General features: G+C 44.2%; 1 protein-coding gene, 1 long non-coding RNA gene and 1 pseudogene across 6 annotated transcripts; 2 read left to right on the top strand and 1 right to left on the bottom strand.

Annotated features, from left to right (window-relative positions):
* Positions 1-101,189: 101,189 nt before the first annotated feature.
* On the top strand, positions 101,190-252,108 carry rnf24 (ring finger protein 24). 4 transcript variants are annotated; one of them, XM_059650291.1, is made up of 7 exons: positions 101,190-101,842; positions 143,688-143,850; positions 187,304-187,453; positions 203,078-203,120; positions 209,627-209,668; positions 240,268-240,347; positions 241,333-252,108. In XM_059650291.1, the coding sequence occupies exons 3-7, from the start codon at positions 187,311-187,313 to the stop codon at positions 241,442-241,444; spliced, it is 420 nt and encodes a 139-aa protein (XP_059506274.1). In that variant the 5' UTR covers positions 101,190-101,842; positions 143,688-143,850; positions 187,304-187,310; the 3' UTR covers positions 241,445-252,108. The 4 variants fall into 4 exon arrangements, with proteins under 4 accessions (XP_059506274.1, XP_059506272.1, XP_059506279.1 ...); XM_059650289.1 differs by lacking the exon at positions 143,688-143,850 and having other exon boundaries at positions 101,194-101,842; XM_059650296.1 differs by lacking the exons at positions 101,190-101,842; positions 143,688-143,850 and adding an exon at positions 172,881-172,948.
* LOC125455720 (uncharacterized) lies at positions 120,478-152,782 on the bottom strand. 2 transcript variants are annotated; one of them, XR_009446555.1, is made up of 2 exons: positions 152,591-152,782; positions 120,478-120,922 (listed from the first exon to the last, which is right to left on the bottom strand). It is a non-coding gene; the product is annotated as an uncharacterized LOC125455720 (long non-coding RNA). The 2 variants fall into 2 exon arrangements; XR_007248293.1 differs by lacking the exon at positions 152,591-152,782 and adding an exon at positions 125,679-125,776.
* LOC125454469 (large ribosomal subunit protein eL31-like) lies at positions 131,272-131,672 on the top strand (annotated as a pseudogene).
* Positions 252,109-288,358: the final 36,250 nt, after the last annotated feature.

Genomic DNA, 288,358 nt, shown 5'->3' with positions numbered 1-288,358 from the left:
ATATGTCTCACCTAAACAATTCTTGTAGATTATATATACAGAGACAGAAAGATCATGATTGATCTTTCAAATGTTTTCTGCTGTATCATATTTCCTGTGTACAGATTTTCTGAGCTTCTCACTAAAGCAGCTTCACATATAGTTCATTTTTATGTATTAGTTGAAGACTGCAAGCAAATAGCAAGGCTTCTTCTTTGCACTAGGTCTAATGAAACTGCTAAATGGGCCTTTAGAAGCAGGTTTAAGCACGTACCCAAAAATATGTTCAAATGACTCTGTTCCCTTCATAACACACAACTAGGAAAAGTAATTTTCATGGCTGCACATTGTGTGCCTGAGAGTGGATAAGTAGGAGTGAAGAGTAAAAGGCTTAACCCTCTGATGCTCAAGATCCATCTGATGCAATCTTTAGGTTAGGCTGCAAAGAGACAGGCACCTGAATCCGGACTGTAGTACCACTGTTGAAATTTGTTCAAAGTTGTTGTGGGGCCTCAGCTTCACATTTCAGGTCCAAATACATGGAGCGTGCAGCCAGCTACTTGCTGCTGTTCAGGTAAACCATTTACAGAGTATTGAAATCAACTGTCCTTAAAGGGAACTGGGAAAGAAATGGCCTTGAAAATGCTGACTTTGTATTTTTGCCCTACATGCAGAGATATGTCAACCACAGTTGGCTTACTCAAGGCTCCACTCCGCAGTTATCGGACCATTCTGCCTATATACTCCACCACTCTATATATATAAACCAACCACACTCTGTATCTAGAAGAACACAGCAGGCCAAAAAGCATCAGAGGAGCAGGAAAGCTGACGTTTCGGGTCAAGACCCTTCTTTTTCTGAAGAAAGATCTCGTCCAGAAATGTCAGCTTTCCTGCTCCTCTGATGCTGCTTGGCCTGCAGTGTTCATCCAGCTTCACACCATGTTATCTCAGATTCTCCAGCATCGGCAGTTCCTACTATCTCTATAACACGCTGTATCTACCCGACCACATTCTGTACCTACCTCACTACGCTGTGCATCTCCCTACTACACCCTGTATCTACCCCATTACATTCTGTATCTACCTCACTACACTGTGCATCTTCCCATTACACTCTGTATCTACCCCACCACACTGTGTGTCTATCTCACTACACTGTGCATCTCCCCACTACACTTTGTATCTATGCCACCACATTCTGTATCTACCTCACTACACTGTGTATCTCCCCACTACACTCTGTATCTACCCCAACATATTCTGTATCTACCTCACTACACTTTGCATCTCCCCACCATATTCCGTATCTACCTCACTACACTGTGCATCTCCCCACGACACTCTGTATCTACCCCACCACATTCTGTATCTACCTCACTACACTGTGCATCTCCCTACCACACATTGTATCTACCTGACCTTCTCTGTACATCCTCACTACCCCCTGTATTTACCTGGTCTTCTCTGTGCATCCTCATCACATCCTGTATCTCCCCAAAGCACTCTCACTGCCCACCATCTCAATACATACCACACCACACTCTATACTTTGTAACTCCATTTCTCATTTCTACTCCCTGCCTTGCCTTAGGCTGACCACCTTGTGATTCAGTGTTGACATTCAGTGCTGGTCTGCCTCAATTTCTTGCTGTCCAAGATATGAGCTCCAGCAGCATAGTCACTTGGATATTGTAAGGAAGATGAGATCCATTTCAATTTCTGATAACAGGGTAGAAATGACCTGTACAGGAGGCACGGGTTCCACATGAACTGGAAGGGGACGAATATCTTTGTGGGAGATTTGCTAGAGCTGTTCAAGAAACTTTAAACTAGTAATGAAGGGGAACCAAAACAATTGTGAGCAAAGAGAAAAGGTTGAAGATGGTACAGTTGAGAAGAGGAGCAAGTCAACTAGTCAAGGCAGACAAGAGTTTCTCTGACAATTAGGTAAAACTGAGGAATTAAGTTGCATTTACTTCATTGCGAGAGACCTGATAGGTAAAGCAGATGAATTCATGGCATGGTTAGGAACACGGAACTTTACAGAAATGTGGCTCAGGGATGGGCAGCACTGGAAGCTCAATGGTCCAGACTGCTGATGTTACAGAAAGGATAGAAATAGAGGGCAAGAGAGGAGGAGGAGTAGCGTTTTTGGTTAGGGGGAAAATTACGGCTCTACTTAGGAAGGATATCCCTGGGAGATTTTCCAGTGAAGTTACACAGGCAGAACTGAGAAATAAGAAAGGTATGGCCACCCTGTTTGGAATCTATTCTAAGCCCTCAGTAGTCAGTGGGAAACTGAGAAGCAAATATATAAGAAGACCTCAGATATCTGTAAAAATAATAGGGGTGTAACAATAGGGGATTTTAACTTTCCAAACATAGACTGGGATTGTTGTAGTGTTTAGGGCTTGGATGGGAAAGAATTTCTTAAGTGTGTACAAGAAAAATTTCATATTCAATATGTGGATGTACCTATCAAAGAAGGAGCAACACTTTAACTTCTGTTGGGATATAAGGCATGGCAAGTGACTGAGGTGTCAGTCAGCATTTTGGGACAAGTGATCATCATTCTATTCATTTTAAAATGGTTCTGGAAAAGGATAGAACAAATCAAAAGTTGAAATTCTAAATTGGAGTAAGGCCAATTTTGATGATATTAGACAGGAACTTTCAAAAGTTGATTGGGGGAGGTTATCCGCTGGTAAAGGGACAGTTTGGAAGTGGGGTGCCCTTAGAATGAGGTAACAAGAGTTCAGAGACAGTGTACTCCTGTTAGCATGAAAGGCAAGGCTGACAGATGTGGAGAATGGTGGATGACTAGAGAAATTGATGCCCCAATCAAGAAAGAGAAGTTGTCATTTACCAGGCATAGACAGTAGGGATTTAATGAATTCCTAGAGGAATATAAGGGCAGCAGGAGAGTATACTTAAGAAGGAAATCAAGAGAGCAAAAAGGGGACATGAGATGGCTTTAGCAAATGGAGTTAAAGAGAATCCTCAAAGAGATTCCATAAATATAGTTAAGTGCAAAGGAGTAACATGGGAGAAAATAGGGCCCCTTAAAGATCAACATGGAACCACAGGAGGTGGGTGAGATTCTAAATGAATATTTTGTGTCAATACTTACTGTAGACAAGAACATGGAAGCTAAGGAACTTGGGGGAATAAATAGTGATGTCTTGAAAAGAGTTTATATTACAGAAGAGGACATACTGAAGGTCTTAAAATGCATAAAGATAGATAAATCTCTAGGCGCTGATCAGGTGCTTCTCTGGACTTGGCGGGAAGCTAGGGGAGAAATTGTTGGGCTCCTTGCTGAGATATTTGTATCATCGATAGCCATGGGTGAGGTGTCAGAAGACTGGAGGTTGGCTAATGGGGTGCCATTGTTTAAAAAAGACTGTAAAGAAAAGCCATGGAACTACAGATTAGTAAGTTTTATATCAGTTGTGGGTAAACTTTTGGAGGGGATGCTGAGGGACTGAACTTACATGCATTTGGAAAGTTAGGGGCCAATTAGGGATAGTCAACATAGCTCTGTGCATGAGAAATTGTGTCTCATTAACTTAGTTGAATTTTTTTTGAAGAAGTGACAAAGAATATTGATAAAGGCAGAATGGTAGAAGTGGTTTACATGGGCTTCAACAAAGTGTTCAACAAGGTTCCATATGGTAGACTGGTTGGATCACATGGGATCCAGGGGAGCTAGCCAATTTGATTTTTTTTTAAATTGGCTTGAAGGTGGAAGACAGATGGAGGTGTTGGAGGTTTGCTTTTCAGACTGGAGGCCTGTGATCAGCAGTATGCTATAAGGATCGGTCCTGGGTCCACTGCTTTTTGTCATTTACATAAATGACCTGGATGTGAATAGACTGTGGAGGCACGGTTAGTACGTTTGCAGGTGACACAAAAATATAAGGCCCAGTAGACAGTAAAGAAGATTATCTCAGAGTACAACAGGACCTTGATCAGATGGGCCAACAGCTGAGGAGTGACAGATAGCGTTTAATTTAGATAAATGTGAGGTGTTGCATTCTGGAAGGGCAAATCAGGGCAGGACTTATACACTTAATGGTAGGACCCTGGAGAATGTTACTGAACAAAAAGACCGAGGGGTACAGATGCATAGTTCCTTGAAAGGGGAGTTGCAGTTAGACAATGTGGTGAAGAAGGCATTTGGCTCGCTTGCCTTCATTGGTCAGAATCTTAGAATCCCTACAGCGTGGAAATAAGCCCTTCAGCCCAAGCAGCCCAAACCAATCTCCAGAGTATCCTACCCAGACCCACCTAATCTACATATCCTTGAACACTCCAGGCAATTAAGTGTAGGATAGGGATATCATATTGCAGCTGTAACAACATTGGTGAGGCCACCTTTAGAATAATGCATACAACTCTGGTCACCCTTCTACATAAAGGATGTTGTTAAACTTGAGAGGGTGCAGGAGAGATTAACAAGGATATTGCTGGGACTGGAGTTCTTGAGTTATGGGAGAGACTGGGGCAATTTTCCCTGGAGCATGAGAAGATAAGGGGTGACCTCATAGATGTTTATAAAATCATGAGAGACATGGATAAGGTGAATAGCCAAGGTCTTATTCCTAATCTGAGGGAGTCCAAATCTAAAGAGCATGGTTTAAGTTGAGAGAGGAAAGATTTAAAAGGGACCTGAGTGGTAGCTTTTTCATACAGAGAGTGGTGCATGGATGGAACAAGCTGCCAGAAGAAGTGGTGGAGGCAGGTACAATTACAACATTTAAAAGGCATTTGGATGGCCACGTGGAAAGCAAGGCTATAAAAGCCAAATGCCAGCAAATGGGACTAGGTCAGATTGGGATATAGGTTTGGTGCAGGCAGGTTGGTCCAAAAGGATTTGTTTCCATGGTGTTTGACTCTGTGACTCTATAAGTGCTTGTATTATTTTTATTCATTCACAGAATGACAGCATCACTGGCTAGGCCAGCATTTATAGACTCAGAGAGTTATGGAGCTGTACAGCATGGAAACAAACTCTTCATCCAACTCGTCCATGCCGACAACATATCCTAAATTACTTTCGCCCCACTTGCCAGCATTTGGTCCATATCCCTCTAAACCCATCCAGATCCCTTTTAAATATTGTAATTGTGCCAGCCTCCATCACTCCCTCTGATAGCTCATTTCATACACACTCTACCTCTGCATGATAAAGCTTCCCCCTAGGCCCCCTTGAAATCTTTCCCCACTCACCTTAAAACCTATGGCATCCAATTTTGGACTCAGCCACCCTGGGGAAAAGATTTTGGCTATTCACCCTGCCTATGCCTCTCATGATATTATGAACTTCTATGAGGTCGCCCCCTCAGTCCAATGCTCCAAGGAAAATAGCCCCAGACTATTCAGCCTCTCCCTATAGCTCATCCGTCCAATCCTGGCAACATCCTTGTCAATCTTTTATTGCCTGTCATTAATTACCCAGAGGGTAGTTAAGCGACAACCACTTTGCTGTCACGTGTAAGCCAGACCAGGTAAGGATGGTAGTTTCCTTCCCTAAAGGACATTCGTGAACCAGATGGATTTTTCCAACAATTGATGGCAATGGTTTCATGGTCATCATTAGACATTCTATTCCACAAAATTATTGAATTCAAATTCCACCATCTGCCATAGTGGGATTTGAACCCATGTCCCCAGAACATTAGAGATAACAAAATGTGGAGCTGGGTGAATATCTTAGTAGAATAAAAGCTGATGTTTCGGGCCTAGACGCTTCATCAGACCCTTTTTCTGCTGAAGGGTATAAGCCCGAAACGTCAGCTTTTGTGCTCCTAAGATGCTGCTTGGCCTGCTGTGTTCATCCAGCTCCACACTTTGTTATCTCAGATTCTCCAGCATCTGTGGTTCCCATTATCTCTCCCCAGAATATTACCTGGCTTTCTGGATTAACAGTCCAGTGATAGTATGATCCAGATGATGCCCCCAGACTTCTTGACACAGCAGCATCGAGTTTTATTTTGCATGAAGTTTCTTGCCTTTATGAAAATGATGGGGTGAGAATCCATGTTTGGGCACCAAGGGGGTGAATTCTTCATGGGTTAATTCTTGAGATGGTTCTTGCTGACCATGCCTTGCCTGCTCCAGAAGAGTCACGGATAACCCGGGAAAGGGTTGTTACCATTTTCCTGTGGACTTCCACAGAGCTTCCTTTGAAGTTCAGCTGGATGAGAGGAAGAATTGCTATGGCAAATTTAAATTTCCTCCACCCAGCCTCAGTCCAGAAGATGCCCCAGGAGTGTACAAAATGAGTCTCCCTTGACTTTGTTCCATTAACGCTCCAGATTATTGCAGTGTCTCCATCAGGTGCAACGCTGGGTGATTAAGTTTCAGAATGAGGTTAACTTTCTGTGATATTGCTGATGCTTGGACGGTGTGAAACAGTGCAGGACACTGTACTCACACACACCAACAACAGACAGCAATAATGGGAGATATTCCTTCATGTGGTGTTAAGAAACTTGGAGTCTCTCACATCCTATGAGCGTGTACAGTCAGAACGGGAGCTTGCCATCCAGCCCCTCTTAGTTTGCTCCGTTATTCAATAATGGCCAATCTAATTTGTTGTTTTAATTCCACATACCCAATTACCCCTCAATTATTAATTCCTTTATCCAACAGAAAATTATCGACCTCCTCCTGATAAATATCCAATGGTCCTGCTTCGACTGCATTCTGAGCAGAGAGTTTGGCAGAGAGTCCCAAAGTCACGCAAACCTCTGCAGAAAAGGATGTTCTAAAATGCGGACCATAATTTTTAGACAGTGCCCTGGAGTTCAGGATTCACCCACAAGAGGAAACATCATTTCCACATGCATTTTGTCAAAACTGTTCAGGGTCTTATCCGTTTCAATCATTTCCCTCACTCACACATTCACATACTCCTTAAATAAGAGGAACAAAACTCCTTACAGTACTTGGGATGTAGTCTCACCAATGTCCTCCAGCCTGACCAGAATTGTAGTAAATCTCCTCTGCAATCTCTCTAGCTCAGTGTGACCAGAATTACATGCAGTACTCCAGTTGTGGCCTAACTAGTGTTTTATTCAATTCCAGCATAGCCTCCTTGTTTGTGTATGCCTCATCTAATAATAGCAAGTATCACATGTGCCTTTTTAATCACCTTATTTACCTGCCCTGCTAACTTCAGGGATCTGTGGATCCATAGACCGAGATCCCTCTAACCTTCCACAGTCCTACCATCAACAGTATCATCCCTTGCCTCGTTAGCCCTCTTCAAGTACATCATCTTCACTTTTCTAGGATGAAATACGTTTTTCAATGTTCTGCCCACTTGACCAGTCCATTGATATGGTTATGATCCCAGATGATGTTATTACTGGACAAGTGAGATCCCAGACTGAAATCCCACACCGTGGAGTTTAGATTTGTTTGTCTGCTTTTAAGCAAATGGCCTCACTAAAACACAAGCATGCAAAATTAAATAGTTTGTATTAACAATAAATCACAAATTTATTTCACAGAAGAAATATAGAATGGAATAAACTATACATAATTTATAAGATGCATTTAAAGATTCCAAAATACAAGGTAGAAACATAATTTATTAATCTCGAAACCAGATTTTTCGGTTACAGATGCCAGAAATAGTCCTTTACAGTACTCATACCAGAGAAAATCTCTTTGTCCATCACTTCTGTGGGTTTTATTGATTTAACTGTGTCTTCAAATCCCAGTCTGGAAGTTCTCACAGTCACTTCCTGAAGTCTTCAGACTCCCGAGTTAAACTTCCTCAATTCAAATAATCACTTCAGGGTTGTATCCAAACACTTTTGGTCGGAACTATGAGTAAACTCATTACTCTAAGGTAATCTATTTCTTAACAACTCAGAACTATTTTCTCCCTTTCTCAAGAGTGACTGCTTCCCATCCATTTTCAGCCAAGACTTCTCCGGAACTGCCTCAAAATGAAATTAAAACTGAAACGTTTCTCACCAAGATATGGGTACTGTCTCCAAGCTTAAAAGCAAAGTCCAGAGTTTTCCATTTGAAAGCCCAATGTTTGTGTACTTTCTTCATTCATAAACTCTCCAAATATGAATAAAAACCCATTGGATTTTGGAGGCTATCTCTGTCAAATTGTTTTAAAAGAAATCACCACAACGAGAGAAATGCTAACAAGTTAAACATTTAATCCCTTCAGATAGACAGAAAATCCATATGCCACTTTTTTTAAATTCAAAAATCCAACTCAAACAATCATATTAAAGTATGTATCAGTCATACACCTTACATCACACTGTACCATTTTAAACCTTAGAAACAGAATTGGCAATAATCACTTTCCAGATGCTCACCAAAACTTCCCCTGCAGTAGAGTAAGGACTCTGCATCTGGGCTCTCTTCACTCACTCTTCTAGCTGATTGCATTTGGGTCCTTCCATTGCTTGCTGTTTTGCTGTTGCTGATTGACTTGAGGTTCTCCTTTCACCTCTGATCTCCTCATGAATGGATCCACAGACCCAGGAGCATGGGGTGGGGTGGGCAATGGTCTAGTGGTATTATGACTGGATTATTAATCTAGAAATCCAGGCAACATTCTGGAAATTTGGGCTTGAATCCCACCATGCCAGGTGGTGGAATCTGAATCCAATCAAAGTCTGGAATTAAGAGTCTAATGATGACCACAAAACCATTGTCAATTATCAGAAAAAAAAATCCATCTGGCTCACTAGCACCTTTAAGAGGAGGCAACTATCATTCTTAACTAGTCTGGCCAACAGAGCAATGTGATTGACTCTGTACTGCCTTCTGGGCAATTTGGGATAGATTAGCCTGACCATTGACGCCCACATCCTGCAAATAAGAAGGAAAAAGGCCAAATGTGATACCTTCCTAAAGGTGGACAAAATTCACACACTTGAGAGGCAAACAGCAATTCTCCAGATGTTGATTACTCAATAGTTTATTTCATGAGATTCTTAAACCATAACAGATTTCCACCGAAGTATAAAAGCCTATAAAGATTAACCTCCCCTTCCTCCTCATCCTGTGCCTATGTTATTTATTTTGCTCTCGATGTTCTTTGCTTGTGTCATCTTCCTCAATGAGACAGCCATTCCAGATAGCTTTAATTCAATTTGTGTGGGCCTGGTGCAGCCCAGTCCAGGTAACTCACTCAGGCATCTAATTTAAATTTAATATAACGCTGACCCACAGCTAAAAGCTCAAGGTTCCCGATGAACCAAACTTAGAATCAATCTTGAAAAAATATCACTCTCAATTAATGAATTAATTTGCTCCAAAGTACAGTTCAAGCGGGAGTGGCCAACAGAATGATTCAGATATGACTTTTCACCTTTCAGTACAAATCAGATTCTGGCCCAGATGGCTTTAAAACTTGATTCACCAGTTGTCTTTGATGATCAAAATAAGCTTGAGCAGGCCCAACTCAGTTTCAGTCCGTGGCATCGGTTTGACAGCTAAACAGCAATCCCATTCTGCCAGGGCAACTGTGATTCAACTACGTCAAAATGTCACCCAGTGCAATTCATTGACAGAGGTAGAGCAAGTGGAATGAATGATGCTGGCATCTAAGAGGTAGGAACGGAAAGTCTTTCACATACCCTCTTTCGGTAAAGTCACCACCGTCCCAAAGGAAAATAGGGCTGTCAGCTCATTGGAGAGGTGGTGATCTAACCTGAGGGTCTGGGAAGGTGGGATCTTCACGGTAACCACAAGTGGTGCAAAGTTGAACCCATGCTGTCAGCATCCTCTGTATTTGCAAATCAATCAACCAGGCAATTGAACTAACCAACCCCACCCCTCATTTGATAAAAATACACACCAACGGATAGGTTTACAGAAAAAAAATGAAAAACAATTGTCTATGGGTAAGCTGATGGTCCAGCTTTGTGACCCACACTACACGGTCAATAGTTGCACTTTAGCACTGGCACACTTGGATCCGCTAATGTGGATCTGTATGGATGGCTGATGCCTGAACAAACCTTGAAGATTTCAAGACTACGACAGATAGAGTTAGGCAGGCCATCAAGAGAAATGGAGACAATGGCAGAGAAGGAACTGAATACTCTACTCCTATTACAACAGCACACTTGTGCATAAAAGAGCTCCACAGCAGAGTATGCTGAAATGAATTAGCACAGAAGACCGTGCAACAGAAGCCATTGATTTCAATGCGATGTCGGTAAGATCAGATGTATGGTGTTACAGGAATCTTCCTCCCTGCTCAGTTGTCCTCCCCACCCAGCATTCATTGCTATCCTTTGGCAAATCTTCTCCAAGGCACTGCCCCATTCTTCCAGACCAATCAAGGCAGATTTCTGAGCAAAAATAAATTGGCTAAGACTTTGGATCTGATTTTAAGACAGTTAGAAATATTGTCACGGGGTCGAATTGCCAGTCTCGCCAAGAGAGCATTCGGGCTGGCCAAGCAAGAAATCTGTCACTAAAGATGTTTTTTAAAAATTAAAACATACTTCAGTTTCCTTAATATTCTCTTGCAAATTCAGAAAGCCTTCATTGGCTGTAAAGTGCTTTGGGACATCCTGTGGAAGTGAACAGTGTTATATGAAATGCAAATCCTTTCTCAGAAATGGAAAAGCAGACATAAATGTGGACTGATCAAAGCAGCAGGTATTATTTCTTTGTTATGTTTCTCACTGTATGCTGTAGGTTACATTTTTTAAAATGGTACAGGTGTTATTACATGACACAGTAAGGAGTTTTAATGTAATTGTTCCATTTTATATAGATGTTTATGGATCAGGAGAGTTAGGCAAAGAAGCTGTCTGGTTTCCATGATGATAATTGTCAACTCCCTTCAGAGAGAAGATGTAATAAAAGACGTCTCAATAATTTTGAAAAGGAATATGTTATGGTGAAAAAGATGTCTTGGAGCCAGTCTTGCATACTTTGCTTCACCGCACAAATGGTGAAATATCAGCTAGTACCTTCAGTTACCTGAACAGTGACAGTTTTATAGATTTTACAGTAACCACGTCCTGAGAAATTTGAAACTAATTCAAAAACCTCCCAATTCAAGGATCGTAGCATAGAAACCCAGTGGTTAATTTGCTAAGTTTTTAAACAGTGATAATGAAACATGAACATTCCAAAATCCTTCTTCTTTGAATGTACAACAAATCATGCTTGCAATACAGTGCCTTAAAGTTGTACCCATTCTATTGTCTCTTTATGTCGATCAGTGTTAATATTCATTTGATAATGCTCAGGTGGAATGTGCCTGCCGTGTAATGCATTTGCAGAATGAGTTTGGAGGAAGGGTCACCAGACCCAAAACATTAACTTTGATTTTGTCTTCACAGATGTTGCCAGACCTGCTGAGCTTTTCCGACAACTTCTGTTTTTGTTCCTGATTTACGGCATCAGCAGTTCTTTCGGTTTTTATTTTTGCAATCATGTGGTGCCTTTTCACATTGTAAAATGCCCCAAAATGCTTTACAGGAGCTTAACTGATATTGGACACCAAGTTTCACAAGGAGATATTAAGACAGATGTTTGGTGAAAGCTTTAGATTTTAAGGAGGTGTGTAAGCCACACACACAGACCAGGTGCTGAACTTCAACAGTAACCATCCCAGCACATACAAACGAAGCTGCACGCGAGCACTATTTAAAAAGCAACAACACACTGCAGCAAAATGGAACTACATCAAGTGGAAGAAGAATACCTCTTCCAAGTGTTCAAAGATAATGGATATCCAAAGAACTTGGTCAGAAGATGCCAACACGAACAGCATCAGAAAGATTCTACACACCCCAACACACTCATCAAACTACCCTACATCAGGAACACGTCAAAACTCACCACAAGACTCCTACAAATGCTGGGCATATGATTGGCACACAAGCTCACATCAACCCGACAACAACTGCTCACTCGAACTAAAGACCCACTCCCCGCCATGGACAGGGCCAATGCCATCTACAAGATCCCCTGCAGAGACTACGAGAAACACTACATCGCACAAACAGGAAGGAAACTAACAACAAGATTATATGAAAACCAACTGGCGACAAAAAGGTACGGCCAATACTCACTCATCTCAATCCACATGGACAAGGAGAACCACGACTTCGACTGGGACAACACCAAGATCCTGGGACAGGCTAGGCAGAGACAGGCATGGGAATTCCTGGAAGCATGGCACTCCACAAACCATGCTATTAATAAACACGTTGAACTCGACGCCATACACATTCCACTATGGAGGAAACCCGGAAGTGAGGCAATTCATCACAACGGACCCCAGAGTTTATACAATTTGCTGAACGTGAGTTGATCACAGATCCTGAGGTTATTTGTGGTATTAGGCTTTGTTCCATTTGAACTGGGTTATTTCTGTTAGCTTATCAAATAAATCCCAGTTCAATTGCTGGACTTTGGTTTCATTGCTTCTGGCAACAAAACTAGAAACAGAATCAAAAAGAGATCAATTGTGACTGCGGGGCTCCAGTTAATTAAGTTCAAGAGCACAGGAACAAATAAAATAATGAATGCTGTATACTCAAATCAGCAAGGGTCAAAAACCCATTGGGTTCTGAAGTGAGTCTGTCATTATGATACAGAAATATGCCATTCAAGCATAGAATCACAGAACCCCTACAGTGTGGAAACAAGCCATTTGGCCCAACAAGTCCACACTGACCCTCAGAACATCTTCCTATAACCCACCTAATCTACACATCCCTGAACACTATGGGCAATTTAGCATGGCCAATCTACATAACCTGCACAGAGATAATGGGAACTGCAGATGCTGGAGAATCCGAGATGTCCGCATTCATCAAGGACCGCGACCTCCCTCCCGCAGTGGCCGAGAAAGCCCTCGACCAAGTCTCCCGTATTTCCCGCAGATCACCCCTCACACCCCACCCCCGCAATAACCGCTAAAAGAGAATCCCCCTCGTCCTCACATACCACCCCACCAACCTGCGGATACAACACATCATCTTCTGACACTTCCGCCATCTACAATCCGACCCCACCACCCAAGACATTTTTCCAACCCCACCCTTGTCTGCTTTCCGGAGAGACCACTCTCTCCTTGACTCCCTTGCCCACTCCACACTCCCATCCAACCCCACCACACCCGGCACCTTCCCCTGCAACCACAGGAAGTGCTACACTTGCCCCCACAACTCCTCCCTCACCCCCATCCCAGGCCCCAAGATGACCTTCCATATCAAGCAGATGTTCGCGTGCACATCTGCCAATGTGGTATATTGTATCCACTGTACCCGGTGTGGCTTCCTCTACATTGGGGAAACCAAGCGGAGACTTGGGGACTGCTTTGCAGAACACCTCCGCTCAGTTCACAATAAACAACTGCACCTCCCAGTCGCGAACCATTTTAACTCCCCCTCCCATTCCTTAAACAACATGTCCATCAGGGCCTCCTGCAGTGCCATAATGATGCCACCCGAAGGTTGCAGGAACAGCAGCTCATATTCCGCTTGGGAACCCAGCAGCCCAATGGTATCAATGTGGACTTCACAAGCTTCAAATTCTCCCCTTCCCCCACTGCATCCCAAAACCAGCCCAGCTCGTTCCCTCCCCCCACTGCATCCCAAAACCAGCCCAGCTCATCCCCGCCTCCCTAACCTGTTCTTCCTCTCACCTTTCCCCTCCTCCCACCTCAAGCTGCACTTCCATTTCCTACCTACTAATCTCTCCCGCCCCCTTGACCTGACCATCCTCCCCGGACTGACCTATCCCCTCCCTACCTCCCCCACCTCTACTCTCCTCTCCACCTATCTTCCCCTTATTCCATCTTCGGTCCACCTCCCCCTCTCTCCCCATTTATTTCAGAACCCTCTCTCCATCCCCCTTTTCTGATGAAGGGTCAAGGCCCAAAACATCAGCTTTTGTGCTCCTAAGATGCTGATTGGCCTGCTGTGTTCATCCAGCTCCACACTTTGTTACATAACCTGCACATGTTTGGACTGTGGGAGGAAACCAGAGCACCTGGAGGAAACTCATGCAGACATGAGGAAAATGTACAAACTCCACAGAGAAAATCATCTGAGGATGGAATTGAACTTCGTTCCCTGGCCCTGTGAGGCGGCAGTGCTAACCACTGAGCCACCACGCTGCCCCAACCATTACAGAACGGAAAAAGTATTGTATTTGCTTCATACCAACCTCAATTTCATCCAATGCACCCAGTTACCACCACCCTTCCCCCACAAAGGAAAAACAACTTCAATTTCCAGAGCACGTTCTCCTTGGTCCAGTTTGCAAACCCAGGATTTTTCACAACCTTCACTCCTGCCCCTGCCACTGACCTGAGAGTGAAAGGTCAGGCCTGAACCTTTTGCATTTGTGGATGTGGTCAAATTTCTGGGCCTTTGGGCAGAGGTGTTTCAGACTATCCCTCAAATTGCATCACTGTTGGAATGTGCAGTGCACAAATGGGCATTTGTCCCCATCAGTTTATGACACTAAGACTAACACTTAGTCTGACTCTCTGAAGGTTATCGCTCAAATATCACCTGAGTGCCATCTTTTCTCTCCAGAAGGCTTGCTACTCCTAATGGTGCTGTTGCCCCTTTCAGCAAATTCTACATCTCTTCAACTCTTACCATTCTACAATCTGGAGAAACAGATGATAATGAGACCCTGTCTTTTTTATTTCTCTCCCAATTTCTATTTCCAGATCAAACTACTTTCAGGTTGTGTCTTTGTCCTTTGGGGAACAGGAAATCGTTTAAAAAATTGACATGAAATTTCAAAAATTGAAGGTGGTTGGCAAAGAACATAAGACAATTGTTTTCCACAATAGCAAAGGATTCAAATCCCAGGAGATATAAAATCTTCCATTCTCACTTTAAGAGGGACCACAATTCTTCAAATGTCACTCTCCCACGATTCCAATATTGACTTCATTTAATTCTCACATTTACCCGTCTCCTATCTGTTCTGACAATTCTAACTTCCTTACCAGTATATCCAAGGCTCCTTCATAAAATCACAGAGACATACAACACAGAGACATCATATAACACACAGACAGTCTGTTCAGCCCAACCAGTCCATGCTGATCATAATCTGGTAAACCTTTGCTGGACTCCTTCAGTAGCAAGAATGTCCTTCCTTAGACTAGGAGACCAAAATTACACGTAAGATGTGACCTCGCCAAAGTCCTGTATAACAGTTGCAACATTTAAAAAAACATTTGGATCAGTACATGAATAAGAAATATTTGGAGGGATATGGGCCACGCGCAGACAAGTAGGACTAGTTTAATTTGAATGGTGTTACAAACTCAAAGGGCTGAATGGCCTACAGCTACGCCTATTTTCTATCGTTCTATGTACCCAAACCCACCATTTCCTCTGGAAGTTCATTCCACACACGAACCAGCCTCTATGTATTAAAGTTGCCCCTCATGTTTCACGTTATAATTATGCCCCTGGGTATTGAAATCCCCCACCCTAGAGAAAAGACACCTGCCACTCACCATAACCCCCATGGTGGCTTTAAGGGTCTTTCAGCTTTTATGTTCCATTCCCTTCTCTCTTACACCGACCCCTATCACATCTTGTCTTCCTTTTCTTGTCATATTACCCTCACAATTTTGCCTTGCACCACCTTCCCTTCTAGTCATGGAATCTCTCCAGTCTCCTATTCAGTCAAAGACCATACCTTTAGGGTTTTTTTTGCCTTCTCTCTTTCCTTTTGCTGTGCTGTACTTTCTAAAACTGGCTACATCTCCAACATCTTCTTGTTCAGGGCATCAACTTCAATCTCAGTATTTCTCTCAACAGTTAGCCTCCAGTGCACTGAGCATTCCTGTCATTATTATAACATACGATTGTCCCAAGTCACAGAAGTTCCATGATGAAGACCCAGACAGCATCGTAATACCACTGCACCTGGGATGAAGACTGCAGTTTCCATGGAGGATAAACTCAGATTATTGAACGACAGAGAAGGCTTCAGGCAAGTTCAATTCAGGCTTTCAAAAGGGGAGCTGGACTGTTAGCTGAAAAGGGAAATTGTGCAGGTTTACAGGGTGAACTGGCACTCAAAGAGCCCCAGCATACACCATAGGCGGAATCTTTCCCTGAACGACATGGGGAATGCCGAGTTAGTTGGGAACATATGGTGAGGTCAGCAGTAATGTGATGCTTGAGGTCAAGAAATGGAAGTCCAAATCTGCTACCAGGTTTAGAACAGCAAGACAAGAAGCTGATTAGTGAGCATCAAGAAACCTATTTATATGCCTTTAGCATTAAATTTTGTCTCATTGCCTACAGTGTTCAGGGATGCGTAGATGAGGTGGGTTATAGGAAGATGGGTCTGGGTGGGATGTTCTGAGGGTCAGTGTGGACTTGTTGGGAAAAATGGCCTGTTTCCACACTGTAGGCATTCTATGATTGAATGGCCTATTTCTGTACCGTAATGACAGATTGACTTCAGAACTCTAATAATAATTCTCCCACGGGACAGAGAGGAACTACACAGTGACAATTCCCAGCAGGGATATCAGAAAGGATACCTGGAGACTCCAGATACGCATTAGTTCTAGCAGGCCCCCATCTTGGACAACAGTCACCAAAGTCTCAGGGCATGCTCCATTGGCAGTGATCACCCACACACCTCTACTTCTTGGCGATTGGCATCAGAAAAGTACCAACCTCACTGCACCCTCATGGCGCTTCTCTGACCCACTTACAGCACTCTTCTACACTTCATATGTTGCTCTTTGGAGTGCAGCAGCACCTTGCATTACAACGTTGCTGCCAAGACACTCTGTACCCAAGGAGAGGCAGCAGCCTCATAGGTTAGACCATGGTGCACCTCAGGGCTCTTTGGTTGCTCTCCTATCACTCACTCACTTTTATTTGATTGAGTGGATGCTCCCAGCATTTCTGCCTTGTGCAGGCCCAAAGCATGTCAGCAGCATGTCAAGGGAGTTAGCCATGATCAGTCAAAGAGGGGGATGTGTTGTACAGCACCATGTTACATCATTCTCATCCTTGCACCATGTGCCAGCCATATCTGAAGTAAACACACAGTATGTGTTTCAGATAAACAGCCACATCTCCCAAATCTAATGGTCCGCAGTCAGGCTGAGGGAGACAGTATTCAGTCAGGGCCTATAGTCTTTCCCATTTTCTCTTTGAGATCCACGTGCAGCATTGGCTTCTAGAACCAGCGATCAATATACACAGGCCCTCTAAGAAACAGCAGTGGCGAGGGGATCAGCACAGTATGTCTACCATAACATCCGATATCAGTCCATGGCCTTGGACATGGTCAGTCAACGACTTGGAGTGGTCATTTTCAGTCTGGGGAGTGGCCATGGTCAGCTTTGTGGGTCTGGTTCAGCCACTCCTGGACTCATGGCAAGTCAGGTAGGAATGACACAGAGTTCAGTCAGGGCTCTGTTCATTCATCAGTCAGGGCTGAACTTCACTGTCAGTCAGGGAGCTGGGCCACTGTTGGTCCCGGCACTCTGTCCGCTGAATGTTAAGGGTGGGGGTGGGGGTGATATGGGGGTTATAATCAGGGGCCACTTCTCTGGTGAGGAAGTTGGGGAACTCAGTTGTGGAGATTGGAAGCAGCATACAGAGACACTGAAGGATAATAATTGTGAAGGAAGGGCAACTCAACACATGGGGGAGACAATAGTGTATGGGATAGAAAGGCATAATGTGGCAGGTAACTGGCAGTCAGTAACTCTTCGTCTTCGATAGGGAGAGAGTGCATCATTGTGTCTGGCATGACAATGCAATATGCCTGGGAATCAAGGGTGATGTGTGGCAATGAACAGTGAAATAAATGGGCTGAGTGGGAACATGGGAAGATCACAGTGGATGGGTTTGACAAGGGGATAAGGGCAAAGAGAGTTTGAGCGTTTAGGGCTGTCACCTTGGCTGAGAGGCTGAGTCTGTGACTCACTCCATGCAGTGCTACTTCCATCATCTCCCAATCACAAGTTCTTTTTTATTACAAAAATATACTTTATTCTTAAAAATCTTCATCTACATTCACAGGTACTAAAGCAGTTCTACATTCTTTGCATTTTGTGAGAAACAAACATTGGAATTTGACAAAGGCCAAAGGCATTTCTTATTCATTCAAGGCACTATTTACGCAGATTGATAACTGAGCAGACCTTTGTTATACTTTGGCCTGAAAGACCTTGGACAATGAACTTTACCCACAGCATGTGGCACCAGCCCCAAGCTTTAGTGCCTCCCTCGACATGCATTCCTGGACCTTGGAATGTGCCAGTCTGCAACATTTGATTGTGGCCAACTCCTTGCTCTGGGAGCCACACAAGTTTCAGGAAGTCCCAGGATGCCTATCACTGAGTTGATGGTCCTCCAGGCACATTCGAGTTTTGTCTCAGAGTACGTTCCGGGGAACAGCCCGTAGAGCACACAGTCTCGCATCGTGGAGCTGCTCAGGATGAACCTCAACAGAAACCACTGCATCTTTCTCCAGACGTACTTTGAAAAGGCTCATTCCAGCAGGAAACATTTGAGAGTCTCCATGGCCCACAGCCGCTTCGAGGGCAGCATGCCGTGGCACTGAGAAAACATGTACATGAAGGACTTGACACGTAGCGCCCTTCTCACCACCAGCCCAGCTATGTCTCGGTGCATGTTAGAATCACAAGCACACGTTGAGGATAAAAATGGCAGCCACCATGGGTGGAGTCAGTGTCTCATTCTGTGAGGGAGCGGAGCTCCACTTTCAGGCAATGTGAGGTCCTTTAGCATAGAACAGATCCTCACATAATCCAGGTGAAGGATCCCAGAACACTGTACGTAAGCTTTGCACATTGACATGCTGCATGAAATACAAATCCTGGCCCCAAGCATCTCGCCCACATCATTCCACATTACAAATCAATCATACTAATGGCCCTGAAGCATTGTGACCTGGAAACATTCACTCTCATTGCCAAAGTGCCAATCACCTTCTCACAGCCTGCACACAGTGCAGGAGCGGCTCACTCCACACTCTGCACCATCAAACAGCCGCACCATGTCCCATCTGCAGTGCTGCCTCTCCAGGAACTGGGGCTGTGGGGTACTGGTTCTCATGTCTGACTGTCACATGTACAGTCAGATACTATCTGTCCACCGAAGGACTTGAGCAACAGACATCCAAATCAGCGCAATGACACACAACATCCACACAGAGACAAAAACAGAAGTTTCTGGAAACGCTCAGCAGGTCTGGCAGCATCTGTGAAGAGCAATCAGAGACACCATTTGGGTCCGGTGACCCTTCCTCAGAAGGCAGAGATAACTCACTGGCTTCCTTGTCAGGGTGTCCCTGCCCCAATATTTAGAAGGTGCTGTTCAAATATTATCGGTATGTGCCATGACTGTTGAGTGATCACTTTACTGAGGAGCTGCTATGTTTCTGATATTGTCCATAGAGGCTCATTGGAAACTTCCCCAATGGATTAGAAGCTGTGGTTATCCCTGTAGCCACTGCAATCAAAGAGCTGCCACATGAATGCATGGGGAGCACATGCATCTATAAACCCAGGGCCAGGCTCAACTTCTAACAGAGGTAAAGCTGCCCATTACTGCAGAAGTTTCAGGTGACTATGATACTGGGGATGATGCAGGGGAACCTGGTCATGCATATTCCATGGAATTCCATGCAGGCAGAGGGGCAGTGGCAACATACTCTGCCCAGAGGAGGAGGTCAGAGCACCATGTGATACTGTTCCTGCAATGCAGCACCCCCTTCCAACAGGGTCCTCGGATGGCCTACGACACAAGGTGCCCAGGAAGGTCACGTCTGGGGCTTCAGATCATAAGGTCTGGGCAGAGGACACTCATTGATGCTCAGAAACTGCCCCAAACAACTGGAGGAAGCACCGAAGATGTGGGATGGGCAATGGGGAGCAAGTCGATAGCTTTGTGATGATGAGGATGTTCGCCACCTGGAACAAGACTTCCAGTGCATGACAGTCAGCCAAAGCAATGCAGGAAGAACTCCCCTGTGAATAATGGAACTGAGTTATGTGACATCATCTTTCACTGGCTGTGAATATTTTGAAGCTGCTGAGGTCTGCGATCTCTGCATAAACCCATCTACAGGGGTACCTTTGATCTCTCTGTGTGGTTTGTGCTGTTTAATACAGATTGACGTTACAAACAGATGTTTCCCAACGTTGATGCTCTCTTATTCAATCCTAATGCAGTTTCATACTAGAAGTGGCCCTGTGGGAAGGACAGCTATTAGTCTAAAAGGCTTAGAACATTGTGTGGCTCTCACAATGGCTTGTCTCTGTACCCTCATTCTCATAACTGCAACTAAAATGACATTTGCTACTACAGCTGACAATGAAAAAGGAACTTACGTTTATAAATTCTTTGGAGCATGCTGCAACAAAATTTGACTCGGAGCCCTGAAAGGAGATATATCTTAAAGGTGGATAGCGCATTGAAGAGGTTTCAGAAGGAAATTTCTGAGATTGGGTTGTTTGTAAAACACATTTATTTTTGTAGCTACCTATATCAGGGAGTTTGCTGACCTTACACACAGTAATATTCGCAGGACAAGAATGGCACAGCATCAGCAGAGCAGGACTGACAGACCCAGTTCCTCTGAGTCAATCTTCATTGCAAAATTACCCAAATATGTGAAGATCTCCTCAGTACCTGTTCACAATGAGTCAAAGGAGTTGATTCATAATAGTTTTTTTGTAATGCACAGAGCAATTCTTTCACAATGGCCGAATCAGTCAAAGTCCATGTTTTCTTTTATTTGCAGTATTTGGGGACATCTATTGGTGTTTGCAGGTTGGCTTCCACCACTTTGTCCATTACTGTCTGAAAACTATAAATTAAGGGTTTTTTTTCTCACATACACAGTCCCCACTGCTCAGAACAGATATGTTCATTTCAATCTGAACTGTACACTATGTACAATAGCTGTTATAATATGGACATGCTATTGCAGTAACTGAAAGAAACATTACAGAGACAAAGTTTCATAAAAATCCTTCACAGAGTGGCTCCATTTCCTTAGAGTCTTTGCAGTGTGGATGCAGGCCATTCAGCCCAACTAGTCCACACCAACCCACTGAAGAGCATCCTACCCAGACCATTTCCATTACTCTCTGTCTGTAACCCTGAATTTCCCATGGCTAAGGCGCCTAACCTACACATCCCTGGACACTATGGGCAATTTAGCACAGCCAATCCACCTACCCTGCATATCTTTGGACTGTGAGAGGAAACCGGAGCACCCGGAGGAAACACACACAGACACAGGGAGAATATGCAAACTCCACCCAGTCACCCAAGGGTGGAATCAAACCCAGGTGCCTGGCGCTGTGAATTAGCAGTGCTAACCACTGAGCCACTGTGCTGTTCCATTTTGAGATTTGAAAGTTACTGTTATCCATCAATGAGAACACTGTGATGGGAGATATCTGTGATATTGGTAGACCGTGTCCTGAACCTGTGAACATAGGGCTGGATTCCATGGGAGTCATATGCAGCTTATCTCCCTTGATTGGTTGATGAGACCAGATATCATTGGCTGTCTTCTATGTATATATGACTGGAGAAGTAGCTTTGCTCACATTCTCAGTTGTGTTATGAAAGGATTGTTGTTCGTTCAACACTCCCTTTGACATTGGCATTGACATGTGTGCTGGATGAAGTTGATTGCCAAAGTGTTATTGCTTTCTGATAGTATCCAGCACAGATTCCTGAAGGAAATGGGTTATACCACTCATTCTTGTCTTCAGTGTTGACACCTCCTCACCACAATCATTAACGGAAGGATTGAACCATCCCTAGCCTCAGCTGTTATCCAAGATGTTTCTCAGAAGTGATCAATGCTTCACCTGGGGAGGCGATGGCCCAGGGGTATTATCGCTGGACTGTTAATCCAGAGACCCAGCTGATGTTCTGGGGACACGGGTTCAAATTCCACCACAGTAGATGGTGAAATTTGAATTCAACAAATATCTGGAATTAAGAATCTAATGATGACCATGAATCCATTGTCAATTGTCGGGTTTTTGGCTCACTAATGTCCTTTAGGGAAGGAAACTGCCATCCTTAACAGGTCTGGCCTGCATGTGACCCCAGCCCCACAGCAATATGGTTGACTCTTAACTGCTGGCTGAGCAATTAGGGATGGGCAGTAAATGCTGCCCTAGCCAGCGACGCCATCAACCCATGAACCAATATGGAAGGAAAAAAAACACTGTAACGTCTATCAACCTTGGGGTGGTTTAAGTTTGCCACTTCACCAGGTCCTACTGATAATTTGGCAGAATATATGTATACAATTACAGATGTGAAAATGTCTTTATGCTGTTTATGTGCCCTCAAAACATAGTCACTACTTGCCCTCCCACTACATCAGGGTCAGTCTCAGACTCCACAGCTGAGGGAGTCAGCTCCCTGTTAGAGGATTTGGGTGGATGATGTCAGGGATGATTGCAGGCTGAGAATGCCCTGCCCAGATGCAGTTTGACCCCAGTAAGGGTGGGGATCACAGAGAGGGAGGAGGTGGAATGGCTGGGCAGCTCTGGGGGAAACTGTGGGTGGGCCTGTAAATAGTTTCTACTCCATCTGGGCGTCTGCTGGCACTAACTGGTCTCCTTGAGTGCCAGGGTCACCAGGACTGAGACAAGAGTCCCTCACTCCCATCTGCTCTTGCTGCTGTCAGTGAGCATCAATGGCCAAAGTGATGGGGTGTAGGTGTGAATGAATTTCCTGTAATCACTAAGCATTGTGCTGGGCTATCCTGCTGTGGTAGCTTCCAATCTCCCCACAGAGACAGTCAGGTGCATGTATGCCAGAACCAGCACATGGTACTGAGTATGGAGCACAGAGGGCAGGATGAGTTAGTCACTTGGGAAGACAAAGTGAGCAAGAGCCCATGAGTGGGGGTGCTGCATGTAACACTGAGAGTTGTGGACCTTTAACCTTGGTGCGCAGAAGCTTTGCTAGAGTAAGTGTGAGATAGCAGAGGTTGGTGGCACTGGAGTCTACAGCGCACCAGAGGTCACTGACCTTCTTCCTGCACTGCTGGGCACATCCTCTGGTCACAGAAATAGCACTGTCCCTGAGTGCACCCGAGCTCCAAGCTAACTGGCTTTGGTGGCATGGCTTACTTTGTTGATCCACAGGAAACAAGGCAGCACTCAACCCTCACCACACCCCCATCACACCCCACCAGCACCTCCATCACACCCCCACCACATCCCCACCACACCTCCATCACATCCCCACCACACTCCCATCACACCCCAACCACACATCCATCACACCCTCACCACACCTCCATCACATCCCCACCACACCCCCACCACATCCCCACCACACCCCCATCACATTCCCACCATACTCCTACCACACTCACACCACACTCCCACCACACCCCCACCACATCCCCACCACACCCCCATCACATTCCCACCATACTCCTACCACACTCACACCGCACTCCCACCACACCTCCACCACACCCCCACCACACCCCCACCACATCCCCACCACACCCCCATCACATTCCCACCATACTCCTACCACACTCACACCACACTCCCACCACACCTCCACCACACCCCCACCACACCCCCATCACATTCCCACCACACTACCACCACCCTCCCACCACACCTCCACCACACCCCCATCACATCCCCATCACATTCCCACCATACTCCTACCACACTCACACCACACTCCCACCACACCTCCACCACACCCCCACCACACCCCCATCACATTCCCACCCCAACCCCATCACACCCCCACCGTAGTCCCACCACACTCCCAAAACACCCCCACCACAGCCCCACCACACCGCCATCACATCCCCACCACACCCCATCACACCACCACCACACTTCCATCACACCCCCATCACATCCCCACCCCAAGTTTATCACACCCCCACCATAGTCCCACTACACTCTCACCCCAGCCCCACTACACTTCCCCCAGATTCTCACCACACTCCCACCACAGCTCCACCACACCCCCACCACACTTCCACCACAACCCCACTACATCCCCACGACACCCCCACCACATTCCCAACACACTCCATCCACACCCCCACCACACTCCCAACACACATCCACCACACTGCCACCCCCACCACACACTCACCACACTCCCAACAGCACCTCCCAGCACACACCCACCATAATCCCACCGCACTCCCAACACACTCTCGCCACACTCCCACAACTCCCCCATCCCCATCACACACCCACCACACCCCCACCAGTACCTCCCACCACACCTCCACCACACACCCACCAGCACCTCCCACCACACCCCCACCACACACCCACCAGCACCTCCCACCACACTCCCACCACACACCCACCAGCACCTTCAGATCCCCATTGACAAAGCAGGGGACCTAACCTCTTTCGTGATGAACGGAACCTCCAATAGCACATGGGGTGATACTGCGGGACAGCACTGAGCAGGGCAGCTCAAGCAGACTAACTGTTCCTCTCTGGTATAAAGAGTGTCCTTGTTGAAAGGAGGCCTCATTGGTAGCAGGATCTGACAGCCATTGGATATCCTCACACAGGTGTACACGGCAGGTTCGATTCCAACTGTACACATTGACTTTAATCTCCATGCATGTTAGTCATGGCCTGAAGCCAGTGGAATGAAGAATCTTTGCTTCATGATATTTGTGCCCACCACGTGTTCCAATTTCATGTCACATTCCGACATGTCCTTTCTGTTAATTGTCAAGCAAAACAGTGTGATGGCTGGTTCCTTCCCTGCAGCATCTACAGACGAGGTTCAAATATGGTACCAGTAGCATGAATGGCACCACGTCCTGGCAGCAGCAGCCACTTACCCTGCACTGCGTGTTTACTTGGGACTGGCACTTTGGATCAACATCATTGTATGTATAGTTAATGAGGCAGACAGATTGTCAATCAGTAATGGAGTCCGAGGTTTTACGGAAAAGGCAGAAAAATGGAATTGAGGATTATCAGATCTTCCTTGAACTTATTGCATGGCGATGGGCTGAATGGCCTCCTTCACTTACATTTTATGGCCTATTGGAACAATGGATGATAATGTACAAAAGGTCACTGTGAGTCAGGATGGGATACTTGACTGAAGCTGCCCAAGAATAATATTTCATCTAAAAATGGGAAAATTCAGCCTCTGTCTCCATCCGCATCCTGTCTATGACATCAGCAGAAAGGGTGGAGCCCATGTAACATAAACATTAACTCCTTCAGAACCATTACCTTATACAACAAGCTGTGAGTGTAAGTGTTTAATCTCTGGGGATTTCTGCAAACTTATTATCACTGTTTTTTCTAGAGCAGAAATCAGGCCTCAAAACTCAATCAATTAGACTAGGCCCAATATTTCAAGCATGCCAGGGTTTAAGAGACCTCGTGGCTGATAACACTCAGTCAAGGCTCCATGGTAACCGTTGTTCTCCCAATTCTGACCCACAATTTGGGAAATCCTGTTGGTGAAAATCAGTAACTACATTAAACAGAACTGCATGAGATTGAACTAGCTTTAATTAGACAGCATAACAAAGTGTGGAGCTGGATGAACATAGCAGGCCAAGCAGCATCTTAGGAGCACAAAAGCTGACATTTCGGGCCTAGGCCCTTCAAGCTCCACACTTTGTTATCTCGGATTCTCCAGCATCTGCAGTTCTCATTATCTCTTATTTAGACAGCACTCTGTGTTCAGTGGGAGCTGGGCAACATTCACATTTGGACTGAATGGTGCAGGTAGCAATCAGACAAATGCCTATCTACAAATCCAACCATACCCTGTTTTGTTCAATGGCAATATCGTTGCTGAATACCCCCCACTATCAATATCCTGAGGTCACAATTGAACTGAATCAGCTTTATAAATAATGCTTTTACCAGAATAGGTTTGCAATTCTGCACGTAACTCACCTCCTGCCTGCCCAAAGCCTGTCCCCCATTGAAAAGGCAAACCTCATGAGTGTGATGGAACACTCTCCACTTGCCTGGATGGGTGCAGCTCCAACAACACTCAAGAAGCTTGAAATCATCCAGCCCGTTTGATTGGCACCCTGTACACTCCCTTTAAATATTCACTCCCTCCAACAATGACAGCAGTGTTACTTCTTCGTTTCTGAATTCCACAACCTGGAGATACTCAGTCGACTGGGACATTTTTCAGCAGATCCAGTGCTGCTACAGCCCCGGTCCCACTGTGGAGCAAAGCTACAAAAATCCTCAACCTGTCTGAAGATCTCATGAAACCTTGCAAATGCTCCTAGTGAGTCCCAGATGTTTGAACGTGTGCAGAGGCAGACAGGTGTAACCCAGTCACGGAAAGACAGCATTCTCTGGAGCATGAGGAATGCCAGGTAATTTTTTTTCTCTATTCATTTATGGGATGCAGGTGCCACTGGCTGGCCAGCATTTTTTGCCCATCCCTAGCTGCCCTTGAGAAGGTGGTGGTGAGTTGCCTTCTTGAACTGCTGCAGTCCTCCTGCTGTGGGTTGACCCACAATGCTATTAGGGAGGGAATTCAGGATTTTGACTTAACAGTGAAGGAACAGCAATATATTTCCAAGTCAGGATGGTGAGTGGCTTGGAGAGAAACTTGGAGGTGATGGTGCTCCCATATGTCTGCTGCCCTTGTCCTTCTAGATGGAAGTGGTTGTGGGCTTGGAAGGTGAGAAAATAGGAACTGCAGATGCTGGAGAATCCGACATAACAAGGTGCAGAGCTGGATGAACACAGCATCTAAGGAGCAGGAAAGCTGACATTTCAGGCCTAAACCTTTCATCAGAATTTTTTTTTACTGATGAAGAGTCTAGACCCGAAACTCACCTTTCCTGGTCCCAAGATGCTGTTTGGCTTGCTGTGTTCATCCAGCTCTGCACCTTGTTATCGTGGGTTTGGAAGGTGCTGTTTGTGGATCTACGGTGAATTTTTGCAGTGCATCTTGGAGATAATACACACTACTGCTAGTCAGTGTTGGGGGTGGAGGGAGTGGCTGTTGTGGATGCAGTGCCGATCAAGCAGGCTGCTTTCTCCTGGATGGTGTCAAGCTTCTTGAGTGTTATTGGGGCTGCACCCATCCAGGCAAATGGGGAGTATTCCATCACACTCCTGGCTTGTGCCTTGTAGATGGTGGACAGGTTTTGAGGAGTCAGGACGTGAGTTACTCACCGCAGTATTCCCAGCTTCTGGCCTGCTCTTGTAGCCACTGTGAGGATCCCCCTCGTTCTCACACACCACCCCACCAACCTCCGGATACAACGCATCATCCTCCGACACTTCCACCATCTACAATCTGACCCCACCACCCAGGACATTTTTCCATCCCCACCCTTGTCTGCTTTCCGGAGAGACCACTCTCTCCGTGACTCCCTTGTTCGCTCCACACTGCCCTCCAACCCCACCACACCCGGCACCTTCCCCTGCAACCGCAGGAAGTGCTACACTTGCCCCCACACCTCCTCCCTCACCCCCATCCCAGGCCCCCAGATGACTTTCCATATTAAGCAGAGGTTCACCTGCACATCTGCCAATGTGGTATACTGTATCCATTGTACCCGGTGTGGCTTCCACTACATTGGGGAAACCAAGCGGAGGCTTGGGGACCGCTTTGCAGAACACCTCTGCTCGGTTTGCAATAAACAACTGCACCTCCCAGTCGCGAACCATTTCAACTCCCTCCCCCATTCTTTAGACGACATGTCCATCATGGGCCTCCTGCAGTGCCACAATGATGCTACCCGAAGGTTGCAGGAACAGCAACTCATATTCCGCTTGGGAACCCTGCAGCCCAATGGTATCAATGTGGACTTCACCAGCTTCAAAATCTCCCCTTCCCCCACCGCATCCCAAAACCAGCCCAGTTCGTCCCCTCCCCCACCTGCATCCCAAAACCAGCCCAGCCTGTCTCTGCCTCCCTAACCTGTTCTTCCTCTCACCCATCCCTCCCTCTCACCCCAAGCCGCACCTCCATTTCCTACCTACTAACCTCATCCCACCTCCTTGACCTGTCCGTCTTCTCTGGACTGATCTATCCCCTCCCTACCTCCCCACCTATACTCTCCTCTCCACCTATCTTCTTTTCTCTCCATCTTCGGTCCGCCTCCCCCTCTCTCCCTATTTATTCCGGAACCCTCACCCCATCCCCCTCTCTGATGAAGGGTCTAGGACCGAAACGTCAGCTTTTGTGCTCCTGAGATGCTGCATGGCCTGCTGTGTTCATCCAGCTTCACACTTTATTGTCTGTGATTGTATGTGTGTTGAGAGAGAGAGATGCACACACTATATTTGGGGATCATGTGGATATGGGGAGATGTGCTGATTACTGTGTGTGTTAAAATGAGGCCTCATTGATGTAAAACGTACAGAATAGATAAAAGCTTAAGATAATTACTGGTGCCGCTCTGAATGTAGTGCAACTTGTAAGCGTTAAAGAATTTTTAGAAATTAATTTAGAGTGTAGATGTCACTGCCTGAGCTAGAACTTATCGCCCATCACTAGGTGCCCTTAAGAAGGTGATGGTGAGCTGCCATGTTGAATTGCTGCAGACTACCTGCTGTGGGTGACCCCACAATGCCTTTAGGGAAGGAATTCCAAGATTTGGACCCAGCGACAGTGAATGAACGGCGATGTATTTCCAAGTCAGGATGAGTGGCTTGAAGGGAACTTGAAGGTGGTGGTGTTCCCATGCATTTGCTGCTGATATCTTTTGAGATAGAAGTGGTCCTGGGTTTGGAAGATGCTGTTTGAGGCCCCCACGGGAATTTTGGTAATCAATTTATGCACAGAAAGCTCCCACAGGCAGCAACATGATGGTGACTGGATAATGTTTTGTTGTTTGCACAGGACAATGCTCTATGCCCAACTAGCAGTGAGAATCAACTGTGAAAAAGGTCACAATGGAAATCCAACGAAGAACACAGTTAATGCTGGTAGATAGTAAGAACTGCCAATGCTGGAGTCTGAGATAACACAGTGTGGATCTGGAGGAACACAGCAGGCCAGGCAGCATCAGGGGAGCAGGAAAGCTGAAATTTCAGGTGGGGACCCTCCTTCAGAAATGGGGGAGTGGAAGGGAGCTCTGAAGTAAATAGAGAGTGGAGGGAGGATGGGCTGGGGAAGGTAGGTGGGATGGTGATAGGTGAGTGCAGGTAGGCAGTGGTGGGGATTGGCCAGTGAGGTGGGAGGAGCAGATGGGTGGGAGAGAAGGTGGACAGGTCAAGGAGGAGGGGATGAGAGGGAGAGTTGGTCTTGGGATAAGGCCGGGTGTGGGGAGATTTTGAAGTCAATAAAGCCCACATTGAGACCATTTGGCTGTAGGGTTTCCAAGGAGGAATATGAGGTGCTGTTCCTCTAGTTTCCGGGTGATGTTGTTGAGACACTGGAGGAGGCCTAGGATGGATATGCTGTCCAGGGAGTGGGAGGGGGAGTTGAAATGGTTCACTACTGGAACTTGTCATTTGTCAAGAACCAAGCGTAGGTTCTCCACAAAATGATCTCCGAGCCTCTGCTTAGTCTCACCAATGTCGAGGAGGCCACATTGGGAACATCAGATACATTAGACCACATTGCTGCATTGTTTGAAAACAAACTAATGAACTCGCAAAACTCCTGTGAAGTAAATGCAGTGCTTGACATAAGTAGAACAATGGAGCGAGCTAGTTAATCTGCCAGATTGCAATTCATGATTGCCATAGGTAACCAGGAACCCATTCATTCAGCCACCTGCCACATTTCATCTTCTCCTTGCATTCATAAAAGCCTCTTTGTTATTGAAATCTCTGCCTTCTGCCTCTTTGATCACATGCATATTTAACAAACACACCTTGACATATGACTCCTTTCACAGAGCAGTTTAACTGTGTGATGACACAGCCTATGTTGATAGAACGATCACTAAGATGTGCTGATCTGAAAACAGAGCATGTTCAAAGTGTGTGGCCACAAAAGGTCTGCTTCTTCACCAATCTGTGTCACAATGTCACCCAGATTGAATTTTATACAAACCTTTAGCATTGTGGCACAGTCCAGCACTAGTAGGCCCTAGTCTTTGCTTTTTTAAAAATTTCTAAACAAGCCAGCATTTGTTGAATGGTCATGTTTGCTCCCTATACTGAATAAGCTGTGCTAATAAAGTCTATTGCTGCCAATGGGCAGCACGGTGGCCCAATGGTTAGCACTGCTGCCTAACTGCGCTAGGGACCTGGGTTCGATTCCAGCCTCAGGCAACTGTCCATGTGGAGTTTGCCCATTCTCCCCATGTTTGTGTGGGTTTCCTCCCAAATTCCAAAGATGTGCAGGCTAGGTGGATTGGCCAAGCTAAATTGCCTGGAGGACCCAGGGTTGTTTGAGTTAGACGTGGGAATTGCAGCATTAGGGGAATGGGTCTGGGTGGGATGATCTTCCGAGGGGCAGTGTGGAATTATTAGGCTGAATCTCTACGTTGTGGGATTCTGTGAATATCCTCAAAGTGTAGGAAACTGTAGAACCTACTTCGTCTAACGTGATTGAGGAAAATCATTTCCTAGTTTAAATTAAAGAGTGAGTTGTGGTTAACTTGATGTTTACATATTAGCAAGAGGCTACAGGTTACTTTGGTGATAAATATTGATACAGAAACTTTGAATAGGGCCAAATGTTGGATCTCACTCCTTCGAGATTCTACGCTGTTCTGACACAAATCCAAATGACTCATTATAGTCAGTGCTGCTTATGACCTTCTTAAGTATTAACCCTTTCGTACCCAGTTGCAACAATTGGGAGCTTAAGTCCCGACACAATAAGCAAGTAATAAATTTGATAATAAATAAACAATAAATTTAATGAACAGCCTTGCAGCTACCTGCTCTTTGCTCACACCATCAGACATTCAGAATGCTGTTTCATCATGGGTTAATTGGGTGGAACCTGTAATTTTACCTACATCTCAACAAATAATGTCTTTTGCGTGTACACCAAGGCATGATGCAAACACAAGACATAAGGTACAGGTCATTTCCACGGATTTCAGCTAACACTGATTCAACTCTTCAACTAGCAATGACTTGGCAGGGTTTCTACACTGTCTTCTTGGAGAAGAGTCTAAACCAAGTAAATGCTACACTTGTCCCCACACCTCCTCCCTCACCCCCATCCCAGGCCCCAAGATGACATTCCACATCAAGCAGAGGTTCACCTGCACATCTGCCAATGTGGTATACTGCATCCACTGTACCCGGTGCGGCTTCCTCTACATTGGGGAAACCAAGCGGAGGCTTGGGGACCGCTTTGCAGAACACCTCCGCTCAGTCCGCAACAAACAACTGCACCTCCCAGTCGCAAACTATTTCCACTCCCCCTCCCATTCTCTAGATGACATGTCCATCATGGGCCTCCTGCAGTGCCACAATGATGCCACCCGAAGGTTGCAGGAACAGCAACTCATATTCCGCCTGGGAACCCTGCAGCCATATGGTATCAATGTGGACTTCACCAGTTTCAAAATCTCCCCTTCTCCTACTGCATCCCTAAACCAGCCCAGTTCGTCCCCTCCCCCCACTGCACCACACAACCAGCCCAGCTCTTCCCCCCCACCCACTGCATCCCAAAACCAGTCCAACCTGTCTCCGCCTCCCTAACCGGTTCTTCCTCTCACCCATCCCTTCCTCCCACCCCAAGCCGCACCCCCAGCTACCTACTAACCTCATCCCACCTCCTTGACCTGTCCGTCTTCCCTGGACTGACCTATCCCCTCCCTACCTCCCCACCTACACTCTCTCCACCTATCTTCTTTACTCTCCATCTTCGGTCCGCCTCCCCCTCTCTCCCTATTTATTCCAGTTCCCTCTCCCCATCCCCCTCTCTGATGAAGGGTCTAGGCCCGAAACGTCAGCTTTTGTGCTCCTGAGATGCTGCTTGGCCTGCTGTGTTCATCCAGCCTCACATTTTATTATCTTGGAATTCTCCAGCATCTGCAGTTCCCATTATCAAGGATTTACTTCCACTCTGTTACAGAGGAAGACATTAAGCAGTGTGTTCTTAGTTGCACTTGCTTTGTGTTTTGTTGTTGCAATTGCTGTGATCCCAATTGATATTATTTCTGGACAAATTTCCAGTCTGAAACCTGGCTTGATAGGTCATGTTTGGTTTTGATTTGGTTGTAACAAGGTTGTCTCTCACTGAGAGGCAAACATACACAGGTGAAGATTTTGCTTTAACAATAAAGCAGAAGGTTATTAATGAAAGAAATAGCAATTAAGTAGAATAAGCCAATTGTAAAAGTATAGTGCCATTATTCCCAAAACATTGGTTTGTGAATGAAAAAGAAAACAACAGCTTTTGTATAGTACTCAAAACACACCTTACTTAGAAACCTAAAAATACATCACATAGTATACTCACACTCGAACACTTTTCTCTAATGCCCCAACAGGTTTTACTGTGACTTTAACTTATCAAATGGAACTGCAAATAACTTCTTCCTGGAACTATTATACACAAGTTTAAATGTACTCAGCTGTAAATTACCCCTTCAGGGCTTTATCCTAACACTTCTGGTCTGGGACAATAACAAACTCATTACTCAAGGTAATTCCGTTTTATTACTGCCTTCCTTTCTCATCAGCACTGGTCTTCATTGAAGAACATCACAGGGCCATCAGAAACTCAAAGGGAAATGCTTATTTTCCCAGAGCTATGGGTGCTTCCCTTAAGTGTATAAAAAGATCATCTCATGGCCTTCTAAACTGGAGCTTATACTATCTTGTGTAGTCAAAAACTCCTATCAGCATGTACAAAATCTATTAATGACATACAATTTAGCAAAAATAGTGGTAAATTGGTAGACTAAGAAAGTTTTAAAAACCAACAAAAGATGAACAAGGAACAATAAAAAACAGGGAGACGATAAACTTTGAGAGTATAATTGCAAGTAAAAGCAAAATGAATGGCAAGGGCTTCTTAAAATATTCAAAAAGAGAATGGCCCATAGGCCTCTCAGGGAACAATGCTTGGGAAATAATAATGGGGACCCAGGAAATGTGGTGGAGGCAGGTTCAACTGAGGTACTGGATGATTATTTGGATAGAAATGGCATGCAAGGACATGAGGGGATAAGCAGGAGATTGGCACAAGGTAATGATGCTTGCTTGAAGCGCCAGTACAGGTATGATGATCCAAGTGGCCTCCTCCTGTGCCACAACTATCCTGTGTTCTGAATTGTCGCAAGAGCTGGTTAAATTTGTTGCATCAGTTGTCACAGTAGAAGAAACTAATAGCATTCCAACAAAAACACAAAAAATGAAGGGGCAAAGGAAGGATAGGAAATAAATACAACTGTCATTAGAGAAAAAGTGTGAGGAAAACTAATGGAGCTAAAAAGTCCTTTGGAAATGATGGGTTTCATTCCCAGGCAATTAAAGGAAGTAGCTACAGAGATAATCGATGCACTGGCAGTAATCTTACAGGAATCCTTTGATTCTGGGAGAGTTCCAGAGGATTGGAAACCTGCCAACATAACAGGCACTATAAGCGAGCTATCTATTACTGGGTAAAACGTTGAAATCTATTACAAAGGATGTAACAAAGAACACGGCCTCGCTCTTGCCTCGATTTAGCTTGGCTCCCGAGGCCAGTTTGAACTGGTTGCAGATGTTGGTGAGTCTTCACACCGACAGCAGTTCCAAGCAGAAGACTACAACATTTTCAATGTACAGGGGGGCTTTGACCTGTAGGCCTCCACTGCCTGGAATAGTCACCCCTCTCAGGCTCCATTTCTTCCGATGGACTCATTAAAAGATTCTATGCAACACATAAACAAAATAGAAGCGAGCGGGCAGCCCTGGCTGACTTCGGATCTGATTGGAAAGTTCTCTGATTCCCAACCATTGATTGAGACTGCGCTGATGATGTTGATGTAGATCTGTTAGATCCAATTTCAGATTCCCTCCCCAAAGCACGTATTGGAGAACATGTCACATATGTAGGTGCACAATATCCTGTTAAAGGCCTTTTCCTGGCCCAGGCAGATGAGACAGGTATCCTGCACACGGGCAATCCTCACCAGGGCCTTCTGTTCTTTGAGGCTTGCTGGTCCAATTCAAACCACTTCAGATAACTTACCTGACTGACTCTGGAAGGAAAGCTGAAAGATGCCCCATGACAGGGGTCTACAGTATTGATTGTGGGATAAGGGCAGAAACAGCTGTGTTCTGTCTGGCCTAACAAGAGACAGAGCTGAGTTTTCATTCCAAATAATCTAGGTTTACGCTCATGTCGGTTGGCATCAAAAATCAACAAGTGCCTATTTGACTGAATCACGGTCTTGATCTTTTAATACAGAAAATTTAATCTATTTACTCAATTTGACTGCAGTGTGACAGGATTGTAAAACATTAGTAAATACACTGTTACTGTTCTGCGCACCCGCAGAAATAATGTAATTTTCAGGCATGCTTCACCATTGTTACCATACAGAAATGGCTCATTCCTATAACAACTTCCCTCTAAACCTTTTGCCCTGATCTTAAATCTATGTCTCTTGGTCATTGATCCCTCCACCAAGGGTATAAGAGTCTTCCTGTCTATTCTATCTATAGCCTTCATCATTTTATACATTCAAATCATGTCCCTCCTCAGTTTCCTCTGCTCCAAGGAAAACAATCCCAGTTTGTCCAATCTCTCTCCATAACCAAAACTTTCCAGACCAGGCAACATCTTGGTAAATTTCCTCTGCACCCTCTCCTGTACAATCCCATCCCTCTTGTAATGTGAATTCTAGAACAGCACACAATACACTGTGACCTAACCAATATTTTATACAGTTCCAGTATAACCTCCCTGTTCTAAAATCTATGCTTGAGCTAATAAAGGCAAGTGTCCTATATCTCTTTTTAATGACTTTATCCACCTGTCCTGAAATCTTAAGGGATTGGCGTACATGCACAACAATGTCCCTCTGATCCTCAGTGTTTCCCAGGCTCCTACCATTCATCATGTCTTACCTTGGCTGGTTTGACATGCCCAACTGCATCACCTCACACTTATGCATTTTGGTAAGCAGAATAGAGGTGTAGACTATTTTTGAAATATGGTAAGGCTGAGGAAAACTTCGGAAAGCACAAACAATCTTCGGAGTCCTAGTTCAGGATTCTCTTAAGGTAAACATGCAGATTGAGTTGGCAGCTAGGAAGGGAAATGCATTGCTAGCATTCATTTTGAGAGGGCTGGAATACAAACAGCTGGGATGTATCATTGAGGCTGTATAAAGCTCTGGTCAGACCACATTTAGAATACTATCAGCAGAATGGTCTCGATACAAAGGAAGGATGTGGTCTCAGAAGAGGTTCAGAGGAAATTTACAGGAATGATCTCAGGGATGAGGGGCTTGACATGTGAGGATAGGTTGAGGACTCTGGATTTGTACTCAACAGAGTTTAAAAGGATGAGGGGAGGATCTCATTGAAACTTACAGAACACTGAGAGGCCTGGATAAGTGGATATAGGGAAGATATTTCAACTATTAGGAGAGACTAGGACCTGGAGGCAAGACCTCAGATTAAAAGGACAACCCTTTGGAACTGAGATAAGGAGGGAATTCTTCAGCCAGAAGGTGGTTAATCTGTGGAACACGTTGCACAGAGGGCTATGGAAGCCAGGTCATTAAGTGTATTTAAGACAGAGATAGGCAGCTTCTTGATTGACGAGGGGATCAAAGGTCACAGGGAGGAGAGAGGAGAGTGGGCTGACAAGCACAACAGCTATGATTGAATATCAGAACAGATTCAATGAACCAAATGGCATCATTCTTCTCCTATAATTTATGGTCATGACCACTGCCATTACCCCATACTAGGGTCGCAGTGGGGTGGGGAGATGGGTGTCAGGTGGGGCCAATTCAGAGCCTGGAATACCTTGACCATCACATAATGATAAAGAGGGCTGATACGTTCATCTTAAAACTCATTATGCCTAATGAGCTAAACAAAGTTAAACACATTAATCTGCAGGGTCACATGGAAAGAGCCAGCAAGTGAGGCAAATCGAATTGTTCTTCCAGAAACCTGACACAGGTACATTGGGCTGAATGGCCTCCTATTGAGCTGTGATTCTAAATTTCTTAATTTTCTGGCAACTGAACCTCTATGGTTTCATCAGTAACCCTTTTACAGTGCGATCTGTTGTGCATTTTCCCCTCAAGTCAAACATCTTCCCTTTAAATGGTGCCATGTTTTGTCAGCTGGCAGCCCTGGTGTACTTTTCATCTGCAGAAAGAATGGCGAATATATGGATATTCCCTTTGGCAGACTAGAAGCCTGGCTACACAGCACCAGTGTGCAACAGACCATAACACTCTACTTCAGAACATACTCCCAGATGGAATTACTCTCCCAGATAACAAAATGTGATGCTGGATGAACACAGCAGGCCCAGCAGCATCTCAGGAGCACAAAAGCTGACGTTTCGGGCCTAGACACTTCATCAGAGAGGGGGATGGGGTGAGGGTTCTGGAATAAATAGGGAAAGAGGGGGAGGTGGACCGAAGATGGAGAGAAAAGAAAATAGGTGGAGAGGAGAGTATAGGTGGGGAGGTAGGGAGGAAGCAGAGGCTTGGGGACCGCTTTGCAGAACACCTCCACTCAGTTTGCAATAAACAACTGCACCTCCCAGTCGCGAACCATTTCCACTCCCCCTCCCATTCTTTAGATGACATGTCCATCATAGGCCTCCTGCAGTGCCACAATGATGCCGCCCGAAGGTTGCAGGAACAGCAACCCATATTCCACTTGGGAACCCTGCAGCCCAATGGTATCAATGTGGACTTCACCAGCTTCAAAATCTCCCCTTCCCCCACCGCATCCCAAAACCAGCCGAGTTCGTCCCCTCCCCCCACTGCACCACACAACCAGACCAGCTCTTCCCCTCCACCCACTGCATCCCAAAACCAGTCCAACCTGTCTCTGCCTCCCTAACCTGTTCTTCCTCTCACCCATCTCTTCATCCCACCCCAAGCCGCACCTCCATCTCCTACCTACTAACCTCATCCCACCTCCTTGACCTGTCCGTCTTCCCTGGACTGACCTATCCCCTCCCTACCTCCCCACCTATACTCTCCTCTCCACCTATCTTCTTTTCTCTCCATCTTCGGTCTGCCTCCCCCTCTCTCCCTATTTATTCCAGAACCCTCACCCCATCCCCCTCTCTGATGAAGGGTCTAGGCCCGAAATGTCAGCTTTTGTGCTCCTGAGATGCTGCTGGGCCTGCTGTGTTCGTCCAGCCTCACATTTTATTATCTTGGATTCTCCAGCATCTGCAGTTCCCATTATCACTGACGGAATTACTCTCCCTCTCTTTTCCTCAAATTACAGATGCCCACTAGGGGACAGCAAAACTCCTCTCAACATGATTCAGACCACACAGACCAAGCCTTTGGCTTTCATGGAAAGTCAGCAGTTTCCTGCTGGGACATCTTTTCACCCTCTGAGCCCCTATTCTGCAAGTGTCGGAATTGCAGGCTGTGCTGAGCGGGCCTGCAGATTGGCCTGTGTCAGCAGTCCTCAAGGACAGCTCTCACAAAACTTTACAAGGTAATCTCCCCTCCTGATTTCTACAGGCTCCTTGTATACATTTCGCGAATCACACAATCGGCACGGCTTCTAAAACAACAAAGTGTTTTGACACATAACAAAATGTTCCAAAACAGAACTTAGCGCTGCACATAAGGAGCTATTTCAACAGGCACTACCTTCCTTCTCATACGATGATACTTTATGCCATTGTAGCCAACTCCATATGATCCATCAGAGATAATGGGAACTGCAGATGCTGGAGATTCCAAGATAATACAATGTGAGGCTGGATGAACACAGCAGGCCCAGCAGCATCTCAGGAGCACAAAAGCTGACGTTTCGGGCCTAGACCCTTCATCAGAGATGATGATGGGTCTAGGCCCGAAACGTCAGCTTTTGTGCTCCTGAGATGCTGCTTGGCCTGCTGTGTTCATCCAGCCTCACATTGTATTATCCATATGATCCATCACTGGGTGTAGCTCAGGAGCCCCACTCTGACATGACAGTGTCCATCACACTTGCTGAAGGGGAATACAGTGCAGGCTGAGAAGGTGCACACTTTCTGGGCACCCTTCTCAATCAGCTGAGATTTTCATCTCTTCTCATCTCTTCCAAAGCCATTCCAAGCTATCAGGCTCCAGAGACGATGACTGCCAATGACTCTCCCTCTTGTAGATGGTACACACTGCTGCCACTGTGCACCAAAGATAGAGGGAGTAAATGTTGAAGCTAAACCTACAACCCATGGGTCGCAGATACATGGGAGCAGTATCACCTGCAAGCTCCTCTCCTGACTTGGAAATATATCGCCATTCCTTCACTGTCACTGAGTCAAAATCCAGGAATTCCCTCCCTAAGGGCATTATGGACTGCAGTGTTCAAAAAGGCAGCTTATCACCTTCTCCTCAAAGGCAACTAGGGATGGGCAATAAATGCTGACCCAGCCAGCAATGCCCACATCTCAAAAGTGAATATAAATCCAGAGAGCAGGGCTCAAATCCCGCCAGATGATGGAATTTGAATTCAATAAAAATCTGGAATTAAAAGTCTAATCATTGAGTCTTGGAGATATACAGCACAGACACAGACCATTCAATCCAACTTGTCCATGCCTGCTGAATCCATTGCCGATTGTCAGAAAAACACATCTGGTTCACTAATGTCCTTTAGGGAAAGAAACTGCCATCCTTACCTGGTCTGGGCTACATGTGACTCCAGGCCTGCACCAATGTGGTTGATTCCGGGCAGTTGGGGATGGTCAATAAATTATGACCTAGCCAGTGACGTCCTCAGCCTTTTACGGAATAAAGAAAGTATTCATTTTGGAAAATTTAGGAGCAGCATCATGTGTATGTGTTAGTCCCCATCCATGCAATGGAACTTGGTCTCTCAACATTACTCAGCTATCCTTGCCAGTGGGCAAAGACCTTTCTGTGCCAACACTGTGTGTTAGCCAATGTATAATGGCCACTGCACATTAAAAACATAGCACATCCAGACATAATAGGAACTGCAGATGCTGGAGAAGACATTTTTGACCCCTTCAATATGAAGTTCAGAGCTTGGAATATCAGGACTGTCACAGACATCTCTGGTGGGTGATCAGAATGTCATACTACTATTGTATTCCAGGAAACTTGGCCCCATGACATGACACTGAAAGCTGAGTAAAACAGCACATGAACAGGAAAAAGAGATTGAGCAGTGTGGAGCTGGAGGAACACAGCAGGCCAGGCAGCATCAGACAAGCAGGAATGTTGTTTTCTCAGGTCGGGACCCTTCTTCAGAAATCTGAGGAAGGGTCCCAAACTGAAATGTCAACTTTCCTGCTCCTCTGATGCTGCCTGGCCTGCTGTGTTCCTCCAGCTCCACACTGTGCTCTCTCTGACTCCAGCATCTTCAGTTCTTGCTACCCCCATGAACAGGAGTAAGCCAACTCAAAGATGAAGGTGGCAGGTACTGTCTGCTTCTGGAAAGGTAAGTCAGAAGGAGAACCCTAGCTCCATTGGGTTGGCTTGGCCATAACAAAAAACTTGGTGACTGTCTCAGTGAGATCTCCTGTCTCACAAGCTTCCAGCTCTCCCTAACCCCGATGCACTACACCACAGTCATCAGTGCTCAAGTTCCAAACCTAGAAACTATGGATGACGCTAAAGAGGAATTCTCCAGCTTTGATCATTCATTGTCCCACATCCCAAAAGGAGACAAGTTGATTCTCCTCGGCAATTGCGATGCTGAATTTGGGAGATGCAAGCCTCCTGAAAGATGCAATTGTTAACAGAAGACATGAGTAATGCAAAAATCAACAACATTCTTTTTCTGACACAATGTTGATGAAAGATGTCTGGTAAGAACAAACACCCGATTTCATCAGAAGGCCAAATACAAGGCTGCATAGAAAAACTTTCACCCCAGATATTGACACCAGTTTCACTACGTTTTCATCTGACTGAGGAACATATTGCTCAAATCACCATGACACCACTATGGGAGCTGACAACTGCCTAATGCGGTCTGCAATCTCCAACAGCCAGGCTTACATGCCATAGCAGAACCACTGACAGAGGGAATATCATGTCAATGGCCAGAAGGATTCCATGAATAAAGACCTCATCATCATCACTTCACGGCCATGCAGTGGAATTGTTGAGTGAACAGGATCTGCAGTGCCGGCTCTGCCCTTAAATCATTCACAAACACCATCCCCAAGGAGTTTCTGAGTTTCTGTACCAGAAAACATCAAGGCTGGTTTGGCAAGAATTACCAAGAGATCCAAGAGCTAATAAGTAGCAAAAGCAAAATATTTCTGAACCAGCAACATCACTGAAACCCAGAGAAAAATAACGAGCTGTAAAGCCAAATGAAGTCTGGAGTCCAACACAAAAACTCTTGTCCTAATATCAACTGATGGGTGGGAAGAGCGTAGCAGATCCAGATGCTCAGACAGCTACATCATGATTGTCTCTTTAGCACAGCAAAGACTGTCGATGCCCCAAAGACCCAAGGACCTAACTAATGACTACTTAGAACAGAATGGCATTCACCAAAGACAGAGAGAGACAAGCAATTTTAGAAGGAGAGCACTGAGGAACTCAATCCTAAACATGATGTCCCTCAACAACATCGCTCAACATACCAGCCACCACCATCTCAATTCAACATCAGGCCACATGGCTTTCAAATGGCTATCTGAAGGCTGAGAACCAGAAATGAAAGATGGAATGTCTGCCAAAACCTGAAGTAAAATAGACATCCACTGTTGCCACAAGTACATGTCCTCATAAACCTGTTTTGGAAAAAGGGCAGTATGCCAGCGCATGTCCGCTAGTAGTGAACATAATGACTTAGTAAAGGGGTCAAGTCCATTGCAGTAACTACAGAAGGGTCTCTGTGTTCGCCACAAGGAAGGTCCTCAATTGCCTCATCCCCTGGTTGAAGAGCTCCATTTTGCATCACAAAGCAGATGCTGTGCCACTAAGAAGCACACAGGCTGTGGACTTCACAACTAGTCCAAGAAATTTACGAGGACTAGCACCAATTTCTATAGATGACTTCTATAGGATCTTTACAAAAAAGGATCACATTGGATTCGTATCAATAATTGTCCGCTGGTCAGTACGTCACTGATGCTTGGTACCTCTGATTATAAAAACAGAGCTAACTGCCTGCAATCATTTATACAAAAGCAAGGTTTTTACAGCAACCTCAATAGGTGGCACTAAAGTGCAGCAAAGCACAAAAAATATAGAAATTAGATGTTTAATTGTCCTTCATTTTGTTTACTAACTTTGGAAAGTTTCAGCATGAGAGAGGAAAATGGTGTGAGGATTTGAGAGATTGAACTGAACTAATCTAGTGTGTTGTTTCAATGCTTCTGGCCCATCAGTGTTCAGGATAACAAAGTGTAGGGCTGGATGAACACAGCAGGCCAAGCAGCATCTCAGGAGCACAAAAGCTGACGTTTCGGGCCAAGGGTCCTTTTCTGATGAAGGATCTAGGCCCGAAGCATCAGCTTTTGTGCTCCTAAGATGCTGCTTGGCCTGCTGTGTTCATCCAGCCCCACACTTTGTTATCTTGGATTCTCCAGCATCTGCAGTTCCCATTATCTCCCATCTGTACTCAGGTCTGGTGAAGCCTTCCAAGAACAGCCTGCCTCATGTCGACAGGACAGAACGGAGTCACTTCCATGTTGCTTTTCTTGTTCCTGTCGCCTATTCCCACATTTTTAGTTGGACAAAAACACCCTCAGAATTGCTTCATAGCTCCAGACAGACAGAGATCTAATTAGAGACCTTCATATTAGGATTAGGAACAGTTAACCCTGATAGCTTCAGTCCATCGAAGTTTATCATTTGAGATTTTCTAATGCGTTTGGGTACTTCTGCCCTTCTGCTGAACCTTCACAGCACCTCAACTGTTTCAGCAAATAATTGTTGCTTTTTTAAAAAAATTGTCTTTCTGAAGAGGTAAGGCAATTGCTAGTTGATAGGTTGGAGAGCCAGAGGAGTCAAGTCCATCATTCATCCCACAACCTAATGCCCACATACTCCCCCTCAGCAGCTGGAGACTTGCTGTTTGCAGTACAGGGGCGCTATAGCCTCAAATGAATCAAAGATCACACTGGCGTCCATTATATGTATGTGCAGAAATAGGCCATTCAGCCCATTGAGTCTGTTCCACTATTTAATGAGATCATGGCTGATATGATAATCTTCAACTCTGCCTTACTGATTTTTCCTTCATATAAACATTTCTTCTCTCACTGATTAAAAACCCACCTCAGTCTTGAATATACTTAACAACCTCTACAGCCTTCTGTGGTAAAGAATTCCACAGATTCACTACCTCTCTGAGATAAGACAATTCTTGTTATATCTTACCCCTCACTCTAAGATTATAGCCTCTGGTCCTAGGCTCTCTTATAAGGGGAAACGACCGTTCCATATCCACATGGTCAGGGCCTTAAAATGTACTGTCATTAATTGTGGCCCCAGCACTGATCCCTGTGGCGCTCCACGGTTGTCTCATGAAAATGTCCTGGTTATCACAAACCTCTGTCTTCTATTAATTAGCCAGTTCGTGTGTTAATGTAGAGCTATGCTCCAGTGAAGCTCAGCACAAACTGGAAGAACAGCACCCCATTTTCCACTTGGGAACTCTACAGGCTTTTGGACTCAATATCAAGTTCAACAAATTTAAGCCTTGATACACCTTCTCCTATGTCTTTACCCCAAAGCCCAAACACCAGGATGTGCTCCTGAGATGCTGCTTGGCCTGCTGTGTTCATCCAGCTTCACGCTTTGTTATCTTGTTGTCATATGGTTTGCTATTACACACTGCCCATTGTCAGCCACTAATAGTCCCCATTAGCAGTCATTTGTTCTCCCAGGGTGGCTTTTACCCACCCTTTTCTCTGCCCAACTTCTCTCTCTGGGCTCCATCTCCACCTATTGTTTATTCTTTCCCCTCCCCCACTCCTTCTCCAGCATATATATCAACCTTTACCCAGCTCCAATCAGTTCTGTGGAAGGGTCACTGGATCCGAAACGTTAACTCTGCTTTCTCTCCCCAAACCTGCTGAGTTTTACCAGTAATCGTTTGTTTTCGTTTCTGATTTCCAGCATCCACGTCTCTTTGTGATTGTTTGTTTAGTGAGGTAACAAAAACTTCCTGGATGTTGATATGCTCACATTAGCTGACATTTTTTCAAATACAACAGTGACTGAGCTTCAAATGTAATTCATTTGCTGTTAAACACAGAATCATAAAGCACAGAAGGAGGCAATCTTGCTTATTATGCTTCATTGAAAGAGTTCCCCAATTAATCCGACTTTTCCGGACTTTCCCATTGCCCTGTAATTATTTCACTCCTGATAATAGAGCTCTTTGGTTGTTGGTATTGAGCCTGCTTCCTCCAACCTCACAAGCATTCCATTTCATAACAACGCAATGGCTGAAAAACAAACGTGCCTCTTTTCATGTTTTTGCTGTTTATCTTAAATCTGTGCCCTTTACTGATTGATTGCTGCCAGTGGGATGTTGCTCCTTATATTTACTCTATGGTAGGTTATTGAAATGCAAGTGCTTTCTTCCTGGACTGACACAGAGCTTAGTATTGAAACCTCTGAATGTTGTACGAAGGTGGTACACATTGACATGAAGTACTGAAAAGAGTGAAGCAGAGTAGGAGATAATGTAATTTCTCTGGATTTCAAAATCATGAGGAAGGAGGCGCACCATACAAGTTAGTATATCAGCAACTTCACATGGATGCCATCGTGGCCCAGGGACTGCGTTGGTAGACTGGCCATTCTAAATTGCCCAAAGTATCCAGGAATCCTGATGGGATGCTCTTCAGAAGGTTGGTGTTGAATCAACGGGCCAAATGGCCTGTTTCTACTCTAGGGATTCTATGGAACTTAAGAAGGCACAGACCAGTAATATAGAGGGCAACAGATATAAGCTTCACAAGAAAGATTAGGGCCCAGCTGGAGCACAAAACAAGCACCATACTGGTGCTCTCAGGTATCAGGATAGTATTTAATTTTCAGATGGGGTAAGCTGTTTTCATTCATTCACAGGTCACGGGTGCCATTCTCAAGGCCAGCATTTACTGCCCATCCCTAATTACATGGAAATACAGAAAAAAGCAGAAGTAGGTCATTCAACCTGATTTTCTGTCTCAAAGCCATACTCCTGTTCTTTCCCCATTCCCTTTTGGCTGTAGAAATTCATTTCATTTTTATTCCTTTCATAAATACATTCAGTGGTTTGGCCTCCATAGCCTTCTGAGGTAGACAATTCCACAGGCTCACCATTCTATGAATTAAAAACTTATTCCTTACCTCAGTGCAAGCTGAATCTTGACTCTGTGGCTCCTTGTTCTGGACTCCCAATCCCAACCCTTCTAGAGGGAACATTATTCCTGCATCCAGTTTATCCAATCCTGTCAGAATTTTACATACTTCAGCTTGATACCCACTCATTCTTCTAACCTCCAGTGAATACAGGCCAAGTCAGACTAACCTCCTCCTCATATGACAAATCTTCCATCCCAGCAATCAGACCAATGAACCATCAACATTTCTGAATTTCTCATCATTTAGATCATACTCTACTATTCTGTTTTTCCCAGTGAAGTGGACAACTTCACACTTATCCATGCTGTGCTGCATCCACTACATATTTGCCCACTAACAACATGTCTACATCATTTCAATCCTCTTTATTTCTTCCTTGCCGTTCAAATTTCCACAAAGTATAGTCACCAGGAATTTTAGGAATACTACAAATAGCTCTCTCATCAACATTACTGATATATATTGTGGATAACTGGGCAACCCAAACATTTGATATCTGCATATCCCAATAATCATGCCTCCAAAACATTTATTCTATCGCTCAGTTTCCTTGTGCTCACCAAATTTTAATTCATACCAGTATACTTACTGCAATCCCATATGCTTTAACCATACACACTAACCTTCTGTGGGACTGTATCAAAAGCTTTCTGAAAATCCAAATGCATCACACCCACTGGTTCTCCCTCACCTATAACTATCTCCTAGTTACATCCTCAAAAAACCACCATGAGGTTTGTCAAATACAAATCTGTTTTTTTATAAATCCATGCTGACTTTGCTATTTTCTAAATGTTTTGTTGCCACATCATAAAACATAGAACATAGAACATTACAGGGCAGTACAGGCCCTTCGGCTCTCAATATTGCGCCGACCTGTGAAACCGAACTGAAGCCCGGCTAACCTACACTATTCTGTTATTATCCATATATTTATCCAATGACCATTTAAATGCCCTTAAACTTGGCCAGTCTACTACCGTTGGAGGCAGGGCATTCCACATCCTTACTACTCTCTGAGTAAAGATCCTACGTCTGACATCTGTCCTAAATCTATCACCCCTCAATTTAAAGCTATGTCCCCTCCTGCTAGCCATCACCATCCGAGGAAAAAGGCTCTCACTGTCCACCCTATCTAATCCTCTGATCATCTTGTATGTCTCTATTAAGTCACCTTTTAACCTTCTTCTCTCTAACGAAAACAGCCTCAAGTCCCTCAGCCTTTGCTCATAAGACCTTCCCTCCATACCAGGCAACATCCTGGTAAATCTCCTCTGCAACCTTTCCAATGCTTCCACATCCTTCCTATAATGTGGCGACCAGAACTGTACGCAATACTCTAATTGTTGCCGCACCAGAGTTTTTTACAGCTGCAACATGACCTCATGGCTCCAGAACTCAATCCCTCTATCAATAAAATCAAACATACTGTATGCCTTCTTAACAACCCTATCAACCTGGGTGGCAACTTTCAGGGATCTATGTATATGGGCACGGAGATCTCTCTGCTCATCCACACTACCACTAGCCCAGTACTCTGTATTCCTGTTACTCCTTCCAAAGTGAATCACCTCACACTTTGCCGCATTAAACTCCATTTGCCACCTCTCAGCCCATCTCTGCCACTTATCCATGTCCCTCTGTAACCTGCAACATCCTTTATAATCAATTCTTGCACATGACCTAATTGCTCAGTAGTCCCTCTTCTCTCCCTTTATCTTTTTGTTTATATCTGCTATCCTCCAACAACAGGATTGTTTCAGAATCTACGAAGTTTTGGAAGGTGGAAACTAGCATCTATTATTTCCATGGCCACCTCCTTTCGTGCCCGGGGATGTAGATTATCAGTTCCATTAATTTCTTGATTATCTTCAAATCCTCCTACTGAATAAACATTTGCTTCCACAGCATTTTGGGAAGTTATTTGTGTCTTCAGTGAAGGGAGGAGTAAAATAATTGTTTAATTTCTCAGTGATAATGCACCACACAACCAGCCCAGCTCTTCCCCTCCACCCACTGCATCCCAAAACCAGTCCAACCTGTCTCTGCCTCCCTAACCTGTTCTTCCTCTCACCCATTCCTTCCTTCCACCCTAAGCCGCACCTCCATCTCCTACCTACTAACCTCATCCCACCTCCTTGACCCGTCCGTCTTCCCTGGACTGACCTAACCCCTCCCTACCTATACTCTCTTCTCCACCTATCTTCTTTTCTCTCCATCTTCGGTCCGCCTCCCCCTCTCTCCCTATTTATTCCAGTTCCCTCTCCCCATCCCCCTCTCTGATGAAGGATCTAGGCCCGAAACGTCAGCTTTTGTGCTCCTGAGATGCTGCTGGGCCTGCTGTGTTCATCCAGCCTCACATTTTATTATGTTTAATTTCTCAGCCTTTTCATTGTTCTCCATTATAATTTTACCTGTTTCAGGCTATAATGGAACTACTTTTTCCATCTTACCTACTGATGATACTTTCATTGCCCACTTTTATGTCCTTTGTGAGTTTACGCTCATACTCTATTTAACGAATACTCTACATACGAATGTCTTCTTTCTCCAATGCTGAATTCTAAAATGTTTCCAATCTTCAGGATTACTGCTTTTTCTTGCAACTTTGTGCGACTCCACTTTGGTTCTAACACCAACATTAATCTCTTTTATCAGCCAGTGTTGGGTGACTTCAGTTGCATTTTCGCACCAAAAATGTTTGTATAGCTATTGCAAAGCATGTACTCATTCCTTAATTATTTGCAGTTCTTTATGTACTGTCATAAGGCATCAAAGAGAATCCAGTGAAAACTCTCTGCTGTTCAAGTCATCTGACACAAAGCAAGATGGCTGTGGCTGTTCAAGGTCGGTCACCTCAGCTCCAGACATCTCTGCAGGAGTTCCTCAGGGTAGTGTCCTAAACCCATCTTCAGCTGCTTCATCAATGACAGCCCCTCTATCATAAGGTCAGATGTGGAATGTTAGCTGATATCTGCACAATGTTTAGCATCATTTGTGACTCCTCAGCTATTGAAGCAGTCCATACCCAAATGCACCAAGGTCTAGACAATATCTAGACTTGAATGAAAAGTGATAATGATCATTTGCATCACACAAATGCCAGGCTCTGACCATCAGTAATTAGGGACAATCCAACAACCACCCTTTGTTTTTTAATAGTTTCGCTATCACTGAAACCCCCACTATTAACATCCTGGGGGTTACCATTGAACAGAAATTGAAAGCACTCTCCGCATAAATCAAGAGCAGGTCAGAGGCTAGGAATATTGCAGCAAATGATTCAACTCCTGACTCCCCACAGCACATGGGCTGCAGCGATTCAAGAAGGCAGCTCACTACCACCTTCACACGGGCAACCAGGGATGGACAAGAAATGCTGACCCAGCCAACAATGGTCATGTCCCATGTGTGAATAAAAAGACTGCAATCACATGTGCAATTTGTGTTAGTTCCTGATTTTGTTGTGAATGCTCCATATATTCAGATACAGTACCTTTAAAATGCTTCTTAACATTTTTTGTATTTTTTGCTGCTAGCCTTTGTTTCCTCTGCCTTCCACTTTTGCTTTCTGTTTTTCTATTTCTCATTTCCAACTTGCTTTCCTTACTTGTGTCTGCTCACTCAGGTTCCTGTCCCCCTGCCATTCAGTTCTAGTGAATGTGTCCAAGAGGATATTGGCACTGGTCCTATTGGGATGCAAACCCTCCAGCTTGTAAGGTCCCAGCTTCCTCAGAATCAGTACCAACGCCTCAGGAAATGAAATCCCTCCCACCTTCATCACCCCTCCAGCAAGGCATTCATGTGATCAATCTCCTATTCCTCATCTCACTAACACTGTGAATAATTCATCTCTTTGAGGTCCAACTCTATCATTTATTTCTACTTTCATAACCTCACTCCTCTCTTGCCAATGTCATTTGTGCTGAAGTGTGCCACAACATCTGGCATCGCTCTTTTGGAATTTCTTGCAGTGGCTGAGTGATATTTTTGACCCTGGCAGCAGGCAGAGTACAACATCCTAGTTTCACATCCACTAAAACAGCATCATCCATCAGTTCCCCTGACGATAAAAGCCCTTCCTACTGTTGTTCTCCCACCATCTCACCCCAACTCGCTCTTGCCATTCAGCAGCTGAGACACTCACAGCACCAGATACCTGATTCTTGCTGCATCCCCCTAAGAAACTACCTCCCCCAGTGATATCCAAAATCTGTTAGAGAGAAGGGGGCTCCAGGATCCAGGGGCTCCTGCAATTACCCTTCAGAAAGCAATGGTGAGCTACCTTCTCGAACTGCTGATCTCCAAGATGGATAGCTGCACCCATAGCCTCTGGGTACAGGGCAAATCTACTCAGTCTCTCCTCAGAAGACAGTCCCTGTATACCTGATATCAGGCAAGTGAAGCTTCACTGGACTGCCTCCTATACCAGCATAAATGTTCTCAGATATGGGGCCCAAAACTGCCCATGGCATTCCAGCTGTGGTCTTTTGTAGTTTTAACAAAACTTCCCTGTTTTTATATTCCGTTCCACTTGGAATTGTTTGGGTGGAGGTCACCCAGTGAAGGATGACAAGTTGAAGTCAGAATGACATGTGATGTGGAGGAGTAATGTTTCCCAGGTAACTGCTGCTTTTGTCCTACTAGATAGTGAAGGTCACATGACCTACCCTTTATGACCTCATGCTGGGTGTTCCCAATGGGAGAATTTGTGTCCAGATGTCTCGCTATTTATAGAACATAGAACTTAGAGCATTACAGCACAGTACAGGCCCTTCGGCCCTCGATGTTGTGCCGACCTGTCATACCGATCTCAAGCCCATCTAACCTACACTATTCCATGTACGTCCATATGCTTGTCCAATGACAACTTAAATGTACTTAAAGTTGGAGAATTTACTACCGTTGCAGGCAAAGCATTCCATTCCCTTACTATTCTCTGAGTAAAGAAACTACCTCTGACATCTGTCCTATATCTTTCACCCATCAATTTAAAGCTATGCCCCCTCGTGCTCGCCGTCAACATCCTAGGAAAAAGGCTTTCCCTATCCACCCTATCTAACCCGCTGATTATTTTATATGTTTCAATTAAGTCACCTCTCAACCTTCTTCTCTCTAACGAAAACAGCCTCAAGTCCCTCATCTTCCTTAATGATAGGTCCAAGCATTTTTCCCACTACCGAGTTAAGCTAACTGGCCTATAGTTAGAGATAATGGGAACTGCAGATGCTGGAGAATCCAAGATAACAAAGTGTGGAGCTGGATGAACACAGCAGGCCGAGCAGCATCATAGGAGTTACCCGCTTTGTGTCTACTTCCTTTTTGAAACAATGGTGTCATATTGGCTGTTTTCAAACTGCCATAACCACCCCAGAGTCCAGGGAATTTTGGTAAGTGCATTTGATATTTTCCCCATCATCTTTTTTAGTTCCCTGGGATACATTTCATCAGGGCCAGGAGACTTGTCTACCTTTCACCCCATTAGCTTGGGGTGCCTCCTTAGTAATAATAATAGTATCTGGGTCCTCACCTGCTATAACCTCTTGCCATCAGTTTTTGGCATGTTATTTGTGTCTTCCACAGTGAAGACCAACACAAAATAGCTGTTTAATACCTGCGCTATTTCCTCACTCCCAGTTATTAAATTGACCTTCTCATCCTCTAAAGGACCAATGTTTACCTTCACCACACTTTTCCAATTTACATATTTATAGAAATTTTTGCTGCCTGTTTTTATATTTTGAGCTAATTTACTTTCATAATCTATCTTACTTTTCTTTATAACCTTTTTGTGGCTTTCTGTTGGCCTTTAAAGATTTCCCAGTCTACTAGTTTCCCACTAATCTTTGCTTTTTTGTGTGTGTTTTTTTTAATCTGATACTTTCCTCTGTATGCTTAGACATCCATGGTTGACTATTTCTTTTCCTACAGTTCTTCCTTGCCACTGGAATATACTTCTGCTGAGCACTGTGAAAAATTGTTTTGAAAGTCCTTCACTGTTCCTCAATTGACCCACCATAAAGCTTTTGCTCCCATTCTACTTTTACTCTCATCCCGTCATATTCTTCTTTGTTTAAGCGCAGGACATTGATTTAATCTTCGTACACTCCATCTGTACTTTAAATTCGACCGTACTGTGATCGCTCCTTCCGAGAGGAACCCTAACCGTGAGATCATTAATTATTCCTGTCTCATTCCACGGGACTAGGTCTAGGATAGCTTGCTCCCTCGTAGGTTCCATTACATATTCTGGAGCTGTTGGAGCAGCACCTATCCAGGTAAGCAGGAAGTATTCCATCACAGTCCTGACTTGTGCCCGGTATATGGTCGATTGATTTTAAGGAGTCAGGAGGTGAATTACTTGCTGCAGAATTCCAAGCTTTTGACCTGTTCTTGTGGCTGCTGTATTTATACAGTTGGTCCAGTTCAGGTATTAGTTGACGGTAAGGCCCTGGCTGTTGACAGTGATGGTAATGGATGGATTCAGTGATGGTAATGCCATCGAACATCAAAGGGGAAGGAGATGGTTAGATTCTGTTTTGTTGGAAATTGTAATTTCCAGCACTGTTTGGCACGAATGTCAGTCGTGTTTGTCAACCCAAGCCTGAACATTGTCCAGATCTTGCTGAATATGGGCACAGACTGTGTCAGGGACCGTAGAATATTCAGTTGACTGTGATGGTTAAATATAATTTAAATGAGAGTTAAACGTGGAGAGGAGTAAGTGAAAAGATTCCAGTTCCTGGAATCCAGACAGGGGGAGTAAATTGTTCCTCCATTGGAGATAGTGTTTAAAATCTGAGGTTATTAATAAACAATGGTCTGAATTCCTGTGAAAAGCTGACTCACATGAAGCCCATTTCACTGTAGCTCTAGAAATGATGTCAAAGATTTTGGCTTAAAACCATGACCTACATAACTCTAAGTTGCAAAACGGGACAGAACGATGTTTGAAATTAATGAGCATAAGACATTTTTTAATGACAGCTGACTTGTTGTTAAATATAAAGGCTGGAATGGAGAACATAGATGTTTATAGCACCCTTCCTACACAGAGAACATTTTACCATGTGGGGCTGGGGGTTGAAAGGCAGCTGGGTAGAAGGGGAGAAGTCTGTTGGGGATGAATGAAAACACCATCAAAGTGAAAAGGCTTTAGGAGTCCCTGATGTAAAATTTCTGGATAGAAGGATGTTGTCATCATTAATAAAAACGGAAAGAACTGTGAATGTTGTAAATCAGAAACAAAACTAAAAATTGCTGGAAAAGCCCAGCATCAGTGGAGAGAAATCAGAGTTAACATTCTGGGTTGAGTGACTCCTCCTCAGAAGAGGGAAATCAGGAGACCGAAAATGGGACATGAGAGAGCTTTGGCAGATAAGGTTAAGGAGAATCCAAAGAAATTTTACATGTACATTAACAGCAAAAGAATAACTGGGGAGAGGATAACATCTCTTAAAGATCAGTGAGGTCATCTTTGTGTGGAATCTCAGGAGATGGGTAAGATACTATACTAATATTTTGCATCAGTATTTACTGCGGAGAAAGACAAGGAAGCTAAGGAACTTGGCAAAATAAATAGTGAAATCTTCAAAAAGGTCTTAAAATGCATAAAGGTAGATAAATCCCTTGGACATGATCAAGTGCATTCCAAGACAGTGTAGGAAGCGAGGGAGAAATTGCATGTCCCCGAGCAGGGATTTCTTTTTATTCATTTGAGGGGTGTGGGCATCACTGGCTTGGCCGGTATTTCTTGCCCATCCCTAGCTGTCCTTGAGAAGGTGGTGGTGAGCTATGTTCTTGATTCGCTGCAGTCCACCTGCTGTCCCACAATGCCATTTGGGAGGGAATTCCAGGATTTTGACCCAGCAACTGTGAAGGAACGGCAATATATTTCCAAGTCAGGCTGGTGAGTGCCTTGGAGGGGAACTTATAGACCATGGTGTTGCCACATATCTGCGGCTCTTGTCCTTCCAGAATGAAGTGGTTGTGGCTTTGGAAGGTGATAATGGGAACTGCAGATGCTGGAGAACCCAAGATAACAAAGCATGAAGCTGGATGAACACAGCAGGCCAAGCAGCATCTCAGGAGCACAAAAGCTGATGTTTTGGGCCTAGACCCTTCATCAGAGAGGGGGATGGGGTGAGGGTTCTGAAATAAATAGGGAGAGAGGGGGAGGCGGACCGAAGATGGAGAGAAAACAAGATAGGTAGAGAGGAGAGTATAGGTGAGGAGGTAGGGAGGGGATAGTTCAGTCCAGGGAAGATAGACAGGTCAAGGAGGCGGGATGAGGTGGTAGGTAGGAATATATTCCGCTTGGGAACCCTGCAGCCCAATGGTATCAATGTGGACTTCACAAGCTTCAAAGTCTCCCCTTCCCCCACTGCATCCCAAAACCAGCCCAGTTCTTCTCCTCCCCCCACCTCATCACAAAACCAGCCCAGCTTGTCCCCTCCCCCCACTGCATCCCAAAACCAGCCCAGCCTGCCTCTGCTTCCCTAACCTGATCTTCCTCTCACCCATCCCTCCCTCCCACCTCAAGCTGCTCCTCCATTTCCTACCTACTACCTCATCCCGCCTCCTTGACCTGTCCGTCTTCCCTGGACTGACCTATCCCCTCCCTACCTCCCCACCTATCTTCTTTTCTCTCCATCTTTGGTCCGACTCCCCCTCTCTCCCTATTTATTCCAGTTCCCTCTCCCCATCCCCTTCTCTGATGAAGGGTCTAGGCCCGAAACGTCAGCTTTTGTGCTCCTGAGATGCTGCTTGGCCTGCTGTGTTCATCCAGCTCCACACTTTGTTATCATGGCTTTGGAAGATGTTGTCTGAGGATCTCTGGTGAATTTCTGCAGTGCATCTTGTAGATAGTACACACTGCTGTTGTATCATTTGTGTCATCAATATCTGTGGATGAGGTGCTGAAAGACTGAAGGATAAAACCAGAAGACTATAAGACATAGGAGTGGAAGTAAGGCCATTCGGCCCATCAAGTCCACTCCGCCATTTAAATCATGACTGATGGGCATTTCAACACCACTTCCCTGCACTCTCCCCATAGCCCTTGATTCCTTTTGAGATCAAGAATTTGTCGATCTCTGCCTTGAAGACATCCAACGTCCCGGCCTCCACTGCACTCCGTAGCAATGAATTCCACAACCCCACCACTCTCTGGCTGAAGGAATGTCGTCTCATTTCAGTTTTAAATTTAACCCCTCGAATTTTAAGGCTGTGCCCACGGGTCCTAGTCTCCCCGCCTAACGGAAACAACTTCCTAGCGTCCACCCCTTCTAAACCATACATTATCTTGTAAGTTTCTATTAGGTCTCCCCTCAACCTTCCAAACTCTAATGAGTAGAATCCCAGGACCCTTAGCCGTTCATCATACGTTAAACCTACCATTCCAGGGATCATCCGTGTGAATCTCACATGGTCACACTCCAGGGCTAGTATGTCCTTCCTGAGGTGTGGGGTCCAAAATTGGACACAGTATTCTAAATGGGGCCTAACTAGAGCTTTATAAAGCCTCAGAAGCACTTCGCTACTTTTATATTCCAACCCTCTTGAGATAAACGACAACATTACATTTGCTTTCTTAATTACAGACTCTGCCTGCAAGTTGACCTTCAGAGAATCCTGGACCAACACTCCCAGATCCCTTTGTACTTCTGCTTTGCAAATTTTCTCACCGTTTAGAAAATAGTCCATGGCTGTATTCTTTTTTCTAAAGTGCAAAACCTCACATTTACTCACATTGAATTTCATCAGCCATTTCCTGGACCACTCTCCTGAACTGTCTGAATCTTTCTGCAGCTCCCCCACCTCCTCAGTACTACCTGCCTGTCCACCTATCTTCGTATCATTGGCAAACTTCGCCAGAATGCCCCCAGTCCCTTTATCCAAATCATTAATATACAAGGTGAACAGCTGTGGCCCCAACACTGAACCCTGTGGGACACCACTTGTCACCGATTGCCATTCCGAGAAAGAGCCTTTTATCCCAACTCTCTGCCTTCTGTCAGACAGCCAATCCTCAATCCAAGCCAGTAGCTCACCTCGAACACCATGGGCCCTCACCTTGCTCAGCAGCCTCCCATGAGGCACTGTATCAAAGGCCTTTTGGAAGTCTAGATAGATAACATCTAATGAGTTTCCCTGGTCTAACCTACTTGTTACCTCTTCAAAGAATTCTAACAGGTTTGTCAGGCACGACCTCCCCTACTAAAACCATGCTGACTTGTTTTAATCTGACCCTGCAGTTCCAGGAATTTAGAAATCTCATCCTTGACAATGGATTCTAGAATTTTAACAACTACCGAGGTTAAGCTAATCAGCCTATAATTTTCCATCTTTTGCCTTGATCCTTTCTTAAACAAGGGAATTACAACAGCAATTTTCCAATCATCTGGGACTTTCCCTGACTCCAGTGACTTTTGAAAGATCACGACCAAAGCTTCCGTTATTTCCTCAGCCACCTCCCTCAGAACTCTAGGATGTAGGCCATTGGGGCCAGGAGAGTTATCAATTTTTAGACCCTTTAGCTTTTCTAGCACTTTCTCTTTTGTAATGCCTACCGTACTCAACTCTGCCCCTTGGCTCTCCCTAATTGTTGGCATACTACTCATGTCTTCCACTGTGAAGACTGACGCAAAGTACTTATTAAGTTCTTCAGCTATTTCCTTATCCCCCATCACTAGCCTTCCAGCATCAATTTGGAGCGGCCCAATATCTACTTTTGCCTCTCGTTTGTTTCTTATGTATTGAAAGAAGCTTTTACTATCATTTCTAATATTACTAGATAGCCTACCTTCTTATTTGATCTTCTCCTTCCTTATTGCTCTCTTTGTTATCCTCTGTCAGTTTTTGTAGCCTTCCCAATCTCCTGATTTCCCAGTGCTCTTGGCCACTTTATAGGCTGTCTCTTTTTCTTCGATATATTTCCTGACATCCTTTGTCAGCCATGGCTGTCTAATCCCACCCCAGATAATCTTTCTTTTCTTTGGGATGAACCTCTGTACTGTGTCCTCAATTACACCCAGAAACTCCTGCCATTGTTGGTCTACTGTCTTCCCTGCTAGGCTCTGCTTCCAGTCGAAGGATGGCTAATGTTGTGCCATTATTTGAGAAAGGCTGTAAGTAAAAGCCAGGGAACTACAGGCCAGTGAGCCTGACGTCAGTGGTGGATAAGTTGTTGGAGAGGATTCTGAGAGATAAGATTTACATGCATTCGGCAAGGCAAGGAGAGATTAGGGATAGTCAGCATGGCTTTGTTTATGGGAAATCTTATCTTACAAACCTATTTGAATTTTTTAAAGAGGTGAACAAAAGATAGATGAAGGCGGTGCGATAGACATTGTCTACACAGACATTAGTAAGGCCTTTGACAAGCTTCTACATGGCAGCATGGTTAGTAAGGCTAGATCACATGAGATCCAGGAAGAGGTAGCCAACTGGATGCAAAATGGCTTGATGGCAGGAGGCAGAGGGTGCTGTTACAGAGTTGTTCAGACTGGAAGCCTGTGACTAGTCGTGTATTGCAAAGATCACTGCTAGGTCCACTGTTGTTCACCATTTATATGAATGATTCTGATGAAAATATAGGAGGCATGGTTAAGTTTGCAGATTACACCAAGATTGGTGGCATAGTGAACAGTGAGTACAACAGGATCTTGGGGGTAGTTTTGGAGGGGAATTGTCTGACTGGAGTTCTGTGACAAGTGGTGTTTTGTAAGGTCAGTGCTGGGGCCTCTGTTTGTAATATATATACAAATGAAAGTGAACAATAGATTAATATAGATGAAAATGTCAGTGGTTTGATTAGTAAGTTTGCAGATGACATGAAAATTAGTGGGGGTGTGGATGGTGAGGAAGGATAACAAAGGATGCAGCAGGATATAGATCAGCTGGAAGGTTGGGTGAACAAAGAAAATTACAGTACAGGATCAGGCCCTTCGGCCCTCCAAGCCTGCACCGACATGCTGCCCATCGCAACTAAAACCCCCTACCCTTCTGGCTACCATATACCTCTGTTCCCATCTTATTCATATATTTGTCAAGACACCCTTTAAAATTCACTATGGTATCTGCTTCCACTACCTCCCCCAGCAGCAACTTCCAGGCAGCCACTACACTCTGTGTAAAAATGTGGAGGAATGGCAGATAAAGTTTAGTTGGGACAAGTCAGGTGATATATTTTGGGAGGTCAAATGCAAGAGGAAAGTATACAGTAAATTGCCAGACCCTGAGGAGCACTGATATACAGTGTGATCTTGGGGCCCAAGTCCATAACTCCCTGAACATGGCAACACAAGTGGATAAGGTGGTAAAAGAGAAGGTTCACGGCATGTTTCATGCTTGCCTTCATTGGCAGGGGCTTTGAGAATAGAAGTTGGCAAGTCATGTTGGAATTGTATATGGCTTTGGTCAGGTTACATTTGCAGTGTTTCGCACAGCTCTGTTTGCTGCACCATAGGAAGGTGAGGAAGCTTTGGACAGGGTGCACAAAAGGTTTACCAGGATGTTGCCTGGATTTGAGGGTCTTAGCTATAAGGAGAGGTTGGGCAAACTTGGATTGTTGAGGGGGGCACAGCCTGACTGAAGTATATGTAAAATTAGGAGGCTTGGGTAGGGTGATATCAGAGACTCTCACAGGGTGGAAATATCACATACCAGGGGGCATAGATTTAAGGTGAGATGGGTGGTAGTTTCAAGGGGATGCACTAAGAACATTTTTTACATGGAGGGTGGTAGGCCTGGAACACTCTGCCAGGGCAGGTGGTACAAACAGTTATGATAGTGAAGTTTGAGATATTTAGACAGACTCATGAACAAGCAGAGAATAGAGGAATAGGGATGATCATGATTGGCACAGACATGATGGGCCAAAAGGCCTGTTCTTGTGTTGTTCTATGTTCATTGTTCTGTGTAACTGGGCCGGTGGGCCGAGGAATGGCAAATGGGCTTTAATGCAGACAAATGTGAGGTGTTGCATTTTGATGAGACAAATCAGGGCAGGATTTACACAGTTAACAGCAGGGCCTTGATAGATAGAAAGACCAAAGGGTGCAGGTACATGGTTCTTTGAAAGTGGCATCACAGATAGACAGGGTGGTGAAGAAGGCATTTCACACACTTGCCTTCATTGATTAGAGCACAGAGCGTAGGAGTAGGGACACCATGTTTATAAGGAGAGGCTGAATAGGTTGGGATTTTTTCCCACGAGAGGTTGAACGGTAACTTGTAGAGGTTTACAAAATAATGAGATGAAAGCCAAGGTGAGTAGCCAAGGTCTTTTCCAAAGGTGCGGGAGTTCAAGACATGGACAACATGGAGGATGCTGCCAATATGTGTGAAGCCTTTCATTTTGGAATGTCAAATTTGAGTACAGGATACAGGGTTAATGGCAGGATTCTTGGCAGCGTGGAGGAACAGAGTGATCTTGGGGTCCACATCCATAGATCCTTCAAAGTTGTTACCCAAGTTGATTGGGTTGTAAAGAAAGCATATGGTGTGTTGGCTTTCATTGGCAGGGAAATTGAGTTTAAGAGCCGCAAGGTTATGCTGCAGCTCGATAAAACCCTGGTTAGATCACACTTGGAATATTGTTTTAGTTCTGGTCACCTCATTATAGGAAGGATGTGGAAGCTTTAGAGAGGCTGCAGAGGAGGTTTACCAGGATGCTGCCTGGACTGGAGAGAAGGTCTTATGAGGAAAGTTTGAGGGAGCTAGGGATTTTTCACTGGAGCGAAGAAGGATGAGAGGTGACTTAATAGAAGTGTACAAGATGATGGGAGGTGTAGATACAGCAGACAGTTAGAGACTTTTTCCCAGGGCAGAAATGACTATTACAAGGGAACATAATTTTAAGGTGACTGGAGGAAGGTTACAGGGGTGACGTCAGAAGCAGGTTCTTCACACAGAGGGTGGTGGCCGTGTGGAATGTGCTGACGGCAGTGGTAGTGGAGTCAGATACTTTAGAGACTTTTAAGCGACTCTTGGATAGGCACATGGAAGATAGTAAAATGTAGGGTATGCAGGATAGTTTGATCTTAGTAAGATAATAGATCGGCACAACATCGCGGGCTGAAGAGCCTGTACTATGCTGTACTGTTCTATGTTTTATGTTCTAATATATAGGGGACATAAGCTGAACTGGGGGTTATGAGGGACTGTGAGAGTGGGTCAATGGGCATAGGTTGCATGAGGGTGTGGCGGGGGATGCGTGCGCGCGCGCACACGTGTATGTGTGTGTGCGTGTGTATGTGTGTGTATGTGTGTGTGTGTGCATGTGTATGTGTGAGTGTGTGTGCGTGCGTGTGTATGTGTGTGTGCGTGTGTATGTATGTGTGCATGTGTGTGTGTGTATGTGTGTGTGTGTATGTGTTTGTGTGTATGTGCGTGTGTGTGTGCGTGGGTGTGTGTGAGTGTGTGTGCGTGTGTGCATGTGTGTGTGCGTGTGTGTGTGTGCGCGTGTGTATGTGTGTGTGTGTGTGTGTATATGTGTGTGTGTGTGCGTGTATGTGTGTGTGTGTATGTGTGTGTGTGTGCGCGTGTGTGTGCGTGCGCGCGTGTGCGTGCGCGCGCGCTGGAAGTCAAGTAGGGGTGGGCAAATAAGTCAGCAGGATTTGAAATCCCTCTACAGAGTTCAGTATCCATCACTAAGTCGTCCTTCACATACATGTAAACAGTCCTTAACTTTACTACTGTCCCATTCAGGGTCAGGGACCAATATGTCAGTATCTCTGACTCTCCTGTTTATATCTGTCAGCCAGGGCTCCATGACTGGTCCAGATTAACAGCCCCAGTCAGGGAACTCATACTACGTTCAACTGACTGACCTCGTTCTAATCACTACAGTGTTAGGATGGATGGGGCATGGGGAATGGATTAGGGATGAGGGGCTGTGAGGGCTGAAGCCTATTTTGCATCGTTCCTTTTGACACAGCAGTGGGTCCTCACCCCATCACTAGTTAAATTCCAGCAGAAGCAAAATGAGGTTCTTGGTTGGGCACCTGAGAAACTGAATTGGGCATTAGGCAAAAGGATTGCCAGCCACCTCCCGAGTGTGTGACCACTGCTGCCACCCGGTATGATCTGGTGCAATGTGCGGGCTGGGGTGTGGAAATTTGCCCACCTCTCTGGCCTCGCTTGCACAGAGTCAGGTGAAGTTAACAATAAAAATTTTATTGCAATCCTGAACCAAATGCAGTTTACACAACGCCTCTGTCTAGACTGTGCCTTTCACGCAGTGAAACAGTCCAAGTGACTGTCTGTGCACTATCACAGGACTCCTCCAAGCATTACCCTTTCCAGCCGTTATATAACATACAGCACTCTGCTGAGCTGGCAGGGCCCTGAGAAAACAACAGACTCTCCAGCCCACACCTTCCTTCCAACCCACCCTCAAATTGACACCAGCCCGTCCTCAAAGGAATGGTCAAATCCAGCTCAATATTTCTTAAAGTGTTAAATGAAATCTTATACCTCTGAGGAAAGATGTCTTCAATCCACCTGGCAGCTGATGTCACTGTTTTTTTAGCTGCACACATTGTGGAAGGCTTTTGTCATGGGGTGGAGGATGTCAGCTCCTGCGTTCAGAAGTAATAGGAACTGCAGATGCTGGAGAATCCGAGATAACAAAGCACGGAGCTGGATGAACACAGTTTCTGATGAAGCATCTCGGCCCGAAATGTCCGCTTTTGTGCTCCTAAGATGCTGCTTGGCCTGCTGTGTTCATCCAGCTCCACACTTTGTTATCTCAGCTCCTGCTTTGCTGATTCAACACTATTGCACTAACTGCTCCCACTGAAGTGACCAAGTGTTTCAGCAACAAAAAGGCTGAAGTAATGTGAAGTAAACATTCCTTTAAAATTGGAAGTTTTTGATAAGCAGTGTAAAAGAAAAGGCTAACAAAGACTTGCATTTCTATAGAACCTTTTCATAACCCAAGAATGACACAGCACTACAGAAAGCCAAAAGAGTACTTTGAAAGTGTTGACATTGTTGTAATACAGGAAACACAGCAGTCAATTTTCACATGCCATGTGATGCTGGCCAGATAAACTATCATAATGGTTTTGCCTAAAAAAGGTAAACATTGGCTGAGTCACCAGGAAGATCTGTCCTGCTGCTCTTTGCAATAATGTCCATCTGACTGATGTGGGCGTGGTCATGGTTTAATGTCTCAGTCACAAGGCGACAGGGCTGCACAGGAAGGTCAGGTGAAGTTTTTCTGCTCAGTCCTCTGCATCTGCAGTTTAACTCACAGCTTAAGTCAGACATTAAAGTAGCAAATAGTGTGTTTCAACCTGGGGAAATGGTTGAGTTGGTGATGAGTACGTGGATTGGGCCACAGGACTTCAGCTGATCGAACATTTCCTAAGCTCACACTACTCCAAAACCCTGTGTCGCTGTGGTGTTTGTAAAGAATTGATTCCCTCTCCACTGTCACAAACATCAGTGTCCAAAACTAAGAGGCTCCACAGTAAAATTGATCAATTTCAACAGTTACTTGAAAATCAATAAACTTAAACATACTTAGATTGCTATGCTATCCAATGGTATCCATAAGGTTATAAATTTGTGCCTATGTGGTATAGACATTGAATAAAGTATTCTGTACATCTTGCGATACATAACATATAAACATGATTATTATCTAGGGCATTTCTTTAAAGATCCAATGCAATGATGAAGCAGGGTGATGTTAGGACAATGGAAGGAGATTGTAATACAACACATTGTGGCAAGGAAACAGTAGAGACTGTTCCACAGCTATGGCCAAATACTGTGTTTGGAAGGCAGTCAGACTTTCCATTACATGTGCTGCAATAATACTCCGTTTTGCTGCTTTCTGCCAGATGTGATCATGGGCCTATTCATTGAAACAGTCAAATGGCAATTCAACCACAGTGTAAAAGTTTTGTTTCATGTGCAGTTTCAATGCTGAACAAACATTTAATAAAGGGTTGAGATCCCAATTAATTACAGTGGAAAGGATCCTTCTACCTGGTCAGATTAAATCATCTGCCAAAATTCACAGCACCTATTAGTCAGCAGAAAATATAACCCATAATTTAAAAGAATGAAAAGTTAATGCATTCCAGATTTCTACCACTATCAATTACTTGTATCTTTTAAAACTTCATCAGATTAAATATTCTTCAGTGGTTTTGATAGTCTTTTGTTATAACTCTAGGTACCAGAAAACATCTCAGGGGATAAGAAACTTTCGCTTTCAACGCTGTGGTGAACAGACCATTGTTCAAAAGATATACTCAAAAGATTATGATGTGCTTTGGTATGATGAGAGGTTATTAAATGTGCTATATAAATGCAAATATTTCTTGACACAGCAAATGAAAAGGAAATCAGAGGAGATGAACTGAATGCTGATGAACTAATTAATCAGATGTTAACTCTCTGATTGAGCTACTTGGCATGGTCAACATTTTCATTTTTTCATCACAATGTACTCAGTAGAACACAGAAGCTCTAAATCTGATGGCTGCACATTAGAAAGCTAACAGTTTTCCCTTTAGCAGTTTTAATGGTTTTCTAGTATGTCCAATCAGTGAACAAGATTCTGCACTGAAAGCATCAAGTTGAAATAGTAAGGCTTACGAACCAAGTAGATCATTGTTCCAATTCAAAAGAAATCAAAGCAGAATGTGACAATCCATTTTATCCAATCCTATATGCTCAAACCTCTACTGTTCAAACATGGACCACTAACCCTTGCTTGTTTCTCAACACAAACACAGTGTCCAATGAAGTATTTGATCAATTTAATACACAGCAGTAAATTCCCATCCACAATGAATACAAACGTTTCATTGAAATGAAGGACGCTGTTTGACCCAGCTATATCGTTCCTCCATAGAAACCTGAATTGCTTCTTTAGGGATATAATTGACATAATATAGGCAAGTGCCTTGTGACATAACATTGGCCTTGAGTGGGAATCTCAGCCATTTGCCCACTATTCAGAGAGATGGTGAGCTGCTTCCTCAATAATTGGATTAACAGTATGGGGCTCACATGGAATTTTATCCATTGGCTCCTTTGTTTTGTTGAAGGAAATTCACAAGTAGACTGAAATAAAAGGAAGACATTACACAGTAACACAGTTGCATTCCTATCCTAATTCCTGCTACATATAGGTTTGATCTGGGTTCCAGTGTTCTTTGCATTGCACAATGCTCTGCTTTGATTTCTCTGTTTCAACTGATAACCACAGATCCCTCTGCTCGGCCACATGCTTTAGCAATATGCATATTTTCAAGAAACTTTCAAATTGTTAAATGATATTGATTTGTGCCTGGCTTAAATTATAATTGACAACACAAAGACCATTCACACCACTAGGTCCCAAGCCTACTGAAGGCCGAATTGTGCTCCTAAAATGCTGCTTGGCCTGCCGTGTTCATCCAGCTCCACACTTTGTTGTCTAAGCTACAACTTGGCTGAATAGGAAATGGTGTAAAATGACACTTATGACTCACTGCAAAATTCTTTCCATGTAAAATGTAGCCAAAGCACAGAGATTTATGAAACGACTGCTTTGTAGCCAAAGTAGCTGATGATGAGGTGAGGTGGGAAAGTGAGCTGGGGTTAAATAAGTGGACAAAAATTTAGTAGGTGCGTTTTAATGTGGGAAAGAGTGAAATTCACTTTGGCAAGAGAAATTGAAATGCAGAATATTATTTAAGTAAGAAGTGGCACAGTGGCTCAGTGGTTAGCACGGCTGCCTTACAGCGCTAGGGACCCGGGTTCGAGTTCACCCTCAGGCAACTGTCTGTGTAGGTTTCCTCCGGGTGCTCCAGTTTCCTCCCACAGTCCAAAGATGTACAGGTTAGGTTTATTAGCCATGTTAAACTACCAATAGTGTTCAGGGATGTGTAGGTTAGGTGGTTTAGCCATGGGAAATATAGCGGGATGGGTCTGGGTGGCATGCTTTTCGGGGGTCAGTGTGGTCTTGTTGGACTGAATAGCCTGTTTCCATACTGTAGAGATTTTATGGAAGGAAATACTGCAGTACAAAGGTACCTGAGTAACATTGTACATGAATGTTGGGAAGCAAACAATTAGTTGGACAAATGGAGTGTTGGCGTTTATAGCAAGAGAATTGAAGCTTTTTTTTATTCACTCATGGGATGTGGATGTCACTGGCTGGACCAGCATTATATTCCCTGCCCCTAATTGCCTAGAGTGCAGTTAAGAATCAACCACATTGCTGTGGGGCTGGAGTCCCATGTAGGCCAGACCAGATGAGGATGGCAGATTTTCTTCTCGAAAGCACATTAGTGAACCAGATGGGGTTTTTTTCCCTTGACAATCAACAATGATTTCATGGTCACCATGAAACTCTTACTTCCTGATTATTATTGAATTCAAATTTTTCCACCTGCCATGGCAGGATTTAAACCCAGGTCAAAACTAGACTCTTCTAGTTTGGTTAGAAACGCAGATATCCCAATTCACAGTGGATCATTGTGGGCTTGAAGGAATCGGTACACAGCAGAAGTATTACCAGGCTGCATTAGAACAGTCAGTGAGTGCCTGAATGAGAAAGGCACAAAGCAAGATTGCCAAGCTTTCTCAGTCGTTCATGGGCCTGCATGAGACCTCTTCAATAAACTTGATTTGCTCCAGTTGCAGCTAAATCCACAGTCCTGCCTGAGTCACAAAGCAATTTTTTTTAACATCTCATGCAAATTGTGGAGTACAGCTGGCCAGAACAATTTTCATGTCAAATAATATTCCAAGCTGTTACTGGAAAGAATGCAGGCATTGCCGAATTATCACATTGCTGCTCCCTTCTGCGTTCAGTTTGCTTTGCACCAGAAGACTTGCAGATCTGAATAGAACATAGAACATAGAACATAGAACAGTACAGCACAGAACAGGCCCTTCAGCCCACAATGTTGTGCCGACCATTGATCCTCATGTATGCACCCTCAAATTTCTGTGACCATATACATGTCCAGCAGTCTCTTAAATGACCCCAATGACCTTGCTTCCACAACTGCTGCTGGCAACGCATTCCATGCTCTCACAACTCTCTGCGTAAAGAACCTGCCTCTGACATCCCCTCTATACTTTCCACCAACCAGCTTAAAACTATGACCCCTCGTGCTAGCCATTTCTGCCCTGGGAAGTAGTCTCTGGCTATCAACTCTATCTATGCCTCTCATTATCTTGTATACCTCAATTAGGTCCCCTCTCCTCCTCCTTTTCTCCAATGAAAAGAGACCGAGCTCAGTCAACCTCTCTTCATAACATAAGCCCTCCAGTCCAGGCAGCATCCTGGTAAACCTCCTCTGAACCCTCTCCAAAGCATCCACATCTTTCCTATAATAGGGCGCCCAGAACTGGACGCAGTATTCCAAGTGCGGTCTAACCAAAGTTTTATAGAGCTGCAACAAGATCTCACGACTCTTAAACTCAATCCCCCTGTTAATGAAAGCCAAAACACCATATGCTTTCTAAACAACCCTGTCCACTTGGGTGGCCATTTTAAGGGATCTATGTATCTGCACACCAAGATCCCTCTGTTCCTTCACGCTGCCAAGAATCCTATCCTTAATCCTGTACTCAGCTTTCAAATTCGACCTTCCAAAATGCATCACCTCGCATTTATCCAGGTTGAACTCCATCTGCCACCTCTCAGCCCATCTCTGCATCCTGTCAATGTCCCGCTGCAGCCTACAACAGCCCTCTACACTGTCAACGACACCTCCGACCTTTGTGTCGTCTGCAAACTTGCTGACCCATCCTTCAATCCCCTCATCCAAGTCATTAATAAAAATTACAAACAGTAGAGGCCCAAGGACAGAGCCCTGTGGAACTCCACTCACCACTGACTTCCAGGCAGAATATTTTCCTTCTACTACCACTCGCTGTCTTCTGTTGGCCAGCCAATTCTGTATCCAAGCAGCTAAGTTCCCCTGTATCCCATTCCTCCTGACCTTCTGAATGAGCCTACCATGGGGAACCTTATCAAATGCCTTACTGAAGTCCATATACACACCACATCCACAGCTCGACCCTCATCAACCTTTCTAGTCACATCCTCAAAAAACTCGATAAGGTTTGTAAGGCATGACCTACCCCTCACAAAGCCGTGTTGACTGTATTTGATCAAGCCATGCTCTTCCAGATGGTCATAAATCTTATCCCTCAGAATCCTTTCTAACACCTTGCAGACGACAGACGTGAGACTTACTGGTCTATAATTGCCGGGGATTTCCCTATTTCCTTTCTTGAAGAGAGGAATTACATTTGCCTCTCTCCAGTCCTCAGGTACGACTCCAGTGGAGAGCGAGGATGCAAAGATCTTCGCAAGTGGCGAAGCAGTTGCATTTCTCGCTTCCCAAAGCAGCCGAGGACAAATCTGGTCCGGGCCTGGCGACTTGTCAATCTTAATGTTTGACAAAATTTTCAGCACATCAGCTTCCTCTATCTCTATCCATTCCAGCATGCACACCTGCTCTTCAAAGGTTTCATTCACTACAAAGTTCGTTTCTTTCGTAAAGACAGAAGCAAAAAACTCATTTAGGGCTTCCACTACCTCCTCAGGCTCCACACACAAGTTCCCTATGCTATCCCTGATCGGCCCTACTCTTTCCTTGATCATTCTCTTATTCCTCACGTAAGTGTAAAATGCCTTTGTGTTTTCCCGGATTCCTTCTGCCAAGCCTTTCTCGTGCCCCCTCCTGGCTATCCTCAGACCATTTTTGAGCTCCTTCCTTGCCTGCATGTAATCCTCTCTAGCTGAACTTGACCCTAGCTTCCTCCACCTTATGTAAGCTACCTTCTTCCTTTTCACAAGAAGCTCCACCGCTCTCGTCATCCAAGGTTCCTTTATCTTACCCCTTCTTGCCTGTCTCAGAGGGACATATTTACTCATCACTCCCAACAACTGTTCCTTAAACAGTCTCCACATGTCTATAGTTCCCTTACCATGGAACAACTGCTCCCAGTCCATGCTTCCTAACTCATGTCTAATCGCATCATAGTTTCCTCTTCCCCAATTAAATATCCTCCCATTTTGCCTAATCCTCTCCTTCTCCATAGCTATGTAGAATGTGAGACAGTTATGGTCACTATCACCAAAATGCTCTCCCACCACAAGATCTGATACCTGCCCCGGCTCGTTTCCGAGCACCAAGTCTAGAATGGCCTCTCCCCTCGTCGGCCTGTCAACGTACTGAGTTAGGAAACCCTCCTGAACACACCTTACAAAAACAGCTCCATTCAAATCTTCTGCTCGAAGGAGGTTCCAATCAATATTAGGAAAGTTAAAGTCACCCATTTCAACAACCCTACTGCGTCCACACTTTTCCAAAATCTGTCGACCTATGCTTTCTTCAATCTCCCTGCTGCTATTGGGGGGCCTGTAGTAAACCCCTAACGAGGTGACTACTCCCTTGCTGTTCCTAATTTCCACCCATACTGACTCAGTAAGCAGATCTTCCTCGACAATGGAAGCTTCTGTAGCTGTGATACCCTCTCTGATTAGTAGTGCTACACCCCTCCTCTTTTTCCCCCCTCCCTATTCTTTTTAAATGTTCTAAACCCTGGAAGATCCAGCAACCATTCCTGCCCATGAGAAACCCATGTCTCTGTTATGGTCACAACATCATAGCACCAGGTACTGATCCATGCTCTAAGTTCATCACTTTTATTCCTGATACTCCTTGCGTTAAAGCAAACACACTTTAACCGATCCCTTGGTTCCTTCCCAGGAAAATCCTTCCCACTAGCTGGTCTACCTCTTGCTACTGCCTCACCTGCATCAACGCTCACCTCTGGTATACAGCTCAGGTTCCCACCCCCCTGCCATACTAGTTTAAACCCTCTCGAGCTACTCGAGCAAACCTTCCACCCAGGACATTGGTCCCCTTCCAGTTCAGATGCAACCCGTCCTTCTTGTACAGGTCCCACCTTCCCCAGAAGGCATCCCAATTATCTACATATCTGAAGCCCTCCCTCCTACACCAGCTGCGTAGCCACGTGTTCAGCTGCGCCCGCTCCCTGTTCCTCACCTCGCTATCTCGTGGCACCGGTAGTAAACCAGAGAACACTACTCTGTTCGTCCTGCTCTGCAGCTTCCATCCTAACTCCCTGAAATCACTTTTTATATCAAGTGCAAAGAAAACTTAACAATTAAGAGCAAAAACAAAGTTGCTGAAAAAGCTGAGCAGGTCTGGCAGAATCTGTGAAGGAAAACAGAATTAACAATTCAGGTCCCTCCTCAGAACTCCAGACCCGAAACGTTAACTCTTTTTTCCTTCACAGATGCTGCCAGACCCGCTCAGCTTTTCCAGCAACTTTGTTTTTGTCCCTGATTTACAGCATCCGCAGCTCTTTCAGTTTTTATTAACAATTAAGAGAATTTAATTAAATGAGATCTTCTGATAGGATCTGATAAGATCGACTCCAATGTGAATCCCAGAGGAAGCTGATTCCATGGCAATAACCTGGGAAATGGACACTTCCAATGGACAGTTAGCCAGTGTCTAGAACCCTGCGATTCTGAGTTAGAGTTGGAGACTTCAGATAGTTCCAACTGACTGGTTAGGTAGGATAAGATAGAGGAACTAAAACCTGCTCTAACTCCTGACTAACTATAAATCTGATCATCCATTATCCAGCTAGCACCCTATCCGTTCTCACACACCTACCTGAGGAAGTCACTTGACCCATAACATGATCTCTGATTTCTAGCCACAGATGCTGCCAGACCTGCTGAGCTTTTCCAGCAATTTCTGTTCTTGTTTCTGATTTACAGCATCAACAGTTCTTTCAGTTTTTATCTCCTCACTTACCTGCTGCAATCAAGTCACATCTAATTATTGTAAACTCACAACAGGATAATTTCCCCATTGAAGGAATTAGACCAGCTATCCTTTCATGAATCCCTTTTAAGGCAATCTGTCCTTCCTTAGGTAAGGAAACCATAACTGCATACAGTGCTGTGAGACAGCAGACGCAGTCGCTCAGTGGTTAGCATTGCTGCCTCACAGGGCCAAGCACCCCAGTTCAATTCCACTCTTGGGTGACAGTCTGTGGGGAGCTTGCATGTTCTCCCTGTATCTGTGTGGGTTTCCTTCAGATGCTCTAGTTTCTTCCCACAGTCCAAAGATGTGCAGGCTGGATGGATTGGCCATGCTAAATTGCCCAGTGTTCAGGAATGTGTAGATTAGGTGGGTGAGAAGGAAATGGGTTTGAGTGGGATGCGCTGAGGGTCAGTGTGAACTTATTGGGCCAAACAGCTGTTTCACACTATAGGGGCTCTATGACATGTGACCTTGCCAAGACCCTTTGTAATTAGGAAAAGATTCTTTCCTTTTAACTCATGCATGGCATGTAGGCCTTGCTGGCTGAGCTAACATTTATTACCCAGTCCTAGCTGCCCTTGAGAAGGCAGTAGTGAATTGCCTTCTTGATCCTTGACAGTCAATTTATAGTGTAGATAGACAGTCAATGCCATTGGGTTTGGAGTTCCACTGAAGGAATGCTAATATATTTCCAAGTCAGGATGGTGAGCAGCTTGGAGGGGAGCTGTAATGCTCCAACACCTTTTCATTGAAAGCTACCAGACAAAAAGGTAGTGCCAAATAGATTTATCATAACTAAATTCATTCATGAGAGGTACAAGTAAGGGAGAAAGAAATTATTAACCCAATAGTCCAAACTTGTCCAAACTCGTTGCAAACCTAGATCTCAGAAATGAAAGGCTATTAACCTAACCCATATTATCATCCAAGACACATGCGAAGGACCATTATATCCATAGTCCATTCCTTTATAAATAAGACTTTTAGGAGTACAAGCTTTCCATTCCTCATTTCCACCAGTGAATTTTATTCTTTATAAGAAAGGTAAGAGGACTCCAAGGTAGTCGGTCAGCAGCACCTAGAGCAGAGGGCAGGAGGGGAACCATGAGAGAAGGCCAGAGACATCCAAGAAAAGTTGTAAGATGTAAGGACCAGGTCTGTGGAAAGTGCACAGAGAGGGCAGCAGGAGAAATATGCCACATTTGAAAAGTCAATAAAACAATGACGCCACAGGAAAATCATATGACAATTGATTTGTAAGTAACTTCTGATCTGAACTCTGTTTAAACTGATGAAATTGAGGGGAAAAAAGTAATTATTTTAACAATCTACATTACCTAGCTTATAATTATTTAAGAGACTCCTGCAGAAGGGAAGTAAGAAGCTAATAATACGATAATTTATTTCCGAATCGTAAAGCCACAGAGTACAGAAGAGGCCCCTTGAACCATCTTATTCTCAGTGGGTAAATTTCATGGTTCCTAATGCTTAAGGTAGTTGAGTAAGCGGGAGTGAGAAGTGAGATTATTTAACAATTAAATAATTAATGACACACTTAGATATTTAACTAAAGCACAATAAATTTAGCAGGTCAAGTGATGTCAGAATAAGGGAGCCTAAGTGTGTCTGTATGATCCAGGAAAAACACATCTACAGTAAATGGTTACAGCTTGAACAACTTGAGATTTTGAGTTGCATGCTGAACTGCAGACACTGTGAAATATCAGGGATGTACTACTGAGGCATTATAAGGCTCTGGTCAGGCCATATTTAGAGTATTGCATGCAGTTTTGGGCCCCATATCTCAGGAAGGACCTATTGGCCCTGGAGCAGGTTCAGAGGAGGTTCATGAGAATGGTCCTACGAATGGAAAGCTTAACACGTGAGGAACATTTGAGGACTCTGAATCTATACTCATTGGAGTTCAGAAAGATGAGGGGGGATCTAATTGAAATTTTCAGAATTCTGAATGTCCTGGACAGAGTGGACGTTGGGAAGACGCTTCTATTGCTAGGAGAGTCTAGGACCTGAGGGCACAGCCTTAGAGTAAAGGGAAGTCCTTTTAGAATGGAGATAAGGAGAAACTATTTCAGCCAGAGAGTGGTGAATCTATGGAATTCACTGCCACAGAAGGCTGTGGAGGTCAGGTCATTGAGTACATTCAAGACTGAGATAGATAGGATCTTGATTATCAAGTGGATCAAGGGTTACGGGGAGAAAGCAGGAGAATGGAGTTGAGGAACTTATCAGCCATGATTGAGTGAGTGATGGTGCGGACTCAGTGGGCTGAATGGCCTAATTTCTGCTCTTATGTCTTCTGGTCTTATGGAGACCTGAAGGCTGCAAGGTCTCAGAGAATGTTTTCAAGACAGTTTCTTAGAACAGTTCATTTTGGAGCCAACGTTAGAGCAGCTAGACTTGACATTGTGCAATGGAATAAGATTAATTAATGACCCACAGTGAAGGAACACACAAGTAGAATGACCATAATACAATGGCATTTTTGTTTGGTTTGAGGGGGACAAAAATGGGCCCAAGTTTAGTGTTTTAAATTTAAATAACAGCAATTATGAGGGCATGAAAGCAGAGCTAGGTAAAGTGAACTGGTAAATTAAGTTGTGGGATACATAAAATAAGTTACAGTGGCCTACATTAGAGGAGATATTTCAGAATACTCAGAATAGATACGTTCTAACAAGGAAGAGAAATTTCAAGAGGACCCATCATCTGTGGTAGAGTAAAAATGTTAAAAATACAACTTTTTTAAAGAGTCTAATATTTATGTAAAAATGTTTGGCAGGTTAAAAAATTGGGAAGAACATGAAACACAGCAAATCTTTTTAAAGAAAAAAAGAAAGAATTTTAACTAGAAATATAAAATCAAATTGTAAAAGTTCAATAGAAAGTTTATAAAAGAAGAAAGTGAATGTTGGTCCTATTGAAAGTGAGTCTGTGGAATTAATAACAGTAATAATGGAAAAAAATGAGACGGCAGATGAACTGAATAGATATTCTACAAAGGATTTCACTGCAGATGATAGTACTAAAATTCCAGAAATTATTATACAGCAGGAAGTGCAAGGGAGGGAGCAACTCGAGAAAATTACAATCACTAGGAAAGTGGGACTAATTATTGGAGTGGCAGCTGACAAGTCCCCAGGTCCTTGAAAAACATGGAAACATGGAAAATAGGAGATGGAGCAGGCCACTTCATCCTTTAAGCCCACTCTGCCATTCACTATGTGCATAGCTAATCATCCAACTCTGTACCCAATACCCTTTGATCACTTTAGCCCTAAGAATTATATCTAAATCCTTTTTGAAAACATTCAATGTTTTAGCCTCTACCACTTTTTGTAATGGAGAATTCCCCAGCTCATTACTCCCTAGGTGAAGAAATGTCTGCTCATTTCGGTCCTAAATGGCCAATGCAGTATTTCTCAACTGTAACCCCTGGTTGTGGCACTCCAGTCATTGGGAACTTCCTTTCTGCATTTACCCTGCCTAGTCCTGTTAGAATTTTTGTAGGCTTCTATGAGATCTTTGCTCCCTCTTCTAAATCCCAGCAAACATTGTCCTAGCCAATCCAGTCTCTCCTCATATTGCAATCCTGCTATTCCAGGAATTAGAAAATACAGTAGCATAGATAGGCTGGAGAAGCTGGGTCTGTTCTCCTGGGAGAACAGAAAATTGGGAAGACTAGTCCTTACAAATTTCATCCTAGGGACTTAAAAATAATGGCTACTTAGATAGTTGATGCATAGGTCTCAATTTTCCATACAGCCCAGAATTCAGGAAGGCACCATTAGGTGGAAAATAAGAAGTCTGACTCACTTCTACAAGTAAGGAAGCAGACAGAAAACAAGGAAGGATTGTCTGGTTAGCTTAATTTCTATCATGGGGAAAGTTTGAAGCTCTTTTTAAGGACATTATAGCAGGGCATTTAGATAAGTTTTAGCTAATCAGGCAGGCAAATTTGGTTTTATAAAAGGGTAATCACATTTAAACAATGTGTTGGAGCTCTTTGAAGAACTAGCACTTGCTGTCGATAAAGGGGAACCAGTCAATGTACTGTACCTAGATTTCCAGCAGGCATTTGATAAGGTGATATAGCAAGACTTATCACAGAAAATAAAAGGTCATTGTGTAAAGAATAACATATTGGCTGGCTAACAGGAAACAGAGTGGGTACAAATGGAATACTTTCTGCTTGGCCAAGAATAACAAGAGATATGCAACAATGGATCAGTGGCTGGTATCTCAACATTTTACAATCTATACAAATGACTCAGATGAAGGGAAGGAATGTCTGGTTGCTACATTTGTAGATGACACAATAATACATAGGAAAGTAAGCTGTGAAGACAATATTGGGAACGGCATTGGAATTTGGATAGATTAAGGGAAAGAGAAAGATCTGACAAATGGAGTATAATGTGGGAAAATGTAAAATTGTCCCTTTGTCCAATTCACTCAAGGACATTGTTTCATAAATTATCCACATCCTCGATGGTGGGAATATTTGCAGATCAGTGTAAAAGACAAGGTCAAAGCATTTACAGCCATCTTCAGCCAGAAGTGCCGAGTGGATGATCTATCCCAGCCTCCTCTAATTGTCCCCAGCGTCATACATGGTAATCTTCCGCCAATTCAATTCACTCCATATGATATCAAAGAAACAGCTAAAGGCACTGGATACTGCAAAGTCTATGGGTCCTTACAATATTCTAGCAATAATACTGAAGGCTCGTGCTCCTGAATTTGGTGTTCTCCTAACTAAGCTCTTCTAGTACTGGCATCTACCCAGATATCACCTGGAGAGGAGAAGTGGTGCTGAAACAAAAACAAAAGTTGCTGGAAAAGCTCAACAGCTCTGACAGCATCTGTGAAGAAAAAAATCAGAATTAATGCTTTGGGTCCAGTGATCCTTCCTCAGAGCTGTCCTGAGGAAGGATCACCAGACCCAAAATGTTAACTTTGATTTTTTTCTTCACAGATGCTGTCAGGCCTGCTGAGTTTTTCCAGCAACTTTGTTTTTGTTCCTGATTTACGGCACCCGCAGGTCTTTGGGTTTTTATAGGTGATGCTGGGGTGTGCTATGTGAGCAAGACCAGGAAGCCTATAGATGCTGTTCACTCATTTCCATTTACATTTAAAGTGAAAGGCTGCTTACTTATGCATTTCTATTTGCTGTCAAATTTTAGAGATTGTACTGGCATTGAAGAGGACAAATGAGTTGACAAGATAGTGCTGGCCAGGAAGACAGAGTAGCTGCGGTGAATAAGTGAAGTCCCTGCCAGAGTCTGTGCGCTGGTGGAGTTACTGGCTGCTGAGTGGATATAAGTAGGTCAAGTCATTTGGTGCAGTAAGTGATTTGTTATTGTTCAACTCTGCTCGTAACTGGCAATTTCACTGCTTCAGGGAGCTCTTCAGCAAAACTGTAACAGCCAAGCAGTAAACAGCCAGAAACATGTCAACAATGATACATAGAGCCCTCTGTGATAGATCACAGAGACACAGAGGAGAGTGATTTAAGGTCACAGTCACGTCAACTGTGACCTTAACAAATGGTCAAACAGGCTTGAGAGCCCAAATGGCCAAATCCTTGAATAAAATTGGCTGCCTTTACCGCATGTTTGAACATTAATGCTGTCATCTCTAGTTGGACCTATTCCAGGAGATTTCAGTTTATGATCAATCTCTCCTGCCATTGAAACGCCATTTTCTTCAACCCTAATGCTTCTTTGATGAATAAAGCAAATTGCTCAAATAAGATTACGTTACCACTGATGTTCAAGGGCAGAACTGATTCCCACAGAGAATGACAAGTCATAAAAAGGTATTCATTTAACTAGGAGAATGTTGTGGCAAATTTGATAGGTTTTCGACTGGATTCGGTTAAGTACTGGAAAGAGTGGAACCCGAAGATTTAGTCAACGAAGAATAACTAATTTATGGCAAAATAATTTTTAATTCAAACTCAAACAAAAATTATTGGCAGGAAAAGATTTAGACTAGGCAAAGATACATATGGTTTTTATTCTGACACCACAAACTTAATATGAGGCAAATATGGGTAGCCAACAAGCTCCCCTTGACATTCAGCAAAACAATCAATGCTGAATCTCCTACTATATACACCCTGGGGGCTACCATTGACCAGAAGCTAAACTAGACCAGCCTCTCAGTGTGGAGTTTGCATGTTCTCCCCGTATCTGCATGGGTTTCCTCTGGTGATCCAGTTTCGTCCCACAGTACAAAGATGGTTAAGTGCATTAGGCATGTTAAATTGGTTATTAGGCAGATTAGCTATGGGAAAAGCAAGGTTGCAAGGATAGGATAGGGAATGGTTCTGCATGAGATGCTCTTTGAAGGGCCTGTATGAACTCAAAGGGCCAAGTGGCCTGTTTTCACACTATATGGATTCTATATAAATGCTGGAACTATAACAGCAGATCAGAGACTGAGAATACTGCAGCAAGCAACTCGCCTCCCGATTTCTCAATGTCTGTCCATCATTTACAAGGCACGAGTCAGGAGTGTGATGGCATATTCCCCATTTGCCTGGATGAATGCAGCTCCAAAAGCATTCAAGAAGCTCAATGTTATCAAGGGAAAAAGCAGCCCATTTGATTGGCACGTGACCCACCAGCTTTCACACCTATTTCTTCCACAATAGACACAGAGTCACATCTACAGGATGCGCTGCAGCAACTCCCCAAGGCTCTTTTGACAGCACCTCTGAGGGACTTGGGTCTGTTCTCATTGGAGAGAAGGAGGCTGTGAGGGAATTTAATGGAGACATACAAGATGATCAGAGGATTAGATAGGGTGGACAGTTAGAGTCTTTTTCTGAGGATGATGACTTCAACTTGTACAAGGGGGCATAGCTATAAATAGAGGGGTGATAGATTTAAGACAGATGTCAGAGACAGGTTCTTTACTCAGAGAGTGGTAAGGCCGTGGAATGCCCTGCCTGCCAATGTAGTTAACTCAGCCACATTAGGAGCATTTAAACAATCCTTGGATAAGCATATGGATGATGGTGGGATAGTGTAGGGGGAGGGGCTTAGATTAGTTGACACGTCGGCGCAACATTGAGGACCGAAGGGCCTGTTCTGCGCTGTATTGTTCTAATGTTCTAATGTTCAAGCACAACAGGCACACAGGAATACTACTATTTGCAAGTTCCTTCCCAAGGCACACACAATCCAGACTTGGAACTATATCGCTGTTCCTTTCATATCATATCAACATCCCAAAAGTGTGTGGCTACATTCAGCCAAACAGCGAGATAACCTGGGTGGCCATGCCCATGAACCTTGAGGGTAACACAGCAGTCGATAAGGTTGGTTAAAAGGTGTATCGGTTACTTGGATTTATAAAAAGAGAAACCCTCTATAAAAACAAAAACAAAACCACATTCAGTCCGTGACGTAAAATCAAAATACTTTGGATGCTGGAATTTAAAACAAAAAAAAGTGCTGGAGACAATCAGCAGGTCCAGCAGTAACTGAAGTGAGCAAAACAAAGTTAATGCTCTAGGTCACTTGTTGATCATCAGAATTTTAGGCTTTCAGTCTTGCCATTGTTCTAAAATGGTTGTAATCAAAGTGACATGTTGTCAATGATCAGTGATAATGGGAACTGCAGATGCTGGAGAATCCGAGATAACAAAGTGTGAAGCTGGATGAACACAGCAGGCCAAGCAGCATCTTAGGAGCACAAAAGCTGACATTTCGGGCCTAGACACTTCCTTATGTGTCTCAATCTGTCTCCTCCCTTTGTAACAACCGTACCAAAGAACTCAAAGTCCTGAACTGTAAGACATGCAGTGTTCACAATACCCCCACATGGGGCAGTGAGCAAATCCTCCTCCAAAAGCCCTGAAATCAGCGTGGAAAATTCAATCATGGGGGTAACCAATCAGAGAAACGTCACCGCCATCCTTGGAACAGTCAGAAACCCTGAAGAGCCATTCCTCCAATCACAAGCTGGTCCTTTCTAGTGCTTGCAGCTGAAAGGCTCAAGGTGAACCTATCAGCAGCAGAGGTGGGAGAGAAGCAGCCTGTGAATGGGAAACAATGGGCAGGTCAGGGAGGGAGTTAGTGATAATAGTGAGGAAATGGCAGCAGTGACTCAAGCTGGGGAGGCTGGGGCAAGCAGAGCTGGAGAAAGCAGGACCAGAGCAAATAGCTTTGATGTGGACCTCTGACTCCGGAAGTAATGGGACCAGAATATAAATGGAAAATGAAGGGCTCCAGAAAACTGATTCTGGAAAAGTTGTTAGAGGAGCAGCAAAAGTAATGGGGAAAGGATATATATGGAGAATGAAAGGCATTGTGTTACATCAGAATATGAATATACTTTTTAGAGATATGTTGATGATATATCACCATATGATGACATATGGCCTGATGGTAAGAAGCTCTTGGATTCCACCTTACATAGGAGATCACTTGAAGCTTGAAGATATCCTAGAAGAATGCTTGTATTTGTAACCTAACACTTGTAAGCTAATGTTAGTCCAGATACTGATGTGCCAGTCACCGTAGCATTTTCATATAATAGCTAGCAGCAATAAATGTCTGTAGGATTCTTCAATACCAGAAAATCCACATCCAGTTCTTATGTTATGGGAGATAATATAAGCATTGCCACATAAGATAAAATATCCCGTCAGAGTCAAAATCACAGCAAGGTTAGCAGCAGTTGTTTTACAGATAGGAGGAACTGCTGATGCTGGGAAATCTGAGATAACAAGTTGCGGAGCTGGATGAACACAACAGGCCAAGCAGCAACAGAGGAGCAGGAAATTTCTGAAGAAGAGTCTAGGCCTGAAACATCAGCTTTCCTGCTTCTCTGATGCAGCTTGGCCTGCTGAGTTCATCCAGCTCTAAACCTTGTTATTTCTATTATAGCAGCAGTTGTTATCCACTGAAAAAAAAGACTCCAAGATCCAAATGGTAGATGTTTGGGAAAATGATTAAAGATCAACTAAGCAAGTTTTGGACATCAGGGAATGAATTCAATCAGCAGCATCAGATTCTATGAATAGAGACAGAGGTACAGATCTACAGATAATAAAATGTGAGGCTGGATGAACACAGCAGGCCAAGCAGCATCTCAGGAGCACAAAAGCTGACGTTTCGGGCCTAGACCCTTCATCAGAGAGGGGGGTGGGGGGAGGGAACTGGAATAAATAGGGAGAGCAGGGGAGGCGGACCGAAGATGGAGAGTAAAGAAGATAGGTGGAGAGGGTGTAGGTGGGGAAGTAGGGAGGGGATAGGTCAGTCCAGGGAAGACGGACAGGTCAAGGAGGTGGGATGAGGTTAGTAGGTAGCTGGGGGTGCGGCTTGGGGTGGGAGGAAGGGATGGGTGAGAGGAAGAACCGGTTAGGGAGGCTGAGACAGGTTGGACTGGTTTTGGGATGCAGTGGGTGGGGGGGAAGAGCTAGGCTGGTTGTGTGGTGTAGTGGGGGGAGGGGATGAACTGGGCTGGTTTAGGGATGCAGTAGGGGAAGGGGAGATTTTGAAACTGGTGAAGTCCACATTGATACCATATGGCTGCAGGGTTCCCAGGCGGAATATGAGTTGCTGTTCCTGCAACCTTCGGGTGGCATCATTGTGGCAGTGCAGGAGGCCCATGATGGACATGTCATCAAGAGAATGGGAGGGGGAGTGGAAATGGTTTGCGACTGGGAGGTGCAGTTGTTTGTTAGGAACTGAGCGGAGGTGTTCTGCAAAGCGGTCCCCAAGCCTCCGCTTGGTTTCCCCAATGTAGAGGAAGCCGCACCGGGTACAGTGGATGCAGTATACCACATTGGCAGATGTGCAGGTGAACCTCTGCTTAATGTGGAATGTCATCTTGGGGCCTGGGATGGGGGTGAGGGAGGAGGTGTGAGGACAAGTGTAGCATTTCCTGCGGTTGCAGGGGAAGGTGCCGGGTGTGGTGGGGTTGGAGGGCAGTGTGGAGCGAACAAGGGAGTCACGGAGAGAGTGGTCTCTCCGGAAAGCAGACAGGGGAGGGGATGGAAAAATGTCTTGGGTGGTGGGGTCGGATTGTAAATGGCGGAAGTGTCGGAGGATAATGCGTTGTAGCCGGAGGTTGATAGGGTGGTGTGTGAGAACGAGGGGGATCCTCTTGGGGCGGTTGTGGCGGGGGGAGGGTGTGAGGGATGTGTCGCGGGAAATGCGGGAGACGCGGTCAAGGGCGTTCTCGATCACCGTGGGGGGAAAGTTGCGGTCCTTAAAGAACTTGGACATCTGGGATGTGCGGGAGTGGAATGTCTTATCGTGGGAGCAGATGCGGCGGAGGCGGAGGAATTGGGAATAGGGGATGGAATTTTTGCAGGAGGGTGGGTGGGAGGAGGTGTATTCTAGGTAGCTGTGGGAGTCGGTGGGCTTGAAATGGGCATCAGTTACAAGCTGGTTGCCTGAGATGGAGACTGAGAGGTCCAGGAAGGTGAGGGATGTGCTGGGGATGGCCCAGGTGAACTGAAGGTTGGGGTGGAAGGTGTTGGTGAAGTGGATGAACTGTTCGAGCTCCTCTGGGGAGCAAGAGGCAGCGCCGATACAGTCATCAATGTACCGGAGGAAGAGGTGGGGTTTGGGGCCTGTGTAGGTGCGGAAGAGGGACTGTTCCACGTAACCTACAAAGAGGCAGGCAAAGCTGGGGCCCATGCGGGTGCCCATGGCCACCCCCTTAGAACAGTTCATCCACTTCACCAAAACCTTCCACCCCAACCTTCAGTTCACCTGGGCCATCTCCAGCACATCCCTCACCTTCCTGGACCTCTCAGTCTCCATCTCAGGCAACCAGCTTGTAACTGATGTCCATTTCAAGCCCACCGACTCCCACAGCTACCTAGAATACACCTCCTCCCACCCACCCTCCTGCAAAAATTCCATCCCCTATTCCCAATTCCTCCGCCTCCGCCGCATCTGCTCCCACGATAAGACATTCCACTCCCGCACATCCCAGATGTCCAAGTTCTTTAAGGACCGCAACTTCCCCCCACGGTGATCGAGAACGCCCTTGACCGCGTCTCCCGCATTTCCCGCGACACATCCCTCACACCCCGCCCCCGCCACAACCGCCCCAAGAGGATCCCCCTCGTTCTCACACACCACCCTACCAACCTCTGGATACAACGCATTATCCTCCGACACTTCCGCCATTTACAATCCGACCCCACCACCCGAGACATTTTTCCATCCCCTCCCCTGTCTGCTTTCCGGAGAGACCACTCTCTCCGTGACTCCCTTGTTCGCTCCACACTGCCCTCCAACCCCACCACACCCGGCACCTTCCCCTGCAACCGCAGGAAATGCTACACTTGTCCTCACACCTCCTCCCTCACCCCCATCCCAGGCCCCAAGATGACATTCCACATTAAGCAGAGGTTCACCTGCACATCTGCCAATGTGGTATACTGCATCCACTGTACCCGGTGCGGCTTCCTCTACATTGGGGAAACCAAGCGGAGGCTTGGGGACCGCTTTGCAGAACACCTCCGCTCAGTTCGCAACAAACAACTGCACCTCCCAGTCGCAAACCATTTCCACTCCCCCTCCCATTCTCTTGATGACATGTCCATCATGGGCCTCCTGCACTGCCACAATGATGCCACCCGAAGGTTGCAGGAACAGCAACTCATATTCCGCCTGGGAACCCTGCAGCCATATGGTATCAATGTGGACTGCACCAGTTTCAAAATCTCCCCTTCCCCTACTGCATCCCTAAACCAGCCCAGTTCATCCCCTCCCCCCACTACACCACACAACCAGCCCAGCTCTTCCCCCCCACCCACTGCATCCCAAAACCAGTCCAACCTGTCTCAGCCTCCCTAACCGGTTCTTCCTCTCACCCATCCCTTCCTCCCACCCCAAGCCGCACCCCCAGCTACCTACTAACCTCATCCCACCTCCTTGACCTGTCCGTCTTCCCTGGACTGACCTATCCCCTCCCTACCTCCCCACCTACACCCTCTCCACCTATCTTCTTTACTCTCCATCTTCGGTCCGCCTCCCCTGCTCTCCCTATTTATTCCAGTTCCCTCCCCCCACCCCCCTCTCTGATGAAGGGTCTAGGCCCGAAACGTCAGCTTTTGTGCTCCTGAGATGCTGCTTGGCCTGCTGTGTTCATCCAGCCTCACATTTTATTATCTTGGAATCTGCATCTGCAGTTCCCATTATCTCTGATACAGATCTACAGGTTGGGTATTGAGCAGGTAGAAGACAACTGATTTTGTTTCAATTAGAATTGGAGCCCTTTCAAGACAAACAAATGTCTGAGACTCCTTTTACTTAAAGGTAAAAAGACTGTAGTTCAAATGTGACCAAAACTAAAGGCCACACAGTAAGTATTTTACTATACCTTCTCTTTTAAAAAATAAGAAAAATATCTGTGAGCCTGTCAATCTGATTCTTTTAAGAAGGCAGTTAAATGGATCTGAAAGCAAAGTTCCAAAGAGCTATTAAAAAGCACTTTAAAACACAACAAAGGAATTTTTCACACTGAGAAGGCTTAACTTTGTCCAGGCATCAGTTAATTCTGCCATTTTCTTTCTCCAAAACATCACACAAATGAAAAAGCAAGTTTGCTTGATGTCACCTCTCCTTTTTTGGTATGAGCACCACTGACAGATAAAAACTTGATGCTACAAGCCTGGATTCCTTAAAGCTAACAGTTTTAAAGGAACCAAGGTAAAGGAGTAGCAACATGGAAAAAAAAATGTATATACATTAATGAGGTTCAGGGTAAAGTCTGAAAGGTGATCCTTCAGTGGTAAATTTCAGAAGACGATCAAGCTTTCCTTATCATTAATCTCATGCTGTCGACTTTTCGAAGTTACCATGAAGACCGCACCTTTGCAACCGCTCCTCTCACCTGAGATGAGATGACCCTCAGATTAAACCACCAACTCTAATGACAGAGCAACCCTATGGTCCTCTAGGACAATGGCCACATTACCTTCACCTTATAACCATTAATATCATATTGTCCTAAAAAGGAAGATTTACATAAATTAGAAACTAAAATTGACACAGGAACTAGCGTCAACATATTACTACTATGTCTCTTAAAAGGTATGTACCTCAGCAAGTGGTGCTTCATTGCACAACCTGTGAGAGACTGTCTCCCAGCAAATAATGGATCACCAATTTCATGCATTGGTGGAATCATCCTGCAGTGCCAATCTGCAAACTCATATTGGCTTTTTGAAATCTGGGTGGGTACCAACTGACAGGACTACTAGTATACACAGAGCCTAATATTGGCACAATTCATCAGATTCAAACCACACTAAGGTGCAACTGACCACATGTGATACCATTGAATCAGTTGGCAATCTCTGAGTCTCAGACTTTAAAGTGAGATATCAACCAGGCATTAGGATGATTACATATCTTTCTGAAGAAGGTTCCTGACCCGGAACTTCAATTTCCTACTCCTCTGATGCTGCCTGACCATTTGAAAAGGATCAAATGTGATGTGAGGAGATAGTAGGAACTGCAAATGCTGGAGAATTTGAGATAACAACATGTAGAGCCGGATGAACACAGCAGGCCAAGCAGCATCAGAGGAGCAGGAACGCTGACGTTTTGGGCCTAGAACCTGCTTCAGAAATGGGGGAGGGGAAGTAGATGCTGAAATAAACAGGGAGACAGGGGGAGACAGATAGAAGATGGACAGAGGAGAAGATAGGTGGAGAGGAGACACACAGGTCAAAGAGGCGGGGATGGAGCCAATAAAGGTGAGTGTAGGTGGGGAGGTAGGGAGGAGATAGATCAGTCCAGGGAGGACGGACAGGTCAAGGGGGCGAGATGAGGCTAGTAAGTAGGAGGTGGGGTGGGGCTTGGGGTGGGAGGAGGGGATAGATGAGAAAAAGGACAGGTTAGGGAGGTGGGATCATGCTGGGCTGGTTTTGGGATGCGGTCGGGCAAGGGGAGATTTTGGAGATGTGAGAAACAATTTCTTCAGTGAATGGGGGACAACAAAATGTGAGGCTGGATGAACACAGCAGGCCAAGCAGCACCTCAGGAGCACAAAAGCTGACATTTCGGGCCTAGACCCTTCATCAGAGAGGGGGATGGGGTGAGGGTACTGGAATAAATAGGGAGAGAGGGGGAGGCGGACCGAAGATGGAGAGAAAAGAAGATAGGTGGAGAGGAGAGTATAGGTGGGGAGGTAGGGAGGGGATAGGTCAGTCCAGGGAAGACGGACAGGTCAAGGAGGTGGGATGAGGTTAGTAGGTAGGAGATGGAGGTGCGGCTTGGGGTGGGAGGAAGGGATGGGTGAGACGAAGAACAGGTTAGGGAGGCGGAGACAGGTTGGACTGGTTTTGGGATGCAGTGGGTGGAGGGGAAGAGCTGAGCTGGTTGTGTGGTACAGTGGGGGGAGGGGACGAACTGGGCTGGTTTAGGGATGCAGTAGGGGAAGGGGAGATTTTGAAACTGGTGAAGTCCACATTGATACCATTAGGCTGCAGGGCTCCCAGGCGAAATATGAGTTGCTGTTCCTGCAACCTTCGGGTGGCATCATTGTGGCACTGCAGGAGGTCCATGATGGACATGTCATCTAAAGAATGGGAGGGGGAGTGGAAATGGTTAGCGACTGGGAGGTGCAGTAGTTTGTTAGGAACTGAGCGGAGGTGTTCTGCAAAGCGGTCCCCAAGCCTCCGCTTGGTTTCCCCAATGTAGAGGAAGCCACACCGGGTACAGTGGATGCAGTATACCACATTGGCAGATGTGCAGGTGAACCTCTGCTTAATGTGGAATGTCATTTTTGGGCCTGGGATAGGGGTGAGGGGGGAGGTGTGGGGGCAAGTGTAGCATTTTCTGCGGTTGCAGGGGAAGGTGCCGGGTGTGGTGGGGTTGGAGGGCAGTGTGGAGCGAACAAGGGAGTCACGGAGAGAGTGGTCTCTCCAGAAAGCCGACAGGGGTGGGGATGGAAAAATGTCTTGGGTGGTGGGGACGGATTGTAGATGGCGGAAGTGTCGGAGGATGATGCGTTGTATCCGGAGGTTGGCGGGGTGGTGTGTGAGAACGAGGGGGATCCTCTATAGGCGGTTGTGGCGGGGGCGGGGTGTGAGGGACGTGTTGCAGGAAATGCGGGAGACGCGGTCGAGGGCGTTCTCGATCACTGTGGGGGGAAAGTTGCGGTTTCTAAATCTCCCCTTCCCCAACTGCATCCCTAAACCAGCCCAGTTCATCCCCTCCCCCCACTGCACCACACAACCAGACCAGCTCTTCCCCTCCACCCACTGCATCCCAAAACCAGTCTAACCTGTCTCTGCCTCCCTAACCGGTTCTTCCTCTCACCCATCCCTTCCTCCCACCCCAAGCCGCACCCCCATCTACCTACTAACCTCATCCCACCTCCTTGACCTGTCCGTCTTCCCTGGACTGACCTATCCCCTCCCTACCTCCCCACCTATACTCTCCTCTCCACCTACCTTCTTTTCTCTCCATCTTCAGTCCGCCTCCCCTGCTCTCCCTATTTATTCCAGTTCCCTCTCCCCATCCCCCTCTCTGATGAAGGGTCTAGGCCCGAAACATCAGCTTTTGTGCTCCTGAGATGCTGCTTGGCCTGCTGTGTTCATCCAGCCTCACATTTTGTTGTCTTGGATTCTCCAGCATCTGCAGTTCCCATTATCTCTTCAGTGAATGGGTGTGGGTCCAGAACACACAGTCTAGAGGCATGGTAGAGGCAGCTTCAAGGTATCCAAGAGAGCATGGATGATAATTTAAATAGAAACTATAGACAAGGTTTTGAGAAAAAGTTTCAGCTGATGCAGACAGCCTATCAAACCACTCCATCAACTTGTCTAGATTGTCCGACCCAGCTCCTTTAAGAGATCCTGCATATTACTTTCCAACCGAGCTCATTAATCTCTGGTTGAAGGATACACATCCCTCTTTCTTACATATTTCATTTGTCTCACATGGAGCATGACCTCTGGCTGTTCGTCCACCCCCAAAACAATGTCCTGCAGTCACTCTGTAACATTGCCGTCCCTAGAACCAGGGGGCAACATACCGTCCTGGAGTCATATTGACAGCAATGACAAGTGCCTGTCTGTGCCCCTCACAGAAGAATCCCGTACCAGTGCTGCCCTTCCACTCTTCTTCCTGCCTTAATGTACAGCTGGGCCACGCTCAGTGCCATAGACCCAGCTCTTGTTACATCCCTTCAAGGCTCCAGCACACTCACCAATACCAGATCAGAAGAGCAGTGAGTGATTGTCTGACTTGGACTGTCCGAGTGATCACCCATTCCTATCTGCCTACTTGCCCCGATCTTTTGGTGTGACCACCTCTCTGAATGTGCTCTTTGCCTCATGGATACACCTCAATGACTCGAGCTGCTGCTCTAGGTCAGAAACCCAGAGTCAGGCTTCATCATCTGCTTACACTTACAGACATAGGGTCCTATAGCACAGAAAAAGGCCCTTCAGCCCATTGTGTTCGTGCTAGTCCAAAGCAACCACATGACTAATCCCAGGCAGCAGAGTGGCTCAGTGGTTAGCACTGCTGATTCACAGCACCAGGGACCCAGGTTCAATTCCAGCTATGGGTGACTGGTTGTGTAGAGTTTGCACATTCACCCTATGTCTGTCACGGTTTCCTCCAGATGCTCTGGTTTCCTCCCACAGTCCAAAGATGCACAGGTTAGGTGGCCTGGCCATGTTAAATTTCCCATGGTGTCCAGGGATATGCAGGCTAGGTGGATTAGCCATGGGAAAAGGCAGGGTTATGGGGATAGGGTAGGGAGGTTGGGTCTGTGCGGGGTGCTGTTCAGAGCATCAGTGTGAACTCATTGGACCAAAAGGCACACTGTAAGGATCCTATGAGTCTAATCCCATGCTCTGTTCCTTAGAATAGAACCTATCCTGCACTTGCTGCACATTGGCTCATCTGGGTCACAAGAAGTTGCCACGACTCCACATCTCCCACACCATGGTTCTACTTGGCTGAAGAAAAGCTGCTCAGACCAATGGACGGCTGACCAACAGTGATGTGAAGAAGAACACATTGATGACAGATGACTGCACAGTGATGTTAAGTGACAACAACCAGCAGAAGCACAACTATGTTGTTAAACAAATGCACAGCAGTGAGCACATACCTCTCCAGGCAGACATGTAATCATCAGATTATAGTGAGTCATCAAACCCCCAAATGTGACTCTCGGGTTTGAAATGCTAGTTCTGTAAAGTCTGTTTTACTGGTTTGTATAAAGATCAAGTTGACAACACCTGCCAATGGACATCCATCAGTATTTGTTTGCGAGCAGCTTTAATTTCCAAAGAAGAGAAATGGTGCGTTATGTCTCACAGCCCACGCATTGCCTACTTTTAAGAGACATGCTCATGGTATCAACACTGTATCACAGCATGATCTGAGGCTTTAAAGGTCTCAGACAGCTTCTTACCCTGGAAAACACTTGAAGTATGGCACAACCACTCAAAGTATGCTGTTCTTTGTCGTCTAATAGCTTCAAGTGCACAGTTCCTTCAAAGTGACAGCGTAGGGAGACAGGACGATGAAGCAGGTGTTTGGCAAGTTCGCCTTCAGTGGTTAGAGCATTGAGCATAGGAGTTAGGACAACATGTTGCAGTTGTACAGGATGTTGCTGAGGCCATTTTTGGAGTACTGTGTACAGTTCTGGTTGCCCCACTACAGGAAGGATACTATTAAATTGTACAATATTAAATTAATATTATTAAAAGACGCTCCAGGGAAAATAGCCCCAGCCTATCCATCTTCTCCCTATAGCTCAAACGCTCCAAGCTGAGTGCAGAGAGAGTGAGTGTGAGGTAATAGAGAGAACATGGTGGCAACTACACTGGTGGAGAGCAGAAAGTTAATAGCCATCTTCCTGTAGCCCCCAGAATGTGTGAGATTGCACTGGCTTGGGTGTCCTGGTATCCTGGCCTCCATTGTTGGTCTTTGGGGATGAGGAAATCTCATGTCCGCTCCGTCTCTTCCAGCACAGTGAGCTCACAATCCCCATCACCACCCGCCACTGACCCGTCTGCCATGCCTGGTGCAAATGTCAGCAATCACGTGGGACAGGTCTGGACTGACAATGTTTGTCAGTGCACAACTGGAGAGGTGATGGCCTGGTGGTATTATTGCTGGACTGTTAATCTAGGGACCCAGGTAATGTTCTTGGGGCCCAGGTTCAAATCTTGCCCTGGCAGATGGTGGAATTCAAATTCAATAAAAATCTGGAATTAAGAGTCCAATAATGAACGTAAATCTGTTGTCGATTGTCAGGCAAAAACTGGTTCACCAATGTCCTTTTGGGAAAGAAATTGTCATTCCCACCTCGTCTGTCATTCCCATACCACAGCAATGTGGTTGTTTCTTAACAGGCTTTTGGACAATTAGGCATGGGCAATAAACGTGGCTGAGCCAGCGATACCCACATCCCATGTGCAAAGTTTTAAAAAACTGTCTTTCAAAGGAGGTGAGGTGCAGGAAACATCAGTCTTTTAGCAGATACTTGCTGAGTGTTTCTTAATTTTAGTTATTCTGGAAATATAAATTTACCATGTGACTGTTTTCACCAAATCCAAGACTGTGAGATGAACCATTTCATTTCAAATTGAATCTTGTCCCAGTTTAATGGACCACCTTAACAGATTAATTCCCGACAATGTGAATATTTTGTCCACAGGAGGCTGTAACCCCTTCAAATAGAGATGGGCAGGATGAGGCAACTTCAACCATTGATGTGAGATATCCAAACCAACTAAGGGTACAAATAGAGTCACAGAGCTGGACAGCAGGAAAACAGACTCTTTGGTCCAATTCATCAGCACCAACCAGATATCCTAAATTAATCTAGTCCCATTTGCCAACATTTGGCCCATATTTCTCTAAACTGTTCCTTTCATATACCCATCCAGATGTCTTTTAGATGTTATAATTGTGCCAGCCTCTACCATTTCCTCTGGCAGCTCATTCCATACATACACCCCTTCAGGTCCTTTTTAAATCTTTCCCTCTCACTGTAAACTTATGCCCCTCTAGTTTTGAACTCTGCAACTCTGGGGAAAAGACCTTAGCTAGTCCCCCTATCCATGCCCCAGATGATTTTATAAATCGCTATAAGGTCACCCTTCAGCCTCGGACGCACCAGGGAAAATAGCCCCAGCCTATTCAGTGCCTCCCTATAACTCAAACCCTCCAACAACTAGCGACATCCTTTTATCTTTTTACTTAACCCTGTCAAGGTTCACAACATCCTTCCAATACCAGGGAGACCAGAATTATACACAATATTCCAAAAGTGGACAAAACAATGTCCTGTACAGCCACAACATGACCTCCCAACTCCTACGTTCAATGCACTGACTAATAAAGCCAAGTATACTAAAAGCCTTCTTCATTATCCTATCTCCCTGCCGCTCCACATTAAAAAAACCAAGGTCTCTTTGTTCAGCAACACTCCCCAGGACCTTACCATTAAGTGTAAAAGTCCTGCCCTAATTTGCCTTTCCAAAATGTAGCACTTCACATTTATCTAAATTAAACTCCTTCTGCCACTTCTTGGCCCATTAGCCCATTTGATCAAGATCCTGTTGTGCTCTGGTGTAACCTTCTTCCCTGTCCACTACACTCCAACTTTGGTGTCATCTGCAAACATATTAGCCATGCTTCCTATGTTCACATCCAAATCATTTGTATAAATGACAAAAAGCAATGGGCCCAGCACCGATCGTTGTGGCATACCACCGGTCACAGGCCCCCAGTCAGAAAAGCAAACCGCCACTGTTACCCTCTGTCTTCTACTTTCAAACCAGTTCTATGTCCAAATGGCTAACTCTCCCTGTAATTCTATGTGATCTAACCTTGCTAACCAGTTTACCATGAGGAACTTGTCAAATGCCTTACTGAAGTTCATTTAGATCATGTCTACTGCTCTGTCTTCATCAAATTTCTTCATTAGCTCTTCAAAAACTCAATTAAGTTAGCAAGACATGATTTCCCAAACACAATGCCATGTTGACTATCCCTAAACAGTCCTTGTCTTTCCAAAGATATGTAAATCCTGTCCCTCTGGATTCCCTCCAACAACTTGCCCACCACCAATGCCAGGCTCACCAGTCTATAGTTCCTTGGCTTTTCCATACCACCTTTTTAAAATAGTGACACCACGTTAGCAAACCTCTAGTTTTTTGGCACCTCACATGTGACTACCGATGATACAAATATCTCAGCAAAGAACGCAGCAATCACTTCCCTTGCTTCCCAGAGAGTTCTAGAGTACACCTGATCAGGCCGCAGGGATTTATCCACCTTTATGCATCTTAAGCCGTCCAATACCTCCTCCATTGTAATACGGACATATTTCAAGATGTCACTATTTATTTCCTTGCGTTCTATATCATCCATGTCCTTCTCCACAGTAAACACTGAAGCAAAATACTTGTTTAGTATCTCTCCCACCTCCTGTGGTTCCACACATAAGAGGCCTAGCTGATCTTTAAGCGGCCCAATTCTCTCCCTGGTTGCCCTTTTGTCCTTAACGTACTTGTATAATCCCTATCTCATGTCCCTTTTTTGCCCTCCCTCTGATTTCCCTCTTAAGTTTACTCCTGCTGACTTTATACTTTTCTAGGGATTCACTTGATCACTGTTGTCTGTTGCTGACATATGCTTCCTTCTTGTTCTATCTGAAACCTCAATTTCTCTTGTCAACCAGCACCACCAGCCTTGCCCTTCACCCTAAAAGGAACATACTGTTCCTAGACTCTCGTTATCTCATTTTTTAAGGCTTCCCAATTTCTAACCTTCCCTTTACCTGTAAACATCGACCACCCCACAATCAACTTTTGAAAGTTTTTGCCTAATACTGTCAAAATTGGCCTTCGTCCAATTTAGAACTTTAACTTTTAGATCTGGTCTATCCTTTTCCATCACTATTTTAAAACTAATAGAATTATGGTTGTTGTCCCCACCTCAGTCGCCTGCCCTGCCTTATTTCTCAACAGTAGGTCAAGTTTTGCACTTTCTCTAGTCGATACATCCACATGCTAAATCAGGAGATTTGCTTATACATACTTAACAAATTCCTTTCCATACAAGTCCTTAACATTATGGCAGTCCCAGTCTGTTTGGAAAGTTAAAATCTCCTACAATAACCACCCTATTATTTTTACAGATAACTAAGATCTCCTTACAAATTAGTTTCTCATTTCCCACTGACTACATTATTGTGGGGGTCTATAGTACAATCCCAATAAAGTGATCACCCCTTCGTTATTTCTCAAATAACTTCTCTGGATGTACTCCCAGGAATATCCTACCCAAGTGCAGCCGTAACGCTATCCCTAAACAAAAATGCCACTTCCCCTCCTCTCTTGCTCCCCTTTCTATCCTTTCTATAGCATCTATACCCTGGCACATTAAGCTGCCAGTCCTTTCCATTGCTGAGCCATGTCTCTGTAATTGCTATACAACACCATTCAACACAAGAAGCTACCAACAGCAGGCCTGAGTCTTAAACAGCCATGCTTATCATCTAGCCAAGGAACAGCTTAGCTTTCTGAACTTAAGATAAATGTGCCAAATTAATGAACAGGAAAAGACCAAATGGCTCACCTATCTTGGAGCATAGTTTCTACACTCTCCTCACCACCACAGGCCCATCGCTGCATAACCTCCCAATGCTGAACCTAAGTAATCTCTCAGGGCTGCAAAATAAAACTGCAAAGGCCAATAGTTCAAAAAAAGCACACTGGAAAATGATGTTCTGATGGGGCCTCCGTCCTCCCAACCCCCCTCCTAATCCTACTGGCAACTGAAACCAATTCCAGAAGATCCCTTCAACCGGAGGCCATGTCCCAAATTAGGCTTTTACATTCAACAATAATCTAATATGTTGGAAGAAGGGACCACAAGAATGTAAACGAGCGCAGAATGAGAAAAGACTTTGCCTTATTTATTTCTTCCTAAAATCTTCTGCTCTATTATGGACTCCACCCATTGCATCTTCTGAGAGGAAAAAGCACTCTGTCAAAACAAAAGTCTCTACTACTCAGCCCTGGCCTGCAGCTCACCAGAGACTAAAGCCCTCTCCTCACCAGTGCACATTGTATTCTTTCCAAAGAAACATAATAGAAAGCAGATGTGACCTCCATGTACCCTGCACAGTAAATGCAATTAGCTATGTTAAGATATTTCAATGTTGGAAAATACTTCACTTTTGTAATACACATGAATATGTTGCAACAGATTAGACCATCTGGTTCTTATCCCTGAGGCACAACGACAGTATTCATGTCCTAACGAAGAGTCACAAAGTTGATCTCCATTGTTAGTAAGACTGAGTTATGAAGAACACCAAAAACTGTGAGTTTGAGAGGACACAACAGACCAAATTATAGAACATAGAACAATACAGCGCAGAACAGGCCCTTCGGCCCTTGATGTTGCGCCGACCTGTGAACTAATCTAAGCCCCTCCCCACACACTATCCCATCATTATCTATATGCTTATCCAAGGACTGTTTAAATGCCCCTATTATAAAGTACCAAGCACAACGTCATCTGAAAATCTCTTTCCAATCACCTGAACATATTTTCTATTCCTTCACTGCTGCTGGGTCTTGTGCAACAGGTAATAACCTAGTGGTATTATCACTGGACTATTGATCCAGGCCCCCCACTATCCTGGGGATCCAAGGTTGAATCTTGCCATGGCAGTTGGTGGAATTTGAATTCAATGGAAAAGAAAGCATCTGGAATTAAGAGTCTAATAATGATTGCCAGGGAAGCCCCACCTGGCTCTTTAATGTCCTTTAGGGAAGAAAACTGCCATCTTTACCTGGTCTGACCTAATTGTGACTCAAGACCCCTCTAGGCAATTAGGAAAGGGCAATAAGTGCTGGCCTAGCCAGTGACGCCCTCTTCCCCTAAATGAATGAAAAAAAAATCCTCAAATGATGGCAGAAAGTCACTGATTCGTGGAATTATAGAATCCCTACAATGAAGATAGATGTCATTTGGCCCATTGAGTCTGCATTGACCCTCCGACCAGCATCCCACCCAGACTCATTCCTCCACCCTCACACTGTAACCCAGCATTACCCATGGTTAATCCACCAAATCCTGCCTTTCCTACGTGTCCTTTTCATAGAACCCTGTCTGTCCTCCAATCAACTGTCCTTTGAAAGATTCCCACATGTCAGATACAGATTTATGCTCAAACAGCCACCCTCAATCCATATTTTCCAATTCTTGCCTAATTCAGTTATAGTTAGCCTTCCTTCATTCAAGGTTCACTCTTGTCCCTATCCATAAGTATCCAAAACTTACAGAATTATAGTCACTCTTCCCAAAATGCTCCCCCACTGAAACTTTGATCATTAAACATTTCCCAATACCAGGTCTAGTATGGTCCCATTCCTTGTTAGGCTATTGACATACTGTTTTAAAAAACCCTACTAGAATCCTAACAAATTGTTCTCCATCCGAACCCCTGGCACTAAGAGATTCCCAGTCAATATGGGGGAAGTTACCCACTTCAACAATTCTGTTATTTCCATATCTTTCCAGAATCTGACAGCATACCTCCTCCTCTATCTCCCGTTGGCAGCTGGGAAGTCTGTAATCCAATTCCGGCTTTGTGACTGCATCTTTCTTATTCCTAAACTCAACCCATAATGCCTCACGGCAAGATCCCTCTAGGTGTCCACCCTCAACAATCCTGCAACTCCCCTATCACTTTTGCCTCCTCCTTTGTCTTGTCTAAAGGATCAACGGAATGTTAAGCTGTCAAACCTGTCCCTCTTTCAACCATGTCTCTGTGATAGTAACATCATAATTGCATGCATTAATCCAGGTTCTAAGTTTTTCTGTTTAACCTGTTATACTTGTTGCATGGAAGCAAATACAATTCAAGCCTCCAGTTTCATTGAGCTCAGGAGCCTCCCTCTGACTGCTCTTCCTCTTGGCTAGATTTCCCTTAGTCTCAGGCTCTTCCCAGTGTCTATACTTACTGACCTGCTGCTCTGGCTCCAGCTACCAACACCACCACCACTGACAACACCCCAACACCCCAACGCCCCCCACCCCACACACCCCCCCCCCCCCCCCCCCGCCCCCAGCCATCCACAATGGTTGTACTATCAAACCATGCTGCCAGGATATCGGTGGTGCTGCAGTTTAGGTGCAACCCACCCTTTGTGTACAGGTCCCACCTGTCCTGGAACACGTCAGGTCCACATATCTGAAGGTCTCCCCCCTACACCAACTCTTTAGCCACGTGTTCAAATGTCTCTGTTCCTAACCTCAGTAGCTTCATCCTTCCTATAAGAGGGAAACCAGAATTGTACGCATTAATCCAAAAGTGGCCTAACCAATGGCCTGTACAGCTGTGACACGACTTCCCTACTAAAGGCAAGCATACCAAATGCCTTCCTCACCATCCTGTCTATTGGGACTCTACTTTTAAGGAACTATGAACCTGCACTCCAAGGTCTCTTTGTTCAGAAACACTCCCAAAGACCTTACCAGCACCTCACTTTTATCTAAATTAAGCTGCCACTCCTCGGCCCATCTGATTAAAATTATGTTGTACTCTGAGGTAAGCTTCTTCGCCGTCCACCAATTGTGGTGTCATCTGGGAGTAATCCTGAGATTATTCCCAAGAGACCCTGCTTTTTAGTCAATTATTAACTCCCTGAACTGTCATTGCAGAACCTTGTCATTCTTCCTAACTACGTTATTTGTGCGAATCTGAAGATTGTCAGTCTAAGAATGGGCTTCGCAAATATTTTGGAGGAGAACTGGTTAGGAGCAAGAACTAAACACTCTTGCAGCTGAAACAGATGCTCAGTTTGGTATATGCAAGTTTCTTGCCCCACAACCTCGTGAATTAAGGAAACTTTGATCATTGAACGTTTCCCAATACCAGATCTGGTATGGTCCCATCCCTTGTTTTAAAAAACCCTACTAGAATCCTAACAAATTGTTCTCCATCGAACCCCTGGCAGCAAGTGATGTCTGTCCTCCTGTCCAGGGACAGTGATGGATTTTTCTTTTATTAATTTTCATAAAATGTGGCCATTGCCTATGCGCAGTGACCTAGTGAGCTGCCTTGTTGAACTGCTGCAGTCTACGTGCTGTAGGGACACCCACAGTGCTGTCAGTAAGGCAGCTCAAGCATTTTATTCAGTCCTGTCATCAAATGAAGCAAATCACTTCGCCCAGGCACACGGTCATTGAGATGAAAATGACACCAGGCTCTTTCACCAACTTCACTGACTGTGACATCAACTTCTTTATGACAAAGATTTCCAGCAGTGAATTGTCAGCATCAATTCCCCACTGCATTCTCCACTGGGTGGAAATTTTTCTTGCATGTTGCCATGGAGTTACTGTGTTTTTAAAATCAAGAAGAAAGTCAAAGAAATGTGCTTGTCTCCTTAGAAATAAAATTTCTGGATAAAACAGTGTAATGATTACCACACAACATTGTCTGGTAATTCGTTTTACTGCATTTTAGTTTTCTGAGATCATTTCACACAGGAAGACAGGAGCGTTGTAGTGTGGCTACTCAGCTAACAATGTAGAAAATGTAAGATCACATTAAGCCAGAAAAACCTGAGGGTTTGAAGACACATTGATTCAAAGGTGCCACCCTCTTGTAATCTCTTCGACCCTGAAGCTGTTTCTCCTTTATCCATCTTTTATCCACCGCCCCCTCTCCCTATTTTTTTCAGAATCCCCTTCCCCTCCCCCATTTCTGAAGAAGGGTCTAGACTCAAAACGTCAGCCTTCCTGTTCCTCTGTTGCTGCTGGGCCTGCTGTGTTCATCCAGCTCCACACATTGTTATCTCAGATTCTCCAACATCGGCAGTTCCCACTATCTCTAATTCAAAGATGGTATCTTTTTGAAATGGTTGTAAAATTTCAATTGATGCATTAATATCCTTTAATGAAGGTAACCTGCCATTCTTATTCATTCGAGCCTCTACGTGACTCCAGTCACCCAAAAACAAGGTTGGCTCCCCTGATGTGACCCATATGCCCCTCAGCTGTATCAAAATCACGACAGTAAATGTTGCCTTGGCGGTGACTCGCACATCCGAAACAAACAATACTTTTAAAATGTAGAGATAATGGGAACTGCCGATGCTGGAGAATCTGAGATAACAAAGTGTGGAGCTAAATGAACACAGCAGGCCAACAGCATCAGTGGAGCAGGAAGGCTGACGTTTTGGGCCTAGACCCTTCTTCAGGAAGATATCTCTGAATGTCCTGCTTATATTGCTGATAAAGAACGATGTCATTGAAAAACAGGCCAGCGCTTTGTTTGTTGGCTTCCATGTTTCCTACATTATATCAGTGACTTCAAATTATACATGCTTTAAACCGCTTTGGAAGCTCCTGAGGTCATGTAAGATATCGTACACATTCAAATTCTTTCCTCCAGTGAGCTTTACTTTCATAAATTGAGCATATCTGCTGCTGATTGATATTGACCTATCCCCTCGCCTAGACTGTCAATTCACTTTAGCCAGTGCTGCTTCATGCCCTCACACTTGTTCATTATTCAAGTACCAAATACTTGTGTTGCTTCCAAGTTTCTATCCGTCAAATAGAATGTAAAATTTAATTCCTACTATCTCTGATTAAATCATAATTGCTCCTTCACCATGATTCGTTAATTAATCCTATCTCATTGCACAACACCAGGTGTAAGGTAACTTGCTTCCCAGTTCGCTCCAGAATGTGTAGAGCTGGATGAACACAGCAGGCCAAGCAGCATCACAGGAGTAGGAAAGCTGACGTTTCGGGTCTCGACACTTCTTCAGAAAATGAAGGATCTAGGCCTGAAACATCAGCTTTCCTGCTCCTGTGACGCTGCTTGGCCTGCTGTGTTCACCCAGCTCTACAGCTTGTTATCTCAGATTCTCCAGCATCTGCAGTTCCTACTATCTCCAACACCCGAATGTGCTGTTCTACAAAACTGGCAAGAAAACATTCTATGAACTCTTCTTTTAGTACACCTTTGGCCAACTAATATCCTCAGTCTACATATGCATTAACATCTCCCACAATTACTGCCATACTTTCCGACAAACTATCGTTATTTCTTCTATTGTGCTGTTTCCAATTAGGGGCCTAGATATCACTCCCAGTAGTGGCTTCTTGCCTTTACCATTTCTCATTCTTAAGCAAACTGTTTTCACATTCTGGTTTCCTGAAGGTAGTTCATCCTTCTCTATTTGTTAATACAGTAATAATTTTATTGTCTGACACTCATGAACCAAGGCGTGGGCCAATTGTTCAAATATTCCTGTTGATCAAGACACAGTCAATATCAAAATGCACACTAAGTAAGAGAAATGTAATGCAGGGAGTATGCACATACACTGTATTTACAGCATAAATCAGTTAATCAGTGCAACTTTGCCTTAAATAAAGCTTACCAGCAGACAGCCTTCTCACTTGCACCTTCAACTGACTACTCAGACATCATGAGATAACACGGTGTGAAGCTGGATGAACACAGCAGGCCAAGCAGCATCATAGGTCAAGACGCGAAACGTCAAGCTTTCCTGCTCCTAAGATGCTGCTTGGCTGCCGTGTTCATCCAGCTTCACACCGTGTTATCTCAGATTCTCCAGCATCGGCAGTTCCTACTATCTCTCTACTCAGACATGATGGTATTTTAAGTACATAATTTTTGCCAGTGCTGGTCCATAAGATGCTATTAAAACAAATCTCGCTGGACCACCTTTTCATTTTCATTTGCATTTGTTTTGTTTTGGATGCTATACTCACTCCAATAGACAGCCTTTAGTTGTATCCTTTGACTCTTTTTGTAAATTCTAATCTTATCTGTTAGTTTACTCTTTGATTTGTAGTCTGTATACTTTCCTGTCACAATCTGTTTGTTATTCCTCACATTCCCTTGACGCTCCTCTTTGATTTTCCACAAGTTCCTAAATTTGTCTAAAATCTTCTCCACATCTCTAGCCAAGCAGTTGGTAAGAACACTAGCCCAAGCATGGTTGAGGTGGAAACTATCCCATCAGTACGTTTTCCATTTTCCCCAGAGCCTCATAAACTGGAAACCACTTCTCCCACACCGGTATGAGTGAGCTACATACTCATCTCCCTCTAATCTGATATTTTCCTATTCCCAATTTGCACACGGCTCAGGTAATGTTCGAGACATTATGGCGTCCCTGCCCCTTGAATGGTTTCCTGTGTCGTGGTGCCACATTCAATACAGTCATCCACCCTGCAGTCCTCACTGTCACCCAAACCAAACTAACCTCAAACGTGCTTGACAATTGCAAAGTCTGTGGCTCCTGTGCTCTTGCCCTCTGGGTCCACGTACCTGCTTCACTCACAATCATACTCTCCCCCGACCTCTGATTAAGCCCGAAACCAAATCTAAGAGGCGAGACTGCCCACGAAAATTCCAGTTATCTTTCCCTCTCCTGTTCCATCACAGCTTTTGCACTTCAGCATCCAGCTCATGAATACTGAGCTAAAACTGTTTGCAATTCAAATGATTCAGAGATAACAGGGACTGCCGATGCTGGAGAATCTAAGATATATCTCTGATGAAGGGTCTAGGCCTGAAACGTCAGCTTTTGTGCTCCTGAGATGCTGCTGGGCCTGCTGTGTTCATCCAGCTCCACATTTCATTATCTTGGATTCTCCAGCATCTGCAGTTCCCATTATCACTCTGCATTTCAAATACTTGTTGCAGACCCTGTTTGCTCTGAACCACACTGCCACTCATGAACTCCTAGATGTTGTCACTGTGATGCACCAGGTATCCTGCCATTCTTAGTGTGCATAATAAATCACTTAAGTTTTCATGCATATCGTTAACATTACTACAAATGCTACAGATTGAACCTTAGAAGTGGGATACATCCTAGTCACTTACCAGATACTGTCCAAATAGCTAACTTCTGGTCATGTAGCAGAGTAGGATCCAATTCTTGGAGACTGAAAAAAATACAGAAAACAAAACGTACCTCATTCTTTGACAACAAGGGAGGGGCAGTATGAACACAGCTGGCCAAGCAGCATCAGAGGAGCAGGAAAGCTGACGTTTCGGGCCTACAGCCTTGTTCAGATGGTCTAGACCCGAAACGTCAGCTCTCCTGCTCCTCTGATGCTGCTTGGCCTGCTGTGTTCATCCAGATCTACACCTTGTTATTTGTGAGATTTAGACCCTGGTGATGGGAGTGCAGGGAATCTTGGCAGTGAGAATGATAAGTGATAATGGTAACAATGATATTGATAATAATATTAATGATTAATTACCATGTAAGTAAATCAAAGTAAACTACGGAATAATGTAGACCAAGAAGAGAGAAATTTTGGTGGAGATGTATTATAACAATATGTAAACTGATGACGTGACTCTGGCATCAGTAAAAGCAAGGATATCAGACTGACAGGAGAGAGGTCTTAGACACTGAGGGAATCAAGGTTATGGAGAAAGGGCAGGAACTGAAACTGAGGTATATCAGACCACGAATGATCTAAGTGAACGGCAGAGCTGGCTCAGTGGACTGAATGGTCTAATTCTGCTCCTGTATCTTACGGTCTTACCACACTTGAGAGGTGTATTCAGTAGCCTGTAATATACAGGGGCAAATGAGAGAGTGTTGCAATATATCAAGACTGATGTGGAACTCCTTTCTTGAAGATAAGGAGCAAAGAGCCTCAGGGATAATGATATGCAAACATCCACAGTCCCGGGATGATCCGTACTGGTCTCTTAAGTGCAGATAAAGATATTATCTTAAAACAAATGACGAAGGACAAACCCCCCAAAAATTGTGACAATTTGCAAGTCAAAGTCGAAGAATCACACAGCACAAGACAAGGCCATTTTTCCCATTGTGTCAGTTCCAGCTTTTTAAGAGCTCTCGGACCAGTGCCACTCTGCTGCTCCTTTTCCTGTGGTCTATAAGTGCTTTTCCTTCACGTGACAGCTTTAATTTCATTCAAGCAACAGCAGTCTCATCCACCAGCCACGATTTCCACAAACATTAACTCCCTCTTCCACTGATACTCAGCAGCAGAATGTGAATTTGATATCTCTATCCCCATACGGTAATTGCGGGGAATTGATGTCATCCTTTCAGAGACAGTATGCGTGTGTCTTCTACATTCATGGTTTAATAGGGGTGAGCCACGAGAATAGCCCTCACCATTTCTTCATTTGGTTATCCTGTGCATTGTGTGTCTGTCTCCTGTTTTTTAATTGAATCACTCTGAGTCATTTTTATGTGTATGCTCTGGCACCCTAACTGCTGGACTTGACTGACACTCTAAAATCAATCTAAATTTCATACCTTCACACTGCAGGAACTCACCAAAGATCCTCAACAGCTCCTTCTAAATCCATGATCACTTCCAACTAGAAGGACATTGCCAGCAGATACATGGGAACACCACTGGCTGCAAGCTCCCACCAGGCCCACTCACCATCCTGAATTGGAAATTATCGCTCTTCCTTCATTGTCACTTGATCAAAATCCTGAATTATCTCCCTAATGGCATTCTGGGTCTGGCTACAGCAGTTCAAGAAGGTAGAGGTTCAAGAAGACAGTTCACCATCACCATCTGAAGGGCAACTTGGGACAGGTAATAAATATTGGCTCAATCAATGACACCATTTTCCATGAGTGAAGAAAAACTGGAGATCTAACATGAGCCCTGCATATTGCCACAGAAGTAAATGCCAGTCAGGGATCGGGGTGGGGGATCTTCCTTGGAATGAGCGAACATGCTGATGGAAATCCCAGCTTCTAGGAGCAAACAGACAGCCAGTGCAGGCACCTATTCATTGCCAGTGAGAGTGTAGGCTGCTGCTAACAATGCAGAGATTCAGGATCAATGAGAGACCCCAAGCAATAGTGTGTGAGGAAGGGGAATGATTGTTGGGGAGGGTGGTGTGTGTGTGTGTGTGTGTGTGTGTGTGTAGGAAGTGTCTAGTAGCAAGGGTGTCTTGGTGGATCCCTTCTTTTCCTGATGCCAGGTACCATAATCAGGCATCAAAAACCTTAGAATAAGGGGCCCAGATCCTTGCAAGCACACTTTACATAGTTTTCTACCAGTGACAGACACAACTCCATTCATGCTGCCAGACCATATGGTCATAGAGATGTACAGCACAGAAACACACCCTTTGGTCCAACTCATCCATTCCGACCAGATATCCCAAACTAATCTGGTCCCATTTGCCAGCATTTGGCCCATATCCCTCTAAACTCTTCCCACTCATGTACCCATCCAGATGCCTTTCAAATATTACAACTGTAGCAGCCTCCACCACTTCCTCTGGCAGCTCATTCCATATACGCATCACTCTCTGCGTGAAAAAAGCTGCCCCTCCAGTTCCTTTTAGATCTTTCCACTCTCACCTTAAATCTATGCCCTCTAGCTTTGGGCTGTTTTATCCTGGAAAAAAACCTTGCCTATTTACCCTATCCATGTCACTCATGATTTTATAAATTCCTATAGGGTCACACCTCATCCACCGACAGTCCATGGAAAACAGCCCTGACATATTCAGCCTCACGCTGTAGTTTAAACCCTTCAACCCTGACTCCACTACACTGGGAAAAAGACATTGGCTATTCACCCTTTCCATGCCCCTCACAATTTCATAAACTTCTATATAACAGCTGATTTTCTCCAGGATTGTGTGTGCGTTTCACATTTCCAGCATCCACAGGAATTTTGGATTCATTAAGGGGCAGAAGGGGACAGGCAGGATTCCCACCTGATATCCTCATCCCACCTCATCAAATAAATGCCCTCCTCCAAATCACCTCGAGGTGGGGATATTTGATTCTATGTCCCTTTCGTCACCACAAATTGCATTTACACTGATAACAGCAGGCTCAATAAACTCGACCTGATTTTCCTAGCAAGCCATTTCAGTTCTTGGCAGCTGGTAACAGGATTGCCTAAGATTAGATAGCAGTCACAATCCTCCCTGAAATGCAGGAGTGGGAGGGGGTGTATGAGAAAGCTGCAGGATCTCTTCAGGTCTTGTGCATGTCTGTCTTGTGCTTTGTAGAGGGGCATCAGTACAGAATGGCCCCCTCCCACAACCCTTTTCTCAGTAAATCAACAACTGTTTCAGTGCTGCTTCATGCTCCCATCCGGGCCTTGAAAAATTTGTTCATTTTGCCTCCAGTTTCCACCAGTCTATAGCTTTCACATCATCCATTTCCAACACTTCCCTTCTTTTCCTTGACCTCCCTGTCTCCACTTCAGGGAATAAACGGTCCACTGCCATCCACTACAAAGCCACTGACTCCCATAGCTCCCTTCACTATAGCTGTGCACTGATTCCATTCCATTCTCCCAGTTCCTTAGTCGTATTTGTTCGGATGATGCCACCATCCAAAACAGCGATGCTGGCATGGCTTCCTTCTTCCATGACCGTGGTTTCCCACCGTGTGTGTGTGACAGGGCCCTCAACCACATCCGACCAGCTCACAACAGTGTGATCAGGACTTTCCATTGAGTTTAACACCTTCCAACTGTGAAGCCCTACTTGTTACATTCCATTATCATGTCTGCCATTCTCACATTCCTATCACTTTATCTGAACTATCCACATCTTTTCTCCACCAAGACCCCACACCCACTACCCCCACAACCTCTCCCTCCACCACCAAACTGCAACATAAACGCCGTCCCCCTCCACATCTCAGCTCTGATCTCCAGCATTTATTGTTATCAGTACAAATTCCAGCATCTGCAGCAATTTGCTCCTATGGAAATTTCCAGCACTGGACACTCACTGACGCATTCAGGACCTGAACGGGACCACGGTGTTGTGGGAGTTCCGAAATGCAAAGTCTGGCTTCTGAGTTTGCAGCTCACAACAAAATCAAGCAATCAACAGGCCACGTGGGAGGAATAGATAGGATACAACCCAGCAGCAAATCGATCAACAACAAGAAAAGAAATCCCTACTCCAAAAAAAGGCTTTGTGAACAAGAGAAGGCGTGTTCGTTTCCGGGTGTGAGGGAATGTGAACCTATAAATCCCCTGTACATTTTCTCTCTCTCCCCTCAGCCACACAGAACATTCCTGTTTGCTGACGCTGGCTCCTCTCAGCAGAGAGCAGAGCGCCCTGGCTGGATACGTGCGGGAAAAAATCTTCATCACCTCTTTCCTCCTCCCCTCCTTCACCACCATGTGCACAGATTAATCAGACAAAGTGCAACGAACAAGAAGGCCCCATCAGAACCACAGCTTTATTTTTTTTGAAACAGCGAGAAAAGGAAAGTGCACATTTCGGATCTAAAATCGAGGAGGAAGGTTTGAACAGCGGCAGTCTGCTCCGTCCTGGTGATCCTTGCTATTCCTGTCACTGAGTCTGTCTCGTTTACACTGTAATCCATCCCAGAGCTGGAGAGAGAGAGAGAGAGCTACGTTCATTACTCCTGCATAATTTACAAAAAAAACGCATTTTAATTTCTGCAGAACAAATACTGCGAACCGGAACGATTTATTTCGCTTTCGGGGTACTGACGAGTTGTCATTTTGGTGAGTTTTCAGTTATGTCTTTTAAAAAAAATCAGTTTGGCTGGAATATAATTAAATGCGAAATTTTGAAAGAATTGTTCGGTTATCATATTTTACTTTTTTTGATACTTTTATGATGTAGCTGTAAGATTTACCCAGCGGGTAGCCCCTTCCCACTAAGCCCACCTTGTGCAAGATTATTTCGGTGATGCGTTGATTTTATTTAAAAAAATGAATAATTGTCTTTTTAAGCCTCGAACGTTTAACTCACTCTTAGACATTGATCTTCAGTTGCGTGTTCTTTCATATTCAGATGCGTTTGTTTTGTTTTTGCGAAAACTTTTTGCAAAGAGGGGATAGTGGCAAGTCCCCGGAGGCCAGTGCTGAGAAGATGCATTAAAGCATGGGGCACCTCATGGAGGAATGCATCTGCCCCACTCGGTGAAGCTGGGGGCTGTGCAGTGCTCGAAAATCAGGAAGGGATGCCTTTCCTCGTGCTTCCAGATTTATACGTGCCCTCTGTATGGAGTAGTTATTTTACTCTGGTTTGTAGAGAGAGGGAGAGAGAGCAGACTGTGTGCAGACAGGAGAGAAACTCCGCTTCATTGCTGGTTGAGTCCCTGAGCCAATCAATGGCTGGACTTCTGCAAATTTGAACGCTCTTCCAACCTGCACAACCTCTCCTCTTCTGTCCACTCCGTCAACGCTTTGGCAAACTGGAGTCTTTCCAGACCACAATTGCAAAATCAGAGACTAGAGTGACGCCGGTGATAGACGTGTTTTACTTAGGCTGGTTTCTGTTTTTGTACCAGTCACTTACTGACGGGGTTTTTTCTTTATATGTGAATGTTTTGCATGTTGGTGAGGGATTTTCAACAAGCTGGCAGCCAGTCAAACAGAGTCCCTCACCAATCCCTGTGCTGACAGATTGAAGCACTAGCGAGTTTTGAGAAGATTTTGAGAAGATTGATGCACATCTCAAGAGGGTGCAGAATGTCACACTGTCCCCTCCCTCAGTGTGTAGAACTGCATCCACACGGCACATCCGCCCGAAACCCCACAGTAGCTGGGCTCCACTTTATATGGTATCCAGTCCAAGTTTATCCTGATAGCCCCCGACAATTACACACCAAAACTGTATTCCTCTGACACATCTTTGCAGCCAGCAGTGGGGTTGAGTTCTACTGTTCTAACACAATAAACACAGAGAATTCAGGAGAATAAAAACCAAAAGAACTGCGGATGCTGTAAATCAGGACCAAAAACAAAGTTGCTCGAAAAGCTCAGCAGGTCTGGCAGCATCTGTGGAGGAGAAAACAGAATTAACGTTTCAGGTCAACGCGAGATGTTAACTCTGTTTTCTCCTCCACAGATGCTGCCAGAATTCAGGAGAATGCTGTTCAATTTGAAGAAGTCATACTAAGGCCCAAAACATTAAATCGGTTTCAGATTTGCACCATCTGCAGTGTTTTGCTGGTAGCCCAAAGGAGATATCTGTCGGATGTGGGGTGTAGTGGATCTCAGTAGGTTATGGTGTTGATGGATCTCTCAGACAAGGGAAGAATATTGGGGTTCCGGTGTGTTATGGTGTTTAATGGATCTCTCAGACACAGGTAGAATATTGTGAATCTGGTCTGTTATGGATCAGTAGGGGAGATTTGTAGCTCTGGAGATTCTCGAAATTACACGCCCTTGTATTGAGCCTACGGTTGGTACCTTAGCTGTGCTTCGCTGTCAAGATGTATCATTTAGCAGCTTTTAAACAAAGGCCTTAGCTTCCCTTGTTCCTTAAGATGGTTAAGATCATGAGCCCAATTTCTTTTTTCCAGCTAATTTTCTTTTTCTCAAGGTCATGGGACTGGTGTAGATTTAGTACATTTTTGGTGGTACAGACGCGATGGGCCAAAGGGTCTCTTCTGCATGCTAGGATTTTTTCTATTGATTCCTGTGGTTTATATCCATGGATAGTGGGTCCCTCTAATATTTTTGATCCATCCTATTCCTGTAAGCTGAATTCTGTGGGAACATTAGAAAAGCTTTGACCCCAGATTTACCCCTCTCCTATCTTACAGCTGATGTCAGTGTATGTTACTAATGGTCATAACACTGCACTTATCAATGAACAAAGAGAGGGCCATTCAGCCACTCTGAGCCTGCTCTGCCAGGTGGTTGATTTGGATAACTGTGCCAGAAGTGTAAAACTGTGACGTCTCCTGTATATTTGTGGAGCACATGTTGAGTTGCTCAGTGTTCTATTGGCATGTTTGGGTTAAGATGCACACTGGAGAGACTTGACTTTTGCACTTGTGCAGCAGGTTTGAGCATCAGTCAGGTCTTGTGTAGGTACCATTAGCATAACTCACAGCTTCACAGAAGATCAAAGCCATGTGAGATCCTCTGCATCCTGTCTTTAAGAAGTTGTCTGTGGGTTCCTGTAATCTCCATTCAACCCTCCCAGTTTGATCAGAATCGCAGTTGCATTTCTGGCGGTAAATACCTTGGTCCAAACACTGCATTTTAGCAGTGGGTCCAAATGCTCTGCAACATGGGCTCCCTGTCTGCTGTCATTGGCAATGTAGTTCCAGTCTTGTAATAGGAAGCAAATAAGAGGTTATCCCCTTGGTACAGTTGAGTTGCTGTCTTTGTTTCATGTTAACCACAACGTGGTACATGACATTCAGAGTGGTCAGGGACAGTTTTAGAATTCGATTATGCAAGATATTTTAGGAACAGAAAGATAGTAAAAATGTAAATACATGGTGGTTGCTGTAATCTCCAATACCATCACCTGTCGCCTGTGGTTTTTGGCCTGTGTAGGTTTTTATTACCAATTCTACCTTCTCTGTACTGAGCCTAACTTCAGTGGTGGAGGATAGACCACTGCTGAATCTGAACAAAATAAACACGAACTCATCTCCACCTATCTGGACTCCATTTTCTCCCCTTTGGTCCAGGAACTCCCCACCTATGTCCGTGACACCACCCACGCCCTCCACCTCCTCCAGGACTTCCAATTCCCTGGCCCCCAACACCTCATATTCACCATGGACGTCCAGTCCCTGTACACCTGCATTCCGCATGGAGATGGCCTCAAGGCCCTCCGCTTCTTCCTGTCCCGCAGGCCCGACCAGGCCCCCTCCACCGACACTCTCATCCGCCTAGCGGAACTCGTCCTCACACTCAACAACTTCTCTTTTGACTCCTCCCACTTCCTACAGACTAAGGGGGTGGCCATGGGCACCCGCATGGGCCCCAGCTATGCCTGCCTCTTTGTAGGTTACGTGGAACAGTCCATCTTCCGCACCTACACAGGCCCCAAACCCCACCTCTTCCTCCGGTACATTGATGACTGTATCGGCGCCGCCTCTTGCTCCCCAGAGGAGCTCGAACAGTTCATCCACTTCACCAACACCTTCCACCCCAACCTTCAGTTCACCTGGGCCATCTCCAGCACATCCCTCACCTTCCTGGACCTCTCAGTCTCCATCTCAGGCAACCAGCTTGTAACTGATGTCCATTTCAAGCCCACCGACTCCCACAGCTACCTAGAATACACCTCCTCCCACCCACCCTCCTGCAAAAATTCCATCCCCTATTCCCAATTCCTCCGCCTCCGCCGCATCTGCTCCCACGATAAGACATTCCACTCCCGCACATCCCAGATGTCCAAGTTCTTTAAGGACCGCAACTTCCCCCCCACGGTGATTGAGAACGCCCTTGACCGCGTCTCCCGCATTTCCCGCGACACATCCCTCACACCCCGCCCCCGCCACAACCGCCCCAAGAGGATCCCCCTCGTTCTCACACACCACCCTACCAACCTCCGGATACAACGCATTATCCTCCGACACTTCCGCCACTTACAATCCGACCCCACCACCCAAGACATTTTTCCATCCCCACCCCTGTCTGCTTTCCGGAGAGACCACTCTCTCCGTGACTCCCTTGTTCGCTCCACACTGCCCTCCAACCCCACCACACCCGGCACCTTCCCCTGCAACCGCAGGAAATGCTACACTTGTCCCCACACCTCCTCCCTCACCCCCATCCCAGGCCCCAAGATGACATTCCACATTAAGCAGAGGTTCACCTGCACATCTGCCAATGTGATATACTGCATCCACTGTACCCGGTGCGGCTTTCTCTACATTGGGGAAACCAAGCGGAGGCTTGGGGACCGCTTTGCAGAACACCTCCGCTCAGTTCGCAACAAACAACTGCACCTCCCAGTCGCAAACCATTTCCACTCCCCCTCCCATTCTCTTGATGACATGTCCATCATGGGCCTCCTGCAGTGCCACAATGATGCCACCCGAAGGTTGCAGGAACAGCAACTCATATTCCGCCTGGGAACCCTGCAGCCATATGGTATCAATGTGGACTTCACCAGTTTCAAAATCTCCCCTTCCCCCACTGCATCCCTAAACCAGCCCAGTTCATCCCCTCCCCCCACTGCACCACACAACCAGCCCAGCTCTTCCCCCCCACCCACTGCATCCCAAAACCAGTCCAACCTGTCTCTGCCTCCCTAACCGGTTCTTCCTCTCACCCATCCCTTCCTCCCACCCCAAGCCGCACCCCCAGCTACCTACTAACCTCATCCCACCTCCTTGACCTGTCCGTCTTCCCTGGACTGACCTATCCCCTCCCTACCTCCCCACCTACACCCTCTCCACCTATCTTCTTTACTCTCCATCTTCGGTCCGCCTCCCCCTCTCTCCCTATTTATTCCAGTTCCCTCCCCCCATCCCCCTCTCTGATGAAGGGTCCAGGCCCGAAACGTCAGCTTTTGTGCTCCTGAGATGCTGCTTGGCCTGCTGTGTTCATCCAGCCTCACATTTTATTATCTTGGAATCTCCAGCATCTGCAGTTCCCATTATCTCAAAATAAACACTTGTGTTAGATAACAAGGTGGTTTATTAGAAACATAAAAACTAGGAGCAGGATTGGCCATTCAGCCCTTTGAACTTTCTCCACCATTCAGTAGGGTCTGGGGATATGCAATGCCATGTCCTCACTTTCTCTCCAAATCCCGTGATCTCTTTAAAATCTAAACGTTTACCTATCCCATTCTTGTGTTCAGTGATCTGGCCTCCATAGCCTTCTCTGGCAGGTAATTTCAGAGGTTCATTACACTTTGAGTGAAGAAAGTTTACCTGATTTCTGTCCTGAATGGTCCATCTGTGCCCTGAGAATGTGTCCCCTGGTTGGAGCACCCCCAAGCAAAGCAGATTGCCTCTCATCCTTCTAAGTTCTAGTGAATACGGGCCCAGTCAAACCAATTCCTGCACATTGGACAATCCTGCCATCTCCAGTATCAATCTGATGAAGCTTAGCTACACTGCCTCGATGGCAGTGTGTCCTTTCTTAGGTAAGGAGACCAAAACTGTACGCATTACTCCCAGGTGTGGCTTCACTAAGGTCCTGTACAATTGCTGTAAGCCGTCCCTGCTGCTGAACTCAAATTCATTAAATGAAGGCCAACATATCATTTGCTTGTTACACCTATCTGTATACCTCAGAGCCCTTCATATGTACACACTTCCCAATATATCACCATTTAAACAATACTCTTACTTTCTTCTGTTCATACCAAAGTGTATAACTTCACATTTCAACACATTGCATTGCGTCTGCCTTGTCTTTACTCACTCTCTCAACTCATCTGAACCTTTTGAAGCCTCCTTGTATCTTCCTCACAGCTCACAGTCCCACTCAGTTTTGTGTCATCAGTAAACTTGGAAATGTTGCATTTGGCTCCCTCAACCAAGTCATTTATATACCTGGGGCTAAGCACTGATGCCTGCTCATCAGAAAAAGAAACATTTATTCCAATTCTCGGCTATATGTCTGTGTCAACCAATTCCCGATCTGTGCCACCATTCCAGTTGCTTTAGCTCTGACCCACTAAACTCTCATGTGAGGTCTTATCAAAAGCCTTCTGAAAATCCAATGACTCTCACTTAAATGTTTTAATAGTTACATCCTCAGAAAAACTGCTGTAGATTGGTGAAGTATGATGTGCATCTCATAAATCCTTGCTGGCTTTTCCCAATCCCATTAATGTTTTCCTGATGTTATGACATCACATCTTTGACTGCATGGCTGCAGTGGATTCAGTTTCCATTATTAGTCAGGCATCATTACCAAGGATGGTCAGGAGGTTTACAAAATACACTTGCTCCCTTCAGGTGCTTGCACAGAACTAAACTGTATCCACCCAGAGACTGAATGATATCAGTTCATTGGGTGCAGCTCAATATAATATAAACATTAATTCTTGAAGAACCATTACCTTAAAGAACAGCGGTTGCATGAATAGACATAGCAGGAACAGCAGATGCTGGAGAATCTGAGATAACAAGGTGTAGAGCTGGATGAATGCAGCAAGCCAAGCAGCAAGGCTGATGTTTCAGGCCTAGACCATGTTCATCCAGCTCCACACCTTGTTATCTGAGGTTGCATGAAGAAAGATTTTGTGATTTGTTGCACTGCCTCTCCCAATTCATGAGGGTGCTATGTAAACACAGACATGAAGAATGTTCACTTGGGTGGACCTGTTCCTGAGCATGAGTACACGCCTTCAGAAGCGAGAATTAATAATCTATATATTTACATGCGACACATAAAGTCCAAAGATTGAAAGTAAGTGTGGCCGCTGTAGTTGCGTACACAAATTCTGAAGGTAATTTCTACCACATAATACTACATAATATTCCATCAAAAATAAATAAATGGCTGGAATTCTTTTGAATGCAATGAAGGAAGCTTGTTGGCCAAGTCACTGAGACAGCTCTGCAAAAAGCAGACAAAGTGTCAGATTGAAATAGATGTTTCAGGGTCCAATGTAGCCCATGGTATGCACACATGTCCCCTGCAGTTTTGGTTCAGCTACATTTTAGCTGTGTACAGTCTCTGCCTGAAACAACTTGTCTATGTAAATCAGGGGTTGAACACTCCTTTTAAGTCCTTTGGCAGACTGAGTGGTGTCTGCAATGCAGTATCCTCGAGATTATTTGGACTCTGAATTTTGATTCATAATCACTGTAACCAAATTCAGAGTCAGGTGATGAAGCATCCATCAAAGCAGATATTAGAATCATTGATTTGCTACTGTGCAGGAAGAGGCCATTCAGCCCATTGAACTGCATTAACCCTGCAAACTTCATCTCACTCAAATCCGGCCTCCCACACTATCCCTGTAACCAGCATTTCCCCAAATTTCGGGATCAAATTTGTGGATCATATTGGCACTAACATAGGATTTGATTCCCATTTCAGCTGGGATGGACTAGGGGCTTGATTCCTGACTTGACTCGAGGTTAAACAAAAATCTGATTGCCCCTTGACTTAGGAGAAAGTTAAGGTAAAAATGCCTGTACGGTTGCAGAGAGGAAACCCGACTAAGATGTGATCGTTGAGGACGCTGACAGAACCGCACTTCCCTCCCTGCTCAACCCGGTTAATTAATTTGATTTTGATAGCAGCTCCCCGCAGTGGGTGATTAGCTCAATCAGTTGGATCACCAGTATGTGGATCAAATTCATTCTAACGTAGGATTTGATTCCCATTCCAGCTGGGATGGACTGGTGGCCTGATTCCTCACTTCACCCGTAGTCAAACAAAAATCTGATTGCTCCTTCAGTGATTGGCAAATAGCGACTGGGGACACATAACTGTGGAAGAATGTTTTCTATGCCCTGCACTGTGGCCTGTATTCGCACAGAGTGATTCGGGTCCAGAGCCGGTAATCCTGACCTGGGCAGTTCCTTGTAGAGACAGGTATGTGTGAGTCCTCTGCTATTTTTGTGAAATCAGTTCAGTTCTTGTAAAAGAGCAGTGGTTCACCTGCCTTCAGAGCCCCGTCATGTATTGTTGGCTAATCTCCAGACATCCATTCTTTGGAAGCAGGTGGGCCCCTGGGAAAACATTACTTGTTTGACAGCTCTGGCTCTCTGATCCCTACTGCTCATTGAGCAACAATTATTGACACAAGATAAAGAGATATCAAGTGTTTGAAGTTTCTATTGTTGCCATTTTAACGACCCTGGATGATTGACTGGTTAGTTGCCCTGGAGCGAAAGGTGATTTTTCAAAGGAGAAAGTTATGAATTAATGATTGTTTTCTTTGAGGCTTTTTTAAACAGTAAAACATATTGTCACTTGAGCTTTATTGTGCTTCTATCCTGTGTATACTGGGTCAGTAGGTATCATTAGTCAGCAGTCCCTCGCAGACGAGGATGACTCTCTGCCACTGTCAGGGCGAGTCCATAGGGGCTGGACAGTGCGATATGGCTATTGTAGCATTTGTTACACTTGTGGCAGGTGGTGGTCATGGGAACGGGTGGGTGAGGGGTTGATGTGGCAGCGCATTCCTTTCGCTGTTCTTGCCTGGCTTCCATTTCTTCCCAGCTGTAAGTATTGAGGTGCTCAGTGCCTTCCTGGATGCTCCCCCTCCACTTCAGACAGTGTCGGGCAGAGATTCCCAGGAGTGGGTCATTGAGAGTAGCACTGAAGCACTTTCTCTGTACACCTGTGGCTCCACTGCCACTTCAGAGCTCAGAGTAGAGCACCTGCTTGGGATAGCTCATGCCAGTCATGTGAATGATGCACCCAGCCTGTCGTAGCTGATAGAGGGTGGGGTGGTGGTCAGTGCCTCAGTGCTGGAGGTGTTGGCTTGGCTGAGGATGCTCGTGTCATTTCGTCTTTCTTAGAACATTGTTAGTGGGTATAGAAAGACCATAACTCAGCATGGGGACATGAGGGACATGGAGGGGGATACATAGTGGGACATGAGGTGGCATTCATGAGGCATGGGGAGCTTGGAAGTGAGGGAATTTAAAAGATGAGGTTCTTTTCATTATATTTGGGACAAACCACAGCACTGAGGCAGGCCTTTTAAACAGCTAAACAGGAAATGCTGATCATAGAATCCCTACAGTGGGGAAACAGGCCGTTTGGCTCAATGAGTCCACACTTAGCCTCAGAGCATCCCACCGAGACCCATTCCCCCTATAAACCCACCTAATCTGCACATCACTAAACACTACAGGCAATTTAGCATGGTCAGTCCACCTAGCCTGCACATCTTTGGACTGGATGTGCAGGAGGAAACTGGAGAACCCACACAGACGTGGGGAGAATGTGCAAACTCCACACAGACAGTTGCTTGAGAGTGGAATTGAACCCGGGTCTCTGGGGTTGTGAGGCAGCGGTGCGAACCACTGTGCCACCCCACATCTTGTGACGTTGCACGGGACACAGCCAGGATTGCACTTAGCAGCCCCTGTGGACATCTTTTGTGGGCATCCTCTCCCACAGCAGGGGACCAAAACACAAATTGGCTCAATCCTGCGACCTGCTTGGAGAATGACCGTCCAGGCCCGTGTTTCCCATGACACTCTCTCCCCTGACACTTGGGTTTGATGTTTGCCTCTGGGTGGTGAGGGCTCGAGAGCTGCAGCTACTCTCGCTCTCTCTCTCTCTCTCTCTCTCTCTCTCTCTGTTTCGCTCTCTCTTGCTCTCTCTCTCTCTCTCTCACTCTCTCTCTCTCACTCTCTCTCTCTCTCTCAAGCTCAGAGGGCTGGAAACCTAGACCTGCACCAGATACAGTATCACAAGATTAACACTTTCTATTTGTTCGACAAAGAAGGCTATTAACATTTTATTAATTTTGCTTTCTGTTTGTCCAGAGATTTCATCGTAGAAATATGGCTTCTTTTTGAGCTCTGTAGGTACGTACATTTTGTTGAGTGTGCAGGATTGAGCTTGTAACTTGCTGCTTCTGCTTTAGAAGCCTTTGTTGTTACCTCCACTTTTCTCTACTGTTTGGGAGTATTGTGAATGAAAATAATATCAAAAATGTTGCAGTTAATATCACAGGGAAGCAGTTTCCACTTCCCTCCTTATGGCAGACTGACATAGTCTTTATTTTAATTGTAAGGCTCTCGTAACAGTAAGGATGTGTGTCTTGCTGGCTAAGCCACTCCAGAGGGCAGTTGATAAAGAACTGGATTGAGTCCCATGTATCCCATACCAGGAAAACATTGGCATTCCCCCCCACCCTCATAAAGGACAGTCATGGAGCAGCTGAGAAGTTCCCACAATCCAAAATGATTTATGCTAACATTTCCTGTCAGCCCTCTGGTTTTGCATGTCAAATTCTATCAACACACCGAGGAGTCGGATACAGAAAGAGGTGATGAAGCAATGAGCAAAAATGTCATGGTGGACTGCTCATTGTTGCATGAAGGAAGTGAGATGACATTGTTAGCCACCTTCCCAGTGCTCTCCCGTCCAAGTATTAACCAGACATGAATCTTCTCAGCTACGGAGTTGAGGCAGTTTCTTGCTCTCATCTTGACTGGCCGACCATCAGTTGTACTGCAGTTCCCTTATTAAACGGAACAAGCAAGTCTCCTCCATAACACTGAATCCAACAGTCTGAAATCCAGAAATGTTACTTTGTCCATTTGCAATGGCTGTATTCTCTGCAAAACCTAGGCACAGAGCCAGTTGATGACGGTGGTGTCCTGCAAAAGTGAGCAGGTCAGTGCAAGCTACCAATATTGAGTCACAAAGTGGTGCAGCGCAGAAACGGACCCTTCAACCCTACTTGCCCAAGCCAACCAAGTTTCCTAAACCGAACTAGTCCTATTGGCTTGTATTAGGCCAGTGGCCCTCCAAACCTTTCCTATTCATGTACCTGTCTAAATGTCTTTTAAATGTTGTAATGGTACCCACCTCTACCAACTCTGGCAACTCATTCCATATACACCCCACCCTCTGTGTGGAAAAGTTGCCTGTTTGGCCCTTTTAAACCTTTCCCCTCATCTTAAACCAATGCCCTCGGGTTTTGAATTCCCCCAGATTAGAGGAAAGACCTTTGCTATTCACTATTTTTGTGCCTCCCATGAAACATCTACAAGGTCAGCCCTCAGCCTCCAACACCCCAGGGAAAAAAGTCCCAGCCTATACAACCTCGATATCCAATGAAAAGATCACCCTTCACGACAGTAGCTATACTGTTCTTCATGGGTCATGACACATAGTCTTTAAGAACCATTGTGGAAACAGCCTTCACTTTGCCAGTGTAGAACAGTCAGAAACCAGCAGCCTCATGAACTGGGAGGAGCACAGCAGCCAAGCATCATCTTCTCTTCATTCAATCACAATTGTGTGAGGTAACAGCTCTGAAAGAGTTCATGTGGTCACAAGAAAGCACACTCAGGCAGCGAAAAGTGTGTAACTTGCAAAACATCAAAGGACTCGTGATAACTTAGGAACATTGCAAGTTAAAAAAAATGAGAAGAAGTGTTTAAGGTGAGAATAGTGGAGAAAGGGCTGGTGGAAATTGAAGCCAACAGTTCGTTAGCCCCGACTCCCAGCCCAGCTAGATTCAAAAGTAATGTTGTCGTAACCAAAGCTACAATCAACCCTTTGATAACGCCTAATGAACTGCATAGTGAGGAAAACAGCAGTTGTGCTGTATGAAGGAGTCAGTTGTTTTGTGTTCTGGATGTGCTACGTGTTTCTGCTGCACTCTGTGACATATGCCTTGCAATTTTTGAGATGTACCACTGTGGTCAATAAAAAGTTTAAATTATTGTTGAAAATGAGACGCTGGAGAATCTGAGATAACAAGGTGTAGAGCTGGATGAACACAGCAGACCAAGCAGCATCAGAGGAGCAGGAAACTGGTGTTTTGGGTGTGGACCCTTCTTCCGAAATGGGGGAGGGTAAGAGGGTTCTGAAATAAATAGGGAGAGAGGGTGAGGCGGATAGAAGATGGATAGAGGAGAAGATAGGTGGAGAGGAAACAGACAGGTCAAAGAGTTGGGGTTAGAGCTAGTAAAGATGAGTGTAGTTGGGGAGTTAGGGAGGGGATAGGTCAGTCGAGGGAGGATAGACTGGTCAAGGAGGTGGGATGAGGTTAGTAACTAGGAGATGGGGGTGGGTCTTGAGGTGGGAGAAGGGGATAGGTGGGAGGAAGGATAGGTCAGGGAGGCAGGGACAAGCTGGGCTGGTTTTGGGATGCAGTCGGGGGAGGGGTAACCCTGGCCCAATGGTATCGATGTGGACTTCACAAGCTTCGAAAAGTCCCCTCCTCGACCGCATTGCAAAACCAGCCCAGCTTGTCCCCGCCTCCCTAACCTGTCCTTACTCCCACCTATCCCCTTCTCCCACCTCAAGCCCAACACCCATCTCCTACCTACTAGCTGCATCCCACCCTCTTGACCTGTCCGTCCTCACTGGACTGACCTATCCCCCCCTACCTCCCCAACTACACTCACCTTTACCGGCTCCATCCCCACCTGTTTGACCCGTCTGTCTCCTCTCACCTATCTTCTCTAACCATCTTCTATCCACCTCCCCCTCTCTCCCTATTTATTTTAGAACCCCCTTCCCCTTCCCCATTTCTGAAAAAGAGTTTAAACCTGAAATGTCAGCTTTCCTGCCCCTCTGATGCATCTTTGCATTTCTATAGTGCTTTTTACCACCAGCAAATTTCCACAGAGAGCTTCATGAAAGTACATTTGAAGTGAACCAGCACAGCACCTCACCCACAGCAGACAGCCACAGACATAAATTCAATAGTAACCAGTGCTTCTGTTTTGTGATCTCTGATGAAGGGTCTAGGCCCGAAACGTCAGCTTTTGTGCTCCTGAGATGCTGCTGGGCCGGCTTTGTTCATCCAGCCTCACATTTTATTATCTTCTGTTTTGTGATCTTGATTGAAAGTTTTAATTCTCCCCCATTTTCCTCAGAAGAGGTATCGTGAGGTCTCATGCAAATCTTCAAGGCTGGCGGACAGGGCTTCCATTTGATGTCACCTCAGAAAAAGGGTACCTCAGAAAACACTCAGAGGGTCAAATTGAACAATAACGTTTACTGAACTGTGAATTTGAGTCCCACAGAGAGCTCCCAGATCTCAGCTCCCAGATGTTATAAGTGAAACATTTTGAAAAAATGATTGCGAGGGGCTTTACACTCTCAAACAAGCCCTGGGTTTGGGTGAAAAATGCCTGAGAAGATCGGTAACAGCTGCTGTGCATCTCTGACAAAGTCGCAGGATAAGTGCTGTGTGTTGTGTGTTGTGTGTGTGTGTGTGTGTGTGTGTGTGTGTTCAGCTTTTTTGTTATAGTTGCAGCAGTGTTACATTTTCAAACATCCAGAACCGCAATTAATAATTGCACGAACCAAGCTCCATTACGGAATACAACCAGCAAAGTGTTCCTTAACAAATGATTGAGATTGCTAATGGAATGCTGTTTCTCTCAGTAGGCTGCCTGTGTGCAATTGGATCCATTCATTATTAGGGGAGCGTACTGAGATACTGCTGGCCACCTAGTCAGTAATGATTTCATTGGAGTGTGGGGAAACTGTGTGTGCCCATATACAGAGGACTCAAGGTTCAGTGAGTGAGCCAGGATCTAGTAATGGAGCATACTGTGGGAAAATATCGATTTTGGCAAGAAGAATAGAATAGAAACATATTATGAGCTGGATTGCCTCCTTCTCCATATAACATTTCTGTGATCTAAATGATGAGAGATAGCAAAGCTCTGAGAGGCAGAGGGATCTCTGTGCTCCAGACCATGAACCACAAAAAGTGAGTATGTGGTCCAGCAAGTAACTTAGGAGAGCTGTTACAATGTTATTTGATAGATCAGTCCTGCATTTAGTTGATTAAAAGGAAACGGCTACTTAAAGCCGCAAGGAAATCTTTGCAGACATAAGATGTGTACTGGATAGTATAACTCCCTCAGGCTTCCACCCAAACTCGTACGGCTAATTTCCTTCAAACAATGTGAAACTTATGGACGTGTCCTAGTAAATTAGCAGAAGACTTCCCAGAGCATCAAATACATCAAATTCCTGCCACATCATCCCTGCCAAGTTCAAGCTGAGCAAAGCACAAGGAGAAATTTTGTAACAGCGGATGAGAAAAGTATTTCTCTTCACCTTTTCCCCAGGTAATAGATGGCCAGCCCAAAGCCAAACCAGACTGATGTGCCCGTCAGCTCAGGAGGTAGCTCATACTGGGCTTTCACTTGTCTCTGTCCCTTCCATTCCCATTTCCTCACCTTTCCCTGGATCTTTTACGAGAGTTCCTTTAAGTTGTTGCAATACTTGTAATATTTACTTGTGGTGGGCCATTTTATTTTCTAATGACCCTGTGTGAAAAGCATTCTCTTAATCATTCCCCTCGTGTACAAATTAACATCTTATGTAGAAACAGCCTGGACTTGGGATGAAGAAATGTGAACATAAAATTTGTGGATGGCACCTAACTTCACAGCATAGTAAACAATGTAGAGGATGGTAAGCGTGAGGAAGTAAACAAAGAGCAGGTTTCGGGTCTGATGACCCTTCCTCAGAACCGGATTGGAAACGTTAACTCTGTTTTTTCCTCCATAGATGCTGCCAGACCTGCTGAGCTTTTCCAGCAACTTTGTTTTTGTTCCTGATTTACAGCATCCGCAGTTCTTTTGGTTTTTAGAAGCTATATAGCACTGTTTTGAAGGGGGAGTAATAGTAACTAAAGGAATATTCACAGATATATTCATGGGGTAAAATGGTGGCCTACGCCCCAAGGATAGAGTTCAAATTTTACCATTGTAGCTAGTGGAATTTAAATTCATTTGGCAAAATCTGGAATAGAAAGCTAGCTATGATAGTGGTAAACTCAAACCTATCCATCAATTGCGATGAAAATTAATTTGGTTCAACTAATGTCCTTTAAGGAAGGACACTGCCATCGTTACCTGACCTAAGTCTGGCCTACATGTGACTCCAGAGCCACAGCAATGTGGTTGACCCTGGCCTAGTCAGTGACACCCACACCCTAGAAATGAATGAAAAAAAGCAGTCAGGCAGAATGTGGTTTCTGTGGCTGGTAAGTCAGTAACCGGGGGTCATAGATCTAAAATAACTGTCAAAGGAACTGGAGGAGAAATGAGGGGAAATTTCTTCAAACCATTGTTATTGTCTCCAAGACAATGCCTGAGAGAATCATGGAAGCCTGCAAAGCAACGTTCCAAATAATGTGGATGATACTGATTCGCACGGTGACGCGGAAAATTCTGGAGTGTGGCATTAAATCAGGCTGCTCTTTTAGGATGCTGACGCAAGCATGAAACGTTGAAAAATCTCCCTCTGCACCAAAGCTTTCTACAATCCGAACATCTTATCCCTTCTTATTGATCAGTAGAAATCATTGTTCACCACTTTCAGCCTCAAAATGCGATAACTTTGTACTTAGATTCCCGTCAAAAAGGTCCTGTTTTTGACCCTGTCATCATAAACATAAGCTCCCATGCCTGATATCATTCTAGTCTTTGGTCAACTTTTATTCTTCAGCATCATCGCAACAAATCAGCTGCTCATTTATCTTGTTTGTTGCTTGTATTATCTTCTGAGAATACAGGGCAAGGATGTTATGTTGGAGCTGTATGTAATGTTAGTTAGATCGTAGCAGGAGAAGTATGTGCAGTTCTGGTCACCACGTTATAAGAAGAAATAATTGCATCAGGGAGGGTGCAGAGGGGATTCACCAGGTGTTGGTGTGGCCTGGGGTGATTCAGCTGCGAGGAGAGATGAGAGAGGCTGGGTTTGTTTTCCTTAGAGCAGAGAAGATTGAGGGGTTATCTGATTGTGGTGATCTGAGAAACATAGACAAGGTAGATAGAACTGGCACTACCTAGGAAGTACAGTTTCAAGGTCAGGAGCAAGAGATTTAGAGGGTCTTTTGGGGAATATTTCCACCCAGATACTTGAGGGTATCTGGAACTCACTGCCTGAAAGATTGGTAGAGGCAGGAACCCTCAAAACATTTAAGGTGTATTCAGGTGAACACTTGAAATACCATAGCACACAAGGCTATGGACTAAGGGTAGTGCTTCTATGATTTCGCTGGAAAATAGGATCAGAATAAATTGATACAAGTGGACCAGCTCAGGCATGATGAGTCAAAGGGCCTCTTCCCATGGTGTAAGATCTCTGTAGCTCCAACTTGTGACCTTACCCAAAGATTTGATTTGAGACTTGTAACCTTCTTGTTTATATCTCACTGACCATTTCATTCTATTCTAAACTATTGGATATTTGTGGATTTTGTTTTGGACTTTCAGAAGATAAGTTGTGAGTGCACAGTACATAGCACTCATACTTTGTCACTATGAAGTAAAATCATTCTAAAAGAAAAAATAGATAGTTTCCTTTTCTGCCACAATAAATTAAGTCTATGAACAAAGTAATGGGAAACATATTTTTGAAGGATGCAGTTTGGTTCATGCTCATTAAGTAGAGGAGAAACCAGGAATTCTCCTGGTATTGATTAAACTCCAGTCTCCCCATATAGTTTCTTCTTTTCCAATGCATGTAGTTAAGCTGATATGGATATATATCTGTATTTATGCGATAAAACACTAGAATGGGTTATAATTCATGTGTTTCTGACTTTGATTTAATCAATAACAGGATGCTGATTTGAAAAAAGCAATGATTTCCCTCTTTAGCGATGTATTTTTATATGAGTTATTATGCAAAATCTGTATTATGTAGGCTGCAGGTTGAGATGCCTTCCTTGTGTCTTGATTCTAACTGATAGTAATATTGGATAAGCCAAATATCAGAATGGAACATAGAACATAGAACAATAAAGTGCAGAACAGGCCCTTCGGCCCTCGATGTTGCGCCAACCTGTGAACTACTCTAAGCCCCTCCCCCTACACGATTCCATCATCATCCAGATTTTATCCAAGGACTGTTTAAATGGCCCTAATGTGGCTGAGTTAACTATATTGGCAGGCAGGGCGTTCCACGCCCTTACCACTCTCTGAGTAAAGAACCTGCCTCTGACATCTGTTTTAAATCTATCACCCCTCAATTTGTAGCTGTGCCCCCGCGTACAAGCTGAAGTCATCATCCTCGGAAAAAGACTCTCACTGTCCACCCTATCTAATCCTCTGATCATCTTGTATGTCTCTATTAAATCCCCTGTTAGCCTCCTTCTCTCCAATGAGAACAGACCCAAGTCCCTCAGCCTTTCTTCATAGGGCCTGCGCTCCAGACCAGGTAACATCCTGGAAAATCTCTTCTGCACCATTTCCAATGCTTCCACATCCTTCCTGTAATGGGGCGATCAGAACTGCACGCAGTATTCCAAATGAGGCCGCACTAGCGTTTTGTACAATTGCGTCATGACATCACGGCTCTGGAACTCAATCCCTCTACCAATAAAACCTAAAACACCGTAAGCCTTCTTAACAGCACTATCAACCTGGGTGGCAACTTTCAGGGATCTATGTACATGGACGCCAAGATCCCTCTGCACATCCACACTACCAAGAATCTTTCCATTTACCCAGTATTCTGCCTTCTTATTATTCCTCCCAAAGTGAATCACCTCACATTTATCCATATTAAACTCCATTTGCCACCTTTTGGCCCAATTCTGCAGTTTATCCAAGTCTCCCTGCAACCTGCAACATTCTTCCACACTGTCCACCACTCCACCGACTTTAGTGTCATCTGCAAACTTGCTAACCCATCCACCAATGCCTGCATGGAAGTCATTTATAAAAATGGCAAACAGCAGTCGTCCCAAAACAGATCCTTGAGGCACACCACTAGTGACCTGACTCCAGGCTGAATATTTTCCATCAACCACCACTTGTTGCCTTCTTGCAGAAAGTCAGTTTCTAATCCAAACTGCTAAATCTCCCTCAATCCCGTGCCTCTGTATTTTCTCCAATAGCCTACCATGTGGAACCTTATCAAAGGCTTTACTGAAGTCCATGTACACCACGTCAACTGCCCTTCCCTCATCCACATGCTTCTCAAAAAACTCAATGAGGTTAGTGAGACATGACCTGCCCTTGATGAACCCATGCTGACTATCTCCAATCAAATTGTTGCTTTCTAGATGATTATAAATCCTATCTCTTATAAGCCGTTCCAAAATTTTTCCTATAACAGACGTAAGGCTCACAGGTCTTTGACTGGCCCTATTCCTACCCTAGTCATCCTCTTATCCCTCACATACCTATAGAAAACTTTAGGGTTCTCTTTTATTCTACCTGCTAATGTCTGCTCATGTCCCCTCCTTGCTCTTCTTAACTCTCTCTTTAAATCCTTCCTAGCTAATCTGTAGCTCTCCTTCGCCTCATCTGAACCATCTCGCCTCATCGTCACATAGGTCTCTCTATCCTGCTTATCAAGAGATACAATTTCTTTCGTAAACCACGGTTCCCCTACCTTGTCACTTCCTCCCTGCCTGACAGGGACATACCTATCAAGGACACGTAATATCTGTTCCTTAAACCAGTTCCACATTTCGATTGTCCCCATCCCTTGCATTTTGTGAACCCATTCTATTCCTCCTAATTCTTGCCTAATCGCATTAGAATTGCCCTTCCCCCATCTATAACTCATGCCCTGTGGCACGTTCCTATCCCTTTCCATTGCTAAACTAAACATAACCGAATTATAGTCACTCTCTCCAAAGTGCTCACCTACCACTAAATCAAACACCCGGCCTGGTTCATTACCAAGTACCAGATCCAGTGTGGTCTCCCCTCTTGTCGGCCCTTCGACATACTGAGTCACGAAACCCTCCTGCACACATTGGACAAAAACTGATCCATCCGACGTACTAGAGTTGTAGCACCAGTTCAATAGATCATAAATTTTATTTTGGCAATTGTTTCATCATGGTGGTTAGTCACCAAACATATTTACTCGGGCTGCCAATGTTTCTTTAACACAAGAACATGGTGTATTACAGTAAAGAAACAAACAAACCTCCATGTATTCACTTAGTAATCACATAACATGAGAAATTCTGAAACGTGCATAATTGTTGATTAATTATGCTTGTGATGATTATGTCAATCATCATTAATTGAAGCATCCTTTACCAGCTTGAGTCCAGTTGCCAATCAAGCTGTTCTCTTATGCAGTATAAATGTCAGGTTTCTCCTTGAATTGATACACTTGTGATCTGTCCTGATGAAAGCAAGACTAAAAGCTTTTGCAGTTCCCATTATCTCTCTTGACAAAATGTGAATTACTGGAAAAAAGCAGGTCCGGCAGCATCTGTAGAGAGAAATGAGAGTTGATGTTTCGGGCCCAGTGACCTTTCGGAACCCTCTTAAATTTCTGTTTTTGTTTCTGATTTCCAGTATCCGCAGTTCTTTCCGTTTTTTTTGACAAAGTGTGCCTCTTCAATTTCTTACTGAACTGACTTTTGCTAGTTTTCCTTCTTGCTGTGTTGCAACTGTTTTAAGATTCCTTTCTAGCCATGATGGCCTAAATCTCCATTTGGTACTGAGAGCCTGGACTGCTTTTCAGTTTTGAAAAGCCAAGAGATTCCTCCAAACTTTCATGACCTGGAGATTTTACCGTGCCACTAGATCAAAGACCTATTCGTGAACTGAACGAGCTGATTTTTCTGCTGAGATGCAACTGTTTTCTGCTGTCATGAAACTGAAACCTGATCCGACTGAACTGAAATCAAACAAAACTACCAGTGTAAGGGCCGAAAGAACCGCGGATGCTGTAAATCAGGAACAAAAACAAAGTTGCTGGAAAAGCTCAGCAGGTCTGGCAGCATCTGTGGAGGAGAAAAAAGAGTTAACGTTTCAGGTCTGGTGACCCTTCCTCAGAACTTTTACATGCTTTCTTTGAAATATGTATTTCGGTGACTTTTCCAAATGAATTTCTGATCTCTTAATGAAGCAAGTCACCTTCACAGAACTGAGACAAAAGTGATCTGTCTGTATTTTGAAAATGCAGACTTCCAAATGATAATATTATGTATCCAAATGGTACGTATGAATCACCTTTATCACGCTTCGTAAAGCCCAGAGTTCTTTAAATAAGACCCTTTAGTTCCACTTCCCATTAGACTGACAGCAGCCTTGTAAATTCAGATTTTGTCAAATAACTTGTGAAATTGAATTGAATAATCTTTATGATTTCCGAGGTGGCACCAAGAAGAGAAACTGCAAAAGCAGACAAATTGCCAATATGACCCCAACGGTTGCTAAGGCCATTCAGGGAAGGGAACTTGTCAGTTTTACTGTCATGGTTCCTACTTCCATTTACACTGTCGATGTCTGACTCGTAGTATCCACTAAACGTAGTCAAATAAACAAGCAAGTGGCTCAATACCAATGTATCTGCCACTGATGGCCAATGAAAGTAGCCAAACTAATGGTCTTACAATCAAATGAATAAATGAAATTTCAACGTATGTTGTCTGAGAAGTGGAAAGGTTTTGGCTGCTGTGCAATTTTTCAGAGTCATTTGTCAATCTTAGGACGGTGGTGGGAAGAATGCGTAGAGGAATGGGAGCTGAGCTTGGTGTTGGAGGAAGGGTGTCAGTAAACTGTGCTGTAAACAGAATACTGGTTTAGTTGACCGAATCTCATCAATGGCTTCTTCACATTTGACGTGGATGTGGTAATGCCTGATTTCCGTGATAAAGAACCATTTCGTCAATATTACGTGGAAGGGGGTTGGGAGGGGTGGAATTGCTGCGGGGTGGTGTGCGGCATCGTAATAGCCAAAGGCCATGTTTAAAAATTTCACTTTGGTTAATTGTGGGATCAGATACAGTACACCTGACAATAACTAGGAAAAGTTGTCTCATTGGAGGCCCCCTCCAAACTGATACATCAATATTTCCCAGTTTAAGACAATCTATCACCCTTATTTGGTCTGTCTTGCATTTGGCTCAGGTCCCACTTTATGGTTAACTCTTAACAAGTAAATGCTGTCAGTGCCTGGCACAGAGAGAGAGCAATTATAGAAAAAAATTGCTTCCTCCTGTGCTGCAACCATTTTTACAAGCTCTCTCTTACTTACTTCATTTCCTTCTCTATATCTTTAAATTGTACCAGTATTCCCTTCTTTTCCCCCGTCATGCAGCCTGTTTTCCCTTTTCAGAAGCGGTTGTGCTCCCATGTTTTATGAGTAGATCAGTTTGGCTTTACTTCCCATGGTGTTTATTTTCCTACATTCCTGACCAGCCTGTGCCTTGGCTGGGTTTTACAGCTTTGTCGGTAAGGCATAATGACTCATGTTTACTGAGGACCCTCCTGGTCTCATTATGACACAATTGGATAATGCCTCCCTCAATAGACTCCATGCTGTTCATCACTAATCAATCTGGTCTGTAACGGCTGCTTCTGGTTTGTTGAATTCCAGGTTTGGAATCAGTTAGCAGAATAGTGTTAATTAATTGAGTTTGACCCAGAATCCTTGTTGAAAACTTTTAAATAAACAATATGAAAGAAATGCCTGCCTGAAACGAGCTTTTAAATGACACCAGTAAAATGGAGACCAGTAAAAGGGGAGGTGATGGCCTAGCGGTATGATCGCTGAACTGTTAATTCAGAGACCCCGATAATGTGCTGGGGACATGGGTTTGAATCACGCCAAGGTAGATGGTGGAGTTTGAATTAGATTCCCTACAGTGTGGAAACAGGCACTTCGGCCCAACAAGCCCACACCGCTCCTTGCAGCATCCCATCCAGACCCATCCCCGCTATAGCCCACACACCCCTGAACACAATGGGCAATTTAGCATGGCCAATCCACGCAGCCTGCACATCTTTGGACTGTGGGAGGAAACTGGAGCAACCGGAGGAAACTCGCGCAGACACAGGGAGAATGTGTAAACTCCACACAGACAGTCGCCCGAGGCTGGCATTGAACCCGGGTCCCTGGCGCTGTGAGGCTGCAGTGCTAACCACTGAGCCACCGTGCCGCCAATAGAATTCAATAGAATATCTGGAGTTAAGAATCTAATGATGACCATGAATCCATTGCTGGTTGTCAGAAAAACCCACCTGGTTCACTAATGTCCTTCAGGGAAGGAAAATGCCATCATTAACAGGTCTGGCCGACATGTGACTCCAGACCCACAGCAATGTGATTGACTCTCAACTGCCCTCTGGGCAATTAGGGATTGGCAATAAATGCTGCCTGGCCAGTGACATCCTGTTAATACGTGAAGAAGAAAAACGTTCTCGGTATCAGAAACCTGTGTTTGTTTTCTTTCGAAGAAACCATTAACAGAACAGAATTTACCATAGTTGGCAAACAGCCTTCAAATTCTATAGCTGTTTGGTTGTGGGGCTTCTTGTGGTAGTGTCCCTACCTCTGAGCTATGAGCCCAGGGTTAAGGTCCCAACTACCCCAGCGTTTTGTAATAACAACTCCGATTGAATAGTTTAGAAAGTGTCAGCAGGCAGGTTACTGCCAGTGTGAGGGGGACTGGGTTATCTGTGGGCAGTGACATGTTTCCTCTGTGAGCTGAGTTGAATAGTACAGTGTCTGAATACAGCATCGCGAGTTACATTCGGTGTCAGAGATAACGGGAACTGCGGATGCTGGAGAATCCGAGATAACAGGGTGTAGAGCTGGATGAACACAGCAGGCCAAGCAGCATCTTAGGAGCAGGAAAGCTGATGTTTCGGGTCTAGACCCTTCATCAGAAAAGGGGGAGGGGCAGAGGGTTCTGAAATAAATAGGGAGAGAGGGGGAGGTGGATGGAAGGTGGATAGAGGAGAAGATAGGTGGAGAGGAGACAAACAAGTTAAAGTGGTGGGGATGAAGCCAGTAAAGGTCAGTGTAGGTGAGGAGGTAGGGAGGGAATAGATTGGTCCGGGGAGGACGGACAGGTCAAGGGGCCGAGATGAAGTTAGTAGGTGGGAAATGGAGGTGCAACTTGACGTGGGAGGAGGGGATAGGTGGGAGGAAGAACAGGTTAGGGAGGTGGAGACGAGCTGGGATGGTTTTGGGATGCAGTGGGGGGAGGGGAGATTTTGAATCTGGTTAAATCCACATTGATACCATTGGGCTGCAGGGTTCCCAAGCGGAATATGAGTTGCTGTTTCTGCAACCTTCGGGTGGCATCATTGTGGCACTGCAGGAGGCCCAGGTTGGACATGTCGTCTGAGGAATGGGAGGGGGAGTTGAAATGGCTTGTGACTGGGAGGTGCAGTTGTTTATTGCGAACTGAGCGGAGGTGTTCTGCAAAGCAGTCCCCAAGCCGCTGCTTGATTTCCCCGATTTAGAGGAGGCCACAACGGGTACAGCAGATGCACTATACCACATTACCAGATGTGCAGGTGAACAGCTGCTTGATATGGAAAGTTTCTTAGGTCCTGGGATGGGGGTGAGGGGGTAGGTATGGGGGCAGATGTAGCCGTTCACTTCCCATCCCCGCAATAACCACCAAAAGAGAATCCCCCTCATCCTCGTGTACCACCCCACCAACCTCCGGATCCAATGCATCATCCTGCAACACTTCCGCCATCAGCAATCCGACCTCACCGCCAAAGACGTTTTTCTCTCTCCACCCTTGTCTGCTTCCTGGAGAGACCAGTCTCTCCGTGACTCCCTTGTCCACTCCACTCACCCCTCCAACCCCACTAAACCCGGCACTTTCTCCTGCTACCGCAGGAAGTGCTGCACCTGCCCCCATACCCTAAATTTGAAGATGTGTTTGCGCTTGAAAGCAAAATCTCCAACATGGATTAAAAGCTGAAGAACTAAGATCCCACACTCGTAACGGTTTTCATTGTCAGAGAAGTTATTTCGTAGTGCTTGAGATTTGTCAAACCATGAGGAAGAATGATGGAATGTCCCAACTTTCTACAGCAAGTCTAATACATATTCACCATGTGAGTCCAGGAGTTTCACACCATTCAGTACACATTAATAACCAATCAGGACTTGAGCCACTGGTTTCAAAACTCTTAACAGTGGAGTGACAACCCTCAGAGAGCAGCAATAAGCTCTGTTCACCTCACCATGGCATTGGTAGTAAATAATAACTTACTATTTTGAAACGATCCCATTGTACCTCTGAAAATTATTTGGAGCCAACTGAGGAACACCAATAGCTGACTGATGAAGGATTCAAACACCAGGAACAACACAAGGAAGCAGAAGAGGAAGTCAGCTGGCCAACATGGTAACTATACTTTGAGCTATGTTGCTGGGGAGATACATTGAACTAGACAGAATGTCAGTTCTCGTGATAATTGGTATGTGTTTCTGGAGAAAGGGAAGCATGCGGTCCGAGATTCATAAAAGCTTAAAGCACAGAAAGAGCCCTGTGCTAGACCTCAGAAAGAGTGACCACAATATTCTTATTCTTTTCCCATAGTAGTGAAATGTACTTCTCTCCAACTGTGTGAGTACCTATAATATTCAGTTTTAAAAGCTGTTATAAAATTAGTCTGTGTTTAAAAAAAAGGCTGGAATGCATGAGCTTAATGCATTTTCACTGTCCATGCTCAGGGAAGAATCATAAAATTCCTACAGTGTGAAAGCAGTCCATTCAACCCATGGAGTCCACACTGAGCCTCCGAAGAGCATTCCACCCAGACCCACCCCATCCCTGTAAGCCTGCATTTCCCATGGCTAATCCACCCACCTTCAACATCCCTGGACACTATGAGAAATTAAGGATGGCCAGTCTACTCAACATGCATATCTTTGGATTGTGGGAGGAAACTGAAACAAACCCATGCAGATATGGGGAAGAATGTGCAAACTCCACACAGACAGTCATCTGGGGGTGGAATTAACACCATGCCACCCATGTAAACAGGTGACCCACTTGAGGGGTAAGGGGGTGTTGCTGTTAGAGATCAAGAATAGCAGGATTATGTTGCTGTTTCAAATGGCAACTATTCAGCGCAGCTTGGTCAATTGTCATAAATTAATTCTGCATTTGAGTCCAAATCAAGTGGATAACTCAAGATAAATTGACTAATAGATTGGACATTTGCCAAACAGAGCTTCACGAGGATTGTTGAAAGAATATTATCGTATTAACTCGTGTGCGAATCTGTTGTCCTGGGCTAGGGTGGGGGTTGGGGGAACAGAGTGGTTTCAAAGCCGCTTCCTACAGCCCTGAGGGTAAGCTGTTTCAGAACTTTTAAATATAAAATGATAAGCCTTTCAACCGTTGTGTGTCACACTTGATTCCAGTACAATGTTTTGTCTCACATGCTTGCTAAAAACAGCCTCTGCACAGCTATTCTTTCAGCCATGAATATTGGTTGCATTTTGTAAAATGTTGGGACCAGGGGCCACATTTTCTTGAATTGAGTACAAATTAAATCTATTTGTTTAGGATAGACACACACACTACAAACAGGGTATGAGACATGGAGAAACTCCAAGAGTTGGAGGATTTGAGCTATCGGGAGAGGCTGAATGAGCTTTGGCTATTTTCCCAGGAGTGTCAGAGGTTGAGGGTGACCCTGTAGAGGTTTATAAAATCATAAGGGGCATGGATAAGGTGAATAGCCAAGGTTTTTGTCCTGAGATAGGGAAGTCCAAAACTAGACAGCAGAGGTTTAATAGGAGAGGGAAAAGATTTAAAAGGGACCTAAGGGGCAACTTCTTCACACAGAGGGTATTGCGTGTATGGAAGGAGCTGCCAGAGGAAGTGGTGGAGACTGGTGCACTCATAACATTTAAAAGGTCAATTGTTGGCAAATGGGACTACATTTATTTAGGACATCTGATCAGCACGGACGACTTGGACCAAGGGGTCTGTTCCAGTGCTGCACAACTTTATGACACTACGTCTATGGCTCTAAATAGGAAAAACAAATTATATTGCTTTTCCAACTCCGAGACATCACTGAAGCTCCTCTGTCTAATCACTATGGCAACATATGAAACAGAGCTGTCAATCTGAACACAGCAAGATACCACAAACAAGAATGTGATAATGACCAGATAACCTGTTTCCAGTGATGTTGATTGAACAATAAGCCTTGTTGAGGACATGAGGCAAAACTCTGTAATGTCCCTGGACCTTTGCAGTAACCTCAGAATACCTCAATTTAATGTTTCATTGGCAAGATAGCTTTCTGACAGTTTAGTCTCCACTTACAATTTATGTTCGAGCCTGGGGAGTGGGAATTCTGATCCACAAGTGAAGAGTGCTGGCATTGTATCATTGATCACTAACATGCAAAACTCTGACACTGTCAGGAACTGTCGAAAGAGTGATTTATGGTTAGATAACTTGAGGACTTTGTAAAGTGCTCAACAACCAGTGATCTTTTAAAGTAATCGCTGTTGTAATGTGGCATGTTCAGCAGCTCATTTGTATACGGCAGGTTCCCACAAACAGCAAACTGAAGCTGTTATACTGATTTTGATAACAATAGGCTATGTCAGTGCTACTCAGACATTTTCCTATTGTGGCCTGATTTTGACCCTCTAAAGTTACTGGGACCTTAGATATGTCAGAGTGGACAATGGGGAATGAGGAGGGAGCAAGGAACCGCTGAAAGCAAGATGCAGCAAGAAAACACTTTCAGTGAAAAGCATTGGTCTTGCCATTAGGTTTTTTAGAACACAACATTGGGCAGTAAGGCTACGCTCACTATTTAAAATATTACAGGGGTTGAAAGGGGCCTCGCAACTATTCACACTCCATAATGGCTGCACATCAGAGCTCGCATTGCCAAATATTTGGTGACCCACCCCACTGGGGTCACAGGCCACGGTTTGCAAAGCCCTGGGCAAAGTCATCAAGGATCATAGCCTTTTTTAAAAACAATGTCATGGGATCTTTTAAATCTGCCTAAGAGACAAGGATCCAGGTTTCAGGTCACCTCTATGGACTGGAGTGCCAATCTACAGTTGTATGCTTTAATATCTGAGTGGGACTTAAATCCACAAATTTTTGATGACAAGGCGAGAGTGTTGTCAACTGAGCTATACTTCGCAATGGATAAGTGGGATCAGTTTATTGCCTTGATGAGGCTACCCACATTGGAAGGCCACCCAGCATAAAGAACTGATATAATGTACCTTTCCTCTGAGAACTGAAGGCAATAAAAGTAAATGCCAGAGGACTGTGGCATTACATGTGTGGAACCAGCTAGAAGTGAATAAACATGAAGTTCAAGAATTATTGGGAGAAATAATGAGTAAAACTGTGCATAACATAGAACATTATAAATTATATCAAGTTAATAGCCTTTGATTTGTTTAGGCTTTTATGTGCAATGCAGTTTGATTTTATTTAAAAACATGAAATAATGTGCCGCAGTTCAGTTAATTACAACAATGTGTTTGGATTTCTCTTTCAATGTTAACAGGATCCTAACTCTCTGCTGTTACTCGGAGAATGTTGAATGTATAATTTGCAAGTGATTAAAGGGTTTATTGCAGGCGACCTCATACTTGGAATGAAAATGTTCCCAAATGCTGGAGTGCAGAAATTTTCCATCACAGGTTTCCACTCAGAGGGTTCATTTCAGAGCAGCAGTGTGAGTTTCCAAATTGCATTCCCTGTAAAATCACTCTCATTGTGTTCATTTTTGGTCAGTACAACACCCTATTCCTTACCTTCACCCTGTCCTACTCAGTCCCAGTCTCCTGCTGGCTCCACGGCATCCCTTAACTTTATAGTCTTGAAGTAAGTTATGTTATGCTTCACGAGGACGATATTTGAAAGAAAAGGGCTGAGTTATACTTCAGTTGGTCAAACCCAGATTATATTCCCTTTAGACAATGACTTTAAAGGGTTGACCTTGCAGAGTATTTAACACGCTGGAAGAAATCTATTAGATAGGTGGGGTGGATGTTGCTATCTTAGTAGTTCATTCCAAAGCAGAACCGATGCAGAAGAGGAATATACACCTAATAATAGAATTAGAATTGAATTCATCTAAAGCAATCTCTCAATGTTCTTTTTTACATGAAAGGTGAGAAATTCATTGCATCAGAAAGAGCTAAATGGAGAATGATTTGAATGATTTTCCAACTGGGGGCTCACCTCTCCTTTGTCTCTTTAATCTCCTCCAGTACTGTAGCTCCTCCTGAGATCTCTGGGAGAGATAAACCCATGTCTGCACAGCTTTAACCTTGGGCTCTATCTTGCAATTGCAGTACTATCACTACGACACTACCATCTTCCCCCATTGCCATCATTCATTCCACCATTGACACCATTTTCAATGAACTAATCTCTGGAACTTACACACAAAACAGCTCCAGTTCCCTTCAAAATGTTCTGTAAGTTCTACCTTGCTGACCAAACTTTTGTTCACCTTCCCTTTATAGGTATCCCTTTATGTCCTCATCTTTATATTACCTTCTCAAGGGCAATTAGTGATAGGCAATAAATGCTGGCCACATCCCAGGAAAAAATACTTTTAAAAAATGTGGCTTGGTGCCAGTTACCTTCTGATTGCCTTCTGTGGAGCATCCTGGGATGCCTTGCAGTGTCAAAAGTTACTATATAAATGCAAGTTATTGTTTAAAAAAAAGGCAGATATACTTAACCTGAAAGGATTCAGACATACCTGCTGCCCTCCACATTACATGCTCCCTTCTTCCTCTCATTCCCTCCACATTCCCCCTCCCACACGTTGCCACCACCCCCCCCCCCCCCAACTGACATATCTCCAGGCCTGCCAGAATTCCGCCAAGAGATACCACAGCAAAATACAATGATCAAGCAGTTTCAGTGAAAGTGGTTACTCTCATCCAAGTCCACTGTCAGATGCAGTATATAGAAGTCACTTTACACCAGTCTTCAGAGCAGAATATCCCACACAGCTGCTGTATGTTAGCAGAGTCAAAGCAGCAAGTAGCAGCTGCTTTGGGTTTGTCTGACACTATCTGAGTGAGACTGGGATGAAAGCCTCCTCTGTACTGGTTGGCGAGGGAAGCAGAATTGTTCCCAGAGTGCATGGGACTGCGGCCCTATGATCTGGGACCCAGGAGAGAGTCAGTGATTGCCTGGATACCCCACCAGGAATGTAGCCAGGGAGCCGCCATTTCAGTGAGGCACATCTGTAATTGGAAACTACACCCCTCTGAGAACTCTACTGTCTTCCAATTCTGCTCCTTGAGCATCCCTGATTAACATTGCTCCTCCTTTCCTGGTTGTGCCTTCAGCTGTTTGGGTCTTCATCTCCCCACCTTTCTACATCACCCTTTTCCTTTAAGACACTCCCTTAAAACCCATTTATTATCCTCTCACAGGTTGCAAATCTTTGCGTGATGTTATTTTAGAGGAACATCTTGCGATGTTCTACAGTGTTTATAATGAGGTCAGCCAGCTGGACCTTAGAGAATAGGAGTTCCCTGACTGGGCCTGTTAATCTGGTCCAATCAGGGAGCCCTGGCAGGCAGACAGAAAAGGGCAGTGTCAGTCATACTGACACTCTGAGAGCTGGCTCCGAATGAGGTAGTACTAAAGTCACAATTCATGTGTAAATAAAGGGTGACTTGGTGACGGGATACTGGCCTCTGTGGAGTTATTCCCATTCTCACTGTGTTATAAGTGCTAGTTAAATGTAATTGTTGATGAGTCATACAAGAACTAGCAAAACTAGAGTCGGTAGGAATCGGGGAAAGGCTCTAAGCTGACTGGATTTCCTGACAAGATGGCTCTCGCTAAGAACGTTGGAGAGATAAAGAAGGGCCGTCCTGCCATTACCAAGGTGGTTACAAGGGAATATAGCGTAAATGTCCACAAATTTACCAATGGCGTGGGTTTTAAGAGATGTGCTCCACACGCCATTAAGGAAATCTGTAAATTTGCAGTGAAGGAAATGGGTATTTCTGATTTCAGAATTGACACTTATTTGAACAAGACATTTCGGCTAAAGATGCAATAAATGGTCCACGTGACATTTGTGTGCATTCATCCCAAAAGCACAATGAGGATGAGGATTGTCTGAACAAACCTATGTTGGTAACCTCTGTCCCTGTCACATCCTACAAAGGCCTGCAACCAGTCACCGTTGATGAAAATTATGCAAATCCTTGGTTAAAAATAAGCTAAAAAAACCCTGCAAAATAAAATGTAAAGAAACATAGGCAGAAAAATGTAGGAGAAAAGTGTTGACCAGAAAGGGGAGAAACTGTGCAGCTGTTGTATGTTTGAAGATGAAGAAGAGCTAAAGGTTAAAAATGTGATGATTATTTTTCAGGCGACACTGAGCACCCTGGGCCCATCTGTATCAGGAGTCAGTATCTTTTCTCCCTTTTTCTATCTGTGGAGCCGATACTGCAAGATCCAACAATTGTGGGCCGGTGTGTAGGGTCTTTGCGCAATTGTGTAAAGTAGGCCACTGTGAATCAGGAGGTCTCTCTTGAAGTCTTGCTCGGTTGTTCTCAGTGAGAGCAAAAACCAACAGAGAGGATAAAATAGGGCCCACCAGCTCAGGTTGTCTCACATCCCATGCCAGTGCATTAGCTTTATAAAGCAGCGCTTTCATACTGAGCCCAGAGCCTGGAGGCATGCTGATTCGCTGCCCCCGCTTTGATCACAACTGCCCATTGCTGGAGTTTCTGAGCTTCAGATCTCAGCCTTTGACTGCATGACCGCCAATGGTGGGGCACTTAAAATCAGGCTCACTCAGGAAGTCAGAGTTGGATGAGAGCTGATAACTTCGGGGCTGGAGGAGGTTACATCAAGCACAAAGCATTTCAAAAACAAGGATGAATAATTTAAAATCAAGGAGTATCACTTAACCAGCCATCAGTGCAGGTTAAGAAAGCACAGCTGTCATAGTTGTAAAATGGTTTTCCTCTGCTACTTCTGTGATGTAATATGTAAAACGCACTCACCAGTCCCTGCTACACACCTTCCATCTCCTGTCACACCGAAACGCAATGTAGGTAAAATGGAAACAAACATTTGATCAAATATTTATATAGCTCGTACAGCCCGATTTCCAAACACGTCTCACTAACTGCCTTTTACTATCCAATTATCAATATAAGGCTTGGTAAAATCTTTGTAAACTGACAAGGTGTGAAATATTCAACTTTTCTGCCATACTGTTAGAAAATAATTGTGTAAACGTATTGTGTAAAATACACTTACTTATACAGTGTGTGAAATCGCACCAGTTGCCTTTTATAGGTTTTATAGGTCTGTTCTTTTTAGTCAAGAGGAGATTCGACAGAGGGAAACAATACTCATTGGCAGAATGGTCTCAAAGTAGACAGGACTAGTTGGAGCTGATTGGCTAAAGAAATAAGGCAACATGAGGAAAATATTTTTGCGCAGTGAGTAGTTTGGACCTGAAATGTTCTACCTGAGAGGGTGATGGAGGCAGGTTCAATTGTGGCTATAAAAAAGGACCTGGATAGGTACTTGAAGGGTAAACAAACAAAAGGAAATGGCCAGGCCTGCAGGAATAGGGTAGTGTGGTGGGAGCAGCTGGATTCCAATCCATATTCACAACTTCCAATTCAACTCCAAATCCCAATCCACTCTGGAGCTCTCCCCACAGATCTGAGGGTGGCACATATGACCTCACTATTCAAAAAAAGAGGGAGAGAAAAAAATCAGAATTTCGTACCAGTTAGTCTGACATTAATAGGAGAAATTTCATCCGTGGATGGGGTTAATATACCAGCATTGATTGCGAATTAGCTGAAGGACAGGAAATAGAGATTAGCAATAAATGCGGCATTTTTTCTGGGTGCCAGGCACTGAGAGGAGGGCTACCCCAGGTACTTGGGCCTCAGTTATTCACAATAAATGTGTAACTGACCTGGATGAAGGAACCAAATGCAATATTTTGCAAGTCTGCTGATGACCAAAGACTGTGTGGGATTGTGAGTTGTGAGGAGGATGTGTGGGAGGCTTCAAAGTGATTTAGGCAAGTTGAGTTAGTAGGTAAAGACATGATACAGTGCAACTTGGCGAAATGTGAAGCTATACACTTCAGTGTGAAGAGCAGAAAGAAAGAGTATTATTTACATGCTGATATTTTAGGAAGTGTGGATATATAAAGCGACCTGGGTGTCCCCGTACACTAGTCAACGTAAGTAAACAAGCAGGTGCAGCGAGTAATAAGTGGTATGTTGACCTTCATTGCAAGAAGATTTGAGTTCAGAAGTAGCGTTGTCTTACTGCAGTTATACAGAGCCTTGGTAAGATTACAAACAGAGTACTACATGCAGTTTTGTTCTCCCTACCTAATAACATTTAATATGCTATAGAGGGAGACCAAGCAGAGACACGGAGACCATTTTGTAGAGCATCTGCGCTCTGTCCATGACAAATGACAATACCTTCCAGTCACTAACCATTTTAACTCCCCCCTCCTACTCTCTGGGGACCATGTCTATCCTGGACCTCCTCAGTGTTACAATGACACCACTTGCAACTTGGGGAAGCAGCAGCTTACATTCCGCCTTGGGAGCCTAAAGCCTGCTGGCTTAAACGTGGAATTTGCCAGTTTTTAGAATTTCCCCACCCCCTGGCCTTATCCCATGATCAATCCCCTCTCTCATCCCCGCCTCCTTGACTTGACACAACCTGTCTGTTCTCTGTCCCACCTATCCGCCCCTCCCACTTCACTGACCAATCCCCACCTGCACTCACGTATTATCATTCCATCATAACATGTATATCTTCCACATTTCTGACTCCACAATTTCAGCACAATCTATCAGTCACTCATGGATAAGTCAATAAGGCCATTCTCCTCAGAGTCAACAGGATTTAGGTTTAATTTCCACCTGAGACTCAAGGACATAATCTACACTGTGTGTCACTGAGAGAAAGCTGCAACGTCCACTTTTCAGGTGGGACATTAAACCAAGAACCCATTTTTCTACTCAGCCAATTGTAAAGATCACCTGGCACTGTTGTGAAGAGCCTCATATTTAACCCCCATTGCAATAAGTGTTGACATTGTGCTACAGTTCACTTGGAGTCAGAACTGCTATGACACTTTCAAGATATGTCTCTAACTGGAGCTATAGATACCAATGGTAGAGGCTCCAATGATCTTTCCATCACATGGCTGACCAGGAATCTCTTCAGTCCTTATAATCTGTCACCAGTGTGTGTTGGAAGGATATGCATGTTGCTGTCAACTCAGTCAATCACATTATGAACAAATCTTCCTTAGCCATCAAGTCCTGATGTGGCACTCAAACCGTGAACTTCGAGCTCCAAGGTAGTATAAGGAGCATGTCCTTATTTTGTGTTTCTTAAATCAGTAGTTGGAAATGAAAAATCTTAACACCCATTGCAAGTGTTGTATTTAGATAGCCATTTGAACAAGCATTACAAAGAAGATTTTGGTGTCTTCTGCAGTACGTTCAGCTGCACAGTGGCTCGGGAATCCTTCCTGCAGCTTCAGTGTCGGCCTTTCCACAGCAATGGAGAATGCGGGTCCTGTTTATTCCTCAATGATGAGGCCCAGGAGCTGTAGTTCTTACAAAGATGGACGTTGTCTTTTTTAACATATAATTTCTGTTATTAAATGGCAGCAGAGTGTGGCGACTAACACTTTTCACCGTATAGTGACATAGTAAGAACTGCAGATGCTGGAGCCAGACATAACAGCGTGGAGCTGGAGGAACACAACAGGCCAGGCAGCATCAGAGGAGCAGGGAAGTTGACATTTCGGACCAGGACCCTTCTTCAGAAATGGGGAGGGAAGCTGGGAAATAGAGAGAGGAGGGGTGGGGCTGGGAAAAAAGTGGTAACAGGTCCAGACAGACCAGATGCAGGAAAGATGTTTCCCTGGTTGGAGAGTTCAGAACCAGGGGTCTCAGGGTACAGGGTAAGCCATTTAGGCTTGAGATGAGGAAACATTTTTTCACTCAGGGTGGTCAACCTGTGGAATGCTCTATCACAGAAGGCTGTGGAGGCCATGGCACTGAACATATTTAAGAACAAGACAAGCTTGAGTGCACATCCTCCCTGTGTCTGTGTGGGTTTCCTATGGGTGCCTGGTTTCCTCCCACAGTTCCAAGGTGTGCAATTAGATAGATTAGCCATGGGAAATGCAGCGTTACAAGGATAGGGTATCTGGTTGGGTTGCTCTTCAGAAGGTCGGTGTGGACTCGATGGGTCTGCTTCCACACTGCAGGGTTTCTATTATTCTGTATAGGTATTATAGGCATCAGTGGGTACGGAGTTGGAATTTGGCATTGAGATAGGGGATCAGCCATACAACCAGACGGATCAGGAGCAGGGTTGGACTACTCCACCTTATCTAGTACCCCTGCCTTAAACATGCTCAAAAACTCTGCTTCCACTATCTTTTGAGGATCAGAGTTCCAAAGACTCCCAAACCTCTGTGAGAAAGTATTTCTCATCATGGACAACTTGTTTATTTTAAGCAGTGACAACTAGTTCTAGATTCTGCCACAAGAGGAAGTATTCTGTCCACATCCACCTTGCCAGGACCCTTTGGGATCTTACATGTTTCAATCAGGCCGCCTTCTGGTGTGATAGAAGCATACCCTGTTCAATCTTTCCCCGAAAGACAACATGTCCATTTCAGGTATTAGTTCAATAAATCTCTGAACCACCTCCAACATATTTACAACTTTCCTTCAATGATGAGACCAACACTGTACACATTCCTAATGCTGTAACCATTCTATAATTTTCCAGTTTTATAATTTTGTCTTTACAGTTTGAGGAGAAGCTGCCATTTACTCATGATCCATCTTTGAAACTAGGATGATATATGTAATCTGATTCATACACTAGGACTGAACAGGACTGTGTGGGATGATCTTCGTTTCATGCAGTGTTTTGGTTCAGTGAAGGCCTTTAATCCAGTCCTGACATCCCCATTGTTCCCCGGCCCTTCACATAATGACATTCTCCAAAGTAGAATTGGATGTGGACACCTCGACCTTTTCTGTTTCGTTTCTCAGACTATGAATCATTGTTGGTATGGCTGCCAAATAATTGTCAAACTTGTGCCAAATGCAAAACCATTTCATGCTGCTTGTATTTTGTCGTTGTTAGCTACAGAAGGAGGGGAAGCATCTGCTTTGCTTCTTTCCTGTTCACTGTGCCTTCTTTTGGTGACAGAGATGGCAAATGTTCGTCAACCGAGAAACCCAGTATTACAGATGTTTGCAATCCATAGACCAAAAAACAGACTTTACAGCAAACAACACATAATATCTTATAAAAACCGAAAGAACTGCGGATGCTGTAAATCAGGAACAAAAACAAAGTTGCTGGGAAAGCTCAGCAGGTCTGGCGGCATCTGTGACGGAAAAAACAGAGTTAAAGTTTCAAGTCAGAAGTTCTGAGGAAGGGTCACTGAACCTGAAATGTTAACATAATATCTTATATTGTATTTCCAGCAGAGAAACTAGCCATTCAGCACAACTAGATAATTCCCAGGTTTATACTTCACATGAGTGTCTTTCTAACCAAATGCACCTGATTCTGTCAAAATTTCCTTTTATTCTTATCTGCCTTGTCCCTGTGCTGCTTGTGTCTCAGATAATGCTGAATAGAAATTAATTCCACATTGTAGCCGCTCTTTTAGTAGAGATGCTCCTCCTTTATTAAGACTACCCAAGATTTATGACGCTGAATACTTATTCACTCGATAGCTATTGAATCTGAAAACCTCTCAGCCTGCTAGATGAGGAAGGTTAGATATTTTGGGAATCTTTGTTGCTTCCAGACTCAATCACCCCCACTGCGCTTCTGCTCTTACCTTTCACTATTTGTAACTTTATTAAAATCTAAGTTGCTCAAATCCTAATTTACACCAAGTCCCACTCGCCCCTCATTAGTGTGTTTATTGCCTTATATTGGCCCCCTGTCTCAGTGATTTCTGATAGGCAAGGGAATCAAGGACACCACATAGGAAGCTGACGTTTCGGGCCTAGACCATTCGTCAGAGACGGGGATGGGGTGAGGGTTCTGGAATAAATAGGGAGAGAGGGGGACGCGGACCGAAGATGGAGAGAAAAGAAGATAGGTGGAGAGGAGAGTATAGGTGGGGAGGTAGGGAGGGGATAGGTCAGTCCAGGGAAGATGGACAGGTCAAGGAGGTGGGATGAGGTTAGTAGGTAGGAGATGGAGGTGCGGCTTGGGGTGGGAGGAAGGGATGGGTGAGAGGAAGAACAGGTTAGGGAGGCAGAGACAGGTCGGACTGGTTTTGGGATGCAGTGGGTGGAGGGGACGAACTGGGCTGGTTTTGGGATGCGCTGGGGGAAGGGGAGATTTTGAAGCTGGTGAAGTCCACATTGATACCATTGGGCTGCAGGGTTCCCAAGCGGAATATGAGTTGCTGTCCTTGCAACCTTCAGGTGGCATCATTGTGGCACTGCAGGAGGCCCATGATGGACATGTCATCTAAAGAATGGGAGGGGGAGTGGAAATGGTTTGCGACTGGGAGGTGCAGTTGTTTATTGCGAACCGAGCGGAGGTCCCCAAACGTCAGCTTTTGTGCTCCTGAGATGCTGCTGGGCCTGCTGTGTTCATCCAGCCTCACATTTTATTATCTTGGATTCTCCAGCATCTGCAGTTCCCATTATCACCACACAGGAAGGTGGAGTTAAGACCACAACGAAACCAGCCATGCTGTTATTAAATAGCAGTATCAGCTTGAGGGGCTGAATGGCCTGCACAAGCCTTAAGTCCAATTTTGATATGAGCAAAGAACAAGAACAAAGAAAATTACAGTGCCGGAACAGGCCCTTCGGCCCTCCAAGCCTGCGCTGATCTAGAACCTCTATCTAAACCTGTCAATTATTTTTCAAGGATCTCTACCCCTCTGCTCCCTGCCCATTCGTGTATCTGTCTAGATACATCTTAAATGACGCTATCGTGCCTGCCTCTACCACCTCCAATGGCAACGCGTTCCAGGGACCCACCACCCTCTGCGTAAAGAACTTTCCACGCATATCTCCCTTAAACTTTCCTCCTCTCACTTTGAACTCATGACCCTAGTAATTGAGACCCCCACTCTGGGAAAAAGCTTCTTGCTGTCCCCCCTGTCTGTACCTGTCATGATTTTGTAGACCTCAGTCAAGTCCCCCCTCAATCTCCGTCTTTCTAATGAAAATAATCCTAATCTACTCAACCTTTCTTCATAGCTAGCACCCTCCATACCAGGCAACATCCTTCTGAACCTCCTCTGCACCCTCTTCAGAGCGTCCACATCCTTTTGGTAATGTGGCGACCAGAACTGTACACAGTACTCCAAATGTGGTTAAACCAAAGTCCTATACAACTGCAACATGACCTGCCAACTCTTGTACTCAATACCCCATCCGATGAATGAAATCATATTGTATGCCTTCTTGACCACTCTAATGACCTGCGTAGCGACCCTCAGGGTACAATGGACCTGAACACCCAGATCTCTCTGTGCATCGATTTTTCCCCAGGGCTTTTTTTTTGTTCCCAGGGGAGTGCCTGTTCTAAAATTCTATCCCTTACGCCCGAATCTCTCTGTGGCATCCTGTTCCCTATCACTTGCAGCCAGCTCTACAATCCTCTGAGAACCCTCAGCTCCCTCAATTCCAGCCTCCAGCACATTTCTGCCCCACCGGTGGTACTTGTGCCTGGAGGTGTCGGTGTCCAAAGTGCTGTGTTGGGCCTCACAGTCAGTTTGTCAGAATTCCTTTAAAAGAAACACTCATGTTACTATCACTGCATTGTAGTATGTGATACATGGGTATGACGATCTCATACCCCATTGCTAGATCACTATGTATAATTAAGGAAGAGGTCGATATATTTTTGAGATAGTGGCGAGTTGACAGCTGTGCTGAGCTGGCATGAAAGACCAGTGAAGCCCTGAGGCAGATCAGCCTGAACTTGTTGAATGTGAACAGCAAGGCAGGCTTGAGGGCTGAACAATCTACTCCTGTTACTGTTTCCCATAGTACCGGCCTCCCACTCATTTCTGGAAGAAACAGCCCAAAATAGGGCAGAACGGCAAGCAGTGATCTGCTCTACATTCGGCTCCTTGCCCCTTGCATGGAGAGTATCCTGCTTCTGACCACCCTGAAGTGGCTGACTAACCATATCCAAGTCCCTTGTTTGACTGACTGTGCTGGGACCCCAGGTGAAGGCTAACTACTTGACCTGATGACATAAAGACTGCTAATACTGTGGCAAGCCTCGTAACTATGTGTCTGGGCTAAACAGCATGAAATTAGAGCAGCACTGTGAGCCTAGTATCTCTGGCTAAAGGGGCAATGTACCAAAAAGGCAGTACAATGCAAGGCAGAGATATTGTGAGTGTCCAGGTAGGTTCAAAGTCAGATATTGTTAAGAGAGCAACTGAAGAGCCTGGAGATGCCATCTGGTCTAGTCTAGGAGCTGTGTCCCTGAGCACACAATGTCCTTACTACAGTGTTACAATGAGATTCGGTGGTACAGCTCAAGTTATTGCATTGAAGTTCAGAAGCAATCTGGAAGTTGATCAGAGATGTGCCATGAAGGTTCTTAGAGGTTGTCACATGTCAGATGCTAGTGTCCGTGGATGTGAGATGTGTGTTGCCAGTGCCTATGGAATGTGCCCTGAGATGTTGTTGCTCCGGTCCAACATGGAGGTCCATTAGAACAAGTGGTGAGCTGAAGTAGTTACTTTCGTTTGGAGAATTTATTCACCTTGGCCATACAGAGATTAACTGGTTGTATCATGACAAGTAATTTTCAAGGGCAAACAGTAAAGCATTACAGCATGACACCATGTCCATGTTACACCAGGACATTGAACACCCAGGAAGCAAGTATGTGAAGCGGTCTATTGGCCAGGGATGAATCAGGAGATTCAATGACCTGTGAATACATGTGAGACACGACAAATATGTCAGGCCCAGCAGCAGAGGGAGCTTCTGCATCCACACCATATCCCATCCACTCCTTGAACCAAAGTAACAACAGACCAATTCAAAGAGCACTGGAAAAACAGATTACTTCTGTAACTGCCCCACTGTTAGACAACTTGGCAACAGAGTGAGCATGACTGTCAGTGACATGAGGAGCACTGTTTTTAATTTATTTGGTATCTTGACAGATAGTGTTTGACAACAGACCCCAGTGAACTGGCACACTATTTCAAGACATGTGTAGTGAGTGGGGAGAGTGACCCTCTCACATCATCAACCCTCAAATGATCCAGCAGAATATAAGGTATGCGTTATCAAATCCATGATTGTTAGATGTCAAACAACAAAATGAGATTTTTGCACACACTGCTGCATTTTTTGTGCAATACCAGTGGAGAAGGAATTACCATCCCCAGCACAGCCTGTGTTCAGAACGCAAGTGCGAATGACCTTACCCTTCAAACAATGATCTGACCATTCTTGCTTAAGGAGGAGAATGAAAGTGATACATGACAACTGAGCAGGTAGAGAACTACGAAAGCTGCCCACTGGGCAGAGAGCACAGTTTACAATACAAATACTCAGATAACAGCAAAGTTGTTCTAAGATACCCAAACAGCTCAAATCAGATAAAGTCATTGTTGATCATGGTGTTAACATTGTAAAGAGACAGAGGCCAGCTCAGACCACTACATGGCACACCAATCATGTGTGAAGGAGTGCTGAAGAACAGTCCAAATATTATTGTTGGTGAGGCTGAGGGGCAACATGCAGGAAGACAACCAAGTGGTTACACAAGTGCAACAGGCACTAACACATACCTCTTCAGGCATTTATACAAGATCTTGATGGGTTGCCAAACCTATAAATGTTATCTTGATTTTTGAAATATTAGTGTTGTAAACTCTGTTTAACTATATGTACAGTTATTGAATTGACATCATGTGCCTATGTACACATCTTCTTAAGATATGTTTTTATTTTAGGATAAAAAGAATGCTGTGTTATGTCTGCAAGTATATAAGTATATCTTTAAGAGACTTGCTTATATTTTCACAGCATATGATCTGAGTGCATAAAGATTGCATACTCCATCTTAATTTGGATGACTTAAAGCATGAATCTCCATTGGAAGCATACTCTCTCTCATTGTAGCTCAATGGCTTACTATTAGGATAGCTGTAATAAATATCTGTTGGATTCTTCATTACCACAACATCCATGCCCAGTTTACTATGTTATGGGAGATAACATAAGCATTGCCACAACAAGTAAAACACTCTGATGGAGCCAGACTCATACCACAAAGCTGTGGTGTTTCCCTGTGATACTTCCATCTCTCTATTTTCTACTCCTAAAACACTTCGTAAAACTATCGTTTTGACCTGGCTTCTGGTCGCCTGCCTTACTATGTCTCTACATGGCTCAGTGATAAATACAAAGCTGATTGTACTATTTTTAATGTGTCTCACGATAGTTTTAGCCAGTGTTAAAAGTTACTATATAAATGTATGATCTTGAGGATCTGGAAAGAGTGACTTAAAATGGAGACAGGTTAATAAGTATTGATTGTGCCCATACTGAACTGTGGAAGGAGATGAAAAATGACAGCGTGCCTTGGTGTTTGGGAGGAAAGAATCCAGGATAGCACTGAACGTGATACCAAACCTGAACAGAAAGTCAATGAAGGATGCGGTGCTTTTCAGATGAGACTTTAAACCAAGGCTCTATCTCTGTGTTCCAAGTGGGATGTAAAAGGTCCCATGGCATTATTTCAAGGAAGATGAGTCATCTCTGGTATCCAGGTCCCTGTGTCAACATCACTGAGAAAGATGGTCGTTGTCACATTGCACTACATGGGGATTTACTGCATGCAAACTGGCTACCACACTTCCCACTTTATATCAGTGACTACTCTTCATGAAGCACTTTATTGATTGTAATATGTTTTGTTATGCATAGTGGTGGTGGAAGGTGCTATATAAATGCAAGTGATTTTTGTTTTCAGTGGTGGTGGGAGGGGAGAGTTACCACAATATAAGATTGCAAAACAAACGTGTTGCTGCAATCGATTAATTCATTCAACAGCTGCCCTTGTTTTGTGAAGGGGAACTTACCCCTGACACATCTGTGTTTATAATAGTTGTGAAAATCGCAGGAAAGTTAACCAGTCTCGGAATAACTTGCACCGTAATCAAGTAAACCAGTTAGGAGCAGGAGAAGGACCCTCATCCCTTCAAGTTTCTTCCACTTTCTGATAAGATGATGGTTGATCTGAATGTGGTCTCTACTTTCCTGTCCACCACTTTGACTCCTTTATAAATCCACAGTCAATCTAAAAAAGTCTTCAAACTGTTCGCTGCCATTGACATTCGATGGTATTATCATCACTGATTCCCCACTATCAACATCCTTGGAGTTGTCACTGACCAGAAAACCAATTGGACTTAATGGGGCAGTAGCCACAAGAGCACCTTGGAGGCTAGGAATACTGCAGCGAGTGACTCACTTCCTGTTTCCCTGTCCGTCATGTGTAGGGCACCAGCCAGGAGTGTGATGGAATACTCCCCACTTGCCTGGATGGATTCAGCTCCAACAACACTCAAGAAGCTTGACAACATCCAGGACAAAGCAGCCCGCTTGATTGACACCACATCCACAAGCATTCACTCTCTCCACCACCGACGCTCGGTAACTCTCAGTGTGTACTATCTACAAGATGCACTGCAGAATTTCACCAAAGACCCAAAGACAGCAACCTCCAAACACAGGACCATTTCCATCAAGAAGGACATGGGCAGCAGTTACATGGGAACACCACCATCCTGACTTGGAAATATATTGCTGTTCCTTCACTGTCGCTGGGTCTAAATCCCAGAATTCCCTCCCCAATAGCATTATGGGTCAACCCACAGCAGGTGGACTGCAGCGGTTCAAGAAGGCAGCTCACCACCACCTTCTCAAGGGCAACTAGGGATGGGCAACAAGTGCTGGACACCCACATGCCACGAATAAAAGAAAAGAAAAACATATTAAGTGTTAGTATGTATCCTCATACACAGGACTTAAAAAGGGCAATAATTACTGTTTAATTAAATAGAGAATTGTTTTGTTGACAGCCAATGAATAACGTCAGCAAAATGATGTGCATTTGTTTTGTTTATTAGGAAATAGCAGTAAATAATGAGATGTTAACTAATTGCTGCCCTATTTTTCCCAGACTCACATGTTTTACTGTTATCAAAATGAGGACGTTGCAGCTGCACATTCCCACGCCCCATACACTTTGACCTTGTTTCCACAGCAACGCTATTGTACCACCCAAGTACTGTATTCATCTCTGAATTGGAGTAGAGGAGAGCTGAAGGAACAGGCAACAAGGGGTGAGAATTGAAATAACAATTTTTTTTGAAAGCAAGTGTTTGGGTTCTAGATTGCAGGAGGAGACAGTTGACTAATTTGTATTATTTGTTTGGTAACGATCACAAGCAGGTCAACATAAATTCCAGCTAAGATCTACGATATTAGTTTAATACATCCCAGATTAATAGTCTGAGGTCTGCCAGTCCTTGATTTCTAAAAGTGCTTCTTGTTTGTGCTTATAGGTGAAAGCACATGAACCTAGTGAATGATGAAGGCATTAGGTAGTCAGTGAGACACTCCAGCTTTGATTCCCCACCCCCCACCCTCCAGCCTGGTGCACTGTAAAAGTGCCATTTTGAAATGGCTACACAGTTGTCAGACCCTCAGTTCAAGGAGTGGGGCGGTATTATGTCAGGTTGAGCAACCCTGAGCTTAAGGTGCATGCTACCAGAGTTGGAAGTGGTGTGTGCGAAAAGCTGCCTTTGGTGCACTGGCACTGTTGTAGTATCGAAAGCAAAAATAAAACAGCCCTCCACCTCTCACCCCCGACTTCCCCTCACCTCACCCCACTCCACACTCAACATACTTCATCCATGTCAACCCTTGCGACCTTCATGTCCTGAACCCCACTAACCCCTGATCCCTCCCATCCCAATGTAAACCCCTGTATTTACTCCTATACCCCCCATTCCATCCACAGCAATCTACTCCCCTACACGCACTCCTTTAACTCTCACATCCTACATGTTCCCCCATGTTCCTCTATACCAACCCCATTTGCCTACATACTGCCATATGTGATGAGATTATATTCAAAAAAAACAATTTCATGTATTACATTACATTCCTTTATCTGCACAATGATTGGAACAAATATAACAATTATAAGAAATTTAGGAATAAATATTTAAGTGCACAATCCCTTGAAGCAAAAAACCTTGGAATTCATTTCTAATCCTGTTCCAAAGAGCCTGTACCCACTTGGAACTGCTAAACCCTGAATTGGTTTATATCCGACTCTAATAGTGGAAATGAAATCAATCATGCAGAATTAACCCAGTAATGGTAACCTGCAGGCTTATGTCAACAGAGAGTTCAACAGCAAACAGTGGTTATTTTTAACACTCTGGACATAATTTTCAAAGACTTAGTGGGTAGGATGTTTAAATGCTTTGACAGCTTGTTAGTTCCCCTTGTTGATTATTTTTGACAGGTCTTCTTAACATTTTTATGATGGATCCTCTTAATGCTCCTGGCATGTCCCCTTGGCCTGTCCCTCATGAAAGTTGCTGCTCATACTTATGATTATTGATTTGTACATGTCTGTTGACAGTTCCAAGACATCTATATACTTTAAAAGTCTATCAACAACTGAATGCTGCAAATTTGGTTTTATCGAAACTGAAATTCATCATGCAAAGGAAATGAAAATGAAATAAAATAAACCAGTAAAATGTTTAAATATTTCGAAACAAATAGTAAGATACAATCACATTGATATCAACAATATACTACTACAGAACTCACGCCAGAGAGAATTTCCTCCACATCTGGAGGATTCAATTCTTGGTCCTCAGAATGTGGTAGCATCTTTTTTGAGTCTTCATAAAACAGATTCTAGACTTTGAGATAGCAAGAACTGCAGATGCTAGGGTCTGAGGTAACACAGTGTGGAGCTGAAGAAACACAGCAGGCCAGGCAGCGTCAGAAGAGCAGGAAAGTTGATGTTTTGGGCCGGGACCCTTCTCCAGAAATGGGAAGGGGAAAGGAAGCTCAGAAAAAAAAAGAGAGGATGGGTGGGTCTGGGAAAGGTGGGTGGGATGGTGATAGGTGAGTACAAGTAGGAAATAGAATCCTTCATCCACCTATACTCCCACTAACCCCACCACATGTTGTAACATTTGGTGGCCAGTGGTCAGTGTATCATGTGGGATAGCAGTGAGAAAGGACAAAGAATAACCAAGAGCAACAGTAATGAACTAAAGGAACTATGGATTAACAAAAGTATTTCTGAAGCCATGGTGATAGACTGGGACTGATGGGAAAAACCATGGCTGAATAATGGACCGTCTTCAACAAGGTGATGGTTTGATCACAGTTGAGTTACATTCCCATAAAAGGGAAAGATAGGGCAAACAAACCCAGAACCCTGATAAGGAAAGAAAGATAGCAAATAAGATGAATAAAGAATGTGCCTCCAACAGTGTCGTATCGAAAATGCAACTGAGAACGAAGCTGAAAACTGAAGTTGAAGAGGGAGTTAGTAAATAAGCATAACCAAGAGGGCTTATGAGAAAAGACTTGCAGTTAGCATAAATGGCGATTAAAAAGAGAAGCAATTAAATTTAAATTTTATGCATTTGTTTAAGAGATGTCGGCATCACTGAGAAATGCAGCATTTATTACTGAGTCCTCGTTGCCTTTTGGAAGGTTCTGGTGAGGATCCCTCTTGCCGGGATAGCCTTAGCCCTGTCAGATAGGGAATTCCAGGATTTTGACCAGGTGGCAGTGAAACAAAGAGTGATTTACTTCCAACTCAAAGGGCTGACTCACAAGGGAGTAACAAATTAGAGTGCAGCTTAAAATGATGCAACTAATTTTAGAGATACTGACAAACAGCATGCATTTGTTTTCTTTTCTATGTTATGCAGGGAACATTCTGTATTCTTGTACTTCCAGTGGTCATGTTCTTGATGGCTCACTGTTACTCAGCTAATGAGTATTAGATTGCTTTAGACTCCCAAATCAGTCATCTTGTAGCTACATTGAGTTTCATTACCTTTGGTCTTCAGAGAGAGCTTGCTTTCCCAGGCCGTGTTTAAATCCCAACTCCTTTTCCTATATGAAACACATCTGACTCCTTCACACTCTTTTAAAGTGTTTCGGTGAATCTGCAAAACTACTTCCCCTGTTGACTGCTTAGAATTTGTTTAAGTTGTTGAGGTTTTCCCACATCCCCACCTTCCAAGACAGAAATTGCGACCCGTGCTCCACTTCAAGCCTTTGACAACAGCTATGTATGTGATGCCCTGCTCATAATTGTGCGGGCACTTTGCTAATGTAGTCTGTTGACAATTCAACTGTTGCAAATAGTTACCAGTTCAGTATGGCATTCATTCAAGTGAAGATATCAACAATTCACTTTCATTATTGTCAATGTCAGGGACTATTACAATTCCCTCATTGACCATTACCAGACTGTCTAATTATTAATCAACTGGAAGAAGAGCAATTTACTTAACTACTGTAAAACCTTTCTTCCCACACTGTTTCTGAGAAAAAGGGAAGACTTCATTGGAATGCATAATTGTTGGAATTATCTAGTTATTTTGTAGTAGTTTTTCTTAAAAAAGGAACAAACACAAATGTTATTGGGGCGTGAGGATAGAATTAAAATATTCAGCGGCAGTGAAGAGTCCAGTTATCTGGGGCAGAATTTAACAGCAGCATAATCCTGTCAATAAAGAGAGAGAATGCTCGGACACATACACACACTGTCTCACACACACAGGCACACACACTCTGACACACACACACACATACACACACTCTCTCATACTGACACACACAAGCATGCACACACACACACCCATACATAAGACATGCACACACAGAGACACACACTCTGACACACACACACACACACTCTCATACTGACACACACAAGCATGCACACACACACACCCATACATAAGACACGCACACACAGAGACACACATTCTGACACACACACACACTCTCATACTGACACACACAAGCATGCACACACACACACCCATACATAAGACACGCACACACAGAGACACACACTCTGACACACACACACACTCTCATACTGACACACACAAGCATGCACACACACACACCCATACATAAGACACGCACACACAGAGACATACACTCTGACACACACACACACACACACCCATACATACAGGCATGCACACACACAGACACACACACTCTGACTGACATGCACACAGAGACACACACACACTCTTACACATACAGACACACATTTTCACATATACAGATGTACACAGACATGCACAGTCAGACAGACACCCTACCAAACATGCAGATGCACATAGACACACACGCACACACACACGCACACACATGCACACACACACAAACACACGCACACACAGGCACATACAGCCCGAAACAAAGTTTGTTTTCTGAGACCAGACATACTATTTTACTGGTGATCCTCCTTTGGGACTTTTTGAGAGAAATTTGCTTCTAAAATGAGACTGAGTGGTCTTCCTTTACTGCAGTTAATGATTTGGTGGATATTTCCCACACAGAAGGGTTGTAAGGAATGGGTAAATCCCAGGACTTCCCACAAATGCTACACCAAAGTTTCCCCAAGGATATTCTAATAATGGCTACCCTCCAGCCCCTACCCCACATTAGAACAGTCACAGCCCAAAGGGAGACCATTTTGGCCAATCATGTCCACACCAGCCCTCTTTTTGAGTAAATCACCAACACCCAGGATGTAGTTGCAGGGGGGTATAATAACATAGCACTTCTTATAGGCCTACAAATCCTTTATCACCAGATAATGATCCAATTCCTTTTTGAAGTCACAATTGAATCTGCTGCCTCCACCTCAGCCTCAGTATGTGAGGAGGTTGTGCCCACTTGAGGCCTGTCTCCCACAGGAAGCTGATGGGAAGAACAAGCGTAGACAATCATTGACTCATTTTAGGGCACACAGGCTGCAGTGAACATGATTGGAGAGAAAGTGAAGAATACACGTTGCCTTCCATCTCCTCCCATTTCTCTGGCCATTCTTTTAGGTAGAGTTACTTTGAAAACAATGCAAAGATTTCACACCGGCATAGTGAAGATCTGACTCCATCACCCAGAATCTCTCCAACATTTTCTGACTAGGGTAGCAGTGGCTCGGTGGTTCGCACTGCTACCTCACATGCTGGACACCCAGGTTTGATTCCAGCCTTGGGTTTCCTCCCACAGTCCAAAGATATGCAGCTCAGGTGAATTGGCCATGCGAAATTGCCCCCAGTGTCCAGGGATGTGCAAGCTAGATGGCTGAGCAAAGGGAAATGCAGAGTTATAGGCTAGAACATAGAACAGTTCAGGCCCTTCAGCCCACGATGTTGTGCCAAACGTTTACCCAAAAGCTAAGGTCTATCTAACCTCCACTGCTACCTTATACTATCATCCATATGCCGATCTAATAGCTGCTTAAATGGCCCTAATGAGGCCAACTGCCCTACCCTCTCTGGCAATGCATTCCACACCCCTACCAATCTCTGAGTAAAGAACCTATCTCTGACGTCTCCCCGATATCTACCTCCACTCACTTTAAAGATCTGTCCCCTCATAATAGCTACCTCCACCCTAGGAAAAACCCTCTGGCTGTCCACTCTATCTATACCTCTGATCATTTTGTACACCTCTATCAAGTCACCTCTCATCCTTCGTTGTTCCAGAGAGAAAAGCCCTAACTCTCTCATCCTTTCCTTGTAAGACCTTCCCTCCATTCCAGGCAACATCCTGGTAAATCTCCACTGCACCTTTTCTAACACTTACACATCTTTCCTGTAACAAGGTGACCAGAACTGGACACAATACTCCAGATGTGGCCAAACCAGACTTTTGTATAGCTGGAGCACAACTTCACGGCTCTTGAACTCAATCCCTCCATTAATGAAAGCTAACATACCATACGCCTTCTTAACAACTCTAACTACCTCGGTGGCAGCTCTCAGGGAGCTGTGAACATGAACCCCAAGATGCCCCTGCTCCTCCACGCTGCCAAGAATCTTTCCTTTAACCCTCACAATCTTTCCTGTTACCCCCCACAAATCCATGCTGACTATCATGAATCAAACTGAGCCTTTCCAAGTGATCATAAATGTTGCCTCTCAGAGCCCTTTCCAATAATTTGCCCACCACTGACGTAAGACTAACTGGTCTGTAATTTCTGGGGTTATCCCTATTCCCTTTTTTAAACAAGGGAATGATGTTTGCCTCTTTCCATTCTTCCAGCACTATACCCATGGACTGTGAGGACGAAAAGATCATCATCAAAGGCCCTCGCTTCCCATAGAATCCTTGGATAAATCTCATCAGGCCCGGGGAACTTAACTATCTTCAACTTCCCCAGAATTCCTAGCACATCTTCTTTACTAACGTCAACCTCCTGTAGGCTACTTGACTGTTTCACAATGTCCTCCTCTACGACTAGGTCCCTCTCAGTTGTGAATACTGAAGAAAAGTATTCATTAAGGACCTCTCCTATCTGTTTAGGCTCTGTGCACAAATTCCCTTTACAATCCTTGATTGGCCCTACCCTTTCTCTGGTCATTCTCTTATTCCGCACGTATGTGTAAAAAGCCTTGGAGGTTTCCTTGATCTTATCCGCCAAGGTTTTCTTGTGCCCCCTTATAGCTCTCCGAAGCCCTTCCTTCAGCTCCTTCCTGGTTAACTTGTATCCCTCCAGAGCCCTTGCTGTTCCTCTTACCCTAATCATTATATAAGCCTCCCTCTTCCACTTAACCAGTCGTTCAACCTCTCTCAAGAACCATGGCTCCCTCCCTCAACCGCGTCTTCCCTGCCTGCTGGGGACAAACATATCGAGCACATGCAGTATGCATTCCTTAAACAATCTGCACATTTCTGTGGTTCTCTTCCCTGACAGTGTCTGTTCCCAATTTATGTTACCCAGTTCTTGCCTAACTGAATTGTAATTACCCTTCCCCCACTTATAAACTTTACCCTGCCGTATGTACCTATCCTTATCCATGGCTATTGTGAAAGAAACAGAGTTTTGATCACTAACTGCCAAAATGCTCTCCTACCAATAGGTCTAACACTTGGCCTGGTTCATTGCCAAGCACCAAATCTAAAGTGGCCTCTCCTAATGCTGGTCTATCTACATACTGTGTCAGGAGTTCTTCCTGAACACACTGGACAAAATCCACTCCATCTAAACTATTACAACTAACAGTTTCCAGTCAATGTTTGTAAAGTTGAAATCACCCATGACTACAGCCCTATGACTTCTGCACCCTTCCAGTATCTGCCTCCTAATCCACTCCTCTACTTCTCTGCAACGATTAGGGGGTCTGTAAAAAAAACCCCAACAAAGTGACTGCTCCTTTCTTGTTCCTGACCTCAACCCAAACTGACTCTGTAGTCATTTCATTCTTGAACTGCCTTTCAGTAGCTTCTATACTCGCCCTGTCGAGCAATGACACTCCCCCACCTCTTTTTCCACCCTCCCTATTTATGTTATAGCATCTAAATCCCGGAACTTGCAACAACCATTCCTCTCTCTGAGTTACCCAAGTTTCTGTAATGGCCACAACATAGTAGTTCCAAGTACCAACCCATGCTCTCAGTTCATCTGCTTTATTTATGATACTTCTGGTATTAAAGTATACACACCTCAAACCATCTTGGTGTCTGCAATTACGCTCCATCAACCACATTTCTTTTTTAACAATTTCGCTCCCTGTTGTGTCTGTTGGAAGGCTGAGTGCCTTGTCCTCTGAATTATAAATCCGGTTCCCCACCCACTGCCAATCTTGGTTAAACCATCCCGTAAAGCTCTAGCATACCTTCCTCCCAGAATATTTGTGCCCTTCCGGTTCGGGTGCAACCCCGTCCTTGCTGTACAGGTCCCACCTTCCCCAGAATGTGCTCCAATTATCCACATAATGGAAACCCTCCCTCCTACACCAGCCCTATAGCCACGTGTTTAACTGCACTCTGTCCCTATTTCTTACCTCATTATCACGTGACACTGGTAATAATCCAGAGATAACTACCCTGTTCGTCCTGGACTTCAGCTTCCAACCTAACTCCCTGTACTCGGCTTTCATATTCTCAGTCCTTTTTCTACCCATGTCATTGGTCCAATGTGTACCATGAATGCTGGTTGCTCACCCTCCCCCTTAAGGATCTTGAAGACATGATCCAAGACATCACGGACCCTGGCACCTGGGAGGCAACATACCATCCATTCAGCTCCTTCGCATCCACAGAGCCGCCTGTCTGGGCCTCTTCCTATTGAATCCCCCACTACAATTGCTGTCTTATTCTCCCCCCTTCCCCTCTTTGCCACAGGATCAGGCTCAGTGCCAGAGACCTGTGCGCTGTGGCTTTTCCCTGGTAAGTTCCACCCCCCCCCGACAAACAGTATCCAAAACAATGTACTTATTATTGAGGGGAATGGCTACAGGGGATCCCTGCACTGTCTGCCTGTTCCCTTTCCCCTTCCTCACAGTCACCCAGCTACCTTTTTCCCGTACCTTGGGTGTGACCACCTCCCTGTAACTCCTATCACCCCCTCAGCCTCCCGAATGATCCGGAGCTCATCCAGCTCCAGCTCCAGTTCCCTAACGCGGTTTGTGAGGAGCTGGAGTTGGGTCCACTTCTCACAGGTGAAGTCAGAGGGGGCACCAGCAGTGACCCTTCCCTCCCACATCCTGCAAGAGGAGCATACAACTGCCGGAGCTTCCATTCCCTCTACTCCAGATTTCCAGAAGAAGAATGAAATAAAAAGCCTTGCCTTACCGACCCTCTACACAGTCTTTTTTGGTTAGAGGAGGAGGCTGGTGGGAGACACTACGCATGTGGTGTTTTCGGGTTTAGCCAATGCCCGAATTTATCTGTTCCTTCCTGGCTTGCGTTCCCTCCACACACCCATCGCTGAAAACAAGAGGGCCTCTTGCTGCACCAGGTAAGTTTTTATACAAGGAGAAACAAAAACCAGCTTACCTTCCCCTCAGCACTCTGGCTCACGCTGCTGCCCTGAAAACAAGAGGCAAGAGGTGGGGGCTGGGTTTGGGTCGGATGCTGTTCAGCGGGACAGTGTGGACTGGATGGGCCAATTATCTCGCTTCCCCACACTGTGCAGATTCTATGACCACTCTGGCTGGAAAATCAAATAGTCTTAAATTCACACCCAGCGAGCAGTATGTCTGACTGAGAGCACGCAGTGGAAGAATTATCTCTTACAAGTTAAAGGCAAATATCAGATGAATATTAAGCAGGAAAACATTGATAAGTTTGCAGCCTTTGTGTCAGGTCATTGAGAGTGCTTAGATAAACTATCCAGCAGGCAATCCGAATTAAAGATGTAGGTTCTTTGAGAGAGTGATCCAATGCAGGGATCTGAGTTTTGTTTTATCTCCCTCCTATGATCTGGAAAGGGAGGCCCAGTTTAAGGAAATGCAATAAAAAAAGCCCAGTGATGGCTTGTCATTAAACACAGTGCTTTCATTTAGTAGCAGTAAGGAACTTTGTAGGATCCAGAGTTCTGACCTTTCCTTGAACTCTCTAAAGGAAGTAAGATATTAAATCTAACTCAGGCTCTGTGTCATGTAATCATCTTTTGAGAGAGGTTTGCACAGTGGTTAATCTTTTAAAAGGGCAGCACCTTTATGAAGAATATCCATCAAAACAATGACTCAAATCTGTGACAAATGTGCCTCAAAACTCCTCTATTGCCGGTAGATAAGCAGCAGATAAATTATTCCAAACACAGAGATAAGCCCCTTTTATTAAGTTAAAGCCTGGATGAAAATAAAGCTGCCTGATTTGCTCTACTTTGGTAGGAGTAACCGGAAGGCAAAGTACAGGGCTAATGGTAAGATTCTTAGCAGTGTAGATGAGCAGAGAGATCTCGGTGTCCATGTATACAGATCCTTGAAAGTTGCCACCCAGGTTGACAGGGCTGTTAAGAAGGCATACAGTGTTTTAGCTTTTATTAATAGAGGGATCGAGTTCCGGAACCAAGAGGCTATGGTGAAGCTGTACAAAACTCTGGTGCGGCTGCACTTGGAGTATTGTGTACAGTTCTGGTCACCGCATTATAAGAAGGATGTGGAAGCTTTGGAAAGGGTGCAGAGGAGATTTACTAGGATGTTGCCTGGTATGGAGGGAAGGTCTTACGAGGAAAGGCTGAGGGACTTGAGGCTGTTTTCATTAGAGAGAAGAAGGTTGAGAGGTGACTTAATTGAGACATACAAAATAATCAGAGGGTTAGATAGGGTGGATAGGGAGAGCCTTTTTCCTAGGATGGTGACGGCGAGCACGAGGGGGCATAGCTTTAAATTGAGGGGGTGAAAGATATAGGACAGATGTCAGAGGTAGTTTCTTTACTCAGAGAGTAGTAAGGGAATGGAACGCTTTGCCTGCAACGGTAGTAGATTCGCCAACTTTAGGTACATTTAAGTCGTCATTGGACAAGCATATGGACGTACGTGGAATAGTGTAGGTTAGATGGGCTTGAGATCGGTATGACAGGTCGGCACAACATCGAGGGCCGAAGGGCCTGTACTGTGCTGTAATGTTCTATGTTCTATGATTTGTGAGTCAAAGAGGCTGAGGCTGCAGTTACTATAGAAGTGCATGCAGTTACCTTGAGTTACACATGGTGGGTGGATTTCCGAGTATTGAGGAGCTGCTTAAGAGATCTCGTTGTCTGATGTATCTGTACCTGCTTTGTTTATATTTTGCAGCCGGATAAGATTTCAGTGACAAATCAATGCCACCAATATTTAAATGCAATTGGAGTGCACACAAGATGACATTTTAAACAGGGCATCTTCCGTGCTCCCATCCTTCTCATCCCCTCCACCCCCAGATGAGACGTTGTGCCTTCAGCTCTACAGACTGGTATTTGCGACCCAAATTCCTCTGCCTCTTCAGGCAAATCTCTGCATAATCTCTCTGAAAGCTTCATTAAAAATTGCGAAGTTGTTTTGATTAGTACTTGCTCCATACAGTCCTTATGTAAAAGGGGCCTGTAAACTGAGTTATGTTTTTTGCTACTTTCTTAAACGACGAATTTCTTAGTGAGGCACACGATGCGTAAATTACATCCATTTAGACCACCTGGGCTGAATAATCTCCCTCATGTAGTAAACTATTCCTTGTTGCTTAGCAAAGCATCCAGTCATGAATGGGAGTGGACAATTAAACAACTCAATGGAGGAGGAGTCTCCACAAATATCCCCATCCTCAATGATGGAAGAGCCCAACACATCAGTACAAAACGTAAGGTGTTCACAGCAATTGTCAGTCAGAAATGCCAAGTCAATGATCCATCTCAGCCTCCTTCAGTGGTCCCCAGCATCACAATTATCAGTGTTCAGCCAATTCAGTTTACTACACATGATATCAAGAAATGGTTGGAGGCACTGGATACTGCAAGGACCGTGGGCCCTGACCATAATCTGGCAATTGTACTGAAGACTTGTGCTCCAGAACCCTCCAATCCCCTAGCCAAGCTGATCCAGTACATTGCAACACTGGCATCTATGCAGCAAAGTAGAGATTTGCCCAGGTACATCCTGTGCACAAAATTTAGAATGCATCCATCCCTTCCAATTATCATCCTATCAGTCTATTCTTGATCATCAGTAAAATGATGGAAAGTGTCATCAACAGTGCTATCAAGCTGTACCAGCTCAGCAATAACCTTCTCAGTGATGCCCCATTTGGGTTCTGCCAGGGCCACTCAGCTCCTGATCTCATTACATCTTTGGTTCAAACATGGACAAAAGAGCTGAATTCCAGAGATGAGATGAGAGTGACAATGCTTGATGTCAACCCCCTCTTGTCAGAAAGTGGCATGAAGGATCCCTAGCAAAACTGGAATCAGTGGATATCAGGGGGCAAACACTCTGCTGTTTGGGGTCATACCTGACACATGGGAAGATGGTCATGACTTTTGGAGGCCAGTCACCTTAGCTCCAGGACATCTCTATATGAGTTTCTCAGAGTAATGTCCTAGACCCAGCCATCTTCAGCTGCTTCATCAATCACCTTCCACCTACCATAAGGTCAGAAGTGCCAATGCTCACTAATGATTGCACAACATTCGCAAATCCTCAGATCCTCAAGCAGTCCATGTCCAAATGCAACAACATCCAGACTTGGGCTGGTAAGTGGCAAGTAACATCCATGCCTGACAAATGCCAGGCAATGACCATCTCCAACGAGAGACAATCTGAACACTGCCCCTTGACATTCAATGATGCTATCATCACTAACTCCCCACTACCAAAATCCTGGGGGTTACCATTGACCAGAAACTGAACAGCCACAAGAGCAGGTCAGAGGCTAGGAATCCTGCAGCACAGAGGTTGTAAAAAAAGCTGGAAAGAGAACCTGGGAACAATAGACCTGTGAGTCTGACATTGGTGGTGGGTAAGCTTTTTGGAGGCAATTCTGAAAGATAGGATGTACATGCATTTGGACAAGTAAGAAATGATTAGGGATAGTCAGCATGGTGTTGTACATTGGAAATCGTGTCTCAGAAACTTAATGTGAGTTTTTTGAGGAAGTACCGAAAAAATTGATAGGGCAGAGAGATAGGCATTGTTTACATAGACTTTAGTAAAGTCTTTCACAAGAATCCCTATGGTAGACTAATTAAGAAAGTTAGATCACAAGGGATTCAGGATGAGCTTGCCAATTGGACTCAAAATTGGCTTGACTGTAGGGAACAGAGGGATTTTGTTGGAGGGTCGTTTTTCAGACTGGTGGCCTGTAACTGCACAGGGATTAGTACTAGGTCTACTTTTGTTTGTCATTTATATAAACAGTTTGGATGGGAATATAGGAAGCATGGCTAGCAAGTATGCGGATGACACCAAAGTTGGTGGGGACAGTGAAGAAGGTTATCTAACATTACAAAGAGATCTTGGTCAATTGGGTCAATAGGCTGAGGAGTGGCAGGTGGATTTGGATAAATGTGAAGTATTGCTTTTTGGTAAAACAAACAAGAGCAGGACTTATGCAATTGTTAGGGCCCTGGATAGTGCAGTAGGAGTTCAGGTACATAATTCTTTAAAATTTATGCCACTGGTAGACAGGGTAATTAAGAAGGTGTTTGGCATGCTTGCTTTCTTTGCTCAGACCTTTTTGTGTCGGGGTTGGGACATTGTGTTGAGGCTGTACAGGATATCAATGAAGGTCACTACTGGTATACTGTGTCCAGTTCTGGTCACCCTCTTATAAGACAGATATTATTATGCTGGAAAGGATTCAGAAGAGATTTACCATGATGTTGCTGGAAATGGAGGGTTTGAGTTATAAAATAGGCTCAGTAGGCTGGGACTTGTTTCAGTGGACTGTAGAAAGTTGATGGGTGACCTTAATGACGTTTATAAAATCAAGAGGGTTGTAGATAAGGTGAATAGCAAAGGTCTTTTCCCTAGAGTGGGGAAGTTCAAAACTAAGGGACATACTTTATGGCTCAAATGTGGAAGGAACTGCCAGATAAAGTGTCATATACAGGTACAGTTACAACATTTAAAAGCCATTTGGATAGGTTCATGAACAGAAAAGGTTTGGAGGGATGTGGGCAAAATGCAGGCAAATAGGACTAGTTTATTTGGGGAACATGGTCGGTGTAAACTAGTTGGACCAAAGAGTGTGCTTCCGTGCTGTATGACTCAAAGACTGTGTGGATAATTCATCCCCTGACTTACCAAAACCTGCCCACCAAGGTACAAGTCAGGAGTTTTATGGAATACTCCCAACTTGCCCGGCTGGGCGTCACTCCAACAACACCTGACAGCATCCAAAACAAGTCAACTGGCATGATTGACACCACATCCACAAACATCCACTCACTTCACCAGCAGCACTCCGTAGCGAGTTACTTTGCAGAAATTCACCAAAGTTCCTCAGACAGTACCTTCTAAACCCATCATCATTACCATCTAGAAGGATAAGGGTGGGAGATCCACCTCCTGCAAGTTCCCCTCCTAGCCACTCACCATCCTGACTTGGAAATATACCGCTGTTCCTTCACTGTCACCTTGTCAAAATCCTGGAATTCCCTCCCTAACATTATATTGAAACATTAACTCTGATTTTCCTTCACGGATGTTGCGCGACCTGTTGAGCTTTTCCTGGCAACTTCTGTTTTTGTTCCTGTTTTACAGCATCCGCAGTTCTTTCAATTTGCCATCCTTACCTGGTTGGGCCTACTTGTCACTCCAGACCCACAGCAATGTGGTTGACTCTTAGCTGCCCTCTGGGCAATTAGGGATGGGTAATAAATGCTGGCCGAGTCAGAGCTGTCTTCTTCCCATGAATGAATAAATAAAAATAAAAATAGCTGACAGGATGCAACCCATGTGTCATTGCCCATCACATTCTGAACAGTATTTTCCCTCTCCACCTGAGCACTACCATTGAACACATTTCATTCATGAGTAACATTAATGGAAGGCTCAGAAAATGTTTTCAAAGATAGGTTGAGAGAACATTAAGCAAGCAGTAACATAGGCCTTTCAAGTAGGGGCAGAGAGCATTAGAGCAGGGTGGTCATGTTTGAACTTAATTCAGACACTATTTTGACCTCAGTTGGAGCGTCACATCCAGTTCAGGGCACTGCCTTTTCGGAACAGTGTGAAGGCATTGTGGAGAGGGGATTAGAGGTTTAGTAGAATAGTTTTAGGGGTGAGGAATTACTGTTAAGGAAATAAATTGGTAAAGCTGGAGCTGTTCTCCTTGCAGACCAGAAGGCAGAGAGAGGACCCTGAGAAGTATTCAGAAATCATGAGAGTTCCAGACAGAGTTAACAGGGTAAAAATGTTCCCTCTCATGAAAGGGTCAACAATGAGAGGATGGGGTTTAAAATAATTAGCAAACAAGGTGGAGTGGTGGCTCAGCGGTCAGCACAGCTGTCTCCTGTCATAGCACCAGGGACCTAGGTTCGATTCCAACCTCAGGCAACTATCTGTGTTGAGTTTGCACCTTCTCCCCTTGTCTGCGCGGGTTTCTTCCCACTGTCTAAAGATGTACAGCTTTGGTGGGTTGATAATGGTATATTGCTCCTGGTGCCCAGGGGCGAGCAGGCTAGCTGGATTAGTTGTGGGAAATGCAGGGTTAGAGGGATAGGGTGGGAGACTGGGTGTGGGTGGGCTGCTCTTTGGAGGCAGTGTGAACTTGATGGGCTGAATGGCCTGCATCTACACTGTGGGAGTGTATGACTGTATGAAAGCGTCTCTGACTCCCTCAGTACAGCGCAGGTCTTTCAATTCAGATGCTGTAATGAACCTGAACCTGCTTCAGAGATAATGGGAACTGCAGATGCTGGAGAATTCCAAGATAATAAAATGTGAAGCTGGATGAACACAGCAGGCCAAGCAGCATCTCAGGAGCACAAAAGCTGATGTTTCGGGCCTAGACCCTTCATCAGAGAGGGGGATGGGGAGAGGGAACTGGAATAAATAGGGAGAGAGGGGGAGGCGGACCGAAGATGGAGAGTAAAGAAGATAGGTGGAGAGAGACCTGCTTCACTTTTATTCAAAGATTAGAGTACTTCCACTGAGTCAAGCTAACACAAATATGGATGCTAGCAAAATGCTTAATTGCCAATGAGCATGGGTTAAATTCTCACAGGCAGGCAGCCAGAGGTTTAATAGATCTCAAAGCTAGATTGTTCTTAGGGTGCTTGAAAGAAAAACTTGGAAGAATCGTTTTAGTACAGAGATTTATTGTAGTGTAGTTGGGTAGTTGTTGAAGGTACACCACCCTGTGAAAGAATTGAGTAAAACAAAAATGAAAGATGTTGAAAAATAGATGGAATAGAATTGACATAGGTGGATTCAGAGTATACCTAACTTGGGGAGAGATTGGATTCCTCCTATGCTAACTTGTCTACGGCTGGTTGTACAGACTAACGAAAAGAAAATCAAATTGAACAGGTGAAAAAATTGCAGAGCTACATGGCAAGAACTAAGGGAATGGTGCTAATTTCAGAGAGGTGACAGTGTAACTATGGGCCAAATGGTTTGATGGGTGTTGGATATGTGCATCTCAGGTTCACTGAGTAAAAATGTAACATTAATCTGTGTTAATCTGACCTCCTTTGGTGAGCTGGTCCCAGAGAATTAGAACAGAGTGTCGCATGGTGATGTTTGCACAATTGGTCAATGCCATTCTGGATTTTGCTGTGCTTACTTTCAAAATCGAATGGATGCTAAACAATGACTAAAATCCTCTGTTTAGACCATTGTATGTAAAGGTCATCCACAGTGCGCAGGGCTTAGTCGAAGGGAGGGCAGTTCACACTGAACAGGAAACTGAAACTGAAACATGAAGTTGTGTAGTCTATGCAGACTTAACTGCTTAAAATGTTTTATCCGCGCCTCCAAAAGTGTATTTATATGTTTTTCTTAAGCTGTGAGCCAGAACAGCCCAAATTAGCTCAATGTGGGAAAATGCAAACTGGCTTTTCTTCCATAACCGTCACCAGTTTGTTTTGTTTTTGTTTTTGTAACCTGTGTTTTACTTAATGTCAATCTGAGAGGGCAAACAGGATCTTGTATCTAAAACTGGCATTTCTGACAGTGCCAGGCTCTCTCAGCAGCACACTACAACAACTCAAGATTTCATGTTACGGGACCTAACTTCACACTCCGAATTAAGAGCTACCCACCGAACAACAGCTCTGCAAAGCACAGTGATGGTCTGGCGGGATTGGAACAAATGTTTGTCCTTGTTGTTGAGGCAAGCTTTGACAATATGTTGAGGAAAGTCAGAAACTTTCAGCTAAATTGGAGTCAGTAGTTTTATGGGAAAGAAAGATTCTAGATGCATCAACCAAACATTGTGAGAAGTACAGGAGCAAAGGTGGGTTAGTGATTTTCCAACAGGAAGACAAACTCTGTGCCTTTCAACAAGATTATAACTGACCAATGCTTCAAACCTTTTACTGAACTTTCTTCCATATACTTTGATGCTCTTGGCAAACAAAATCTGTCAATTCACCTGGAACATGTCAGTTGACACAGCATCTGCCGCTTTTTAGGGAAAGAATTCCAGATTGCCCCCTACCCTATTGCTGCCTGATTTCATAGACAGTTTTTATCACCTTGACTTGGATTCTCCCGACTAGAGGGAATAATTTCTGTCGAATTCCTAATCGTTTTAACTGTCTTCATGCCTCATCCAGTTAAGCTCGAATGAATACAATATGGAACCGGTCCTCATACTTAAACGTTTTTATGCCGTTGCGGGTTTTGGTACAGGTATTCAACCCCTTAAAAAAAGACTTTGATAGAGTAAATAAGGAGTATTTGTTTCCAGTGGCAAAGGGTTTTGGTAGCCAAAGAATGCAGATACAATTGGCAAAGGAACTGGAGACAACACTATGCAGTGAGTTTTATACACAGTGCCTGAAAGGAGAATGGAAGCAGTTTCAGGAATAACTCACAAAAGCGAATTGGATGAATACCCCCACAGGACATTGGCTGGCCTGTGGGAAACAGCAGGAGAATGTGGCTCCGCAGGGCGTCTTTCAAAGAGCCAGCACAGACTGGATCACGATTATGGTTCGTTCTGATAACTCTGCATTATCCCCTCCAAGGCTGATATATCTTGCCTGTAATTACACAGATGATAGGCTTTTTCCATGTGTCCTGTCAAGGGCTGTGAGGGAGATTTCAGAAGGACCTTCCATATTTTTGACTGAACCGAACAACCCTTTAGGAGATGCCCTTGGTCTGATCTGATTGAGAGGAAAGGTCAGCATTTAGATCAGCAGTAGCCACTGGGATTTGAACCAAATAAACATTTGTTCCTGGCCACACAATACTAAGCCATCTCAAACAGAATGTGGCATTTGTAAGCCCCTGCTCTTTTTTATGTAAATTCCATCTTTGGGATGACTTTCGTGGTACATTTTCAAAGCATCTTCCTTTTGAGCTAATCCTTCCGTGCAGAGTGTGTGGTAGCCAGAGAGGGGGAGAGAGAGAGAGAACACAAGAAAGATAGAACTAACAACGTAACAAAGTGTGAAGCTGGATGAACACAGCAGGCCAAGCAGCATCTCAGGAGCACAAAAGCTGACGTTTCGAGCCGAGACTCTTCATCAGATGAAGGGTCTAGGCCCGAAACGTCAGCTTTTGTGCTCCTGAGATGCTGCTTGGCCTGCTGTGTTCATCCAGCTTCACACTTTTGTCATTTTGGATTCTCCAGCATCTGCAGTTCCCATTGTCACAGAACTAACAACATGTTGGTTTTACAAATGGATGTGTTTGGAATCACTAGTGTGGCATTGAGATAATTTTTCTCTTCCTACTCAGATCCAGCCTAAAAGACCAACAACAGTGTGTGTGTGGGAAAGAGCGTGGAAGGAACAGGAAGCCATGGGGCTTGCTCTTTGCAAGTTTGGCAGAAAGTTGAAATTATTCAGAATTAAAGAAATAGATATTCAGGCACCTGGAGGAATGTGTTCAGTTCAGGCAGCAGACATCAGGGAACGATGTCAAACTCTTGACACTTGCTAGAATAGTGCCACAGATGAGGGGCTTCGGTTATGTGGATTGATCACAGAAACTGGGATTTTTCTCCCGAAAGCAAGGGTTTAATGGATGTGTTCAAAGTTATGTCAAAGCTTGATAGGGTAAACAAGGAGAAACTGCTTTGACAGGCAGCCAAGTCGATAACCAGAGAACACAGATTGTAAATAATTGGTATAAAATTCAGAGGCAGATGAGGGATTTTTAAACTCAGCAAGTTGTTTTAATCTGTACTATTGTGGCCCAAGATGGTGGAAGAAGCAGACTCATTGGTAACTTTCAACAGGGAAGTTGTTTCAAACAGAAACATTTGCACAGCCATGGGGAATGTGTGGAATGAATTGGAGAGCTCCTTCAAAGAGCCAGTACAGATACTTTGGGTCAAATGGCCACCTGCTGTGTTGGAATATTCTTTGATTCGGTGAAGTGCTTGTACTGGGGAGGGGAGAGGGAGCGGTGGTGACTCACAGGGCAAATAAGTTATTTCAATCACAGGCAGCAAAGAGTTAAGGAGCATTAAACCAGCCAAGATAGTGGATTTGTCATCTAGAAAGCCAGGTTAATGTTTCACAGAAATAAGTTCAAAACTCACTGTATAGCTGTACAGTTTAAATTCAGTTGTAATTTCAGCCACCCTCAGTAATGGCGACCATACATCTGTTGTCAATTAACATAAAAACCCATCCTGTGGTGCAGTGGACCAAGGCTGGCATAGGGACACCAGCACTGCACCACAGGGTGGGTTTTTATGTTAATTGACAATAGATGTATGGTCGCCATTACTGAGGGTGGCTGAAATAGGTTCAAGTCCCACTTGCTCCAAAGATGGTATAATAACATCTCCAAACAGGTCAGTTAGGAGAATAAGTTTAAACAAAAATCTGATTCATTAGTGTCCTCAAGGGAAAGAAATTTTCCACCCTTATCAGGTCTGACTGGCATATGACTCTAGGTCTCTGCCTATTTGAGCAAGGGGAGGGAATGGCCCAGTGGTATTATTGCTGGACTCTTCATCCAGAGACCTGGATAATGTCCTGGGGACCCAGGCTCGAGTCCCTCTACAGCAGTTGGTGGAATTTGAAATCAGTAAATATCTAGAATAGGAATCTAATGATGTGGCTCACTTTAGGGAAGGAACCCACCATCGTTGCCTGGTCTGGCTGACATGTGACTCTAGACCCACTGCAATGTGGTTGACTCTTAACAGCTTGGGATGGACAATAGATGCTGCTCCAGCCAGTGACGGCCTTATCCTGTGAATGAATTTTAAAAAATTTGATTGATTCTTGTAAAATGACTTAGCAAGCTACTCAGTGCAAGGGTGACCATGAATGGGGAACAAGTGTTGTCCTGAGCAATAATGCCAATGATGCCTAAGCCATGAAACCATGAAATAAAACTCACCCCATTTAATTTTTAAAGTACTGTGATTGGCTTAAAGTGTACAGGACTAGCAAAGAACCTTCGATCGCATCTGACCTGGCCTTTGAATGTCAGTGACCTTTCACATATTGCTCAGAATGTGTGTGTGTGTGTGTGTGTGCGCGCGCGTGCGTGGGCACGTGTGTGTGAAAACAGTGCTAATCGCCTATGCAGCTCACCCTCATCAGTGTGTTGCTGCCTGTGGTGGGAGGGGACGAATTAGGCTGCTTCTCAACCTCTCCACCCCTCTCACCCACTCCAACCTCTCCCCTGCAGAACGGGCAGCCCTCCGCTCCAACCCCAACCTCACCATCAAACCCACAGACAAGGGTGGCGCAGTGGTAGTATGGCGCACTGACCTCTACATCGCCGAGGCCAAACGCCAACTCTCCGACACCACCTCCTACCGCCCCCTTGATCATGACCCCACCCCTGAGCAACAAACCATCATCTCCAACACCATTCATGACCTCATCACCTCAGGGCACCTCCCACCCACAGCCTCCAACCTTATTATTCACCAACCCCGCACGGCCTGTTTCTATCTCCTTCCCAAAATCCACAAGCCTGCCTGCCCTGGTCGACCCGTTGTCTCAGCCTGTTCCTGCCCCACCGAACTCATCTCCACCTATCTGGACTTCATTTTCTCCCCCTTTGTCCAGGAACTCCCTACCTACATCCGTGACACCTCCCACGCCCTCCACCTCCTCCAGAACCTCCAATTCCCTGGCCCCCAACACTTCATTTTCACCATGGACGTCCAGCCCCTATACACCTGTATTCCGCATGCAGATGGCCTCAAGGCCCTCCGCTTCTTCCTGTCCCACAGGCCTGACCAGTCCCCCTCCACCGACACCCTCATCCGCCTAGCCGAACTCGTCCTCACCCTCACCAACTTCTCTTTCGATTCCTCCCACTTCGTACAGACAAAGGGGGTGGCCATGGACACCTGCATGCACCCCAGCTATGCCTGCCTCTTTGTAGGTCATGTGGAACAGTCCCTCTTCTGCACCTACACAGGCCCCAAACCCCACCCCTTCCTCCGTTACATTGATGACGGTATCGGAGCCGCCTCTTGCTCCCCAGAGGAGCTCGAACAGTTCATCCACTTCACCAACACCTTCCACCCCAACCTTCAGTTCACCTGGGCCATCCCCAGCACATCCCTCACCTTCCTGGACCTCTCAGTCTCCATCTCAGGCAACGAGCTTGTAACTGATGCCCATTTCAAGCCCACCGACTCCCACAGCTACCTAGAATACACCTCCTCCCACCCACCCTCCTGCAAAAATTCCATCCCCTATTCCCAATTCCTCCACCTCCTCCACATCTGCTCCCAGGATGAGGCATTCCACTCCCGCACATCCCAGATGTCCAAGTTCTTCAAGGACTGCAACTTTCCGTCCACAGTGGTCGAGAACGCCCTTGACCCCGTCTCCCGCATTTCCCACAACACATCCCTCACACACCGCCCCCGCCACAACCACCCAAAGAGGATCCCCCTCGTCCTCACATACCACCCCACCAACCTCCGGATACAACGTATCATCCACCGACACTTCCGCCATCTACAATCCGACGCCACCAGCCAAGGCATTTTTCCATCCCAACCCTTGTCTGCTTTCCGGAGAGACCACTCTCTCCATGACTCACTTGTTCGCTCCACACTGCCCTCCAACCCCACCACACCCGGCACCTTCCGCTGCAACCGCAGGAAGTGCTACACTTGCACCCACACCTCCTCCCTCACTCCCATCCCAGGCCCCAAGATGACTTTCCATATTAAGCAGAGGTTCACCTGCACATCTGTCAATGTGGTATACTGTATCCATTATACCCGGTGTGGCATCCTCTACATTGAGGAAACCAAGCGGAGGCTTTGGGACCACTTTGCAGAACACCTCCACTCGGTTCGCAGTAAACAACTGCACCTCCCAGTCGCGAACCATTTCAAATCCCTCCCCCATTCTTTAGATGACATGTCCATCATGTGCCTCCTGCAGTGCCACAATGATGCCACCCGAAGGTTGCAGGAACAGCAACTCATATTCCGCTTGGGAACCCTGCAGCCCAATGTTATCAATGTGGACTTCACCAGCTTCAAAATCTCCCCTTCCCCTACTGCATCCCCAAACCAGCCCAGCTCTTCCCCTCCCCCCACTGCATTCCCAAACCAGCCCAGCCTGTCTCTGCGTCCCTAACCTGTTCTTCCTCTCACCCATCCCTCCCTCCCACCTCAAGCCGCACCTCCATCTCCTACCTACTAACCTCATCCCACCTCCTTGACCTGTCTGTCTTTCCTGGACTGACCTATCCCCTCCCTACCTCCCCACCTATACTCTCCCCTCCACCTATCTTCTTTTCTCTCCATCTTCGGTCCACCTACCCCCTCTCCCTATTTATTGCAGAACCCTCACCCCATCCCCCTCTCTGATGAAGGGTCTAGGCCCAAAATGTCAGCTTTTGTGCTCCTAAGATGCTGCTTGGCCTGCTGTGTTCATCTAGCCCCACACTTTGTTATCTTGGATTCTCCAGCATCTGCAGTTCCCGTTATCTCTGAGTGGAAGGATGTGAGTCTTGTCTCATTTTAGGCTTTCAGTGCAACAATGTACAGTAATACTCTCTAGTAATGAAGGAGTGTGGCAATCATTCTTTCAGTTTAAACATTGAATCAGGGACCAGTCTGTCCTCCCGCGCAAATACAAAATACCTTTTGATGCTCTTCTGAAGAAGGTATCCACCCGACATGAGTGATTACGCTTTGAAAGTATTTGATCGATTGGACAGACAGTATTTGACATCTGACCATAAAGATGTTCGGACAGGAGATGAAAAACTTACTTAAAGAATGGGATTTGAAAACATACTGTGCAGTGGAGAGAGCTGGAGAAAGCCAGGTTTAAGGAATGAATTCCAGAATTGAGGACCTAAGAAGCTGAAGGCCTTTAGTGGAGAGATTCAAACCTGAAATGCTCAAGCAGCAAAAACTGGAGGGAGTTGTGCGTACTGGAGTGAAGGAGGTTATAGAGGTTGGGAACGGTGAAGCCTTGGAACAATCCATGGGAGTGTTTCTTCTTTCCATTCATGGCTGGCCTGCATTTATTATTTCCCTAGATAACACAGTCTAGAATTGGAGGAACACAGCAGGCCAGGCAGCATTAGAGGAGCAGGAAAGTTGACATTTCGGGTTGGGGCACATGGTGTTGAGCTGCCTTCTTGACCTGCGGTAGGTTGATCCATAATGCCTTAAGGGGAGGGAATTCTAAGATTTTGACTCAATGGCAGTGAGGGAATGATGATATATTTCCAAATCAGGATGGTGAGTAGCTTGGAGGGAAACTTGCAGCTGGTGGTGTTCCCATGCTTTAACAGATAGAGGCCCAGTGTAGGCCTGAGGAACCAAAGTTGTGTCATTTACTTTTCCGATTATGAAAATCCACAGGAAATCAGCAGAGTTCAAGCCAAAGTTATACCGCTCCTCTCTAAACTTGGCAAAAACCTGCCAACTCTTAAGCAGCTGCATGATTTGTAATTTGTTTACAAAATGCTGCACTGACATAGAGCCCTCTGCGATTGTTGGCCTCTGCTGTTAAAACGCTCATGTAGTGCACATTAATTGAAGTAGTTGGTATGTGCTGCAGCCAAATCTTCTTAACCTTTACTCAGTAAAAATTAATCATCAGAAAGTTGTTTAAGTGTTTTAATGAAATGCAAAGATAAAAAGAACAGCAGCCCAATGACCAATATGAAAGAGACACCTAGCTCTGAACATGACATTAATCCAGCCTCTGGCCGTGTGAAGTCCATGTCACACGCAAAAGATCTGATGGACTGTGCAAGCTTAGACCACCCGCATGTTAATGCCACGTATGTTCCATTTAAGTACCGTGCCAGGCCTCTACAATCTAGTTATTTCAATGGAGCCGTCAGAAAAACATGGACTCAATTACAGCTTCTAAACGGGAATTACCTTAAGCTTTCTTCCGGGGGTTGCTAGGTGACCGGTAGGAATGAGCGTCATGAAATTTAATGAACTCAAAATTTTGCACTTCCAATTTGAACAGCAGCCAGACATGAAGGCTGGAATTGTGGTCTTCATAAAGCGAAGTGACACTCATTAATTTCTTTTTAACCACTCTTACTCCACTTGCCTTTATTTATCATATGGTTATTCTCTTTGATTAAGTATTGATATTCCTGTGAGACATTACTCTTAATCCTTTGGTAATACAGAACTTGAGTATTACTGAACAAAGGCACGTTTTGTCAAAGCTTTTTGTCTTGCAACAAGAAGAGCAAGGAGGGGACATAAGCAGACTTTGGCAGGTAGAATAACAGAGAACCCTAAAGCTTTCTATAGGTATGTGAGGAATAAGAGGATGACTAGCGTAGGAATAGGGCCAGTCAAAGACAGAAGTGGGAAGTTATGTGTGGACCCAGTGGAGATTGGAGAGGTGCTAAATGATTATTTCTCATCTGTTTTCACTGAGGAACAGGAGAATATTGTAGAGGAGATGACTGAGTTGCAGGCTACTAGAATTGAAAGGATTAAGGTTAGTAAGGAGGAGGTGTTATCAATTCTAGAAGATGTGAAGGTAGATAAATCACCTGGGCCAGATGGGATTTTTCCGAGGATTGTCTGGGAAGCTAGGGAGGAGGTGGCGGAGCCTTTGGCCTTGATCTTTGAGTCCTCATTGTCTACAGGTTTAGTATCAGAGGGTTGGAGAATTACAAATGTTGTGCCCTTGTTCAAGAAGGGCAATCGGGATAACCGAGGTAATTATAGACCTGTGAGCCTGACGTCTGTTGTAGGAAAAGTTTTGGAAAAGATTAAAGGAAATAGGATTTATAATCATCTCGAAAAGAATAATTTGATTGGAGATAGTCAGCATAGATTCATCAAGGGCAGGTTGTGTCTTACAAACCTCATTGAGTCTTTTGAGAAGCATGTGGATGAGGGAAAGGCAGTTGACGTGGTGTACATGAACTTCAGTAAAGCCTTTGATAAGGTTCCACATGGTAGGCGATTAGAAAAAATACAGAGGCACGGGATTGAGGGTGATTTAGCAGTTTGGATTAGAAACTAGCTTTCTGTAAAAAGGCAACAAGTGGTAGTTGATGGAAAATATTCAGCCTGGAGTCAGGTCACTAGTGGTGTGCCTCAAGGATCTGTTTTGGGACCACTGCTGTTTGTCATTTTTATAAATGACTTGGACGCAGGCATAGGTGGATGGGTTAGTAAGTTTACAGATGACACTAAAGTCGGTGAAGTGGTGGACAGTGTGGAAGAATGTTGCAGGTTGCAGGGAGACTTGGATAAACTGCAGAATTGGGCTGAAAGGTGGCAAATGAAGTTTAATACAGATAAATGTGAGGTGATTCACTTTGGGAGGAATATTAGGAAGGCAGAATACCAGGTCAGTGGAAAGATTCTTGGTAGTGTGGATGTGCAGAGGGATCTTGGTGTCCATGTACATAGATCCCTGAAAGTTGCCACCCAGGTTGATAGTGCTGTTAAGAAGGCTTACGGTGTGTTAGGTTTTATTGGTAGAGGGATTGAGTTCCAGAGCCATGATGTAATGCTGCAACTGTACAAAACACTAGTGTGGCCTCATTTGGAATATTGCCTGCAGTTCCGGTCGCCCCATTACAGGAAGGATGTGGAAGCATTGGAAAAGGTGCAGAGGAGATTTACCAGGATGTTGCCTGGTCTGGAGTGCAGGCCCTGTGAAGAAAGGCTGAGGGACTTGGGTCTGTTCTCATTGGAGAGAAGGAGGCTAAGAGGGGATTTAATAGAGACATACAGGATGATCAGAGGATTAGATAGGGTGGTCAGTGAGAGTCATTTTCTGAGGATGATGACTTCAGCTTGTACAAGGGGGCAGAGCTGCAAATTGAGGGGTGATAGATTTAACAGGCAATAGACAATAGGTGCTGGAGTAGGCCATTCGGTCCTTCGAGCCAGCACCACCATTCATTATGATTATGGCTGATCATCCACAATCAGTATCCTGTTCCTGCCTTATCCCCATAACCACTATCTTTCAGAGCTCTATCTATCTCTTTCTTGAAAGTATCCAGAGACTTGGCCTCCACTGCCTTCTGGGGCAGAGCATTCCATATATCCACCACTCTCTGGGTGAAGAAGTTTTTCCTCAACTCTGTTGTAAATGACCTACCCCTTATTTTTAAACTGTGTCCTCTGGGTCTGGACTCCCCCATCAGCGGAAACATGCTTCCTGCCTCCAGAGCGTCCAATCCCTTAGTAATCTTAAACGCCTCAATCAGATCCCCTCTCATCCTTTTAAACTCAAGTGTATACAAGCCCAGTCGCTCCAATTTTTCAACATATGATAGTCCCGCCATTCTGGGAATTGACCTCGTGAACCTACGCTGCACTCCCTCAATAGCAAGAATGTCCTTCCTCAAATTTGGAGACCAAAACTGCACTCAATACTCCAGGTGCGGTCTCACCAGGGCCCTGTACAGCTGCAGAAGGACCTCTTTGCTCCTATACTCAATTCCTCTTGTGATGAAAGCCAGCATGCTATTAGCTTTCTCCACTACCTGCTGTACCTGCATGCTTGCTTTCTTTGACTGATGTACAAGAACACCTAGATCTCCTTGTGCTTCCCCTTTGCCTAACTTGACTCCATTGAGATAGTAATCTGCCTTCCTGTTCTTGCCACCAAAGTGTATAACCACACATTTATCCACATTAAACTGCATCTGCCATGCATCCGTCCACTCACCTAGCCTGTCCAGGTCACTCTGTATTCTCATAACATCCTCCTCACATTTCACACTGCCAGCCAACTTTGTGTCATCAGCAAATTTGCTAATATTACTTCTAATGCCTTCGTCTATATCATTAATATATATCGTAAACAGCTGCGGTCCCAGCACCGAACCTTGTGGTACCCCACTGGTCACTGCCTGCCATTCAGAAAGGGAGCCGTTTATCACTACTCTTTGCTTCCTGTCAGCCAGCCAATTTTCAATCCAACTCAGTATTTTTCCCCCAATACCATGTGCCCTAATTTTGTTCACCAATCTCCTATGCGTGACTTTATCAAAGGCTTTCTGAAAGTCCAGGTGCACTACATCCACTGGTTCTCCCTTATCCATCTTCATAGATACAACCTCAAAAAATTCCGGAAGATTAGTCAAGCACGATTTCCCCTTCGTAAATCCATGCTGACTCTGACCTATTCTGTTACTGCTATCCAAATGAGTCGTAATTTCATCTTTTATAATTGACTCCAGCAACTTTCCCACCACTGACGTCAGGCTAACCGGTCTATATTTTCCTGTTTTGTCTCTCCCTCCCTTCTTGAAAAGTGGGACAACATTTGCCACCTTCCAATCTGCAGGAACTGATCCTGAATCTATAAAACATTGGAAAATAATTACCAAAGCTTCCACGATTTCTAGAGCCACCTCCTTAAGTACCCTGGGATGCAGACCATCAGGTCCCGGGGACTTATCGCCTTCAGACCTACCAGTCCATCCAACACCATTTCCTGCCTAATATAAATTCCCTTCAGTTCATCCATTACCCTAGGTCCTTCAGCCACTATTGCATCTGGGAGATTGCTTGTGTCTTCCCTCGTGAAGACAGATCCAAAGTACCCTGTTCAACTCTTCTGCCATTTCCTTGTTCCCCATAATAAATTCACCCGTTTCTGACTTCAAGGGCCCAATTTTAGTTGTAACCATTTTTTTTCTTTTCACATACCTAAAAAAGCTTTTACTATCCTCCTTTGTATTTTTGGCCAGTTTTCCTTCATAGCTCATTTTTTCTCTGCATATTACCTTTTTAGTTATCCGCTGTTGCTCTTTAAAAGCTTCCCAGTCCTCCGGCTTCCCGCTCATCTTTGCTACATTATACTTCTCTTTTATCTTTATACAGTCCTTAACTTCCCTTGTCAGCCACGGCTGCCCCTGCCTCCCCTTAGGATCTTTCTTCCTCTTTGGTATGAACTGATCCTGCACCTTCTGCATTAAATCCAGAAATACCTGCCACTGTTGTTCCACTGCCATCCCTGCTAGGGTATTGTACCATTGAACTTCGGCCAGCTCCTCCCTCATAGCTCCATAGTTCCCTTTATTCAACTGCAATACTGACACATCCGATTGTCCCTTCTCCCTCTCAAACTGCAGATTAAAACTTATCATATTGTGGTCACTACCTCCTAATGGCTCCTTTACTTTGAGGTCCCTGATCAAATCTGGTTCATTGTGCAACACCAGACCCAGGATTGCCTCCTCCCTGGTAGGCTCCAGTCCAAGCTGTTCTAAGAATCCATCTCGGAGGCAATCCACAAACTCCCTTTCCTGGGGTCCAGTACCACCCTGATCCTCCCAGTCTACCTGCATGTTGAAATCTCCCATAACAACTGTAGTGATACCTTTGTGACAGGCCAATTTTAACTCTTGATTCAACTTGCACCCTACATCCTGACTACTGTTTGGGGGCCTGTAGATAACTCCCATTAGGGTCTTTCTACCCTTAGAATTTCTCAGCTCTATCCATACTGACTCTACATCTCTTGATTCTCTGTCAGAGGCAGGTTCTTTACTCAGAGAGTGGTAAGGGCGTGGAATGCCCTGCCTGCCAATGTAGTTAACTCAGCCACATTAGGGGCATTTAAACAGTCTTTGGATAAGCATATGGGCAATGATGGGATAGTGTAGGGGGAGGGGCTTAGATTAGTTCACAGGTCGGCGCAACATTGAGGGCCGAAGGGCCTGTTCTGCGCTGTATTGTTCTATGTTCTATATTCTATATTCATCATCAGGACACTTGACAAGAATACCAATGTAAGTGGAAACAACATTTATATTGCGTGGGAGGTGCGTGATGATTCGTTGTCAAGTGCAATCAGCACTCTTCACTCATGCGGTATAAATGCTTTTTTCCTCCCTATTTTTCTTGTTTTCAGGAATACTTATGTATAACTCCTCTGCAACATGTCACTCTTCAACCTGGAAGAATGGAATAAAAACAAAATACCTTGGATATTGGGAATCTGGAACAATTCCTGAAAAAATGTCAAATTGGACTCAAGAATGTTCTTTGTGTGCCTTGTGTCTGCGGATGTGGAAAGTCATCCACCTCTCTGCGCTAGGACAGGTGAAGGATTGTAGTAAAATTCTGATCTATGAATGCAAAGCCTAGGTAGCTCATAAACTAGGCTTGTTAATCTTTTTAAACATTTAACTGACCATGACAACTCAAACCGGTTGCCTCTGGCAATGTCTGATTGGCAATCCAGCAATGCAATATTATCATTTTCTTCAGAACAGAATAACCCAGATGTTGAATGTTTAAGGGGGCAATCAGCAGCTAATTGGTAAAATAAAGTTTTTGCTTCTACGATAGGTGAGTAGTAACTGAAAGGTTTACCCAGTACCAGGATGGTCCATTAAACTTTTCATTTCATTCCTTTTTCCATGTTGATTATTGCTCTCGCAAGGGGCACTTATTTTTACATATATTGTCTCAAGTCTTCAACAACAGTTGGAAAATAGACAGCAAAAGGATATTGCCATTGTGAAAATGCTTGTAACTTGCTTCTGCATGCCTGTCACTTTTAATCATTCACATTTTTCAGTCCACTATAGTTTGTTGATCTTGTTTCTTCCAGCATTTTGTTCATGGCTTTTGATTCTGTGTAGAAATCCTGCTGTTCCATATTGCCAAGTGTGGTGTTCAAATGTTTGAGAATTGATCCAGCAACTAAAGAACTCCAAGGTCACTCCTCCATTGTAGAAACAGTGTAGAGACTAGAGATGGTGCAAGAGGGATTTACAGGGGTGGTATCAGGATTCAGAAGTTATAAAACCCAGGGAAGACTGAATGCAGCTAAGACTCATTTCTTAAGAAAAGAGATTTCTAAGGACAGGGGAAGCCAATAGGTTCTTTAAAATTATGAAGGGATTTGATAAGACAGATGTAGGTGGGTTTCCATTTGTGATAGGATTTCAAAAGAGGGGTGATAATTATTAGGCAGTCTAAGGCAGAGGGGAGGTGATGGCCCAGCAGTATTATTGCTAGACTGTTAATCCAGAGTCCCAGATAACATTCCGGGGAGCTGGGTTCAAATCCCACCCAAGACAGATGGTGGAATTTGAATTCGATAAAATATCTGGAATAAAGAATCTAATGATGACCGTGAATCCATTGTTGATTGTCGGGAAAAACCCATCTAGTTCACTAATGTCCTTTAGGGAAGGAAAGTGCCATCCTTACCTGGTCCAGTTGACAAGTGACTCCAGACCTGCAGCAATGTGGTTGACTCTGAACTGCCCTCTGGGCAATTAGGGATGGGCAATAAATGCTGCCGTAGCTGCCTGCCTAGCCATGGGATGCCCCCATCCTACTAATGAATAAAAAAAAACTCCAGTGAGGAGTTTCTAAGAAACTGCTTGATCCAGAATGTATTAGAATAAGGATAATTATCCATTAATCCATAGATCCATTTAAGCAATAGTTAAATACATGAAGATGAAAGGAATAGAAGGTTACGCTGACCAGTATAAATGAAGTAAAATGGAATGCATCTTGTGTACAGCATAAACACCAGCATCATCTGAATTAACTGTTTGCAAAAGCCTAGGGTTGTTTTCTCCAAAGAAGGGTAGATGGAGGAATTTTAAGATACTTAAAACATTAATAAATTAAATCTTAATGCTATTGTTATGAAGCTGGAGGCAACGTTATTTAACATACATATGAGGCAGTTTTGTTTAAAAGTGCGTCTTCAACTTAAGGTAAAATTTAGAAGTTCAGAAGCGCATCAACTTAGAGACAGGCCCTTATGAAACAAACACAAAGAACTCTGGAGAAGCTTAGCAGACCTAGCAACACCTAGACAGAGAGAAACAAGAGTGAATGTTTTCAATCCAATATGACTGTTCTTCAGAACTCCTGTGATCTGACTACCACAGGGGGAGAAGCAAATAATGGAAAATTTTGAAATATCAAGCAAGCTCTCAGATTTTCACACAGTACCTTGCAGGAAAGAGACAGCTGCGTTTTGAGACAGAAAGAGACAGAGAGTGTGAGATGAAACAACTACAGCTGTGGAGAAGCAGAAGGTTATTTTGTGTTTGCAGCTAAATAGGTTGTTTGGGCAGAGTTTGTTTTCCGAAAGAAAAGGGAAAGAAAAGACAGAACTTTGAGATTTAAGGATCAAGGAGTTGTCTAGTTAAACCTTACCGGAGAAAATCAGACCTCGATGACTTGGGCAGTGTGGATCAGATTTTGAAGGACCCTGGAAATTTAAGCCTAAGCAAGGCAGGAAGAAGTAAGGCTGCAAAGAACTGGGAATGACAGAGGACATATCTGTTTCATGTTGTATATATTGGTTGGACATTCTGCTTACAGTTATAGGGTTTGTAGGATTTACCCCAGTTGTGTTAATTAGTTAATGTGAATCTTCCCTCTCAGTTTATTATTTACCTGTTAAATAATGTTTGGTCTTTATTGAGCTTAGGTTGCTTGTTTGAGCATGAATGTCAAAATGTGAAATCAAGACCTTTAACTTTTCTGTCAGTCATTTAGAAATGCATCTTTTTTGAAAAAATGTGGGTCTCACTGACAAGTGTAACGATATGTTGGAGATTGTGATAAGATCTGTAAGCGGGGAATGAACGACTCGTGTTTTGGCAATGGATATGGCGCACAGGTCAGATTTAATTACTCACCACATAACTCAGTGAATGTGTATATGCAATGTATTACCCAGAGAGACAGTTAATATGGAAACATTTAACATCGAGGGAGAAAGATGCTGAGGACATGAACAGTTGAGAAGTATTAATGTTTGTGATTGGCCACATAATTTCCTATGATTCTTTGTAAGGATTTATTTTGTTTTGGTATGGTCCGATGATGGAGTCAGATGCTTATGAATCAGGACAGGGGTTAGGGTTAAAAGTGCACTGTTACATTACTCATGGATGTGACAGCACATTAATAATTTTCAACCTCTATAATTTTAACAAAGGCAATACTGAGTTTGAAGTTAACTCATTCAGTACTTGTTCATCACGATCTTATTGGAACTTTAGGATTCGAGGAGGCTTTACGGTATAGAGTCTGATTTTCAATACCTTTAGTACCTGTCATCGAAAGTGATATAATATGAGGAGTTCAGGGATAACATTCTTTTTTCATTCTTTGTCTTTTTTTTCAATTTGGATTCTAAATACAGTTCCCGATTTACAGCTCAGCATATCCTTGGGCCCTTCTCCCTACCGCCCTTAACTGTCAAAATTCACCACCAATTAGACACAGAAAATAAGAGGAGAAATTGGCCATTCGCCCTGATCATGTCTGATTGTCCAACTTAGCACCTTGCTCCCATGTTCTTCTTGCATCCATTTGATCCCTGTAGTGCTAAGACCTATAACTGGTTCTTTCTTGAAAACTCTCAGAGGGTTGTTAATCTTTAGGGAAAGCAATGAAGACTGGACATTGAATGTATTCAAGGCTGGGTTAGGCAAACCTTTGATCTGCAAGGGGTCAAAAATGTGGGAATAGACAAGAAATTAGTGTTAAGGCCATTATCAATCTGCCACGATATTATTGAATGCCGAAGCTGATACCTGTTCCTAGTTCTGATGATCCAATTAATATTACACAATGCAATTTCACCCCCTTTGTCAATTTCGGTTCCTCTTTGGGCAGTACCTCTTTGATGGAAACATTAGGGGATGTATTGTTTAAACATTGTCCTAAACGTGTTGGAGTTTAGTTTGAGAAACTTGGTCGGCATGGATGAGTTGGACCCAAAGGGTCTATTTCCGTGCTGCGTGACTCCCTCTGAATCTGTGACCCGAAGTTTAAATTCTAGTCCCAAGTCCAGAGAATTAAGCTGAGACTTCAATGCAACATCTCTCACCCACTCACAGACCCAACATATGTCTTATAAAAGCCAATACTGCAGGTATCGGAAATCTGAAATGAAAATGCTAGAGAAACTGCGCAGGGAAGGGAAACAGTTAACAATTTGAGTCCGATATGTTTGTTCTGAGGAAGAATTGACTCTGTTTCTCTCTCTCCATAGTTGCTGGCAGAGCTGCTAGGTTTCTCCAACACTTTCTGTTTTTATTTCAACATGTATTAGTTTCTCCTTTTGAGTGTGCTCCACTGTCAGAGGTGCTGTCTTTGGTTTGGATACTATTCACTCAGCTCTGTCAAGTTGATGTAAAAGATCGATTTGGTTGAGAGGAAGATGGCTCTCCAGGTGTTATGGGCAATATTTATTCTGCATTCTGTGACTCACGGCTAAGTTTTGTCTGAGCAATTCTCTGTGCACATTCTGAGACCCTACTGGGCCTGGCACAGAATACATAACATAAACGGTGGTGTCACACTACACCTGCTTAATTCACCCCCTGTACTGAGTGTCTTACCAGGCCATTTTTGAGGGTAGTAAAGAGTCAACCACATTGCTATGGGTCTGCAGTCACATGTAGGCCTGAACAGGTCAGGTTGCTTTCTCTGAAGGGCGTTATTGAGCCAGATGGGTTTATATGATAAACAATGATTGTTTCATGGCTCTGTTTCAAAATGGACATGTCCTTCAGCGTAAGTCTGGGCCTGGATTATTACTACAGCACATTGCCACGATGCCACCACTGTGGCATGTGGTTTGTAAGCATACTGGATAGTCCTATCCAAACCCTAGGTTTGTGTGTCATGGCTGTGCACAATACAAAGCTGATCTAGATTAGTTTTTGTTTGGTCTGCCCTGCCATGGTCTACATTAGACGCCACTCCCATATGACAACACCCTTTGAAACCAGCCTTGCTATGCTGTCGGTCTGGTTGCAAGCCTTTTTACAAGCCCACAGTGTGTCAGTGGAATCTGGAGTAGCGTCAGTCCCTGGGAGTTAGCTAATGGATAGGAATCCTGGGACTGAAGGCTGTGGGCAAACCACGTTACGGCATTCAGATATGATCTTAATTTGTCTGAACATCCTGGTTTGTTAGTCGGGAAGCAACATGATGCCGCTAGGGAAGGAAGGCTGTGCCAGGCAATAGGAGTCAAGAGGCCAAGTTGTAACATATCTAGGAGTACCTCCAACCGAAATTGGCAGTGTTGCTGCTGGAAGCAACAGAAACCATTGCTCCTCTGACACGCAAAGCCCACAGCGAGAGAGTTAAATGACACTGACATTCAAACTTTGTGGCTGAGTTTGTGGCTGAAGAAGGCGGAGCCAAACCCAAATCTAATACATAGATCCGTTTCTTGTACTGAATTCCGGTGTTTGTACAAATCAGACTCTAAGCCATAACTTTGCCGACATTTGATCGAGTTCTCGGTAATGAAATTCCAAATGAGCAAGATGCACAGGTGAGTGTTGACAAGGACCTTCTTGTATCTCGGGCTGGGGAACCTGGGATGTTGTACTAACCATTGCTTCATTTTCTTTTTGGGAGTCAGCAACCGTGCCTCAGTTATCTGGTGTGGGCAGAGCCCTGACCTAACTTGTTCCTTGATTCCAGGAGAGGCCTCTGTCAAATGAGCAAACAGGAAGGGAGCACGATCAGAAAGTTTTTAATTTTGAAAGTGCCTGTGTATATTCCACAGCTTTATCCAGTAACATTGGAAATGATGGAGCAGGATAATTGAAGCCTTTATGAGGGCCCTTCTGTGTTATTCAGTGTGTTGTCAAAGGCAGACACCATGAATATCTCACTGTCAACACCATTCTCCATAGTATAGAACAGTGTCAGCAAAGATTTAGGTTAAAAATAATGTTCTTTTTGTATGATTCTTTCTTTGAGAAATAAGACCACTTAGCTGAATTTTGTCAAGGCCGACTTGTTGATTTTCAATGCCTTTAGTCCCTGCATTGAAAGCGATTGAAATGAGGTGTTCAGGGATAACAGTCTTCTCTCGTTCTCTGCCTTTTTTTTCAATTCGGATTGTAAATGCAATTCCCAGTTGACACCTGAGCATAACACCAGACCCTTCTCCTGACCACCCTCAACTGTCAAAATTCAAACATTGATTAAACACTGAAAATAGCAGGAGGCATCAGCCATTCAGTTCCTCGAACCTGCTCCATCATTCACCATGTTCAAATTGGATCATCCAGAGTAGCTTGTTCCCACTTTTTCCTCATATCCTTTGATCCCTTTAACTGTAAGAACTATATCTATCTCTTTCTAGAAAACATTCAATGTTGCGACCTCAACCACTTTCTGTAACAGTGAATTCCACAGGCTCATCACTGTCTGGGTGAAGAAATTTCTTCCTATCTCAGTTGGCTTACCCTTTATCCTTACATTGTGACCCCCCCACCGTCATCGGTCTGTAAGGCTGGTAGAGGCAGAAACCCTCATAACATCTAAGAAGTATTTAGTTACGCACTTGCAATGACAAGGCATACTTTCTGTTTTCTTCTTTATTCATTCATGGGGTGAGGGTGTCCTGGCTCGGACAGCATTTATTGCCCAACGAGTAGTTAGAAATCAACCACATTGCTATGGGGCTGGAGTCACATGTAGGCCAGACGAGGTAACGGTGGCAGTTTCCTTCCCTGTGGGACATTAGTAAACCAGATGGGTTTTTCCTGACAATCGACAATGAATTCACGGTCATCATTAGATTCTTAATTCCGGATATTTTATTGAATTCAAATTCCACCATCTGCCGTGGCAGGATTTGAACCCCAGAACGTTACCTGGGTCTCTGGGTTAACAGACCAGCAATAATACCACTAGGCCATCTCCTCCCCTTAAACTATGGGTGAAATGCTGGTTAATGTGATTAGAATCGTAAGTTGGTTGTTTATGACTGGTTCGGACTCGATGGATTGAAGTCTGACTGAACTCTGTGCCGTCAATCTCTGTGACTCTTGCAGAACCACATCCCCACTCCTGTACTTGTATCCTTGCGCTGTCAAAGTCACCACACCATTTACCTTTTTTTCCACCACTCGCTGTCTTTCGGAGACTGGTTCACAAGGATACCCAGGTCTTGTTGCACCTCCCCCATTTCCCAATCTATCACCATTCAGATAATAATCTGCCTTCCGATTTTGCTGATAAAATGGATAACCTCACATTTATGTACGTTATAATTCATCAGCCATGCATTTTCCCATTCACTCAACTTGTCCAAATCATATTGAAGCATGTTGCATCCTCCTCACTGTTCAGCCTCCCACCCAGCTTTTGGGAACATAGGAACAGGAGTAGACCATTCAGCCCCTCAAGTATATTCCACTATTCAGTGAGATCATGGCTGATCTGTGACCTAACTCCATATACCTGCCTTTAGCCCAGATCTCTTAATATCTTTGCTTGATAAAAATTTATTTATCTTAGATTTAAAATTAGCATAACGATCCAGGTCCATTCTTTGTGAAAGAGACCTCCAAACCTTTACCACCCTTTGTGTGTAGAAGTGTTTCTGGAACAGCCAGGCCCTAATCCTCAGACTAAGTCCTCTGGTTATAGAATCTCCAGCCATTGGAAATAGTTCATCTTTATCCGTGATAGCAAAGTGCGGAGCTGGATGAACACAGCAGGCCAAGCAACACCTTAGGAGCACAAAAGCTGATGTTTCGGGCCTGATGTTTCATCAGAAGGGTCTAGGCCCGAAACATCAGCTTTTGTGCTCCTAAGATGCTGCTTGGCCTGCTGTGTTCGTCCAGCTCCGCACATTGTTATCTCAGATTCTCCAGCATCTGCAGTTCCCATTATCTCTGATCTCTGTTCTTTGTCCGCCCTGTCTTTCGTATTAATATCTTGAAGACTTCGATCAGATCACCCTCAATTTTCTAAATTCATGAGAATACAGGCCTAAATTGTAGCATTTGTCCTTATAATTTAACCCCTGATGTCTAGGCTTCATTTTGTGCAAAGTCACAAGTCACGCACCACCAGGTTGTAGTCCAATAGGTTTATTTGATATCACAACCTTTCAGAGCACTGTTCCTTTGACAGGTAAAGTGGACCTGATGAGCTCTGAAAGCTTGTGATTTCAGATAAACTTGTTGGACTATAACCTGATGTCGTGTCACTTCTGACTTTACACACCCCAGTCCAACACCGGCACTTCCACATCATCTTGTGCATTCAGCAGTTGGATTGTCCCTTCAGGATTTCTTGTCCTGTAGGTTTATTTCCTAGAAAAATCTGAGTACATCAGCATTAGTTGAAATATTTGTATGTTCACATCATTGAAGTATAGACAAGATCATTCTTGTATGTCAGCTAAACATTTCCTGTCGTGACATTTTTGAAGTTGTTGTTCAGATTTTGCTGGTTTCCTAGCTTGATTGACTTGTATTTGAGAAGAGCTCAGGAGATTGTTTGGTGTTTATAGTGAAGTTGCTTCCTCATGCTCTTTCGGGAGCTGGTACGGACATGTGTTTCAATTGGCCACTTCCTGCACTGTACAATTCCATGATTCTGGGTCACGCTGTGATATTTGCCTTTCTCTGCCCCTAGCTCTGTCTTCTCTTTTGCATATTATTTCTCTTCAGCAGAACACTGCCATTCTGCTTTGACTTCCAACATAACTCTGCAACTATGTTGTGTTGAACTTTGCTTCTTTTCCTTGATGTCATGGTTCGGAGGATGTCAGTGGATCAAGCCGAAAATGCTTTGGTGGGGGCTACAGGTCCAGCCAAGTTAGCAGTTCACCCAGCTAGCTTGTGACTATTGCCACACATTGCATCATGTGGCTTGTTATTGTAATTTGATTGATATCACTTGCCATGTACCGCCTTGAGGCTTTTTTCCAGTGAGAGTGTCGTGTGAGTACTGTTATTCCACCCTTGTCCAAGGGAGAACGAAATAGCGAATACTTCGATAGGGGAACAAATTAGGAGAGGAGGAATTATAAATGCTGCCACAGTCCTCTTCAGCCAAATGGCCTCTTTCTGTGCTGCTGAGCTTGAAATGCTTCATTGTGAAAGTGGCTTATGCACCAGGCCTGTAATCTAGCATTTTAAGTTGTCTCTATGACCAGTTTGACAGGTTTTATGTATTTTCGGGCATACATGTTGCCTTGCAAAGATTCCTTTAGACTGCTGCCAACAGAGTGCAAGTTAAAAACACTTTGTAAAGTTCAGATTGACCCTACCTCTTATCCTGTTACCATTGCTTTCCTGGCATATAACCAGTTGTTTGTAGGAGGGGTCTGTGCCAACATTTTTAGAAGCTGCTGTATATTTCTACAGTCCGGTGACCTTTCCACATTCAGCCCTGTTGCTTGTCACTTTATGAAAAATAAGGCGCTGTGAGTTTGCCTCCAGCCAGATGTTTTATATGGTGCAGCAACGCTTACTTTAACTCCCATAGCATAAACAACTGAATAATGTGGTTTTCAAGAATCGTCAGACATTTGTTATAACTAACTAGTTATTACATATACTGCTTTCCTCAGGCATGTAAGTGTCTTGGCTGAGCATAAGCAATGAGTTACAGTAGGGGAACCTGCTTCCAGTAGAGTACCAAGCATCATGTGAGATAACAGAGTGTGGGGCTGGATGAACACAGCAGGCCAAGCAGCACCTTAGGAGCACAAAAGCTGACGTTTTGGGCCTAGACCTTTCATCAGAAAAGGGGGAGGGGAGAGGGTTCTGAAATAAATAAGGAGAGAGGGGGAGGCAGATCGAAGATGGATAGAGGAGAAGAGAGGTGGAGAGGAGACAGACAAGTTAAAGAGGCGGGGATGGAGCCAGTAAAGGTGAGTGAAGGTGGGGAGGTAGGGAGGAGATAAGTCAATCCAGGGAGGATGGACCGGCCAAGGGGGCGGGATGAGGTTAGTCGGTAGGAAATGGAGGTGCGGCTTGTGGTGGGAGGAGGGGATAGGTGGGAGGAAGAACAGGTGAGGGAGGTGGGGATGAGCTGGGCTGGTTTTGGGATGCAGTGGGGGGAGGAGAAATTTTGAAGCTTGTGAAATCCACATTGATACCACTGGGCCGCAGGCTTCCCAAACGGAATGTGAGTTGCTGTTCCTGCACCCTTCAGGTAGCATTGTTATGGCACTGCAGGAGGCCCAGGATGGACATGTCGTCTAAGGAATGGGAGGAGGAGTTAAAATGGTTCATGACTGGGAGGTGCAGTTGTTTATTACGAACCGAGCATAGGTGTTCTGCAAAGCGGTCCCCAAGCCTCCTTTTGGTTTCCCCGATGTAGAGGAGGCCACATTGGGAACAGCGGATGCAGTATACCACATTAGCAGATGTGCAGGTGAACATCTGCTTGATGTGGAAAGTCTTCTTGGGGCCTGGGATGGGGGTGAGGGAGGAGGTGTGGGGGCAGATGTAGCACCTTCTGCGGTTGCAGGGAAAAGTGCTGGGTGTGGTGGGGCTGGAGGGGAGTGTGGAGCAGACAAGGGAGTCACGGAGAGAGTGGTCTCTCCGGAAGGCAGACAAGGGTGGAGAGGGAAAATGACCTTGGTGGTGGGTTCGGATTGCAGATGGCGGAAGTGTCGGAGGATGATGCGCTGTATCTGGAGGTTGGTGGGGTGACGTGAGGACGAGGGGGATTCTCTTTTGGTGGTTATTGCGGGGACGGGATGTGAGGGATGTGTTTTGGGAAATGCAGGAGACACAGTTGAGGGCATTCTCGACCACTGCGGGGGGGGGGGGGGGGGGGATGTTGCCGTCCTTGAAGAACGAGGACATCTGAGATGTACAGGAGTGGAATGCCCCCACACAACTTACATTATGGTAGATGGTAAGATTTAAATTCAGTAAAATCTGGAATTAAAAGCCAGTCTAGTAGCGACCGTGTTAATTATCATAAAAACCCATCTCATTCATTCATGTTCAATAGGGAAGCAAATCTACTGTCTTAATCCAGTCTGGCCTGCAAGTAACTCGAGGCCCACAGCAATGCGAAAAGGATAAATAGGGTGGTCAGTAGGACTTTAAACTAGTGAGTCGGGGGGAAGGGAAAGTGAAAGAGACAGGGAGTATGGAGTTAAATGGAAAGATAAGCAACAGGATAGCATGTGTACAGGTGGATTTAAGCTCGAGGCAGACTACGAATGCAGCAAAAAGGAAGGATAGCTTAAGACATCTTGGGATTTCCAACCTCTCTAATAATGATAAGAAAGTTAGCATTAAGACACTTTATCTAAATGCTCATAGTATTCGCAACAAAGTAGATGAATTAACAGCACAAATCCTCTTGAATGATTATGATGTGGTAGGCATCACAGAGACATGGTTGCAGGGAGCTCAGGACTGGCAGTTAAACATCCAAGGATTCACAACATATCGAAAAGACAGAGAGGTGGGCAGAGGTATCCAGCTTGATACATTATAATTCAGTGAGTAACACACATTGGATTATAATTCAGTGAGTAATACACATTGCATTATAATTCAGTGAGTAACACACATTAGTTTATAATCCAAGGAGCGACAGAGCGTGGATTAGAAGTGAGCCAATAATTGATGCACACTGAATTGTAAACCTAGGCATTGTTTCATATTTGATTTTGAGGATGAATGGGAATGGCCCCTTTGTCAGTCTCTCCAAACAAAATAAGAGGTGGTTCTGATCAATAGGAGACAAAGAGAAAACTAAAGTAAGTATTTGACTTTTGAATATCACCATCCAGATACGATTCAAGTGCAATACATTCTACAAATGTTTTCTGACCTCAGTTATGCTGTACAGCCTTTGGAACCCTTTAACCCAAATTAAACAGTGTGTTTCAGGATTGGGGTTGTCAATAGTGTGGCATTCATATTTGCATGACCGGAGGCACATGGATTCCACACTCTGTCAGGTTCCCCTTTTCCCATGTGATTCCAATTAAAATTTAAAATACTGGCAACAAGCACATGGAGATGGCTGCCTTCGAGACACGAAGGGCCTTCCTGGACAAACAAGAAGGATCTAATTGATAGCCACAACTTTCTTGCTCAACTCCATTGCCATTAATGTGAAGCGTATTGGGAGCGCAGAAGTGGCGCGTGATTTTCACGTCTAAAATTCACTTGTAAATGTTTCTGTTTGCATTGGTTCCACTTTATTCTTGTGTGCATCATGGGTATTTGTTCAGACAAATTCTGTCAGAGAGCTAAATGTCCTGGCACACCCAGCGTTGATACATGTTGATTGTTACTGGGGAGTTACTTGACTCTGAAAGAAGCAATGCTGGTGTTATTTTGTTCTCTATTAAAATAGTGTCCAGTGTTGTACTTGCTGCACTGTGGGACATCCTTAAGGTAAGGTAAGGGAAACATCCCATCTTGTTTGATCCAGCCTATGTGTGAGTGATTCGAGACCGACAGCGATGGGCTACGAATGTTGGCCTTGCCAGGAATGCCAACAGAGGTAACAAGAAAGGTAAAAAAAAGGTGGCCTTGTACACAACTGCACAAAACCACCTGTAAACAAAATAGAATCGAGTGCCATGGAATCCTCGTACACCACTCACTTTATCTTGAAGGATAGATGTATTTTGTTTTTAAAAGGTGTTGCACTAATAGTATTTGTGACATTTGATGTATAATAAATACAAACCCACTATTGGGTGGCGGGAGGCCCTAAACACCAAAAATATGTCACTGACTTTATCACTGTGCCTCATCCCACCATTTCACCTGATGCATTCAGTCACACACTTCATTTCCTGTGCTTTTGAATCCCACACACTGTGTGTCTCTAGCCTGGCTAAGCACAGCTAGAAAAGTGATACTAAACTGCTAAGTGCTCAGGACAAACTGTACCAGGTGTAAGAGGGCAAGTAAAAATTTCAGCAAACCAGGAAACTTTTACAATGGGATCAGAGACGACAGAATCCCAGTGCGAGTGTAAATTCTGCAACAGCCTATGTAACTATAGGTAACAACACCACATACTGGTGTGAATTTCAAAAAGATACTGGTGTGTCAAATTGGCAGCATTTGATTGCAGGATTGGTAGATGGATAAACAGGAGGTAGATAGATAGATGGAAGGATAGATAGATAGGTAGACCAACAATTCAACACAGCTATGTTTATGTTATGTTTATTGAAACATCATGATGGCTGGTGCCGAATTATGATAATGATAGTGATGCAAATAAAATACATATAGGTTACAACGTGGTCATATATTAGAATTAAAATAAAAATAAAGTATAAAATAATAAAAAGATTGCACATACAGGACTGATCACGATACGTTTCAAACTGCATGTCCCTTCATTTATAGAATAGAAATGAAAGGTTTACAGCACGTTGCATTTTGTGTGAAAGTCCATAGATCTTAATGTGGATCGTGTAAACATAGAACATTACAGCAGAGTACAGGCCTTTCAGCCCTCGATGTTGTGCCGACCTGTCATACTGATCTCAAGCCCATCTAACCTACACTATTCCATGTACATCCATATGCTTATCCAATGACGACTTAAATGTAACTAAAGTTGGCGAATCTACTACCATTGCAGGCAAAGTGTTCCATTCCCTTACTACTCTCTGAGTAAAGAAACTACCTCTGACATCTGTCCTATATCTTTCACCCTTCAATTTAAAGCTATGCCCCCTTGTGCTCGCCGTCACCATCCTAGGAAAAAGGCTCTCCCTATCCACCCTATCTAACCCTCTGATTATTTTATATGTTGCAATAAAGTCACCTCTCAACCTTCTTCTATCTAATGAAAACAGCCTCAAGTCCCTCAGCCTTTCCTCGTAAGACCTTCCCTCCATACCAGGCAACATCCTAGTAAATCTCCTCTGCACCCTTTCCAAAGCTTCCACATCCTTCCTATAATGCGGTGACCAGAACTGTACACAATACTCCAAGTGCGGCTGCGCCAGAGTTTTGTACAGCTTCACCATAACCTCTTGGTTCCGGAACTCGATCCCTCTATTAATAAAAGCTGAAACACTGTACCCTTCTTAACAGCCCTGTCAACCTGGGTGGCAACTTTCAAGGATCTGTGTACATGGACACCGAGATCTCTCTGCTCATCTACACCGCTAAGAATCTTATCATTAGCCCTGTACTTTGCCTTCCGGTTACTCCTACCAAAGTGGAGGTTCAGCTGTCTTGCACTCAGTTACATCCCATATCCTAATACGAACAAGGAGCAAGAGTTAGGTCATTCAGCCCCTCCAGCCCATAATGATGCCAGTAATGATGTCATGGCAGATCTGACTGTAAATTCACATCCACATTCCTGCCTTCCCCTGATAAACTTGCACCTCCCTCATTGCTTAACAAGAGTCTAGCTACCTCTGCCTTAAAAATATTGCTACATTCTGCTTCCAGCACCTTCTCAGGAAGAGTTCCAAAAGCCAACAGTGCTCCATAAGAAAAGGTTTCTATCAAAGTGATATTGCGAGTGCAGCACCAGATAGCAATGAGAAAACTGGAGCAGCAAATAATAGTATGCAGGGTAAGCCATAACAGGCACAATGGATGAGGTGCTGAGGGTACACCATCTGAGGAATGGGGGCCAATACAGTAGCAGGCAGTGCTGAGGCGTGCCCAGCATGGCTGACACATTGTACTAGTGTAAACACCATACTCATGACTGGAACAGTACACTGCGGACAATCTACCCAATCAATTCCAGAGCTCTGGTGTAACCTGTACTTTGTACACTGTGTGCAATCTTTCGGGGGACAACTGTTTAATTTTCTGTCCATTGTCAATCATTGAAATGACACTGGGACAGATCACAAGTCAAGCAATGACATTGGTGACAATAATTAACCAGAGGCTCTCTTTCTTTTGCCTCCCACTTTTGCAGGCTATCCATGAGCACAGATTTCCAGCAGTACAGCTTCAGGATGCCAAACATAGGGTTCCAGAACCTTCCACTCAATATCTACATTGTGGTTTTCGGGACAGCAATCTTTGTCTTCATCCTCAGTTTACTGTTCTGCTGTTACTTAATCAGGTAAGGGATGGCTTCAAGTCAACTCAGCACAAGTGGACTTTCATTTGTACAGCAATAACTAATAGAAGAAGAACAAGCTGCCTTTATAGAGCACCTTAAATGTAGCAAAACGACCCAAGTATGATATCAGACAAAATTGAGCTACATGTTATAACAGGTGACCAAAAACGTAATCACAGCATTTGGTTTAAATCACAGATTTGTCACGGCACAGAAAGAGGTCATTCTGTCCATTTTTTCTGCCCTGGCTCTCCAAGTGAGCATCTTATCCCATGCCATTTCCACTGGCTTCGCTCCCTAACTGTGCTCATTCTTCCTTTTAAACAGCCATCTAATTTTCCTCTGAATACTTCATTTAAACCTGCCCCCCCACTACACTCTCTGGCAGTGGAGACACCAAGATGTTCAGAAAGGGAATTCCAGAACCCAAAATCTAGTCATCATTTAGAATGATGGCAGTGTTAGACCAACCAAAAATGAGGATGCGTGCAAGGGCAGAATTGGAAGAATGCAGAGATTTTGGAGGTTTGTCACACTGCAAGAAGTTACAGGTGGGGCTACATGAGACCAGGAAGGGAGTTGAGAGCAAGGAAGAGCATTCTTAGTTTGAGATTTTGCTGGACAAGGAGGCCGGATAGGTCAACAATGGTGAATGGATCGTTCTCAATACAGGATCAGACACGGGAAGCAAAGTTTCAGATAAGCCCCACAGGACAGGGCAAGTTATCTGGATTCTTTGTACCAGGAAGCTGTCATCCTTGTGAGGGTTGTGCCACCCGCTGTGCTCAGTGTTCAGGAGCAGGAGAGGGGCAGACAAGGGGACCCAGCGGTAATACTTCAGGAGCTGCAGCATTTGCGATTACCCAATGGGTTTGAGGCTCTTGCAGCTTCTCTGAATGAGAGTGAGGGCTGCAGAGTGGATCAGCAAACTGACCCTGGCATCATGGCATAAGAAGTGAGGAGAATAAAAAGAGATGTTGTGGTAGTACAGTGAGGGAGTGTTGTCTGCAGCACAGTGTGTGAAACCAGATAGCTGTATTGTTGAGATAACAAGGTGTAGAGCTGGATGAACACAGCAGGCCAAGCAGCATCAGAGGAGCAGGAAAGTTGACGTTTCGGACCTAGACCCTTCTTCAGAAATGGGGGAGGAGAAGGGGCTTCTTTAATAAGTAGGGAGAGAGGGGGAGGCAGATAGAAGATGGATAAAGGAGAAGATAGAGTCAGAGGAGACAGACAGGTCAAAGAGGCAGGGATGGATGTCCAGTGCTGACGTTCAGGACATCTATTCGGGACTGTAAAGGAGCTTACAGTGGAAAGGTGGACATTCTTCTGAGTAAGTGTGGGTTATAATGACATATGGAAGACAAAGGAGGTTCTGTAGTGACAGCATGAGGAGCTAGGTGCCAAATTAAAAAGAAGCTGAAAGTTCATAATCTGTGTTTTATCTTTGGAACCAAGTGCAATTTGGCATCGGACAACTCAGATTAAAGAAATGAATGTGTGGCTCAAAAGAGGATGTGGGGAGAAGTGTATCAGAGATAATGGGAACTGCAGATGCTGGACAATACAAGATAACAAAGTGTGAAGCTGGATGAACACAGCAGGCCAAGCAGCATCTCAGGAGCACAAAAGCTGACGTTTCGGGCCTAGACCCTTCATCAGAGAGGGGGATGGGGTGAGGGTTCTGGAATAAATAGGGAGAGAGGGGGAGGCGGACCGAAGTTGGAGAGAAAAGAAGATAGGTGGAGAGGAGAGTATAGGTGAGGAGGTAGGGAGGGGATAGGTCAGTCCAGGGAAGATGGACAGGTCAAGGAGGTGGGATGAGGTTAGTAGGTAGGAAATGGAGGTGCGGCTTGAGGTGGGAGGAAGGGATGGGTGAGAGGAAGAACAGGTTAGGGAGGCAGAGACAGGCTGGGCTGGTTTGCGGATGCAGTGGGGGGAGGGGACGAACTGGGCTGGTTTTGGGATGCGGTGGGGGAAGGGGAGATTTTGAAGCTGGTGAAGTCCACATTGATACCATTGGTCTGCAGGGTTCCCAAGCGGAATATGAGTTGCTGTTCCTGCAACCTTCGGGTGGCATCATTGTGGCACTGCAGGAGGTCCATGATGGACATGTCGTCTGAGGAATGGGTGGGGGAGTTGAAATGGTTCGCGACTGGGAGGTGCAGTTGTTTATTGCAAACCGAGCGGAGGTGTTCTGCAAAGCGGTCCCCAAGCCTCCGCTTGGTTTCCCCAATGTAGTGGAAGCCACACCGGGTACAATGGATACAGTATACCACATTGGCAGATGTGCAGGTGAACCTCTGCTTAATATGGAAAGTCATCTTGGGGCCTGGGATGGGAGTGAGGGAGGAGGTGTGGGGGCAAGTGTAGCCTTCCTGCGGTTGCAGGGGAAGGTGCCGGGTGTGGTGGGGTTGGAGGGCAGTGTGGAGCGAACAAGTGAGTCATGGAGAGAGTGTCTCTCCGGAAAGCAGACAAGGGTTGGGATGGAAAAATGCCTTGGCTGGTGGCGTCGGATTGTAGATGGCGGAAGTGTCGGTGGATGATACGTTGTAACCGGAGGTTGGTGGGGTGGTATGTGAGGACGAGGGGGATCCTCTTTGGGTGGTTGTGGCGGGGGCGGGGTGTGAGGGATGTGTTGTGGGAAATGCGGGAGACGGGGTCAAGGGCGTTCTCGACCACTGTGGACGGAAAGTTGCAGTCCTTGAAGAACTTGGACATCTGGGATGTGCGGGAGTGGAATGCCTCATCCTGGGAGCAGATGCGGCGGAGTCGGAGGAATTGGGAATAGCTGATGGAATTTTTGCAGGATGGTGGGTGGGAGGAGGTGTATTCCAGGTAGCTGTGGGAGTCGGTGGGCTTGAAATGGACGTCAGTTACAAGCTGGTGGCCTGAGATGGAAACTGAGAGGTCCAGGAAGGTGAGGGACGTGTTGGAGATGGCCCAGGTGAACTTGAGTTTGGGATGGAAGGTGTTGGTGAAGTAAATGAATTGTTCGAGCTCCTCTGGGGAGCAAGAGGTGGCGCCGATACAGTCATCAATGTAACGGAGGAAGTGGTGGGGTTTTGAACCTGTGTAGGTGCGGAAGAGGGACTGTTCCACGTAACCTACAAAGAGGCAGGCATAGCTGGGGCCCATGCGGGTGCCCATGGCCACCCCCTTTGTCTGTAGGAAGTGGGAGGAATCGCAAGAGAAGTTGTTGAGGGTGAGGACGAGTTCGGCTAGGCGGATGAGGGTGTCGGTGGAGGAGGACTAGTCGGGCCTGCGGGACAGGAAGAAGCGGAGGGCCTTGAGGCCATGTGCATGCGGAATACAGGCGTATAGGGACTGGACGTCCATGGTGAAAATGAGGTGTTGGGGGCCAGGGAATTGGAAGTTCTGGAGGAGGTGGAGGGCGTGGGTGGTATCACAGACGTGGGTAGGGAGTTCCTGGACCAAAGGGGAGAAAATGGAGCCCAGATAGGTGGAGATGAGTTCGGTGGGGCAGGATCTCCGTGACTCCCTTGTTCGCTCCACACTGCCCTCCAACCCCACCACACCCGGCACCTTCCCCTGCAACCACAGGAAGTGCTACACTTGCCCCCACACCTCTTCCCTCACCCCTATCCCAGGGCCCAAGATGACATTCCACATTGAGCAGAGGTTCACCTGCACATCTGCCAATGTGGTATACTGTATCCATTGTACCCGGTGTGGCTTCCTCTACATTGGGGAAACCAAGCGGAGGCTTGGGGACCGCTTTGCAGAACACCTCAGCTCGGTTTGCAATAAACAACTGCACCTCCCAGTCGCGAACCATTTCAACTACCTCAAATATCAATCAAATGCTTATATTTAAACTGAGAATATAAATAGAGAAGAGTATGTATGATCTGGTAGCTATTACAGAGACGTGGAGGGGGACCTGAACCTTGATGTGTACAGCGCAGCTAGAACGGACAGGAAACGATGCTTCCTAATTCAAACTTATCTTTGCTGTGATCTGTGAACTATTTTCTTAAACATCTACCATTCCTTCTCAATGATCTTTGCTGCTAAACGCCTTTCCCAATCCACTCCAGCCAGATCTGCCCTCACTCCTTTGCAAATGCCTTTATTTAAGCTTAGCAAATACCTCCTTCTCAAACTGAATGCTGAATTCCACCGTGTTATTGTGACTGTTTCCAAGGGGAGCGTTTTTTCTGACATAATTTATTAAATCTGCCTCATCACACATTGCCAGATGCAGAATAGCCTGATCCCTGGTTGGATCCACAACATATTGTTCTAGGAAACTGTCTAGAATATACTCTAAGAATTCTTTCTCATGGCCTGTTCTGCCAATTTGACTATCCCAATCGATGTGAAGATTAAAGCCACCCATGATTAATTACTGCCTTTTCTACATGCCCTCATATTCTTCTGATGTATCCACTGTCATACAGTTTAGCTACTTCTAAAGGATCTATTGACTACTCCTGCCAATGTCTTCTGATCCAAGATCATTTCTCGTTGTTGTGATTATTCCATCCCATACCAACAGTGCTACCCCATCACACTTTCTGTCCTGTCTGTCCTTTCAAAAGTTACATACTTATGAATATTTACTTCTTAGCTTTGAACTCGTTGAAACCACATCTCCATATTGATTAAAAAATCATTCACGCAGCATATCTTTGCAGTTAAATCTTCTATTTTGTTCAGAATACGCAATTTAAGAACCGTTCATTTCTGCTTTTTAGCCATGATTTCCCTTTGACCTTGTTACTTGCTGTTTTTCTATCTTTGTAGACTCGTCCGTTCCTGTACCCATTCTAGACATCGTTACCCTGTAATAGCTACCCTGTAATCTGCCATATCCTGTTGCTTTGTAAACCTACATTTCCCCTCTCCCAAACACTTCCTCCCCTCTAATTAGTTTAAGACCCTCATCAAGAGTGCCACATAAAAGTCACTGTGAAAAATCAAAGCTTAGAGCGTTTACGGTAACATTTTGGCATAGATAGAATTGGCTGACTAACAGGAAGCAGAGAGTTGGCATAAATTGGCCTTTTTCAGGTTGGCTAAATGTGACAAGTGGTGTGCCACATGTATGTTTACCTTCAATCAAGGTTCTGCTAATTACCACAGCAAACTATGGTTTAATTTGTATTTATAATTGCATGTTGTAAAAGTGGAATTAATTTATTTAACTGCAAATGCCAACGAAGAGACTTTATTTGGTGTGTGTAGTTCATACCGTTGATGACTTTGATTCATTGTAAATGAAATCATGAGGGAGTACTTTTAAAAAAATTCATTCATGGGCTAATGCGTTTGCATGGGTTGGCCAGCATTTATTGTCCATCCCTAACTGTTAAGAGTCAACCACGTTGCTGTGGGTCTGGAATCACATGTAGGCCAGACCGGGTAAGGATGGCACTTCCCTTTGCTCGAGGACATTTGTGAACCAGATGGGTTTCTCCAGTAATCAACAGTAGATTCATAGTCATCATTAGACCCTTAATTCCAGATTCTTTACTGACTTCAAATTCTACCATCTGCCATGGCGGGATTCAAACCCGGGTCCCAGAATTTCCCGGGTGTCCAGGAACACTGATGTGTTGACAGTGCTTTATTCTGGAAGAGAAACAGTGAACAGAGGCCCCGTGTGCTGGCCCAGGTGGGTGTGAAAGGCTTTGCAACAAAGCAGGAAAGATCTGCTGTGCCCCAGCAATAGATGATACAGTCAGTTATCTTAGTAAAAGCAAAATACTGCAGGTGCCAGAAATCGGAAATAAAAATGGACAGCAGGCCCGAAGAGAGAAACATAGTTGCTCTTTTGAGGCTAATATCTGAGTGTCTATTTTGGACATGAAAAGGAAACTTCTTGTTAGTTACTGCCTGTCCCCACACCCACAGCGGATGAATCAATGCTCCTCCTTTCGAACACTAATTCAGAAAAACGCTTAGGTTAGTAAGGATGCAGAATGGAATCTGAGCAGGGGCTACTCTGCCCATCACAAGAGTACTAGTAGTAGCTGTACGGACCAAGCTGCATTGCTGGTAGATTGGGTCTGCAACAAGCGTTAAAGGAACCAACAAGAGGGAAAAATGCACTAAACCTTGCCCTCACCAGCCTGACTGTCACAGATCTGTCCATGACACTGTCAGCACTCTCTTCTTATGTTGTATTGCTTTCATATGCGTGATTCCTGATGTGTACAAGATGAAAAGCCTCAACTATGCGTCACTTTTAGCAATGTTCAATTCATGAAAGTATCGATAGGAATGACCACCACACAGTCCTTGAGGAAGCTAAGTCTGGACTTCACAGTGAGGATATTGTCCCACGTGTTGTGTGGCACTCTCACTAGGAGCTAAACAGGACAGATCAAGCAACCCAAAACTGGACATTGATGAGGCACTGTGAGCCATCAACAGACCAAGTGGGCCAAATGGCCTAATTCTGCTCCTATGTCTTACGGTCTTATAGTAATGGGCCAAAGGATGTTTTACTGTGCTCTAGATCTCTGACTCTATCTAGACCACAATAAAAACATCTAACCCGACCAATAACTGCCCTCTCAGTCCATTCTCAATCATTAGCAAACTTCTAGTTAGTTTCATTGACATACTCAGGAATAAATTGACGCTCATTTAGGATTCTTCCAGGGCTACTTGGCTCCTGACCTCAATACAGATTTGGTTCAAAAATGCACAAAGGAGCTGAATTCCAAAGGTGAGGTGAGAGTGAGTGCTGTTAACATCAAGGCTGCACTTGACCGAGTGTAGCGTCAACAAGCCCTAGCAAAAATTGAAATTAATGGGTATGATTGGGAAAGTTCTCCAATTGCTTATAGGGTCATATCTAACATAAAGGTATTTGGTTGAAATTGTGAGCCATCAGCCATCTCCACTCTAGGACATCTCTGCAAGTGTTCCTCAGGGTAATGTCCTAGGCCCAGACATCTTCAGCTGCTTCATCAATGATCATCCCTCCATCATAACATCCAGAGATGGGATGTCCGCAGATGATTGCACAATGTTCAGCAATATTCATGACTACCCGGATAGGGATCAGTGTGAGCAAGTGTGAGGTTACACATTTTGGTACCAAGGTACTGAGATAACAAGGCGTAGAGTGGATGAACACAGCAGGCCAAGCAGCATCAGAGAAGCAGGGAAGCTGACGTTTCGGGCCTAGACCCTTCTTCAGAAAGGTCAAGGTACTTTATAGGTGCTACGAAATTAAATATAATAGATATGCAAAGAGAATGGGAGATTCAAGATCATGGATTTTTAAAATGCCACAAACAGGTGCAGAAAATATTCAGGAAAGCTAATGGAATTCTGGCCTTTATATGACTGGAGTACAAGGATGCAGACATTATCCTGCAGTTATACAAAATCCTGGTTAGTCCCCACTTGGAGCACTGTGAGCAGATCTAGGCACCACATCTCAGGAAAGATATATTGACCTTGGCAGGAGTACAACATAGGTTTACAAGAACTCTCCCTGTACTTCAGAGGTTGTGAGGGGACTAACTACAAATTAGGCCTGTGTTCTCTGGAATTTAGAAGATTAAAGGGTGACCTGATCAAAGCCTTCAGGATATTAACAGGAAAAGACAGGGAGATAAGGATAAACTGTTTCCATTGATTGGGGATTGTAGAACTAGAGGATATAGTCTGAGAATGAAGGTCAGACTGTTCAGGAGCATTATTAGGAAGTACATCTATACACAAAGGTTGGTAAATGTTTGGAACTCTTTCGCAATCAGCACTAGTTGCAGGATCAGTTGTTAATTTAAAATCTGAAGTAGATTCATTTTTGTTAAACAAAGGTATTAACACATATGGACCAAAAGCAAATTTATGGAATTCAGGATAACAAAGTGTGAAGCTGGATGAACACAGCAGGCCAAGCAGCAACTCAGGAGCACAAAAGCTGACGTTTCGGGCCTCGACCCTTCATCAGAGAGGGGTTGGGGAGAGGGTTCTGAAATAAATAGGGAGAGAAGGGGAGGCGGACTGAAGATGGAGAGAAAAGAAGATAGGTGGAGAGGAGAGTATAGGTGAGGAGGTAGGGAGGGGATAGGTCAGTCCGGGAAGGGTGGACAGGTCAAGGGGGCGGGATGTGGTTAGTAGGTAGGAAATGGAGGTGTGGCTTGGGGTGGGAGGAATGGATGGGTGAGAGGAAGAACAGGTTAGGGAGGCAGAAACAGGCTGGGCTGGTTTTGGGATGCAGTGGGGGGAGGGGACGAGCTCGGCTGGTTTTGGGATGCAGTGGGGGGAGGGGAGATTTTGAAGCTTGTGAAGTCCACTTTGAATTCAACCCGAGATTAGGCACAATCTCATTGCATGGTGGAACTGGCTGGGAGGACCGAATGGGCTACTCCTGTTCATACGGTCCTGTGTTTAAGACCTGGATAACATGCAGGCTTGGGCCTGATTTCTCTCAACTTGCCTGGATGAGTGCAGCTCCAACAACCCTCACAAAGTTCAATGCCATCCAGGATAGAACAACCCACTTGACCATCTACCCTCCACCACCACCCCACGGTGTCAGTAATGTGCACCATTTACTTGAGGGATGGGGGCCTTGTGGTGATGTCATCGGATGGATAATGCAGAGAACCAGACTAATAGAACAGTACAGCACAGTACAGGCCCTTCGGCCCTCGATGTAATGCTCCGAGGATGGATTAATTTCAGTACAGCTTCTGATGGAATTTAGAATCATTTGGGAAATCTGGAAGATAAAGCAGGTCTCAAGAGTTCTTACGGTGCAGTGGTAGTGCTCCTACTTCATAACCCAAGAGTCCTGGGTTTGTGTCACACCTGCCACACAGGTGTGTTGTAACACATCTGAGCAGGTTGAATAAAAATACCCTTAAAGCTGGTCTCAGTGATGATCCCATGAAGCTACCATTGATTGTCATCGAAGCACATTTAGTTCTCACATGTCCCTTTGAGATGGAAATCCAATGTCCTTATCTGGTCTGGCCTGCGTGTGACTCCACAGCCATGTGTTTGATTCTTAATTCCCCTCTGGAAAGATCCGCAGTGCAAAGGAAATTAAGGATGGGCATCCTACAATGATCTCACTAGGATTTCCACACCTCATCACGGAATGTAAAGGAGAAATGCACTGCAGCATCTCACCAAGAGTCCTTAGGCAGCCCCTTCCAAACCCCAAACTCTATCACCAAAAAGGACAACAGCAACAGGTACATGGCAACATCAGCACTTGCAAATCCCTCCCAAGCCACTCTCCATCCTGACCGGGAAATATACTGCTGGATCAAAATCCTGGTATTCCTTTTCCTGCACCACTATGACTGTCCCTGCATTTGGCCCCCTCTCGTTCAAGAAGGCATCCCTCCACCACCTTCTGATGGGCATTTGGAGATGGGCAGTGAATGTTGGCTTTGACAGCACTACCCACAGCTGATGAAAGAGTTGGAACAAACGGCGACCGAGCTCTTTGATGAGGGTGCAAGGAGGTTCGTGTGAAGCCTGGAGCTGTGAGCACAGTTGACTGTGCTGTAAAGTTCACTGTGTCAACAAACATGGCATTGAGTCCTTCTCTTCAAACCCTTGGACTGAGTTGACACATTACACTGGGAGGCCTTGATATAAATGACGCTCTCAGATGTCACAGCTTGATTTTCTAGGTCTGTTAGTGTCGCAGTTTGAAAAACAGGTTCCAGTTTGTCAGCGTCAATCAAACTAACCCATCCCGTCCCTGTGCATCATTCTCATTCTCTTAGCAACAACAGCTTCTCCTATTACTGATTGAGTAAGGTCAGCTGGACGGATGCTTCATTGAGGCTTGTGTAATAAAGCATCCCATGCTCGATAAAAGTTAAACAGTATCTTTCTGGTTAAGCTTTGTAATCATTAGCCCGTTCTCAGATGCGGTGCTGCTCGCTTCTCCTTAGTGGTATAGGGAGCAGAGGCTCTAAAGCCGAGCTCAACGTATCTAGTGAGTGCAAGCCCACCATGGCATGTCGTGAGATTCATTACAGATGCATTTAGGGGCCTAGATAAGCCTGTGAGGCAGAAGGGAATAGAAAGATAGGTTGAATGGATGGTAAGAGGCTCTTAAGAAGCATAATGACCCAAAATCAATCCATTCAAGTTGCAGTTTCCTCCACCAAACGCTTGCACATCTGACACTAAACTGGTTTCAGTTTCTGTAGTTGCTGGGTTGCTGTCAATGTGGTGCTGCCACTGACCATTCCAGGCAGAGTCATTCACACTGAATCTGTACAGGGGGTATCTGTTTCAGCCACCACCTCTTCATCACTGCCACTGCACAACTTAGCTTGTATCCCAGGTCACGAGACTCATTTTGTTTTGTTAAGCCCCTATCACTCACAGTGAGATCTTATCGCATAAGGGTACAGTGTAAATACAGGAGTTGTTGTTAAATTTGACAAGCAAGTCACATTAGGAGGTATCAGGATAGAAGGTCAAATGATTAGTCAAAAAATTAAGTTTAACGAGCGGCTACAAAGGAACGAGAGAGCTAGAAATAAAGGAAAATTAATGACGTAATTTTGGAGCTTAGAATCTCAGCAGGTGAAGACACATCTGCTTCTGGTGGAACATTACCAACACTTCCTACATTCTGAGGTTTACCATTGACCTGAAATTGAGCTGGTCCAGTCACATAAACATAGTGGCTACCACAGCAGGTCAGAACCTGGGAATGCTGCAGTTAAGTCCTGACTCCTCAAATGGTATTCTCCCCACTTGCCCAGGTAAATGCAGCTCCAACAATCCAGGACAAGGCAGTCACTTGAATTAGGACCATATTCCACCACATTCAGCATTCATGCCCTTCACTACTGCTGCTCAGTTGCAGAAACATGTGAATACCACCATCCTGTCTTGGAAATATATCATCGTTCTTTCACTGTCACTGGATCATTGTCCCAGAGTTCTGCCCCAGAGGACAAGACAGTTTAGGTAGGTAAATGTCATCACCTACTGAAGGACAGTTAGGAATGGGTAATAAATACAGGCCTAGAATGATTTTTTTTTAAAAATTAAACTAAGGTCATATTACTCTTTTTCAAGCTGTTTGGATAGCTAGAGCTATCATGTAGCGCATAATCACAGAGACTTCTCCATGCCTTGGCTAACATGCCTCAATCTATCAACAGCCCAAGAACAGATCCACTTGTCTTTCATCTCATTTGCTATTTTTAGAATTTTGTAGTGCACCAATTGGTTGCTGCATTTGTCCACAGAAATAAAAGTGCCTTTACTTCAAGAGTCATTAATTGGTTATGAAATACTTTGGAATATCCTGATGACACAGTAAGCTTTAACATGAATTGTGAGTCATAGCAGTTGGCCTGTGATTGGGGTGGGGTGGTAAGGCGCTGTTGTGAAATGAGGAGTGAAGTAGAGGTGAGAGGAGTTTGGGGAATGCCCATTAACCCCCTGCCTCCCTGCCATTCAGTCACAGCTGAGGACAGCACTTCCACCCACAGGCCAATTCAGGGCCACGAGAGGGGCCTCGTCTTGCCTGAAGAGCCTCCACAGTGTGGGAAGGCTACACAGTAAATGCTGGCAGACCCCCTTACAGGCTCAGGGTGGCTGGGTCACAACACATACACACATAGTCCACTGCCAATCTTTCCCTTTTCATGTCCAACAAGCAGCAGGTCTTCAGTAATATTGCTCAAAGGGTCATTGTTTGTCATGACCTGTCTAGCCCCAGTAATACTGTGGCATCTTTCTTATCCACCTGAGGACATTGCTTGCCATCTTTTCTAGAATACAACGCATCATAGGGTCACTGATTGGCACTGAGGAGGGAATACCAAATTGTACTGAATTTCCCACATTCGGATGGTATTTGATCTGATACATATGAAAAGGTTTTTGATTCACTTTCACATATTGGCGTTTTCCTGTAAATGCTTATAATAAGTTAATACCAAAATACAACCACTATCTGTAGCAAACATAGATTAATCCCAGCTACAGACAGACAGTTCTGCAGACCCATCCTTGAGTCTGCTTCGTAATCTTCTTACTGATTAGAAATCAGCCTGCTCAGAGATGTTATTGCACACCTCTGGAGCAGGCGGGACTTGAATCCAGACCTCACAGTTCAGGAGCATGAACGTTACCACTGCACCACAAGAGGGCCTCTTTAAAGGAATACTGAAACAGAAAAGTATGTGCCTAATCTGCAAAACCTTGGATTGAATCAGAGACCTTTAGGCATTCAGCCTAAATGCTCCCAACTGAGCTATTTTGTCTCTGGGTTTGTTTTCTAAAAAATGCACAGGTGATGTGTTCCTGCTGGCAGGCCATTGCTTGTTACTAAAGGAACTCTTACTCAAGTAATTCTATAGAGAGATTAGTTAGTGATTCCCCATGGGCCTTGTATGGATTGTCATAATCATGAGGATGCCTGAAATTCTAGAAAACAAAGGGTGGAGCTGGATGAACACAGCAGGCCAAGCAGCATCTTAGGAGCACAAAAGCTGACGTTTCGGGCCTAGACCCTTCATCAGAGAGGGGGATGGGGAGAAGGAACTGGAATAAATAGGGAGAGACGGGGAGGCGGACCGAATTTTACTCGTTTTATCTATAGTGACCAGAAATTTGAAATCGAATATATTCTCAATGAGGCAGGGTTGGCGTTGGTGGCTTGATAGGAGATTACTAGTTTATTGCTGATATCGTCCTTGACACTCAAAAGATTTTTTTGTTAATTAGTTGCCATGGGTCAGCAATGCGAGCAGTCTAATTGTCTTTGATAGCTGTACATGCTGCTGCTCTCACTAACTCTTGCTCAACAAGAGAGGAATCGTAAATCAAGCTGGACAATTTGTATATGTAAGCATCAAGGACAGGATCAGGCTGGGTTGTGATATCAACACAGTGGGATAGCTACAAACCGAGGTGTTGACAGTGTGTGGGCTTGGTGCCAAAGGACAGCTGGCATTCTTAGCCCTCACTTCATTGATTGAAAGTCAAATTTTTTTTTCAACGCTTGCTTTCAAATGTTGCCATAGGGAATAATGGAAGGATTGGCAGTTGTTGAACACATTTGACAAGCCACAATCCAACCACAGTGAGTGGTTATATCCTTGAGCAGAATAGTCCCACACCCTCTCTGTGCTCAACACAAGAGCGCCGAACCAGAATTCAGAACTTCCACTCAGCAGAGCTGTCCACAGCATGACCCAAACCCCGCACTTCCTGCCCCAGAGGCTGGAGGCTGACCATTGAGCTAAAGGTTGTCTCTCTTCTGACCCAGTGAATCAACAGGTGTTAGTATTCACTGCCCCAATGATAATCCTGCCTTTGACTGGGGCGTAGGAGTGGGCAGAAGCAGTGCAGACAGCAGCTCCAGCGAGTCTAGTGTCAACTCTTCAGGTAACTTCAGGCAGCTGCTCTGAGTGAACAGGAAACCCCTCACAAAAAGGCATTTCCTGAAGTGGATGAAGAAATTAAGGAATATAATTAATCCTTCACTAAGTGCTCTATAGATTAAAGGAGCAGTGTAGATAGCTTTCTCATTGGGATTGTAAGGCACACAGGACTCTGGCCTGACAGTTGTTTTTTTTTGAGGTCATATTCTCCAGTCTTGTCAAATAAACGATCTGAGGGACAGGGTTTTTAAGTAGCAGCAGAAATATTGGTGGTGAGGCATCAAATCACGACCTGTGTTGTCATATAGAACAGTGCAGCACAGTACAGGGCCTTCGGCCCACGATATTGTGCCAAACTTTTACCCTAACCCTAAGGTCTATCTAACCTCTGCCCCTACCTTATACTATCATCCATATGCCTATCTAATAGCCGCTTAAATGCCCCTAATGAGGCCGACTCCAATACCCTCTCCGGCAATGCATTCCACACCCCTACCACTCTCTGAGTAAAGAACCTACCTCTGATGTCTCCCCTATATCCACCTCCACTCACTTTAAAACTAAATAAAACTTTAAAACTATGCCCCCTCGTAATAGCTGCTTCCCCCCATTCTTCTTCAGATGTGAATGCTATTGGAAAGAACAGTGCTTACTCTCTAACCCTGGTGACTGTTCAGAACATGGTGGTAGTGGTGGCCCACATTCTTGAACTGTTGTGGTTCGCTTGGTGAAAATGCTTCCACAGTGCTGTCAGGGAGTGAATTCCGGGATTTAGGGCCAGTCGACGATGAAGGAACAGCAGGGAATGTCACACATTCCAGCTGAAATCCTTCCAGGTGGCAGAGGTCACAGCATTAGGAGGTGCTGCCAATGAAGCTGCTCACTGCTGTCGCTCTATATCTCCCAAAAATATACAGGCCATTTGGAAGAACAACGGTGTTCTTTCAAACTGTTTTGGCGTCAGGTCCCGCCTGGGACACGGGAGCAATAATGGAACAGAGACATCCACACTATGAAGTCTGTCAGACCACTCCCTGTTGGATAAACTCAACTCAGCTGGTGGAAATAGGAATGAACATGGAGTAGATGATGAATCACTGGTGGCTGGAGGGGAAATACGGGGCAGTGGTCGCTGCTTCTGTTTGCTATCCTGTGGTGAAGAGTGCTTTTTGATAAGGACAGTGTCAGAATTGATCATATCGTCACAGTGTGGAAACAGACCATTCAGCCCAACAAGTCCACACTGCCCCTCCAAAGAGCATCCCACTCAGACCCATTCCCCTGCCCTTTGCCTGTAACCCCACATATCCCATGCCTAATCCACCTAACATACACACCCCTGGACACTACGGACAATTTAGCATGGACAATCCACCTTTACCTACCCATCTTTGGACTGTGGGAAGAAACTGGAGCACCCAGAGGAAGCGCACGCAGACACGGGGAGAATGTGCAAACTTCACACAGACAGTCGCCCGAGGGTGGAGTTGAGCCCAGGTCCCTGGTACTGTGAGGCAGCAGTGCTAACCACTGAGCCACCGTGCCACCCCCAGTGCCTCCTCCCTGGAAAAAAATAAGCTGTTTATCCTGTATCAAAAGGTAACTGCACTAACAAATGTTCTAATCGCTCTTTGACCTTTGGTACTTTTTTTAATTGTCATTCAATACTTGAAGTTGCTGCTCACTTTCTACAGTGATATTTTACAATTTGAATAATTAAGAGTAGAGAAAAATTGTATTTTCTTATTTCTTTGCAGTTGCTACTGTGATGAATCCAATCTATGAAGGCTGTCAAACATCATTGCTGATTTCAATAGGGTTTTGCATAGGGAACTCAGGAGTGATTGTCTAATGCCAACTGTAAGCTATCTGACCCCTCTCAACCGTGAAACTCGCTTCTAGCTACTATACTGCCCTGTGTTGGTGATAGAGGCTTGAATGTGTGGAATTTTGAGCAAACGTCTGTATGCACAGCTTTGCTGACATCCTAGACACACTGAGGACGTATCCTGTTCACATCTGTTCCCTTTCTGAGTTTCAGCAGCAGGACATTTATTCGTGGCCTTTCCGACGCAAGATAACCAGGTTATAGAACAGATGATCTACTGCGATCAATGGGCATTGCCTCCCACCAGTTGTACCTATGGACTTCTGCAACCAATGTCATTGAGGGATTAAATATTCAATTACAAGAAAAACAACCTTGTCAGCTGTAGGATTGACCAACTTCTCCTCTCTGTCATTCCTCTCTATGCAGGTTACGACATCAAGCACACAAGGAGCTTTATGCATATAAACAGGTAAGAGCCATTTCTCCACTCTGTGGAACAGACAGTGTGATAGTGTCCTGAATCTGCTAACATCCATTCAATAAAATGGCAATTCTCTCCTTTATGTGAGTTATGCGCTCACCAAGGTAAGGAAAGTGAACAAGAACATGCACGATCAGCATCAAGTGCTTTAGTTCACCAGGAGTGTTTAGAAGTGCTGAGGAAAAGCTGTGACTTCCAGAACATCTTGCTAACCTATGACTATTTCCCCCACCAGGCAGCTGAGTCCAATTCCGAACAGATGTCAAATTGGGAACAACATTACCCCATTCTCTGCCAGAACTGGATTGGTGACATCCAGGCTGGTTTGATAAAGATAATTTGCAGGTTGTTAAAATACACATCTTCTTCCTTGTAATCTGAACAATTGAAATTCTACATCCAGTGTTGAAGGACAAAATCTAACCTAATTCAGACATCAAATTCCCCAAAAGTGTTCTTTTCAATTAGTGACTCACATATTTTGTCACTGTGCAAAGCTGTGCATAATATGCTCGTGTTCGCAAACCTTGTTGTTCTGTATCAATCAAAGTCAGGATATGGATAGACTCCAGTACCACCCTCTCACATAATGTCATCATCAACATCGATGTTCTGCAGTCATTGTGAAATGCATTGGACTTCTCCCGATAAAAAATGGCACATCGGCCTGATTCTTGTTCCTGAAGTGGGCAGTTCGATTCAGGAAATTTCCCGATTTTCCAACCCCGCCCCCCCCGACTTTGATAGAGATGCCTGCAGCTAGAATGATATACACTCAGGAGGGAGTGGGTGTGGAATGGAATTGGGCCCACTTCCCCAGTAAACCAACATAGACAGTGACAGAGGTAGCCATGCTGAGGTAGCCGCATTAAAAAAAGCCACCTCAGTTCTCTGGGATTTTTTTCCCAAGTGAGACTGTAGGCCTTTAAGCACATAAAGCACCTTCTGCAGTAGCACCAAGGTCCCAGGAAAACCTTCTGAAAACAGATGAATTAAAATGATTATTTTGAATAACTATCCACAAATTGTCATTTCAATAATTGGTTAAAAATGTATGAGATAATATTCTCCACTGAGTGCTCCCAAATTGCCCTTCCCATTGGACTCTTATATCCTCCATGTCAGCTCATGCCCCATTTACCCCTAACCCCATCATGGTCTCTTTACCCTCTATGTAAACTCAGCATCCACTGGGACCACACCTAAGGGGCTATGCTGATATTAAATAGCATAAAGTTCTAAGCCATTTCTTTTGATATTGGGACAAAATTTCTACACTGGACACTGACCAGTGAAATATGCTGCCTGACAGCCCTGTCAGCCCATTAGGAGGTTTGGTCCACAGTACAGACCAGGCTCATTAGCAAGAATGGGAGGTGATCTCATTGAAACATGTCAGATTCTTAAGGTAAGGACAGGGTAAATAATGAGAGAATGTTTCCCCTCATCGGGGAGTACAGGACCAGAGGGCACAATCTCAGAATAAAGGGGTGCCAACTTAAGACTGAGATGTGGAGGAATGCCTTCTCAAGAGGGCTGTGAGTCTTTGTAACTCTTTATCACAGAGAGGTGCCGGGACAGACTTCTGTATATGAAAAGTTGAGGTAAATAAATTCTTGATCTGTGTAGAATCAAGGGTTACAGGGAAAGTAGACAGGATAAATGTTGAGTCGGGTATGATCCTATTTAATGGTAGAGCAGTGTTGAATGGCCTGGTTCTGTTCCTATTCCTTATGGTCTTACCTTCAGAGGGACATCAAGCATCCTGGGGCAGCCTTCACACTGAGATAGAAGGACATGGCTGGCCTGCCCCTAGACATCATGAGATTTTATGGAGTGCAAAAGAGTGTCCTTGCTCCTCTTCACCCTGCAAACATTCCCCTTATTTAGGTCTAGATTAGTGATCAAATTCAACAGATTCCCTCCCACTGGCATTTGAAACAGAAACAGGAAATGTCCTCCCCACATTAGAGTGTATTGTTTGGGAGAATAACTGTGGCTTCATTCTGCATCTAAGTGTACTATTCCTGATTTAGGAATAAATATCAGTCGTTCAAATAAAGTATGTTCCATTCACAGGAACTGTGAAGTACTGTTTTGTGCACAGAACTCACAAACAAAACCATTACCTCAATGCTAGGTGGCTTTTTTCTGTTGTGTTCAAAAGCTGCGAGTTACTGAAGGGTGTTAAGCCATTGACTTATTTGCTCCTGAGGCAGAAATTTTACTGTAGCATTTTCATAAGGAGATTATATCTTAAAGATTGATTGCACATTTCAAACTCCTGTAATGCCTCAAGTTTAAACCATCAATGAAAGACCATCAACTGACACCAGCTTCCTGAAATCTACCCACACAACAATTAAGGCATTACCACAGAGAAGGAGACTATTCAGCCTGTCACATTTATGCTAGTTCTCTGTGGAGCAGCTCAGTCAATTGTATTCCCCTGCTCTTAGCTCTGTGACCCTGCAAGCTTATTTCCCTAAACTGCCCAACCACTTGCCTTTTGAAATTATGTATTATCTATCTCCTCCACTTTCATGGACAGTAAGTCCAGTGTCATTACCAACCAACAGATTATGTTCCAGCCCCAAATTTGTGTCTCCTAGCCATTCCACAAACAGCTTTACCTTGTCTCGTTTATCTAAACCAATCATAATCTTGTGCACGGTGTGAGGCTGGATGAATGCAGCAGGCCAAGCAGCATCAGAGGAGCAGGAAAGCTTGACATTTCGGGTCAGGACCCTTCTTCTCCCCATTTCTGAAGAAAGGTCCTGACCCGAAACGTTAAGCTTTCCTGCTCCTCTCATGCTGCACCTTTACTAGATCTTTATCCCATTTTGCTTCTTTTCCTTTGCACGTTTGGGGTTTTCTCTCATTTTTGCTTTCAGACATCAGCACACCTGCACGAGGCGCAGCTTCCATTTATTTGTTGTTTGGCTTGACCACATAGCTAAGGTCTTTTCCCCAGGGTAGGGGAGTTCAGAACTAAAGGGCATAGGTTTAACGTACAAGGGGAAAGATTTAAAAGACCGGAGGGGCAACTTTTTCACCCAGAGTGTGGTGCGAGCATGGAACGAGCTGCCAGAGGAAATGGTAGAGGCGAGTACCATTACAACATTTAAAAGACATGTGGACTGGTACATGAATAGGAAAGGTTTAGAGGGATTTGGATCAAATGCAGGTAAATGAGACTAGTTCAGTTTAGGAAACTTGGTCAGTATATTATGGTCTTATGGTTTTATGGTCTTATCTCAATGGCTTAATCCTACTTTCTCCCCGTAACCTTTGACCCTATTCACCCCAAGCGCTATAGCTAGTCGCCTCTTGAGTACATTCAGTATTTTGGCATCAACTACTTTCTGTGGTAATGAATTCCACAGGCTCACCATTATTTGGGTGAAGAAATGTCTCTTCATCTCCATCTTAAATCATTTACCCCAAATCCTCTGACTGTGATCCCTGGTCCTGGATGCACCCACCATCAGGAACATCCTCCCTGCATCTACTCTGTCCAGTCCTGTTAGAATTTTATAAGTCTCTATGAGGTCCCCCCTCATTTGTCTGAAGTCCAGCAAAAACAATCCCAACTTCTCCTCATACGTCAGACCCGCCATCCCTGGAATCAGCCTGGTAAACCTTTGCTGCACTCCCTCAAGAGCAAGAGCATCTTTCCTCAGAAAAGGAGACCAAAACTGCACACAATATTCTAGGTGTGGTCAGACCATGTCCCTATATAACTGCAACAACACGTCCCTGCTCCTGTACTCAAAACCTCTCACAATGAAGGGCAACATACCATTTGCCTTCTATACCCCCTGCTGCACCTGCATGCTTACCTCCAGCGACTGGTGCACAAGGACACCCAGGTCCCACTGCACACGCCCCTCTCCCAATTTATAGCCATTCAGGTAACTCTGTTACACCATTTAGAATCTAGTCAAGACCTAGCTTAAGCTATCAATTTTAATTAATGTCTCAAGACTTCAGCTCTTGTCACACTGTGCATTAACAGAAGCTTCCTGTATTTATTCTTGCAAAAGTTTCAATCATCAAATTCCACTCCTACCGACAATAATTACCAGTTATAACCAGTCGCCTAATTAACTAACTGTGCAACAGCCATGAACAGACAGCTTGTTTATCCCTTGCTAACAGAAAAAAAGCAATTTAAGGTTAAAGTTAAATGCTAAGTGCAAAATTTACCCAAATTTTACAAAGTGGTAAACCTTTAAAAGCCTTAAATTTTGCTCATTTACTGAATTCTTCAGGATCAGCATTGTGTCGAAGCAATACTATATGGAACTACACTAGTGCTTTAGAATAAAGAACAGACTGTTCAATTTGTCCTTCCATTTATTGTTTGACAAAATTAACTGTTGCCATAATCTTTCTTTTTGATCTATATTTAATTTATCAGCTGTACCCTCCTAATATTTATTAAGTATTTTACAAATTTTCTTTGAGAAAACCAAAATCCTGTTGATAATACAAATGCATAAGAACATAACCAGTAGGAGCAGGAGAAATCTATTTGGCCCATCAAGCCTGACCCACCATTCTGTCAGACCATTGCTCATGCTTCAGGTCTCACCTCCTCTTTTATGCCAGTTCCTGACAGCTGTCAGTTCTTGATATTTAAAACATCTATCAACTCTTTTTTAACTCTTTCAGTGATCTAGCCTCCAGAATTCTCTGGGGCAGAGAGTTCCAGACATTCATTCTCTTCCGAGAGAAGAAATTCCTTTGCAACTCAGTTTTAAACAAGTGTCCTCTTATTCTGTAAATATTTGTCGAGTTCATGATGCCACCAGTAAAGAAAACATCTTCCCAATATTTTATCCCGTCCAGTCCCCTCAAAATCCACTATGTTTCAATAAGATCACCCCATATGCTTCTAAAACAATAAAAAATAAAAGCCTAACATAGTTGGTAGTTCTTGTTAAGACAGCACCTTCATCCCAGGAATCAGTGCCATGAATCTCTTTTAATCTGTCTCCAATACCAGTGTATCCTTTCTTAAAAACAGGGACTAAAACTGTACGCAGTACTCCAGGTGCAGCCTCACCGATACCCTGTGTAGTTATAACAGAATTTCCCTATGTTTAAACACCAAACCCCTAGCAATAAAGGCCAGAAGTTTCTTTGCCTTATCAATTATTTTCAGCCCACCATGTCCACACGAACCAACAAACACCAATTTACAGTGACCCTATTTACCTGATATAGCCATGGCATCCTATGCCCTGGCATTTTAAGTACTCATCCAGATGCTTCTTAAAAGTTGCAAGAGTATCTAATTCCACCGTCCTCTTGGGCAGCACGTTCCATGGTTCTGTCGCCCTCTGGGTGAATTTTTTTTTCTCAGATCTCCTGTAAACCACTTTCTGCTCACTTTAAACTTGTGCCATTTGGTCTTAGGTGTGTCTGCCATGGGAAAAAGATTCTTGTGATTTTTTCTGTCTTACTTCTCATTATTTTGTACACCTCAATCAGATTTCTCTCCATCCCTCCATCCCTCAGCCTTCTCTGCTCCAGGGAAAACAAACCCTGCCCATTCAGTCTCTCCTCACAACTGAGACGTTCCATCTCAGTGAATTTCCTCTGCACCCTCTCCAGTGCAGCCATGCCCTTCTGTAGTGTGGTGACGAGAATGACACATAGCATTTCAGTATGACACTGTATGGCTAAAGCAATGTTTTATAAAATTGTGACAAGACTTCCTGGCTCCTGTATTCTACATTGTGCCTTTTGAAGGCAAACATCTCATGTGCCTTCATCATCAAGTTATCTACCTGTGGTGTCACTGTCAGGGATTTATGGATTGTGCTCCAAGGTCCCCTTTGTTTCTTAGTGTGGTCTAGGGAGCTGCCATTCATTGTGTGCCTCCTCCCCTTACTAGACCATCTGCAATGCATTATAAATTGAGCCTGAAGCATGCAGTGAAAACCTGGCCCTTAATTTGACCTGATACCACTTTTCAAAGTTCTGGATGACAGGGTCGATATAGAGAATATGTTTCCACTTGTGAGGAAATTTAAAACTCAGGCCCATGAATCCTGCAAAGTCAATGATCAGACGGACAGGAGGGAAAAAAAGGAGAAATTTCTTTAGTCAGAGAGTGGTTGTATTGTGGTATACTCTATACTGGAGGTGGTTGGGTCAAAAACTGTGACGGTTTCAAAACAAAACCAACAAAATACAATAAAGAGAAAAAGATCTGCTGAAAATCTGAGGTGGGAGCCATAAGACTGGCGTATAGCATCAACAGTAGGACTGACCAGTTGGATCTTAGTTTTTTCTGTACTTTTTATGCAATATAATTCATTAAAGGCCATGTATAACCATCAAGGTTTTAGCTTATAATTATCAGTACCTTCCAAGTTTTATAGCAGAATATTTGTGAGTTTTTCTTGATTGGTTCAAATGTGGCAATTAAATGTAGGTCATTTATAGAAGTCTGATTCATTGTGATTCTGTCTATCTTGCAGGTTATATTGAAAGAGAAAGTAAAAGAACTTAATTTGCATGAGGTAAGGAAAATGCTTTGTGTATTTTTTAAAGAGAATTTAGTTGCCCTTGTAATTTTGTTTCCTTCAAGTTGACGGTCTTCTTGAAAATCATGAGCACACAGCAGTGCAACAATGTAGACAGCTCAACCTTAGCCTTTACCTAAGCCTTTGATTTTTTCTGTCCTGAATTTTGTGTGGATTTATTAGTGACTATATTACATTTATCGGTCTTGCAAATGGAAGTATTTGCTGTACATCTCATTTCTGGTATCATTCTTGTAAATCTTTATTGCACATTTTCCCGTACATCAATACCCTTTGCATGATATAGAATCCAGAACTGTGCACGATACACCATGTACAGTCTAACCAGGTTCCTGTACAAGTTTAACATCAATTCTCAGCTTTTCAGTGGTGTTCCACAGTTTGCATCTCAGAGTTTCCCCAAGTTTACGCCTGACTGACAAGAAGCTGCTCTGCAGGATGCTGGTTTGTAAGTGTAAATACAGTGTCGCTAATTCCCGTTACAGACCGAGCAAGGTTTTCTAAGTTATTCATTGTAACACCAGATAGGTAATTGTTGGCCAAGAAACATGGATTAGTGGGGGAGTGGGACAGGGTGGTTATGAAAGAAAGTAATCTCTTTGCTGATGGCGTGGATCTCTCCAGGATGCTTCAAAACCCCCTCGATAATGCACTAGCTGAGTGACTGCAGGTTACTATGAATAAAACTACGGAGGGAAGCTTAACGTTAGCACCAAGAAGACAAACCTTTTGAGAAAAATTTGGTGCTGATGTTGTGAACCTGTCCTTGTTCTTCCACTCCACAGACTCAGCTTTGTGGTGAGGGTTAGGTAAAGATACTGGAAAAGTGTGGCCGAAGCTTGGGAAACCTTTTGAAACTTTTGGAAAACTCAGCAACGCTTGTCATCTGTAGAAATTTTTCGGGGACCTAAATTTGTCCAGTAATAAAAAACTGTAACTGTAAACTGAAGAAAGAAAGAAAAAAAGCCTGTTTCTTACTCCTGCACTTGCGCCTAGGTCAAAACAATTGACTAAATGACTAGAAGATGAAAGCTTCCACTCTAAAAGCTTTGGCTGTAGCCTCTCCAGAAAAAACTAAAATAAAAGTGCAAGGAGTTTCAAAGGGGCGACTCTGACACTGCACAGATTGTTCTAAAAGCACAAGTTGCTACAATTGAAACCCAGTGTTTAGTACAAGTTCTCAAAGCTCTCTAGCAACAACAGTTCAGCTGTCAATCCTTCCTGTCGAACTCTTGCACAGAACTCTGAAGCTTCGTACGCAGATATTTAAATGCGAAGCTAAGCTACGTGTGCTGACCCAGGATTGTTGGAGCAGACACCTGCCGTAATGTCAGTGTGAGCCTTGTTGTTTAGTACTGTGACAGTTCTGAGTGATACTCAGGGTTCCGTCTCTCAGGTGTGAATGCTGTATTCTTAGGCCAGCTGATCTGCAGAACAGGACCCCTGCAAGTACCTGTATTCGGAACACCATTCGGTAAAAATCAGAATTGGCCAGCTGTCTGACTGCATCAGAGGAAATGTAAAGGAGGCACTCCCTATAAGAGAATACATATTATTAGAGTGCCATTTCTAGCAGTCTTATTTAAACAGATACAACTGGCTGTCTCAAAATGTTTGAAACCTATTGATGTACTTCTGAAGTGTATAGCAAACAAATCCCTAATCATAGCGCAAAGAGCATCACTGGCGAAGATCTAGAGCCAGGTTCTAATCTAAGCTGGCCCTTGCTTTGATCTACTGAGCAAAAGCCGCATTCAGAAACCTTGACTAATTTCACAAAAAGGCTCAGATCTTGTTGCCAGCTTACGGGGACCCATGGCAACGCTCAACAGGCAGGGGAGCAAGGAGTTCTGCCACTGCCCCAGATATCACTCTGCCTTCGCCCAGTAACACGAACAAAAACAAGAAACCCAACTGGTTTTACAGGCACTCATTACATTACCACAGTCACTGCTCAGTTAGTCTTACACAAATAATTTGTTGTGTTTTCTGAAAAGGAGGAATGTTCAGGGTTACAGAGGGGGAGAGGAATGCAGGGAATTAAAGCGCAGTCACTGAATTGATCATTCAGAGACCCAGTGCAATGGCGGTCCGAATGGTTATTTTCAGTCCTGTAACTATTCTTTGAAGGGTTTGACAGTAAAGTCTCAAATATAGAAAAAATGGAAAGAACTTATACACTGTAACACCTGTTACATATTCCTCAGAGCCCCAGTGTTGTTTACTGGTCATTAATTACTTGTTAAATCTCCTCACTGCTGGTAACTAGCTGTCACCTGTCCAATATAAGGCTCCATAAACACAAGTTGAGCTAAAAACTGACACATTATGGGTAAAAATCCAACCCATTCAGTAGTTTAACTCATTAATGACTATCAAAAACTAAGAAGCTGGAAGTACTGAGCAAGCCAACCACAACCTGTGGAGGCCATAGTGATTGTAACATCAGGCAGGTGGACTCCAACCTTGACTGGGGCTGTTAATCTGATCCAATAGGGAGCGCTGGCTGGCATGATAAAAAGGATAGTGTCAGAGATACTGACACTGTGGGAGCTGGCTCTGAATGAGGCATCAATAAAGTAAAGGATACTGGCCGCTGTGGAACTATTTCAGAGAGGAATAGAGTTTTTTTTTGAATTGATGGGAGAATGGAATGGTGAAGTAAAGCATCACGGAATGGTAATGGGGCAGGTGTAAGAAACAAAAGATTGGGTTAGAGGAGGCTTAACTGGTGACAGCAGAATCATTGCCAGCAACTGCCATACTAAAACATGGCTGCAATGGTCCAAACAAGGCCAAGGACAGAGAGGGAATAGGATGATGCAATAAAATGGCAACAGGAAATCCAGTGCCACACTTACTGACTGAGCAGCAGTTCCTTCCTCCATTTCCTCATCTGTGTACAAAAACAGAAATTGTAGGTCAATCTCAGAAAGTCTGGTGGCATCTGTGGGAAGAAAGCAGAGTTAATGCTTTGATTCCAGTAACTCCTTTTCCTCATCTCTCTCCAATCCAATCCTGCACCCTGATCTGAAGACAAGGTGAATCCTAGCAATTCCACAAATGCCATCCTTGAATAACAGTGCAATGACTCTGCCTTCACCTTGCTGCTTATTTTCTGGAATGTTATATACCACTTGATTCCAAGAACCAATCCTTGTCATCATGTAGAAATATCTCCTTAATTACTGTCTGACTGTATTCACATACGTCAGTATGCCCCATCTAATTGTTTACTGTGTTCTGAAAGCCATGTGCATTCAGATACACAGTCTTCAGTTCTGTACTTTTGCGACCTGTATATTATTTGGTCTTAATTGTGGGTGTATTCCTCGTCTTTCTTATCGCATTCCTGCTATTTTCTGACCCTCATTTCCCATAATTGCTAATTTCCTCTCTTATATCAAGGGGAGGTGATAGCCTCATGGTATTATCACTGGACTGCTAATCCAGAGACCTCGACAACATTCTGGGAACCCAGGTGGAAATTGAACTCAATAAATTACCTGGAAATAAGAATCCAGTGATGACGGTGAATCTATTGTCGATTGTTGGAAAAGCCCATCTGGTTCACTAATGTCCTTTAGGGAAGGAAACTGCCATCCTTACCTGGTCTGGCCTATTGTGACTGCAGACCCACAGCAATGTGGTTGATTCTTAACTGCCCTCTGGGTAATTAGGGATGGGTAACAAATGCTGCCTCGCCAGTGATACCTTCATACCATTAATAAATAAAGAAAAACAATCTTCTCCCTGCTATTTGATGTACCACACCTGATCCTTGGCTCCACTATTTAAATTAACACCTCCTCTGCTTCCCTGGTTATGTTATTTGTAAGAATATCGGCCTAGTATGGTTAATGCGGAGACTGTCTCAATGGTACTTTAACCAGAACTGGGCTCCAGTGGCCCACAACCTGGGACTCATTTCTTCCAAATTGCATTAATCTCGGATAATAATGCAGAGATCATAACATTTGAGGTTCTGCATTAACTCTTTCATTTCAACATGGACTGTAACCATTGAATCCTCCCTCTCCCAGTGCAGGTTCCAGCCTTGAGCAGATGTCCTGAACCCTGGAATTGGGTGGGTAACAGAGCCATCTGGACTCTCTTTCTTTAATGCAGAGAATGCTGTCAATCCCCCTCACCTTACTGTCACTATTACTACTGAATTCTTCACTTCCCCTACACTTGAACAGCCTCCTGTACCATTGTCACTTTGCTCATCCACCCTGCAGCCACCAATCTCATCCGCACAGGCTGAGAGAACCTCAGCTCTGTAGGATTTACTGCAGAGGCTGATATCCCTGTCCGCTGTCCCACTCACAGTCACACATCCTATCTCTGATCACTGACTGACCAAATCAGAGGACCGTATCCTACATGTTGTGATTGCCTCCTGGTCCAAAGAATCCAGGTAACCTTTCCCCTTTCTGATGAGTTACAGTGTCTGGAGCTCAAGGTCCAGCTCATAAACTATGAGCCAAAGGCACTCAAAATTCAAACACTTACTGTAGACGTGTTCGCTCTGAATCACAGTGGTATCCAGAAGCTGTCCTGTCCATCCACCATGGCCAGTTTTCATACAACCTTTCCCAAACTTCTTCAAATACCTTCATCTTGAATCACCGTCCGTCTCTCATACTGTCTCCCACCTCTGACACTGGGTGCTGCCAATCTATCAGAGCTGGAGTGCCTCCTAGTGACCATTCACAACTCACCATTGCTCCCCACCCTTAATTGGCTGCTCAGCATGCTTCCAGTTGCTAATTGACTGGCTCGTAAAAAATCTTGTCAACATCAGTCATGAGGTTTGCACCCAGGAATGCGCCCAATGCCTGGTTTACTTTCTAGCCAGTTCACTCAGATTCTTTTTCCACAGATGCTGCATGACCTGCTGTGTATTTCCTGCATTTTCTATTCTAATTTGAGATTCTCAACAGATGTGGCATTTTGCTTTACAGTGTGATATCCTGTAACTACTGTTCATCCTTCACGAAGCTCTCTATAAACTTTGGCACTGTCAACTAATAATGACCACTGATGACACAGTGTGGAGCTGGAGGGACACAGCAGGCCAGGCAGCATCAGAGGAGCAGGAAAGTTGACATTTTGAGTTGGGATCCTTCTTCAGAAATCACCCGAAATGTCAACTTTCCCTGTTCCTTTAATGCTGCCTGGCCTGCTGTGTGCGTCCAGCTCCACACTGTGTTATCTTTGACTCCAGCATCTGCAATTCTTGCTATCTCTAGCAATGGCTCCTGCCTTTCTTTTGTTGCCCATATTAATGCTTTGCCCTAATATAGATTCTACTCCAATACCACACTGTGGAGTAATGCCCCCTGAGGTGGCCTGCCAAGAGCAATTGCAATCAAGAAGACCCATTGCTATCTTTCCAAGGCAACTGGTGGTAGGCAATAAATGTGGCCATATCCCAAATAGTGGCTGAACAGAAAGTGTGTTTTGGCTTTGTTTGTTGAGGAAGGAAGGCTTGTTGTTAGGTGAGGGCAACAGGCCTGTGAGTGTGTGAGATATTGACTAACAGATGAAATGATAGGTTAGGTTGATGTTTTTTGGCAAGCTGTCAGAACTGTAGCTTGACACAATTGTCTCGGGTTTCACCTACAAATCACCAGATACAAACATATTTTTGTTCAGGAGAGTGTCCTTTATCTGAGAAAGAAAAAATTCCAATTTTGCCATGCGGTACCTGTTTGGACAGTTTTACTTCTACACAAAATGCTAATGTAACTATATTTGCATAATTTTGAAACAACCTACAGTATAATGTGGCTTGTGTTTATGGCTTATATAGCAAGGATGGTGTGTTTTGCTCTCTTTCATTATATGTTCTACTTCACTGGTCACAGTAGCGTCAAATGAGTGTTTAAATCATGTATCTACCACACCTTTCTGTTGGGAAATCAGAAACTCCTGGGTGTTGATAACAACAGCTGTAGCTGTGGAGAGCTGTGCACTATTGTTGAAACAGTATTGACTGATATAGGAACATTTGGGAATGAAGTTATTTTGAAGTCCCTTGACAATAAACTTAACACGCCTCAGTGACCCATTCCCTCAAATTTCCTTCCATTTTTTTCTTCTTCCACTGCCTCCTTCCACTTTATCTCTTGGATGAAAACAGGAGATCCAGTGCTCAAACCCTGAGCTTAGTAGGTAGGGTGAAGCTGTTCCCTTCTGTAAAAGGAACAAGAACACCAGCATCGATGTAAAGTAAGATGTGAAAGAAACAAGGATCATATTGGAGAGGAGGGGTAAAAATCAGCAATTAGTTGGGGAAGGAATGCGCTGCCTGGAAATGTGGATTCAATTGAGGCATTTGAGAGCCATTTGATAGAATTGGTGTGTATGTATATTAAGAAAAGGCAGGAGATTGATACCAAGAAATAGAATGGGTGCAAGCATGTAAGGTCATATGTACAGTGTGGAGGAATAGAGTGATCTTGGGGTCCACGTCAATAAATCCCTCAAATTTGCTACCCAAGTTGATAGGGTTGTAAAGAAGGCCTGTGGTGTATTGGCTTTCATTGGCAGGGGAATTAAGAGCTGTGAGGTTATACTGCAGCTCTATAAAACCCTGGTTAGACCACACTTGGAATATTGTGTTCAGTTCTGGTCACCTCATTAGAGGAAGGATGTGGAAGCTTTGGAAAGGGTACAGAGGAGCTTTACTAGGATGCTGCCTGGACTGGAGGGTAGGTCTTATGAGGAAAGGTTGAGGGAGCTAGGGCTTTTTTCATTGGAACGAAGAAGGATGAGAGTTGACTTGATAGGGGTTTACAAAATGACGAGAGGCATAGATAAAGTGGTTCGCCAGAGACATTTTCCCAGGGAGGAAATGACTATTATGAGGGGGCATAATTTAAATCATGTATCTACCACACCTTTCTGGAAGGTATAGGGGAGATGTCAGAGGTAAGTTCTTTACACAGAGGGTGGCGGGAGTGTGGAATGCACTTCTGGCAGTTGTAAGTGGAGTCGGATACTTTAGAGACTTTAAAGCGACTCTTGGATAGATACATGGAGGATAGTAAAATGTAGAGTTCGTAGGTAGATTGATCTTAGTAGGATAATAGGTGGGCACAACATCGGGGGCCAAAGGGCCTGTACTGTGCTGTAGTGTTCTATGTTCTATGTTTTCCAAGATTGCAAAGGAATCTTGATCAAATAGGTCAGTGGGCTGAAAAATGGCAGATGAACTTCAATCTGGATAAATGTGAGGTGTTACATTTTGGTACAACAAACAATGGTAGGGCCTTGGGTAGTGTTGTAGAACAGAGGGACTCAGATATATACACAGGGTGGTTAAAAAGATGTTTAGCAAGGTTGTTTTCATTGCTCAGTCCTTTGAGCAAAGGAGTTGGGAAGTCATGTAGATGTTGTACAGGACATTGGTGAGGCCTCTCCTGGTTCTGGTTGCTCAGATATAGGAAGGATATTATCAAGCTGGAAAGCATTCCAAAGAAATTCACAGGATGTTGCTAAGTATGGAAGGTTTGAGTTATAAAGGAGGGCTGGATAGGCTGGCACATTTTCCACTTGAGCATAGGAGATGGAGAGATGATCTGATAGAAGTTTATAAAATAACGAGAGGTAATTGTCTTTTCCCTATGACGAGGAATTTCAAGTCTAGGGAGCACATTTTTAAGGTGAGAGGAGAGAGATTTAAACAAGGCATGAGGCAATTTTTTTACACAGAGAGTAGTTCATGTGTGGAATGAACTTCCTGATGAAATGGTGGATGCGGGTACAATTATGATGCTTAAAAGATATTTGCATAAATACATGAATAGGAAATGATTGGAGGGATATGGGTCATCAGGGGTATAGACAGGGTGGATAGCAAAAAGCTTTTTCCCAGAGTGGGGGACTCAGTTACTAGGGGTCATGAGCTCAAAGTGAGAGGAGGAAAGTTTAAGGGAGATATGTGAGGAAAGTTCTTTACACAGAGGGTGGTGGGTGCCTGGAACGCGTTGCCAGCGGAGGTAGTAGACGCAGACATGTTAGCGTCTTTTAAGATATATTTGGACAGGTACATGGATGGGCAGGGAGCAAATGGACACAGACCGTTAGAAAATAGATGACAGGTTAGACAGGGGATCTTGATCGGCACAGGCTTGGAGGGCCGAAGGGCCTGTTCCTGTGCTGTAGGTTTCTTTGTTTCTTTGCGTCAGGAGCAGGCAGGTGGGATTAGTTTAGTTTGGGATTATGTTCAGCATTGACTGGTTAGACCTGTTTCTATGCTGTATGATTCTGTGGCTGATGCTCTAACTCAATACTCTTTACCTGCTTTCTTCTCACACTTTTTGATCCATTTCACTCCGAGCCCAGTTGTAGCCTGTTTTTCTGTACTACACCTGAAATGGAAGTTTTGTGCTTCATGCCTGTTAAGCCTGTGGGGTGGAAATGATTGGATCCCATTTTGCCCTACACTTGGTATTCAGTTCCATTGTGCAGAATCCTCTGGAGCTGATTGGGTCCCACTGGCTGACTGACCTCAGTGAGAGGTCTATATTGCTCCCAATGGGGAAGCCCAATGAACCAGCAGCCAATCAGGCAACTGGGAGGCCACCATTATTATATGAACGGTAGTTGATTGGGAAAGGAGAAGATGCAACGAGACCTGGGTTTCCTTGTAGAGCTGGTCACTAAAAGTAAGCCTGCAGGTGCTGCAGCAGGTAGTGAAGAAGGCACATGGCATTTTGTCCTTCATAGCCATAGAGAGGATTCAAGGACAGGAGCTGGGATGTTTTGTTGCAATCATACAGAGACTCTTTGAGACCACGCCTGGAAGATACGCACAGTTTTGGTCTCCTTATCTGAGGAGGGATGTTCTTACGATAGAGGGAGTACACTGAAGGTTTACCGTACTGATTTCTGGGATTGCAGCACTGGCATTATGAAGAGAGACAGGATCAGTTAGGACGATATTGACTAGAATTCAGAAGAATGAAGAAGGTTACCTTGTAGAACCCTATAAAATTCTAACAGGATTAGACAGGATAAACACAGAAAGGATGTTCCTAATGGTTAGGGAGTTCAGAAACAGGAGTCTCAATCAAAGGATACAGGGCAGGCCATTTACTGAGATGAGAAGAAATTTCCTCAGCCGGAGAGTGGGGAATCTGTGGAATTCTCTGCCACGGAAAGCGGCTGAAGCCAAAACATTGAATGTTTTCAAGAAGCCATTAGACATAGCTTGTAGGGCTACAGGGAACAAAGGGTGTAGAGATAAAGCAGGAACAGGGTGCTGAGTTGGATAATCAACCATAATCATATTGAATGGTGGAGCAGGCTTGAAGGGCTGAATGGCCTACTCCTATTTTCTGTGTTTCTCAGACCCTCTCCCACGATCGAGTTTGATTTGTTTTCTCCATGTTATTCAGGGTCTGGTAAGTGGAGATGATGCAGCAAACAGAGCTGCTTGACTTGTTTACTTGCTGGCCTTTGAGAGTTAAGATTCCGTTCTATTTTTAGCTCTTATTCTGCAGATTTCACCACTAAAGGAAGTGTCCTGTGTCTGGGACAAGAGTTTGTAAATCTAACATGCTAGGCAATATTTTAGAAATTCAAGGTTTCCTTTATTTATGACAAAGGTGAAATTAATTGTTTTTAATTTTCGTTTATGAGCTTAATAGTTGTCTTTGAGTGTCATAATATTTACAGTCAGAGGTTGCTGCATAATGCTGTAAGACACGCTATTATAAGCTGAAGATCAGGACTAAAACTAACATTCAGCATTGTACTGGAGATGGACAGATGTCCATTCCCCATACTAACAAAAAGGCAATCATGGGAAAAATAAGTGGAGTGAGCCAGAAGAATGGAAGAAAGCTGTCTCCCAGATTTTTTCCTTTAGCAGAAGAGTAAATAACTAGCAGGCATGGCTTAAAGTCAGGTTCAAAAGGTTTAGAGGGGATTGGAGGAAAACACAATTACCCAGATGCTTGTGTGTATCTGGAACTTGCTGTTTAAAAGAGGCAGGAACCCTTAATTTAAGAAAACTATCAGTATCTAGGTGAGCGCCTGAAACATAATAACATACAAAGTCATGGGCCAAGTGCAAGAAAATTAGGTTAGAAAAGATAGATGTTTAATGACCAGCAATAGATTAGATAGGTAGATTTTTGATTTTATTGTCACATGTATTTTACAGTCAGCAAACAATAAAATACAGTGAAAAAGTTTCATTTGTTGTCACAATTTGGTGCCATTTTGAATAATTTAACAATAAGGACAGAAAGGACATAGCTTGAAGAAAGTCCATTAGTCCTGAGCTATCTCATCACCATCAGAAGTGCCTGCACCAGCATCCCTCCATCACTGCATCGCTGTCGTGGTAAGGACATGATGGGCCAAGGGGCCTCTTTCCATGCTGTTAAAAGTCTATTCACTGAGGTCATAGAGTCACACAACATGGAAACAAATCTATCAACCCAACCCATCCATGCTGACCAGGTTTTCCAAACTGAACTATTTCCACACAGCATACAATGCAACTCAATATCCTTGCTAATAAAGTGTGAAGCTGGATGAACACAGCAGGCCAAGCAGCATCTCAGGAGCACAAAAGCTGACGTTTCAGGCCTAGACCCTTCATCAGAGAGGGGGATGGGGAGAGGGTTCTGGAATAAATAGGGAGAGAGGGGGAGATGTACTGAAGATGGAGAGAAAAGAAGATAGGTGGAGAGGAGAGTATAGGTGGGGAGGCAGGGAGGGGATAGGTGAGTCCAGGGGAGACGGACAGGTCAAGGAGGTGGGATGAGGTTAGTAAGTAGGAAATGGAAGTGCGGCTTGAGGTGGGAGGAAGGGATGGGTGAGAGGAAGAACAGGTTAGGGAGGCAGAGACAGGTTGGGCTGGTTTTGGGATGCAGTGGGGGGAGGGGATGTGCTGGGCTGGTTGTGTGATGCAATGGGGGGAGGGGACGAACTGTGCTGGTTTTGGGATGCAGTGGGGGGTGGGGATGAGCTGGGCTGGTTGTGTGATGCAGTGGGGGGAGGGGACGAACTGGCTCAATATCCTTGCTGTGTGATGAAACAACTTTACAACATGAAAGGTGCAAAGCAAATGTGCAAACTCTGGATTCACTTCAGAACAGGCTGTAAATTTTGAAGAAGCCTATGAACCTTTGCTAGATTGATGCGCAAAGTGAGTTTCTTCGCCTTTTCCCAATTTTGTGAGCGTTTGACAGTTTTAACTCTTCCTTGAATTAGTTACCCAACCAGAATGGTGCAAAATGATAAGCCATTGAGGATTTGCCCTTGCCAGGTATTGCATGTGATTTGATTAATTGGAAACATGAGTGATCGTGAGTTGTAGATAACAGATGAAAAGTATAAAGGATGATTTGGCGGTGGACAAAAAAGCCCTTTGGTGGTTTTATAATAACACTTCTGGATATTAAAAAGATCTATCAAGGATATAAGAAAGTTTTCTGTGGATCACTGTGTGTTCCACCGTCAACAGGCAACTGCCAGAAAGCCCAGTGAGCCTGTCTGGGAATATAACAAAGACAGAGGAAGTAAAAGAGCAGCAAAGAATGACCCAAAGATACAGAGGTCAGATGTTAAGGTTACATTCTCTTAATATGGCCGTACAAACAATGTACAATTCCAGCTGGCACGTGGCTCATTAACCGTGCGAAGATATTATTGCCGCAGACTTTACTAAATGTATGCAACTGAGAACGGATGTCACCTCACATTGGACAAGAACCCACAGCCTTCAGTATCAAACGAGCATGCCACAACTTGACACCAAGTTAAAATCAAACACACACCGATCTCATTGTGACCGCCTGTTCCCCCTTCCCCATTCGGCCCATTTACCCAACACCAGCCCATTCAGAAAAGCCTGCTGGGGTACTAACTTAGCCTGTACCTTCCCTCTCTGGAGGTAACATAGTGGTAGAGTCAGAATGAGGGGTGGTCATTGATTTGGCAACTTAAAGACCTCATTAGGCCCAAGGTCAGGCAGGCTCCCTTGCCCACCATAAAATGGGAAACAGACCGAGTACGGGAGGGAAGGTAATGGGAAGACCACCCTCTGAATACAAACCTCCGTTTGCCACCTTCCAGTATGCCACCAGAGGGGACAAATCCGGTCATATGGATTGCAAAGCGATCTGAACTCCCTATATGGAGAGTAATGGCGGCCATTTGAATTTTCCGGCTGACAAAATCAAATATTACCACAGGAAGAGGAACTGAATGCCTATTGTGTGGAGAATTAGACAGCTTGCTTTTCTTACTGATGGATTTGATGTGAAGTGTAAGGGTTGAGCTGATAGCAGTCTTGAAGATTAAGAAAGTGCTTCAATAGAAACACGGAAAATAGGACCCAGGGTAGGCCGTTTGGCCCTTCGAGCCTGTTCCACCATTCAGTGTGATCATGGCACGGTGGCTCAGTGGTTAGCACTACAGCCTCACAGCGCCAGGGACCCGGGTTCGATTCCACCCTCGGGCGACTGTCTGTGTGGAGTTTGCATATTCTCCCTGTGTCTGCGTGGGTTTCCTCCGGGTGCTCCAGTTTCCTCCCGCAGTCCAAAGATGTGCAGGCTAGGTGGATTAGCCATGTTAAATTACCTGTAGTGTTCAGGGGTGTGTGGGTTATAGGGGGATGGGTCTGGGTGGGATGCTTCAAGGGCGGTGTGGACTTGTTGGGCCAAAGGGCCTGTTTCCACACTGTCGGGAATCTAATCTAATCTTTAATCTAAATGCTGTGACACAGGAATAGCAAGCCACAGCAAATCAGTAGCTCTATCATCGGATTCACAACGCAGTGAAAGTAAAACGTTCAGCAGCCCTACAGTATGCCCATTGTTCCTAACCAAACTTTAGGAGAAACAGAGATAATGGGAACTGCAGATGCTGGAGAATCCGAGATAACAAAGTGTGAAGCTGGATGAACTCAGCAGGCCAAGCAGCATCTCAGGAGCACAAAAGCTGATGTTTCAGGCCTAGGCCCTTCATCAGAGAGGGGGATGGAGAGAGGATTCTGAAATGAATAGGGAGAGAGGGGGAGGCGGGTCAAAGGTGGATAGAGGAGAAGATAGGTGGAGAGGAGACAGACAAGTTAAAGAGGAGGGGATGGAGCCAGTAAAGGTGAGTATAGGTGGGGAGGTAGGGAGGGGATAGGTCGGTCTGGGGAGGACGGACAAGGTAAGGGGGCGGGATGAGGCTACGAGAGAGGGAATGGAGGTGCGGCTTGAGGTGGGAGGAGGGGATAGGTGAGAGGAAGGACAGGTTAGGGAGACGGGGACGAACTGGGCTGGTTTTGGAATGCAGTGGGGGGAGGGGAGATTTTGAAGCTTGTGAAGTCCACATTGATACCATTGGGCTGCAGGGTTCCCAAGCATGAAGTTGTTTGTTGCGAACCAAGCGCAGATGTTCTGCAGAGCAGTCCCCAAGCCTCTGCTTGGTCTCCACGAAGTAGAGGAAGCCACAATAGATACAGCGGATGCAGTATACCACATTGACAGATGTGCAGGTGAACATCTGCTTGATGTGGAAAGTCATCGTGGGGCCTGGGATGGGGGTGAGGGAGGAGGTGTGGGGGCAAGTGTAGTACTTCCTGCGGTTACAGGGGAAAGTGCAGGGTGTGGTGGGGTTGGATGGGAGTGTCGAGCAGACAAGGGAGTCCCAGAGAGAGTGGTCCCTCCGGAAAGCAGACAAGGGTGGGGAGGGAAAAATGGCGGGGTCGGATTGTAGATGGTGGAAGTGTCGGAGGATGATGCGTTGTATCCAGCGGTTGGTCGGGTGACATGTGAGGACTAGGGGGATTGCTTTTGGCGGTTATTGCAGGGATGGGGTGTGAGGGATGAGTTGCCGGAAATGCGGGAGGCACAGTCAAGGGCATTCTCGACCACTGCGGGAGGGAGGTTGCGGTACTTGAAGAACGAGGACATCTGCGATGTACGGGAGTGGAATGCCTCATTCTGGGAGCAGATGCGGCAGAAGCGAAGGAATTGGGAATAGGGGATGGAAGTTTTGCAGGAAGATGGGTGGGAGGAGGTGTATTCCAGGTAGCTGTGGGAGTTGGTGGGCTTGAAATGGATATCAGTTTCTAGGTGGTTGCCTGAGATGGAGACAGAGAGGCCCAGGAAGGTGAGGGATGTGTTGGAGATGGCCCAGGTGAACTTGAGGTTGGGGTGGAAGGTGTTGGTGAACTGGATGAAATGTTCAAGCTCCTGTTGAGAGCATGAGGCGGCACCGATACAGTCATCGATGTAACGGAGGAAGAGGTGGGATTTAGGGCCAGTGTAGGTACAGACGAGGGATTGTTCCACGTAACCTACAAAGAGGCAGGCATAGCTTGGACCCATGCGGGTACCCATGGCCACCCCCTTTGTCTGTAGGAAGTGGGAGGAATCGAAAAAGTAGTTGTTGAGGGTGAGGACGAGTTCGGCTAGGCGGATGAGGGTGTCGGTGGAGGGAGACCGGTCGGGCCTGCGGGACAGGAAGAAGCAGACGGCCTGTAGGCCATCTGCGTGGGGATTGCAGGTGTTTAGGGACTGGACGTCCATGGTGAAAATGAGGTGTTGGGGACCGGGGAATTGGAAGTTCTGGAGGAGGTGGAGGGCGTGGGTGGTGTCACAGACGTAGGTAGGGAGTTCCTGGACAAAGGGGGAGAAAATGGATTCCAGATAGGTGGACATAAGTTCGGTGGGGCTGGAGCAGGCGGAGACAATGTGTCAACCAGGCAGTCGGGTTTGTGGATTTTAGGAAGGTGGCCTTCTGGAAAGACCACTCTCTCCAGGACTCCCTTGTCCATTCCACACTCCCATCCAACCTCATCACTCCAGGAACTTGCCCCTGCAACCGCAGAAAGTGCTACACTTGCCCCCACACCTCCTCCCTCACCCCCATCCCAGGCTCCAAGATGACTTTCCGCATCAAGCAGATGTTCAGCTGCACATCTGCCAATGTGGTATACTGCATCTGCTGTACCCGTTGTAGCTCCCTCTACATTGGCGAAACCAAGCGGAGGCTTGGGGACCGCTTTGGAGAACACCTCCGCTCGGTTCGCAATAAACAACTGCCCCTCCCAGTCGCGAACCATTTCAACTCCCCCTCCCATTCCTTAGACAGCATGTCCATCATGGGCCTCCTGCAGTGCCACAATGATGCCACCCGAAGGTTGCAGGAACAGCAACTCATATTCCGCTTGGGAACCCTGCAGCCCAATGGTGTCAATGTGGACTTCACAAGCTTCAAAATCTCCCCTCCCCCCACTGCATCCCAAAACCAGCTGAGCTCGTCCCCGTCTACCTAACCTGTTCTTCCTCTCAACTATCCCCTCCTCCCATCTCAAGCCACACCTCCATTCCCTACCTCCTAACCTCATCCCGCCCCCTTCACCTGTCCATCCTCCCCGGACTGACCTATCCCCTCCCTACCTCCTCACCTATACTCACCTCTGCAGGCTCCATCCCCACCCCTTTAATTTGTGTGTCTCCTCTCCACCTATCTTCTCCTCTATCCATCTTCGATCCGCCTCCCCGTGTCTCCCTACTTATTTCAGAACCCTGTCCACGTCCCCGTTTTCTGATGAAGAGTCTAGGCCCGGAACGTCAGCTTTAGTGCTCCTAAGATGCTGCTTGGCCTGCTGTGTTCATCCAGCTCCAGACTTTATTTCGGAGAAACAGACCTTGGACACCAAGTTTTATAACTTAAACAAAATAAACGATTTATTATTAATAATGTAGCCTTCGCAAAACGCAAAAAGAGAACAAGGTAATCTAATTAATCACTGCAACCTAAAACCCAAAGCCCAGTCTTTCATCATAACTTGCCATCTCAGACAGACAGACAAACTGACAGATGGACATGGTTAAGGGATCAGTTAAAAAGGAATGTAATTTCCTTGTTTACATAACAGTTTCCAATGATTGATATGTAAGCTTCATGATATCCCTCAACAATGAGTTATTCACAGACAACTATAATATCTGTATATCTTTTTGTACTCTGAGGTCACCTGTTAATGCAAACAGTTTCAGCAGACTTCTGGAAATATTTACTTGCTTCTTAAAGACTGGAATTATTTTCTCAGAACATTCAACAATTCAATAACTGAAGCAAGATTAGAGAGAAACTCGAGAGACAGAGCAAAACACTGTCTCTTGAGATCTTGAAAAATCACACTGCCTCCTGCTAAAACTCAGCCAGAATCTTCTGAGCTTTTCCAGTAACTTCTGTTTTTGTTCCAGAACCCGTTCTCTTCATTAACCAATTCAGTATCCAACCATCTGCCAGCCCTAAGCATAGCAATGCCTTAGTGCCAATTCGTCTACAGTGTCCTTTGATCAGTAATTAATTTACATTATCTTCCACACCAGTTCCCAAGAGGAAACAGAGATAACAAGGTGCAGAGCTGGACGAACACAGCAGGCCAAGCAGCATCAGAGGAGCAGGAAGGCTGACCTTTGGGCCTAGACCCTTCTGAATTTTTTGAAGAAGGGTCTAGGCCCGAAACGTCAGCCTTCCTGCTCCTCTGATGCTTGGCCTGCTGTGTTTATCCAGCTCTGCACCTTGTTATCTCAGATTCTCCAGCATCTGCAGTTCCTGCTATCCCAAGAGAAAACACACCTTTGTTCTTGATAACACAGTGTGGAGCTGGATGAACACAGCAGGCCAAGCAGCATCTCAGGAGCACAAAAGCTGACGTTTCGGGCCTAGACCCTTCATCAGAGATGATGAAGGGTCTCGTCCCGAAACGTCAGCTTTTGTGCTCCTGAGATGCTGCTTGGCCTGCTGTGTTCATTCAGCTCCACACTTTGTTATCTTGGAGTGTCCAGCATCTGCAGTTCCCATTATCTCTGATCATTGAGAACAGTCAGGATTGACACATGGGAGTGTATTAGTGTCGGCAGTGTCAGAGTACATCATCCTTATTCCCTGAGGAACTTTCACCCCCCACCCAAAAGCTTTGAAAAGTACAGACACTGAACATTTTAATCATCCATCAGCAAGAATGCATTTTTTTAAGAAAGATCAATACTCTTATTGAGATGTGGTGCAGCAAATAGGGACACATCTAAGGGAAATGGTAATATATTTATCTTTTGGACAATTAATATTCGAGGATGAAAATATACACATTGTGGTGATACTGTTTTCTGCTTCAAGCATGCGAGGATTAAAGGATTCATTGTTTCAAAGGGAACAGAGTGTTTTGAATGCTAAATATTGAATGTTAAAGGAGCTGTTTGATGACAATGGCTGGTCACAATGTTGTTGCTTGGAAAATGTATCGACATAAAAGTTTACTGTTTAATGGGAGCTACATCCATGGAATGTGATGAAAGAGGGCAAGTTTTTCATAAAGACAGCTTATTATGAGGCAATATCGTGAAGCGTACAAGTGTGAAATTATAGAGTAGTGCTGATTTACAGAAGGGGCTTCACATGGTGCCTCTGAGCCACAAGCTGGGGAATCAAGTCCCATCCCGGGACTTGGTGACCAAGGAAGGCATGTGCATACCTTAGACCAACAGGTAGTGTATCAGCCACCACACTGAAAGGACAGCTAATAAGAGTGGGAAATTCCTGGTGAGCCATGCTGACGTCCCCAAGTGATGGGCAAAACTTTAAAATCATAACACATAGCTGCAGAATCCCAACAAATTTCTGCTTCAGTTAGTGTTATTAATCTGTCTAAGCTTAGCATTTTCTGTGAAATGTTAGATCAATACATTTAGGCATTTATGGAGTAAATGATAGAATTCTGAGCTGAGCTCCACTGCCCTCCACTGAGCTGAATTTGCCTCTGTCTGTTCCTCGGCCATCTCTCCTTTGCCTTAATTGAGTGTTTTTCTTTTCCATGAGACCCCCTCCAGCTCCAGCATCGAATTGCCCCCTACACTGCAGAGTCCACCCCCGCCCCCTCCACCCACCCAATTCTCTCCCTGGCCCCAGGTTAGCTGATGTTGGGAAGTTTCTTTTGCTTACAGGCTGTCAAGCTCCATTTCTAAACCCCCATCATCACCCCAGCCATCGTCCAGCCAGAAAACTTCTGTCAAGACTTTTGTCATTACCCATCTTCAAATTCCTTTCTTCTCAAGGCTGTGAACATGTTGTCACTTCCAGATTCAGTGTCCATCTCTTTCAAACACTTGTGTGATGCCTTTTAACCTCGTAAGGTTTTCATCATGCCCGTGGAACCAGAACGAGCCCAGGTAAAGTGCTGAATGACATTCCCAGACCTGTTGACAGGAAGCATTGCTCCTCTATTTTTCAGCTCCGTGGCACTGAAGCCCATTTATCAATTCACTCCCGTGAAATGACTGTCTCTCACGAGGCTAGTATTTATTCTACTTTTACCCATGTATTCAATGAAACACAGTCTATAACTTCTGTACCCACCGCACAGTGCCATACCATGATCCCTACAAAATAAAAACCAAAAGAACCGCAGATGGTGTAAATCAGAATCAAAGACAGAAGTTACTGGAAAAGCTCAGCAGGCCTGGCAACATCTGTGAAGAGAAAATCAGAGTTAATGTTTTGAGTCCAGTGATCCTTTCTCCGAACATTCTGAGGAAGGGTCATGGACCTGAAATGTTAACTCTGATTTTTTCTTCACAGATGCTGCCAAATCTGCTGAGCTATTCCAGCAATTTTGGTTTTTGTTAATGGTCCCTACAAAGTAGTCGTGATCTAATTAACTGGACCAACAGGCTCGATGGGCTGAACTGCTTGCTCTTATTTTTTTTTCCCAGCTACGTCTTATTCCACCCTAATTCCTCTTTTCTTCCATATGGTGCCTCACAGACATAGAGTTATTTATGCCAATGATAGCCATCTCCCACCTACACCAATTCCAAATCCTTTTGTGCTTTTAAGACTGGATTAAGCCGGATTGTGACTACCGAAGCAGATAACTCAGAAATTTCTCAACTCACTAGGTCTTCCTTTAGAGAGTTCCAGTCAAAGCAGTTCTCATTGCAGGGACGTCTGGGTAGAATGGCCATGGAGCAAACTGTTAGAAGGCCCACTATTTTCTGGGGCTTTGTTCACGTTATCTTAAACCATTTAGGCCCTTAGTACTCGCTCCATGCAAATCCTAATTTCATGTCCTCTGTTGCTCCTCAATTCAAACTCATGCTTCTCCAAGCCCATGGCCCTTCATGCCTCATGCCATCTTCCCCCCAACCCACCCCTCATGCCCTTTAAACTCCGATGTCACTTCCATAACCACACACTCGGCATTGATCATAGGCAAACCTCAGGCCAAATGGAGATGAAAAGAATAAATTGAGTACAACTTTAATTCATGCATATTTGAGAGTAAATATAAGGAACTCATTCAAAGCTTTTAACTTCTCTCAAATGGTTAATCTTTTAAGTAAAAAATAAAACTTCTGTTTAGACCCCACATCAAAGACAATTTATCATCTCATAGAAATAAACCTTTAAAATGTTACTTTCACTGGTGCAGATCCCCCCTGCTGAAATAGTCATAGCCTTTGAGACTCAGCCTAGCATTCATCATCTCAAATAATAGCCCTTGGGGGAATGCCAATAAATCAGTCTATTGAAATTATTTGACCCAACGGAGATATGCTTTTCCAACCCGTACCGCATGACTTGTTAACCGGAACTTCCCAACAAAAGATTTTTTTTAAATTACTGACTGCTTAATTCTTATAACTTGCCATGTTTAGAGAGCAGGACACTTAAAAGAAGAAACTTCAGATCATGATCCAGGGAGAGAGGTGAAGTCAGTTTTAAAATGAATGCTGCTTAATTTCTCGATATACCAATGAAAGTTGAACACTATTTGCAGAAGAACAGTTTTATAGAGCTTGGCTCCAACTCTGTAGAATGATTACCTCATGTAGCAATGTGATTGGAATTCCAACCAAGACACCGGTATATATTTGATGTCCAAATGCAGGAGGGTGAGTGTGAAGGAGCAATCAAATGCAAATCACCATAGATTCATTTCTTGGGTTCTGATATCTGCTGAATGATGAAAATTGAGTTAACAACCCATTATGATAATGATGACTAATGCATCCATATCATGAAACACAGAGATATCTAGACAAACAAAATGGGTCATTCATAGCTTTCCCATTTAAAAAAAATGCTTTGGCTTCCCAATCCAAAATTCTAAAATGTGAGAAAAAACTTGTATTTCTTCCAGTTTTGAAAAATAAGAGATAATCAGTGTCACCAGATCCACGTTTTAACAGCTGGCTTGATAATTGCCTTTGTATTTGCTTACAGATCAACACATTTGTTTTGAAGTTTCAGCATTTTCTTGTGACCTTTGTGACAATGAATTTCTGCACATGACAGATGAGCAATCTGTCATGCTGTCTGACATTACTAGCAAACAAGGTGTCCTTCAACCCCAACCCTAACCTTCTTTCAATTGCACTGGACTAGGCATTATATACACTTCAATCCTGGTACTTCTGAGAAGCAATTTCCAAACGACTGCAGCTTGTAGAAGCAGAACCCTGAATTACATACAGCCATTTGAACTTTTGGGAGAGGCATTTTTTTCCCCAAAGACTGCAAAAGTCAATTCAGGTGAATGAAGCAATTGCTGAGCATAGGATTCCCTGTCTGAGTCTTTGAAATGTCATACTTTGTAGGGTGCTCATAAAGTTTCAAAGAGTAAGACTTCATAAGGGCACATATGAAAGATGATCTAATTAGACCGTTTTCAACAGGAAGTTGTCTCTTGTGAATTATATTCCAAACTGGGGGCATGAGTTGAAGCGTATATTTGTGTTTTCACCTTTCCAGGGGTTAAAAACCTCTTCAGCCCCAGTCTGTGTATGTTAGTCAATTACCCCTGCACTGCAGGTAAAAAAAAGTTGAGAAAATAGCTTGTTCTATTTGCTAAAACCAACAATTCTGGAACAACAACAGGACAAAATAGTTTATCTAACCTGAAGTTGACTGATCATTACTTAATATCAGTGCTGCTGATATCACTGAACATAATGGCTATAACATTCCTTAATCTGTGCTTCACAGAACTTAGATTCATATATCTGTTTAAGCTTCTATCATTTTAGATTAACTTTTCATTTTTAAGCTCTATATGAGTGTTGGATTATTCTGTTCTTGTGTTCAGTAAGTCTTTGTTAACATGAGATAACCTAATTAAATTGGCTCATTTTTATTCACAACTTATTTGGGCTGGGAGAAAGGCATTTACAAGAGGAGGAATCCTATGATCCACTGGGGGTGTAGGTGAATATAGAACGGGGATCATTTATCCCTCCTTATGCAGGAACTTGATCATCTGGAACTATAAAAAAATTGAGGACTTCATCAAGGGACTGGTCAGAACAATATGGAATAGTGACACTGTGTATCAAAATAACACAAAGCTTGCAGGTCTTTACCTTATTGCCTAAAGTCGTCCCATTACACAGGTTTAAATTTGACAAAAGCAATCGTAGCAAGTTTAATTACCACAAATGACACTGATATGATTTACATCAAGGCTGATTCACATTGTTACATGCAACTTTCCACCACTGTTACTTTCAGAGTGCGTTTTAAATATTAGCAGCTTTTTGTTGCTGCATGTACTCCAAGCACTCCTGGGAAGTTACTATCCTCTCTTCAATGGGCTTTAAACCAGTAATAAAGATAAAATATTTCATTTCCTCATTTTGACATCATTAAAAACAGCATTATATGCTATCCAAGATAATAAAATGTGAGGCTGGATGAACACAGCAGGCCAAGCAGCATCTCAGGAGCACAAAAGCTGACGTTTCGGGCCTAGACCCTTCATCAGAGAGTGCTCTCTGATGAAGGGTCTAGGCCCGAAACGTCAGCTTTTGTGCTCCTGAGATGCTGCTTGGCCTGCTGTGTTCATCCAGCCTCACATTTTATTATCTTGGAATCTCCAGCATCTGCAGTTCCCATTATCTCTGATTATATGCTATCCCACTGGTTACATTAAAATTACCCCAGTTTGCATATTTCACAGCTTTCCCTAAATCTTTCCGTGCTATATCCTGTAATTCTCACTGTGTATTCCCCTAACCTGACATTTCACTTCCTCTATTGGTGTTTATCCAGTGACATTTTTGTGAGGGGTAGGTCATGCCTTACAAACCTTATCGAGTTTTTTGAGGATGTGACTAGAAAGGTTGATGAGGGTCGAGCTGTGGATGTGGTGTATATGGACTTCAGTAAGGCATTTGATAAGGTTCCCCATGGTAGGCTCATTCAGAAGGTCAGGAGGAATGGGATACAGGGGAACTTAGCTGCTTGGATACAGAATTGGCTGGCCAACAGAAGACAGCGAGTGGTAGTAGAAGGAAAATATTCTGCCTGGAAGTCAGTGGTGAGTGGAGTTCCACAGGGCTCTGTCCTTGGGCCTCTACTGTTTGTAATTTTTATTAATGACTTGGACGAGGGAATTGAAGGATGGGTCAGCAAGTTTGCAGACGACACAAAGGTCGGAGGTGTCGTTGACAGTGTAGAGGGCTGTTGTAGGCTGCAGCGGGACATTGACAGGATGCAGAGATGGGCTGAGAGGTGGCAGATGGAGTTCAACCTGGATAAATGCGAGGTGATGCATTTTGGAAGGTCGAATTTGAAAGCTGAGTACAGGATTAAGGATAGGATTCTTGGCAGCGTGGAGGAACAGAGGGATCTTGGTGTGCAGATACATAGATCCCTTAAAATGGCCACCCAAGTGGACAGGGTTGTTAAGAAAGCATATGGTGTTTTGGCTTTCATTAACAGGGGGATTGAGTTTAAGAGTCGTGAGATCTTGTTGCAGCTCTATAAAACTTTGGTTAGACCGCACTTGGAATACTGCGTCCAGTTCTGGGCGCCCTATTATAGGAAAGATGTGGATGCTTTGGAGAGGGTTCAGAGGAGGTTTACCAGGATGCTGCCTGGACTGGAGGGCTTATCTTATGAAGAGAGGTTGACTGAGCTCGGTCTCTTTTCATTGGAGAAAAGGAGGAGGAGAGGGGACCTAATTGAGGTATACAAGATAATGAGAGGCATAGATAGAGTTGATAGCCAGAGACCATTTCCCAGGGCAGAAATGGCTAGCACGAGGGGTCATAGTTTTAAGCTGGTTGGTGGAAAGTATCGAGGGGATGTCAGAGGCAGGTTCTTTACGCAGAGAGTTGTGAGAGCATGGAATGCGTTGCCAGCAGCAGTTGTGGAAGCAAGGTCATTGGGGTCATTTAAGAGACTGCTGGACATGTATATGGTCACAGAAATTTGAGGGTGCATACATGAGGATCAATGGTCGGCACAACATTGTGGGCTGAAGGGCCTGTTCTGTGCTGTACTGTTCTATGTTCTATGTTCTATTTTCCTATGAATTCTGCAGTATTAGTTGAGGTGTAACTAATCTGATAGTTTATTTACTGTATTTGCTGTCTGCATCTACACCACAGACAAAACTGACACCAAGACAATAAGCAGAGAGCAGAATGTTAGGACAGCACAGCTGAGAATGTCTTTTATAGGCATCACAAAGTAAGATCACAGCTGATTTGATCGTAGGCGTGACTCCACTATACTGTCTTGCCCCGTACAACCCTATAACCGTCAACTCTGTTATAAATCAAAAACCTGTCTCACTCAGGAACAAAAACAGAAGTTGCTGGAAAAACTCAGCAGATCTCACAGCATCTGTGAAGAAAAAAGTTAGTTAATGTTTCGGGCCTGGTGACGCTTCCTCAGAACACTCTCACTCAGTATTGAACATATTCAGGAACCCACCTTCAGCTGTTCTCTGGGTAAGAGAATTCCAGATATTAATGGCCCCCAGATATAAAGTTTTGCCTCCTTTCCATTTTAGGTGGGAGACCTGTTACTGTGAAACTGAAAATTGGGTTCTCAATACCCACATCTTCTCAGCACCTACTCTATCAGACCCCATCTGAATCTTTTTCTGATTCAGTAAGTTCACCTCTCACAACACTGTGCTCACGTGAGATTCAGAGAGTTGTAACGCTTCTCTTCCTGCCCTGCAAGAAATGCTTTCCTGCACTCAAGTCACTTGAGGACAAATGTTTGTTCACTTGCAGTGATCATGTTGTTTACGTGTAATGTGATCCATGTCTTGACAGAACTTTACTGAGCAGCTTAAGGGAAGAGTCAAGAGTGGAACAGTTACCACTGAGGCTACACGGGTAGAACAGATAGAGCATAGCTGGGATTTGACCCCATCTGAGGACTCTGCGCAGTACAATGTGGCAAAATGTGAAAAACAGAAAGGAACGGTGTTATTTAAGTGCTTATATGTTGGGAACTTTAGATATACAAAGAATCTGGGTGTCCTTGTACATCAATCAGTGAAAGTAGGCAGAAAGATGCAGCAAGCAAGTAGGAGGATAAATGGTATGTTGACTTTCATTCCAAGCAGCTTTGTGCTCTGAAGTAGGGACGTCTTACTGCAGTTAGATAGGTCATTGGTGAGACCACACCTGCAGTATTAAGTGCAGTATTGTTTTCTTACCCAAGAAAGGATTTACTTGCCAAAAAGAGGGTACAGCAGATGTTCACTAGGCTGATGCCAGGGATGACAGGACTGCCCAGTCAGGAGAAATTGGTTCAGTTGGGCCTGTATTCACTAGAGCTTGGAAAGATGGCAGTAGATCTGATTGAAATGTATAAAATTCCAAATGGGCTGGACAGATTAGATGCAGGGAGGATATTTACTCTAGTTAGAGAGTCTAGAATCAGGAGACACAGCCTTAGGTTATTTCGGACTGAGATTAGAAAACAATTCTTCACTCAATAAGTAGTGAACCTGGGGAATTATCTCCCACAGAAGGCTGTGGAAGCCAAATCACTGAATATAATTTAGAAAGAGATTGATAAATTGTTTGATTTTAAAGGCGTCAAAGGGTATAGGGAGAAAGCAGCACTTTGGCCTTGAGATAGGTGGTCAGCCATTACTACATTGAATGGCAGAGCAGGCTCAGAGGGATACAAAGAATTTCCTACTCCTGTCCCTAGTTTCAGTGTTTCATATTTGAAGCTGAGTTAGTGGCAGGCAAATAATGCTGTTCAGTAAATGTGGTCTAACTACATGGATTAAATCTTCCCTTCATGAACAAGATGCATCACTCTTGTTTACAGTATTCACTATCATTGGCAATACATTTCAATTCATCCAACAGTCCAGGAGCCCCATTTATGGTTCCAAAAGTATACTCTAGCAGTGATGGATCGTAGGTGTACACCTTTCTTTGGGGTTTAACATTTATAAGAGATTGAAACTGGAGATTAAAACAACTTTTCTTTCCCTGTGTTATCTAAGTAAAGAACAGAGGCTTATTGTGTGGTTACAGGGCTGATGGGCTGCCAAGCTGCTACTGTGTGGCAAACTGTCCAACCCAGCAAATGACCTCCTTGAAGCATGTGGCACTTCCAGGAGTATAAAGAAACCAAAGGATCAGAGGCTTTCAATGCCAGCCGTTACAGTGAGATCCAAATGTACCATGTGCTACTTTCAATCTAGAGTTTCCCATGCTCTGGAGACCTTGTAAGGAGTTATAGTCTCCATTGTCTTTGTGTATAGGCGAGTGTCTGAGCTTAGCTGAATGCTCTTCCTAACACAGCTCAGGTAGCAAACTTGACAAATATCTGCCTGCTTGCAGCCAGATACCTATATCTTATTACACGGCAAAGGGCAAATCACTAGAGGAAGCTGGAAAGGGATTGACTATTTTCCCACCCTGGCAGTTTTGTTACAACATATATTTATGTATATCCCTCTTTACATGTACATACTTGCATCTTTTGACCCACTAGCTTGACATCAGTGTAAATCTGCATGACAATGCTCATTTATATTTACTTGTGAAGGCAATGTGTCCAGTTCAGGAATTTTCATTCCATTCCGTTTTCGCTGTCTGCAGTCCATTCCGGGTGTATCTTGTCAGAAACAAATCAGGAACATGGCAGTCCTCTCAAAGGCAAGAGCTGCCCAGTCTGTCAGCTCATCAAACAGAGGCAGCTTCACTAGTTCAGCCACAGCCACAGGATGGAAGACAGTCACCTCCCCAAGGAGCCTCTGAGAATCAAGGGGGCAGCTGGGGGCAGACAGTCAGCCAACAGCCAAAGCTCTGCTTCTATGATGCCTAAATGTGACACAACAGCCCTTGATAATGATTTATGTACCTGGTCACCAGTTGACAACAGATGGAAAAGGCAGTACTTCCCGTGACCTGGAATGCACGGTCGCAATGGCCAGTGGTTTGCCAGCAAAGGCCAGCACTAAAAACGATAATCCACAACAACTTCATGTGCAGCTGTTGTGTGAGGATCTGCCCCTTAATGATTCATCTCTTCAACGATCAGCATGGATATACAAGTGAAATGAACTATCAACTTTTGTAGATGGAAGGAAGATGGATGGCATTTTCATGAATGTGGAACATTTCATCCCAAACTCTATTTTTATTTGATAATTATCTGCTATGATGTGTTGAATCAGCTAAGAATTAAAATCCTATCATCTGAATAATTCTACATCTTCTAGAAGACCATGGCCAAAAGTAGGCTTCATGTGAATCCGGATTGTATCCTGTGACATTCTGAAGACTGTCCAGTGTCTTAGTGCAAATTATGTTGGCAATCAGAGACTAGTGGTGTGCCTCAGTGATACGTGTTGGGACTGCAATTATTTACAATTTATATAGATGATTTGGAGTTGGGGACCATGTGTAGAGTGTCAAAGTTTGCAGATGACACTAAGATGAGTGGCAGAGCAAAGTGTGCAGAGGACAGTGAAACTTTACAGAGGAACATAGATACATTGAGTGAGTGGGCAAAGGTCTGGCAGATGGAATACAATGTAAATAAATGTGAAGGCATACATTTTGGTAGGAGTAATAGTAAAAGGGATTATTATTTGAATAGTAAAAAGTTGCAGCACGCTGCTATGCAGAGGGACCTGGGTGTCCTTGTACAGGAATCACAGAAGGTTGGCCTGCAGGTACAACAAGTAATTAGGAAGGCAAATGGAATTTTGTCCTTCATTGCTAAAGTGATTGAGTTTAAAAGCAGAGAGGTTATGTTGCAGCTGTACAAGGTGCTGGTGAGGCCAGACCTGGAGTACTGTGTGCAGTTTTGGTCTCCTTACTTGAGGAAGGATGTACTGGCACTGGAGGGGGTGCAGAGGAGGGTCACTAGGTTGATTCCGGAGTTGAGGGGATTGGCTTATGAGGAGAGACTGAGTAGATTGTGATTATATTCATTGAAATTCAGAAGATTGAGGGGGGATCTTATAGAAACATATAAAATTATGAAGGGAATAGATAAGATTGAAGTAGAGAGGATGTTCCCACTGGCAGGTGAAGCTAGGACAAGAGGGCAGAGCCTCAAGCCTAGAGAGAGCAGTTTTAGGACTGAATTGAGAATGAACTTCTTCACCCAGAGGGTTGTTAATCTGTGGAATTCCTTGCCCAGTGAAATAGTTGACTCTACTTCAGTAAACGTTTTTGAAGCTAAGACAGAATTTTTTTGAACAATAAAGGAATGAGGGGATACGGTGAGAACACAGGTAAGTGGATCCTTGTCCACGAAAAGATCAGCCATGATTTTATTGAATGGCGGAGCAGGCTTGAAGGGCCGAATGGCCTACTCCTGCTCCTAGTTCTTATGTTCTAAGTTGAATAACTGTTGCAAAAACAGAAATAGCTGAAGAAACTCAGCAGATCCGGCAGCATTTGTGGAGAGAAAACAGAGTTAACATTTCAAGTCCAGTGACCCTTCTTCAGAACTGGACTTTCAGTCCACAGACGCTTCCACACTTGCCGAGTCTCCCTGGCAATTTCTGTCTTTGTTTCAGATCTCCAACATCTGTAGTTCTGTGTTTTACAATAATAAGTCATGTGGGTTTGGACATCCATGCGTTAGGAGATTAATGACAAGATGAAAGATAGTGATTTTATATATATTTAATATGTTACAGCTTGGATTTTGAACTAGCAGCATAGAACATAGAACAGTACAGCACAGAACAGGCCCTTCAGCCCACAATGTTGTGCCGACCATTGATCCTCATGTATGCACCCTCAAATTTCTGTGACCATATACATGTCCAGCAGCCTCTTAAATGACCCCAATGACCTTGCTTCCACAACTGCTGCTGGCAACGCATTCCATGCTCTCACAACTCTCTGCGTAAAGAACCTGCCTCTGACATCCCCTCGATACTTTCCACCAACCAGCTTAAAACTATGACCCCTCGTGCTAGCCATTTCTGCCCTGGGAAATAGTCTCTGGCTATCAACTCTATCTATGCCTCTCATTATCTTGTATACCTCGATTAGGTCCCCTCTCCTCCTCCTTTTCTCCAATGAAAAGAGACCGAGCTCAGTCAACCTCTCTTCATAAGATAAGCCCTCCAGTCCAGGCAGCATCCTGGTAAACCTCCTCTGAACCCTCTCCAAAGCATCCACATCTTTCCTATAATAGGGCGCCCAGAACTGGACGCAGTATTCCAAGTGCGGTCTAACCAAAGTTTTATAGAGCTGCAACAAGATCTCACGACTCTTAAACTCAATCCCCCTGTTAATGAAAGCCAAAACACCATATGCTTTCTTAACAACCCTGTCCACTTGGGTGGCCATTTTAAGGGATCTATGTATCTGCACACCAAGATCCCTCTGTTCCTCCACGCTGCCAAGAATCCTATCCTTAATCCTGTACTCAGCTTTCAAATTCGACCTTCCAAAATGCATCACCTCGCATTTATCCAGGTTGAACTCCATCTGCCACCTCTCAGCCCATCTCTGCATCCTGTCAATGTCCCGCTGCAGCCTACAACAGCCCTCTACACTGTCAACGACACCTCCGACCTTTGTGTCGTCTGCAAACTTGCTGACCCATCCTTCAATTCCCTCGTCCAAGTCATTAATAAAAATTACAAACAGTAGAGGCCCAAGGACAGAGCCCTGTGGAACTCCACTCACCACTGACTTCCAGGCAGAATATTTTCCTTCTACTACCACTCGCTGTCTTCTGTTGGCCAGCCAATTCTGTATCCAAGCAGCTAAGTTCCCCTGTATCCCATTCCTCCTGACCTTCTGAATGAGCCTACCATGGGGAACCTTATCAAATGCCTTACTGAAGTCCATATACACCACATCCACAGCTCGACCCTCATCAACCTTTCTAGTCACATCCTCAAAAAACTCGATAAGGTTTGTAAGGCATGACCTACCCCTCACAAAGCCGTGTTGACTGTATTTGATCAAGCCATGCTCTTCCAGATGGTCATAAATCTTATCCCTCAGAATCCTTTCTAACACCTTGCAGACGACAGACGTGAGACTTACCGGCCTATAATTGCCGGGGATTTCCCTATTTCCTTTCTTGAAGAGAGGAATTACATTTGCCTCTCTCCAGTCCTCAGGTACGACTCCAGTGGAGAGCGAGGATGCAAAGATCTTCGCAAGCGGTGAAGCAATTGCATTTCTCGCTTCCCAAAGCAGCCGAGGACAAATCTGATCCGGGCCTGGCGACTTGTCAATCTTAATGTTTGACAAAATTTTCAGCACATCAGCTTCGTCTATCTCTATCCATTCCAGCATGCACACCTGCTCTTCAAAGGTTTCATTCACTACAAAGTTGGTTTCTTTCGTAAAGACAGAAGCAAAAAACTCTGGGCCTGGACTATAAAGGAGTTTAATGATTAACTTGTAAGTGGTGATTTCTTTGAAAACACTGTATGAAAGAGAGACTTCCTGGAGGGTAATGCGGTTTTGTTTAAATTGGGAGAATTTTCTGACTGAACAGAATAAGCAGTGAAACGAAGCTTGTAAGTTGTAAGTTGTAACTTGTAAGTACTTCCGTAGCCGTGGTGATCTCTTTGAAAACACTGTATGAAAAAGAAACTTCCTGGAAAGTAATGGGGTTTTGCTTAAACTGGGAGAATTTTCTGACTGAACAGAATAAGCAGTGAAACGAAGCTTAGAATATTCTGAAATATTTTTGGCTTAGGGTAACACCATGGCTAGAAGAAAGTGCTTTTGAGTTGGGCCACTTTGTAGAAGCCTCGGCTGAAGCCGGATATCTAAATCATTTGTTCCTAAAGAAGAATTATAACTGTTCTGAAATAGGTTTCTCAGCGTAAGAATTAGTCTGAAAATTCTGACAAATGTTTGGTTAAAATCTGAAAGAGTTATTAAAAGCTGAAAAAGTCTAAGCTTAGTTGTATGAAGACTCAAGAAAGAGATTATTTTCCAGACAGGGAATGGAATCCACAGATAAACCCTAAGGATGTGACAGAGAAGGAAATTCTCTCTGGTGTGAGTATTGTAAAGGAGTGCTGTTGGGATTAATAGGATTGTAATTTTCTGTGTGCTTTGAAATCTTTTAAACTTGTGATATATTTAGTTTAACGACCATAAGAATGTTTTACACATAATAACCCCTTAATCAGGGGTTATCATAAACAGCGTCTTCCTTCACACATACTGTTAAATGTCGTTGTGCCATCTACTTTACTTTGTAAGGTTCTGTTGTCTTTGCAAAATGACCTTTTTAAACTGACTGCTTTATTGTGGCTGTGTTTCATCTGACAGATTTGTGCAGTCTGCTTGGAGGAGTTTAAGCCAAAGGATGAGCTTGGGATCTGTCCATGTAAACATGCATTTCACAGAAAGTGAGTATAGTGGAGATTGTGCAGCAGAGTGAGTTGTGCACAATGTGGTCCATTTTGCCGTAAAATTCAATGATTCCAAGAAACTAATATTTCTGGAAACTGAGACTTTGACCTTTATTTTTCCAGGCATTAGTAAGTGATCTGGTTAATGTCACAGCCTTGGAATGAGGGGTCAGCCATTCAGGACTGAAATGCAATACATTTCTTCACTTAAAGATTACAATTCTTTGGAATTCTGCACATCACAGAGTTCTGGGCGTCCAGTCATTGAAGATAGTCAAATGTCAGTAATCTTTTGGATATTCAGAGAATTTGGGAATATTGCAGGAAGGTAAAACTGACAGTAAGATCAGCTGTGATCTTGTTGAATGGCAGGGCAAGCACGAGGGCTAAAAGTTTGCTCCTGATTTTATTTTTATATTCTTATAAAATTAGTCTAAGTTTAACAGTAAATTCATACAGTGAGAAAGCAGGCCATTCGGCCCATCAGGTCCATGACGATCCTTAGAAGACCGTATCACCGAGATCCACTCCCCTACCCTATCCTTGCATTTCCTGTGACTGGCCCAGCTCATCTACACATCCCTGGGCACTATAGGCAATGTAGCATGGCACATCCATCTAACCTCCATATCTTTGGACTATGGGAGAAAACTGAAGCACCCAGAGGAAACCCACACCAACACTGGGAGACTTCACAAAGACACTGAGCCGAGGGTGGAATCAAACCCAGGCCTCTAAAGCTCTAAGACACCAGTGCTAATCACTGAGTCACTGTGCCCCCCTATTACTGCTGTATGAGGCTGGTGGGACAGAGGAAGAAGGGACTTTCCTGAACATCTAATTATCCAAAATGATGGGAAAGTGTTGTACTCCCAATGACTGATATCTCTAATTGCTTTCATGAGAGTAGTGACACCAAAATTACAGAGCCCAGGGAATTGAGAAATAAATGTGTTTTCCTTTCTGTTTCTCTTTTTCATAGGTGTCTGATCAAATGGCTCGAAGTAAGGAAGGTTTGTCCACTCTGTAATACACCTGTCCTCCAAAATAACCAAGAGCAGGGAGCCATGAGTGGGACAGACAACTTAGTGTAGCACATGCTGCTCACATTTCAGCTCAAGAGAAAGGATTTTCTTTTTTGTATCATCGTTATTTTTGTTTATTTGTGTTTCATTTTTCCCGTGTGTGTAGTGGAGCCGATTCACAAGGTGGTGATCCTGCGGACCTACACCCGAGTGTGTGGTTAATGGCACGCCACGACTCACCGCGAGGGGACTGTAGAGTCTCGAACACCAAAGCACTTTTTTTTGTTGCTGGGTCTGCTAGGAGGTGCTGCTGGACCTGTCAGTAAAACACAGCGGCCAAGCTGACTTGAGTTACACACAAAGGAGCACTTTACAATGACTCATTCTCCTCTCCTTTTTGAACTGCCACAGGTACCAAGCATGCAGGTGGGAGGTGTGTATTGCATGGGGTTTTCTTAAAGTTATGTCAGATTGAGCATTCAGGTGGCAGAAAGTGCTGCGTCAGCATTTTAAGGAATAAGTAAACAAAGGGAACAGACTCGGGCCTTTTCAAAGTGGAAGCTTACAGCTCATTACACTATGTAAAGCAGCCAACCCTGAGGCAGGACTTCGCAAAGATTTCATGCTTAATCCCAAGTTATGAAATTGCCAAAAACAAAGGTGTCTAAAAGGCTCACTCCTATTTCAGATTAGATCTGAGGTTTTACTGTGAATGATAATGGTCACCCCCCTTTGTTCCTCAGCCTCTTGGCATTAAACCATGTGAACAATACATCGATATATTTAATGATGAGGCACTTTCTTTATCAGATGGGGAGGTTGGAAAAGCGATCAGACTCTGTACCTGACATTATACGTATGGCTGCAGGAGTGGGAGCTCTTTGGGACAATCCCCTTAGTTAATAGATAAATTCATTTTCCTTTTTTTAAAGAAAAGCATTAATAAGAGCATTTTATACGAAGGACTAATTATCGCAGAGTTTTCAAACAGTTTGAGCCTTTGGAAACTCTTTCTGCGGTTGGCCAGGAACTGAGGTGTGTTGGGAGCTCATTCAATCAGATACTCCTCAGGCAGCAGAGCAGAGCACAGTGGTGTTAATTAGAGACTCGCTGGGAGTGGAAATGGACAGCAGCTCTCAGTGTTCGAACAATTATCTCATTTATGGCGCATGGCCAACAGTGTAGGTGTGGTCAACAGTGGGATCCTGTACAAACGAAAAAATAATTTAACGTTAGAAAAAAAATAACTAACACTTTAAAGAAAACAACAAACAAGGAATTTGGGTGAGAAAGGAGAGGTGAGAAAAATGCGCTGGTTGACACAGGAATGAGATGGAGATGGGTTTGTGACTGGCTAGAGAGCAAGGAGAGTTGCTGGAAAAGCCTAAAATTGTCTGCAGCTAAACTCATTTACAGCCCAGGATCAGCACTGAAACCTGTCATCTGTACTGGGAGAAGAGGTAGCACTGGGATGTGTACCAGTACAACAAATGAGAGCCTTTGTGGACCCTTTCCGAATTCTTTGAAGTTTGTTTCAGAGGTAGACAAGGCAGTTAAGAAGGCATTCAGCACTCTTGCCTTCCTTGCTCAGACTTTTGAGTATGAGAGTTGGAACGTCATGTTGAGTCTTTATAGGACTTTGCTGAGGTTCTTCTGAAGTACTGTGTACAGACTTGGTTACACTGTTATAAGAAGGATATTACTAAATTGGAGAGGGTTCTGAAAAGATTTCCCACAATGTTGCTAGAAATGGAGAGTTTGAGATACGAAAACAGATTGGAAATGCTGGGACTTTCTTATCTGTGGTGTAGGAGGTTGAGGAGTGACCTTTATAAAATCATGAGGGGTGTAGATAAAGTCTTTTCCCTAAGATGGCACAGTTCAAAAGTCGGGGGCATATTTTTAAGGTGAGAAGAGAAAAGGTTTTAAAAGGACACAAGAGACAACGTTTTTACATGGAATGGTTCATGTGTTGAATGAACTGCCAGAGAAAGTGGTGGATGCAGGTAGTTATAACATTAAAAAGACATTTGGATAGGTTCATGATTAGGAAAGGAAGGTTTGGAGAGCTATGGGCCAAACACAGGCAGGTGAGACTAGCTTACTTTGGGAACATGGTTGGCGTGGGTTGGTTGGACTGAAGAGTCTGTTTCCACACAGTGTACTCTGTAAGATCTCCCAATGCCATTCATTTAAAGGCCAATTTCCTGAAGGTCATTGCAACATTATGCTGATCTGCTGAAAATGAGCGACATAAAGAGGTGATTATTTAAGAAAGATGGAATGCTGGAGCTCTCTGCTGAGATTCAGAATGTTGCTGGCACATCAGTTAGGAACCTACAATTGATTTGTTTTTATCTAATTTGAGCTATATATGACCTTTATCCGAAATGCTTTTTTGAGAATGTCAGTGAAAAGTATAGCTCATTTACAGTGAGAAGAATGCCATTTTTGTTCCCCATATTTTAGTTTAGCCTCCCCCACATCTCAGAATGCCCAGTTTTTTATCATAGAATATTGCAATAGCTTTGCCCTTTCCCTCCTCACCAGGCCACATGACACTTAGTTAAAAGACCCTTTCTCCTGCTGCTTCTGATTTACTCTAACTGGTGAGTTGTACGTTTACAACTGTCTGGCCTGGGACAAAAAAATCATCGAATTTTAAAGCACAGTGGAGGCTTTACAGCCCATCATGCCCACTCGAGCACTTTGACTATGTTATCCAATTAGTCTCACACCCCTTCCTCTCACTCCTTTTTGTTAGGACTTCAGTTTTTTTCCCTTTAATTCTCTTGGGTGTAGACTGGCCCTTGCCCAGACAGGACACTTAAGTCTGTGGTTTTAATGAGACAGAACTATAAACTCTGTTTGAACATAACGGATCTCTGAGTCAGTTCGAACTGCCCAGTGAGGCACAATGAGGCAGGAGGATTGCATTGGTCATTAAACATGTACTGAGCTGTTGTTTTTCAGTGTCCTCAAATCTAAGTACTCTCTCTCTCTGTCTTTCTCTCTCTCTGTCCGTCACACTCTCTTTCTGTCCTCTCTCTCTCTCTCTCTCTGTCTTTCTGTTTCTCCCCCCTCTCGCAGTATCTCCTTTTGTGAGATATTGTGGTGATGGCTGAGGAGAAGGGTGTGACAGACAGGAAACTTACAGGGTCAGATAGAAAGGTATCTTTATATCCTTCGCAAAACTAGTCAATGATTCAAAAAAGTCAAAAATCAGGGTTGGATATAACACCCAATCCCAATTGTTACAACCTGGAGATTAATTTTAAAACCACACTCAGGCAAGGTGTGGTGAGAATTATACCTGAACCCCTGAATAATTTTTATTAGACATTTTTCTTCTCACAGAATATGGGCTTCTCTACCAGCTGAGTTAGCAGGTCCACTAACAACTGTGAAACTGAGCCCTACATTGGAGAGAATGAGTCAGGTTCGACCCTTGCTCTGTGCTGAGGCAGCTGAGTTTCACATACATCGGCAGGGAGTTTAACAACATGCTCTAGATCCATATCCAACCATAAATGCTGGGCAAGTTCACCATGTGTGGATATCCTTTTAAGACACGATTGACCTGATGCCTTCTGAAGACAAATAATTCTCCGACAGTAACTGAGCTTATGTGTAAAAACTATGTCATCAAGAAACCAAAGAGCTTGAACCACCAATGCCATCAACCCCTCAGAGAGTGATATTCATTAATCAACCGTTTGTGACCTCCCTTCACCCTTGGTTCTTGATAGACTTACTGCTCATTATGGTCTTTACTCCTCTCATCCTGACTCCGACTGCTGATGACACAGTGATCTCTCTACGTAGTTCTCTCTGCTTCTTGCTCCCCAGGAATTGAAGGGATCCTGGAGGGGACTTCAAGAGGAGAGTTGAATGAAACCCCGTTCAATTGGAATTATCACCTCCATGATTTCTCCCTGTGATAAAGTCATTGGTTGTCAGTTGTCATTTGCTCAAGAGCTGGGAGTTTATTCTGCAGTCAGCTGCTGAAATGAAATCGCACCCTCCTGTCTGGTGCCAGGAATGGGATCTTCTCAGGACGACCAATTGTTGGGTTTGCCAGTCTGTGACGAATCTTACACTGCCTCAGTTTCTAAGGCAAGAAGTCAAAGAGATACAAATTGAGAATTGCCTTTTTTAAAAATCACAATGACACAAAGGACTTAGCACGTTGGTGGGCCGTTGGGAAACCAAGCTTAATCCTGTGTCTTGCCATAGAACAAATTCCCGATCACAGCCAAGCCCACGGGGAGGAAGAAGGTAGAGGGGAACCATTCCCTAAGAAAGGCCTAGGAACCTACTGCTGTCTTAGTTGGGGATTGGTGTATGTGAATGAAGACAAAGGAAAATGGAATTACTTTGGGGCAAGTATCAAAACCTCTTGAAATGAAGTAATGGTGGGAAATGTTATTAAAAGCCGTAACTGGATGTGCCCAACATTGTGGGGGCGCGGCTTGATAAACCCTCTCTTTCATCTCAAGTCAGTTCATGCGCAAATACTTCCAAATGCAAATCAAATGTACCAGTGAATTGATGCAACCCATCATCCAACGACTGTTCTACAAAAATACAAAACTGCTCGACTACAGCACAAGAAACACAATTTATTTGCATAAAATGTGTTGTAAGCAAGTTGAAAGCTGCCAGTTTCTGCGCAATAATATTTGCTGTGAATACAAATATGTTAGGTACATGCTCTTCATTTTTATAATTTAACAGATGTATCTCAACACTTCATCACTCAAAGAGAACAATTTAAATGTTGGAATCATTTGATAAACTCTTTTAAATTTAAAAGACTCAATTAATCTCCTACTGCTTAGTGCAAAGATTTAGCTCTGTTCATTGCCAGTGGAGGCTCACTAACTCAATTCTAAAATGATGATGATTTGTCCTTACAAAAACAGAAACACTTTGAAGATTTGCTCAGGTGAATTTGTTCTGAAAACTTTTTTTATATATACTTCTGTGGGAATTAATTGAGTGCAGTCATCATTGTGGAGGTAACAATATCTCTTTGCCTATTTTAATGACCCCCATGGATGGTAGAGTGCCTTTTCAAATAGTTTTGGACACCACAGTGTCATAACTCCCCAAGTTACAAATGAGCCCTGGACTCTTAAGTACATGGAGAATACTTAGTTAGCTTGACTGAAACAGATACACTTTTAATTCTGTTTTATATGTCAAAGCTGTTAGTAGACAGATTCATGCAAAGATCACAAGTTACCACAAAGTGTCCCAGACCCTGACAGTTTACTAAAAAGGAAGCTTAGAGTAAACCTCTCCAACTTTAATTTTTCACCTATCACATCTGAACCATTCTATTCTGCATGCCAGACAAATTGCACCATTGGATTTCAGCTCACATAAATTGGTACAACCATGAAAAAGTCATCACGATTGTCAATATTATTTTTAATTTTAGTTTCTTTAAAGAAATGCAGTTTTGTTCAGTTCAACAATGTTTCCTTTGAGCTTCCTTGGAGATGAGGTCTAATCAACTGAAATCCTCTTTTCACATGTTACTGGCAGCTCATCCTGCCTTTGAATATTCAGAGTATGTTGTGGAACTGTGACCCCTGCCTCCATTGTGCCTCCAACCCCATCTGCATAGAGCTCATGGTGCAGGCTGTCATTAGTACAACACCTCTGACATAGTAGCCACACATCTCAGAGTTTACTTAGTGAGTCAGGGAGATACGTTCCTTCACTACAGTTGATGTAAATATTTACCGTTGACCTCTTAATATACTTACAACATTCTTTTTTTTTCAAAAACTACCAAGGTTGCTTGTGTTACAATATTTTTTTGGTTATGTTGTTATTTTACAAAGATACTCACTATAAGGCCCTGAAGGGGAGCCCTGTATTCATCAGGAGAGACAACGTGGTCTCTTCATTGCACCTTCCTACCTCTTCTGGTCAGTTTGTTTTGCTTGTTCAGTGCTGGTGATCCCAGAATCATTTACAACTGTTGACATGTTCAAAAATGGACATGTATACATTGCTTAATACCTTAGCCTTCCTGTGTTGAAACTTGGATGCATTGAGCAAGACAGAGAAGAGGTTGTGCCTGGTAACAGCACTGTTTGTTGCTTCATTTTGTTAGCACCAGCCATCAATCACAATCCACCTCAGTGGCTTCAGACACTGAGCCTTCCTGCTGTCCCAAGACAGGTCAGGTTTTCAAAATCTTCATCTGCACTTGTTTTATTCAAGCTTCTATTTCTTTTTCCCTGAACCTCCATAACAAAGTTACCTACTCATAGCTGCTGTTTCATTTAGCTCCATTTGTGGGACAAACAGCGTAAACAAAAGGTTTAGCCACCTTTTTCCATCTGCTGCGAGGATGGTTATGGAGTCATACAATATGGAAGCATACCCTTCGGCCCAAGTCAAACAGATTTCCTAAACTCAACTAGTCCCATATCCCTCTCAACCTTTCCTACCCATTAACCTATCCAAATGTCTTTTAAATGTTCTAATTGTACCAGCCTCCACCACTTCCTCCAGCGGATCATTCCATATATGCAGCACCCTATTTGTTAACAAGGTGCCCCTCAAGAATAAAAGCCCCAGGCTATCTAGCCCCTCCTTATAACTCAAACCCTCCCAGTCTTGGTTGACATCCTTATAAGTCTTTTTTGCACCCTTTCCAGTTTAAGAACATCCTCCCACATTAACCCTCATGAGCTGAGTTGATCCACACAACCACCACGGGCAACCGCATTACCGAGTAGCCATCTGCCCATTGTTCCCACGACTGTCATTTTTCAGGTGGTCTCCATATGAAAAGTGTAGAGTGGGAGAATAGAGAGATACTTCCCCAGCCCACTTACCCCCACTCCATAACTTAAATCACAAGGCCATCGCAGATAAGGAAGAGCATTCAAGCCACTTTAGCTTATCCAGAATGACCCCATTACACAGTCCAATTCTTCTTAAATTATCCCAGAATATTAGCCTGAACCACATTGTCTGCAAGTCTGTTTCATTTGTTGTCTGTATTTTGGGTAAAGATATCAGCATGTACCATCAAATTGCAGTTTATTAATTTGAAACTCCCCCAATTCTACTTTAGAAAGCGCCTTCAAGTAAGTTTTTGGGTTTACCTTTTCTGTTCTGTTTATGAACTTATATAAAAGTCAAGGGCAGACGTTTGCCTGGAGATCTACAAGTCACAGCATTACAGTGGGAAAAGATCACAGGATAATGCAGACATTCCTTAAAACCTAAAAGTTTTCTCCAGTCTTTTCTCAGCAAAGGATCAACCTTATGCCTTTTTGCAAATACATTGTGGATCGTGTTTGAGTTAAGAGTTTACTGTAATAAGGCAAGCAATCTTAGGGAAGAATACTGGCCAATCCAAGAGCCAAGGTGACATTCAGAAGATGAACCCCAAACTTGTCCAAACAAACTGACCAGAGGATGGCTTGGTCTTTTGCATTGAGTCCATTTTATTGAGTGTCTGTACTTTAAACTCTTTACTAATGCAAACCAAGAAATCTCAGAGACTAGATTCTACATCATATATGGTTACATTTCTCCATCAGTTCCCACTTGTATGAAATTTATTGAAAGGCTGAAATGGGTGGAAGAAGATTAGCATGAAAGAAAATTGTTGAAACACAGTGAAAATGTTTTTTAAGTCCAATGTTAAATTTTAGTGAGGGCATATTAAAGAAACTTGAGATTTGAACTTTCCACAGAGAAAGTGTTAGCCATATCATAAGGCCATAAGATATAGAGCACAATTGGGCCACTGGACCTATCCAATCTGAGCCACCATTTAATCATAGGTAATATGTCTCTCAACATCATTCTCCTGCCTTTCCCTGAAATCCTTCATCTCCTTACTAATCAAGAAGCTATATATTTCTATTAAATATATTAACTGCATATGTTTTATATTAAATAGATTTGGTCTCTGCAGCCTTCTGTGGCAATGAGTTCCACAGATTCAGCACCATCTAGCTGAAGAAATTTCATCTTATCATTGTTCTAATGGGGTGACCTTTCGCTCTGAGGCTGTACCCCAGGTCGTAGTCTCTCGTACTAGTGGAAACATCTTCTTGACATCCACTCAGTATTGTGTAAGTTTCAGTGAGATCTCCCTCACCCTTCTAAACTCCATTGAGAATAGACCCAGAATCCTCAACCACTCCTGATTTAACAAGTCCCTCATCCCTGGGATCATTCATGTAAACCTGCTCTGGACACCCCAATGCCAAAACATCCTTCCATATACAGGGCCCACAGCTGCTTACAATATTCCAAGTACGGTCTGACCAGAGCCTTACACAGCTTCAGCAGTACATTCCTGCTCTTGTATTCCGGCCTTCTTGAATGATAACATTGCATTTGCCTTAATAACTGCCAACTGGACCTGCATGTTAACCTTAAATGAATCCTGAATGGGACTCCTATGTCCCTTTGTGCTTCAGATTTCAGCAGCCTTTCCCCATTTAGAAAATAGTCTGTGCTTTTGTTCTTCCTACCAAGTGCATAATGTCATACTTTGCTACATTGTATTCCATCTGCCAATTCTTTGCCCACTGACCTAGCCTGTCAAAGTCATTCTTGCACCTTCCCTACTTCCTCATCGTATCTTTGTGCCATATACCAACAGTGGCTAAGCTTCTCATGGAGCAGTACAGACAAAGTTTTTTCAACACCGCAGAGAGGATACAGAGGCAACTGGGGTTGAATGCGATATGAGCTGCTGTCACATAGCTGTAGTCCCATTATAGTGGAGCTGGTGCCCAATACGGGGATTTGTGCATCAGCAGCAGTAAAGTAACCTTCTAACGAAGTCACCAGACTCTCCCCACAGGTGCTACCAGACCTGCCCAATTTCGCCAGCAATTTCTGTTTCTGCAGAAGATCTCCAGCATCCACAGTTCTTTGTTTTTTCAAACTAAATCTGATGGGTTCAGATTTGGTGTGAGAACCAATCACCTCAACAACCAGGGTTACTACATGCAGAAAGTTTACCTTTATATTTCTGCCACAGGTCTCTTCAGCCCTGATGTAACCGTGGATGGCTAACATTAAAAAAAATTAGTGTGATTATGGTAAGATTTTTGGGTTCCAAAGAGTCCTTATGACTGAGGTATATTGGCAAAACTGGTCAACAGTGTTTTATTGATGGGAAGGCAATGGCCTTGTGGTATTGACTGTCAAACCAGAGATCCATTTAATGCTCCGGGGACCCAGTTTCAAATTCCCTCATGATGGTGTGTAAAATTTGAGTTCAATAACAATCTGGAATTAAGAGCCTAATAATGACCATAAATCAATTGTTTAATGTTGGAGAAAACTCATTCTATTCACTGATGCCCTTTAGAGAAAGAAATCTGCCATCTTTACCTGGTCTAGTCTACATGTGACCCCAGACCCATAGCAATGTGGTTGATTCTTAATGCCCTTGGGGATGGGGATTAAATGCTGGCCTGACCAGCAATGCCCTCATCCTGTGAGTGAGTATATTTTTAAAAATGTACCAGAGGCATTGCTGGTTACCAAGCTGCTAACGTACAATACAAGTGACTTCAAACAGGACAGGTTATGAGAGACAAAACTGTGCATGGCTTTTGCAGCTTGAATTGTGAACAGGTTGAAATTTTATATCTTAGACATTTGTCTTCCAAACCCCCACACAGCAACCAACAGGAAGCTGAGGTGATGGAGATGAGTGAACCTGTAATTTTACAGGAGCACTTTGGCCCTTACAGCGAGTCAAGTCAAGCTTCCAAAATTAAGTGATGCCTCCGTTTTGATTGATGGTCATTAATACTTAGCAACAGAAAAGAAACAAAAATGTTCGAACTATAAGAGCAAATTACACCAGCATTTTATAGGAGGAAGTAAACTCATCTTAACCCAGCTGATTCCACTCCAGATCTGCAAGAATCATAGATATAACAATGAACCTTTTGGGTTTTTTGGTGATTTTTTTTTCCATTTTTCCTTTGGCTTTTCCCATTTTTACTTGCTTTTTTTTGTTGTCATTCCTTCCCTTGTTAAAACTCTTGCTTTCTCTAATCTCCATCTCCTGCTTTGTCCTTATTCTTCCCATTCCCATCTCACTATCAATAAATACATGTCATGACAAGATTTAAACAGAAATGATGGTAGCCATTTGAAGGTGCAATGAAAGCCACTAAATAATCCAGTATTACAAATTTTAGCAAATATGAAGTGAGTGAAAATGTGATTTCTTCAAGCTTTGGGATGAAGAGATCATTTTCTAAAATAGAAGCCGTGTGTGTCTATTCCTGTAGTAGCAATGTAACCTCAAGCAGATGCTCTCAAGAATGGGCTTTCTGCCTTCCTATTGACACCCTGTCATAAATCTACTCTCTAATGTATATGGAACTTAGGCTATCAGTTTCATAGACATGTTTATAAAGAATTCTGCAGCAGAATATATTTTAAAAATTGCTATTTGTAAGCTATATTTTTGTATATTTAATTGCTATTTTGAAATTTTGATGGCTTTTGTTTTGCTAATTAAGTGCATTGTATTCAAGAATATCTGCATGTGATTGACTGGAATTGTAAATAAATGAGAGGTTTCCGAAACTGGGCGTCTTATGGTTCTTCTGCGAATGTCTATAATTGCAGATTACCGTCTTACATCTTCTTCCAATAGACCAAATGTAAATAGTACTTGCATTATTGTTACACCTTTTAGCATCAAAGATGAGGGGAGGCGATAATGAACTGGGAATGTCACTGGACTGGTAACCAAGAGCCCAGGCTAATGTGCTGAGAACTGGGGTTTGAATCCCACCACAGCAAATGGTGAAATTTGAACTCAATAAAAATCTGAAATTGAAGTCGAGCCTAATAGTGACTGTGTATCCATTGAAAACAAAAAATGCTAGTGGTCACAGTTGGTCAGGCAACATCCATGGAGAAAATGATCAAAAGAGAAGTATAGCACAGGAACAGGCCCTTCGGCCCTTCAAACCTGTGCTGATCATCATGACAAGACCAAACTAAAAAACAAACCTTCTGCCTTTATTCGGTCTGTATCCCTCTATTCCCTCCCTATTCATTTAGCCATCCAGATGCCTCTTAAATTTTGCCGACATGCCTGCTTCCACCATCTATTGTGGCAGCGTATTCCAGGCTCCATCACTCTTTATATGAAAAACCTTCCTCACACATCTCGCTGAAACTTCTGCCTCTCACCGTGAACCTGTGACCCCATGTAACTGAAATTCCAACCCTGGGAAGAAGCCTCTGACTAATTATCCTGTCTATGCCTCTCATAATTTGTTGACCTCTGTCAGGTCTCCTCTCAGCTGCCATCTTTCCGTGAAAACATTCCCAGTCTTTTTAACTTTTCCACATAGTCAATGCCCTCGGGACCAGGCGACATCCTGGTGAACCTTCTCTGCACTCTCTCTGAAGTTTCCGCATACTTCTGATAATGTGGCAACCAAAACTGCACACATGCAGCCTTACAAGGGTTTATGTAGCTGCAACATGGTTTGACAACTCATGTATTCCATGCCCTGGGTGATGAAGACAAGCACACAATTTGCCTTCTTAATCATTTTGGCCACCTGTATTCCCACTTTTAGGGAACTGTGGACCTGCCCACCCAGATTCATCTGTACATTAATGTTGCTAAGGGTTCTGCCATTAACAGTATAATTCACACCTAAATTTGATCCTCAAATGCATCACCTCACATTTGTATGGATTAAACTCCATTTGCCGTTTCTGTGCCCAAGTCACCAATCTATCTATATTCTGCTGTATCCATTCACAATCATCAGCACAATCATCAACTCCAACAATCTTTGTGTCGTCTGCAAACTTACTAATCAGATCACCCACAATTTCCTCCAGAACATTCATATATACTACAAACAACAGGGGACCTAAGACTATCCCTGTGGAACACCACTAGTTACTGGTCCCCATTCTGAAAAATACCCTTCCACCACTACCCTCTGCTTCCTATGACCAAGACAGACCAGCCTGAGGCCCATGTCATCTTAGTTTTTCGAAGGCCGAAGGGCCTGTACTGTGCTGTAACCGTTAGCTTGCTTTCAGTTGACTGATGTTAAGGTAGGGGTGAGCTCGTGAATACTACAGAATGTCTTAATGGAGGAAGTTTTGGGTATCCTAAATTGCATTAAGGTGGACAAGTCCCCAGGGTTAGATGGGATCTTTCCCAAGTTACTGCCAAGGCAAGGGAAGAACTAGCTGGGACATTAGCAGATTCAGATCCTCTTTGACCACTGGCGAGGTTCCAGAGGACTGGAGATTAGCCAATGTTGCCAGAGCGACAGAAAACCACCTACAAGTTATAAAAACAGAGTTCATCTGCAGACCGCTCTCTTGGAATCGTCTGCAGCCCTTCCGAGGAGATCAGCACGGCAAGAGGCAGAGAGCAGCTGACCATCCAGAGAGAGAGAGATGGAGAAAGCAGCTTCGTGGACCCAGAGGCAGAGCCATAGACTGTGTAAATTTACAAGAGACTCAGCAAGTATTGTAACCATGAGCAGCCAAATAAGACTAGGGATAGTTTGTTTAGTACTAACAGTTGTTGTAATTTTTTTCCTAATAAAGAGGGAATGTTTTGCTTTGGAACTAAAACAGAAGATGCTGGAAAACCTCAGTTGCCAGGTTCTGAGGAAGGGTAACCAGACCTGAAACGTTAACTCTGTTTTCTCCTTCACAGATGCTGCCAGACCTGCTGAGCTTTTCTAGCACTTTGTTTTTGTTCCTGATTTACAGCATCCACAGTTCTTTTAGTTTTTATCTAATAATCCTGAACTCCACTTTCTTGTTATTCCCCATAATCCTTGATTCTTTTGCTAATTAAAAATCTGTCTGTCTCTGCTTTGAATATAGCTAATGACCCACGCTTGATAGTCCTCTGCAGTAAAGAATTCCACAGATTCACAATCCTTTGAGAGAAGAAATTCCTCCTCATCTGTATGTTAACTGTGCAACCCTTTGATCTGAGATTATGCCTCCTGGTCCTACATTCACCCAGAAGGGGAAACAACTTTTCCAAATCCACATCACCAAGTCCTCAAAGAATTTTGCATGTTTCAATGAGGCTACCTCTCCTTCTTCTGTATTCCAACAAGTATAAGGACGACTAATCAACTCTCGTCATAAGAGAGCCCCTCTATACTCGGTATCAGCACAGTAAGCCACCCCTGGACTGCCTCCAATTGTCAAAACAGGAGAGCAAAATATTTCCACTGTTTGTCACAATATTCCAGCTGTGGGTCTGACTATTGCCTTGTACAGTATTACCAAAATCTGCCTTAGTTTTATACTCAAAGATAGTAGGAACTGCCGATGCTGGAGTCTGACATAACAAGGTGTAGAACTGGATGAACACAGCAGGCCAGGCAACATCAGAGGAGCAGGAAGGCTGACCTTTCGGATATGGACCCTTCTTCAGAAATGGGGAGGTGGAAGGGGGCTCTGAAATAAATAGACAGAGGGGGAGGTGATGACAGAAGGTGGATAGAGGAGCAGATAGGTGGATGGGAGAGGCACAGGTCAAGGAGGCGGGGATGAAGCCAGTATAGGTTAGTGTAGGTGGGGAGTTGCGATGGGGTTGGTCAGTGAGGAGGGAAGGGTGGGTAGGTGGGAGGGAAGACGGAGAGGTCAAGGAGGCAGGGATGAGGCAAGTAGGTAGGAAGTTGAGTGAGGGTTGGTCAGTGAGGTGGGAGGAGCAGATAATTGGGAGAAAAGATAGATAAATCAAGAAGGTAGGGACGAGATGAACTGGTCTTGGGATGAGGCCAGTGGTGGGGAGATTTTGAAGGTTGTAAAGTCCACATTGATACCATTAAGCTGCAGGGTTCCCAGGTGGAATATGAGTTGCTGTTCCTGCAACCTTCGGGTGGCATCATTGTGGCACTGGAGGAGGCCCAGGATGGACATGTCGCCCAAGGAGTGGGAGGGGGAATCACGACTGGAAGGTGTTGTTGTTTGTCACGAACCAAGTATAGGTGTTCCACAAAGCAGTCTCCAAGCATCTGCTTGGTTTCCCCTTTGAAATAAGGGCCAACATTTCCTTGCCCAATAAGCCGATCGGCCACAATCATAAATCTCCTCAAACCCTCATTTGTGTAACTCTGCCATCATAGGCTTCTTTGCCCATTGTGCAATGATCTAGCTTCCCATTAAAAGCATCTGTGCTATTCACATTACCTGTTCCCTTGGGGAAGCGAGTTTCTGAGTGGTTCCTGAATATGTTCTTTAATCAATTAATTGTGACTCCGGAAGGATGTATGAGTGACCATGTTTAATTTATAGCCCAATATTTTCATTTATCCCAGAAGCTGAAACACCATCACTGCTCCCCTGCACCTGCCCTCACAAGAACATTGGAATCAATTTGTCTTTATTTTTGTCTAGAATGTTCATTTCCCCACCTCTCCTGAAGAAATTAATTCCCTTGATGAAGTTATGCCTTGCACAATGCAGTTACTCACCATACAAAGGTACAAATTAGGATTAGGCCAGCTGGCCTGTTGAGTTTGCTCTGCTGTCCAATAAGACCGTGGCTGATATGATTATAATCTCAACTCCCCATTTGCACCTACCCGATAACCTTTCACACCTCTACTCATCAAGAACCTATCTACCTTTGCCCTAAACTCAAAGACACTGCTTTCATTGCCATTTAAAGAAGAGAGTTCCAAGATCCATAAACCCCTGCAAAGAAAATTTCTTCAGCTCTGCCTTAAGACCATAAGAAGCAGGTTCAGGAGTAAGCCATTCGGCCCATCATGTCTCCTTCGTCATTCAGTGAGATTGTGACTAATCTGATAATTCTCATCTCAATTTTCCTGCCTTCTCTCCTAATCATTGATTAAAAAACTATCTCACCCTTGAGTATCCTAAACAAACCAAACTTGTTAGCCCTCTCAAGTGAAGAATTTTACAGATTGACTACTTTCTAACAAAAAATTTTCCTCCTCATCTCTGTCTTAAATGAGTAACCCCTAACTCTGAGATTATGCATGCCCTCTTCTCCTAGACTATCGCACAAGGGAAAACAATCTCTCCACACTCATCCTGTCAAGTCCCCTTAGAATCTCGCATGTTTCAATAAAGTCATCTCTCACCCTTTTAAACTCCACTGAGTACAGGACTCAACTCTCCTCATGCTTTTCCGTGCCCATCAGCCATGTGAACCTAAATAAAAACTGAAAGAACTACGGATGCCGTAAATCAGGAACAAGAACAGAAGTTGATGGAAAAGCTCAAGAGGCCTGGCAGCATCTGTGAAGGAAAAAACAGTTAACATTTCAGGTCAGGTGACCCTTCCTCAGAACACTTGATACTCAAGGGTGAGTTCGGTTACCAGACCCGAAACATTAACTCTGTTTTTTCCTTCACAGATGCTGCCAGACCTGCTGAGCTTTCCCATCAGCCTCGTGAACCTTCTCTAGATGCCAGTATATCTTTCCTTGGATAAGGGGGCCAGAACTGTTCATAATATTCCAGTTGTGGTTTAATTAGTGCCTTGTACTGTTTTGGCAAATCTTTACTATTTTTCAATTCCGTTCCCTTTGAAACAAAGGCCAACATTCCATTGGCCTTCCCTATTACTCGCTGAACTTGGATACTAGCTCCTTGTGATCTTTGCATGACAACCTCCATATCCAAGATAACAAAGTGTGAAGCTGGATGAACACAGCAGCCAAGCAGCATCTCAGGAGCACACAAGCTGACATTTCGGGCCTAGACCCTTCATTATACCCAACTGTGCTGCAGCTTTCTGCAGGCTTTCGCTGTTTAAATACTTTCAAATGGGTGACCTCTAATTTGTGAATGGAATCCCCATTCACCAAGGGGAAACATCTTTCCACATCCATCCTTTCAAAACCCCTCGGGAACTTATATGTGCCAATTAAATTGCCTCTTACTCCTTGGATGCTGTCTGACTTGCTGTTCTTTTCCAGCTCCACATTTATAGCCGATCAAGATCTAGTTGCATAGAAAATAAAATGGAACATTAGAAAGCAATAAGATAATGACAAAAGGCTACATAGAACAAATTAAGTAAAACAAATTAAGTATCTATGAATGGAAGACAGTAAGAGTAGGTTAGTCAAGTCAAATCACGTGACATAAAGGTAAACCGGCTGAGGGCCATAATGACATAATGTAAGAGATTAGGTGGTATTAGATGGTACCGCATTAGGTGATACTAGGTGTACTGGAACAATGGGAGCACAGTATGATTAGGATAGTAACATCATGTGATATGGATTCTCAAATATTGAAGGCCACGATGACCTACTGTAATAGATTAGGTGCGGAGTAGGAGACCATTGCGGCAGAAAATAATCAACATCTAATAAGTTGAGAAATAATTGTAGCAGAGGTGATTCAGCAGACGACTAGCTTGGAGAGACAACGCTAATTAACACAAATGGTTATGCTGATAACCTGGGAAAGAGTGTGATAACTGAAAAGGTATAAAAGATAACAAGCCCCAAGGATTGGGGGCAATCAGAAAAACTACTTTCTGATTGTCACAGCCTTTGTTTACAAATAAAGGTTTACTTTCTTGAAGAACTCTCTACATCTCCTGGTCATTCTCCACGACAGTTGTCCCTTCAGATAACCTTCTTCACTGTCCAACATATTACAAACTTATTAACCATACCTCCTATATTCTCATCCAAATCTTTGACATAAATGATGGACACAAGTGGATCCAGCACTGATCCTTGTGGCACATTGCTGTCACATGCCTCCAATCCAAAAATGAACCCTCTACCCTCCGTCTTCCACCACCAAGGCAATTTTGTATCCAGCTGGCTGGCTCTCCTCGATCCCATGTGATCTAACCTTACTAACCAGTCTACCATACAGAAACTTGTCAAAGGCCTTGCTAAAGTTCTGTTGACCCATTGCCTCTGCCTGGCTAGCACGAGGGGTCATAGTTTTAAGCTGGTTGGTGGAAAGTATAGAGGGGATGTCAGAGGCAGGTTCTTTACGCAGAGAGTTGTGAGAGCATGGAATGCGTTGCCAGCAGCAGTTGTGGAAGCAAGGTCATTGGGGTCATTTAAGAGACTGCTGGACATGTATATGGTCACAGAAATTTGAGGGTGCATACATGAGGATCAATGGTCGGCACAACATTGTGGGCTGAAGGGCCTGTTCTGTGCTGTACTGTTCTATGTTCTATGTTCTATGTTCTATGCTCCTGCCCCATCGAGCTCATCTTTTCTTACCTCAACTCTGCTCTTTCCACTTCAGTCCAGGAACTCCCTGCCTACATTCAGGACTCAACCCATTCCCTCCACCTATTCCAAAACATTCAATTACCCACCCCCCAATACCTTGTCTTCACCATGGACATTCAGCCCCTGTACATCTTTATCCCTCAAAAAGATGGCCTGAAAGCTGTCTGCTACTTCCTCCACCATAGGCCCAACCAGTCCCCTCCAGTGATACGCTCATTCGCTTGGCAGAACTGGTCCTCATCTTCAACAATTTTTCTTCTGATTCTTGCTGCTTCCTACAAACCAAAGGGGTGGCCATGGGCACCTGCATAGGCCCGAGTTATGCCTGCCTCTTTGTAGTATTCGCGAAACAGTCCCTCTTCCACAATTATACCGGCACCATCCCCAACCTCTTTCTCTGTTACACTGATAGCTGCATCTGTGCTGCCCCATGTTCCCATGAGGAACTTTAACAGTTCATACCTTTGCAAAGACCTTCCACCCCACCCTCAAATTTACCTGGACCATTTCTGACACCTCCCTCCCCTTCCTAGACCTCTCTGTCTCCACCTCCAGTAACGGACTCACCACTGACATCCATTTCAAACCTACTGACTCCCACAATTACCTCAACTACACCTCCTCTCACCCATCCTCCTGCAAAAGTTCTATCCCGTACTCACAATTCCTCCACCTTCACTGCTCTTCTTGCTCAATGTGGGAGCTCAGGAGCGCGACTGATGTCCCTGACTCCTACATGTGCTGGAAGTGTGTCCAGCTGCAACTCTTGTTAAACCATGTGACGGCTCTGGAGCTGCAGATGGATTCATTTGGAGCATACGCAGTGCTGAGGGGGTCGTGGATAGCACGTTCAGCAAATTGATCACACCACAGATTGGATTGCTGAGAGAGAAAGGGAATGGGAGACCAAAAGGCAGAAAAAAAGCAGGAAGGCAGTGCAAGTGTCCCCTGAGGTCATCTCCCTCCAAAACAGGTATACCATTTTGGATACTGTTGGGGGAGATGGCTCACCAGGTGAAGGCAGCAGTACTTTGAAGAACTAACATGTACTTTGGATCAAGATGGGCATATACCGGCCACAACAACGGGTATTGAAGAAAATAATCTAAGGTGCCAATAAATTGGATGAATGTGATTTCCTTTTCGCGAAACAATGTTGAATCTGGATTTTTCTAAGTGCCTTGCTTTAACATTTCTTACAAAAGCTTTTAACAGTTCACTACCTGACTGGGCGTTATTAAGGACTGGTATTAATTTCCTTTTTGATTACAGCTCAGTCTCTAACTTCAGCTGGATCTCGCACATTCATATTTTTATTTTTCTGCTGACCATCAGGAGAGGGATTTGTCGCCAATCTTTTCAATTACATTTACTGAGAGTTCAACTGACTCAGCTCCTCAACTCCACGTAGGGGCTTCTAGGTGCATATAGCTCAGAAATGGAAACTACAAACACAACACGAGAATAATGTAAGCTGTACGTTTACTTCACATAAACGATAGCCTACTCCTATCATGCTCTGTCAATTACAAAGGTTAATTTTGCCAAGCATTAATTATACTGATCTAATATTGTATTAAGGTAAGCATAACATCTTGTGTCATTGTGATATACTTCACATAAAGTAATAATTAGTACTACATTCCAAGGGAGATTTCAGATGTGCTTCTCAAGAAATAGCACACAGTCCGTGTTGCCTGGAGCAACATTATCCTCAAGAGTTACAAATCAGTGTTCTAGGTACATTTCTTATTCCAAAATCAACTAGAGCCATTACATGGTGACAGCACAAAACGAGACTGCTTGGCCTACGATATCCATGTAGTTCACTGTGAAACAACCTGAGCAAGTCTCACTTCCCAGCAATTCCCCCATCGCCCTGCAAATCTTTCTTTATTTGTTAATTGCACAATTTCCTCTTGAAAGCCAGAACTGAATCTGCCATCACCACACTTTCAGGCAATGTATTCCAGACCCTAAACACTCACAGCATGTAGAACCTTTTCCCTTATGGTGCCTCTGTGCTTTTATAAATCACCATAATGTGGCAATGGTTCCATCAATGGGAACAGCTATGTCACCCTATCTATCCTGTTCAGGCTCCTCAATATTTGGAATATCTTTCTTAAATCTCTTCTCAGCCTCTCTTCCCTATGGGTGACAATTCCTATTTGCCAATCTGCCCACCTGACTGAAGCCCCTCATCCCTGGAATCACTCTTACAAATCTTCTCTGGACCTCAATTCCAACACTTCCTCATCCTTTCTCAATTCCCCGGTTTAAGGTTAGAGATTTCCTTGTCAGGACTGGCCAAAGGAGAATGTGTTTTTTCTGTCTCAGAGGGTTGTGGACTTTGGGATTCTATGCCTCAGATAGCGGTGAATGTGGGGTCAAATCAATAGATTTTCATGAGGCAGGGTGATTGAGGATTAGTGGGTCTACATGGGAAAGTGGAATTTAAAACTCAAAACATATCGAACATTATCTTACCCAACAGCAGAGCAGGACTATTTTGACTCCTATTTCATTTGTTTGTAATAAATCATACTAACATTTTCCTGAGGTTGTTGAATCAGCTGCTGTAATTTGAGCAATAATATTTTTTCATGCAAGACACATTTTGTGCCAGGATTTACAGTAAAACAGTCATTCTCTCAGTCAGGCCAGAAATACAAAGCAGCTCACTGCTGGAGCATTTGCTGGATTATGCTGGACTTCTATAGGGTTATGGTTAGGACTGACTTAACATGTTAGCTCTGAATAAAATCTTCCTTATATTAGGGACTTAATTATAAAAGCATGTGCATGTGCATACACACGAAGTCCGGAAGTCTTACAAAGACCAAAGAAAATTACTGCACAGGAACAGGCCTTTCAGCCCTCCAAACCTGCACCAACATGCTGCCCATTGCAACTAAAACCCCCTACCCTTCTGGCTACCATATCCCTCTATTCCCATTCTATTCATGCATTTATCAAGATGTCCTTTAGTATCTGCTTCCACTACCTCCCCCAGCAGTGAGTTCCAGGCACTCACCACCATGTGTGTAAAAAACCTGCCTCTTTAAACTTTAAACTTCGCCCCTCATGCCTTAAACTTATGCCCCTAGTAATTGATTCTTCTGCCGTGGGAAAAAACTTCTGACTGTCCACTCTGTCCATGCCCTTTTATAATCTTGTAGACCTCTATCAGGTCACCCCTCAACCTCTGTCATTCCAACAAGAACAACCCAAGTTTCTCTATCCTCTCCTTATAGCTAATGCCCTCCATACCAGGTAACGGAGTAGCATGGTGGGTCAATGGTTAGCACTGCAGCCTCACAGCTCCAGGGACCCGGGTTTGACTCCAGCCTCAGGCAACTATCTGTGTGGAGGTTGCACATTCTCTGCATGGGTTTCCTCCAGGTGCTCCAGTTTCCTCCCACAGCCCAAAGGTATTCAGGCTAGGTAGATTGGCCATGCTAAATTGCCTATGGTGCCCAGTGGGAGATGGGTCAGGGTGGGTGCTCCTAAGGTCAGTGTGGATTTGTTGGGCCAAAGGGCCTGTTTCCACACTGGAAGGATTCTAAGATTAATATTATTTTCTGTTAAATATTTTCTGTACCCTCTCCAAAGCCACCATATCCTTCTAGTACAATATTTCAAATGCAGCCAAACTAAGGTTCTATAAAGCTGCAACATTACCTGTCAATCGTTGAACTCAATGCCCTGGCTGATGAGGACAAGCATGCCGTGTGCTTTGTTGATTCCCTTCTCCACCTGTGTTGCCACTTTCAGTGACCTGTGTACCTGTACACCCAGATCCCTCTGCCTAACAGTACTTTTAAGGGTTCTCCCATTTACTGTATATTTTCCATCTGGATTAGACCTTCCAAAATGCATTACCTCACATTTTTCCAAATTAATCTTCATCTGCCATCTCTCTGCCCAAATCACCATCCGATCTATATCCTGCTGTATACTTTGATGGTTCCCATCGTAATCCGCAATTCCACAAACCTTGTGTCATCGGCAAACTTACTAATCAGACCAGTTACATTCTCCCCCAGATCATTTACATATATTAAAAACAGCAAAGGTCCCAACACTGATCCCTGAGGAATGCCACTAGTCACAGCCCTCCATTCAGGAACGCGCCCTTCCGCTGGGACCCTTTCTCTTCTCTGAGTGGTGAGCCTTGTGGTGCAGTGGATGGGTGGTGTCCCTACCTCTAAGCCAGATGTTTCAGGTTAAATTCCTCTGAAGTTCAGGATTTAAGTGCCACAGAAGGTGCGTTCATATCACAGCCAGAAACGGATTGATTATTCACCTCCTTCCTGTTTGTCTATAGTAGTTAGTAAGAAAGAGACATTTGCCCAGTCAGCCATGATTAATGTAGAATGATGGCTTCTCAAGGTATAGCTCATAACCCTTCCTGAGATAAATGAACTGCAGAAACAGACATAAGGGTTCACTTTCATCACTAGAAGCTGAAGAACATCTGTATACAAAATTTGTAAAAAAGCAAAAAATAAATGGGATAGCAACATTCCTTATAAAGATGCAGCCGGGTGAAAATGAGCTAACGTAAATGAAATTTAATGCAAAGAATAATGGAATAATATGTCTTACTAGGAAGAATGAGGACAGAATGTATGAACTAACAGTACCAAGGGTATATTTACATCCCAACGCTTGCAGCAATTCAAGAAGGCAGATCATCACTACCTTCTCGGCAGTGACTAGTGGTGTTCAATGAAAGCACACACTTCACATGAATGAATTAAAGGAGCGAATGATCAGAGATAGTTAACATTTATTTGACAGAGGGAGATCCTGTCTGACAAATTTAATTGAGTTTTTTTGGAAAGGTGACTCAATATTTTGATGAAGGTAGTGCAGTTGATGTGGTTTATATGGACTTCAGGGCCAAAAGATCAAGAGCCCATGGGATCCAAGGCAAGTTGGCAAGCTGGATCCAAAATTGGCTTACAGACAGGAGGCAAAGGGTGATAGTGGAGGGATGTTAATGTGATTATCTGATCAGCTGGTACATTGGCAAAGCAATGGAATTTAACCCTGTTAAGTATGAGGTGATACATTTTCGGGGGTCTAACAGGGGAAGGATGTACACAATGACTGAAGATAACAAAGCGTGGGACTGGATGAACACAGCAGGCCAAGCAGCATCTCAGGAGCACAAAAGCTGACTTTTCAGGCCGAGACCCTTCATCAGAGAGGGGGATGGGGAGAGGGAACTGGCATAAATAGGGAGAGAGGGGGACGCAGACCAAAAATGGATAGAGGAGAAGATAGGTGGAGAAGAGAATATAGGTGGGGAGGTCTGATGAAGAGTCTAGGCCTGAAACATCAGCTTTTGTGCTCCTGAGATGCTGCTTGGCCTGCTGTGATCATCCAGCCCGACACTTTGTTATCTTGGATTCTCCAGCATCTGCAGCTCCCATTATCTCTATACACAATGACTGGTTGGCTCCAGGGTGTGATGGAGAATAAATGTAACCTTTGGTGTTCACATCCATAGAACCCTGAATGTGTCAGCACAGATGGACAGGGTGAGGAAGAGGGCTGCTGGGATGTTTGCTTTCATTAGCCAGCGTATAGAATACAAGAGCAAAGAACAACTTTATGAAACACTAGTTATGCTAAAGGAGGAGTACAGTGTGCAGTTCTGGTCACCACACAATGGGAAGGCTATGCTTGCACTGGAGAGGGTGCACAGGAAATTCACCAGGATGTTGCCTGGAATGGAAAGTCTCAGTTATGAGGACAGACTGGATAGGCCATGCTCATTTTCCATGAAACAGAAAAGAGTGAGGGAAGATCAGATTGAGGTATAAAACATTATGAAATTAGATTGTGGGAATCTAGTCCCCATGGCAGATGTGTCTAAAATCAGAGGGAATATGTTTAAGGCGAGGGGTATATGGTTTACAGGAGATCCAATAAACAATGTTTTCACCCAGAGGGTGGTAGAATTATGGAACATGCTGCCTGAGGGTGTGCTGGAGTGAGGTGCTCTCACAACATTTAAGAAACATCTGAGTGAATACTTGAAATGCTAGGGCACAGTAATCTGTGGCTGTCACAGGTAAACGGGATGAGTGTAGTTTGGTATTTATTGGTTGGCACTGGGTAGGGAATAGCCTAGTGGTATTATCGCTAGACTATTAATACAGATACCCAGGTAATGTACTGGGGACCTGGGTTCAAATCCCACAATGGCAAATAATAATCTGGAATCAAGAGCCTAATAATGAGCATGAAACCATTGCCAATTGTCAGGAAATACCAGTCTGGTTCACTAATGCCCTTTACGGGCGGATATCTGCCACCCCTACCTGGTCTGGCCAACATGTGACTCCAGACCCACAGCAACATGATTGACTCTTAACTGCCCTCTGGGCAATTAGGGATGGGCAATAAATGCTGGCCTAGCCAGCGACACCCACATCCCACGAATGAATTTCAAAAAAGAAACATAGTGGGTTGAGGGGCCTGTTCCTACTCTATATGACTCTAATAGTGTCAGGAGAGAGGCATCTAAGGAGGTATATACACAAATTTTGGACATGACAGGACCGCCTGACATGTCCACTGCCTCCCCCACTGACACTCAGTAACAGCAGAGTGTACTACCTACAAGATGCACTGCAGAAATTCACCAAAGATCCTGAGATAGCACCTTTCGAATCCGTGATCTCTGCACCGAGATGGGCAAGGGCAACAAATGCAGAGGATGTCCATGACCTGTATGTTCCTCTCCATGCCACACAATCTCTTGACTTGGAACTGGATCATGTTTCCTTCACTAGCACTGAATTGGAATGAAAAAGCCAGGAATTCTTTTCCAAACAGCACTGTGGATGCACTTCCAACAAACAAACTGAAGCAACTGCCCTCTCAAGTACAGATATGGGTGGGCAACGAATTCTGGGCCAGCCAGTAATGTTCCAATCCCACGAAGGAATAAAATGTTGAGATGGCTGTTAAAAAGGCAATTGTGACCCTGGGCTTTGTTAGTAGTGGTATGGGGTACAAAAATAAGGGTGTCCTTATGAAACACGAGTTAGAGCTCAGCTGAAGAATCATGTCCAACTCTGCGAACCACCCAGGACGAAAGATAACAACGCCTTTGATTAGATGTGGGGAGAAAGCAACAGTGTGGGTTTAATTGAATATCTACCACAGAGCTGACAGGGGCGCAAGGTCCAAGTGGCTCCATTCTGTGCTGGATCCTTCTATGACTCAAGATACATACGTGGTGTAATTTTCTATTGGTGAAAACACTTGTTAGATCAAAGCTAGATGTTGTTAGGATAAGTATGTGCTATAATGAAACAAAGAACTGTGGATGCTGGACTTCTGAAACAAACAGAAATAGAAATTATTCCCTGGCAGAAACCTAGCAGGTCTGGCAGCATCTGTGGAGGGAAATCAGAGTTAAAAGTTCGGGTTCAGTGACCCTTCGTCAGAACCGGAACACGGGATGTTGTTCCTTCAGCTTGGGTGTGCCATAAAGCATTCGCCCAGACTGCATTTCAGCTCCCCAGTGTAGAGGAGATCACGTTGGAGCAGCAAATACATTAGAACATAGAGCATTACAGCGCAGTACAGGCCCTTCAGCCCTCGATGTTGTGCTGACCTGTGAAGCCAATCTGAAGCGCATCTAACCTACACTATTCCATTATCATTCGACCAGATTAAGGGCAATGTAGGTAAATCACTGCTTCACCTGGAAGGTGTGCCTGCAGCCTTGGATAGGGAGGAGGGAGGAGGTGAAGTACTATAGTGAAGGTGCAGCTCGCAGTCAGCCTTGGATAGGGAGGAGGGAGGAGGTGAAGTACTATAGTGAAGGTGCAGCTCGCAGTGAAGAGGAAAATGGTGTGCTGCCTCCATAACAAACAAATTGGAGTACAGGAGCAGGATATCTTGCTGCAATTGTACAGCAGCTTGGTGAGACCTCACCTGGAGCATTGTGTGCAGTTTTGGTCACCTTATCTGGAGAAGCCAGACCTTGCTATAGGGGGATAGCAGCAAAGGTTTATGTTGATGGCAAGACAGATTGGTAAGGACTATATTCACTGGATTTGGGGAAAAAAGAGGGGAAAATGTCAGAGAAACCAAGAAAACTGTAACAAGACTAGAAAGAGTAAATGCAGGATGGACTTTCCCAATGACTGGGGAGTCCAGAACATGGCAGTACACTTTAAAAGACATAGAGAAGGTCATTTCGGACAGAGATGAGGAGAAATCTTTTCACCCAGGGAGTGATGAGTCTGTAGAGTTCTCTGCCAAAGAAAGCGATTAAGGCTAAAACATTGAGATAGCAAGAAATGCCGAAGCTGGAGTCAGACATAACACAGTATGGAGCTGGAGGAACACAGCAGGCCAGGCAGCATCAGGGATCAGCTCCACACTTTGTTATATCTGAGGTAAAACATTGAATGTTTTCACATAGAAATTAAATATCGTCCTTAGAGCTAAAGGGATCAAAGGGTATGGGGAGAAAGCAGGAACAGGGTTCCAAGTTAAATGATCAGACGTGATCATATTGAACAATGGAGTAGGCTCGAAGGGCTGAATGGATGACCATTGTTCCTGTTTTCTGCGTTTCTATGTATGGAATTAAAATTAGAACCATCAAATTGTACAGTAGAGCAGGAGGCCATTCAGCTCATCAAGCCTGTAACTTTGGTGTGGCTAGCCAATGAGGCCCAGTCACCTGCTTTCTCAAGAGCTCTGCAACTGTTATGTTCTCGAAGAACTGAGATCCACTGAATCAAGAGACCTTGCTCATCTTGCTGACGCATGTATATCACAAAATGCAAGCAATCATCCACAGAGACGTTAGTTCAGAATAGGTGATTAAATCACCGCCAGTCTTTAACTTAGACTCCGACACTTCCAGCCAGGAAGCTACCACTTCTCTCAAAGTCTGCTGATTGCTTTTTAACTTAAATAGAAAATTACTCCTGCTTTGAGACTCAGGACACAATACATTACATACAAGTTGAAGTAACCACATCGCTAGCTAAACACAATTCTACCTGGCTGCGACCAAATTGTGAGTTAGGCTTTGAACAGTTTCACTTTTGAAACTTTCTTCAAAAATAGAATTAAAGGAGAAACTGTCAGGATTCTTTTGGACAATAGTTTGAGCTTTCTTGTTTTATTCACTTCTGTTGATTTTCCAACAGTGTTCTGCAGTCCTGTTCTCCGGTTCCAGGTCAGTAACACCCTGAGGCTTCTCACCAATACTGACCAAGGCTGGTTCATTGTAATTGGATGAAAACATTCTGGGCAGGGAAGTCAGCCAGTTCCTTACTGAGTTAAGTGTATCATTCCATACACCTCACACTTCTAGTAAAATGGTGGAGGAGTACGGCTTCTGAGCTCGAGGCTCGCCCGCTTTGCCTACTTTTCTTTCTAACTTCTTTTATTCCACTTCTAGTTAACTCACGTCTTGTTGAAGAACTTGGGAGCATGCAGTGACAGCATCAGCAGTGATAAGTAGGCCCAGTGTAGACTCATGGTGGTCAGTATATGGGCCCAGTGCAGACTCATGGTGGTCGGTATGTGGGCCCAGTGCAGACTCATGGTGGTCACTATGTGGGCCCAGTGCAGACTCATGGTGGTCAGTATGTGGGCCCAGTGCAGACTCATTGTGGTCGGTATGTGGGCCCAGTGCAGTCTCGTGGTGGTCAGTAAGTTGGCCCAGTGCAGGCTCATTGTGGTCGGTATGTGGGACCAGTACAGACTCATGGTGGATGGTATGAGGGCCCAGTGTAGACTCATGGTGGTCAGTATGTGGGCCCAGTGCAGACTCATTGTGGTCGGTTTGTGGGCCCAGTACAGACTCATGGTGGGTGGTATGTGGGCCCAGTGCAGGCTCATTGTGGTCAGTGTGTAGGCCTGGTGTAGACTCATGGTGGTCAGTATGTGGGCCCAGTGCAGTCTCATGGTGGTCAGTATGTGGGCCCAGTGTAGACTCATGGTGGTCAGTGTGTGGGCCCAGTGTAGACTCATGGTGGTCAGTATGTGGGCCCAGCGCAGACTCATGGCTTTGTGAGGGGCAGGTCATGCCTTACAAATCTTATTGAATTCTTTGAGGAGATCACGAGACAGGTTGATGAGGGTTGAGCAGTGGATGTGGTGTACATGGACTTCAGCAAGGCGTTTGATAAGGTTCCCCACGGCAGGCTCATTCATAAAGTCAGGAGGTATGGGATATAGGGTGATTTGGCTGTCTGGATTCAGAATTGGTTGGCTGACAGGAGGCAGAGAGTGGTTGTAGATGGTAAGTATTCTGCCTAGAGGTCAGTGCTGAGTGGTGTCCCGCAGGGCTCTGTTCTTGGGCCTCTGCTCTTTGTAGTTTGTATAAATGACTTGGATGAGGAGGTTGAGGGGTGGGTTTGCTGATGACACAAAGGTTGGAGGTGCCGTTGATAGTATCGAGGGCTATTGCAGGCTTCAGCGAGACATTGACCGAATGCAGAGCTGGGTTGAGAACTGGCAGATGGAGTTCAACCTGGATAAATGTGAAGTGATGCATTTTGGAGTTCGAACTTAAATGCTGAATATCAGATTAAAGGCAGGATTCTCGGCAGTGTGGAGGAACAGTGGGATCTTGATGTTCAAGTGCATAGCTCCCTCAAAGTTGCCACCCAGGTAGATAAAGCTGTTAAGAAAGCATATGGTGTTTTGGCTTTCATTAACAAGGGGATCGAGTTTAAGAGCCGCGAGGTTATGCTGCAGCTCTACAAAACCCTGGTGAGACCACACTTGGAATATTGTGTCCAGTTCTGGTCACCCAATTATAGGAAAGATGTGGAGGCTTTGGAAAGCGTGCAAAGGAGGTTTACCAGGATGCTGCCTGGACTGGAGGGCTTGTCTTACAAGGAGAGGTTGACTGAGCTCGGACTTTTCTCTCTGGAGAGAAGGAGGAAGAGAGGTGACCTGATCGAGGTGTACAAGGTAATGAGAGGCATGGATAGAGTCGATAGCCAGAGACTTTTCCCCAGGGCAGGATTGACTGCCATGAGGGGTCATAGTTTTAAGGTGTTAGGAGGAAGGTATAGAGGAGACGTCAGAGGGAGGTTCTTCCCCAGAGAGTTGTGAGCTCATGGAATAGTTTGCCAGTGGTAGTCTTGGAAGCAGAGTCATTAGTGACATTTAAGCGACTGCTGGACATGCCATGGACAGCAGTGAATTGAGGGGAATGTAGGCTAGGTTATTTTATTTTTGGATTAGGGCCTCTACTGTGCTGTACATTTCTATGTTCTATGTTCTATGGTGTTCAGTATGTGGGCCCAGTGTAGACTTGTGCTGGTCAGTATGTGGGCCCAGCACAGACTCATGGTGGTCAGTATGTGGGCCCAGTGCAGACTCATGGTGGTCACTATGTGGGCCCAGTGCAGACTCATGGTTGTCAGTATGTGAGCCCAGCGCAGACTCATGGTGATCAGTATGTGGGCCTGGTGTAGACTCATTGTGGTCAGTATGTGTGCCCAGTGCAGACTCATTTTGGTCAGTATGTGGGCCCAGTGCAGGCTCATTGTGGTCAGGATATGGGCCCAGTGCAGACTCATGGTGGTCAGTATGTGGGCCCAGTGCAGACTCATTGTGGTCAGTATGTGGGCCCAGTGCAGACTCATTTTGGTCAGTATGTGGGCCCAGTGCAGGCTCATTGTGGTCAGGATATGGGCCCAGTGCAGGCTCATTGTGGTCGGTATGTGGGCTCAGTGCAGACTCATTGTGGTCGGTATGTGGGCTCAGTGCAGCCTCATGGTGGTCAGTATGTGGGCCCAGTGCAGCCTCATGGTGGTCAGTATGTGGGCCCAGCGCAGACTCATTGTGGTCAGTATGTGGGCCCAGGATGGACTTGTGGCAATGGCATTGGAGAGAGTTTGGGTGCACCGAGGTGGTCCTAGTGCCGACTCATGGCTGCTTCAGTGCAGGCGAATTTGAGTTCCTGGCAGCATCTGCACCCAGCAAAAATTCATGGAGGGGCTGCCTCGGTGAGTTTGGGCCCAATACAAGGCCTGGTGGCATTAGCAGCATTGATGAGCCGTGCCTGAAGCAGACTTATGGCGACAGAGTCAAGCTTGGGCTGGTTTGGTACCTGGCAGCATCAGGGGCATCTGCGTTGGTGAGGTCCAGCGAGGAGTCAGTGGTGAGGGCGTCAGTGAAGGTGAGATGGCACTAAAGAATGGTGACTTTCATTCTGGCAGGGATGTCGCAGTGAAGGGGATATGTGCCTAGCAACAGGCCCATGGTCCATGGCAGAGCATTTAAAAGGAAGGACTGTTAAGTTGCCACTTCTTCTTTATTTCTTTATTGTTATGTCTTTATATTCTATGTTTTGGTTTATTTTGCTGTGTTTTAAGTTAGCACCAGAGAGTGGCGACACTAGACAACACTTTTCACAGTTTTTTGGAACAAATACATGTGACAATAAGTAAATCAATTCAAATCAAGATGTGGCTTTTAAGTCTATACAGCATTGTATCATTTAACTAGGGCACTGTGCTGTACTTGCTTCATCTGTACCCTACTAAAAAGAGGGAGCATTTGCCAGTGTAATGTCTGGATTCGCACTCCATCTGCAGCCTGACCTTTCCATCTGAAAGCTGTCTGTTCATGCGCACAGTGGGTTAATATTTTTCCGTGGTTTGGAGTTAGAAAGACTTAGGAACAAACTCAAACATCTTCAGCCCACATGTTCACAATTTTTTTATGGTTGTATTTGGCTAATTATGAATCAAATGCAAGTGACATAGCACAGAACTTCACCTCCCACAATCATGAACTGTCACTTTTTTTATTTCTAAATATCGCCTATTAATGTAATAAGGTGATGTCAGTAATGGAACATCAAGAACACTGTTGAGTCTCCTGCGCACATAAGAAATTGGAGCAGCGGTAGGCCATTCAGCCCCTCAAGCCTGCCCCGATCTGCCTTACGCTTTAGAATTTTATAATAAGTTTTTCTGATAAATCAACCCCTGGAATCAATCTAGCCAATTTCTTTTGAACCGCTTTCAAATGTGAATATATTGTTTCTTAAATACAGGGACCAAAACTGTGCATGGTACTCCAGAGATGACCTCAACAACATCCTATACAGTTGTAACAAGACTTCCCTACTCTGACACTCCAATCCTCCAGCAATAAAGCCCAAAACTCTATTTTCCTTCTTAAATCCTTATTGCACTTTAATGGAAACATTTTATGTTTCATGTACAAAAACAGCCAGGCCCTTCTCCTGCAGTGATAAATAAGTAAAGCCCTAGGACTGATCCTTCTGGCACCCTATTAATTACTTCTTTCCAGCCAGAAAAAGACCCATTAATCTTCACTCTGACTTAAATCCATTACCAATCCTCCATCCTTACCAATACATTAACCTCCATACTGTAAGCTACTATCATGTGGAACCTTATCAAATTTCTGCTGGAAAACCAAATACATTATATCTACCAGTTTCCCTTGATCAACTCTGTTTGTTCTATCATCAAATCATTCTAGGTGGTTTGTCAAACATGATTTCCCTTCTACAAAACCATGTTGGCCCATTATAAGCCTCAACTTCAAGAAGACTCAAGTCCTTCAAGTTCTTGTCCATCCCTCCACTTTGATCAACAGAGAAGCCTTTCCAAAAGTAGACCATTCTCCTTACCTGATAACCTACGTCTCATCCAAAGCTAACATTGATATGAGATTCAACATTGCATCTAATCTGTGTGCCATCTTTGGATGTGAAAAGATGAGACGCTTTGATGACCATGTCACCTGTGCTGATGCTAAGATCCTTCTGTATAAGGCAGTAATCCTTCCAACTTTTCTATATGGCTTTGAAACTTTGATTACACATACATCGCACCTCAAGGCCCTTGAGAAATGCCATCTATGCTGTCTCAGATAGCTTCTCTGCATGAGCTGGGAGGACAGGGATACTAACATCAGTGTCCTTGAAGTGACCAATAGCATCAGCATAGAGGCCACGATCACCCAAAAACAACTCCATTGGGCTGGACACGTGCTTAGGATGTCTGAGTTCTGACTACCAAAGCAAATCATTTTCATCCAGCTGAGGGAAGGCACTCAGTGGGAGGAGGAAAAAGGAAATGTTTCAAAGACTCCTTCAAAGACTCCTTGAAAGAATCCCTTCAGAAATGCAACAGTGATGGTAAGGTGTGGGAGACCCACATTCAGAAAAAAAAAACGATTTGTAGGAAGCTCCTGTATGAAGTGATACAATTCTTCCAGCACACCCATCAGCAAGAGTAAGTAAGGAAAAGAAATTGGAGATGGGAAAGCAAATGATCTCAAGGCCAAGGACCACTCCCGGAAACATCTGCCAAATGTGTGGTGGGAGATACAACTCTGGAATCTGGCTCATAAGCCACACTAGGATTCGCAGAACCCATGACCAGTGACACAGAATTTCCTGGTAAAACAATCAGATTTACAACAGAGTGATTGCCCATGTTGACGCTGAATTACATTGAGCTTTTCTAAATACCCTGCTATTTCTTCATTAATAATGGACTCCAGCATTTTCCCAATAACAGGGGCTAACTGGCCTCCAGTTTCCCGTTTTCTGTCTCTTTCCCTTCTTGAACAGGGATATTACACTAGCTGTTTCCGTTTTGCCGGAACCATCTAAGAATTCAACAAGCTCTGGAATATTTCCACCAATGTTTCCATTATCTCTGCAGCCACTTCCTATAAAACTCTTGGATGCAGCCCATCAAGTCCTTTAGCAATTTGTCTGCCTTTAGCCCCATTAATTTGTGAAATACTGAAACTCTGAGATTTATATACATATTTTATAGAAATCTTAATGTCATTTAACACGAGCTTGAGCTCTTGGAGTTCTGCATTGTACCTGTGTGTTTGGAATTGACAACTCACTTTTGATGGAAAACTTCAAGACCCATTAAGTGTAAGTGAGAGTAAGTTATCCAGAACTCCTAGCAAGCTTCCAGATTCCTTAGGGAGAGATCTTTCCAGATTCACTCAACTCTGGGCTAGGAAGTCGTTCAAGAGAGCAGCATTTATCAAAGTGTTGAGAATTCCTTTGATTGAGTAACTTGTGCTAAGCAACATTCCAAAGAAAGGGACTTTAAAATAATGAAATATCTTAGAACAAGAAGTTATTATTTGTCCCAGTCTGGAGTGTTATGATACAATTTATGGGGGAAATAAATGAAATTTGAAGTTAAGAAAATAGGCCTGAATGAAGGACATTATAGCACTGAAAGGAAACTAAGTCAGAAATAAAAGAATAATAACTCAGAAAGCATTACCTAACGTTCCAGCAGGAGATCAAAGTCGATCAAAGTATTGAAGCAAACAATTGGGAATGAGTTGAGCTAGGCCTTGCTGGAGGTGCAGTACAGCATGTTCTTGGAATTGTAAAGAAGTTTATACCATGCTTGGGTTATCTCTCATGTGTGTTTGCAAATGTTAGTTATAAAAAAGAGTGGTTTTTCACTTGTTTATCTTCATTTTTGTTGTTAATAAAATTCTGTTTGTTAAAACAAGGACTGCAGTATTCCAGTTTTATGTTTTAGCAGAAGATCACTTTGGTTAAAAAAAATTATGATCATCTGTCCAGGCTCACAGGGATCTGTACTACCAGCCTGTGAGACATTGTACTCAGGAAACACTTAATGCGCAACGTTCGAAGAGTGCTTTGAATTTTGCCAAGACCTTTACTGGAAGTGAAAGATACAATAGGGATTGTTTAAAATCTTTGACTGAAGTTAAACAGGGATTTAGAAGATAAATTGAAGGTAGAAGAAAACGTAGGGTCTTGTAAGGATAAGATGCTTCAAAAGCTCATATGACATTTAGAATTGGGAGAAAGGAATCTTGAAAATGGGATTTTGCAGCTGGAATTGGCTACACTACAGTTTGAAATGAAAAGTTTAAAATTTGAGGAGAAACAAAATTAAAAATGGAGGAGATAGAAAGAACTTTAGTAAGAAAGGAGGGAGGAGAGAGAAAAGCAAAGGGAAATGGAATTAATTTGAACCCCCAAAGACAGAAGGAGATTAAAGAACATCAGTTAGCAAAAGAGAAACTTAGAATGAGGAGGGAAGAAAGAGATAGTAGTTCAGAAAATGATTCTGATTCCAGTTGGGGATTTGATTTAACCAAGAACCTACCCTTCGCCTCTAAATTTTATTTTACTTTATTTTACAAAAGCCATTTGAAAATGCAGGCAGAAAAGCAAAATGGCCAAAGCAGTTTTGGATCTTAATATGACAGTGTTTTGATGGCACAGTTATGGCACTATACACCAAAAGAACAACTGCAAATTATGAGACTATCAAAGAGGGAATACTCAGTGCTCACGAGTTTGTGCCTGAAGCTTAACAATTGAAACTTAGTCAGACATCTGTGGAACTTGCAAGGGGAAGTAAGTGCAGTAGAATCAGTAGTTTAGATCATGCAAGCTATAAAATAAAAATTTAGAGTCCAAGAGAAGTTATGATTATGAAAGAATTTAGAAATAGCATTACTGCAAATCTACAATCTCATTCAGATGAGTATCAAATATCAATGTTTGAAAATGTAGTAAAAAAGAATGAAGGTAAAGTGAATGAGGCTGTAATGTTTAACTTATTTTCATTCATAAAGTATTCGAGCAATTGGAAAATGAATCTGAACTGCAAATTTCAAAGGTTAACCATCCAGAAATTAGACTGGAAAACACAGAGGTGCTTGAAAGGTTGGATAGTATCATGTTTGATCTTCGAGAAAATTGTCAAAATGTCTGACAGAGGCTCTTTACAAAATAATAAAGCTACTTGTGAGCATAGACCATGGAAGACAATTTTGTCTATTCATCACATTAATGTGGGGGATGTATTACCTGGACAAAATTCTAGAGTTTGGAACAAGAGTGTCTTCAGTGTATTAGAGTCATACAACATTTATGCCCAATTTTTCAATGCAGACCACGTTTCCCATTTCCCTGCATTCGACCCATATTCCTCTATATCTTTCCTATCCATCTACCTTTCAAATGCCACGATTGTATTCGCCTCTAGCAATTCTTCTGGCAGCTCGTTCCATACACGCACAACTCTCTGAATGAAAATCTTGCCCCTTAGGTCCCTTTTAAATCTTTCCCCTCTCGCCTTAAACCTATGCCCCCTAGTTTTGGCCTCCCCTACCCTGGAGAAAAGACTATAGACCTTACATATGCCCCTCATGATTTTTTAAACCTCTACAAGTTTACCCTTCAGCCTCCTACGTTCTAGAGAAAAGATTCCCAGCCTATCCAGCTTCTCCTTATAACTCAAACCCTCCAGGCTCAGTGGCACCCTTGTAAATCTTTTTTTGCATCCTTTCCAGTTTAATGACATCCTTCCTACAGCAGGGCGACCAGAATTGTACACCACATGTGGCCTCACCAACGTTTTATACAGCTGTAACATGATGTCCCAGCTCCTGGGTACTCAATGCTTTGACACAGCAACACTGTAGGCAATATCTACTACTCAGCCTTCATCTGTCTCCTTCAGGACCTCCTCAAAGCACTGGGGTGGTACAGTAACTCAGTGGTTACCACTGCTGCCTTATAGCACCAGGGACCCATGTTCAGTTCCCACCTCGGGTGACCTCACCCACCTCGGTTAAATTGCCCGTAGCGTCCAGGGATATGTGGCCTCGGGGGATTAGCTGTGAGAAATGCAGGGTTGCAGGGATAGGTAGGGGTTTGAATCTGGGTGGGATGCTCTTCAAAGAAGCAGTGCGGACTTGTTAAAAATAGAGCAGCATGGTGTCTTAGCAGTTAACACTGCTGCCGCACAGTGCCATGGACCCGGGTTCAATTCCACCCTCGGGCAACTGTCTGTGTGGAGTTTGCACATTCTCCCTGTGTCTGTGGGGGTTTCCTCATACAGTCCAAAGATGTGCAGGCTAGGTGAATTAGCCTTGCTTTATTGCCCCTTGTGACAAGGGTGTTTGGGTTATGTGGTCTTGTTGGGCTGAATGGCCTGTTTCCACACTGTAGGAAGTCAGTGACACTCAATGAAATGTGTGAGACCTGATTTCCCACACACCAAACCCTGTTGACTACCCCTAATCTGTCTTTGCCTTTCCAAATGCATGTATATCCTGTCCTCAGAGTCCCCTCCAACAACTTGCCCACTAGTGATATCAGGTTCACAGTCTGTAGCTTCCTGGCTTTTCCTTGAACCTTTCTGAAATAATGGTACAACAATTGTCCCTTTCCAGCACCTCACCCACGGCTGCTGACGATATAAATATCTCTGCTCGAAGACCTAGAATTTCTTCCCAAGCTTCCCACAATGTCCTGAGATGCACTTGATCAGGTCTCAGTGATTTATGTACCTTTATGTGTTTTAAGACCTCCAGCACCTCCTCTTTAGTAGTGAGGACTCTTTTCAAGGCAACACTACTTATTTTCCTGAGTTCCCTAGCTTTCATGTCTTTCTCTGCACTAAGTACTGAAGTGTCATGTTCCATAAAAAGATGGCCTTGTTGATCTTTAAGAAACCCTACTTCCTCCCTAGTTATTCTTTTGCCTTTAATATACTTGTAGAATCTCTCCGGAATCTCCTTAATCTTATCTGCCAAAGCTATCTAATGTCCCCTTTTGTGCTCCTAATTTCCCTCTTAAGTGCAACCTCTATCCTCCTGAAGGGATCACTTGATCCCAGCTACATATACCTGATGTATGCCTCCTTCTACTTCTTGACCAGAGCCTCCATATCTCTAGTAATCCAGAGCCTTGCCCTTCAGACTAACTTGAACATACTGTCCTTGAATCCTTGTTATCTCATGGTTGAAAGCCTCCCACTTTCCAGATGTCCCTTTACCCATAAACAGCCTCTCCCATGGCAGAGGGTGGAATTTGAATTCAATAAAATATCTGGATTTAAGAATCTAATGATGACCTTGAATTGATCGCTGATTGTCAGGAAAAATCCATCTGGTTCACTAATGCCCTTTAGGGAAGGAAACAACCATCCTTACCTGGTCTGGCCCCAGACCCATAGCAATGTGATTGACTCTGAACTGCCCTCTGGGCAATTAGGGATGGACAATAAATGCTGCCTGGCCAGTGACACCCTCATCCCGTTAATGAATAAAAGAAAGAAAAATGCTTGGAAAGTTAAAATCCCCTACCATAGTCACCCTAATTACTCATACAGCTATCTGCAATCTCCCTATATATTTGCTCCTTGATCACTGGGGAGCCAATAGTACAATCCCTTCAAAGTGATCACCCCCTTCATATCTCTCAGTTCTATCTACATAGCTTCACTGGACAATTCCCCACAAATATCCTCTCTCTAAGTAGAGCAGGAATGTTGTACCTAATCAAAAACATCACACCCCTTCCTCTCTTGCCTCCCCTTCTATCCTTCCGAAAGCATCTGCACCCCAGAACATTGAGCAGTGAGGATTTGATCTTCAGTAGCCATGTTACCTCGTCACAGTTGCAAATCAATGGTGAATGTGGATGCAAAACTTTTAAGGAAAACATTAATGCCTTTCGTGAGACTGTGGGAAATTAGGAGACTCGAAGATTCAAACAAACAATTTGCTCTTTCCATTATAAATGTGAAACTTGCCCTTGAGCAGGTGATGGTTGTGTCGAGAATTGCAATAAGCAAAGTATTTTCAACACTAAGTCAGCATTAGATCATTATCTGCTAAAAGACACTATTTTATATTTCAAAAGTGCTGGGCAACTGGAAATTGAAACCCGGGTCACATACAACATGACAAAGCTAAGTTGGAGACTGAATTGTCTACAAGTGTGTTGTCCCATCTTTCTGATGGAGACGAGGATACCATGCCAAAATAGATTAATCCTGATAAACAAAACAAAGATGAAACAGAAAAGGAAGTGGATGAAAATTTGGTTATGGAAATTGGTAAAATGTGTGGTTTGTGGTTTGAGCATTCCACATTTAATAAACAGTGCTTTGAAGATCACACAACAGAACGGCACAGCCACTTTGAATTTGGCAAAGAATCTCCAAGGCCACAACAAAGCCACAGTGCGCAGGGAGTGAAAGACAGGGCCCAAGCTCTCAAGTGGGTATAATTAACTATGCTTCTCAGAATGTAGAAACCACAGTGAGGAAGAATGAGCTAATTTGACCTGAAAGGATAAATCAAGCAGTCAATGAAAGCACCGCATCACTGTCCTAAAATGAACAAAATGGAAAAGTATAGCACAGGAACAGGCCCTTCGGCCCTCCAAACCTGTGCCAACCACCATGCCCTAATTAATCTAAGAACAAATTTGCCATTTTTCGATCCATATCTCTCAATTCTCTCCCTATTCATGTACCTATCGAGGTGCCTCTTAAATGTCATTAATGTGCCCGCTTCCACCACCTCTTCTGGGAGTGCATTCTAGGCTCCTACCACTCCCTACATCAAAAAATTCTCTCGCACATCTCCCTTAAATTTTTCCCCTCTGACCTTGAATCTGTGCTGCCTTGTAATTGAAACTTCAACCCTGGGAAATAGCCTCTGACTATCCACCCTATCTATGTTTCTCATAATGTTATGGACCTCTATCAGGTCTTCTCTCAGCTGTGGTCTTTCCAGTAAAAACAATCCTAGTCTTTTTAACTTTTCCTGGAGACCTTCTCTGCACTCTCTCCAAAGCTTCCACATCCTTCTGGTAATGTGGTGACCAAAACTGCACACAATATTCCAAATGCAGCCTAACAAGGTTGTTAATATAGCTGCAACATAGTTTGCCAATTCTTGTACTCCATGACCTGGCCAATGAAGGCAAGCATGCTATATGCCTTCTTAATCACGTTGGCCACCTGTCTTGCCTCTTATAGGGAACTATGGACCTGCACACCCAGATCCATCTGAACGTTAGTGTTCCTAAAGGTTCTGCCATTTACAGTATAATTCACACCTAAATTTGATCCTCCAAAATGCATCACCTTGCATTTGTCTGGATTAAATTCCATCTGACATTTCTGTGTCCATGTTGCCAATCCATCTTTGTCCTGTTGTATCCTTTCACAATCATCAGCACTATCAGCAACTCCACCAATCTCTGTCATCAGCAAACCTGCTCATCAGACCACCCACACTTTCCTCCAGATTATTTAAAGATACTACAAATGACAAAGGACCTAAGACTGAACCCTATGGAACACCACTGGCCACCAGTCTCCATTCAGCAAAATATACTTCCACCACTACTCTCTATCTTCTGTGACCAAGCCAGTTTTCTTTCTATCTAACCAGGACACTCCAAATCCCATGTAATTTTAGTTTTTGTACCAATCTGCCTTGTGGAATTTTATCAAATGCCTTACTAAAGTCCATATAAACTAAATCCACAGCCCTTCCCTCATCAATTATTGTCGTTACTCCTCAAAAAATTCAATCAGGTTGGTGAGACATGACCTTCCCTGGAGAAAACCATGCTGCCTGTCACTAACCAGTCCATATTCCTCCAAACGCACATATCTCTTGTCCCTCAGTATCTTTTCCAAGAGCTTCCCCACCACAGATATCAAGCTCACCGGCCTACGGTTTCCTAGATTATCCCTGCATCCTTTCTTAAACAAGGGAACAACATTCGCTCATCTCCAGTCCGCTGGATATTTCACCCATTGTCCATGAGGATGTGAAGACATCTGCCAATGCCCCAGCTATTTCCTCCCTTGCCTCTCTGAGTAACTTGGGGTAGATCCCATCTAGCCCTGGGGACATGTCTATTTTAATGCAATTTAAAATTCCCAAAACTTCCTCTTTCAATATGTTGACATTCTCTAAAGTATTCACACACTCATCCCTGGCCTCAGCACTAGTCGTGTCCTTGTCCTTGGTGAAAACTGATACAAAGTACACATTCAAGATCCCACCCACTTCCTGTGGTTCTGCATGTAACTTCCCTCCTTCGTCCTTGACTGGGCCTACTCTTTCCCTTGTTACCCTTTTACTCCTAACATATACATAAAAAGCCTTGGGATTCTCCTTGACACTGTTTGTTAAAGACATTTCATGACCCCTTTTTGCCTTCCTAATTGCGTATTTCAGTTCCTTTCTGATTTCTGCTCCTGGGCTTTGTCTCTTTGTAGCTGCCTAGATTTGTTGTATGCTTCCTTTTTTCTTTTTACTAACATTACAATCTCCCCTGTCAGAGATTGTAGGAACTGCAGATGCTGGACAATCTGAGATAACAAGGTGTAGAGCTGGATGAACACAGCTGACCAAGCAGCATCAGAAGAGCAGGAAAGCTGATGTTTTGGGCCTAGACCCGAAATGTCAGCTTTCCTGCACCTCTGATGCTGCTTGGCCAGCTGTGTTCATGCAATCTCCCTTGTCATCCGTGGTTCCTGAATCTCGCCATTCCTACTCTTTAGTTTTGCAGGGACATGCATGGCCTGCACTTTACTGAGTCTAAACTTCCCACATGCCAGAGATAGATTTTCCCTCAAAATAACCAATTACAATCCACATTATCCAGTTCCTGTCTAATTTGGATGAATCGGTCCTTGCCCAATTAAGCATCCTCACCTGAGGGCCACTTGTGTCCATTTCCATGACTACTGGAAATCTTATGGAGTTCAGGTCACTAAGCCTGAAATGTTCTCCTACTGAAAGATCAATCACCTGCCCTGGTTCATTCCCTAATACTAAGTCTAATATGGTCTCCTAGATAACAAAGTGTGGGGCTGGATGAACACAGCAGGCCAAGCAGCATCTTAGGAGCACAAAAGCTTTTGTGCTCCTGAGATGCTGCTTGGCCTGCTGTGTTCATCCACCCCCACACTTTGTTATCTTGGATTCTCCAGCATCTGCAGTTCCCATTACCTCTAATTTGGTCTCTTTCTGGTTGGATTGTCAGCATTCTGCCTCGAAAGGCCCTCCTGGGCACAACTAACAAAATGCTGTCCAAGCAACCCCCTGGCTCTAAGGGATTTCCAGTCAATAAAGGGAAAGTTGAAGTCACCCACCGCAACTACCCTGCTCTTTTCACATCTTTCTGGTATCTTGGCTACATATCTGCACCTCTGTCTCGCATGGGCTGTTGGGAGGTCTATAGAAAACTCCAAACGTTGTGAGTTCACCCTTACCATTCCTGAGCTCCACCCATAATGCCTCACTACAAGATCCCTCTGATGTGTCCTCCCTCAACACAGCTATGATGTGGTCCCTAATCAGCAATGCAACTCCCCCACCCCTTCAGTTTCCCCTTCTGTCCCGTCTAAGACAGCAATATCAATGTTAAGTTGGCAGTCCTGCCCCTCCTTTAACCATGTCTCCATAATGGCAATAACATTATAATTCAATGCAGTAACCCACACTCTTAGTTCATCTGCCTTACCTATTATACTTCCTGCATTGAAGTAAATGAATTCCAGACCTCCAGTCCCTCTGAGCCCCATGACTTCCTTGTGCCTGCTCTTACTCAGTGCTATGCATATCTCAGTCACACTTTGACCTCAGTCCCTGCACTTAGAGGCCTAGTATTCCAGTTCTGACCCCCCACTGCCACACTGCCAACTTCTTTAGGTTGACAAGTTTTAATCTCTAGGGGCATGTGGCTCCTGATTCTTGGCCACATTATACTGAAACAGGAATTTCTCTGAATATACTAGAGACCAAGGGGTGGAGATCAGTATTTAACCTTTGAATACAACTTGATCATCAACATGCACAGTACATGGTCATAGAATCCCTACAGGATGGAAGCAGGCCATTTGGCCCATCAAGTATACATTGCCCCTTGGAAGAGCATCCCACCCAGATCCACATCCCCCTACCCCATCCCTGTAAACCTACATTTCCCATAGCCAATCCACCCAGCCTGATTCATTATGGGCAATTTAGCATGGTCAATCCACCTAACCTGCTCTTTGGGAGCAATTTGCTGCAGATGTTGGAATTTGTACGAAAAACCACAAATGCTGGCGATCACAGTGGGTCAGGCTGCTTCCATGGAAAGAGAGCAAGCTAATGTCTTGAGTCTATATGAAGTGAAGTGTGGAGGGGGCAGCTGTAATTGAGGGGAAGGGTGAGGGGGTGGTGGGATGTAGAGTGCGGGCAGAGAAAAGACATTGGTAGTTTGGATTAAGAGACTGTAATGCGAGAATGGCGAACAGTGGTGTGTCCAATTGCCAGACTGGAACGAACAGACAATCCCACTGGGGTGGGGGTGAGGGGTGATAGGACTATAGCATAAATGCTGCCCCCTCCATACATCACTTCAGCTCTGATGAAGAGTCAGCTAGACTCAAAATGTTAGCTTTTTCTCCCTCCATGGATGCTGGCTGAACTGCTGTGATCTCCAGCATTTGTTTTTTTTCTGCATACCTCTGGATTCTGGGAGGAAATTGGATGGACCAGAGGAAATCCACGCAGACAGTCTCCTAATGCTATAATCAAACCCAGGTCCCCAGTGCTGTTAGGAATCCTTGCTACCCACTGAGCCCACTGTGTTGCCCCAAGTGTATGTTCTTGGATGCTGTAGACAGCATTCTGACACTGCACCAGGTGAATCCACATCACACTGACCCTCCATTGTAATGAAATGACATGTGTCAGATGCAGGGTATCACAATATTGCATGTGATCTAATTGAAAAAGTGCTATACTGTTTAGGGAGTGCATTTTACCCAGCGTTTAGCCTGACCAATAGAAATACCCAGTTAGGCTACTGATGAGCTGCTAATGGGTTATTCTTTCTTGCGCTTTACAAATGTATGACATTAATACCATAAGGAGGCCATGTAGGAATGGTACTAAAGTTTAGGGAAGCCTATCCACAACTGGAACCTGAGAGAAATCCACTAGGTTCTTCATTAATTAATGATTATTTGGCGATGACAAAGTGCCTTCCTGATTCAACTCTATATAGAATCAGAGTCCTATTTCATTCTGTCTCAGCTTTTGTATTCTCCATTGCATTGGATTTTTAACCACCTAAATCCATGAAAAGATCTGTGAGATCCTGGAATCCTTCAAAAGCAGGAGTACCTGATACAAAATGGCACATGTGCTTCCAGGCGTACTGGATCTTTTTAAAGTGGAATCAGACCAAGCTATGTTGAGACACGAATGTCTTGGATTTGAAGTATGGATGTGACAGCAAAGTGCGCTGAAGCAGTTAGTGACAATATTTATTAGAAGGATCTGGGTGCTGTTGTTAGAATCATTGAATCCTAGAATCCCTACAATGCAGAAAGAAGCCATTCGGCCCATCAAGTCTGCAAGAATCCTCCTAAGACCATCCCACCACGACCTAGCCCCCAACCCTGTCCCTGCAACTCAGCATTCCATGTGGCCAATCCACCTAACTTGGACATTTTGGACTGTAGAAGGAAACTGCAGCACACTGTGGAAACTCACACAGACAAAGGGAGGATCTGCAAAGTCCACATAGACAGTCACCCAAGGGTGGAATCGAATCTGGGTCCCTGGCACTGAGGTAGCCATGCTAACTAGATGGAAAAATCATGTCTTGGCTGGAAAAGGCCATTGGAATGCATTGTCAAGATTTCAAAGCATATAAAAACGACCGCTGTGCCATTCATTGTCTACTTAATGCTAACATGTTATTTCCGTTAATATGACAGAATTAGTTATAATGTAATTTTGATGCGTATTGAAGGTGTCATTTTCGTATATATTTTCATTCTCCTTTGTAGAGAGATTTGATGAAACCAAGATTTACATATTTGTATTTGAATACAGTCAACTGCAAGTTTGGGCTCTTGGAGTTCTGCATTGTACATGTGGGTTTGTTTGTGTGTTTGGAATTGATGATTGACTTTTGAGGCGGGAAACTACAATACCCATAACTCAAAGCAACAGGAAGTTACTCAGTTCTCCAATGGAATTTGCCAATGTTGGGATAGAACTTTACAGATTCATTCAAGTTTTTTAGTCAGAGAAGTTTGTATTAATATCCAAAGTAGAGTACTGAGAATTCCTTTGATAGGGTAGCTTGTGTTCAGCAGCGTTCCCAAGAAAAGGAAATTAAAGTAATGAGATTATTTTGTCTTATAATTAGAAGTCATTATTAGTCTCATAAGACAGTTTTGGGATGTATTTGTTGGAAAGAAGAGGTTAAGTTTTTGAAGTTTATAAAAGAAGCTGCATCACAGTATAACACTGGAAGGAAACTAAGCATGATAGTAGTAAACAAAGTTACTTACAGTTCCAACAGACAAGTTGGAATTTTAAACATTTCAAGTCCATCAAAGTATTGAAACAAAGTCTCTCTGCATCGACTGACTCTAGCCATCTAAGTATTTTGTAGGTTTCAAACAGATCACATTTCATTCTTCAAAAGCCTGGAGAATACAGTCCGAGTTTCCCTAGCTTTTCCTCCTAGGATATTTAAGAAGTATTTAGATGTGCATTTGCATTGCTAAGGCATACAAGACTATGGGCCATGTGTTGGAAAATGGGATTAGAGTAATTAGGAGGCTATTTTTGACAGATGCAGATGCCTCTTATGACTCTATGACTATCCCATCCTCTTGGGAGCAAGTCTGGTGAACCTTCATTGCACTCTCTCTATGTCAGTAATTACCCTCTTGTGAAAAAGAGACCAAAACTTCACAGGGTAATCCAGAGATAGTGGGAACTGCCGATGTTGGAGAATCTGAGATAACAAAGTGTAGAGCAGGATGAGCACAGCAGGCCGAGCAGCATCAGAGGACCAGGAAAGCTGACGTTTTGAGTCTGGACCCTTCGCCTGCTTGTCCTGCTGTGTTCATCCAGCTCTGCACCTTGTTATCTCAGGGTAATCCAAGTTTGTTCTAACCAAACTCCAATATAACTGAAGACAGATTCCATTGCTCTTGTAATCAAATCCTCTTAGAATAAGATCTAGCATTCCTTTAAACTTCCTAACAGCTTGTTGCACCTAAATGTTACCCTTCAGTAACTTATCAACAAGGACACCTAGGTCCCTTTGTACACCTGCACTTTAAAACTTCTTAAAAAATACACTGCACCTCTGTTTCTCAACAAAATGGATAATATTTATCCACGTTGCAGCCATGCTCTTGTCCATTTGCAAGTCAGTCCAAATCATTCTGAAATAGTTTTACATCTTCATCACAACATATTCCCATTTAGCTTCAAAGGGCAGTAATGGCCTAGTGGTATTATAGCTAGGATATTATTACAGAGAACTAATATAGAGAATGTTCTGGGGACCTGGGTTCAAACCCTGCCACAGGGCACATGGTGGAGTTTGAATTCAATAAAAAGAAGGAATTAAAAGTCAAATGATGACTATGAAATCATTTTTGATTATTGGGAAAACCCACCTGGTTCACTTATGTCCTTTAGGGAAGAAAAATACCATCCTTACATGTCTGGCCTACATGTGCCTCAAGACCTACCAGCAATTGGATTGACTCTCAACTACTCTCTGGTCAATAAAAGCTGGCCTGAACAGTGATGCCAAAATCCCACAAATGAATTGAAACAAAAGAGTTATCATCCGAAAAATGAGAAGCATTATATTCAGTCCCCAACTCCAACTCCTTGATATGGATTGTGACCAGTTAGGGGCCAAGCACGATCCTTGCAATACGCCACTAGGCACAGCCTAGTTGAGAGAATGACTCATTTACTCCCACACTGTTCTCTGCCTGTTCGCCAATCATTGATTCATTGCCTGTACTTGGCCTCCTATCCCAAGGGCTTTAGTATTTTTAACCAACGTCTTGTGGGGGACAGCATCAAAAATCTTCTGGAAAACTGAAGTACACACTTCCATTGGCTCTCCTTTATCAATTGTATCAGCAGCATATTCAAAAAAGACTCCAACAAGTTCAGACACAATTTTCAATTTGCAAATCCGTGCTGACTTAATACAATCAGACAATTGTTATCCATATGTATATTTATTTCACCCTTTATAATAGATTCCAGCACTTTCTCTACCATTGATATAAGACTGGCAAATCTGTAATCTCAATTCTTTAAGTAATGGAGTGATACTTGCTGTCTTCCAAATTGCAGAAGAAATTCCAGAACCTTTGGAATTGTGGAAGATAATTAGCAACGCATTGGCTGTGTCTGTAACCTCTTTCATCGTTGGACTGGGATGAAGGGCCTACGGATGTTCAGCCCTATTAAGTTCGCCAGTACAATCTCCTTTTTAGTGCTAAGTTCCTTCAACCCCTCATTGTCCCTCATTGAACACATAAGAAGTGTGGAGAAGACTGTGTAGAGATGGATGTCTTGTAGCCGAGAAGAGGAAGCCACTTGTCTTTGCATTCCAAATTAGTTTTACAAAAGTTATCACCCATAGCAAATTAATGCAAATTTCAAACTGTGCAGTCGTTCCAAGGTTCCATGCATGCTGCTTTGGTGTGATCACATGTTGACACAATTATATCCAAGCTGAGCCTCCTCCAGTGCCACAACGATGCCATCCAAAGGCTAGAAGAACAGCACCTCGTATTCCGCCTGGGAATGCTGCAGCCCAATGGTTTCAATGAGGACTTCACAAGCTTCTAAATCTGCCCTCCCACGACCGCGTCCCAAAACCAGCCCAGCTCGTCCTCGCCTCCTTGACCTGTCCGTCTTTTTTCCCACCTATCCACTCCTCACACCTCACTGATAAACCCCCACACGCACTTCCTACCTACTAGCCTCATCCCCACCTCCTTCAATTGACCAACCCCCAACCCAACTCCCTCCCTACACTCACTTTTACTGGCTTCTGCCCCGCCTCTTGACCTGTCAGTCTTCTCTCCACATACCTGCTCCACTATCCACCTACCATCATCTCCTCCCTCCTCCTCTCTGTTTGTTACAGGGTCCCCATCCCCTCCCCCATTTCTGAAGAAGGGTCCAGACCCAAAACTTCAGCTTTCCTGCTCCACTGATGCTGCCTGGTCTGCTGTGTTCATCCATCTCTACACCTTGTTACCTCAAATTCTCCAGCATCAGCAATTTGTAATATTCTTGACGCAATAATTTGTGGTTTCAGAAGTCACTGTCACACATGGACCCCCAAAGACTGAAGTTAGAGGCAGTATTTGATGGGTGTGATAGGATAGAATTGCTGCAGAGTTGAAAGACATTGATTTTGCAGGGAGTTTGGAGACAGTGGGGTTGGCATCCTCGGATCAGAGAATGTTAAGAGAAGAGAGTGGAGGGCTTAAGTTTAAGGTGAGGAGCAAATGGTTTAAGAGGAGATCTCAACAGCAGTTTATTTGATTTAACCAAATGTGATGGCAAATCACCCACTGGTTGTCAGCCACCTCTGATCCAGTCCGCATCTTTTGCACTCAAGGGGGTGAGACGAGGTCCAGGGGAATGACCAGACTGAGAGAAGGTAATAGTTTTAATAGGAGCTAGTGGTCTGATTGAATAGATCAGTAGCTGCAAAAGTATTGAGGTGAATGGAGGTGCAAAGTCCAGGTGATCTGGGTTTTGAGGGTAAAGTTGTAAGTGAATTTGGACGGAATTTTTTCCAACTCCTGACACGGAATTAGAAATTGCTGGGAGATACAGACTGAGGAGTGATACTAGTAATCAGATATGATCACTTTCAAAACAATTTTCCACAGTGCTCAGCAAAAGTATATTCCAGTGACAAGGAAGAACTGTAGGAAAAGAAATAGTCATCTATGGATATCTAAGTAAATAGAGGGAAGTATCAGATTAAAAAAAACACACACAAAAAAGGAAAGATTAGTGG

Source organism: Stegostoma tigrinum, chromosome 1 (assembly GCF_030684315.1).
Source record: "Stegostoma tigrinum isolate sSteTig4 chromosome 1, sSteTig4.hap1, whole genome shotgun sequence".
In the NCBI taxonomy this organism is placed as follows: Eukaryota; Metazoa; Chordata; class Chondrichthyes; order Orectolobiformes; family Stegostomatidae; genus Stegostoma; species Stegostoma tigrinum.
Note: the sequence above shows the minus strand (reverse complement) of the source record. Positions and strands in the feature narration are given on the sequence as shown.

Bases quoted from the DNA above. Each gene is read 5' to 3' on its own strand.
- rnf24 (XM_059650286.1), top strand. From the start codon at position 177,904: ATGAAATTCCAAATGAGCAAGATGCACAG. The intron at 187,454-203,077 runs GTAAGGGATGGC...CTCTCTATGCAG, and splicing joins TTCTGCTGTTACTTAATCAG to GTTACGACATCAAGCACACA. The intron at 240,348-241,332 runs GTGAGTATAGTG...TCTTTTTCATAG, and splicing joins AAACATGCATTTCACAGAAA to GTGTCTGATCAAATGGCTCG.